The sequence below is a fragment of the Musca autumnalis genome, unplaced genomic scaffold, assembly GCF_047663935.1.
Source record: "Musca autumnalis isolate F117 unplaced genomic scaffold, ASM4766393v1 scaffold_1, whole genome shotgun sequence".
In the NCBI taxonomy this organism is placed as follows: domain Eukaryota; kingdom Metazoa; phylum Arthropoda; class Insecta; order Diptera; family Muscidae; genus Musca; species Musca autumnalis.
This window is the reverse complement of record NW_027411644.1, coordinates 23,583,964-23,822,236: the sequence shown is the minus strand read 5'-3', so window position 1 is coordinate 23,822,236 and position 238,273 is coordinate 23,583,964. Positions and strand designations below refer to the sequence as shown.

The 238,273-nt window shown below is 36.1% G+C and overlaps 1 protein-coding gene across 6 annotated transcripts; it reads left to right on the top strand.

The window, feature by feature from the left end:
- Positions 1 to 896: 896 nt before the first annotated feature.
- Positions 897 to 177,958, top strand: LOC141394983 (uncharacterized). Of its 6 annotated transcripts, none has more exons than XM_073970284.1 (4): positions 897 to 1,008; positions 136,456 to 136,681; positions 173,988 to 174,655; positions 176,218 to 177,958. In XM_073970284.1, the coding sequence occupies exons 2-4, from the start codon at positions 136,543 to 136,545 to the stop codon at positions 176,227 to 176,229; spliced, it is 819 nt and encodes a 272-aa protein (XP_073826385.1). In that variant the 5' UTR covers positions 897 to 1,008; positions 136,456 to 136,542; the 3' UTR covers positions 176,230 to 177,958. The 6 variants fall into 6 exon arrangements, 5 of the variants coding, with proteins under 5 accessions (XP_073826385.1, XP_073826376.1, XP_073826366.1 ...); XM_073970265.1 differs by lacking the exon at positions 897 to 1,008 and adding an exon at positions 13,835 to 14,467 and having other exon boundaries at positions 173,988 to 174,097; positions 174,173 to 177,958; XR_012410528.1 differs by lacking the exon at positions 897 to 1,008 and adding an exon at positions 13,836 to 14,467 and having other exon boundaries at positions 173,988 to 176,511; positions 176,605 to 177,958.
- The last annotated feature ends 60,315 nt before the right edge of the window (positions 177,959 to 238,273 follow it).

Genomic DNA, 238,273 nt, shown 5'->3' with positions numbered 1-238,273 from the left:
TTTTCTTTTTTAATTGTAGCCTTTCTTTTTTTATATTTCCAATAAAACGTTAACTAAACATTAAACATTGGCATTTTTCTTTCATTTGTTAAGTCCCGGTCCACACTAGAGTGATTTCATTGAAAAAATTTCATGAAATTATGCGTCTCTAGATTGACTTCCATAGTAGAGTAAAATCTTAAAATTGCTGCAGTGAGGAATTCGATTTAAGAACGCCTAATTTCATGAAATTTTTTAATGAAATTCACGCTAGTGTGGACCGGGGCTAAGTAATTGGAGGCAAATATCCAATCTTCTTCATAGCTACATATTGCAAAAATACCTCAAAAGAAATGCTAACATAATATTAATTTGTATTAATTTAAAAAAATACTGAAAATATCTAATCAATGATAACAACATGTTGCTATTGTAATTATACTAATTGTGACAAAAACTGGCAAGTCTACAAGTTGTGGAATTGACTTAAATGGCGCATGTTTTAAATTAAAAAAGCGGGTTAAAACAGGCACTGAAAAACGTATTTTATTTCATTTACATCACTTCAGCTTTAGCACAACTGTAGTGCGATTCTCTAACTCTTTTTTAAGTTAACGACAAAAAGCGGTAAAATTAAAACGTATAAATACGAATGAAAATTGCAAATAAAAGTTGACACCACTCTTGCTATCGATAGAACTTTACGACTACTTTTGTTTTTGTCGGTAACTCAAAAAATGGATTTGAGAATCGCACTACAGTTGTGCTAAAACTCATGTGATGTAAATGCGCTATAATAGATTTTTCATTTTTCACTCTTTCGACTTCAATTTTCTCTACAACCAAAAGTCGTCTTCGATTTTTAGAATTTTCAAATTAAAGAAGTCGACTAATCAAAAGTCGACTTACCTATCCCTAGTACAATTTCTCGCGTATCTATCTTTGGATGTTGTGGTTGTGTTTCGGTTAGTGAAAAACAACAAAATGAATGATTTACAACAAATAGAATAAACTGTTATTAAGAGACTGGTAAGTAAAATTAATATTTATTTTTCTTTTATTGTTATGGTGCTTATTTTGTAGTCACACACGTATGCCTACCTCCCTTTGCAAATATTTGTTTTGATAAATTTTGCTGATGGGGGGGTGGGGGTTACTAGAGTTGCCAACTTTTATCAAAGGTTTGTTTACTTTTTTTGTGTTGTGCCGGCATGTGTTGCCATACTTTAGATGAGATTGATTTTATCGTTACCGTTAATAAACGGCGCTGTAAGTTTAAATATTTAAAAATTCAAAATGAATAAAATTTTCAGTTTTTGTTGAAAATTCTTCGTGAAAATTAAATTAATTTGTATATGGAGGAGAATTTTTATTAATTAATTAGAAATCGACATTGAGAAACAAGGGAAAATATATGAGAACAATAGAAAAGTTTGTTTTGTCAAAAATGTATTGAAACCCAAACAAAATGAAGAAACGCGCGGGGGCTCATTTACTAAAAAGGCGTCACATTTCAAAAAATCAAGTTTCGATATAAAACGCAAAAACATTGTTTTTGTTATTTCGGACCTAAAGGCCAAACTAAGCCAACAAAAATAGACATTTTTTCGTGCAAAAACTTGCAGGTTATCAGTTAAGAACTGGTAAAAGCCCTTGTAGACAACATTTTGTAGAAATTGTTACAAATTTCAGTTTAACCAGACAAACATTATGCCAGCAACTAATTGCCTCATTGCCACACTTGCAAAAATAAATTCCTTTAAATCGTCGCGGATCAGATCGGAGAAAACTTCCAAATTGCCAGGAAGAATAGATAGAATGGTTCCACTGCTTACGAGGTTATCCTTCGCTTGGGTGTGTCCGGACTGGTAGTCGAAAAATGGGGAAATATCCCTGTAGAGTGATGAAAGGGAATTTAATTTAATTTACGGTAAAAAAGTTGTGAACGAAGATGGTAAAGTAATGGTATGGGACTTTTTACAGTGTTTTATTTAACTTGCTTTGGTCCGTTTAGTTCAAATTTGGTAACTCATTTTTAACACAGTTGCAGTTACAAACACGGTTGCCACCGGGCAAAAAAATTGTCTACCAAAATTTTCGGAAAATGTTACCAAAAAGTTACCAACAAATTAAATTTGCCATTTCGTTTGTTACACATCGAACTATGCATCGAAAACGCTGTAAAATGTATATATTCTAGATCAAGGCATATTTATATAAGGTTTTGAGATGTGTGTCCGTCCACTAAAAATTTTAAACAAACTGCAGGCCGCAATAGTGGACCAATCGTCACGAATTGTATGGACGTCGGGCTCCCATCAGAATAAAATCGATTAGTTTTTGGGGTGATGTGATCGGCGCGAAATTTTAAGTATGGTTTGGGTTTAGGGTAGAAACACAATTAGCTCGTTGTTTGCTTTCTTCTCTTTGCTCTAGTAAAAGAATATTATTTATTCTTCTACCAGAAATGAAGCCAGGCAAGCAAGAAAAAAACCATTGCCTTAACATGATGATCAGATAATATTTAGCGGGTGAAATGAACCAACAGTTTTGCGGGAAAATTGGTAAAATGTTTAGTATAATGACTATATCTTTTTTACTGGAAGATATGTTCCCCTGAAAGTTATATTCTGAAAAGAAATTCATGACCTTTTAACTGGTAATTAGTTTTCGCTGTTGTTTTAAATTATTCAAATATTGAAGGCATTATCCAACTGAAGTTGCTCAAATTTGGTAGTTACTGTGTATAAAACATTTCTTTCGAGAATCGTTTGATATTGCACCCTTAGGAGGATACCGCCCGACTCATTTATTATTTGGTACATATTTTGAAAGATTTTACCAATTATCGAGCCGACAAGGCCTACATTTTGGTAGTTTCTCTTTGTTAGGGGTAAAAAATATTACTACAGTTAATTGTATAATTTCACTATTTTAGCTATTTTTGAAGTTTTAGCCGGATGATAGGAAATATATAAAAACAGGTAGAATAGGTGCATAACCGATGTGAAGAAAGACCCTTGCTATGATATTTGCATTTCTCGCCGTTGGCTTATTAATTTCCAAATTTACATGCGGAAATTAATAAAAGAAAAGCAAAAATATTTGGTCTGTTCCAGTACTGCAATAATCTACTAATTTTTACTATTTTTTCGCTAACATAAAGGAAAAATGTTATCGTAGTAAAAAATAGTAGCTTATTGCAGGTTCTGGAATAGATCATTTATAGTTTGAACAATCAAACCTTTAAAAGTTACCAAACCGAAAACGAAGTTACCAAGTTACCAACCCTATAAAAAGTTACCAAATTTGGTAATATTCTACCAACTGTGGCAACCGTGGTTACAAATCGAACTGAAACTTTGCACACTTTTCAGATTTAGATGACAATACACGAATATGGAATTAACACCAATATTGGTCCATTTTTACAGTGTTTTACTTAAATTGCATTTCAATTTGGATTTGTGTGAACGGATAGAGCTGGTATCCTGAAATATAAAATTAGGGTCAAGGGTGGAGAGTAACAAAAAAAGGGTTTTTGGAAATTCGAACCACAAGTGCACGAAAAGTACTAAATGGTACTAAATTTAGTACAATTTGTGATTTGGGTGAACGGATAGGGCTGGAATCCTGAAATTTGGAATGAGGATCACTGATGAAGAGTAAAAATGAAAGGTTTTTGGAATTCGAACTATAAGTGTACGAAAAGTAATAAATGGTACTAAATTTAGTACAATTTGGGTTTGGGTGAACGAATAGAGCTGGAATCCTGTAATGTGGAATTAAGGTCACTGGCGGAGAGTAAAAAAAAGGTTTTTGGAAATTCGAATTAAAAGCATAGGAAAAGTACTAAATGGTACTAAATATAGTACAATTTGGAATACAAACATTTGGAATGAGGGTCCCTGATGAAGAGTAACAATGAAAGGTTTTTGGAAATTCGAACTATAAGGGTACGAAAAGTACTAAATTAAGTACAATTTGGATTTGGGTGAACGGATAGATCTGGAATCCTGACATTTGAAATAAGGGTTACTGGTGGAGAGTAACAAATAAAGGTTTTTGGAAATTCGAACTATAAGTGCACGAAAAGTTCTAAATGGTACTAAATTTAGTACAATTTGGACTTGGGTGAACGGATTGAGCATGAATCCAGAAAGTTGTAATGAGGGTCACTGATGGAGAATAACAAAGAAAGGTTTTTAGAAATTCGAACTATAAGTGCACGAAAAGTACTAAATGGTACTAAATTTAGTACAATTTGGATTTGGGTGAACGAATAGAGCTGGAATCCTGAAATTTGGAATGAAAGTCACTGATGGAGAGTAACAAAGAAACTTTTTTGGAAATTCGAATTAAAAGTGCACGAAAAGTACTAAATGGTACTAAATTTTGGATACGGGTTAACGAATAGGGCCGGAATTCTGAAATTTGGAATGGGGGTCACTGATGAAGAGTACGAAAAATGTACCAAAGGTCGCAAAGTCCTAAATGGTAGTGAGTTTAGTATGATTTGGATTTAGATTTGAAGAGCTGGAATCCTGAAATTTGGAATTAAGATTACTCTTGGAATATAGAATTGAGATATGGAAGTAGCTTTAGAAAATCGTACCAATGTGCACGAAGCAGTACTAAATGGTACGGAATTCGCTACAATTTGTATTTGCGTGAACAGATTACTGTTGGAGTGTAGGATTGAGGTAGTTATAGAAATTTGTACTTATGGAAAAGTGCTAAATGGAACTACATTGGCTATATATTGGGTTTAGGAGAACGGATAGAGCTGAGATGTGAAAGTACGTTTTGGAAAATCGTGTACGAAAAGTGCTAAATGGTACAAAATTTGGTACCTTTTGGTATTTGCTATATGGTATAGAATTTTGTACAATTTGTGATTTTGTTAGAACTGGAGTTTTGAAATTCGGTATTAGATTAGCAATTGGTGTTTAGAGTGGATGTAGGGAGGAGGTTTTGAAAAGTCGTACTTATTTATACAAATAGTACTAAATAGTACTATAATGGGTTTCAGGGGAACAGATAAAGCTGGAATACAAGGAAGTAATTTTTGAAACGTTTACCTATGTGTACAAAAAGTTTGGTAACATACTGGTACCAAAACCATTTTGGTATTGTGTAAACTGTTAAGGTACTAAATTTGGTGTTGGGTGTAGGAACAAAGCTGGGATTATATAATTTGGAAATACGCAATTTGTACAAAAAATACGAAATGGAAAAATATTTGTTGTGAAGATCACTCTAAATATTGAGACAAAGTTCTGAGTTTGAAAAATTGTACTGAATATTGTTCCATTGATTTGATGTTAACGCCAAGGCGTTTCTAAATAATGTACTGAAATTAAGTAGTCAAACGTGAAGTATATTTTCAAAAATGTTTTTTGTTCTGACCGCTTTGGTATGTTAATTTGAAAACGTGGTCCAATGCGACAATTTTGTTAACTAGAAGTTATTTACCCCCTGATAATAAAAAAGCCTAAATTGAAATGCCTCCAAAAAATTTTTGGTTATATACGGTTGAAATACCCGTGCACATTAAGTACAATTTTTTGTAAAAAAGTTTTGCCACAAATTCTGAATTTCGGTTGGAAAATGAGCAGAAGATCTTCAAAGTACTCTAAATCTTCAAAATATCTCTTCTAATAAACGTAGATTGAAGCAGGAATTCTACAAGCTATCACTATAGCAAAACAATCTAAAGGAAAAACGATGATTCTTACCGACAGTTTATCCGCTATAAAATCAATACTGAATATTTCAAACATCAAATGGGCCGGCATCAACAAAATAAGGGACTTACTTACGTCCAACATCAATAAAATAAAACTAATTTGGATTCCCGGACATGTTGGTTTACCTGGTAATATGCATGCCGACGCTGCTGCAAAGATAGCATGCAATTCTCCATTGTTCTTTGATAATATTATCGAAAATCTTGATCTCAAAGCAAACATCTTAGTCCATCTTCATGAAAAACACGCTGCAAATATGAACAGTTTTAAACATCACCACTATAGTGATATAAACCCACAAAACCAAGCAGCAGTGTATCCTACGAACACTGAGAAAAAGAAAGTTAAGATTTTTTCCCGTTTACGCATGGGACATACAATTCTAACACATCAACATCTAATTAATAAGAATATGGATAATAAATGTCCCAAATGCGGCGCTGTTGCAGACGTCAAACACATTCTTCAGTCTTGCAGTAATCTATCCCAACAACAACGCACACTTTTGCAAAGCAGAGGTGTTGAATTACTTAAAACCATTAATCATCAAAATGTAAACTCAATATTTATGTACATAAAACGAAATAACCTAATTATTTAAAAAAAAAATATATGTATATAATTTATCATTAATTTTGCCAAGCAGGAGCTGATGGCCTTTGTAGCTAACGCTCCTGTACTCCTTGTAATTATCCTTATATTAACTATAAGTATAATTGTAAATAAATAAATAAATAATAAATAAGTGGACATTTTTTAAATTAAACTTTATATCCTCTGAGTATATGAAAACGTGGATTTTTATGGCCATTTTGAATGCCGAAAATTTAACAGACCTATTGTGGGTTCTGGGCGAAACCGCTAAAGCTAGAATCTAGCATTGTAAATGTGCGTGATTGTTGTTGTGAAGGGCTGATATAAAGTTTAGTGTTTGGAAATTCGTACTGGAAGGGAATGCTGTGTTAGTGAAGGGTTAAAACCAGGAGTCAAATCTGAAATTTGCAATATGATACGTAGTTTTGGAAATTCGAAATAAAAAATATGGTAGTTGTGTAGGGATGCGATACGGCAGATTTTTGTTCTTTTGTAAATTCTGACTACAATCGAAAAAATATTGGTAATAAAAATAGGTCTTAGTACAACAGAATCTCCAGTATTCACCATTCCCGTATTAAATATTGTTTATATATATTTTGTTCCCTTTCCGCATACAAAGTAGCGGGCATTTGCTAGTACAAGAATATGGGCCCAATTTTTCCTACAGCCCCCATATAGCGGTACCACCCGATTTCAGGTATTTTGAGGATTTTATCTTCATTTTTGCCCGAATTAGCTGTCATTTGGCATTTTCAATGATACAGACATTTCGCCACCAAAAATTGTGAACATATTTCCAGGTTCTGGTATAGCCCCCTTATAGCGGTACCACCCGATTTCAAATATTATGAGAATTTTATCTACACGATTTCTGGCATTTTAAAGTTTTTATCTAAATTTTCGGCCTAAATTGACTATAATTTTGTTCTCAGTGGTCAGAAAAATGTATTTACTAAAAAGTTAAAAATAAAATATAATTTAAAAAAAAATTAAGTTTCAGTGTTTTATTTAGAAATGCACTTAAAACTAGGAAATAATTTGTCGCTTAGCCTCAATAAATATATTCTTTCTCATGATGGAATCTCTCAAATAAAACGCTTGCATTTAAATTATAAATGGTGGCAAAATTAAACGCAAGCGTTTTATTTGATAGATTCCATCATAAGAAAGAATATATTTATTGAGACTAAGCGACAAATTATTACCTAGTTTTAAGTGCATTTCTAAACTTTGCACATCGTATTATTCCTTCCAGATATAAATCGGGTCTGAATATGGGCTATATTGGTCCACGCCTTCGGGTACCACACAAAATTCGAAAAAGGGGGTTTACTGATAGGTCCAAACTCTGCTCATCCTATTAATTTTTCCAGTCATGTATCATGTTGGAATGTGGGGTATATGGGCCCCGTCCTTCGGGTACCTTCCATACAAAATTTGGGCCTCTTCTTGAATATATGTCGGTATATGTCAATGATGTGGTAGACGCCCGGCCCGTATTACGGTACCTACAGATTCTACGCATTTAAAAAAAGGCGTGATACAAAATCAATATATCTTATATTCTTGCTTCTTCTTTGGTCAGAGGCTGAGGGTATATCTCCGTCAGCACATGTGACTGATACTTTCTTAATCGTTTACAACCGTTTTTATCTTCACGCAGATTTTCTCTCTGCGATGCTGGTTGTCTACGTTGTTAATTTTGTCCGACACAATTAGTCCGGTCAAAATAGACATGCGTATAAGGGGGAAATAGCAAAAATTCCCACAAAGCTGAATTTTGGTGGATAGCTAGGGTTAGCCATTTGAAGCAACGTCCTAAAAATCCCCATCGATCCCATGTGTGCAAAACAAGTTATTCGGGGTCAAAGGTCATTTTTGGAGGCATTATTCAGTTTTTTTACTTTTTCTCAAAAAGTGTAAGACTTAGCAAAAGCCGGCTAAGGTAAAAGTTGTAGATTTAATAATTGTCTACAAGAGTGGTCTTTATGATATTTAAAAAAGACTTACAATTTTCGAGATATCGCGATCTAAAGGTCAAATAAAAAATTAGCCGCGTAAGTACATTATGAGGCGAACCGGTTAAAGTAACGACACTATGTGTTAGATACTTCCGTAAGCTTTCAAACGATATCCACTTTGCAGTAATCGGTTCAGTAGAACCGGGTCTAACTCGGTTTTTAAATTTGGCCTTTCGGGTCGAATAACCGGCGAACCGGATCCGCAACCGTTGAAAATTATGCATTTCCGTAATCAGCGCAACAAACCCTACCTTCGGACAAAACTTGAAAAAAATCGGAGAGTTTTCGTTGGGGTCGTTCCCGTTGGGCTTTCGATTATACATGTGGGTTAAATGGGCTATTTTTGCATAAAATGACTCTAACATTGAATAACTCTACTAAACACCCTCTGATTTTGTGGGAATTTTTTTAGAAGATAGCTATAATTTCAAGAAAATATATATTTTTTTGGGGGAAGTAATCGGGTCTACTTCGCTTATTTTAGCCGGTTCGTCTGAATATGTGCATATTTCCCTTATAAGTGCATAAAAATCATGTGTTTTTTAGAACAGCTATATCTCAAGAATGGTTCCTTCTAGGAACAAAATTATAGAGGTCAAACTTGTAGATAATTTTTCTGTCTACAATATTTACTTTAGTCACTTTTTGATTAGATCAACCGTTATCAAAAAATAAACCCGAAAACCTAAAAACCCTTAAAATTTGACCTTTGACCCCAAATATTTTTTTGCACACATGGGATCGATGGGGACTTTTAGGACGTTGCCTCTAATGGCAAACTCTAGCTCTCCACCAAAATTCAGCTCTGTGGGAATTTTTGCTATTTCAATGTCTATTTTGACCGGACTAAATAGGGATTTTCGAATCATTTGTAGAAGACTGGCGCATCTCGTCTCGTTGTTCTGCAAATCGCGCAGCAGTCAATTTTGGCTCGATTTGTTTCCGAGGTAAGATCTATCTTCGTAGGAACGGGTTTTTTTGGTGGACAGTGATTATTGGGCCTGTCTGTGCAACAATTAGGTCCATTGTTTTTGATACCTGTTTCTCAAAAAATTTTGAAGTTCTTATAGTACGTTTATATATAACTGGAGTTAACAAACCCACTGTGTTTCAAATGTCAATTCCTTTGCGTATACGCCAAATAAATCCTCATTAACCCTGCAAAAGGCTATAATATAAATATGGCCTTAGTCATATTCACAATCTGCAGAATGATAAATGTACAGGTTCTGACAATATTTCGGACAAATCATTAAGGAAACTGTATGTACTCATTTGGTTACAATTGTCAATAAAATCGTCTAAACATCGGTATTTTCTGAAGTTCTCAAACTTGCAAAGGTCCGATCCATGCCAAAAAAAACCTTGTTCCTAAATAGTTAAAACCTCGGCAAATAAGCAGCATGTTATTCTTGCTTAAGTCATTGCAAGAAGTCCATCGTATGAATGTTACTCCAGCCAATATGTATTTAATAAGTTTTACCTTGGCACATTTCTATGAATGTCATTACGTATAACAGGTGTTATTTGTCCCATTATAAAAAAACACAATCTTTAAATTGCAATTTTGTTTGCTTTCATTATTTTTTTTTTCGTCTACAAGAATCCAAAGAAAACATCACCAGCAGCAGCAACATTCATTTTACAGAGATTTTTTTAGTGCCAATGGCAGGCACTTCAGCACGTGACCGAGTTCAACAATCCACGGGCAAAAAGAAACCGACAGCGAACATGCAGAGAAAATCACACGCATGTCCTTACATGCAAATGCAAGAAGACAAGGATAAAAACTAAAAAATCTTAAAAAAGACAACAGGAAACGTTCATAAAAACCCTTTAGATTTGTGTTTTTCACATGCTTGGACAGAACTTAACTTTTATGGGCAAAAAACGCGACAAATAGAAGATGTATTCTAGCCATTATTCGCACAAACACACGCACACACCAAAACATCCACTCATCTAACAATCCATCCAGCAACACCATAAGATTGAAGACATACTTCACACAACATGCTATGACGTCGTTCATAACAACAACTTGGCATGTAACAAAGCTTTTTCGTTTTTACTGCTGCTGTTGTTCTTCTTGTCCTTCAATGCCACTGCATTGCAGAGGACAACACCATAACAATGGTTCGATTGTGTTACGCAGAACATCAACAGAGTTTCTATGGAATTGCTTCATCAAACAAAGAAATCCCTGAACAAATGTGTTGTTGGCTGTCCCCTCTCGAACCATTTCTGAATAGTGAAAGTGAGACAAGCTCGAATGTTGTTGTGTGAATGAATGAAGTTGTGTCGAACTTGTTGAGTGGGGTCGTATTGGTTGGAGGAGACAGTCAAACATAGTAGATAATAAAGGTTGAAGGTTTGATATCATAAAATAAGCTACATTAGTAGGCTCATTAAAAAAAAAGAATCAAGTTTATTGTCATTCTTGGGTCCACCAAAAAAATCTTTAAAAAACAAACGTTAAATTCCACCTTCATTATCCTTAGGAGCAGCCAAACTCTTTAAAAAAGCTATGTAAAAATGCCATATTTGTTGTCCTTCTTGGGTCCACCTAAAAATCTTTGAAAATTTCACAGTTGTTTTCCTTCTTGGATTCCCCCAAAAAATATTTGAAAATTCCACATTTCTTGTCCTTCTTGGGTCCACCTACAAATCTGTAAAAAAAACAAGTTTATTGTCCTTTTTAGGTCCACCAAAAAATCTTTAAAAAAATTTACGTTTATTGTCCTTTTTAGGTCCACCAAAAAATATTCAAAAAAAAATGTACGTTTATTGTCCTTCTAAAAATCTTTAAAAAATCCACGCTTGGTGTACTTCTTCGCTGCAACTAAAAACCGTTAAAAAATCCACGCTTAGTGTACTTCTTGGGTACAATTAAAAATCGTTAAAAAATCCACGCTTAGTGTACTTCTTGGGTACAATTAAAAATCGTTAAAAAATCCACGCTTTGTGTACTTCTTGGGTACAATTAAAAATCTTTAAAAAATCCACGCTTAGTGTACTTCTTGGCTGCAGCAAAAAATCTTTAAAAAATCCACGCTTAGTGTACTTCTTGGCTGCAGCAAAAAATCTTTAAAAAATCCACGCTTAGTGTACTTCTTGGCTGCAGCAAAAAATCTTTGAAAAATCCACGCTTAGTGTACTTCTTGGCTGCAGCAAAAAATCTTTAAAAAATCCACGCTTAGTGTACTTCTTGGCTGCAGCAAAAAATCTTTAAAAAATCCACGCTTAGTGTACTTCTTGGCTGCAGCAAAAAAATCTTTAAAAAATCCACGCTTAGTGTACTTCTTGGCTGCAGCAAAAAATCTTTAAAAAATCCACGCTTAGTGTACTTCTTGGCTGCAGCAAAAAATCTTTAAAAAATCCACGCTTAGTGTACTTCTTGGCTGCAGCAAAAAATCTTTAAAAAATCCACGCTTAGTGTACTTCTTGGCTGCAGCAAAAAATCTTTAAAAAATCCACGCTTAGTGTACTTCTTGGCTGCAGCAAAAAATCTTTAAAAAATCCACCCTTAGTGTACTTCTTGGCTGTAGCAAAAAATCTTTAAAAAAATCCACCCTTAGTGTACTTCTTGGCTGTAGCAAAAAATCTTTAAAAAATCCACGCTTAGTGTACTTCTTGGCTGTAGCAAAAAATCTTTAAAAAATCCACGCTTAGTGTACTTCTTGGCTGTAGCAAAAAATCTTTAAAAAATCCACCCTTAGTGTACTTCTTGCTGTAGCAAAAAATCTTTAAAAAATCCACGCTAAGTGTACTTCTTGGCTGTAGCAAAAAATCTTTAAAAAATCCACGCTTATTGTACATCTTGGCTGCAGCTAAAAATCTTTAAAAAATCCACACTTATTGTACATCTTGGCTGCAGCTAAAAATCTTTAAAAAATCCACGCTTTGTGTACTTCTTGGCTGCAACTAAAAATCTTTAAAAAAATCCACGCTTGGTGTACTTCTTGGCTGCAACTAAAAATATTTAAAAAAATCTACGCTTGGTGTACTTCTATGCTGCAACTAAAAATCTTTAAAAAAATCCACGCTTCTTGGCTTCTTCTTGGCTGCAGCTAAAAATCTTTAAAAAAATCCACGCTTAGTGTACTTCTTGGCTGCAGCTAAAAATCACTAAAAAACCCACGCTTAGTGTACTTCTTGGCTGTAGCAAAAAATCTTTAAAAAATCCACGCTTAGTGTACTTCTTGGCTGTAGCAAAAAATCCACGCTTAGTGTACTTCTTGGCTGTAGCAAAGAATCTTTAAAAAATCCACGCTTAGTGTACTTCTTGGCTGTAGCAAAGAATCTTTAAAAAATCCACGCTTAGTGTACTTCTTGGCTGTAGCAAAAAATCCACGCTTAGTGTACTTCTTGGCTGTAGCAAAAAATCTTTAAAAAATCCACGCTTAGTGTACTTCTTGGCTGTAGCAAAAAATCCGTGCTTAGTGTACTTCTTGGCTGTAGCAAAAAATCTTTAAAAAATCCACGCTTAGTGTACTTCTTGGCTGTAGCAAAAAATCTTTAAAAAATCCACGCTTAGTGTACTTCTTGGCTGCAGCTAAAAATCTTTAAAAATCCACGTTTATTGTCCTTTTTGGATCCACCAAAAATTCTTTGAAAAATCCTCGTTTATTGTCCTTATCAGGTCCACCAAAAAATCTTTAACAAATCCATGTTAATTGCCCTTCTTGGGTTCATCCAAAAATCTTTAAAAAATCCACGTTATTATCCGTCCAGGTTGCAGATAAAAAAATCTTTAAAAAAATCCTCGTTTATTGTCCTTCTTAGGTACACCTAAAAATCTTTGTAAATTCTACATTTGTTGCCCTTCTTGTACCTAACTAAAAGTCCTTGAAAAAATCAAATGTATTGTCCTTCTTGGGTCCACCTAAACTCTTTAAAAATATCCACGTTTATTGTCCTTTTTGGTTGCACCTAAAAATCTTTATATATTCCACATATGTTGCCCTTCTTGGGCCCAGCTAAACATTCTTAAAAATTCGACATTTGTTGTCCTTCTTGGGTCCACCTAAAAATATTAAGAATTCCGCATTTGTAATCCTTTTTCGGTTCAGCTAAAAATCCTTATAAAGTCCACATTTGTTATCCAACTGGAGTCCACAAAAAAATCTCTAAAAAAATCCCCCTTAGGCTGCCCACTGTTTCCTTCAACCCGTGTAACATGTTTGAGTTGCATGGCCAACATCCTTGACAAGGAGTTGTTGCCAGCAAACCGTTCCCTCCCTCACCTGACATAGCAAACATCAACAAACGATGGAACATCATTCTGGTCACAACGACTCACATTTCAGTTCAGTTTTTAGTTATTTTCTGTCCGTGGAAGCTGTGAGTATCGTGGTACGTTTCGTATCCGTTCCGTTGCTCGTCATTGTGCGTTCGGTAAACAAATCCAAAATAAAAAATAAGCTGCTCTACTAGGAATGGAGTGCAAGAATAATATTTGTGATTTAATTTTGTTGTTGAAAAAAGGAGGCAGGATTTGTTTGGTTATCCTCAGTAGTGACAGCGGGAAATAAAGCTACTACTTCCGAGTTGCAAATTGAAAAGAGTTAAAGGTCTGTTGCTGAAAGAAGAAGACCAAATGTGAGTTTGCGTGTATGTGTTCACTACGTCTCCGTCCCCAGCATTAAAGTGTGTGTTAAAATGCGTTTGGTTCCCGGGCGTTTCTGGGCACTGGGACAACTATAAATACTTTGTGCATGTGTGTACAACAACAGCCACTCAATGGCCAAGTTAAGATCTGTTCTTTCGTTTGTAACCCCATGTTAGTGGAATAAATAATTACTTATTGTTGTTGTTGGTGACCTTGTTGCCTTGTGAATAATTAAAAAAAATTGCGCGCAATTTCTTTTTTGAATTTGTCGGTGGTACACCTAGAAATTCGTTAATAACCCAAATACAACGCTACCAGCATCCGAAACTAATGTGTTATTCAGCATCAGGTTTTCATCTTTGTCGTCGTCAGTAACTTAAGAATCCAAGTAGCTGTTTTGGTGAAATTACCACCATCATCACCACCGTCACCATCACTTGCCGTCGTTTGTCGTCAGTTGCTGCCACTGCTGCTGCTGCTGTTAAGTCGTGGGAAACAAACATTTAATGGTAATTAAGAACCTCTCTCTGTCAACAAAAAATCAGAGAATGGCATTTTGGCCACCACAGGCATAGCTGAAAAACAATAAAAAGGTTTTCCTTTTATGCCTATTTATCTTTAAGTTTTGTTGCTGCTGTTGTTGTTGATTATAATTTTTGTTCTAGGGGAAAAATAAAAAATACAACTTTGCTAAACTGCCTAGAATTGCTTTAAAATGCTTTTCACAACAAAACAGAGTGGAAAAAGAACAAAGGAAAAGGAACTCAAAACTAAAACGGTTTTTTGTTTTGGTCAAAATAATGGTCATATTGAGGTCTTGGCATTGTTTTTCGGTAGATTGGGCGGAATAATAATAAAATATGGGCTGGACATATGTTGGAGGATTTTTTATTTATAAAACAAAATTGTTGGTCTGCTGAAGATTCATTGATATTTTAACATTGAAAAATTGGTATTTAGCCATTAGGAGTTAGAACTACTTGGCGTAGATGATACAGAATTCTTAAAAGCGGTACATAAATGTATTGATATATCAACGTTCATTGTACTTCTTGGTTGCAGCTAACATTTTTTTAAAAAATCCACGTTAAAAAATCCTTCTTGGTTGCAGCTAAAAATAAAAAAAAACACGTTTATTGTCGTTCCTGGTTGCAGCAAAAATCGTTAAAAAAAATCCACATTTATTGTCCTTCCTGGTTGCAGCAAAAATCGTTAAAAAATCCACATTTATTGTCCTTCTTGGTTGCGGCTAAAAAATCTTAAAAAAACACGTTTTGTGGCCTTTTTGGTTGCAGCTTAAAATCTTTAAAAAATCCACATTAAGTGGCCTTTTTGGTCGCAGATAAAAATATTTAAAAAATCCACGTTTTAAGGCCTCTTGATTGCAGCTACAAATCTTTAAAAAATCCACGTTTTGTGGCCTTCTTGGTTGCAGCTAAAAATCTTTAAAAAATCCACGTTTTAAGGCCTCTTGATTGCAGCTACAAATCTTTAAAAAAACCACGTTTTGTGGACTTCTTGATTGCAGCTAAAAATCTTTAAAAAATCCACGTTTTGTGAACTTTTTGGTTGCAGCTAAAAAAAAAAACTTTAAAAGATCCCCGTTTTGTGGCGTTGTTGGTTGCAGCAAAAAATCTTAAAAAAAATCCACGTTTTCTGGCCTTCTTGGTTGCAGCTAAAAATCTTTAAAAAAATCCACGTTTGTGGCCTTCTTGGTGGCAGCACAAAATCTTAAAAAAATCTACGTTTTGTGGCCTTCTTGGTTGCAGCTAAATTTTTTTAAAAAATCCACGTTTTCTGGCCTCCTTGGTTGCGGAAAAAAATCTTAAAAAAATCCACGTTTTGTTGCCTTCTTGTTTGCAGCTTAATTTTTTTAAAAGATCCACGTTTTCTGGCCATCTTGGTTGCAGCAAAAAATTTAAAAAAAAAAACACCACGTTTTGTGGCCTTCTTGGTTGCAGCTAATTTTTTTTTTTTAAATCCACGTTTTGTGGCCTACTTGGTTGCAGCTACATTTTTTTAAAAAATCCACGTTTTGTGGCCTTCTTGGTTGCAGTTAATTTTTTTAAAAAATCCACGTTTTGTGGCTTTCTTGGTTGCAGATAATTATTTTTAAAAAATCCACGTTTTGTGACCTTTTTGGTTGTAGCTAAAAACCTTTAAAAAAAATCCACGTTTTGTGGCCTTTTTGGGGTACAGCTAAAAAATCTTTAAAAAATCCACGTTTTGTGGCCTTTTTGGGGTACAGCTAAAAAATCTTTAAAAAATCCACGTTCTGTGGCCTTTTTGGGTACAGCTAAAAAATCTTTAAAAAATCCACGTTTTGTGACCTTCTTGGGTGCAACTAAAAATCTTTAAAAATCCACGTTTTGTAACCTTTTTGGTTGCAGCTAAAAATCTTTAAAAAATCCACGTTTTGTGACCTTTTTGGTTCCAGCTAAAAATCTTTAAAAAATCCACGCTTTGTGGCCTTCTTGGTTGCAGCTAAAAATCTTTATAAAAATCCACATTCGTTTTCCTCTTTAGGTCCGAATAAAAATCTTTAAAAATCCTTCTTTGGTACAGCTAAAATCTTTTAAAAATCCACGCTTAGTGTGCTTCTTTGGTCCAGCTTAAAATCTTTAAAAAATCCTCGATTAGTGTTCTTCTTTGGTTCAGCTAACAATCTTTAAAAAATCGGCTGAGCTAAAAATCTTTAAAAAAATCATGTTTCGTAGCCTCTTTAGGTCCAGCTAAAAACCTTTAAAAAATCCACGTTTTGCGGCATTATCGGTTACAGCTAAAAATCTTTAAAAAAAATTCACGTTTTATGGCCTTCTTGGTTGCAGCTAAAAATCTTTAAAAAACCCACGTTTCGTCCTTCTTAGGTCCAGCTAAAAATCGTTAAAAAATTCCGTTTTTTGTCCTTCTTTAAAAAATCCAAGTCTTGTGGCCTTCTTAATAATGTAGCCTCAAATGGCCATAGTGACTTACACATTATGCCAATATTTATACGCACTATGACCCAATAACATTTTTATACCCTCAGCATTTATGCTAACGAGGGTATATACACTTTCATACGGGCAAAATGTGCCTCATCGAAATAATGGTTTTAGACCCCAAGTATGTTTGGACGAAATGTGTTTCAGACAATTTGGAGTCGATTGAGCAATGTCCGTCCGTCTGTCTGTCTGGCTGGCTGGTGCGCACGATAACTATCGAACGGATAAGCCGATTCGGTTCAAATTTTGGCTTTCGTAATATTTTGCCCAAACTTAGTATAAGTATAATTTCGAAAATGTTCGGAAATTTTGTGCGCACGATAACACTTGAAGGAAGTGTACCAGTCTTAGATAATGTTTCAAAATAGACTCAATCGGCCCACTCCTTCGGGTACCTCCCACACAAAATTTCGGAAAACTTCAGTTTAGTGCCACCTCTCGAATCGCTCTGATTCTTGTTTTAGCAACTTGTATTCACTGCCCTCCATACGAGCAGTAGCAAAAAACCCCTTTGACACCGTGTGAGGTGGTTGGAACGCAAGATAACTCTAGAACGGATCTGCCGATTCGGTCCAAAATTTGGCCTTAGTAATATTTTGTCCAAACATAGTTTAAGTTCGAAGATAAGCAATATCTGTCCACTCCCTCAGGAACCTCCCCCACAAAAGTTCAAAAATGTTCGGAAAAATTGTTCCTACGGTAACTCTTGAAGGGAGTGACCGAATTGGTCCATACTTTACACATCCTAATATATCTACCAGATATAGACCAGGTTTAAATATGGACTATATATGTCCACTCCATCCGGTGCCTCCCACACAAAATTTCGGATAAGTTCACTTTAAAACCTGATATCGAATCATTTTGATTTTTGTTGAAGCAGCTTGCATTCGCTGCCTCAATTACGATGGTAAAAGTTTTTTTCAGGGGCAAGTCCATACTTCTTGAGCAAACAGCCCGAAGGGTGTAAAAACCCCTATGACACCATATGTTGTGGCTGGAGATCCACTTCCATAACGGTCAATGTCGATCCATTCCTTTTAGTGTCTCCTCCGGAAAACGTTTGATATTTAATCCTTATCAACATTTTTGTCGGTTCAAACGCCCAAAATGTTTAAAACCCCCTAAATACATACGTATTTTGGGAACCAATTGTTTCAATATACACAGACTGAGGGTATGTATATCTCTGTCTGACTGACTAATTCTTTTTTACTTGTTTGTTCTTCTTTAAAAAAAAACGCAAGTTTTGTGGCCTTCTTGATAATGTGGCATCAAATGGCCATAGTGACGTACACATTATGCCAATATTTATACGCACTATGACCCATAAACATTTTTTTATATTAGAGAAACTTCAATTTTTGGCTATGCTGCTCATGTTTTTTTCTACTATGCAGTTACATAGTTGTCCAATTCAAGCCCTGGAAGTTAATCACTTTTCCATACTTTTGTATTATTTTCTTCATTTTACAGTTTGTTTTATTTATATTTTTAATTAAAAAATTATATTCCGCCCTCAACTTTGAAAACGGAAATTAAAAATACAAAAACCTACAAACAGACAGACAGATAAACGCTGCCAACCAGCCAGTCATACACAGCAAGTGACAGAACGAAAATAATTACAAATACAAACAGAAATTAATTTCCACATGAAGACTCACTAACTACTCAGAAACGGAGGAAAAGATCTCAGGAAAAAAAACTGTAATAGCGAAAAGAGAGGAGGGCTTAATTACAAACCAAAAAAGTTAATTAAAGTTATTTGGAAAAATTTGCAGAACATTTCCATGATTACTTTGCAAATATACTGAGAGACAAAAACCATAACAAAAAAAAATTTAACTTAGAAGGAATATGAGGTAGAGCAGTTAGAGTGGATTTTTTCAACCATCACACAGCAATAAGCGTGGATTTAAATAAAAATATTTTTTCAACCATCCTCAGTGCAATAAGCGTGGATTTAAAAAAAATATATTTTTTCAACCATCCTCAGAACAATAAACCTGGATTTTAAGGAATGTTTTTCAACCATTCTCAGAGCAATAAGTGTCTATTTGTGGGCCGTGCACTTTAAACAAAATATTTTTTCAACCATCCTCAGAGCTATAAGCGTGGATTTTAAACGAACATTTTCTTCAACCATCCTCAGAACAATAAGCGTGGATTTTTAACGAATATTTGTTCAACCATCCTCAGAACAATAAGCGTGGGTTTAAAACAATAATTTGTTCAATCATCGTCAGAGCAATAAGCATCGATTTGTGTGTCCTATAAGCGTGGATTTTTAACGAATATTTCCTCAATCGTCATCAGAGCAATAAGCGTGGGTTTAAAAAAAAATATTTTTTCAACCATCCTCAGAGCATTAAGCGTGGGTTTAAAAAAATATTTTTTCAATCATCGTCAGACTTTCAATATAATATTTTTCAGCCATCCTCACAGCAATGGATTTAAAAAAAAAAATATTTTTTCAACCATCCTCACAACAATAAGCGTGGATAAAAAGAAAAGTAGAAAGAAAAGATTTTGAAATATATATTTCCAACCATCTTCAGAGCAATAAGCGTGGATTAAAAAAATATTTTTTTCGTCTTCCTTAGAGCAATTAGCGTCAATTTAAAAAAATAAATATTTTTCAACCATCCTCAGAACATAAGGGTGAATTTAAAAATAAATATTTTTCAATAATCCTCAAAGCAATAAGCGTGGAGTTTAAAACTATTTGTTCAACCATTGCAAGCTCTTTAGATCAACCAATAGCTATAGAGCGTATAAGTGTTGTCGTTACTTATTCGCAACCTTATACAAGAGTCAGATATTAGAACGGATATTGTAAATAGATTCTTGACTTGTCTTCTTAACAGCAAAAACCTTATAAGTTAACTTCTTTGAATACCTTGCTTTGTTCCTAGAAAATGTCTTTAAACTGTAACCACTACAACTAACATTTACAAGGCACGCAATGTAAACACTCAACAAATGTAAACAACAATAAGCTTAGAATAAAAAAGCGAATGAAAGAGGAATCAAACAAACACACTTACAATTTCAAGGTATTTCAAATGACCGTTGCTGGTATTCTTCTGTTTACACCAAGCAGGTTTCTAGTCTCCGTCAGCCAGGCAAACAGAAAGGAAGGCATCTGTTCAACAACGTTATTCTGACCTTCGTTATGTCCTTTTTCGCTTCCATGCTCGTGGTTCGTTATTTTATTATTTCAATTTAATTATATTACTTTAAATATTTACCATACCTTTTCTGATATTGCTACTCTTGCTCCCTATGTTGTTGTTTGTCTGTCTATCTTTCGGATGGTTGGAATGCTGACTGCTGTTGCGCTTGATGTCTGCCTGCTCCTGCCAGGACACATGTGTTTATTCTTGGGTATTTTGTTAGATGAGGATGCTATTTCTAAGAAGAAAATTAAACGTTTTGAAATTGTACAATTATAAAAGAGATGAAGATGTTAAGAAGGAGCGAGGATAACAAAGAGGGATTTTTCAAGAGGACAAAAATAAGTTCGAAATGTTAATGTATGTATATATTGTTTAAAAGCCCACGCTTATTGGCCTGATGTTGGATGAAAAAATTTTGTTTAAAAGTCCACGCTTATTGGCCTGATATTGGCTTAGTGAAAAAATGCCGTGTTCGTGACCGATTAATAGCTGGAAGGGTTATTTAAATTATTCATTTTGATAACAAATGCATTTGTATGACGACCTCTTGTGGCGTATATGTTACGACAAAACTTATACGCTCTGTGATATTTTCTTTCAATTTCCTTCCGCCTCCCAGTAAACATGTCAAAGTAACTCAATAATCTGTAACACATCACAAACTTTTTTCCCCTTGAACAATGGACAGAATACATGTGAATTTACGAATATGGGATTGCGAAAACAGTTGTTGCCACATCATAAATAGTTAAGTCTTTTATTTTCTCATCCCGGAAAATAGGGTCAGCATGGAACAACAATGCACCAACTACAGAAGCTCTAGAAAGTTCAAAAACAATCTCGCTCTGTCAAACAAACTTCAAGTGCAAGTAGTTGTTTGAGTGCAGAAATGGTTTGTCCACAAGCGTAGCAATAAAGCCCCGGGGAGGAGAAAGGAGACAACTTTGAATGCATACCAAACAATTTTTCTATTTTCTTGTTTTTCCCATTAAGTTTTAGACATAATAATGTATTTTTTTTCTCTCCGTTTTTTCGATTAGTCAAACTCATAAAAAACACTCATGTCATCTGCTTGTGAGGGAGTGATGGTGGTGTTGTGAAGCCTGTCTATGACGAGTTTCATATACAGTTGTGCTACTTAGCTATTTACTGTGTGGAGGAATATTTGCAGCGGCATATGGTTGTTGTTGAACTTTAACCGGGTGGACGAAGGACGCATAAGTTGGGCGCCAACAATTGAAGCCGACAATAAGGGTTTAAGGAGCAACTTATAGCCACTGAACACCGCAACACACAAAATAGGGAAGAAACCAGAAAAAAATGGCAAAAACGAACGAAATGAAACGAAACAAATCCTCAAGGACTGTACACACACGCTTTAACGTCATCATCGGCATCGTCACAACTGAAAGTAGCTAGAGGATGAATACACTCATGGCAAACAACAAAGATACGCACTCACGTCTACTAACACTCCCTCCCATCATTCTCTCTCACATCCCCATATGTTAACTCTCTCTGTGTTTGTCACTTAGTATTAGGGGGCTAATATTTTGCAAACAAACCAAGCAGTCATTTCAAACAACTTGAAACACAAAAAGCAGAGCAGAGCTCAGTTGAAGGAAGAAACTGCTACAAATGTTCAAATAAACCAAAGCTATACAGTACTCTATTACCCATCATTACATTCGTGTGTCAGAGTGTATCCACAGGGTTTTCATATAAAGGTTCAAACGTTACTAGCAATATGTAATGTTGGTTTCTTGTTTCGTTTTTGTTTTTCTTCTATTACACAGGACAATTCTATGACATCAACTTGATATCCTTTTAGTCCCTTTAGTGAATAATGTCAGAGTTCTGTAGCTGCTTTTTTTTCTGTAATCAGAAATCGATACAAAATTTACAAGCTGACAACAACGTTTAAGATCATTACCAAAGGCGTGAGACAACGCCGTAGGGAAAAAAAGACGTTAAAGAACTAATCACAAGGACGAAAAAAAAATACATTTATTTCCAATAAAACGTAAACTTGGCCGACAGAATGTATCAGTTACTGGTTGTAAGAAAGAAAAAAAAACAAAGAATAGCAAAACATTTTCTTTGCGGAAGTCATAAAATCCCCTGGTATCTACTCCTCTAGACGAATACTTTACGTAATCATACGCTCAAATATATTTTCATGCACTTAGACGTTAGGGTTCCGAATACGGTACGACATTACACATACGCTCTCATATTTCATATTTTTGGCGTGGATTTTTTAAGAATATTTTTTAGGCCTTAATTTTTTCAGAAAATATTTTTAGGCGTGGATTTTTTAAGAATATTTTTTAGGCGTGGATTTTTTAAGAATATTTTTTAGGCGTGGATTTTTTAAGAATATTTTTTAGGCGTGGATTTCTTAAGAATATTTTTTAGGCGTGGATTTTTTAAGAATATTTTTTAGGCGTGGATTTTTTAAGAATATTTTTTAGGCGTGGATTTTTTAAGAATATTTTTTAGGCGTGGATTTTTTAAGAATATTTTTTAGGCGTGGATTTCTTAAGAATATTTTTTAGGCGTGGATTTTTTAAGAATATTTTTTAGGCGTGGATTTTTTAAGAATATTTTTTAGGCGTGGATTTTTTAAGAATATTTTTTAGGCGTGGATTTCTTAAGAATATTTTTTAGGCGTGGATTTTTTAAGAATATTTTTTAGGCGTGGATTTTTTAAGAATATTTTTTAGGCGTGGATTTTTTAAGAATATTTTTTAGGCGTGGATTTTTTAAGAATATTTTTTAGGCGTGGATTTCTTAAGAATATTTTTTAGGCGTGGATTTTTTAAGAATATTTTTTAGGCGTGGATTTTTTAAGAATATTTTTTAGGCGTGGATTTTTTAAGAATATTTTTTTAGGCGTGGATTTTTTAAGAATATTTTTTAGGCGTGGGTTTTTTAAGAATATTTTTTAGGCGTGGATTTCTTAAGAATATTTTTTTAGTCGTGGATTTCTTAAGAATATTTTTTTAGGCGTGGATTTTTTAAGAATATTTTTTTAGGCGTGGATTTTTTAAGAATATTTTTTTAGGCGTGGATTTTTTAAGAATATTTTTTTAGGCGTGGATTTTTTAAGAATATTTTTTTAGGCGTGGATTTTTTAAGAATATTTTTTTAGGCGTGGATTTTTTAAGAATATTTTTTTAGGCGTGGATTTTTTAAGAATATTTTTTTAGGCGTGGATTTTTTAAGAATATTTTTTTAGGCGTGGATTTTTTAAGAATATTTTTTTAGGCGTGGATTTTTTAAGTATTTTTTTTTAAGCGTGGATTTTTTAAGAATATTTTTAGGAGTGGATTTTTTAAATCATATTTTTAGGAGTGGATTTTTTAAATCATATTTTTTAGGCGTGGATTTTTAAAGAATATTTTTTAGGCGTGGATTTTTTAAGAATATTTTTTAGGCGTGGATTTTTTAAGAATATTTTTTAGGCGTGGATTTTTTAAGAATATTTTTTAGGCGTGGATTTTTTAAGAATATTTTTTAGGCGTGGATTTTTTAAGAATATTTTTTAGGCGTGGATTTTTTAAGAATATTTTTTAGGCGTGGATTTTTTAAGAATATTTTTTAGGCGTGGATTTTTTAAGAATATTTTTTAGGCGTGGATTTGTTAAGAATATTTTTAGGCGTGGATTTTTAAAGAATATTTTTTAGGTGTGGATTTTTTTAACAATATTTTTAGGAGTGGATTTTTTAAGAATATTTTTTAGGCGTGGATTTTTTAAGAATATTTTTTAGGCGTGGATTTTTAAAGAATATTTTTTAGGCGTGGATTTTTAAAGAATATTTTTTAGGCGTGGATTTTTAAAGAATATTTTTTAGGCGTGGATTTTTAAAGAATATTTTTTAGGCGTGGATTTTTAAAGAATATTTTTTAGGCGTGGATTTTTAAAGAATATTTTTTAGGCGTGGATTTTTAAAGAATATTTTTTAGGCGTGGATTTTTTAAGAATATTTTTTAGGCGTGGATTTTTAAAGAATATTTTTTAGGCGTGGATTTTTAAATAATATTTTTTAGGCGTGGATTTTTAAAGAATATTTTTTAGGCGTGGATTTTTAAAGAATATTTTTTAGGCGTGGATTTTTAAAGAATATTTTTTAGGCGTGGATTTTTTAAGAATATTTTTTAGGCGTGGATTTTTAAAGAATATTTTTTAGGCGTGGATTTTTAAAGAATATTTTTTAGGCGTGGATTTTTAAAGAATATTTTTTAGGAGTGTATTTTTTAAGAATTTTTTTTAGGCGTGGATTTTTTAAAATTATTTTCTAGGCCTGTATTTTTTAAGAATATTTTTAGGCGTGGATTTTTTAAGAATATTTTTTAGGCGTGGATTTTTTAAGAATATTTTTTAGGCGTGGATTTTTTAAGAATATTTTTTAGGCGTGGATTTTTTAAAATTATTTTCTAGGCCTGTATTTTTTAAGAATATTTTTAGGCGTGGATTTTTTAAGAATATTTTTAGGAGTGGATTTTTTAAATCATATTTTTAGGAGTGGATTTTTTAAATCATATTTTTTAGGCGTGGATTTTTAAAGAATATTTTTTAGGCGTGGATTTTTTAAGAATATTTTTTAGGCGTGGATTTTTTAAGAATATTTTTTAGGCGTGGATTTTTTAAGAATATTTTTTAGGCGTGGATTTTTTAAGAATATTTTTTAGGCGTGGATTTTTAAAGAATATTTTTTAGGCGTGGATTTTTAAAGAATATTTTTTAGGCGTGGATTTTTAAAGAATATTTTTAGGCGTGGATTTTTAAAGAATATTTTTTAGGCGTGGATTTTTAAAGAATATTTTTTAGGCGTGGATTTTTAAAGAATATTTTTTAGGCGTGGATTTTTAAAGAATATTTTTTAGGCGTGGATTTTTAAAGAATATTTTTTAGGCGTGGATTTTTAAAGAATATTTTTAGGCGTGGATTTTTAAAGAATATTTTTTAGGCGTGGATTTTTAAAGAATATTTTTTAGGCGTGGATTTTTAAAGAATATTTTTTAGACGTGGATTTTTAAAGAATATTTTTTAGGCGTGGATTTTTAAAGAATATTTTTTAGACGTGGATTTTTAAAGAATATTTTTTAGACGTGGATTTTTAAAGAATATTTTTAGGAGTGGATTTTTAAAGAATATTTTTTAGGCGTGGATTTTTAAAGAATATTTTTAGGCGTGGATTTTTAAAGAATATTTTTAGGCGTGGATTTTTAAAGAATATTTTTTAGGTGTGGATTTTTTTAACAATATTTTTAGGAGTGGATTTTTTAAGAATATTTTTTAGGCGTGGATTTTTTAAGAATATTTTTTAGGCGTGGATTTTTTAAGAATATTTTTTAGGCGTGGATTTTTTAAGAATATTTTTAGGAGTGGATTTTTAAAGAATATTTTTTAGGCGTGGATTTTTTAAGAATATTTTTTAGGCGTGGATTTTTTAAGAATATTTTTTAGGCGTGGATTTTTTAAGAATATTTTTTAGGCGTGGATTTTTTAAGAATATTCTTAAGTTTTGATTTTTTAAAAATATTTTTATCCTGGATGTTTAAGAATATTTTTAAGTTCGGATTTTTTAAGGATATTTTAAGTGTGAATATTTGTAGCGTAGATTTTTTAAGAATATTTTTCCAGCATGGATTTTTTCAGAATATTTATTTAAGCGTGGATTTTTTAAGAATATTTTTTAGGCGTGGATTTTTTAAGAATATTTTTAGGCGTGGATTTTTTTAGGAATATTTTTAGATGTGGATTTTTAAGAATGATTTTTAGCCGTGGATTTTTTAAGAATATTTGTAGGCGTGGATTTTTTTAGGAATATTTTTTGGCTTGGATTTTTTAAGAATATTTTTAGGCGTGGATGTTTAAGAATATTTTTAGGTGTGGATTTTTCTAAGAATATTCGTTAGGTGTTAATTTTTTACGAATATTTTTAGTCTTGTATTTTATAAGAATATTCGTTAGGTGAGTTTTTTTTAGAATATTTTCTAGGCGTGTTTTCCATTCACCTTTCCTCTACACAACCTCCGAATTATAAAAATTGTTTCGTTTTCAATACCATAAAATGTTGACCATCACATTATATCCACACAGCGTAAGTAGCGTATACATATTGTCATAGCGTATTCACCACAGGGGATCATTTTGATATGTGGGGTATGAGTATAGGTACAACGTATTCGTCACAGGAGATACTATGGACAATGTTAGTTGGACATACAGTCAGCTTTAAGATTTTTTGGGATTCATTACTTTTGCTTTTAATTTTCATCCTTTTTTAAAGACACCACTTCTAATTGTTGCTTTACGGCTCACTATTTTTTTTTTTTTTCAAAACATAACTTTGGCCACTGTATAAGCAACAAACTTCCATTAAAGTTTACTTTTTTTTACTTTTTACTTTATTGAAAAGGTAATAAAATCGATGATTTTAATTTTTTTTTCATTTTCTTGCATAGCAAAAAAAATCTAAACGTTAAAAATCTAACAATAAAACGTATACAAATAGTGATACAGCGATTAGATATTCTTGTTTGGTTGTTGATTTGTATGTATTGAAAATCTTATCAATGAGCGTGTCTGTAAGCGTGTCAATGCTGCTTTGAATTACTTTTTCTTCTTTTAATTTTTGCGTTGCTTAGCGCTCCATTGAACCATGAAAAGGAAGGATTTCATTAACTTTTTATGAGTATTTTAACAATTGAAGCTTCCTGTCTGTCAGTCAGCCACAAATGATAGCAGCTGGGATATCCGTTATAAAGAAACGCTAAACTTAATAAGAAGGTCGTAACAAAGTAAACAAAAAATAAAACGTGCATTAAATTTAGAATTAAAGGTTATTCTGGTTTTATGATTTCAAGGATCAGTTGGTTTTGGTGACAGCTAAATAACCTCAGAGCATGACTCTAAAAACTATAGTATATGGCCCTCGGGGTCGTCTGCTATAGAGTAGATGGCCCGTAGTGTCATCTACTATAGAATAAATAGCCCCTTGTGTCATCTACAAAAAAAAAAAACATTGTTCCACAACATCCCATACGGGACAAGGGAGACTTCTCTCATATCAATGAGTGCACCCCGATTCATATTTAGCTCAATGATATGGGACCTACTGTTTATCGCCGAGTCCGAACGGCGTGTCTTAAGAAACCACTTGTGGAGAAGTTTTTCAAGGCTGAAATACTCAGGAAATGTCGCCAACATTACTGAGGGGTATTTTGCCACCGTTGAAAAATGTTTGATGTTGCTTGGCCGAGGAATCAAACCCCCGACCTTCTGCGTGCAAGGCGGGCGTGCATACCATTGCACCACGGTGGCACCCTGGTGTCATCTACTATAGAATAAATAACCCCTTGGGTCGTCCACTATAGAGTAGATGGTCCCTGGGGTCGTCTACTATAGAGTAGATGGTCCCTGCTGTCGTCTACTATAGAGTAGATGGACCCTGGCATCGTCTACTATAGACTAGATGGCCCCTGGGGTCGTCTACTCTATAGTATATGGCCCCTGGTGTCGTCTACTATAGAGTAGATGGCCCCTGGTGTCGTCTACTATAGAGTAGATGGCCCCTGGTGTCGTCTACTATAGAGTAGATGGCCCCTGGGGTCGTCTACTATAGAGTAGATGGCCCCTGGGGTCGTCTGCTATAGAGTAGATGGCCCCTGGGGTCGTCTACTATAGAGTAGATGGCCCCTGGGGTCGTCTACTATAGAGTAGATGGCCCCTGCGGTCGTTTACTACAGAGTAGATAGCCCCTGTGGTCGTCTACTATAGAGTAGATGGCCCCTGCCGTCGTCTACTATAGAGTAGATGACCCCTGCTGTCGTCTACTATAGAGTAGATGGCCCCTGCGGTCGTCTACTATAGAGTAGATGGTCCCTGCGGTCGTTTACTACAGAGTAGATAGCCCCTGTGGTCGTCTACTATAGAGTAGATGGCCCCTGCCGTCGTCTACTATAGAGTAGATGACCCCTGCTGTCGTCTACTATAGAGGAGATGGCCTCTGCGGTCGTCTACTACAGAGCAGATGGCCCCTGTGGTCGTCTACTGCAGAGTAGATGGCCCCTGGGGTTGTCTACTATAGTGTAGATGGCCCTTTGGGTCGTCCACTATAGAGTAGATGGCCCCTTCACTTTCGTTTTATTTTCAGCAGATCCACAGAAGAAAAAAATTTTTTATGGTTACTTTAACGGATGTTACAGACACTTTTGAGCAATCTTTGATAGGTCTGGTCTGTTCCTCAATTATAACTCTTGTAAGGCGTTTTTGGTTTTTTATTAGTGACTAGGTAGCATTTATTATCTACCAAAAGCTGCTCCTAAAAGTATGATTCACACCTTTTATATTTTGTCATTATTCGTAATTTAATTTTTAAATGACTTCTATAAATTATAGCTCAAATTTCTGAGTGTTCATTGTTATATTTAACAACAACAATAATGTTTTGTGTAATTTTGTATACCTTTCGCTGCTTATATGATGCTGCTGTAACATAATAAAGTGTAATTAAAAATAAACACATACATGCTCATATGTTAGTAAGCATGCATTGTAGGTATGTCTGCATGAAATACCACCATCCATCATTTACAAAAGTCATTCGAGTCAGAATCATCATCGTTGTCGGTGGTAAGCGTATTCTTGCAGCTCATTGTCGTGCTGTAATGAAGATATTTTAAGAAGATTAATTATGAAACACTTGAATGGGTAATTCATAAGGAAAGATATGTGGAAATGTGCCAGACAAGGTTTTATTTTTTATGGAATATCATGCTCACATACACATGTGTGTATTATACATGCTGTTATGTAATGCATGCTGTTAATTAAAGCAAATATTGGGATGCAATGATGTAGTGTAAATAAATTGTTATAAGAAGTTTCTAACCTTCAATGGAAACGCATACTTTGCCAAGATGTATGCTTCACATATAGTCGTTCTGTCATTAATATGAGAGAAGTCAGTCTATCTTTGTGCACTCCAATGAAGTTTCTGGAAAAAGGCATCTTAGTGGATTACTTCTTATACGATGTTACGTATAAGTACTCACGTAACTAATACGCCACTCTGACATTTCCGTGTTATTAAAGCTCCATAAAAAATTCTTCATTCAGCCCTAAGACCCTAATGTCAACAACCATTAAAAACACAAAAACTCTTTATAAAAAAATTGCATACATGAAATTTAAGTATTTAGTTAATACCCCATTATTAATGGTCGCCGTTTTCATTTACAACACCTAAGAGAGCTTCGATGAATGATTTTTACGGTTTATTCTTGTCAAGAGGCCTTTTTCTTGTTGTTGATGTTTCTCATAACATATGCAGAGGAAGGAAATGGTATTTAATAATAGCATATGGTGGAGAAAAGAATAAATTAAATAAGGGACTTCCATGCAAGGAATTTCCATGCAAGCGAACGGGGAAGAAGCAGAAATTCACACATTGAGGAAATTGTAAAAAGAGGTTGTCCTTATTGGCCATTCATAATGAATAACAAGTATGAAGTTAGGTGACAGGGATAACCCAATAAACAGTTTTAGCTAAGCGAAGGTTTTTTGTTGGCTTATGATGAAGGATGTAAGGACGCGAGACACGCAAATATTGACATTAATTTTATAATTACGTATTTTAGTACCATAAACTAAAATAACGTCATCAGGATAAGTCATAGGTTCCTGATATTGTATGTGAAAATGCGGGGATAGTCTACGGCTATTGTCCAGTGAACATATATCTGACATACGAGTTCTAACATCCATGGTTTTGGCATGGTCCTAAATACTCTAATGATGGCAGCTACTCCTGCTCTGATAAAATTGACTGAATTAACCCTTGAAATCGAAGTAACTAGCCATATCCTAACTAAATTTGTTATGCTCATTCATGATACACACATGTATGTCAGATCCTAGGGTTAATTCAGTCAATTTTATCAGAGCAGGAGTAGCTGCCATCATTAGAGTATTTAGGACCATGCCAAAACCACGGATGTTAGGACTCGTATGTCGGATATATGTTCACTGGACAATAGCCGTAGACTATCCCCGCATTTTCACATACAATATCAGGAACCTATGACTTATCCTGATGACGTTATTTTAGTTTATGGTACTAAAATACGTAATTTTTCAAAGTCCGATCTGGGTTATCAATATTTTCCCTATATATATTCACCATAGATATTTCAGAAACAGTTTGGATCGAGCACACATAATCTTCTGAAAGAATTTATTATCAAAAAAACTTCAATAAAATATATTTTGTGACCGCAGATGACGAAAGTGTGAATAAAAACGGTAGATATGGTCCTAAATCATATATAACAAGTTAAAAAGTATCAGTCGGCTTTGCCGACAGAGATATACCCTCAGCCTGTGCAAATTGAAACACTTTTTTCACAAAAAAAACTTATGTATTTAGGGGGTTTCAAAATTTTGTTCGTATGAACCGACAAAAATGTTGATTAGGATTAAAGTTCAAAAATTTTGCGGAAAAGGTACTTAAAGGAATGGACCGACATAGACCATGGGGGTGCCATAGGGGGTTTTTACACCCTTCGGACTGTTTTCTCAAGAAGTATGGACTTGCCCCTAAAACAACTTTTACCATCGTAATTGAGGCAGCGAATGTAAGTTGCTTCAACAAAAATCAAAGTGATTTAATAGCAGGTCTTAAAGTGAACTTATCAAAAATTTTGTGTGGGAGGTACGGGATGGAGTGTATATTTGTCCACTCCATATTCGAACCTGATCTATATCTGGTAGATATTATGAGAATGTGTAAAGTATGGACCAAATCGGTCACTCCCATCAAGAGTTATCGTGCGCACAATTTTTCCGAATATTTTTGAACTTTTGTGGGGTAGGTACCTGAAGGAATGGACCGATATGGCATCTACGAACTTAAACTAAGTTTGGAAACAATATTACGAAGGCCAAATTTTGGCCGGAATCGGCATTTTCGTTCGAGAATTATCTTGCGCTTCCACCCATAAACATGGTGTCAAAGGGTTTGTTTTTCAACTTTCAGGCTATTTTTTCAGGAAGTATGGGCTTGCCCCTGAGGAAACTTGTACCTTCGTATAGGGGACAGTGAATACAAAATGTTATAACAAAAACCAAGGCGATTCGAGAGCAGGTCCTAAACTGAACTTTTCCGAAATTTTGTGTGGGAGGTACTCGAAGGTGTTTACCGATTGAGTCCATATTGGAACCTCATCTTAGTCTGGTAGAAATTTCATAATGTGCAATGTATGGACCAAATCGGTTACGTCCTTCAAGAGTTATCGCACGCACAAATTTTCCGAACATTTTCGAACTTTTGTGGGGGAGGTACCGGAAGGAGTGGACCGATATAATCCATCTTTAAACTTGAACTAAGTTTGGACAAAATATTACGAAAGCCAAATTTTGGACCGAATCGGCAGGTCCGTTCGATAGTTATCATGCGCTCCAACCACTACGCACGGTGTCATAGGGTTTTTTGTAACTTTCAGGCTATTTTCTGAGGAAGTATGGACTTGCCCCTAATGAAACTTACAGCGTCGTATAGAGGACAGCGAATACAACTTGAGTAAATAAAAATCAAAGCGATTCGAGACCAGGTCCTAAACTGAACTTTTCCGAAATTTTGTGTGGGAGGTACCCGAAGGAGTGGACCGATTGAGTCCATATTGGAACCTCATCTAAGTTTGGTAGGAATTACACGATGTGCAAAGTATGGACCAAATCGGTTATTCCCTACAAGAGTTATCGTGCGCACAAGTTTTGCGACGATTTTTGAACATTTGTGGGGGAGGTACCTGAAGGAGTGGACCTATATGGCCCATCTTCGAACTTAAATCGAATCTGGACAAAATATTTCGATACCCAAAATTTGAACCGAATCGATTGATTCGTTCGAGAGTTATCGGGCGCACCAGCCAGCCAGACAGACAGACAGACGGACGGACATTGCTAGATCTACTCAAAATTGTCTGAAACGGATATCGTACAAACATACTTGGGGTCTAAAACCATTATTTCGATGAGGCACATTTTTGGTCGTATCAAAGTGTAAATACCCTCTTTAGCCTAAAGGCTGAGGGTATAAAAAGCGAAAGCTTCTGGAGATGCTAAATATTATAGCTACAAATTTCTTTTATTCAGAGAGTCATAATGCAATTTGATTTGGAACATTTCTTCTTTTGACACAATTCCCAAAAAGTGAGGCATTTTAAGAGATTTTGACTCAGTATGGAATAAATTTTAATTAAGAGTCTAAAAGTTTAACAAATAATTTCTACCTATAATATCTAATTTTGTAACGTCATTTTCTTAACAAAGTATTTTACTCAGATATCTATTCTGGGACTTACAATCAAATTTTGTGTAGAATATTTCTTCTTTTAATACCTTTCGTCTAGAACTAAATTTCATGTTACTTTCATGCATCAACTCGAAAAAAGAACAAAACAAATTTATTCAAAAAATATTTGGGTGTTTTGTTGGCAAATTTGATGTATATATTTTAGTGATATATATTGCAAATACATATTTCAGTTATTCGGCGACTTATATTGAAATTTGATGGAGATTATTTTTGTCTTTGACGTCTTCTATCTTGAATGAAGTTTTGTGGGACAAACCGTAATAAACTTAGATAAAGTACAACATTAACCCTAAAACGTGATTTTACTTTTGGCAGATTTCTGGCGTTTAGGTACGATTTAGAGTTTTGGTGTATTCGGGACCTATAGTAAAATTTTATGACAAATAATTTTGTAGAATATTTTGATCTGATACGATCAAATTTTAAAGGAGTTTTTAAACGTTTTTGAAAAAAGGGACCAAAAAAATAATCATAAAAATATACCCCGCATTGCTGTCAGTAATATTGCCAAATATACTTTATACCTAAAATGCAAGGATTCCAAGGAATCTGATGAGAAAAATTTAAAACATGTAAAAATGGGCGGAACTTGCCACACCTATTTAGGTTACTTCCCGACGTAAACTTTCAAAACGCCAATACACGTGTCTTCTATTTTTCGGTCCTCTTTCATAATCTTGTCGAATTATCTTGTAATTATTTTTGTGTTGTACAGTGTAATATATTTATCCACCAACGTGGATAATATTTTTATCCATCAATTTGTTTAATATTTTTATCGACTGTAGTACATAATATTCACAGACATGTATAATTTGATCCTCAAACGTGAAAAATTCTATCATTATCCTCATGCTTATCACCATTTTCGTCTTCTTGTTTCAACCTAATTTCGTCAAATGAAAACCGTTACCGGTCTCACTTCCAACACTCATTCACACGCTCTTATCAAAAACATAAGAATTATTATAAATCACAGACATTTGTCCTTGACTGCAACAACACACACATATAAATACACATAAATAAATGAAACAAATAACTGGCATCGTTTCGCTAAGTGTTATTTTGTGTGGTTTGTTTCACTTTGCCATCCTTCGGTTTTTGTTGCATTATCTATGACCATGTTTGTCGTGTCAACTTTATCTTTGAAAGAAATGAAAGCATGAAATACGTGGACCTGGAGAAACAGACGCTAGGCTGCCTGGCTTTTATCTATATTTGTGTCAAAGAAACCAAAACAGACACCTTGGTTCCGTTTCTCTTACATTTGGCACGTTGCCGTCTTTGGTGGAATCTACAATTTTGGTATCAATGCCTTGGTTTCCTCTTGATTTGTTTTGCAAACAAAAACATGAAACGAGTAAAGACGAATATGGAGATGCCAAAAGAGGAGAAGACCGAAAAAAAAGAATACTGACGCCACAATATTTTTATGGGCACAACAAAAAAGACGTTTATGAGTTCTGGCTCGGCCTCACCGCAGTTCTTCTTTATTTAGAGACTCGTAAATGTCTTTGAGTTTATCTGTGTAGAGGTGTATATATATGTATGTGTTTTGGTTATTGCTATTTGTTGTGGTTTTGTTGCTGTTATTTTTAGTAGTCCTTGAGGAGACAAATCATGGAGCAATGTTGCATTCATTAACATTAAGTGTGACACAAAAGCTACAGCAGCAGCAGCAACACCAACTAATAATGCAAAACAAAACTTTTCAAATTGAAATACAAGCATAAAAGCCACACACCCTGATACACTTACAGTCATATAACACACACACACACAAAAACTTGGAGGAACATATTCAAACAAATTGAGAAATAGATCTTCTCCAAGCGAACACACACACACAACCACGTCATACGCATCCACCCAGTCACTGCAATAGGATGCTCTTTGAATGCCTTACCCGCAAGCAGAAACTGTTACACATATCAACTATGTGATGAGCCTGATGTAAGTGTGTGTGTGTGTTTAGGCAAATAGGCAACTCAAAAGCTTATGGTGACGCGAATGTGCGCTCGTATCTGTTTGTTTGTCAGCCAGCCATATGGACTAACTGCCAAAATGTCTGCTGAAGTGGAGAATCAAATACCCAGTTGTACAGACAAAGAAAGGCTTTTCACTGAAAGCTACTCCCTAGAATGAAACATTCCACCACCACCGCATATCGTCACTGCTTGTCAGCGCCCACATTTCGTGGAATATTGTGGCGGCATTCAGCATCAGAAGATGCAAATTGTTTCTCTTGTCACAGCAGTTGTCAACACGAATTGTGACAAATATATTCATGTACACATACATACATATATACATACTTATTCATACCATACTTCGAGCCTTTGTGTGTGATCACAGTTTTTGCAACATCGCATTTCGTGATAGGGACAGAGGAAACATTCTTTTGCTTGAGTAAAAAGAAATATATTTTTATCCACCAATATGGATAATAATTTTATCCACCATTGTATATAATATTTATATCCACAAATGCGGATAACATTTTTATACACAAATATGGATAATATTTTATACGCCAATGCGGATAATATTTTTATCCACAAACGTGTATAAAATTTGTATTTACCAATGTGGATAATATTTTTATCCACCAATGTGAATAATAGTTTTATCCACTATGTGGATAATATTTTTATACGCAAGTTTGTATAATATTTTCATTCACAGGTGTGGACAATATTATTATCCACACGTGTAGATTATAGTTTTATACACAGGTGTGAATAATAATATTATTCATAATTGTGGATAATAGTTTTATCCAAAAATACGGATAATATCCTTTTCCACAAATATTAATTAATTTTTTATCCACTGATTTGGATAATATTTTGAGCTACCATTGTGGATAAAATTTATATCCACAAATGCGGATAATATTTTTATTCTTTAAGGTGGGTAATATATTTTCCACCCTTGCGGATTATATTCTTATCCACCAATGTGGATAAACGCTGATGATGTTGGCGTTCATTCAGCAGCCTATAAGCAATGCTTGAATGAGTACCAGGAGATGATGGCATCTGCAAAAGATTGTCAGTGGCAATCTTTTGTGGAAAGAAACCGTGAGGACCCTTGGGGTCGACTGTATATGCTATGTAGACCGAAGAAGACTCTTGATGTCTCTGGCATCAAAGTAGATGATAGAGTTCTGACTACGTGGAGTGAATGTGTTTATGCCCTGATGTCCTCATTATTTTCAAGGACGAAGCAGGAGGTACCTCCTCTACAGGAGGGGCTACCTGTTGCACCAGATCTGGAAAGATATGAGATCAATCAGGCTGTAGTGTTAGCTCGCTGCAGGAAGTCGCCTGGGTTAGACGGTTTGATCGGAGAGATGTGTAAAAGCATTTGGAGGGCCATTCCGGATTTCCTAGAGGCTTGTAAATGTGTGAGTATGGGTGTGTTTTCACGAGAGTGGAAATCTGCTAAAGTGATTGTCCTCTTGAAGTCACCAGATAAGGTCAGGAGTAATCCTCGATCTTATCGCGGCATCAGTCTGCTTCCAGTGCTTTGAAAAGTACTGGAGAGGATAATGGTGCATCGGCTTCAGGAGAGACTTACTGGCACAGAGTCTGAATGGCAGTTTGGTTTTAAACCAGGCCGTAGTATAGAAGACGCATGGTTGCAGGTAAAGCCCTGTGTGTCCGAGTCTTCGAGTCGATATGTCTTGGGCATATTTGTCGACTTCTAGGGTGCTTTTGACTACCTTTGTTGGTCAAGAGTACTTGTTAGTCTACAGGAAGTAGGATGTCAGGAGATTAAGCTTTGGCAAAGCTATTTCTCAGATCGGGTGACTTGCTCTATTGGTGCAAACAATAGAGTCTCCATTGATGTTGTTCGGGGTTGTCCGCAGGGGTCCATTTGTGATCCATTTATTTGGAACCTAATGATGGATCCACTACTGCAACAACTCAGCTCGCTTTGCAAGGTCTGTGCTTTTGCAAACGATTTGCTCATTCTGGTTGAGTCCCAATCTCGTTTTGAGATGGAACAGTTGGGCTCCAGAATGATGTCTGTTGTTGGCACTTGGGGTACCAGGGTTGGTGTCCAAGTCGCTAGAGAGAAGAGTGTTACAATGCTACTCAAGGGTAGATTGTCTGGCAATCGACATCCAAGCGTCGTCTTCGATGGTCGAGGTCTCTCGTATAAGACTGAAGTTAGGTATTTGGGCATCACAATGGGTGAGAGGATGAATTTTATCGCTCACTTAGATCGGCTCAAAGAGAAAATGTGCAGCGTTGTAAGTCCTGTTCGTCGCATTTTGCGCTCGGATTGGGGTCTGAGTAGACATGTGTTGCGGATGGTATATGGTGGTATGCTTGTTGCCTGTGCAACATACGGTGCCCCCATATGGCACACTGCAGTTACAGGGTATGGGTATCGTAAGATACTGTCATGTCAGTGCATTATGATGCTGGCGTGTCTCCCTGTATGCCGCACAGTGTCTACTGAGGCTATGCAGGTGTTGTTGGGTGTCCCTCCTCTTGACCTGTAAGTGATACGTGCCATTTTTAGCCAAGAGAGGTTTGCCGATTGTTCCCACTGATTGGGCAGTAGAAGTTGTGGAGAGCTTGGATGACTTGAATCGCAAGGCGCGGCTACGTGAGCTCGTAACATCTAGATGGCAATCTAGATGGAACGAGTGCGAGAATGGGCGAGTAACATTCAGGTTTATCCCGGATGTTACTTTTGCCATGAAAACCCCCGATTTTGGTTTCGGGATACTTGTTGACTGGGCATGGGTCTCTCAATGCATTTTTGCATAGTAGAAACCTTTCTGGCACTTCATCGTGCAGTTGTGGAGCTCCAGTCGAAGACTGGCTGCATGTGTTGTGTGAGTGTCCTCATTATGAGGACTTCAGGAACCTAGATTCCATGGGTATCACTAGAGTTGATGGCCAATGGGATGTGAGTCAGGTGCTCTCCACTAGCTCTACTAATGCTAGTCTTGGGGACTTTGCAAATAGGGCGTTCCGCCTTCGCAGAGCGTTAGCGCAGGTGTCGTAGTAGGTGTTGTTTTCATGTTTTTGTGTTGGGGCTTTATAGGCTTAGCCGCGTATATTGCCACAGGGGGTTACTAGTCTCCTGGTCGCATGGAACCGAAACTGAAGTAACTCGGTTACGAAATCTGACCAGAGGTAATTTTTCTGGTACCGGTACTTTTAGATCTTGTCGGGGGCACTTTCAAACAGAATCGGTTGCTGTTCGCCAGCTTCAGAGCGGAAGAGGTGAATGGGCCTCGCTCCTCGCAGTGAGAAAGCTACGTCCATGTAAACGTGGTGATTAGACTGCTACATCATTGTAACATTTGTGTTGCACTCTTCCCATTCCCCGATCGCGCCTAAACTCTCTCTCACTTTGGGTGACCAGTCCCGTGTTGTATGGAACAAAAACTGGTAGTAGTTTCGACTACGAAGTCTGATTGGAGACTTTCTGGTACCGCGGGAGTCAGGGGCCCCTAGATCTGTTGATCTAGCCTGACTATGGAGAGGCACCTATTGGTTGCAACGCGGTGGTTGTGGTTTGGACCCAAATCCCGGGTAGAACTTCGGCTCGATGTGGAGTTGCATTGTGAACTGGGTGCTACGACCAATAGAGCAGCAGAGGTGTAAGATAGTCCTCAGCCCCTTACCAAGAGGGAAGTGAAGCCCATAATTGTGGATCTTCAAATTGGTACCTGCGGGATAGACTTGGGGACTCTGGGTAATTCCAAAGGGGCGCTGACCGACGCATTGTATCGCGACCCCCGGTGCAATGGTGCACCATGGTTAGAGCCGTCAAGGCGAGAATCATGTAAAAACCCCTCGATTTCAAATGTTGTATCCACCGATGTGGATAATACGTTATCCATTGCTGTAGGTAAAATTTGTTCTGAGTAACAGGAATGCGGTTACACATTTGTTATCAAAGGCTAAATGATAGTTCGCCTCCCTCTCCCCCTTTTCTCTATGTGCCGTATTCTCGTGCCAGTTTACATACTTAAAATATTCAAATGTTGACTTTCGTGAATCTGTGTCGAATGCCTTTTACGTGTCTAAATTCTGTGACAGTGAAAGACATAACTTTGTATTTGTATGTGTGTGTGTTTGAGTAGGTTAGGGTACCACATATGCCTGTCTGCCTGTCGGTCCATCCCCACTTTGAAAATTTCAAAATTGCCAAAAATGCTGTTCGAATAACAAAACAACAAAAGACCATTGATAATGAAACTAACCTAAAAATATAAACGCTGTTATTATTTAAAGTAAATGTGTGTGTGTGATGTGAAAACAAAACGATGATGATAATGTGTGCATGACTCTGGATGATGGATCTTTTTATTATTTATGTTGAAGAGTTCAGTCCGTCTGTTCTCCGCAGCCATCGACACATTTGAAAGATAATAAATAACAATCAACATTCATTTAAAAACACAATCATGCAAACATATACTCACAAAGACGTGTATGTATATGTGAATACATTAATGTGTGTGCGTGTGTGAATTATGAGTTTTCATTATAGCAGCCTTGTGAACATCATCCATCAATGGCCGTGAAGAAAAACATTTTTTCAAGTCACATCAGGGCAATTTTGAAGAATTCTGGCTTTTTCTTAACTATTCCTTACCACCCATACATGAGGTCTGATGAATATACAGATAAAAATATACATTTAACGATGTGTCTGTGTGTTATATGGCATGTTGTATCATTGCAATCACCGTTATGTTTATTCGTTGAAAAAAGAAATGATAAATTTATGGAAATGTTTTCCACATATTGGGAAGAATTTTAATATCTGTTGATACCTTCATCAACTTTTATTGACACGCATTGACACCTGATTACCAATGACATAAACAGCTTCCAACGAAATGATTTCTGATTCATAAGTAACAATAGGCGAACATAATAATATTGGTTGGTTTAGGTATACTGCGGATAGGCTAATAAGGGGTTTTAACAAACATACCTACGCTCTTAAGGCCACGATCGCCAGACATCACCATAGGATTATCTATGAGAAAACTTCTATTCAGCCAGGCTGAATAATTGTTTTTGAGAAAACTACGCTTGCGAAGCTAAGCTTGTGTTTAAAAATATATTTTAAGAAATTCAAAAAAAAAAAAAATAAATTTAAACAACAAAAACAACATCACAAACTGTCATACAAATATTTTAAACTGTAACAATTTCCTCCCCAAAAAAAGAAAAAAATTATTTAAGTTAATTATTTGCTAAGTGACTAAAGTCATGCTTTCGCATACACATAGACCCAATTGGGCAAACACACACTCCCATAATTCCCTGCCAAATGCATTCTTCCGATTAATCGACATTTTTCGATGTTCAGGAGTGTGTGTTCGTTTGCAAGTGGCATAAAGCAATTTGGTGATGATGTCCTCAGGAAGCTGGGTGTTGTTTGCTACTGCTGTTGATGTCTCTGCAACTTCGGATATTGCAACTGCTTATTAATTGTTCTGTATCCGAAGCAGGGCTAATAAAAATGGCAAACAAACACATACACAAACTAACACAGACGTAACCCAGCAATCAGTATTATTATGAAGGAGTGGGTGTGCAGGATTTGACATGTGTGTGTTTCACATTTTCAATTTTAGCAAAAAGTAATGTCTTGGTAGTGGCCCAGTTTGGGTTAACAAAAACATGGTATGGTATGGCATTCACCCCTTCCCCCACATTGCATTCCACTTCCCGGCTCCAACTTCCATGTAAATAAATCCTGAATTTCTCGCACATTGTGGTGGAGTGTGGAATTACGGAAATTTGGGTTAACATTGTCGGCAATAAATCTTAAAATATCTTTGTGAAGTGCATTATAACGGACGGACGGACAGATAGCCAGCCACATTACATGTTAAAAGCAGATAGTTGCATATGTGTTATGTGTCGTTGTGTGAGGAGAGACTTGACCATCAACACTTTCATTTTAAGTAGAAATCATTCTAGAGCTGGAGCATTTTGCTTTTAATCCAAAGTTGGATCTGCATTCACTTAAAATGATGAAAATTGAAGTTTTTATGCTTACGAGGGTATATACACTTTCATACGGGCAAAATGTGCCTCATTGAAATAATAGTTTTAGACCCCAAGTATGTTTAGACGAAATCCGTTTCAGACAATTTGGAGTCAATTTAGCAATGTCCGTCCGTCTGTCTGGCTGGTGCTCACGATAACTCTCGAACGGATGAACCGATTTGGTCCAAAATTTGGCTTTCGTAATATTTTCTCCAAACTTTGTTTAAGTTCGAAGATTGATTGTATCGGTCCACACCTTCCGGCACATCCTCCACAAAAGTTCGAAAATGTTCGGAAATAGCCTAAAAGTTGCAAAAAACCCCTATGACACCGTATGTAGAGGTTGGAGTGCAAGGTAACTCTCGAACGGATCAACCGATTTGGTCCAAAATTTGACATTCGTAATGTTTGGTAAGTTTGAAGATAAGCCATATCGGTCCACTCCTTCAGGTACATCCCCCACAAAAGTTAAAAAATTTTCAAAAAAAAAAAAAAATTGTTCGTAGATAACTCTTGAGGGGGTGCCGATTTGATCCATACTTTACACATCCTTATATATCTACCAGATATAGATCAGGTTCGAATATGATAGGCAATACCGGTCCACAACTTCCAGTACTTCCCCCGAATATTTAAATATGCAACTTAAATGGTATGCACGATATCTCTTGAACAAATTTGGTCCAAACTTTGGATCTCGTAATATTTTGTCCAAATTTAGTTTAACTTCTAAAATGGGGGTACCTTAGGGTACCTCCCCCACAAAAGTTAAACATTTGTGTCTAAGTGCAGTTTAGGGACCGTTCGAAGATCCTTTGGAAATACTGTTCGTTGTGGTCCTGTTTACAGTGATATTATGTTTTCCTTGTACAAGTCCATGCTTACTGACATACTGGTCCAAAATGATGACCCACTGAAGTGACTAGTGAGCGTGATATCTATCGAAAAGATATGACTCCCAAAATAAGATCCAGTTCCATAATGGACTATGTCGGTCCACTCCTTTAAGTACCTCATCTGCAACACTTTTGAACTTTAATCCTAATCCATTTCGTCGGCAAGTTCAAATGTCCAAAAAGGCCACAAAATACTGTAAAGACCGTAAATACATTCGATCTGACCGTAGCTGAAAGTTTCAATTTACATAGGCTGAGGGTATATCTCGGTCGGCAAAGCCGACTGATTCATTTTTTACTTGTTTGTTTGGTGACTTCGTTGAAAAATGCTATTTACAGGAGGGTAACAGAAACGTTTTCAAGATGTGCAACTAAAAAAGTTAACTTTGAAATGAATGCACCCTAATCTTACATTAAAGGTATGTCAATTAAAACTTGGCTTTAAAGATATTTTGAAAAAATCCATTCAAACTTGTGGTGCCCCGATTGGTTTTGTAAGTGTTTTGGAGAAATTCAAGTTTATGGTGCCCGGATTGGCTATGAAAAGATTTTTAAGAAATCCATGCCTATGAAGCCTTTGCAGAAACCGTATAAACCCCAGGCTTATGAAGTCTAGGTTGGCTATGAAAATATTCTTAAGAAGCTTAGATTGACATTGAAAAATTCTTATATATTCCAGACTTATGTCGCTCTGAAGCCACGTTGGCCTTAACAAACTTCTTACGAAATCCAGGCTTATGAAACCTAGATTGACCTTGAATATTTTCTTTAGAAACTCACGCTTACGAAACCTAGATTGGCCTTGAAAACTTCCCAATGAAATCCTTGCTTAAGGAGCTCAGGTTGGGCGAGAAAATGTTTCTATACAAAATCACGCATAGGACTCCTAGATTTGTTCTGAAAAAAAAAATCGTATGAAATCCAGTCTTATGGAGCCTAGATTGACGAACAAAATGTTATTAAATCCAGGCTTATGAAGCCTACATTGACATTGAAAAATTCTTATAAAATCCAGATATATGACGCTCAGGTTGTCTGTGAAAATATTCTTTAGAAACGCGTGCTTATGAAGCCCAGATCGGCCTTGAAAAATTCTAATTAAATCTAGGCTTATAAAATTCAGGTTGTCTGAGAAAATATTCTTTAGAAATCCACGCATGTGAAGCTTGGATTGCCTTAGAAAAAGTTCTTTAGAAACCAACGCTTATGAATCCTAAATTTGCCTTAAAAAATTCTTATGAAGTGCAGGCTTATGAATCCTTGTTGCTGTAGTTTTCCAATCTGGGATATAGAGTTTTCGAAAATCCTTATGAATCCTAAATTTGCCTTAAAAATTCTTATGAAGTGCAGGCTTATGAATCCTTGTTGCTGTAGTTTTCCAATCTGGGATATGGAGTTTTCTAAAATCCAGGCTTACGGTGCCTAGATTGGCCTTGAAAATATTCTTTTGAAACCCACGCTTATGAATCCTAGATTGGTCATGAAAAAAAATCCTATGAAATCCATGCTTATGAAGCTCAGGTTGGAGGAGAAAATATTCTTTAGAAAACCACGCTTACGAAGCATAGATTTGTTCTGAAAAATCTTATGAAATCCACGCTTATGAAGCCTAGATTGACTTTGAACAAAATATTATTAAACCCAGGCTTGTAATTAAAAAAAATGCTTATGAAAACCAGCCTTATGAAGCTCAGGATGTCTGTGAAAATGTTCTTTAGAAACCCAGGCTTATGAAGCCTAGACTGGCCTTGAAAAATTCTAATGCAATCCTGGCTTATAAAAATCAGGTTGGCTAAGAAAATATTCTTTAGAAAACCACGCATTTGAAGCTATAAAATCTTGGCCTTGAAAAAATTCTTATGAAATCCAGGCTTATGAAGCCTTGATTGTCCTTGAAAAATTTCTTATGGTTATGGCGACTAGATTGATCTTGAAAAATTCTTATGAAATCTCGGCTTATGAAGCTTATGTTGGGCTTGAAAAGTTCTTATTAAATCCAGGCTTTTAAAGCTTAGATTGGCCTTGAAAAATTCTTATGAGGTCCTGGCTTATGAAGCTAAGATTAGCTGCAAAAATATTCTTTAGAAACCCACGCTTATGCAGCCTAAATTTGCCTTAACAAATTCTTATGAAACCCAAACTTATAAATTCTAGATTGACCTTGAAAAACTTCTTTAAAATCCAGAAAAACCACGCTTATGAATCCTAAATTTTCCTTAAAAAAATTCTAATGAAACCCATACTTATAAATCCTAGATTGGCCGTGAAAACTTCTTTAAATTCCAGGAATATTAAGCCAAGATTAGCCCTGAAAAAATCGTATGAAATCCTGTCTTATGAAGCCTATATTGGCCTTGAAAAAATCCTATGAAATCTAGATACTTCCTTACTTAGCTGGCCGTTACAAAAGGTTTGTTCCATAAGCCGAACTAAGAAAATATCTTCATTCCTCTCTGTTTGTGGGATATAGAGTTTTCTGATGTCGAGTTTCACTTGTTCGCTTCAACGAAGCTTTGGCCTTCCAGTTCTGCGTGAACCGCCATGCGAGCCGTATTTGCACTCCTTGAAGTCTAGATTGGTCTTAAAAACTTCTTATGAAATTTTGGCAATAAATCCTAGATTGTCCTTGAAAAATTCTTATGAAATCGAGGCTTATGTAGCCCGAATTGATCTTGAAAATATTATTTAAAAAATCCACGCTTATGGAGCTCAGTTTGGCCTTGAAAATATTCTCTTTAATTAATTTACCCAATGTTTTCCTATTCCAGTGCAATTAACCCGCAAAACTTTAAACATCATCTAAGAATTCATTTAACAAAACATCTATCCATCCAACCATCCATCCCTTTGCCTGCTTTCCCCGTTGCTTAACATATGTATGTATGTGTCATTGTTATAGTTTTCGTACAAATGGGATTTGTAATGTCAGTGTACCCTTCAAAAGTTGGCATATTAGAGCTTAGTAAAGTGCAGTGGCAGAAGTGCTTGTGGATGTTGAGGGTTTAAAAAAAAGAAGAAAAAAAACTAATGGCACTCGAAGTCATACGCATTTGCAAAAAGAGCATCAACATGTGTGTATGTGTCACACACATACATTCACATTTTCAAAACCACTCATAAAATATAAAATGAACAAACAACCACCAACGACAAGTCAGTCGAGAGGCAAAATATAAAATAACATTTGTAAAAAATTCACAAACACAAATGGTTTGGAACTTTAATGAATTTTTACAAGATTTGATGGGGTTATATAAAGGTTAAAATAGGTTATAGCGTGGTTTCCAAAGTTTGTAATATTTACTTTAAAATAAAATTTTTTTTATGTAATGGCCGTGTGTCCGTTACTATATATGAGCGAAGTAATGGTTAATGGATGCGGAAGTTTGTTTTGGTTTTAGTCCATAGAAACTCTTGATCATCTTAAAATATTTTAAGGTCAAATATTGTTAAAGGTCAAATATTGTTAGCTTAAAAATATTCATAAAATACCCACTCTTATCTACCAGGTACCTCATACCTGACCCTTTTTACCTGTCCATTGCAGATTCCAATCTCCCTTGACTTGTATTTTAATGAGAATTTATTTCACTATTGGAATTCATTACTTTTTCCCCCATTCGGAATCCTATTTGTTGTCATTACTTGTTTATTATTTATTTGTTTTTGTATTTATTTTTTACTGTGAATTGCAATTAGAATACTTTTGGGAATTCTTCCGTTCGTTTATTCATTTGTTGGTCATTATACTTTAACAAGATGCCTTCGTTACTTCTCTTTGTCCTTTGCCCTTTGCTGCTGACTGCAGCACCTATTCATGTTAACTATTAAAATAATTTTTTTTTCATTTCCTAGTCATAATTTTTCAGGTACGGAATTACTTTTTGCAAATAAGAATGAATAAGTGGCCAAACGGAAGGTGAGAAAAACACTCTAAATGAGCTTACTTCAAGGAAACTGACCATGCGAAAAGAGCTTTTCATAAAAGTGTTTTTTTAACCGGCTTATGGGTGTAATTCAATAGGTATCTATTTCTTTTTAGCAGTTTCTTGTTTCACTTCATTCACCTTAAGGAAAGGTATTTTTGTTAGAATTTAAATCAATTGGAATCTGTTAAAGGTGATGGAGGAGAAGAGGACTAGTAAAAGACAGAATTTGGGGAAAGACCATAAATTGAATAGTTTTAAATTAGACATAATGTTAAAATCAAATAAGGACACAATGAGAAAGCCAGACTAACGAAGTTCGACTTGGGCGATGAATAAAGAATCTAGCTTAATGAAACGTAGAATGGCCTTGAAAATATTCATCAAAAATCCAGGTTTATGCAGCTCAACTTGGCCTAGGAAATATTCTTAAGAAATCCAATCATATGAAGACAAACTTGGTGTACGATATATTCTTAAGAAATCCGGGTTTAGGATGTTCAACTTGGCCTAGGAAATATGCTGAAGAAATCGTGGCTTATGAAGCTCGACTTGGCCTATGAAATATTCTTAAGAAATCCAGGTTTACTATGCTCAGGTTGTCTAAGAAAATTTTAGTAAAAATCCACGCTTATGAAGCTCAGCTTGCCTAAAAAAATCCACTCTTATGGAGCTGAGGTGGCCTAAGAAAATATTATTCAAAAATCATCAGTTGCGGATTCTAAATATGTGTAAAAAATCCAGGCCTATGATGCTGAGACTAGCTAAAAAAATATCCACCGTTATGAACTCAGGCTGCCTAAAAACATATTCTTCAAAAATCCAAGCTAATGCAGCTCAGGTTGAGTAAGAAAATATTGTTCAACAATCCACGCTTAGTAAGCTTAGATTGGCCTCGAACATATTTTCAAGAATTCCACACTTATGAAGCTATGCCTAAGAAAATATTCTTCAACAATGCACACGTATATATTCTTCGAAAACCCAAGCTCAGGTAATCCTTCTAAGAAAATATTCTTCAAAAATCCACGCTTATGAAGTTTAGGTTGCCTTACAAAATTCTCTTCAAAAATCCACGCTTATGAAGTTTAGGTTGCCTTACAAAATTCTCTTCAAAAATCCACGCTTATGAAGTTTAGGTTGCCTTACAAAATTCTCTTCAAAAATCCACGCTTATGAAGTTTAGGTTGCCTTACAAAATTCTCTTCAAAAATCCACGCTTATGAAGTTTAGGTTGCCTTACAAAATTCTCTTCAAAAATCCACGCTTATGAAGTTTAGGTTGCCTTACAAAATTCTCTTCAAGAATCCACGCTTATGAAGTTTAGGTTGCCTTACAAAATTCTCTTCAAAAATCCACGCTTATGAAGTTTAGGTTGCCTTACAAAATTCTCTTCAAAAATCCACGCTTATGAAGTTTAGGTTGCCTTACAAAATTCTCTTCAAAAATCCACGCTTATGAAGCTGAGATTGCCTAAGAAAATATTCTTTAAAAATCCACGCTTATGAAGCTGAGATTGCCTAAGAAAATATTCTTTAAAAATCCACGCTTATGAAGCTGAGATTGCCTAAGAAAATATTCTTTAAAAATCCACGCTTATGAAGCTGAGATTGCCTAAGAAAATATTCTTTAAAAATCCACGCTTATGAAGCTGAGATTGCCTAAGAAAATATTCTTTAAAAATCCACGCTTATGAAGCTGAGATTGCCTAAGAAAATATTCTTTAAAAATCCACGCTTATGAAGCTGAGATTGCCTAAGAAAATATTCTTTAAAAATCCACGCTTATGAAGCTGAGATTGCCTAAGAAAATATTCTTTAAAAATCCACGCTTATGAAGCTGAGATTGCCTAAGAAAATATTCTTTAAAAATCCACGCTTATGAAGCTGAGATTGCCTAAGAAAATATTCTTTAAAAATCCACGCTTATGAAGCTGAGATTGCCTAAGAAAATATTCTTTAAAAATCCACGCTTATGAAGCTCAGGTTGCCTAAGAAAATATTCTTTAAAAATCCACGCTTATGAAGCTCAGGTTTCCTAAGAAAATATTCTTTAAAAATCCCCTTTTATGAAGCTCAGGTTGCCTAAGAAAATGTTCTTAAGAAATCCACGCTTATGAAGCTCAGGTTGCCTAAGAAATTTTTCTTAAGAAATCCACGCTTATGAAGCTCAGGTTGCCTAAGAAAATATTCTTAAGATATCCACGCTTTTGAAGCTCAGGTTGCCTAAGAAAATATTCTTAAAAAATCAACGCTAATGAAGCTCAGGTTGCGTAAGAAAATATTCTTAAAAAATTCACGATTATGACGCTCAGGTTGCCTAACAAAATATCCCTTAAAAATCCACGCTTATGAAGCTGAGGTTGCCTAAGAAAATATTCCTTATGAAGCTGAGGTTTTCTAAGAAAATCCGGGAAGCTCAACTTGGTGTAGGAAATTTTCTTAAGAAATCCAAGCTTATGAAGCTCAGCCTGGGCTTGGAAATATTCTTGAGAAATAAAGGCTTATGAAGCTCAGCCTGGGCTAAGAAATATTCTTAAGAAATCCAGGCTTATGAAGCTCAGCTTGACCTAGGAAATGTTCTTAAGAAATCAACGCTTATGAAGCTCAGGTTGCCTGAGAAATTATTCTTCAAAAATCCACGCATATGAAGCTTAGATTGGGCTAGAAAATATTTTTAAGAAATCCACGCTTATGAAGGTCAGGCTGACTTAGAAAAAATTCTTTAAAAATTCATGCTTTTAAAATTTAGATTGGTCTTGAAAAATTCAATAAACCCAAACTTAAGATAATCAGATGGGCTCTGAAAAAATCTTATGAAATCCAGGCTTTAAAGCTCAGCTTGACTGAGAAACTCTTCTTTAGAAGTTTAACAAATATGTATTCGTAAAGGCCTACGCCTATGGAGCTCATGTTGGCAATGATAATATTTTTGAAAAATATATAACTTAGCTTAGGATCTCCACAGCTCAATTATACCTACTTTAATTTTGGAAAACAAATTAAGTACGAGTACACACTTATTTATTTGAAAATCCCTTATTTCGTATTTTCAAATGCCTCTCTGCCTCTTTTCTTCGAAATTTCTACAGGTAGTCAATTGGTGTGCCTGCCAAATTTGTTGCCAGGAAAAAAACAGAACACAATTTGCTGAAGCCACCTGTTCTTTTAACTCTCACGCTATAATATTAGTCACTCAAAAACAAGCCACGCGAACTACAAACCAGCCGTGCATTCAGGCATAAAGCCATGAAGTATACGTGTTCCTGAGAGATCATAACAGGACGACAGAGCTGTGATACGTCGAGAAAAAAAGTAAACAAGGCAGGCAACATCTGCCAAATTTGTTTATTTCAATTCAAAAGATTTCTTTTTTTCTGTTGTTTATTTCAATTCAAAAGATTTCTTTTTTTCTGTTGGGATGAACAATATAATGGAAGTAACTGGAGCTGCTTAGCAAACAGACGTGAATAAGGAGTCCTTCCAATGAGAGGAGATGCTGGCTCAACAGTTTTCCTTTTTTAGAATGCCTTTCTGTTTTCCCTTTTTTGCAAAGAAATTAAAGTGTCAAGTTGAGTTATATCTCTTTGCCGTTTCAGTTTTTTATTTAGCTCTTGTTTTCCCCCCTAATTTTCCGTCTCTGTTCTAGGCAGGCTATCCTGGCATTTGGATTATTGTTGTTGAGGAACGAAAAAAAAGACAACAACCATTAGGGCTTTTTGTGTTCGTTCCCAATGCTGTTGTAAATGAGTGACTGGCATGTCATCACATCATCAATGACGCATTACACATTGCCGCTATTGTCATTATTAACGTCGTCATGCTCGCCATATCCAAGGCGGGAGACAAAAGTCGGAATCATCCACATCGGTTTCTGTAAACTATTTCAAATAATGAATTCTTAATGAGATGTTTTGTCACATTTTTTGTGTGTTCTCCATTGTTCTTTTTCTGTTAAAGTTTTCAATGTGTCCCCGATTCGCTACTTCACTTCCCTTTACCTGTTAGACTACACGATTGATGTATTTTGTATTTTCTCCATTTTCCTTATCTCTCTTCTCTCCTGCTTACTTTTTTTTAAAATTACAAAACATGATTGAAGGCGGCTGGGTGGGAGCGGGCTTCCTTTGCTGGTGTGTAGTTAGATGATCAACAGGTCTTAAAAGTTGCGTAAGAGAATTTTTGGTTGGTAGGGTGGGTAGCTATGTTTTTGATTCATCAATAAATCAGTTTAGTTGGGAAAAGTTCTTTTTTTCTGCCAATATTTCTTGAGAAAAACTTTGATTTTCTCAAATCAATGCAGTGTTGGAAAAGATAAATGGGAAAAATCTTGAAAAACTATTTACCAGGATAATGATATCCTTTTATTTTCCAATTAATTTTATGGAATTAAGCTAGTATGAGGATAACATGTTTTATTTTTCGAGGGCTTGATTGGGCAAAGTTTAACAATCGGTCTGAGCTCTGTAAATGTTGATTACTTAACAATATTTTAAAGGCCACCTCGAAACTTTTGAGCTTGAATTTCTGAGAATAACTTCTAGGCCAACTTTAGCTTTCGACACTTTCAGATTTCTAAAAAAATGTTTTCAAGCTACATAGGAATGAATTTCTTAAAAAAATCCGAGGCCAATTTAGGCTTTATAGGCGTGGATTTATTTAAAAATATTTTCTCAGCCAACCTGAGCTTCATAAGCTTGGATTTCTAAAGAATAATTTCCCAGCCAACCTGAGCTTCATAAGCGTGGATTTCTAAAGAATAATTTCGCAGCCAACCTGAGCTTCATAAGCGTGGATTTCTAAAGAATAATTTCCCAGCCAACCTGAGCTTCATAAGCTTGGATTTCTAAAGAATAATTTCTTAGCCATCCCGAGCTTCATAAGCGTGGATTTCTAAAGAATAATTTCGCAGCCATCCCGAGCTTCATAAGCGTGGATTTCTAAAGAATAATTTCTCAGCCATCCCGAGCTTCATAAGCGTGGATTTCTAAAGAATAATTTCTCAGCCATCCCGAGCTTCATAATCGTGGATTTCTAAAGAATAATTTCTCAGCCATCCCGAGCTTCATAAGCGTGGATTTCTAAAGAATAATTTCTCAGCCATCCCGAGCTTCATAAGCGTGGATTTCTAAAGAATAATTTCTCAGCCATCCCGAGCTTCATAAGCGTGGATTTCTAAAGAATAATTTTTTCAGCCAACCTGAGCTTCATAAGCGTGGATTTCTAAAGAATAATTTCTCAGCCAACCTGAGCTTCATAAGTGTGGATTTCTAAAGAATAATTTTTTCAGCCAACCTGAGCTTCATAAGTGTGGATTTCTAAAGAATAATTTTTTCAGCCAACCTGAGCTTCATAAGTGTGGATTTCTAAAGAATAATTTTTTCAGCCAACCTGAGCTTCATAAGCGTGAATTTCAAAACAATGATTTCAAAGCAATCTTGAGCTTCACAAGCTTGGATTTCAAAACAATAATTTCTCAGCCAACCTGAGCTTCATAAGCGTGGATTTCAAAACAATGTTTTCATAGCAATCATGAGCTTCACAAGCTTGGATTTCTAAAGAATAATTTCATAAGCGTTGATTTCTAAGGAATGTTTTCAAGGTCAATCTAAATTTTATAATTATTTTTTCAGACAACCTGAGCTTCATAAGCCTAGATTTTAGAAGGGGTTTTTCAAAGGCAATGTAAGCTCCATTATCGTCGACTTCTAAAGTATATTTTCTCAGCCAACTTAAGTTTCATAAAACTGGATTTCAGAAGAGGGGTTTCAAGGCTGAGATGCTTCACATCTAAATTTCATAAAAAGTTTTTTAAGGTCAATATATTTGATCAATTTTTGAAGGCGAATTTATACTTCATAAGCGTGGATTTTGGCCGAATATTTGCTCAGGCAAATTGAGTTCCATGCGCCTGGAATTCATAAGAATTTTTCATAAATGCGGATTTCGATAGAATATTTTCTCAGTCAACCTGTGCTTCAAAAGCCTGAATTTCACAAGGGCTTTTCCAAGGGCCACGTGAAAAAATGTATTCAAAGTCAACCTGAACATCTGATGCGTGGATTTCGTAAGAATATATTTTAGCCAACCTGTGCTTCTAAGGAAAGAAGACCCTTAAGATGTCTTCTAGAAAAAGAAGGCCAATGAAGAAGCCTAGCAAAAGGTTTTCTATGGATAGTAGACCCTATGAAAGGAAGACCCTCAAAAGGTCTTCTACAGAAGATAAGTAAAAGGTCTTCCAGAGAAAGAATACCCTTAACAGGTCTTATATAAAGAGAAGGCTCTAAAGTGGTTTTTTTCGGGTAGAAGAATCTTATGAGGTATTATTTGAAAAGAAGACCATCAATAACAGCAACAACAAAAATTATGACAACAAACAATGAATTGCAAATGCCAACCCAGCAAGCATTTTTTATCGCCCATTACCCGAAGCAGTCACTCCCAGGCGATAGAAATACACATCCGCGATCTCGCATTCTAATTGAAGTAGGTACACCGTTCGGGAAGAAATGAACCACGTCCACGACACTACTTGTGAATGCCGCTTTCGAGACTTCCTAGAAGTACTTTTAGCGATAAAATTGGTTGTGACGAAAAAAAAAAAAATTTCGTTTTTCATTTTATCTGTTGTTATTCTTTTCATTTTTATTTTTTTTTACTATTCTAATTAATGTTCCAAATTACATACGTTTTTACAGAACTATTCTTAGATGAAATTGTCATCTTCATTAATTTTTGTACTTTTAAAAATGTTATGTTGCCTGGCCTGGGAATAAAACCCATGACCTTAAGAATGCAAAGCGAACATGCTTACCACTGCACCACCGTATCTTATAAGCACCAGATAGTCTAAAGCCTTTTATTAGTTTAAGGTTGTACAGGCCTCAAATGAACGTAAACAATCGAAGTGTCTGCATTGACCAGAGAAAGTGTCTGCCCATGCGATAGTCGTAAGTAGTAGCATTGTTAGTGTAAACAAGTTAAAAAGTATCTGTCGGCTTTGCCGACAGAGATATACCCTCAGCCTGTGCAAATTGAAACACTTTTTTCACAAAAAAAACTTAGTATGTATTTAGGGGGTTTCAAAATTTTGGTCGTATGAACCGACAAAAATGTTGATTAGGATTAAAGTTCAAAAAATTTGCGGAAAAGGTACTTAAAGGAATGGACCCACATAGACCATGGGGGTGCCATAGGGGGTTTTTACACCCTTCGGACTGTTTTCTCAAGAAGTATGGACTTGCCCCTGAAACAACTTTTACCATCGTAATTAAGGCAGCGAATGTAAGTTGCTTCAACAAAAATCAAAGTAATTTAATAGCAGGTCTTAAAGTGAACTTATCCAAAATTTTGTGTGGGAGGTACGGGATGGAGTGGATATTTGTCCACTCCATATTCTATATTTGAACCTGATCTATATCTGGTAGATATTATGAGAATGTGTAAAGTATGTACCAAATCGGTCACTCCCATCAAGAGTTATCGTGCGCACAATTTTTCCGAATATTTTTGAACTTTTGTGTGAAGGAGTGGACCGATATGGCTTATCTACGAACTTAAACTAAGTTTGGAAACAATATTACAAAGGCCAAATTTTGGCCGGAATCGACATTTCCGTTCGAGAATTATTTTGCGCTTCCACCCGTAAACATGGTGTCATAGGGTTTGTTTTTCAGCTTTCAGGCTATTTTTTCAGGAAGTATGGACTTGCCCCTGAGGAAACTTGTACCTTCGTATAGGGGACAGTGAATACAAAATGTTACAACAAAAACCAAGGCGATTCGAGAGCAGGTCTTAAACTGAACTTTTCCGAAATTTTGTGTGGGAGGTACTCGAAGGAGTTTACCGATTGAGTCCATATTGGAACCTCATCTAACTCTGGTAGAAGTTTCATAATGTGCAATGTATGGAACAAATCGGTTACTTCCTTCAAGAGTTATCGCACGCACAAATTTTCCGAACATTTTCCAACTTTTGTGGGGGAGGTACCGGAAGGAGTGGACCGATATAATCCATCTTTGAACTTGAACTAAGTTTGGACAAAATATTACGAAAGCCAAATTTTGGACCGAATCGACAGGTCCGTTCGAGAGTTATCATGCGCTCCTACCACTACACACGGTGTCATAGGGTTTTTTGTAACTTTCAGGCTATTTTCTGAGGAAGTATGGACTTGCCCCTAATGGAACTCACAGCGTCGTATAGAGGACAGCGAATACAACTTGAGTAAACAAAAATCAAAGCGATTCGAGACAAGATCCTAAACTGAACTTTTCCGAAATTTTGTGTGGGAGGTACCCGAAGGAGTGGACCGATTGAGTCCATATTGGAACCTCATCTAAGTTTGGTAGAAATTACACGATGTGCAAAGTATGGACCAAATCGGTTATTCCCTACAAGAGTTATCGTGCGCACAAGTTTTGCGCCAATTTTTGAGCATTTGTGGAGGAGGTACCTGAAGGAGTGGACCTATATGGCCCATCTTCGAACTTAAATCGAATCTGGACAAAATATTTCGATACCCAAAATTTGAACCGAATCGATTGATCCGTTCGAGAGTTATCGTGCGCACCAGCCAGACAGACAGACAGACAGACGGACAGACAGACAGACAGACAGACAGACGGACGGACATTGCTAGATCTACTCAAAATTGTCTGAAACGGATATCGTACAAACATACTTGGGGTCTAAAACCATTATTTCGATGAGGCACATTTTTGGTCGTATCAAAGTGTAAATACCCTCTTTAGCCTAAAGGCTGAGGGTATAAAAAGCAATAATAGAATTTCGATCTCCTTTTCTGACACTAGGTAGTTATTCAAGAAGTTCAAAAAGGGACAGCAATGCAATTGTTATTGTAAAATGATAAAGGATCGATATTTTCTAGAGTAGAAGTTCAGAATGCGATTACTTCTGATAGAGGAAGTGACTCACTCACTCCCAATTGCTGGCTGGGAATACTTGAATATAAATGTGTGTGAGTTTGCGAGTGTGTGTAAATGTTTGTAGTCAGTGGTCCGGCTAAATTAGTTAAACGGCAAACTAAATATTTACATTGGACAGCAGCAATACCAAATGCAAATTGAGAAAAACATCAATGTTTACAAGTCCACACAGCGCTCACACACATACACGGATTTCAACTTGATTTGCACAAATTGTTGTCATTTTAATTGTAAACCTCAATCCTACATAGCTCAGTAAATATTTATCCCCATGTTGTTGTTCCAATGTTTGTGGTCTAATCAGGGTATTAGTGTTGCTATCAATTGCTTATTGATAAACAATATTTGTTTAAATAAATTGTGTTTATATTTGAAATAGAAAAAACTGGCAGGCAAATATGCAGTTATTTCTATTGCCTTTGCCGCTGACTCCCCCTCTCTCTTTCTCTTACTCTCAGATGTCTGTGGAATGCAGACTCGCCAATCCAAACATTAGAAGGTCGCATCAAATATGTTACATATTTTACTCTCCTGTATCCTGTCATCATGCACAGGGACATGTACCATTGTATTCTAACAATACCAATGAGTTTTTTATGGAGGACATACAAACGTCAGGAGCTTTCGTTAGTACCAATGCACGATGGGGCCGATGACAGGTTTTTGAGGCAAAAAATCACAGGGGCAAGCTAAATGAAATTTAAAATGTGTGACGGAATTAGGTCTAGAAAAAAGTATGCCAAATTATATCGAAATCGGTTCAGATTTGGATATAGCTCCCATATATATTTTCAACCAATTTTAGGTATTTCGTGCAGCAATCACGCTATATATGTCCAACTGTGATGAAATTTAAAGTGTCTGACGGAATCCAGAAAACATTATTGAGACATCATATTGAAATCGGTTCAGATTTGGATATATCGTTCATAAATTTTCTCTGTCGAAGTTAATTGTTTTCTCATTTTAGTTGGTTGATGCCAAACTTCCTTGAGAACATAGTTTGTATATTTTTCTTTTGACAAATTGGCCGAAACCGAGGCGGCATGAATGAAGAGCTTGGTATTGTTGCCGTGTTCATAGGAGCCTTCCAAAGTAAGTTTTCTTCCTTCACTATAATCCACATTAGGGCTCCCTCTCTTCTTTGAATCATTACCTTGTTCTAGCGTAAATACTGTGTCGCTAGCTAACCATAAGCTTTCAAATTGTAATACACAATTTTTTGACCTCCAACTTTTTATCCAGATGCTGAGAGATTCTTCATTAGTTGTGGAATTTACACGAATCAACCAGATTGCTAAGGTTTCGACCCTATTGTCCCCAAATTTAGTTTAATTTTGAAATTTTGATTGATGGTAGTATTGTGCATGAAGTTAAAGAAATAAATTATCTGGGAGTACAATTACAATACAACTTGAAATGGGATAGCCATATTAGGTATGTTAAGATGAAAATTGCAATTGGTGTTTTGTGCAAGCTAAGAAAGAGATTGAATACTGAAACGAGGCTTTTAATTTATAATGCGCTGATACACTCCCACCTTGAGTATTTAGTTATTGCATATGCACAAAGTTACAAATGATTTAAAATCCCTTCAAAAGTTGCAAAGTAAAGCTCTACGCTGTGTTTTTAACTTGCCCTCTAGGTATAATACGTTATCTTTTTATAAGGACTATGGAAAGTCAATTTTGCCTATCATCGGTTTATATAAAAACAAGTGAGCAAAGGCTATAGTCGGGACGGGGCCGACCATGTGATACCCTACACCACTACCCCTGTGCATATGCTTTTCACTGGTAAACATTTATTTTAGGGAACATAATCCGACTGCCACCAAACATATTTTGGTTTTTAATCAAAAAAATATGCCTCTTTCTCTCTGGGACCCCCATAAGCAACCAAAATTTTGTGACCATCCGATCAAAATTTCGACCTGTAGAATGGAAGAATTGGATGCATTACCGACTATTGTGGTATATCCCTTTTTTGACCACCTTCGCCAACCTACTTTACACCAATGTACAGGTAATATTTGCTTCTTCCATTGACATGCTTTGCCGTTTAAATAACCCTACTAGAAATCGATATATTCACAAAGAATAAAATTTTGAATTTGTCTCCACATGATCCTCGGTGATCCGATCCTCTGTGGGGCGCCCATCAACCCCCAAAAATCCGTGACAATCCGATCAAAATTCCAACCGTTACCGTGATTACAAAAAATGAAAAAAATGGATATATTACTGACTTTTGCGATATCTCGGTTGTTTGCCCACTTACGCCAACATACTTTGCATCAATATAAAGGAGATCTATTGGCGGGCTTTCTTTTTGGAATACTCCTACCAGAAGCGGAGATATTCGCATAAGAAAAAAACCACATAAGCTTCTTGCTTATTCCGACCCTTAATATTACCCGACCATCACCAAACTGAATAGGCTTTTTCCTCTGTGGCACTCGCATCAACTCCCAAAAAATTCGTGACGATCCGATCAAAATTGCGACCTGTAGCGTAATTACAAAAAATCGCAAAATGGGATGCATTACCGACTATTGCGATATCTCTGTTGTTTGACCACCTACGACAGCCTACTGTATATCGTTGTAAAGGTGATATTTTCTACTTTCCTTGCCAGGTTTTGCATTTGATATACCTCTTAAAGAAACAGAGCTATTGGCTTTGAAATAAAACGTTAACTTTTTCCCCAAATACGTTTTTTGCCCATTCCGACCCCTGAATATTATCCGACCATCACCAAAATCAATAGGCTTCTTCCCCTCCGGCGACGATCCGATCAAAATTGCGACCTGTAGCGTGATTACAAGGTTTAGATGGACAGACGGACGGACACATATAGCCAGATCGGCTCAGCTCGTCGAGACATTCATTTTGGTATATATAAGTATGGGCCTACGACCAATATTTCGATGCGTTACAAACTTTTTGGCCAAAACCAACTTATAATACCCTCCCCACATAGTTGTGTAGGGTATAAAAACAAGTGAGCAAAGGCTATAGTCGGGACGGGGCCGACCATGTGATATTGCGTGACGATCCGATCAAAATTGCGACCTGTAGCGCGATTTCGAAAAAAATCGAAAATTGGGATGTATTACCGACTATTGCTATATCTCCGTTATTTGGCCACCTACGCCAACCTTCTTTGCATCATTGTAAAGGTGGGATATGCTACTTCCACAGCGAACGAAACCTACTATACATCGTTGTAAAGGTGATATTTTCTACTTTCATTTCTCTTTCATTTCTCTTTTGATATACCCCTTATAGATGCGGAGATATGCGCTGTGAAATAAAACGTTGACTTTTTCTCCAAATAAGTTGTTTGCCCATTCCGACCCCTGTATATTATCCGACCATTACCAAAATCAATAGGCTTCTACCCTTACGGAACCCTCATCAACACCCAACATTTGGCGACGATCCAATCAAAATTGCGACCTGTAGTGTGATTACAGGGTTCAGATGGACAGATGGACAGACTGACACACATAGTCAGATCGACTCAGCTCGTCGAGACATTAATTTTGGTAATATAAGTATGGGTCTAGGGCCATTATTTCGATGCGTTACAAACTTTTTGGCCAAAACCAACTTATAATACCCTCTCAACATAGTGGTGTAGGGTATAATTGTTTAAAAATTCCACGCCCTATAAAAATTATCTAAAAAATCCACGCCTTTGAAAAATGTCTTTAAAAACTTTCACGACCTTAAAAAATTATTTAAAATTTCCTCGTCCTAGAATAAATTCTACGGCCTTAAACATTTATTTAAAAAATTCCACGCCCTTGAAAAATTCTTTAAAAAAATAAACGCCCTTAAAAAAATTCCTTAAACAAATCCACGCCTCTAAAATGTTCTTTACAAAATCCACACCCTTGAAAAAATTCATCAAAAATTTCCAGGCCCTTGAAAACATTCTTTAACAAATTTCACGACTTTAAAAAATTTCACGTCTTTAAAAAAATACTTTAAAAAATCCACCCCTTAAAAATGTATTTAAAAAATTTCGCGCCATTGAAAAAATTCTTTTAATAATCCACACCTTTAAATAAATTATTTTAATAATCCACGCCTTTGAATAAATACTTTAAAATATCCACGGCCTTTGAAAAAAATTCTTTAAAAAAATCCACACCCTTGAAAAAAATGTTAAAAAAATCCACGAAATTGAAAATAATTTGAAAAAATGCACGCCCTTGATAAAATTCTTTAAAAAATTCCACTCCCTTAAAAAATATTTAAAAAATGCCACGCCCTTGGAAAAATTATATAAAAAATTCAACGCTCTTGAAAAAATTCTTTAAAAAATCCAAGCCGTTGAAATGTCTTTAAAAAAATCCTGTTGGGGAAGAAAGGCCTTGGTGAGTATATTAAGAACCCCGAACGACAGATCCGCCGTGAGTCGAACTTCCGCGTTATGGCGTGATGAAGTTTTTGCTAGAGACCCTGTAAGCCATCAGGAATTAGCGTTATATCTTTGTTCACTATTGCTTTAGCTTATTTTTAAGATGACATGTCTTCAGTCAAATCGAATGAGGATTATTTTCGTAGAGCACTTGGACCTTCTAAATCGCTTCCTCGTCCTTTATTTTAAGAGCCGCTATAAAAATACAACGAGATGACGTTTTTCAGCTTCGAAATGTTCTGCAAAAATGTCGCTCAGAAAATTTTAGGTACTGCTCTCATTGATAACTAATCGATTTTGTGCAGTAGTGCGATTCTCTAACACATTTTTTCAGTTACCGACAAAAATCGATAAAATTAAAACGTAAAATTATGAATGAAAAGTGTAAATAAAAGTTGACCACACTCTTGCTATCGGTAAAACTTTACGTCTACTTTCTTTTGGTCGCTAGCTTACCGAATAATATCGTTAATTACCGAAATTAAAAGCATTTTAATTTTACCGACATTTGTCGTTAACTCAAAAAATGAGTTAGAGAATCGCACTACAGGTCTAAAGCTCCATTGGTATGACACTTTTATTTTAATGGCCATTACTTTTAGCCGTTCACACAGCAGTACGCCGGATACAAACCCTAATTTTCTTGCAGATTTAAACATGCACTTGGATATTAAAAATCCTTCATGTAATTTTTATTAGTTCAACTCAACAAATGAACACTTAAGGCAATAAATTAAACTGACATCCTAATTCCAACATTGTTGTCTCTTATTTCCTGCAGTGTCACATTCTTTTCTCGCGGAAAAATGTGAAAATCGACTCACAATTTGATCTAAAAATTTAGCAATTTAACAGTTTCCCTCTTCCCTCGCCTTTGCAACATAAATAAGTCCTTTCACAATGAACTGAATGAAAATGTTTGGCATCTCGATTGTCATCTTCTTTTAACCTGATGTTCCTAGAATGCTTCAAAAACAACAGATCATCAAAACATCTGGCTAGCTATGGGAAAACCAAGCAATGAATATTAAATGACGGAATGCTTTACACAAAACGGTAGCAGATGTTTATTTACTGTACGTTGACAATTCATTAAGTGCCGATATAATTTAAAGCATTAGTCCAAACAGTCAGCTAAACCACCCAACAAACATCTGCTGCTGTGAAAATAACATGAATCATTTAGAACTCATTTCATCAAAATTTCATTTTATTTTCACAACAACAAAAAATAAGGAGCGAACTCCCCCTTTTGCAGGTTGGGTGACAAACATTTTTGGTTAGTTGACATCATAAATGCTGTGCTGCATTGACAGAGTGTGTAAAGGGTTGTTTACACCATCTATCAATGTCGTATGAGATGCCAAATTTTCTACCTGTGAATGTTGTACACATAGTGTAACCACTATGAAAATTTTCATCTATCAAAATGATTTGGCAACTCATATGTAATTTTTTCATTTAGGGAGCGCTCTATTTGATACGGCATTCTCGTATGTAAACATAAATTTATCAGCTGTTCTCTGACATTCTCAAACAAAAAATGAAAAACAAAATCTTTTAAAAAAGAAAATGGAAATGTATGTATATTTAAATATTCAGTAGAGTAAATAAATGGCGTTTATAATGTTATTTTCAGATCGATTGGTCGAAAGATGCAGTCTTTGAAATGATTGTTTGGTGGCAAAAACATGAATGCCTCTATAACTCCAAACACCAATTCTACCAATTCAGTTTCCTTTAACCAAAATTAAAATTTGCGCAAAATTTCAACTCAACAATAAATGTAAATAATGACAAAAACAGCTGTTATATTTTTAGGTTATGTCATACGAAAATAACACTTGCAGGTATGAACACACAAATTGAAAATTGTATGGATGACGTCAATTTTGACAAACATAGAGAATGTCGAATGGGTGAAAGAAATGGCAGCTCATATGACATTGATAGATGGTGTAAACAGCCCTTAAGTGAGTGAGTGATGAATATTTGTGGCTGGGAACAATGTGTGTGTTCCATGGTGGCGTATGAACATTGTTTTTTGTTGAGAAATTAAAATCCCATAAATCATACCACCCGGTCATACTTCCACAAATCTTTGACAAATGTTCCATGTTTTTTGTTAGGGTGTCCATTTGTGGTTTAAACGCTATGTTTATGATAAATATTAGAATAAAAATGTAATTTCGTTTGTTTCCTTGTTTTTTATTGTCCCAAATGGCTGGCTGATTTGTAGCCATAAATTGGGGTAAACATAAGATATTTGCAATGGGCAAATATTCTCTTCGAATTTTAACAAATGTTTTTTTTTTGACATGATAAGGATTTGTATCTCAACTTAATTTGGGTTTTGTAGACCTCTTTCTTATAAATGGTAGTTTAATGTGACTGGAATTCGAAAGACAAAATCCTTAAAAAGCCTCATAAAATAAACCCATGAATAAATAACTGAATCCGTCTGAGACACAAAAGGAAAAAAATTGCAGATGATAGATAACTTTTTTCAGAAAACAAATAAAGGGGTCGATTATGGATGACAACTCAACTAAAGTTGCTTTGCCAGAAGTGAAAACCATACAATTAAAATGAGTGAAACGATAGAAATTTTTGTTAAATTCATTCATTCATTATGACATCTTTTTCAGCTTGGCATGTCGCCGGGGCCGTTTGCCAGATTGTAATTTTTTGGTTTTAGAGGTTTGAAAGTGCTAAGAATATAATTCCCTTATTATTTGATTTCAATCACTGACTTGAAAAAATGACTTCTTGCCTCCAAAACCTGCCATTGGCCCCATCGTGCAATGGTGAGGATACTAGCTAACAACGAACTTTCTCTTATTGAATCAGGTGAAAAGTCCCATTATACGGGTGTTCAAACATTATTTGTAACGTATTTTATGAAATAGCTAATGTAAATATGATTTAAGTTCTAATTGTCAACTATCTCGTCTCTTGGTTACTTTCGTCCAAATGAATTGTTCTCTTGACGAAAGTAACATCTAAAATTTAGGCTTAACCAGTACTCTTTCTCTTTTTAATACTTCACTTCTCTTGCACTAACCGACTGGTAAGCATCTCTTCTCGTCTCTGAATTTTTACTTCAATAAATAAATTGAATTACGCTTTACAACGTTTATTGGAAAAAAAAACTAATTCTTGTGTTTTATTTCTCTTCTGATCTCACCGCTGATTATTCCTCATTGGTTGTCTCAGTTCACTACTCCCTGATGTTCCTGTTGGATATTTCGTTGGTTCGTCTCTAGCAAAACCCTACCAACAAGACGTCAACTTTGTTCAACGGGGAAGCGTATAACTATTGACATTACGTATACGCCTTTGAATAGAGTTTATTCAGCACGGCTAGATTAGCTCAAAAGTTAATAGATAAAAAAATAATTTGAACGCCTGTCTAAATCATTGGTATGCAACAATGGAAACATTTCTATATGTGTGAGTTTGTGTGTTTCTCTGTTTCACCATTGCCATCCATTAATTCAACAAAATACCATTGGATTTATACATTGCACACATACATACGTTACTGGTGTGTAAGAGAATGTAAAAAATATGTTTGTCTACAAGCCTAGTTATCTGCATATGCATGCAAATACAAGTTCTTCTACCTCAGCATGCACATTCAAGTCCTTGAAATCGTTTCAACTGATAGCCAACAAACAGAAGAGAGAGAAGCGAGAAGGAACAAGATACAGAAAATGGGCATTTAAACTGTCATCGAGTATTGGCTTTGGGAATGTTGGCTGATGGTGTGTGACTGATAATTTTAAAATAATTGTTGCATTTTGCAAAAAAGACTAAAGGTTTTGCAGATGCTTCAAGAATATGTTACCCAATATAAGGAGCAATAGTAAGGGACTCTTTTGTAGAGGTCTGCTTTAAATAGAAAACCCTCAACAGGTCTTCTATGGAAAGGAGACCCTCAAAAAGTCCTCAAGGGGAAGAAGACCCTTTTGAAGAAATCTTCTATATTCAAAAGACCCCAACAGAGGTTTTCTATATTTAAAAAGCCGTAGAGAGGGTTTCTTTATACAAACGAAACCCTGAAGAAACCCCGCTATAGAGGTCTTATATAAATAGAAGACCACGTGAAGAGGCGTTTTATACTAAGAAGACCACCCTGAAGAGTTCTATATTTGGAAGACGCCCTGAAGAGGTCTTCTATGTCTAAAAGAGCCCCTGGCCATCTACATTCAAACGATCCACTGAAGAGTTATTTTATATTCAAAAGACTAGTGGGAAGGTCTTCTTTATTAAAAAGAGCATCAGTAGGTGTCTTCTATATTCCAAAAAATCCCTGAAGAAATCTTCTTTATTTAAAAGTGCATCTGGAAAGTTCATCTATATTTAGAAGGTCCACTGAAGAAATCTTTTATATTCAAAAGACCCAATGAACAGCTATTCTATATTAAGAAGACCCTCTGAATAGGTCCCCCTGAAGATGTCTTCTATATTCAAAACAACCCATGAAGGGCCTTCTATATTCAGAGGACCCCCTGAAGAAGTTTTCTATATTTAGAAGACCCCCTCAAGCTGTCTTCTATATTCAAACGATTCCCTGAAGAGGTCTTTAATATCTATTCAAAAGACCTTCTGAAGCGGTCGGATATATCCGAATTGCTTCGGAAAAGGTTTTCTATATGTATTTAAAAAGACCACATGAAGAAGCCTTCTATATTTAAAATACTTAGAAGTTCCCTGAAGAGGTCCTTTATATTCAGAAGGCCCACAGAATCCGTCTTTATAATCAAACAACCCCCTGAAGAGGTTTTCTATATTTAAAATACTCCCTGAAGATGTCTTTTATATTTAAAAACCATCTGAAGAGGTCTTCAATGTTTAGTGGACCTCTATATTCAAAAAACCGCCTGAAGCGCTGTGATATATCCAGAAGACTCCGTGAATAGGTTCTCTATGTTTAAAAGAACCCTCTGATATTCAAAATATTCCCCTGAAGAATTCTTCTATATTTAAAACACCCTCTGAAGAGATATTCTTTATTCAACAAAAAAAAAACCTACAGAGGCCTTTTATATTCAAAGGAACCCCTGAAGAGGTCTTCTATATTTAAGAGACCCCCTAAAGGGGCTTCTATATTCAAGACACCCTCTGAAGAGGTTTTCTGTATTCAGAAGTCTGCTTGAGAAGGACTTCTATACTTAGAAGAACCCCTAAAGAAATCTTCTATATTCGAAAGACACCCAAAAGATGTCTTCTATATTCAAAAGGTCCCCTGAAGAGGTCTGCTATATTGAAAGGACCCCCAGACTGGGTTGACTTTATTAAGAAGACCCCCCGAAAATGTTTTAATATTCAAAATAATATTTTTCCATATTTAGAATACAACCGGAAGAGGTCTTCTATACTTAGAGGAAGTCCTGAATATGCAAGAAGAGGTTATATTCAAAAGTCCCACTTAAAAGATCTTATATATTCGGAAGACCCCCTGAAGAGATCCTCCATATTCAAAAAACAACCTGCAGGGATCTTGTATATCTAGGAGACCCCCTGAGAGGTATTGTATATGCAGAAGACCCTATGAAGAGGTTTTGTATGTTTAAAAGACTCCCTGAAGAGGTATTGTATATCTAAAAGACCTCCTTAAGACGTCTTTTATATTTAGAAGATCCCCTGAAGAGGTCTTCTATATTCAAAAGACCACCTAAAGAGGTCTTCTATATTAAAAAGACCTCCTGAATAGGTCTTCTTAATTTGGAAGACCCCTGAAGAGGTCTTCTGCATTGAAAATATCCCCTGAAGAGGTCTTAGACCCCTGAAGAGGACTTCTGTTTCTTCTTCTATATTCTAAGGTCCACCAGAAAAAAGTCTCCTATATTTTGATGACCTCCTGAAGGGTTCCTTAATGTTTAGAAATTCCGCGTAAGATGTACTTTATAATTGGAGACCCCTTTCGGAGGTATTCTATATTAAAAGACGCCCTACAGACGCCTTCGCAATTTGGAAGACCACCCACTTGAAGAGGTTATCCATGCTTAGATGATTATGTCTTATATATTTAAAAGACGCCTGAAGAGGTCTTCTATATTAAACCAGTAAGGAAAGAATCAAAGTCGGGCGGAGCCGACCATATAATACCTTACACCACTGTGAATATGTAAAATATATATTGGAGCTAAATCCAAATCAGAACAGATTTTGATATAATTTTTCACATTTATTTGTAGACCAAATTGCGTCACATAGTCCAAATTTCATCAAAATTGGACATATATAGCGTGTTTCGTGCATCAAATACCTCAAATCGGTCGAAAATATATATGGGAGCTATATCCAAATCTAAACCGATTTCGATATGATTTGACACAGTTATTTCTAGACTAAATACCGTCGCACATTCTAAATTTAATTGAAATCGGACATATATAGCGCGTTTCGTGCATCAAATACCTAAAATCGGGCGAAAATATATATGGGGGCTATATTTAAATCTGAACCGATTTCTATATAATTTGGCACACTTATTTCTATACTAAATTCCGTTGCACATTCCCAATTTCATTGAAATCGGACATATATAGCGCGTTTCGTGCATCAAATACCTAAAATCGGCCGAGAATATATATAGGAGCTATAACCAAATTTGAACCGATTTTTCTATATAATTTTGGCATACGATGTCTATATAATTTGGCATACAAATTTGATTGGAATCGGACATATATAGCGTGTTTCGTGCACCAAATTCCTTAAATCGGTCGAAAATATATATGGGGGCTATATCCAAATCTGAACCGATTTTTACCAAAATAAATAGCGTTCGTCCTTTGGCCAAAAAAACTATCTTCACCAATTTTCATGCGAATCGGACAATAAATGCGACCTGTACTTTGTTTACAAAAATACATGGACAGACGGACATGCGTAAATCGACTCAGAAAGTGCTTCTATTTATATCCCTAAAAGGAACTATGGGTCTATCTCGTTTCCTTTTGCATGTTACAAACTAATGCACAAAGACATAATACCACAAGGTGGTGTAGGGTATAAAAACCTGAAGTGGTCTTCGATATTAAGAAGGCGCCCTGAAGAGTTTTTCTATATTTAGTCAAACCACTGAAGTCGTCTTGATTATTCAGAAGACCACCTTAAGGGGTCTTCTATATTCAAAAGAACCACTGAAAACGTCTGCTATTAAAAAAAACTGCAGAGGTATTCTATATTATGTTTAGAAGACCTCTTCTATATTTGGAAGGCCACCGTAAGATGTCTTCTATATTTAGATGACCTCCTGGAGATGTCCTATATAGTTAGAAGACCCCTCGAAGAAGTATTTTATATTTGATACCCCCTTGAAGACGCCTTTTATATTTAGCATGCCCCTAACGACGTTTTCTATATTCTAAAGATACCCAAGAGAGGTCTTCTATACTCAAAAAAGTCCCTGAAAAGGTCTTCTATATTCAAAGGACCCCCTGAAGAAGACGTTTATACATATTTAGAAGACATTTAGAGAGATCTTCTATATTAAAGAGACCTCTTGTAGAGTTTTCTTTATTTTTCAAACCACGAAGAGGCCTTCTATATTCCCCTGAAGAAGTCTTTTATATTTAGATAAAGCCCTAATATTTAGCAGACCCTTTGAAGAGGTCCTCTATATTAAAGAGACCTCCTGTAGAGGTTTCTATATTTAAAAGACCCCCGAAGAGGCCTTTTATATTCAATATACCCCCTGAAGATGTCTGCTATACTTAAAAGACCCCCTATATTTAACAATACATTCTGAAGATGTCATCTTTATGTAGAAGACCCCTTAAAGAGGTCTACTTATTTAGAAGACCCCCTAAAAACATATTATATATTCGATAGACCCCCTAAAGAGGTATTTTCTGTTCGGAAGAACTCTTGAAAAACACTTCTTCATTTAAAGAACCCCTATATTAAAAACCGACTGAAGAGTTCTTCTATATAAATAGGATCCCATCAGGAACATCCAGAGGATCCATAAAAGGTCTTCGGGGGATGTTAACATAAATTTATAATTGTACATATTAATTTTAAAAGGGCCAATAGGCAGAACGTTTTTAACATTTACATATAATTTTCGTGGCGTAATGCATGTGGCGTATTAATATTGTCACAACGTATACGCCAGTATGGCCAATAATGCATTTCATGTCCACGGTCATTTAACATAATCTTTACAAAATTATAAATTATGCGATTACTTTTTGTTTGTAATTCTATTTCAAAACCTCATAATAACGACAAAATTACACAAATACTTAAGTTGTTTCTCACTAAAAGTCTTGTCGACCTTTGTCTTGTCTTTGGCCTAAATTCATTATCAAAGAATTAAAGGCTCATTTGTTCTTCAGTAACGGAAGGAAATCAGAAGGCATTGTGACAGTTTCATTTTTTCCATCCCTATCTTCCATTCAGTTATGGACAATGGGTGAAAAATGGTCAGGTGGTGTTTGTTCTTGCCCGAGGGCTAACTTGGCCGGCAGGATGTCTGCCAGGCTGACTGAGAACGGCATTATGTGACTGTCCTTCACTTAATACTTGGCCATTAAGTAAATTGTTTCAGTTTTGTTGTAAAATTGTTGACACATAACTGCCAGGGGCATGTTCGACCAACATTTTTGGTGTTTTGTTGTTGTTGTCACTGAGATGAGGTATTGCAGTAGACAGGAAATCAAATTGTATGTGTGTGTTTTTTATCCTGCAGCAGGACACAAGAGGATTAAGGCAGAACAATAGACTCTGTAGTGGGATTCTCTAACACATTTTTTGGTTACCGGCAAAAATCGGTAAAGTTAAAACGAAAAATTATGAATGAAAAGTTGTCAACACTGTTGCTATCGCTAGGCCTTAGCGACAACTTTATTTTGATTGTTAACTTACCAACAAATTTCGTTAATTATCGAAATTATAAGCATTTCAATTGTACCGATTTTTGTCGGTATCCAATAAGTGATTTAGAGAATCCCATTACTGGAAGCAATAAGTTGTTAATTATATAGCTGATGTTATTGAATAAAATGATTTTGGATTGTGACAGTATTTTGATGTGGTTTTGGGAAAAATATTAAGTAATTTATTGAAATATTGATGGTATTTCTTCTTATGTGTCACCTCTTTTTTCTTTTCAGGTAAGTTTGCATAACCTAATGACGGAATTTTGTTCAATATTATGCCAAGATGTACTGCGTAAGTATTGCAGTAGAATTTTGAAATTTATAATTTTTAAACTATTCTTATTTACATTAAAGTTCTTACAATTATTTTGTATAAATACCTCCCAAATACATTACCTTAATTTATTGGTGGTAGTTTCAAGAGTCGTTTTTTCTCTGTCCCCGTTCAGAGGTATAAATTTAAACTTTTCATGTTTGCAAAGAAAAAAATGCTTTGAAACTTTTTTCCTTGAATAGTTTCCGTAACGGAACATGGCATATCGGAATAGCTTCTTGGTTGGGAAAACAAATTACAAACTAATAAAATAGATAGGGGCGAAAGTAATGAATAAAAAATGTGAAGTTTTACACAAATAATGATGAATTATTAGGAAAGTGTTAGTCTTATCCCTTCAGGTTAAGCAATTTAAAATGTGATGTAATTTCTTGACAAATTTTGCTATTCCTGCCATAACCCGCAACAGAAGAAGTCGGATAATTTTCTCTGCATACCCAACAAAATAAAATTTATTCTCAGTTACTTTACCAAACAAGAAATTACATTTTAATAGAGTTACACCCTGCTAACACTTTGGAGTCATTGTTTGCCTGCACTTTTTGGTCCTACGGAGTATTGTTTACTTCGAGAGTTCTTTCTCCTGTGTGGTACTTGACTGAGTTTGGTGTCAATGGAAAACTTTTTTCTGTGGTTAGTTAAAGTTTGCCTCTATGAGGGGATAGAAAAATAGACAAAGTAACCAAATTTGCATTCAAAATTGTTACAATGACACAAATACACAAATAAAAACGAAGAGGAGGAGAAGTGTTGAAAAAATGTAACCATGGTTGTTACAATGCGAAAACTCTTTTTTTACGAATACTAAAAGGAAACACAGTTTTAATTTATAACAAGAAAATATTCTACAGGAGAAAAATGATAGGAACTTGGACGAAACTTGGATCTAGAACAGACGGGCGTTCAAATAACTACATAAAATTGTTAACTAAAGAGAAAAAGGTGTCGCCAATTGAAATTTATAGTAAATGCAACCATTTGTAGAAATATTTAATTAACAAAACTAAAAAGATTCCCGAAAGCTCTCTATCAACTACCACCTTCAGCAATTTCTTTGAAAATCGTTGAATTTTTGTGTGCATCGGAAATTGTGGCGTAATTTTGTGTAACGTAATATATAAACATACATTTTAATATTTCTGATAATTACGTAAGAAGTGTTGGAAATATTTCCTCTGAGAAGACCAAGTAACATTCTGTAAGAAGACCAATTGGTCTTTTATTAGAAGACCAACTAACCTACTTTGACAGGCCCAACAACTACAGGACTTATATAAGATGACCTACTGGTGTTCTGTAGTATGTATTGCCTAAATGGTTCAAAAATATCTTTGAAATGTCCTTATGATGAACATATTGGCCTGGCACGCAAAGTCCACCAGCCTTATTTCTCGTCGTTTGGGGGGGTTCTTGCCTGTGTTCATCAGTATGCACATAAACTACCAGTTATATTTTTTATGCGTGCAAAATAAAGGAAAAAATAGAATTGACAGAAGGTCATAAAAGCATGAAATGTCAATAGCCCTAGAAAATAAAAGAAATGCCTTATGTCACCCAATTTGATTGAACCATGCTAAGGTGTTGGCAGCATGGTAGACCCACCCTTCCTGTTTACCATATAAATTCAACCCAGAGAAAACAAAATTCTGTATGGCAAACCCACGTGTGATTTCCCTTCTTTACCTTCCCGAACCCTTTTCTAAATCAAACCCTTAGTAGTTAGTTCAGAACATGTTTATAAAAAAACAATAAATTTATTGAAAGAAAATTCCATATTAAATCTTAATACTACAATCTTACAAAATTCAACTCATAATATGAAGGAAACTTAGAACCAATATTCATTAAAAGAAATTCGCTCAAAGAAATTACTTATATCTTTTCAGAACTGAGAAAATTAATTAAAAAAACAACTTAGCAATATTTTAATAATACCACCTAGGACCAAATGTCATTCAAAATAAACCTCAACAAAGTGTTCAACTTTACTGAAGAAACTATTCAGAAACACTATTTCATCAAAAAAAAATATTTTCAAAATTTAAAAACATCAAGATATTGTAACGATAAAATGTTGGAAAAGTTGTTAGTGAAACATTTTATATCAGCAGGTAATGCGTTATGATTTTTATGTAAATTATTAAAATTGTAGGTATGTACGTGTGTTTGTTCAGTTTTTCATTATCATTTCACTGTTGTTCCAACAAAACGATCAGCTGTTGTGTCATTGACCTCTATATCGAGTGTTCACACACACACTCACTGGCATTGATTTTGCAAATTATTTTGTATCGAAATGTTATTGTATATTTTTGATCGTAATTTTCACCAAAATTTTTTTAGTATGTGATACCAAGTGACAAAAATAAAATGAAGGCTGATAGGAGGATGGATATTTGAAACCGAATTGTTTCAAAAATTCAACAATTTATTGTAAAAATCAAAAAGAACGAAATGAGATTTACACACTCACATTCAAAGCAGTGCTTTTCAAACTGACATGTATTAAAGAGCGAGTTAACAGAGTTGTGATGTGGTTAACATTCGTTCGTCTGTTAACATAAAAACACACAACCGCACATCCATCCAACTAGTACAGCCATGTATATGAACAGCAGGAAATGAAGATGGGCAAAAACAAACGAGTGAGTCCTTTGAGTTATCGTTAGATGGCATTTAAAATCATTTATATTATATTTTAAATTATTTAAAAAAATTAATTATTATCAAAAAAAAATATTTCTCAAAAATTTTGCTAATTCCACAATGGGAGAATGAAGTAACGGTTCACTCCCAAATTGTGGGACTCATTTGTTTTTGCTCTTAATAAAAGAGATTGTGACTTACCACTGGTTTGCTGGAGCTCCCACGACGAAAGGCCTTTCAAGGGGGGGTGAGGTTGGCAGAATTTAGCCAAAAACTCCAACACTTAGTGATTTTTGGTAAATAAAAGTTAATTTCACTGCACTTTTTCACTATTTTTATCCGCTTGGTATGAACTTAACTTTTGTTATGTTTTTTTTTTTTTTGTAAATTCAATTTGCATTATCAAAATTTAGCCAAATGATCAAAGACAACAACAACAACAGTTAATTTTTCTCATTTAAATATTAGAAAATGTTTCACTTCCAACCAATTCCACTAGATTATCGTGTACAAATTAGCAATTCTTATGAAACAAAATTATTGATACATGAACACTCATTATTTATATCAAATTTCTATGAAAATTAAACCATTTTATATGAATTTTCCGTTGGAAATAAAGGATAAACTACGAATTTTAATCATTTTTCTTCACGATTTTCTGTAATTCCCGATAAAAAACCACTTCTGACAATCACCAAAAACCGACGTCAACTCTGTCTGGTTGATCCCCCGACGGAACAGAAACAACTGGCTGATAGGAGTTTTCTATGCTCCTCTCACCACCTTATGGCATTAGGTGGTAGGCAAATCGCACAAGGGAAAGGGAATCCTAGGAACAACGAAAAGGGGTATGAAAGAAAAAAATTAGATCTCATATATTTGAGAATCTAACAGAAAAGATGATCTTACCAGAGGAAAAATTCATCCACAAAAGGAACGAAAGGTATAGGCGGTGACAAAGACAGCTCCAACGGAAATATCAAAGGCCACAAAATGATGTATGTAAGTTATGGTAGCAAACCAAAAGAAGTGGCTACTTCATAACTAGATCTTTTAGTCCACAAAATCAAAATCAAATGTTTTATTTTATTTATTATTTAACTTTACACCACTTAGTCACGGCTTTCAAACACCAATTCAAAGGATATGAAAACTTTAACGACGGATATAATCCTTTTGATAATAATTTGGTGGCAAACGTATAAATTTTGGGTGTTGACCGGTTAGACAAAAGAACAAAATGACCTCCATGAGTACCTGCCACTGCCTTTTCTAACCTCGGCAATATCATGGGGCAAATAGCTGAATCACCAATACCAAGAAAAAACCCCAAAAATCAATATGACTTCTTAAACGTTTCTGCGGCATTCAAGTCTAAACGTCGATGTATTGGTATTCACTCAAACAAGAAAAATGAGGTTAAAAGAAAGTGACCAAATTTCGCCACTTCCAGTAGGGGAAATTATGGTAACACATACTAGTTGAATACCAACAACTAAATTCGCCGATCATGTCTACCAATGCCTAAATCTCTCGCATATCAAATTTCGTACTATTTTTTTGCCAAACAAAATGACATAATAAAAAAATAGCATTTGGAACAAAATAAGTTAATAAATGACAAAAAAAATATAAAAACAAAATTCCAACCGATGGACCTGGGAATAGAACCTGGGTTCCTTGACGCACAGCCGCAGACGCTACCACTAGGCTACTGGAAGCCTGTGAGTAACCGAAGCTCAGTGAATATTTAATCAGGCAAACACTGTAACTACGTTACAAACAGAGATCTATAAATAGATTAACACTGTAAGTAGTATCCACAAAGTGGATTACATTAAAGGGAAATGTAATAATGTAGGATTATGTAGCGAGTAATGTTAAATAGCCATAGATGTCAAACCATATCTCCTGAGGTGCCATATGAAATCAAAATATTTAAAAAAATAATTCAATTTGTGGAAAATCTACATGCCCCGCTATAGTTCACTTAGAAGACGAACTGATCTTCTATGAAAAGAACTACTGGTCTTTTATGAGAATACCTGTTTGTCTTTTATGAGAGGTTCTTTTATGAAAAGAGCTCAGGCCTTCTTTGAGAAGATATCCTCAGAGGGTCTCTTATATAGAAAACCTCTTTAGGGGGTCTTCAAAATTTATAAAATAACTTTTCAGGAGGTCCTCTAAGCATAGGATACATCTTCATGGTATCTTCTAAATATAGAAACCTCTTCAGGGGATCTTCTAAATATAGAACACTTTCTCGGGGGGTTTTCTAAATAATGAGAACCTCTTCAAAGGGTTTTTTGAATATAGAAGTCATCTTCAGGTTGTCTTCTAAATACAAAAAAAAACTCTTCAGGAGTTTTCTAAATATAAAATACCTCTTCAGGGGTCTTCTAAACGTTGAAAGTCGTCGGCAGGTCCTCTAAATGCAGGGCACCTGTTTACGGGGTCTTCAAAATATAGAAGAACTTTCAAGCGGCCTTCTAAGTATATAAGACCTCTTCACGGTGCCTTCTAAATATAGAAGATCTCCTCAGGGGGTATTCTTAATATAGAAGACCTCTTCTAAATATAGAACACCTCTCCAGGGCGTCTTTTAAATTTAGAAGACCTCTTCAGGATGTCTTCTGAATATCGAAGATTTTTTTCAGAGGGGCTTCTAAATATTGATGACCTCGTCAGGGCGACTTTTAATATGGAACTCTTCAAGGTATCTTTTAAATATTCCAGACCACTTCAGTGGTTCTTCTAAGTCGTCTAAATCTGATCTTCTGCTAGTAGATTAACTGATCTTCTATGAGAAGACCAACTGATGTTCTGCTATGGGAAGACCAACTGATCCTCTATGAGAAGACCAACTTGTCCTCGTGAGAAGACCAACTGATCTTCTATCAGAAGACCAGTTTGTTCTTCTATGAGAAAGCCAACTGGTCTTCTGTGAAAATACCAAGTGATCTTTAATGAGAAGGCCTACTAATCTACTATGAGAATACCAACTGATCTTCTATAAGAAGTCCAACTAACCTTCTATGAGAAGAGCAACAGATCTTCTATGAGAAGACCAACTTGTCTTCTTTAAGAACACCAACAAACCTTCTATGAGAAGACCAACTGATATTCTATGGAGAAGACTAACTAGTCTTCTATGAGAAAACCAACTGATTGTCTGCGATTTTTCCAACGGATCTTCTATATGAAGACCAATTAAGTTTCTATGAGAAGATCAATTGGTCATCTACGGGAAGACCAGCTGATCTTCTATATGTCGACCAACTGATCTTTTATGAGAAGTCCAACTGACCCTCTAAGAGAGAACCAAATAATTTTCTGTGGGAAGGTCAAGTGATCTTCTATGAAAAGACCTCCATGAGAGGTCCAATTGATTTTCTACGAGAGACTAACTGAGAGAGATTTAGAATGTTATTCTTATTCAGAATTATAATGGTCTTCAATTAGAAGACCAACTGATCCTTCTATGGGAAGTTCAACTGGATATCTATCAGTGGTCTTCTATGAGATGATGTGTGGTCTTCTTTAGAATGATCTGTAGTCTTCTATAGAATGGTTTGTAGTCTTCGATAGGATGAACTGTGGTATTCTTAAGGTCATCTTTAGGAAGACCTAAGGTTATATAGGAAGACCTGTGGTCTTCCTGAAGTTTTTGGTCTTCTACCTGAGGTTCTTGGTCTTCTACTAGAAGACTTGTGGTATTTTATTAGAAAACTTGTTGTGGTCTTCTGTAAGAAGACTTGTGGTCTTCTATTAGAAGACTTGTGGTCTTCTATTAGAAGACTTGTGGTCCTCTTTAGGAAGACCTCTGGTCTTCCATAGGAAAACCTGTGGTCATCTATAAGAAAACATGTGATCATATATAGATAGACCTTCTCGTCTTCTAAATTAAGACCTGATATCTTCTATGGGAAGGCCTGTGGTCTTCTATAGGATAACTTATGGTCTTCCATAGTCTTCTTCATATATAGTCTTCAATAGGAAGACCTGTGGCCTGTAATATTCTCTAGCAGGAATTGTGGTTTTCTAAAGGAAGACCTGTGGACATCTTTAGGAAGACCTGTGGTTATCTATACGATGACCTGTGGAGTTCTGTAGGAGGATCTGTGGTCTTCTTTAGGAGGATCTGTGGTCTTCTTTAGGAGTACCTGTAGTCAACTTTAGGAAGACCTGTAGTCATGGTTGGCAGGACCTGTGGTCTTCTTTGGGAAGTCCTGTGACCTTCTATAGGAAAGCCTGTTGTCTTCCCAAAGAGGACCTGTCTACAGGTCTATAGGAAGACCTGTCGGCTTCTAAAGGAAGTCTTGGGAAGATCTGCATCTTCTTACAGAAGATCCGTTTGTCTTCTGATAGAAGACCACGTGGTCTTCCGAATACCCACCATATTCTATGGAGAAGTCTAACTGATCTTCTATCAGAAGACCAACGATATAGGTTTTCCTACACTATGGTTTCGGGTCAATTCGGTACGTAAGAACCCACTGCCGTGGGACACACACACAGTCTTTTATGACAAGGCCGTCTATCCTTCTATGAGAATTCCTCCTGGTCTTCTTTGAGGTCTCCTAGTCTTCCATGTGAGGACCAACTGGTCTTCTATGATAAGACCCGCAAGTCTTTGAGAGTATTTTTTGTAACCTTTCCATTTTTCTATCTCTTTAAAAGCCTCTTAATATTTTTGCAGGCAATGGAGCAGAGCCAATCTACCCTATAGCCAATTCATACATATGTAAATTAAATTTGGCAAGAGGATGATGATTTGATCATCATCGGGAAGATACGGCACCAAATGTCCCTCTCCCAGGCCAATATGTGACCAAACTTTAAATGTTACTTTAATAATCAAATTGTGTGACTACGAGTGGATCTGTGTGTGCGCCTGTTTGTTTGTGGGAAAGTGTGTGCAAACAATCATATTTGTTCCAAGGATCTCTTCTCCTGCACGGCGCCTGTCTCTCTGATAATTCAATTGCCATATTTGCTGAGAATGGATGGGTACCTGTTAGTGCAGAAAAATTGTTTTTCCATAAACAGTTTTTAGATGTGGGTGTTTGTGTAGACATGGAAATATGTGTGTGTAAATGTATGTCTGTGTGATATATGTTTGATGATTTGTTTCACATCAAGGGTAAGCTTTGATGTAACTAGAATACACTAAACACACGGCACACATGCACACCTGGATTACATTTATCCTCTTTACATATTGCCAAGTAGCAGATAAAAGCAGAGACCAGCCAGCCATAGACTTGATGTGGAGGAAGAGCAACGATGTGTTTGGCTCTGCCAGTATGCTGCATGCCTTTTGAAGTTATTTCTTTTGGAAGTTTCTTGATTTATAACATTTTATGCCTTGCAGGGCAAGACTGTAAAATGAAATATTTAGAAGTTGAAATTGGATAATAGAAATCAAAAAAATTGTTAGAAACCATTTGTGACATTCGGAGGCAATCAAATACAAGGAGCAAAACTATTTTTGTAAAAGGATAATTTCATTAAATTAGTTTCCATTGCATACACTGATATCTTCACTTTACTGTTGATTGGATCTCTATTATCCCTTATTATGCTACTCAATAAAATAATAAAATTCCTTTGGCATATCTATTCTTACCCCCAGTTTTTGTAAAAACTTTTATTCTTCTCACACGAATTGTCAAATTTTGTAGATCGATTTACTCGCTTTAGCGCAAATGTAGAGCGCTGATTTTTAAATGAGGAATCCTTAACGATATATGGAACGGGTATACGAAAAATTAAATGTGTATGTCATCTGGGGGCTGAGCTATGAATGCCTAAATTATTACGAATATAGACGAACGAACAAAAATAAGTTACAAAAACTGGGGGTTAATCTATTATCCAATAGGGGAAGGTGTTACAGTAACTCCATGTGAAGTTTTGGAAAGAACTTTCCAAATGCTACGAAGTCGATGGAATCACAAGCAGCCGCCTGTGCACAAATAATTAAAAACGGAAAAACACGTTTTACATCTTTTAAAAAGGGAGGATATCTTTGGTAAACGTGAAAAGGAAACAAAACAGGATCAGAATAATAAAAAATGGAAAGTTGACCCTCCCTCTAGAAAAGTAGACGGTTTTTCAATGATGGTCATTCTATTTTACTTCCTATAAGTCTGCCTTTAAAAAGGCGGTAGGCCTTTTATGGAAAAAATTTAGACTATTGGATGGTCTAAATTTTTTCCATAAAAGACGAAGACCAATATACGGAAAACCAATAGGTCCTCATACAAAAAACAGAGGGTATTACACTGAAAGTATACGGAGGAAAAGGTCCCTTTACAGAAGAAGAAGACAGGTATGTTTTCTGTTGAATTCTTGTTGATATTCTTATGGAATGCCAAGAAGTAAAGATGACCAGTAGTTAATCAAATGAACCACTATCAGGTCTTCAGGCCAGTAGGAATTCCAACAAAACCCATGTAGTCTTCCAACATAAAATGAGTAGGTCTTACTCTAGAATAGCAGTAAGAGGGGTTATATAAGGGAATCAGTAGGTCTACTTATGGACGACCAACGGTCGTTATATTGAAAACCAGGACGTGTTCTTATATAAGTCCATTGGTTTTATTTAAAAGACCTGTGGGTTTTCTTCAAACATTTTACAAGTCTTCCCACACCACATTCCAATAAAAGGCCACACTTATTCCTAAAGAGAACCATATATCTTCTTATAGAAGCCTATATATATTATAATAGACGACTACAAATATTCCAATAGAAGGCCACAGGTATTCTTATAAAATACCATAGGTCTTCCTAGAAAACACCCCATAACTTTATAGAGAAGACCACAAGTCTTCTTACAGATGACCATAGATGTTCCTAGACCCTCTTATAGATGACCATAGATGTTTCTAGACCACAGATGACCGTAGATATTCTTAGGATGACCCCTGGTCTTCTTTATGAAGATTTGTGGTCATCTATAGGAAGACCTGTGGTCTTATGTAGTCTTCTATAGGAGGATCTGTGGTCTTTTTTGGAAGACATGTAGTCATTTTTTGGAAGACCTGCGATGACCTTTAGGAAGTCATCGATAGGAAGGCCTGTTGTCACCTTTAGCAAGTTGTGTGGTATTCTATAGGAAGACCAGTGATCTTCTAGAGGAAGTCCTGTTGTTATCAATAGGAAGACCTGTGGTCTTCTATGGTAACACCTTGATCTGCTTATAGATGATCAGTTGGTCTTATCCATAGAAGAACAGTTACTCCTCTATATAGAAGATCAGTTGATCTTTTGATAGAAGTCCGGTTGGTCTTTAAAAGACCAACCATGATCTATGGAGAAGACCGTCTTCTATATAGAAGAAAAATTGATCTTCAATGTGAAAACCAACTGAACTTTTAAGAGAAGATCAACTGGTCTTCTATGATAAGACCAACCGACCTCCTGGTCTTCTATGAGGAGCGAGACTAGTCTTTTATGAGAAGACCACGTATCCTTCCATGAGAATTTTTCCCCGGTCTTCTTTAGGACCTCCTAGTCTTCCATGGGAAGACCAAGAGATCTTCTATGGAAAATACCTATAAGTATAACCTCTATAGAGCAGCTAGTCAATACATCCTATTGTATATTCATACTACATATGTAAATTAAAATTGACTTTGCCTATGGGAGAGATGATGTCCTTCCTAGCTCAATATGTGACCACACTTTAAATGTTACTTTAATAATCAAATTGTGTGACTACTAGTTGATGTGTGTGTGCGCCTATTTGTTTGTATGAACGTGTACGCAAATAAACAAGCATACTTGTTCCAATGGATCTCTTCTCCTGTACGAGCCACATCTTTCTCTAATATTTCAATTGCCATATTTTTGAGCATGGATGGATATGTGCAGAAAAATTGTTTTTCCATAAACGTTTTCTAGGTGTGGGTGTTTGGGGGGATATGGAAATGTGTGAGTTTCTATCTGGAATATGTTTGTTGGTGTGTTTCACATCAAAGGTAAGCTTTGATGTGACCAGAATACACATCTGGATTACATTTATCCTCTTGTTATATTGTCAAGTAGCAGATAAAACCAGAGACCAATCAGCCATGGACTTGATATGGAGGTGGATCAACGATATGTTTCTGTGTGTGCGACTCTGTCAATATTGGAATATTCTTGATTTATAACATTTTATGCTTTGCAGGGCAAAGCTGTAAAATGAAATATTTAAAAGTTGAAATTGAAAGAAACCATTTGTACCATTCGGAAGCAAATGCAAGGAGCTAAAATATTTATGTAAAAGAATAATTTCATTAAATTGCAATTGCCTTCAATGATATCTGCTCTTTACTCTAGATTGCATCTTTATTATCCTTGATAATCTGCTCAACAACATAATAAAGTTCCTTTTTCGTATTTATTCTAAAAAATATTATCTAAATACTATTATCCTATTATCCAGATAGGTGTTACACTATCTCTGTGTGAAGTTTTGTGTGAAGAACTTCGTGTTGCAAGTTGTTTTAGCTGACTTCCGCTCTGGACATATGTGACGTGACTTCGTGTCCTTGTTTCCATTTACATACGTAATTGTTTTAATTGACACGTACGACTCAATCATGCAGGAGCAATACTTTTCAAATACAACGAAGTCCATGGAATCACAAGCAGCCGCCCGTGCACAAATAATTGAAAATGGATGAACACGTAAAGAAACAAAATGCGATATGAAAAAGGAAAACAATAGGAAATATAGGTCTTTCTCTGGAAGATCAGAAGGTGTTTAAATGTCGGTCATTCTATTGAATATCAAAAAGTGTTCCTTTAAAAGATCAGATGGTCTTACCATAGACGATCTTTAGAACATTCCGTAGGAGACCCGTCATTTATAAACATAGATGACCCATATACGGAAAACCAGTAGGTCCTCCTACAGAAAATAGAGCGCCTTCCAATGAAATACAAAATTTCTTTGTACGGAAAAATGCCCTTTGACAGAAGAAGAAAGGTATGTATTTCTGTTAAATGCTTGTTGATATTCTTATGGAAAGCCAGGAGGTAAAGATGATGTGTTCTTATAGAAATTCATTGATTTTATTTAAAAGAACTTTGGGTCTTCTTCCAGAATTTCACAAGTCTTCCCACACCACATTCTTCCTGTCAATGGCCTTATATCTTTTTAGGTCTTCTAATAAAGGACTCAGGTTTTCATATACAACACCACAGGCCACTAATAGAAGACCATAGGACGAGAAATCTTCCTGAAGAAGACCCAATGTTTCCTAGAGAATACACCATGTCGTCCTATAGAAGACCACAGGTCATCCTACAGAGGAACAGAATTCTTTCTATATATGATCAGTGGTCTTCCTATAGAAAAAACCCAATTCAACCACAGGTCTTCTTATCCAAGAAAACAACAACTGTTTCTAATAAAGAATAAAAGACCACAGGTCTTATATTATACCACAGGTCTCATACTGGACCACAGGTCTTTCCATAGAAGACCACAGGTCTACCTATAGAAAACCGCAGGTCTTCCTGCAGAAGACAACAGGTGTTCCCATAGAAGACCACAGGTCTTCCTATGAAACACCACAGGTCCTCTAACAGAAGACCACCGGTTTTTCCATAATATACCACTGGTCTACCCATAGAAAATAACTCATCTTCCTACAGAAGATCACAGGTCTTCCTATTGAAGAACTTAGGCCTTCCTATTGACGAATAGAAGACCACAGGTCCCCTATTAGAAGACGACAGGTTTTTGCCATAGATTAGACCACAGGTGTTCCTAAAGAAGAACACAATTCTTCGTAATGAAAATCACAGGCTTTCCACAAGTCTTTCTAGAGAACACTACAGGTCTTCCTATAGAAAACCACCGCTCTTTCTATATAGAAGACCACTTGTATTCCTACGACCACCGATCTTCCTGTAGAAGACCACAGGTGTTCCTGTAGAACGCCATTGGTCTTCCTATCGAAAACTACAAGTCTTCCTGGAGAGAAACATAAATATATTATCCTCTCGAAGATCACGGGTTTTCCTTTAGAAAACCACATTTCTTCCTGAATAACATTACAGATCTCCCTCTCACGTTTTTCACATGTCTTCCTATACAAGACCATAGATCTTAACCACAGTTCTTTCTATAGGTGACCGCAGGTCTTTCTATAGAAGACCACATGGCTTCCTATAGAATTCCAAATGTTCCACTCAGGGCTTCGGAGTCGGAGTCGGAGTCTGGAGTCGGAGTCTAGCAAATTTTGCTGGAGTCGGAGTCGGAGTCTGGAGTTGTGAAAAAAAGCTCGACTCCGACTCCGGGCAAAATGTTTTTTTCTACATTTATCAAAAGAGTTTTTATTTTTTTATGATAGAGAGATTAACTTTATTAACATTTTGATAAATCGTTTATTCATTTTATAGGAAATCTATGAGTAAACTTGTAAGCAAAGGATTTATTATATTTAGTAATGTTCCATGACAATAGAATTATAATTGCATCTTTCAATATGACTCGATTTCTTAATATACCATCACATTTATGACAAAACTTATATACACTCTGGAATACTAGTTTTAGATCTCACATATTTATACTTCACAATATAATGTGGAAAAAGTATTATAAGTTTATTTTGTCCACAATTAAGGGGTTATGGTCACTTATTGTGCACGAAAAATGAAAATTTTCATGAATTTTTACAAGTAATCTACCAATTTTTTCCAAAAAATATTGTTTTCATCTGATTTATAATACCTTGAGCTACTTTCAGAATTTTTTTGTTATTTTTTTTTTTGTTTTTTGAAAAATATTGCACTGTTTTCTGACAAATGGCCACCTACGAAACACTGTTTTTACTAAAGCAGTTTGCGGTGACCACTGAAGCTCGAAAACGAATAAACCGATCAGCATATGTTTTTGTGGGATCATTAAGAACATAATAATCGTGTATTTAAGCGAAACGAATTAAAAAATATGCATTTAAAAAAAGGGGAACTGTAGAAGTCAAAATTTCGCTTTCGTAAAATCTGTAAGTAAAAAATTACTGTTGGCATACCCATCTTCATATTTCGACAAAATAAAACGAAAAAGATATGTGACCCGTCCCACAGAGGGGAAATTTGTGATAAAAGTTGATCAAAAGTCCTAGAAAGCTCATTTATACTTCGATTGATATAATATTTTGCACAAAGCATATCTTCTGCACAAGGATTAATCCTATAGAAAATAATGAAAATCGGTCCAGATTTGGATGCAGCTTCCATATATATTCGCATCTGATATGAGATAAAAATGCACCAAAATCACTGAAATTTGACACATGCAACCTGAACTAGCCTTGAAAAACATTGAGCCAATTTTCAAACAAATCGGTACAGATGTATATATAGTCCCATATGGTAATATTCAAAAATGTTTTACAATTGTTGAAGTTGAGGTTCACCATTTAATAAGTCGCGAACTGTCAATATATTTTATACAATATGAATATATTTATATTAATTAAAGTGTTTTAGCCAGGGTCGCATAAAATGAACCATAACAAATAATTTATGTGGAAGCTGTGTTGGTGGTAATATTAAAAAATGGGTAAAAATGTGTTGAAGTTTACAAGTTTTTTTGTGTTCTTTCTTGATTTCTGGTCAAACCACGGAAAATTCAGACCTGAGCTCAAAGAAATAATTGAAGAATACCCCTTGTGCAACATGGTTCTAATGTATGACTTTTCGATATATACACTGCACCCCTCTAAAATCATTGCTGACATTTTGAAGTTTTTAAATCTGGGTTTTTCGAATTTTTCTTATAATTGGAGGGCGCAACCAGATAATTACCCAAACTATTTATTGGATTGTAAAACTCGTGATTCCACGTCATTTGATGTATATCTTATGAGTGTGCTTCATACAGCTCCCTAGTAATAGGAGTCCAAGGTCGAAATTTTGGTGCGTAAATTTTCTTTAAAAACCCATTTTTTGGCTTCAAAATTTACAACTGTGACTCAGGTACCCTTGAACCCCGCGTGATTTTAGTTTTTTTACGCGCCGGATCTAATGAACCCTTCCGCTTTCAAATCCATCCACTCAAACGGCGGTTATAGATACCTTGAAAGTAGGAAATTCTGCAAAATTATATATTGATGATTCCGCGCATTGAACCGCGATTTTCTTTGGTTATTTTTACATAAATGGAATCCTTTGATTGCTTGAGTGGAGTATTCCCCCATTGGCTCAACTTCATTTATTACCCTCTATTACAGAGAGTAATGTTTTTCAAAACGAACTGACAGTGTTGCAAAATTTTACAGCCAATTGATAATTCCCTTCGCCGGGATGAAATCATGATATTGGTAGCGATCAGTAAAATTTTGCAACACTGTCAGTTCGTTTTGAAAAACATTACTCTCTGTAATAGAGGGTAATAAATGAAGTTGAGCGAATGGGGGAATACTCCACTCAAGCAATCAAATGAGATTGAATCTTCAACAATAAACAAAACAAACAATAAATGGAATCCTTTATACGCGATGATATTATTTTCCAAGGCCGTGTGGCATAAATTACCGAGATTCTGGAGTAATATTCGTATTTCGTATAAAATAGAATTTGGTAGCACATCCGCGGTTCTTGACGAATTTGTTTAAAATTTGTTATAATGACGTATTTATTATAGGCGATCACTGAAATCAGATGCGCCTTATAATCGTATGTACATCGCGCAATTTTTACCCACATAAAGGTTTTTTTGAACAGTAAGATGCAGCTGACGGCACACTTTGGCCGCTGAATGAAAAGTGGAAAAATCGCTACATATTGATAGAGATGCACTCGCTGTATCTGAAAAGCGCATGCGCCTTAACTGATTTTAACGAATTCGCAAATTATACGTTTTTTAACTTTTATGTTTTTTTTTTTTTGGTTGTAATTTCAATATTACTTTCTATTTCATAATCATATTGTTTATCAAAGTAAGCAAATACACTTTCGGGTTTGCCATCGCATTTTCCCTGAAGAAGTTTCAGCGAAGTCCGTCAGTCCTTGCATCGAAATTTAGCGAAATAGTAGAATAACTCCCAAAAATGTTTTTTCTATTTTCGTATTAAACAAAAAAATTTATTTTTGAAATAATATTCCAACAATAAGTCTTCGTCTTTTGTTGCTGCTGTAATATGGCAGTTATAAATCCTATCGTTAAAATGTTAGCCTCATATTTTTCTACGCGTTGTCTAGAATCTGTACGTATTTTTATTTTATTTTTTCGAGTTTTATTTGGACTTTAATTAGAATAAATTAAATTTACCCCAAGATTTTTTCAGTTTTTCTTGATTTTCCGCGAAAATAGCAATACATAAATATTTAGGCGTCTACGGATAGATATTAAATGCTGTTACCGATTATATATAAATTTTAGTATTACAACACAAAGGGAATTTTTAAATATTTGTTCTTTATAAGGGAATAAAACCGCCCATAACTTTTGGGCGCAGCATCCAATTTTGTGAACGCGAACAGATTTGAAGCCACGATTTTTTCTTAATCTATGTTTCAAAAATTGTGGATGTGCTCGCAAATTTTTTTTAACATTTTTTCCAATGGAATTGCAAAAGAAATTTGAAATTTACCATATACATATATGTATTTCATTCCAAATTTTATTTTTTGAAATTTACTTAAATTAAATTTTTCTCAATTCACATGAGAAAAGCCGTGAATGTTTCTGAATAATGCAAACATATTTGATAGGTGTTGGTTTAGTCTGATAAATTAGAGCCCCTGTTATAACGCGGGAAACGACGGGGAAATAGACTTTTTCACTATTGAAATTGTAGTAATCTTAAAAATGATCATAAACAATTTTCATAAAGAGGATATGTTTTACCATTATTAAAGAGCAAAGATGTAAAATCAATCTGAAAATTTTAAATGCTAATCTTGTTCGGAGACTGTACAAAAACAATAAATCTTGAAAAATATAAGTTTTTGCGAAAATAATGTCATTTTAATGTTCACTTAATTTCTTAGTTTTCGAAAATTTACTTTTTGTTTTCAGTAAGGCTGAGTTCAATCGACTGATGCATTGGATTGCTTAATCTTACAAAGTCGAGGAGGAATGTTTATCAACATTTTTTCATAAAAAAAACGATTTTCATATTTTGAGTTTTGAGCAACTTTATGCCTACGTTTCCCCTCTGTGCGTCCGTACAAAAAAAATTTAATCAAACTCGTCAGTTCTACTTGTTTTTGTTTTAAATTGATAATCTGAGGGTATACTCGTACATATATTTCGGCAAAATCTACTGAAACTTTCTAAATTCTATCTGTTGTTGTTGTTCTTTTTGATATAAGATACAGCAGATTCAATACGGAACATCAATTTTACATCGCATTGCATTACAAATTGTCTTAGAGAAAAGAACAGATAAGCATATAGGGTCCTAGTATAGGAAAAGTTGAAAAATTTTGCAAATTTCATTAATTTTTAGTGGTATAGGAAATTGCCCTCGGAGTCGACTCCGGAGTCGGAGTCGTGACAAAAAACTGGCCTGGAGTCGGAGTCGGAGTCGAAGGAAAAATGGCTCGACTCCGAAACCCTGGTTCCACTGCAGAGACCACAGGTCTTCCTATAGAAGACCAGAGGTCTTTCTTTAGAAGACAAGATGTCTCCCTATATAAAACCAGAGATCATTCTATATACTACCAGTGATCATTCAGAGACCAGATGTCTTCGTATAGAAGACTAGAAACCCCCTTTTAGAAGACCAGCAGTCCTCCTATAGAGACCAGAGATCTTTCTATATAAGAACAGAGGTCCTCCTATAGAAGACCAGAAGTCCTGCTATAGAATATCTGAGTACCTCCTTTAAAAGACTATTAGTCCTCCTATAGAAAACCAGAGGTGCTATAGAGACCCGAGTTCCTCCTTCAGAGGTTCTCCTCCAGAGTCCAGAGGTATCTCAACAAAAGACCAGAAGACCTCCTTAAAAAGACCAGAGGCCCTCCTATAAAAGACCACATGTCCTCATATAGAAGATCATGGGTCTTCCTGCGGAAGGGGACAGATATTTCTATAGAAGGCCGCTGGTCTTTCTGAAGAATACCACCGATATTGCAATAGAAGTCCGCAGAAGACCAACAGTTATAACTAAAATACAGATACATCAGATGCCTATATTCCTTTCCACACTGGAAATTTTTTCCAAAATGCTTCATTTCACTCTCACAAAGTGACCATTGTTGTTCTTGTTTATTCTAATGGAAGTGATTGTTACACTTTTGGCAGTTCATTGTGTTCTGTCAAATTTGGATATGATGTCAATGAATGTTGCTGCTGGAACGTGTTCCTAAACAAATACTTTAATCACTTCACTTCCATGAATGCACTTGCAACAATGCCTTCATTTTTTGCTTCTGTTTTCATGACATAGGCAGTGGAGATATGTTTTGATGTTGGTGTTGATGTTGTTGGTGGTGGTAGTGGTGCAACTTGTTTCCATTCTTGTGTCTCCTTTGCTTGACAAAAACAAAAACATAACAGCCGCAATTGTTGCATTTTAAGTAGTATGTTTTTCTATTTGTTGTGGGCGTTGTTTTTGTTCTATATGTGTTATTGTTGTCGTCGGAATTGTTATTGCTCGTGTGCGTAACTTGAACAACTTTTCTCCGTCCCCATGGTGTGCAATAGACAATTATTGCCACAGAGTTATGGAGGGAAATTAACAACAACAAAAAGTTTTGTATGTAACTACAACTTCAACTACATTAATACTCTAAGCAGCAACAACAACAAAAACAACAACTTGTGAAACTACCAACAACCAATGGTGTGGTCATAAACAAAAGTCAACCTTGCGAAAACGGAAAACATGAAGAAGAATAAATGAAAGCTTCAAAGAAAATATTAAGTATAAGAGGAAGTGGCTGCAGCAGCACCGGAAATTGTGGCAACACAAAATAAGCTATTCTGCCCAGCCACAAAACATGTCATTGCTTTGTTAATGGGAAATCTTGTAATCGATGATTTTGCGTACATGATAAGGAATTTGAAATCTTTTGGAATATGTAAATTTTATAATTTGGGTGACGTAGGGGATGGAAGATTTCAAGGAACGGTCCTGATCGGCTTTAGCATAGCAAATCGCTGGATGGTCCCTCTTTCATCTCAAGTGGACACTGACCTCCCCGTGGTGTCACCTGGAGAGCTGCCTTTAACAACCGTTAGAGGTACATAGTTAGCTAACATGTGCCGCGCGTTCACTCATAAGAACGTTAAAAACTTTGGTTTGGGCGTCGTGTTAGTAACCCTCCCCTAGAAAAAGCAGCCTACTATGAAAAAACGAAAGAAAACAACAACAAACCCCTCTAAAGTTGACGAACCCCGCAAACGTTTTTAGGACAATGATCAGCGAATCTGCACCTGGAATGTTCGCACTTTTTATAGAGAAGGTGCCGTTTACGCATTGGCAGATGTACTTGAAAAGTACAAGGCCGACATTACTGCCATACAGGAAATTCGATGGATTGGGAAAGGCGTCACACCAACATCTAAAGGTGACGCACTGTTTTATAGCTGCCATGACACAAAGCATGAGTTTGGTTGCGGATTTGTAGTTGGTCGGAGGTTAAAACATCTGGTCTCAAGCTTCACCCAGGTGAATGAAAGACTCGCTGCAATTCGAATAAAAGCTAAATTCTTCAACATCAGCTTTATTTGCTCTCATGCTCTCACTGAAGACAAGGACGAACAGACCAAAGATATAGTTTACGAGCGCTTAGAAGAAACTTATGACCGTTGCCCTGCCCATGACATTAAAATTATTCTAGGCGATTTATATGCCAAAATTGGAAAAGAGAATATCTTGGTACGTACCCGTCTAAACGTTGCAAATAAAGCACGAAGAGATACAACGCGGAAGTTGGACATCGGTAAGCTGCAAACACAACAGATAGCCACATCATATTCCACTCAATTAGCCCAATTGCTTAATCAAAGCACTCCTCGTCCCAATAACATATCAGCACAATGGCAAAATATTGCCCACTCCATGCAAACAGCCGCAAAATCTATACTTGGATACCAGAGACCTCCACCAAGGAATCCATGGTATGACCAGGAGTGTCGTGCTGCTACCGAACAGAAAAATGCGGCATATAGGGCTACTCTACAATCAGTAGCAACGCGTAGCAAACGAGTGAGGTATCGGGAGAAATGGAGAGAGGAGAAACGTCTTTTCCGCAGAAAAAAGAGACAAATGGAAAGACAGGAATGTGAAAAAATCGAGATGTACAGGAGCCAGAATGAAGTCCGAAAGCTCTACCAAAGAGTGAAACATCTTTGGTACAGACACATCCTCCTGTAGAGACCAGCAAGGTAATTTGGTAACTGATACAGGTAGTGTGCTCAAGATATGGAAAGAACATTTCTCCAAACTGTTGGTATCCGATAGTAGCGAAGACGACGAAGATACCACAGATCCAATCCCAGAAAATGGTATTGAATGTATACCGCCCAGCCAAGATGAGGTAAAGACAGCAATAAGTCGGCTGAAAAATAATAAGGCAGCAAGAGCCGATGGCTTACCAGCCGAGCTGTTCAAAACCGGAGGCGACACGCTGATGAGGAGTATTCATCAGTTGGTTAGCACCATCTGGCAGGAAGAACGAGTACCCGACGATTGGAACCTGAGCATCCTATGCCCTGTCCACAAGAAAGGAGATAAGACTATATGCTCTAACTACAGGGGCATAAGTCTTCTCCCTATTGCCTACAATATAGTGTCAGTGCCTATGGTCAATGAAATAATTGGGCCATACCAATGCGGCTTTAGACCTGGCAAATCCACCATTGACCAGATATTTACCCTGCGGCAAATCCTGGAGAAGACCCAAGAGATGCAAATCGACACTTATGTACCACCTTTTTGTTGATTACAAAGCAGAATCGACAGCCCTCTACGTTCAAAGGTATTCCAAGCCATGTCTGAATTTGGTATCCCTGCAAAGCTCATCCGGCTTTGTACAATGACATTAACTGATACTCGATCGTCAATTTAAATAGGAAAGAACCTCTCCAAAGAGTTTGGTACCAAAAGAGGTTTCAGACAAGGTGATGGCCTCTCGTGTAATCTTTTCAACATTCTGCTGGAAAAGGTTATACGAGATGCGAAGGTGAAAAGAAGTGGCACAATATATATTTAAACAGCCATATGTTACTTGCTTATCCCGATGATATTGACATCATAGGTCGATCGGTAAAGGAAGTAACTGATACCTTTGGAAAAGTCGAAAGGGAATCTGCTAAAGTGGGTCTGGCGGTAAACGGCGAGAAGACAAAGTTAATGGTGTCGTCGCGCAATGCGTCCATAGAGATCGGGCCAACTGTTGACGTTGGTTCCTATAATTTTGAGGTAGTAAGGGACTTCGTCTACCTCGGCACCGCCGTAAACACAACCAACATCATCAGTTGTGAAATACGAAGAACAATAGTATTGGCCAACAGATGCTACTTTGGGCTGAGTAAGCAGTTTAGGAATAAAGCCACATCTCGTCAAACAAAATCAACGCTTTACAAAACATTGATACTACCCGTGCTGATATATGGTTCAGAAGACTGGGTACTTGCGCAAGCAGACAAGGCAGTGCTTGGTGTGTTTGGGAGAAAAATTCTTCGAAAGATCAATGGACCAATCTGCGTTGGCGGTCAATATCGACGTCGTATGAACCACGAGCTCTATCTGCTATACAACGACATCAGAATAGATAAATATATCGAGATGCAACGATTGCGTTGGCTAGGCCATATCATAAGAATGAGCGATGATGAACCCGCTAAAAAGGCGTACAAATTCGGGCCGCATGGTGGTGCACGCAGAATTGGCAGGCCAAAGAATAGATGGCGCAAAAGCGAAGCACTAAAAAGAGGGAGTTGGAGATCTTTTCTTAGTTCGGCTTATGGAACAAATGTTCTGTAAGTAAGAAAATTTTATAATTTATAAGTCTTGGTCACAAGAGCTTAGTTATGCTGATAGCGTTTTATAGTTATGTGTTTATTGTACGTAGGGGTTTTCATGAGGCAAACATTTGCGTTCCCTTAAATTTTATTAGTTTTTTTTTATTATTTTGCAATATCCACCATTAAAATTTAAAAATCACTTGCTCGAACTAATTTTGATATATGTAAAACATTATCTAAAACATAAATTTACTGCGTCAGATGTGGACAGATTACGAACAACAATGTTCCCAAAATATTTGACCACTTTGTTGGTAGTGGGAAGAAGGACATTAAGACATTCTTTTAATCGAATAGCACACCTTCGAGTGGTGTAGCAAAAATTTTTGTCTGTTAAAAAACACAACTGCATCCAATTTGAATTTCATGGGAGCTCTTCGGAAAATAACACTGTACAACACAAAAAATAATTACAAGATAATTCGGTCAAATTATGAAAGAGGACCGAAAAAAAGATGACACGTGTATCGGCGTTTTGAAAGTTTACGTCGAGAAGTAACCTAAATAGGCGTGGCATGAAAAAAATTAACCCTCATGCGAGTCACTAAAGGGGTCTTTTTGGTCCAGTTTTTCAAAAACGTTTAAAAACTAAAATGAGATCGTATCAGAACAAAATATTCTACAAAATTATTTGTCATAAAATTTTACTATAGGTCCCCGAATACACCAAAACTCTAAATCGTACCTAAACGCCAGGAATATGCCAAAAGGAGAATCACGTTTTAGGGTTAATGTTGTACTTTATCTGAGTTTATTAAGTTTTGTCCCACAAAACTTCATTATAGATAGAAGTCGTCAAAGACAAAAATATTCTCCATCATATTTCAATATAAGTCGCCGAATAAATGAAATATGTATTTACAATATATATCAAGAAAATATACATCAAGTTTACCAATAAAACACCCAAATATTTTTTGAATAAATTAGTTTTGTACTTTTTTCGGGTTGATGCATGAAAGTAACATGAAATTTAGTTTTACACGAAAGATGTTAAAAGAAGAAATATTCTACACAAAATTTTACTATAAGTCCCAGATCAAACTATATATCTAAGTAAAATACTTTGTTAAGAAAATGACGTTACAAAATTAGATATTATAGGTAGAAATTATTTGATTAACTTTTAGACTCTTAATTAAAATTTATTCCATACTAAGTCAAAATCTCCTAAAACACTTCACTTTTTGGGGATTGTGTCAAAAGAAGAAATATTCCAAATATATTGAAATTTTATGGAAAATATTTTTGTCTTTGACGACTTCTATCTAGAATGAAGTTTTGTGGGACGAAACTTAATAAACTCAGATAAAGTACAACATTAACCCTAAAACGTGATTTTATTTTTGGCAGATTCCTGGCGTTTAGGTACGAATTAGAGTTTTGGTGTATTCGGGGACCTATAGTAAAATCTTATGACAAATAATTTTGTAGAATATTTTGATCTGATACGATCTCATTTTAAAGGAGCTTTTAAACGTTTTTGAAAAAAATGGACCAAAAAGACCCCTTTAGTGACTCGCATGAGGGTTAATTTTTTCATAAAAAGATACCTCGCATTGTTGTCAGTAATATTGCCAAAGACACTTTATACCTTAAATGCAAGGATTCCAAGGAATCTGATGTCGAATATTTCAAAACCTGTAGAAATGGGCGGAACTTGCCACGCCTATTTAGGTTACTTCTCGACGTAAACTTTCAAAACGCCGATACACCTGTCTTCTTTTTTTCGGTCCTCTTTCATAATCTATGCGGGGTTTCTTGTAATTTTAAAAAGAAAGTTCAATTTTGTTGTACAGTGTAATTTAAAATCATTTCCTACATAAATATATAAGTAGCTCTAACTACGAATTTCAAGGATTCCAGAAACGTTTGCATTGTGCCAGTGTCGAATAAAAGGCAGACACTTACCTGAATCTGAATATGGAAACACATTCTATGGCAATCCTCAGCTCCCCAAAAACAAATGCCTTCTCAACATGTGTGTGTGCACACATACATGCATATGTATGGGCGGGTGTATAGATTTCGTATTTACTTCCGTTAAATTAAACATTTAACAATTCCTTTATTATGTGATTTCTAGAGCAGAAAATATTAACTTTTGTTTATGGCGAAGCATAAAAAGAAAATAAAAAGGAAGTAAAATGACCTCTGCACCGAAAGTGTGTGCTTACCTTCTGCTACAAAAAAAGTAATGACTATTTTTGTATGAATTCAAGTGGATGTACTTTAGACTCAAAGGGAAAAATCGATGTGGGATTTTTTTTATGCGGCGGCTCCTAAATTGTTTAGTTTTGTTAGATTTTAAGATTACCAAATTTTGAGCACACTCGGAATATGTTAACGCGTGCCACTTGGGCCTCAAATCCATAGTAATTTGTATAGGGCTAAAGGCGAATTTTCACGAAATCGCTCGACAGACGACATTTATTGTCCAATAGATGAAAAATTTTTACCAAGTCTTTGTTGTGGTTAAAAAACTAATCCAACAAAAAATTTTGAAAATCAGTTCGGATTTTAATATTAACTATACATATATAGGGCCCATGTAAACTTTGAGCCCGTGTTAATATATTGAGATTGTGCTCAAACTTTGGCAATCTTAAAATCTAACAAAACTAAACATGCATAAAAAATGCGACATCGATTTGTTAAACCAACCCAGCAAAAATTTGGATCCGGTAGTCATTACGTAACCCTTTACAAAGTAATGTAAACAAGCTTCTTTTCGCAATACAGGTAATCTGAAAAGTAATGGGTTACTTCTTAAAAAATTAACAAGGTAAACCTACTTACTTTACTCCTCCCTAAGTAATGACGACGGTGGCACAGTGAGTGTGTGTCCGACTATAAATCCTAGGGTTGTGTGTTCAACGCTCACTGTCGGCACGCGAGTTTTTTTTTAATTAAAAAATAACAGTTCGTGGTGAACATGTGCACTGCACATTTAAGTTCTTAAGCAACCCTTAATGTTCGTGTGCGTGGCATAGTATGTAGTGTCTTTGGCTAGAAATCAGAGGGTTCGTGGGTTCAATTCGGGCAGACAGCGAAACAAAATAAAGTAAAATAAAAGTAAGATGTGTGATGAAATTAAAAACAAATTCTCTACATCAACTGTCTAAAAACAGAATTTTTTTCACCTTACTTTTCAACTTCTAGTGGCCACAGAATAACTAGTTATTCTAGTGGTCATAAAATATCTACAAACTGGGTGCGATATGCCCTTGTAAAAATAATGGGGAAGAAAGGGGGTTTGAGAGTAGTTACGGCTGCCAAAAATCCCTTACGAAACCCATGATTTTGGGAGGACTTTTTTTGCTGGGAACCCTAACGTACGTACGTGTGTGTAATTATTTGGGGTGAGAATTTGTATATCTACTTCATAAAAAATTTTAAAAAATAAGTTTTTTAAAAATTTTCAATGACATTCAGAGAAAAAGAGCGATAAGGAAATATTGAGAAGAAGTGCACAGAAAAAAATGTTTCAATTACACAAGTCCAAGTGGTTACTAAGAAGACCAAAAAGTCTACTAATAGAACACCACCAGGGTTTTTCCTAGAAGACCATTAGGTCTTCTCCTAAAAAACCATTAGGGGTTCTCCTAGACGACCATAAGGTCTTCTTATAGAAGACCATAAAGTCTTCGTATAGAAGGCCTTAAAATCTTCCTATAGAAAGCCACAAGATCGTCATATAGAAAATACCAAGGTATTCTTATAAAAGAGGACCACAAGTTCCCTTATGGAAGAAAACCGCAAAGTCTACTTACAGAAGAAGACCGCAAGATCTGCTTATAGAAGATGACCACAAAGAAGGCCAACAGGTTATCTTACAACAGAATAAGACCACAAGGTCTTATTATGAAAGAAGACCACAAAGTTTCTTATAGAAGACCATAACGTCACCATATAGAAGAAAACGACAAGGTTTTCTTGTAGCAGAAGGACACAAAGTCACCCCATAGAACACCACAAGGTCTTCTTATAGAAGAAGACTACAAGGTATTCTTATAAAAGAAGACCACAAGGTCTTCTTGTAGAAGAAGACCACAAGGTCTCCTTATTGAAGAAGAACCCACTTCTTGTAGAAGGCCACATGGTATTCTAATACTTACTGAAAATGAGTGATAAATGACATGTGATGACACGTACATACATATGTATGTTTGTAAGCATTACAATACAAAGCTCACACATTCACAAACTACACATTTTGTTCATGTTATCTCATCCTCTGTACACTTTACTCTCCCCTTTCTCGGAAACTTTTCATTAAAATGCTACGCCCAACGTATTGATATACATGAGAATGTATGTGTTTCATCGGGGTTTAGGGGAAGTGAGAGAACAAATGTTTTTATTTGTTTTTAGGAATCATCAATCACCAGACACAGTAAAGGCAGCAGCAGCATCATCAGCAGCAGTTGTAGTATTTCCTATTACACCAGGATATTTTGTAGACCTTCATCTGCTGTGCCTAACTGACTAACTTATTGATATGAATTAAGCACCATTACACCGCATTATCCGAGTGAATCATTGGAATAAAGCTGTAACTCGTCACTCGTGTGGAAAAGAAACTTATTATTGAAGACGTACAGACGTATAGGGGCATCGAAACTAGAGTAATTGGTTTCATTTCAAGAATTTTTCTATTCGATTAATAATCGCAAACTCGCGGCTCAATGCGCTTCATCTAATCCCTTGATAAGTAAATGACACTTCAACACACACAAGGTGATTTAGCATCCAACTAGTCAACCAATGACATTTATGATTATGACTTGCATTAGAAAGAGAAGGTTTCAATTAATGGAAAGTGAAATGGATAACCTTTGAAATATTTATGAGAGGATTAAAATATCAACTAAACATAAATATTAAATAATGAATATTTTTTTAACTTATTGTGTGCCCACAATACAAATTGATTCTGATAAGAAAAAATCCGCATTATGTATTCAACCTATCAATTTTGTTTCCTCATAACCCAAGGGCCTCCTCTTCTATTATATCTTAAATATGTTTCGCTTTTGGCTGTGAATTATTTCATAAATAAACTGGTTGTTATTCCATAATGACACTTCTTACATTCACTGCCGTTTTTCTTGACTTTCCTTTGAAATATTTATTGAGTTTTATGTCCTTCATTCTGCATAGCCATTCATTCTTTATGCGAATAAATTGTTCTTCAAAGAAGATAATTAATAACAAAATGTTGCTTTAACGACATCCGTTATTCTCGGCTGCTGATACTTCCCGGAATACTAACAAAAACAAGAACAACGAAGAAAAAATCCATCCATCCATTAAATCTATAATGCGTTAAAATTATTCATTATTAGGACGCTTGCTTTCAATAATAAACAGCAACTACACTCGAGGCAAAATGACTGTCGAACTTCTATATAACGTGGCTGTTGGGGAAAGGAATTTCTACTTTACAAAGAGAAAATAGTCTCTTATATATTTTATATTTTATTCCAATTGCAAATTATTGTAAGAGGTCTGCTGGTTTATAAACGTTGAATGTCTATAAATAGATCAGGTACCAGTTAGCACTACTTATCTTCAATAAGCTCCAATAAATTCGCCGATAATTTTTCGGGTGTAATCTGTTGGGCAAAAAAAACTATTAGTATTCATAGAGAATATAATGAACAAAAATTGGTCAATTTAACAAAGTTTGTTTATTGCACATTAATTTGTATATTTTATGTGGTTATTGCTATCAACTCTGCATACATATAAATTAAGTTTCCAACATCACGAGTGATAATGGAGAATCCTAGGAAATGTGTGCTATAGTTATTTGCAAGAGTTCCAAAAAAAAAAAAAAATAAATAAAAGAAAGAGCCACTACGCATTCCCCTTTCCAAAAAACTTCTCAAGTTTTGGATTAATTTCAATTTTTCGGAACAAACCCATACATCCCGACAGTATCTCAGGAGGTTCTACTGGGACCAACTATATGGGCATACACTTAAGGCAGGGTATCGGCCCACCCTGTGCATTCCAGATTGGCTTCTATGTGTTTGCTAAAGCTGAGCAATGATCAATGTGTTCCAATATTCGCTATTTTCTATACAACCTATGTGTATATGTGTGCGCTTGTAACCCAAGATGTCCTTCAAGAATTCCTGTCAGTTTATTAATTTCTACCTTACTTAGTAACAGAAGGCTCTTTGTTTTGTCTTGCTGATTATTTTTATTTGTACACGTCCTTGAAGGATACGTTCCAACAATTCCAACGTTGACAATTTTTTGGCTTCTTGATAATCTCTGGTGTCAATCACCGTATAGCTGGCTTCTTCAGCGTAAGCTTCTAAAATGTCAGGGAGTTCCTTTGGGAATCCCCAACCTTTTTAGAAGTTTCAGCGGTCGGGCTCACTCTCTCCATGTATCAGCCCACTACCTAGGAATACTTGGGGCAGTCTCCTCTACGCGGGCCTCGACGAGATTTACTCGGTACAGTTGAATGCGGTAAGGTCTTTTTCTACTTTGGTCTTCTACCTGAGGTTTTTGGTCTTCTACTAGAAGACTTATGGTATTTTATAAGAAGACTTGTTGTGGTCTTCTATTAGAAGACTTGTGGTCCCCTTTAGGAAGACCTCTGGTCTTCCATAGGAAAACCTGTGGTCATCTATAAGAAAACATGTGATCATCTATAGAAAGACCTTCTCGTCTTCTTAATTAAGACCTGATGTCTTCTATGTAAAAGCATGTGGTCTTCTATAGGATAACGTATGGTCTTCCATAGTCTTCTTCATACGTAGTTTTCAATAGGAAGACCTTTGGCCTGCGATATTCTCTAGCAGGAACTGTGGTTTTCTAAAGGAAGACCTGTGGACATCTTTAGGAAGTCCTGTGGTTATCTATAGGATGACCTGTGGACTTCTATAGGAGAATCTGTGGCCTTCTTTAGGGGGATCTGTGGTCTTCTTTAGGAGGACCTGTGGTCTTCTTTAGGAATACCTGTAGTCAACTTTAGGAAGACCTGTAGTCATCGTTAACAAGACCAGTGGTCTTCTTTGGGAAGTCCTGTGATCTTCTATAGAAAGATCTGTGGTCTATAGGAAGACCTGTTCTATAGGAAGACCTGTCGGCTTCTATTGGCAGTCCTGTGGTCTACAATGAGAAGATCTGCATCTACTTATAGAAGATACGTTGGTCTTCTGATAGAAGAGCGGAATACCCACCATATTCTATGGAGAAGTCCAACTGATCTTCTATCAGAAGACCAACGATATAGGTTTTCCTACACTATGCTTTCGGGGTCAATTCGGTACGTAAGAACCCGCTGCCGTGGGACACACCCACAGTCTTTTATGACAAGGCCGTCAATCCTTCTATGAGAATTCCTCCTGGTCTTCTTTGAGGTCTCCTAGTCTTCCATGTGAAGACCAACTGGTCTTCTGTGAGAAGACCCGCAAGTCTTTGAGTGTGAACTTACAGTCTTTTTTATAACCTTTCCATTTTTCTATCTCTTTAAAACCCTCTTAATATTTTTGCAGACAATGGAGCAGAGCCAATCTACCCTATATTCAATTCATACATATGTAAATTAAAATTGGCAAGAGGATGATGATTTGATCATCATTTGGAAGACAGGGCACCAAATGTCCCTCTCTCAGGTCAATATGTGACCAAACTTTAAATGTTACTTTAATAATCAAATTGTGTGAATAAGAGTGGATGTGTCTGCGCGCATGTTTGTTTGTGGGAAAGTGTGTGCAAACAAACAATCATATTTGTTCCAAGGGATCTCTTCTCCTGCACGGCGCCTGTATCTCTGATAATTCAATTGAAATATTTGTGAGAATGGATGGGTACGTGCTAGTGCAGAAAAATTGTTTTTCCATAAACATTTTTTTAGATGTGGGTTTTTGTGTAGACATGGAAATATGTGTGTGTGTGTGTGTGTGTGTGTGTGTGATAAATGTTTGTTGATTTCTTTCACATCAAAGGTAAGCTTTGATGTAACCAGAATGCACAAAACACAGATGTACAAACACATCTGAATTATATTTATCCTCTTAACATATTGCCAAGTAGCAGATAAAAGCAGATACCATTCATAGACTTGATGTGGAGGAAGAGTAGATTGTGTTCGTATGTGACTCTGTAAGTATCCTGCCTGCCTTTTGAAGTTATTTCTATTGGAATTTCCTTGATTTATAACATTTTATTTTTTGCAGGGCGAGACTGTAAAATGAAATATTTAAAAGTTGAAATTGAATAATGTAAATGCAAAAAATTTGTTAGAAATTTTTTTTGCAAATTCAGAGACAAGCAAATGCAAGGAACTAAGTAGTTATGTAAATGGATAATTCCATCGAATTACTTAATTGCCTACAATGATATCTTCTCTTAACTGTTGATTGCATCTCTATCATCGTTGATATCCTACCCAACAAAATAATAAAGTTCCTTTGGCATATCCACTCTCAAACTATTATCCATAAGGGAAAGGTGTTACACTATCTCTGTTTGAAGTTTTGTGAAGAACTTGTAGTTGCATCTCGCTTTTGCTATGGACTTACGTGACGTAATTATGTGCTAATGTTTCCATTTGCATATGTAATTGTTTTAATTGATACGTACGACTCAATCATGCAGTAGCAATACTCTCCAAATACTCTAAAGTCGATGGAATCACAAGCAGCCACCCATGCACAAATAATAGAAAACGGATGAACACGTTTTACATCTTACACAAAGGGAGGATATCATTGGTAACCCGGAGAAAGGAAGGAAAGGAAACGAAATTTGATATTAAAAAGGAAAGAAATGCTAGTCCTCCCTCTACAAAACCAGTAGGTTTTTCGATGTTGGTCATTTTAATACCTACAGGTTTTCCTTTCGAAAGGCATAGAAAAACTTTAAACCATTCCGTAGATGACCCGTCATTTATATCATAGAAGACCAATATACGGAAAACCAGTAGGTCCTCCTACAGAAGATAGTGGATCTCTAAGGAAAGACAATTAGTTCTTTGTACGGAGAAAAAGGTCCTTCGACATAAGAAGACAGGTATTTCTTTAAATACTTGTTGATATTCTAATGGAAGGCCAGGAGAGTAAGATGACCAATAGGTTATTCAATGAATCACTATCTGTAGTGCGATTCTCTAACTCATTTTTTGAGTTACCGACAAATGTCGGTAAAATTAAAATGCTTATAATTTCGGTAATTAATGATGTTTTTCGAAGAAAACAGTCGTAAAGTTCTACCGATAGCAAGAGTGTTCTCAACTTTTATTTGAACTTTTCATAATCGCACTACTGGTCTCCATACAAAAGGCCAGTTGGTATTCCAAGAAAACTTCTGCAATCTTCCTAAAGAAAACTTGTAGGTTTTACTCTAGAGTAACAATAGGTAACCCTAAGGGGACCAGTAACACAGTGACATGTTTTCGTCACAGTACTTGCTCGGGTTTTACCGTGGGAGTCATCACCATATGGTGGATAGAACACCCCACACCCAGGCGTGTCAGGAGGGATTTTCATAATTTTAAAAGAGAGGTTCAACGTTACATGAAGATCATCAAGCCTATCAAGCAGGTTTAAATAGCATTCACACGGATGCAGTCACAGATGCTATAAACAACTATCGTGTAAACGCGGTCTTCGAAGAACATTCCCAATATTTCGCAGCTGAGAAGCGTCAGCTGCCACGGCGAAGCAGAGTAGTTTTGGCTCAACTACGCTTGGTATGGTGCAGCCGCCTATATTACTATAAGGGAAGGATAGATGGCACTGTACAAAACATATGCCCAGCAAGTGGCACAAGCTAGCACGATACATTGCACCTGTTCAAGTGCCATGCCAAACCTACTAACTAACTCCAGTAGATCTTCGGTTACATCCCATCGAAGCTGCCACATTTCTAGAACATCAAATAAAACATTGTTACAACAACAAGGGAATCACTAGGCCTTCTTATAGTCAATCATAGGTCGTTATGTTAAAAACCAGGATGAGTTTTTATAGAAGTCCATTGGGTTATTTAGAAGAAATACGGACCTTCTCCAGAGTTTCACATGTCTTCCCACACTACGAGTACATTCTTAACTTAAAAGACCACAAGTATTCCAAGTATATAAGACCGTGTGTCTTCCGTTCTTACAGAAGACCACAGGTCCCCTTATAAAATACCATAGGTGTTTCAGAGAAGACCACAGGACTGTGCCAAATCGCCAAAATTCCGAAAATCGGGGGGTATGTTTATATGGGAGCTATACCGAAACGTGGACCTATATTCAACATTTTTTGCAAGAAAGTATGGTGTTCCCTCAGAACTTAAAATTACAGTCAATTCGGTTGGAAAATTTGGCTAATATCGTCAAAATACCGAATATCGGGAGGAACGTTAATATGGGAGCTATACCTAAACTTAGACCTATATTCAGGTGTTGTTTTGTGCACGAACGTATTATCTTTCCTCCGAAGTCAAAATACAAAATTACAGCCAAATCGGTTAGAAAATCTGCCTAAAATCGTCAAAATACCGAATATAGGGAGGTACGTTTATATCGGAGCTATACCTTAACGTGGACCTATATTGAACATTTCTTGCAAGGTGGTATGTTGTTCCCTCAGAACACAAAATGCAAAATTACAGCCAAATCGACTGGAAAATTTTGCTAAAATAGTCAAAATAAAAAAAATTGGGGGGTACCTTTATATGGGGGCTTCATTCAAATGTGGGCCTAAATCCATTAAATTAGTTTTTCTCCCTTTTGGGCTCGTTATAAAAATATGTTTAAAATTTCGAGGCGTTAACTCGTTAGAACTATTTTTGGCACTCCTTTCCATACAAGTGGGACCACTGTGCACAGGTATTTTTAAAGAAGACCACAGATTTAATAGAAGTTCTCATGTCTTCCTATAGAAGACCACAGGTCATTATATAGAAGACCACAATTCTTTTTTATAGAAGACTACAAGTATTCCAATAGAAAACTACAGGTCTTCGTACAGAAGACCACATGTCTTCCTATAGAATACCACAAGTCTTCCTATAGAAGACAACAGGTCTTCCTAGAGAAGACCACACGTCTTCCTATAGAAACCCACAGGTCTTTCTATGAAAGACGGACCTCTTGTCTAAGAAGATAATTTTTTTCCTATAGCCCCCCATAGGTCTTCCCGTGGGACTAACAATGGACTTTCTAGAGAAGACCATTGTTTTTTTTTATAGAAGACCATACATCTTCCTATAGATCATCCTATAGATCATCCATATATCATCCTATAGAAGACCATACATCTTCTTGTAGAGGATCATAGGTCCTCATGTAAATGACCGTAGGTCCTCCAAGAGAAAACCATAAGTTTTCCTATAGTCGATCACAGGTCTATATAGGGAAGACCACATGACTCTCTATAGAAGACCACAGGTCTTCCTATAGCATGTCAAAGGTTTTCCTCCAGAGACCAGAGGTCCTCCTATAGAGGACCCGAGGTCTTTCTGGAGATGACCAGAGGTATTTTTAGACGACCAGAGGTCCCTCTATAGAAGTTCAGAGGTTTTCATATAAATGATCAAAGGTTTTCATATAAAAGACCATAGGTCCTCGATTAGAGTACAAGAAGTCGCCCTATGTAGGACCAGATGTTTTCCTATAGGCGACCAGTGGTCTTCTAGAGATCAGACCACTGGTACTCCTCCATAGACCTGACGTCCTTTTATAGAAGACCAGAAGTTCTCCTACAAAAGACCCAAGGTCTTCCTATAGACGACCAGTGGTCGTCCAGAGACCAGAGGTTTTCCCACAAAAGTCCCGAGGATTTCCCAGAGAAGACCATAGGCATACCTGTAGAATAGCATAGGTCTTCCTAGAGAGCATCATTGGATTCCCTATAGAAAATCACAGGTTTCCTATAGCAGGCCACATGACTGCTTTACAACAAAAGAGTTCCTCTATAGTCGAACTGTGGTCCTCCTAAGACCATAAGTCCAGACCATAGGAGACCAGCGGTCCTCCTATAGAATACTAGATGTGCTCTTATAGACCACCGGAGATCCTCCTATAGAAAACTAGAGTTCTGTTTATAGAAAAGCAGATTCTTCCCATAGAAGACCGCGGGTCCTCCCTTAGATGACCACAGGTCTTCCCATGGAAGACAATAGGTCTTCCCATAGAAGACATAGGTCTTTCTATGGAAGATCACATGACTTCCTGTACAAAACTAAAAATTTCCCTATAGAACACAACGAGTTTTTCTACAGAAGACCACAGCTTTCTAAGTTTCATTTAAAAACAACATTTGTAAATTCCGAGTGATTTCAAATTCTTCCGCCTATAAGCAACATCATCGATTACATTATTTCCCATTAACAACGCAATGCCTTGTTTTTGTGGTGTGGCGAAGTTGCTTCTTTTGTTTTGCCGCAATTTCCGGTGCTGATGCAGTCGCTTCTTTTTGTTTTCTTTGAAGTTTTCAATGCATTTATTCTTCTATTGTATTCTTCTTCATGTTTTCCGTTTCCGGCAGTTTGACTTTTGTGTGTGACCATATACACAATTGGTAGTTTCACAAATTCTTGTATTTGGTGCTGTTGCTGCTGCTGAGATTACTAATGAGTTGAAATTGTAGTTACAGACAAAACTGTTTGTTGTTGTCATTATTTTCCCTCCATAACACTCCTGCAATATTTGTCTATTGCCCACTATGGGAATAGAGAGAAAAGTTTTCCATGTTACGAACACGAGCAATAACAATTGCAGCAACAGCGACAATAACAATAACACATCAAAGAAAAAGCAACACCCACAACAAAAACAGAAACAAGCTACTGAATATGCAACAATTTCTGCTGTTATGTTTTTTGTTTTTGTATCTTTGTGTTTATTTCAGCTCTAGTCCATATTTTGTTGTATTCAAGTATTTGAATAACAACAAAATGTTTTACAGTGGATATGAAATTGATTAGTTGCGGGCGGAGGGTGGGGGAATACTATAGTTTCAGTTGTCACCAAACAACTTCATCAGTTCCCTTTTCCGCCGACTCTGTATCGATAAACAGGTCAATAAGCCCATCCAGCAAATTAAACAAAATGAGAAAATTGCTGTATGGCCCTAAAGCTGATTACCCTACAATTTGAGTCGAACTAAAGAATTTCATATCCACCACTGTTTTTATGTCGTCTTTGCTTTGCAAAGAATGCGAACATATGAGTGTTGCTTCAATAAGCGGGGGTAAAACAACGAGAAAGTTGTTTTTTGTTTTTGTCAAACAATGGAGACACAACAATGGAAACAAGTTGCACCACTACCACCAAAAACAATAACAGCAAACGCAACATCAAACATATTTCCACTGCCTATGACGTGAACACATAAAGAAAACATAGGCATTGTTTGTAGCTTTCATGGTGCATCCATGGAATTGAAGAGATTTAAGCATTTGGAACCCTATGCAAATTCAACAGAACACAATGAACTGCCAAAAGTGATTGTCACTTCCTATTGAGTAAACAACAACAATAGTCACCTTGTGAGAGTGAAAAGAAATCATTTGGGGAAAGATATTTTGTTTCGAAAGGAATGTGGGTTTGAATAGGCAACACATGTGCACCGATGCCTTTCGTAGAAAGAATTACTTCTACAGAAGAATTACATAGTGGCCTTTAATAGTTAGACCTGCTTGTATTCTATACAATGAAGACCTCCCTGAAAGAACACAACTAGAAATAAAGTCAACAAAAAAATTTTAAATTTGATTTGATGAAGAAAAACAACATCAAAAACTCAAACGTTTTGCAAACGAAATGATCAGCATAAAAAACAACAATGTTTCCTAATAATTGTCCACCTTGTATGAAGTATGAAGAAGGACAACTAGATGTTAGAGTGCTGTCTAGAAGAAGAAGTCCTTTAGCAAAAGTGTTTGACTGTTAATAATTTCTCTCTTAAACACAATTGCATTCACTTTGAATTTCATGAGAGCTCTTCGGAAAATAGTTTGAGGACATTACTTATATAAATATGTAAGTAGCTTTAGCTACGAATTTCAAGGATTCCAGAAACATTTGCATTGTACAGATGTTGAATAGAAGGCAGCCACTCACCTCATTCTGAATATGAAAAAAATTGTATGGTAATTTTCTGCTCCCCTCACAAATGCCTTTTCAACATGTGTGTGTGCGTACACACATGCATATACATATGGTAAATTTCAAATTTCCTCTACAATTCCATCGAAAAAAAATTAAAAATTTTTTTACAAGCACATTCACGATTTTTGGTACATGGGTTAAGAAAGAAATCGTGGTTTCATATCAGTTCGCGTTCACAAAATTAGATGCTGCGCCCAAAACTTATGGGGGGTTTTATTCCCTTATAAAGAAAAAATATTTAAAAATTCCCTTTGTGTTGTAATACCAAAATGTATATATAAATCGGTAACAACATTTAATATCTATCCGTAGACGCCTAAATATTTGCTAAATTTATTTTCATTTTCGCGGAAAATCAAAAAATAATGAAGGAATCTTGGAGTAAATTTTATTTATTCTAACTCAGAGTCCATAAAAATCTTTAAAAAAACAAGTAAAAAAGTATCAGTCGGCTTTGCCGACAGAGATATACCCTCAGCATGAATATATTGAAACTTTTTTTCCCAAAAAACGTATGTATTTAGGGGGTTTTAAAAATGTTGGGCGTTTGAACCGACAAAAATGTTGATTATGATTAAAGATCAAACGTTTTGCGGAGGAGATACAAAAAGGAATGGATCGACATTAACCATTATGGAAGTGGATCTCCAGCGACTACATATGGTGCCATAGGTGGTTTTTACACCCTTCGGGCTGTTTGCTCAAGAAGTATGGACTTGCCCCTGAAACAACTTTTACTATCGCAATTGAGGCAGCGAATGCAAGTTGCTTCAACAAAAATCAAAGTGATTCGAAAGCAGGTCTTAAAGTGAACATGTATCCGAAATTTTGTGAGGGAGGTACCGGATGGAGTGGACAAATATAGTCCATATTTGAACCTGATCTATATCTGGTAGATATATTAGGATGTGTAAAGTATGGTCCAATTCGGCCACTCTCTTCAAGAGTTATCGTACACACAATTTTTCCGAACATTTTTGAACTTTTGTGGGGGAGGTACCTGAAGGAGTGGACCGATATGGCTTATCTTCGAACTTAAACTATGTTTGGACAAAATATTACTAAGGCTAAACTTTGGACCGAATCGGCAGACCTGTTCGAGAGTTATTTTGCCCTCCAACCTCCTCACACGGTGTCATAGGGGTTTTTTGCAACTTTCAGGCTATTTTCTCAGGAAGTATGGACTTGCCCCTGATGAAACTTATACCGTCGTATGGAGGGCAGTGAATACAAGTAGCTAAAGCAAAAACCAAAGCGATTCGAGAGATGGTCCTAAACTAAATTTTTCCAAATTTTTGTGTGGGAGGTACCCGACGGAGTGGACCGATTGAGTCCATATTAAAACCTGATCTAAGTCTGGTACACGCTCCACGATGGGCAAAGTATGGACCATATCGGTTACTCCCTTCAAGAGTTATCGTGCGCACAAATTTTCCGAACATTTCCGAACTGTTGTGGGGGAGGTACCGGAAAGAGTGGACCGATATAGCTCATCTTCGAACTTAAACTAAGTTTGGGCAAAATATTACGAAAGCCAAAATTTGAACCGAATCGGTTCATCCGTTCGAGAGTTATCGTGCGCTCCAGCCAGCCAGACAGACAGACAGACAGACGGACGGACATTGCTCAATCGACTCAAAATTGTCTGAAACACATTTCGTCCAAACATACTTGGGGTCTAAAACCATTATTTCGATGAGGCACATTTTGCCCGTATGAAAGTGTATATACCCTTCATAGCCTAAAGGCTGAGGGTATAAAAATGTTGTTCAGAAGATTTTAGGTACGGTTCACATTGATGACCAATCGATATTTCCTCGTTTTCATGGTCCTTTTTGACATTTACCCGGTTTTTGTTCAGAAAACTATGTTTTGTTTTTATGTATATTCGTTATTGGTCTTTGGTGCTTCTGAAATACTTACCATAAATAGCTCTTGTAATGACGAACACGTTAATAACAAATTTTATTTGAGGATAGATCCGGTTATCTAAATTATTGAACCGGATATTCTGATATTAAAACCGATTTTGGAACCGGTTTTAAGTAACCGATTAACCGATTGATTCCGAAGCTAGAACAAAAAAACAGCTTTCTTAAACCGATTTTGATGTAAAATATAGGTCAGATAGGTCAAACTTCTGAGTTATGGCGAGATGAATTTATGTTATGTTGTTTTTTTATCATGCACTTTCATCGCCAAAAAGAATTTTTTAACCAGTGATATTTTACATCAAAATCGGTTTAAGAAAGCTGTTTTTTTCTAGCTACGGAACCAACAAAGTTGTAATAAGCTACTTGCTGTCATTTGATCGACCGTTATATTAGCTTTCTAATGATATACATATACGGTTAATCGGTTAGTTAAAACCGGTTCCAAAATCGGTTTTAATATCAGAATATCCGATTCAAAAATATAGGTAACCGGATCTATCCTCAAATAAAATTTGTTATTAACGTGTTCGTCATTACAAGAGCTATTTATGGTAAGTATTTCAGAAGCACCAAAGACCAATAACGAATATACATAAAAACAAAACATAGTTTTCTGAACAAAAACCGGGTAAATGTCAAAAAGGACCATGAAAACGGGGAAATATCGATTGGTCATCAATGTGAACCGTACCTAAAATCTTCTGAACAACATTTTTGTAGAATATTTGGATGCTGTAAAATCTCGTCTTGTGTTACTTTTACTACGGTTCAAAAAATAAAGGACGAAAAGGACATGAAAGGAATTGAGTTAGAGGGATGAAATATTCTACAAAAAGATTCACCATTCGATTTGACCGAAGAAATTTAATGTCAAAATGAAGCTACAATAACGCTTTAGAGAGATATGAAGCTATTTTCCCACAAATTAAGGGGCCAAAATTAAACCATTAATCACGCGATATCTTGGAAACTTGACCTATGGTGAATATTACCTTTTGGGTTCTTAGTACACTCACCAAGGGCTTTCATCTCCAAAAGGAATTTTCCACCCACTGACTTTGAGTCCCATTTTGTAGCACAGTGTCATTTATCGATATTTTCCGAAAAATGTGCACCTTCTCGAGGCCATAACAACCTGAAGGAGCGTTCCAATGCTTTTGCGATGTACTAGAGAGTTCTTTATTATTGTCTTGGCTACAATTGTTGTCTTTGTGTTGGATCGAAAATCTCAGTGGTTTGGTTCTTATATGCCAAAATATCCAAAAATCCTTGAAAAATAACTTCAAGCCAAAATCCGGGGGCTCGATTTTCACCGTAGACATATGGTCTAGTTGACTTTTTTGCTCAGTACAATCCCAAGAATCAGAAACTCCAGGCGCCCGATAACACTTTTTTCCTTCCATACAAATCGCCCCGGCCTAATGGATATCCATGGGTGTGAGCCTATTGGTGTTTATGTTTTTTTTCAGAGTGTTAGTCATTGTCCAGAGAGATTCTTCTTCCTATGATAATGCCACCATGTATTCCATGTTTTGCTCTCGTTTTTTTGTGTGTGTGTTTTTAAGATTTCCGTTTAGCCAAAAACTGAACTTCCGGACAAAAAAAAAAATCGTCAACTCTCAGGTGTATTGTGAGCTGAGTGGTGGCCTCTGTGGTTTCGGTGTTGGAGGTTTTTTGGCCTTTAACGGAAAATTTAATTTATCTTTTTCTTCTATAGGGGGAGAATACAATTTACAGGTCTTAAAAAAGTTAGATATCCATCCATCTATATTTCAATAATGGTAAAACATACGAAAATACCATAAAGGTCAATCTTGTAGAGAACTTTGTTAGCTACAACATTTTCGTTAGTCCAATTCCGATAGGACTTGCGGTTTCCAAGAAAAATCGCGAACACTTAAACAATCTCTAAAAATGTCAACTTGAGTCGCGATTTATTTAAAAAGCGCTCAACTTTTTTTTTTTTTTTGATTTTTCTCATCTATGAACATTGCAGTTTCAGAATCTGCAAAAACTTTCCAGGTGCAAGCACCTTCCATTTAAATTTGTTTCAAAAGCACCGTGATAGGTCTTCTTTCGGAAAACCATATAAAGTTCCTCTGAAAGGTCTTCTTTAAAGACAGAAGATCATTGAAAGGTCTCCTAGCACAGAGAACATTTTAAATGCCATCTAACAATCAGAAAACATTCAATAGCGACAGAAGTTCTTTTGAGCGTGTTTTATGAGGACATAATACCATTTATAGGACTTCCAGGAGTCAGAAGACCTATTAAAGCAATTTAAAGGGGGAAAGAATTTTAAGGTCCTCTAGGAGTTAGAAAACATTCTAAAGGGGTTCTTTAGGAACAGAAGACCATTTTAAGGTCTTTTAGAACTCAAAAGACCTTTTAAATGTATTCTTAAGGGGCAGGGAGTCTTATAGGAGTCACAAAACCCTCTAAATGTCTTCTGTAAGGAAAAAAGGCCATTTTAAGGTCTTCTAGTCTTTGTTGAGAGCAGAACACCATTTAAAGTTCTTCTTTTAGTCAAAAGTCATTTTTATAGTGTTCTATGGGGACAGAAGGTCATTTTGGGTCTTCTTGGAGTCCGAGTACCTTTTAAAGGTATATTCGGGCGCAAATAGCTGTGGCGTGCGCGCACTACTTGAAAGTAGTGTCGAATGTGACCCTTAAAATTTTGGGTCAGTTTGTGGTTGGAATTCTGCTACTGTCGACCACGACATTCAATTCTCTTCCAAACGGCGCTGTCCACCTTTTGATGGTCTTCTTTTAAAACAGAAGGTCATTTTAAGGTCACCTAGGAGTCAGAAGAGCTTTTAAAGTTCTTCGAAGAGTAAAATGTAATTTTATGGAGACAGAACACCAGTTATAAGTCTTCTACAAAACCTTCAAAAAGTTTTCTATACAGACGGAAGACCATGTATAGGTCTTCTTTGTGAACAGAAAACCATTTTAAGGCCTTCTAGGAGTAAGAAATCCTTATAGATGCATTCTATGGAGACTGAAGACCATTTAAGCGCTTCTATGTAGAAGTCAGAAGACATTCTAATGGTCTTCTCAAGGAAAAAAACAATTTAAAGGTCCTCATTGCGGACAGAAGACCCTTTTAAAGTCTTCTACGGAGTGAGAAGTCATTAAAAGGTCATTTCGGAGCCAGAAAACCTTTTAAAGGTCTTTTTTGGGGACATAAGACCATTAATTTCTGTAGTGACGTAAGTCCTTTTAAGGGCATTATATATAGAAAACCACTAATTGGTCTTCTATAGCGAGAGAAGTCCTCTTAAATGTATTCTTAAGGAGGCGGAGGCATTCTAAAGGAACCGAAGGCCTCTTAAAAATCTCCTTAAGGGGCAAAAGACCACCTAATGACCTTTTAGTAGTAAAAATAACTTTTAAAGGTGGTTTATGAGTTAGAAAAACTTTTAAAGCACTTCCTTATGGACAGAAGACAATTCAAATGTCTGCCAGGAGGCCGAAGACCTTTCAAAGATGTACTTAAGGTACAGAAGATATGTTAAAGTCTTCTAATGGGAGGTATTCTAATGGTACAACAGAAATCTAGTAAAGGGTCTTCGGTGCAAAAAAAATCTTTTATCGCGACAGAAAATCCTCTGTAGGTTTCCTAATGTCACAAAAGACCCTTAAAATATATTAAAAAAATGAAGATCTTTTAAAGATATTTTATAGGAAAAAGAAGGTACAGATGTTATTTTGAAGGTCTTCTAATGGGACAGTTTTTTTAGTGCGATAGACCTGTTAGAAGTATTCTAATGGTACAGAAAGGTACTGAAAAGCCTTCCGTACCGAAAAAATCTTTTCACGTTCTTTTATAGCGACAGAAAGTCGTGTATGGGTGTTCTAATGTGACAGAAGATCGTTAAAATATTTTCCAAAAAATTAAAATCTTTTAAAGATATTTTATAGGGACATGATATCAGAAGGTACTTTGTATTGGAGACAGAAGACAAGGAGACCTGTTTTAAAGGTCTTCTATAGGCATAGGAAGCCATGTAAAGGATTTGTACAGAAACATAAGAACCTTGGTAACAGAAACAAATAGCGAGGTGAGTTAATAAAAGCGATTCCAAGGCGATTTGGAACATAAACCACTTAGCTAAAATGGATTCATTTGGGTAGAAGGACACATATCTGATGATTGGTATCTAATAGCTCTATGCCCGGAGCACAGAAAGGATGAATTATTGTGTGATATTGAGAAACAAATTCGCTTTTTAGTGTAAACATTGATATTGCCAAGTCTCAAAGTGATTGATTTTTATACCCTCAGCCTTTGGGCTTACGAGGGTATATCACCAATATTTTTGAAAATTTAACATAGCTGAATCCAAGGTTTACCCTTTTATAATACGCGACTTGTGGTTCTGTATTATACAAATTAAATATTTTTGGATAAAATGAAATGTTGTTGGACGTGGCAAAAAATATTGGCCTTAAAAGATAATTTGTGTGGAAGCTGTGGCTATATTTATGTTAACAAGTAAACAATTTTTTTTCCAAAAAACGCATGTATTTAGGGAGTTTTAAGAATTTTGGGCGTTTGAACTGACAAAAATTTTGATTAGGATTTAATATCAAAAGTTTTGCGGAGGAGATACTAAAAATAATGGATCTCCAGCCACTATATATGGTACCATAGGGGTTTTTTAGAACTTCATTGATGTTTGCTCAAGAAGTATGAACTTGCCCCTGAAACAACTTTTACCATCGCAATTGAGGCAGCGAATGCAAGTTACTTCAACAAAAATCAAAGTGATTCGAAAGCAGGTCTTAAAGTGAACATGTATCCGAAATTTTGAGTGGGAGGTACCGGATGGAGTGGACAAATATAGTCCATATTTGAACCTGATCTATATCTGGTAGATATATTAGGATGTGTAAAGTATGGACCAATTCGGCCACTCTCTTCAAGAGTTATCGTACGCACAATTTTTCAGAACATTTTTGAACTTTTGTGGGGGAGGTACCTGAAGGAGTGGACCGATATGGTTTATCTTCGAACTTAAACTATGTTTGGACAAAATATTACTAAGGCCAAACTTTGGACCGAATCGGCAGACCTGTTCGAGAGTTATTTTGCCCTCCAACCTCCTCACACGGTGTCATAGGGGTTTTTTGCAACTTTCAGGCTATTTTCTCAGGAAGTATGGACTTGCCCCTGATGAAACTTATACCGTCGTATGGAGGGCAGTGAATACAAGTTGCTAAAGCAAAAATCAAAGCGATTCGAGAGATGTTCCTAAACTGAACTTTTCCAAAATTTTGTGTGGGAGGTACCCGACGGAGTGGACCGATTGAGTCCATATTAAAACCTGATCTAAGTCTGGTACACGCTCCACAATGGGCAAAGTATGGACCAAATCGGTTACACCCTTCAAGAGTTATCGTGCGTACAAATTTTCCGAACATTTTCGAACTTTTGTGGGGGAGGTACCGGAAGGAGTGGACCGATATAGCTCATCTTCGAACTTAAACTAAGTTTGGACAAAATATTACGAAAGCCAAAATTTGAATCGAATCGGTTCATCCCTTCGAGAGTTATCGTGCGCTCCAGCCAGCCAGACAGACAGACAGACAGACAGACAGACGGACGGACATTGCTCAATCGACTCCAAATTGTCTGAAACACATTTCGTCCAAACATACTTGGGGTCTAAAACCATTATTTCGATGAGGCACATTTTGCCCGTATGAAAGTGTATATACCCTTCATAGCCTAAAGGCTGAGGGTATAATAAATTGAAAATACTTACAGAATCTAAACAATGTCCAGAAAAATGTGAGGCCAAAATTTTATAGATAAGGATTTTAAATTGCATATTGCAGCTACAACAAAAGACAAAATTTATTGTTGGAAAATTATTTCAGGAATATATTTTGTTGTTTAATACGAAAAATTTAAAAACATTTTTTGGGAGTTATTCTACTATTTCGTTAAATTTCCAAACAAACCCTGAATTATTTTGCTTAAACCTCTTCAAGGAAAATAGTTTGTCATCGTGAAAGTATATTTGCTTAGTGTGATAAGCAATAGAATTAGGAAATAAAGAGTGATATTGATATTACAATCAAAGAAAAAACATAAAAGTTAAAAACCGTATAACGCGCGAAATAGTTAAAATCAGTTGAGGCGCATGTGCTTTTCGCATATGTTTGCATTTTTCCATGTTTCATTAAGCGACCAAAGTGTGCCATCAGTTGCATCTTACTACACCAAAATGCTTCATGTGGGTAAAAATAACGCGATGTTCATATGATTATAAGGCGCATTCGATTTCAGTGACCCCCTGTTAAAAATACATCAATAAGACAAATTTTATACAGATTCGTCAAGAACCGCGGATGTGCTACCTGATTCTATTTTTGGTTAAATACGAATTCTACTCCCGAATCTCTGTAATTTATGACATACCTTTTTGACAAATATTATAATCGCGTATAAAGGATTCCATTTATGTAAAAAATTTTAAAGGAATCCGCGGTTTAGTATGCGGATTAGTCAAAATAAAATTTTGCTTATTTTCCTATTTTCAGGGTATCTATATCAGCGAGGGAGAAATATTGGAAGGAAGGTGAACATAGAAAAATTTGGCAATTACTGCAAAACTAAGTGATTTATTAAGGCCTTCCAGACCCCAAGGTCATACTATAGAAGACCAAAATTCCTATCAAAGACGAATACTTTAAGGCCTTTATAGCAGACCACATTGTCTTGCCTTCTCTTAGAAGACCAGAAGATCTTCTTATAGAAGGCCATTAAGTCTGCTCTTAAGGCCACTTATAGACGCGCACATGGTCTTCTTATAGAAAACCACAAGGTTTTCTATAAGGCGACCATCACAAGGACTCCTTACTGAAGAAAACCACAAGGTCTTCTTATCGTAGAAGACCATAAGATCTTCTTAAAAAAGTAGAGCACAAGGTCTTCTTATGGAAGACCACACGGATTCCCAATAGAAGAAAATCACAAGGCCTTCTTAAAGAACAAGACTACAAGGTCTTTTTACAGAAGAAGACCACATGGTCTACTTATAGAAGAAGAATACAATGTCTTCTTATAAAAGAAGACCATAAGGTCTCCTTATAAAAGAAGACCTCTAGGCCTTCTTATAGAAAAATACCACTATAAGGAGACCTTATAGAAGAAGACCTCAAGGTCTCCTTATAGAAGAAGAACACAAGATCTTCTTATAGAAGAATTCCATATGGTCTTCTTATAAAACAAGACTACAAGGTCTCCTTATAGAAGAAGACCTCAAGGACTTCTTACAGAAGAAGACCACATGGTCTTCTTATAAAACAAGACTACAAAGTCTCCTTATAGAGGAAGACCTCAAGCTCTTAATACAGAAGAAGACCACAAGGTCTACTTATAGAAGAAGGCCACAATGTCTTATTATAAAAGAAGACTATAAGGTCTCCTTATAAAAGAAGACCTCAAGGTCTTCTTATAAAAAAAGACCACTATAAGGAGACCTTATAGAAGAAGACCTCAAGGTCTCCTTATAGAAGAAGACCTCAAGGTCTTCTTACAGAAGAATTCCACATGGTCTTCTTATAAAACAAGACTACAAGGTCTCCTTATAGAAGAAGACCTCAAGGTCTTCTTACAGAAGAAGACCACATGGTCTACTTGTAGAAGAATACCACAATGTCTTCTTATAAAAGAAAACCACAAGGTCTCTTTATAAAAGAAGATCTCAAGCTCTTTTTATAGAAAAAGACTACAAGTTCTTCTTATAGAAGAAGACTATAAGATCTCCTAATAAAAGAAGAATACAAATTCGTCTTATGGCAGACGACCACAGGATCTTCTTATAGAAGAAGGCTACAAATTCTTCTTACGGAAGAAGACCACGAAGTCTCCTTATAGAAGAAAACTACAAGGTTTTCATTGTAGATGAAGGTCTTCTTATAGAAGAATACCAGAAGATCCGCTTATAGAAGAATACAAAGACTTCTTACAGAAGAAGACCATACGGTCTTCTTGTAAAAAGACCACAAGGTTAGCTTATAGAAGAACAAAAGGTTTTTTTTTATAGAAGTAGACAACAAGGCCATCTTATAAAGAAGTCCTTAAGGTCTCCTTATAGATGAAGACCAAAAGGTCGCCTTATGAAAGAAGACCACAAGGCCTTCATATAGAAATCGATCACAAGATCGATCACATGTAGAAGACCACAAATCTTCTTCTTATAAAGGACGACAACAAGGTCTTTTTTCAGCCTGGCTGAATAGAATTGTTCCTATGGAAAATTCTTTTCAATCAAACTGAATTGGAGTCACTAACAATCTCCCGGAGATGTGAGCGCCTTGCCATCAGTGGTCGAAATACTGACATTAGCACACAACCGATATTTAAAATAAACAAGTGAGCAAAGGCTATAGTCGGGACGGGACCGACCATGTGACCCCATCTACACCCAAAAATTTCGTCACTATCCGATCAAAATTCCAAGTTGTAGCGCGATTACAAAAAATGGTAAAATTGGGTATATTACTGAATTTTGCAATATCTCGGTTTGCTCACTTACGCCAACATACTTTGCATCTATAAACGAGATATTTTCTTCTTCCATTGACGGGTATTCCTTTTGGAATACTCCAACCAGAAGCGAAGATATTCGCATAAGAAAAAAACTTTGACTTTTCTCCACATAAGCTTTTCGCTTATTCCGACTCCTGAATATTATCCGACCATCACCAAATTAAATAGGCTTCTTCCAAAGTGGGACCCGCATCAACTCCCAAAAACTTTGTGACGATCCGATCAAAATTGCGACCTGTAGCGTGATTACAAACAAATCGGAAAATGGGATGAATTACCGACTATTGCGATATCTCTGTTGTTTGAGCAGCTACGACAACCTACTTTACATCGTTGTAAAGGTGATATTTTCTACTTTCCTTGCCAGGTTTTGCTTTTGATATACCTCTTAAAGAAACAGAGATATTGGCTTTGAAATAAAACGTAGACCTTTTCTCCAAATAAGTTTTTGCTCATTTCGACTCCTAAATATTATCCGACCATCGCCAAAATCAATAGGCTTCTTCATCTGTGAGACCCCCATTAACCCTCAAACTTTCGTGACGATCCGATCAAAATTGCGACCTGTAGCGTGACTTCCAAAAAAATAAAAAATGGGATGTATTACCGACTACTGCGATGTCTCCGTTATTTGGTTACCTACGCCGACCTAGTTTGCATAATTGTAAAGACGGGATCTTCTACTTTCATACACAGGCTTTGCTTTTGGGAAGTTTTCAACCGAAGCTGGGATATTCGTCAAAATAATTAAAATTGCAAAAATGAAAATTGAGGTTTTATTTGCTACTATTGTGATATCTTCGTTGTTTGATCACCTACGAGCACCTACTTTACATCATTAGAAAGGTAATATTTTCTACTTTCATTGTCATTGCTTTTGGTATACCCCATATAGAAGCTGAGATATTCGCTTTGGAAAAAAACGTTGTCTTTTTATCCACCTATTTTTTTTTTGCCCTTTCCGACCCCTAAATATTATCCGACCATCACCAAAAACAATAGGCTTCTTCCCCTCCGGGACCCCCATCAACATCCAAAATTTCGCGACGATCCGATCAAAATTGCGACCTGTAGCGTGATTACAAGGTTTAGATGGACCGACGGACAGACGGACGGACACACATAGCCAGATCGACTCAGCTCGTCGAGACATTCATTTTGGTATATATAAGTATGGGTCTACGACCATTATTTCGATGCGTTACAAACTTTTTGGCCAAAACCAACTTATAATACCCTCCCCACATAGTGGTGTAGGGTATAAAAAGGGAAAGGGATGTCTATTGAGCGTTTAATCTGAATCCAACCATTAGACACTGCAAACCACCCGAATCAGATAGCAAGAGCGAAACAGATGCAACTATTGTGGAATTTTGTACTAAAGATGATGTCAACGTGATGGTGGATGAAGTGAGCTAGATTGTCGCAAAGCACATAAACAATGGAAAAACGCAGTTGTCAGGGGCTCAACAAGGGAAGTTCAAAAAGGACCAGGCGCAGTTTAATAAAACAGTAATATACACTTAAAGAGATCAACAGCATTCACTCCTTTTCGACGGAAGCGGCGGAGAGGATTGGAGATATAAACGACCTGTTAAACGACCAAAAAACAAAAAATAGCCTGCCACCTTCAAATGTTTTGAGTAAACCTCGTCAAGACCCATGCGGAGTAGACTGTGCCATGTATACTTCGTCAGATGGATGATACATGGAGAAGGTGAGCCCGAATACTAAAACTTCTGAAAAGATTGCGGACCCCGAAAGGAACTCCCTCACCTTTCAGAAGCTTATGCTGACGAATCCAGCTATGCGGTGATCGACACCAAAGATTATTAAGAAGCCATTGAAAAAATTGTCAGCGTTGGAATTGTTGGAAAAAATCCTTCAATTATGTGTACTAACAAAAATAATCTGAAGAACCTACTGTATCTGCTATTGCTCAGCTTTCACAAAATTGGGAAGTCTGTCTGAAGCGCACACCAGGCCTAGCCTGTAGTGTATGTGTGTATGTCCATATAATTGGTGGCAGCACAACCTTCTGGGCTATTATGTCAGCAAGTACAGGTTTGCCTCGAAAAAAATTAATTTCATTTAAAAGATTTTATTTTTTTATAGATTAATGCAAATTATTACTTACTTAGCTGGCCCATTACAGAACATTTATTCCATAGACCGAACTAAGAAAAGATTTCCAATTCTCTCTGTTTAGTGCTTCGCTTTCTGGAATACCGCCCCTTGTCATCTCTTCATCCACTTGTTTGCGCCATCTATTCTTTGGCCTGCCAATTCTGAGTGCACCGCCATGCGGCCCGAATTTATACGCCTTTTTAGCGGGTTCATCATCGCTCATTCTTATGATATGACCTAGCCAACGCAATCGCTGCATCTTGATACGTTTATCTATACTGATGTCGTTGTATAGCTGATACAGCTCGTGGTTCATGCGACGTCGATGTTCACCGTTAACGTAAATTGGTCTCAAACACGCCAAGCACTGCTTTATCAGCTTGCGCAAGTATCCAGTCTTCGGAACCATTTATCAGCACGGGTAGTATCAGTGTCAGTGGATTTGGTTTTAAAGTGCTTACTTAAGCCAAAGTAGCATCTGTTGGCCAATATAATTCTTCTTTTTATTTCACAACTGATGTCGTTTGTTGTGTTTACGACGGTGCTGAGGTATACGAAGTATTTTACTACCTCAAAATTATAGGAACCAACTTCAACAGTTGGTCCAAGCTCAATGGACGCATTGTGCGTCGACACCATCAACTTGGTCTTCTCGCCGTTTACCTGCCAGACCCACTTTAGCAGATTCTCCTTCGACCTTCATAAAGGTATCAGTTACTTCTTTTACTGATCGTCCCATGATGTCTATATCATCAGCATAAGCAAGTAACATATGGCTATTGGTGTAGATGTGCCACTTCTTTTGACGTTTGCCTCTCGTACAACCTTTTCCAGCAGAATGTTGAAGAAATCACACGAAAGGCTGTCTCCTTTTCTGAAACCTCTTTTGGTACCAAACTCTTCGGAGATGTTCTTTCCTATTTTAACTGAGTACCTCGTGTCAGTTAGAGTCATTTTACAATGCCGAATGAGCTTTGCGGGTATACCAAATTCAGACATGGCTTGGAATACCTTTGAACGTAGCGGGCTGTCGAAGGCTGTTTTATAATCGACAAAAAGGTGGTAGGTGTCGATCTGCATCTCTTGGGTCTTCTCCAGGATTTGCCGCAGGGTAAATATCTGGTCAATGGTGGACTTGCCAGGTCTAAAGCCGCATTGGTATGGTCCAATTATCTCGTTGACCATATGCTTTAGTCGTTCGCACAATATCCCTGACACTATCTTATAGGCAATAGGGAGAAGACTTATGCCCCTATAGTTGGAGCATACGGTCTTATCTCCTTTCTTATGGACGGGACACAGGATGCTCAGGTTCCAATCGTCGGGTAGGCGTTCTTTCTGCCAGATGATGCTAATTAGCTGATGCATACACCTTATCAACGCGTAGCCTCCGGTTTTAAACAGCTCGGCTGGTAAGCCATCGGCTCCTGCTGCTTTATTTTTCTTCAGCCGGTTTATTGCTGTCTTTACCTCATCTTGGCCGGGTGGTATACATTCAATACCATCTTCTTAGATTGGATCTGTGGTATCTTCGTAGACTTCGCTACTATTGGATATCAGCAGATTGGAGAAATGTTCCTTCCATATCCTGAGCACGCTATCTGTATCTGTTACCAGATTACCTTGCTGGTCTCTACAGGAGGATGTGCCTGTACCAAAGCCATCTGTTTGATGTTTCACTCTTTGGTAGAATTTGCGGACTTCATTCTGGCTCCTGTACATATCGATTTTTTCACACTCCCGCTTTTCCATTTCTCTCTTTTTCTTGCGGAAAAGACGTTTCTCTTCTCTCCTTTCCTTCCGATATCTCTCTCGTGCGCTACGCGTTGCTACTGATTGTAAAGTAGCACTATATGCCGCATTTTCTCTTCGGTAGCAGCATAACACTCCTGGTCATACCATGAATTCCTTTGTGGAGGTCTCTGGAATCCAAGTATGGATTTTGCGGCCGTTTGTATGGAGTGGGCAATATTTTGCCATTGTGTTGTTATGTTATCGGAACAAGGAGTGCTCGCGTAAAGTAATTGGGCTAGTTGAGTGGAATATGCTGTGGCTATCTTTTGTAATTGCAGCTTACCGATGTCCAACTACCGTGTTGTGTCTGTTCGCAATTTGTTTGCCACATTTAATCTGGTACGTACCTTTGCTGCAACAGTGTAGTGGTCCGAGTCTATGTTTGCACCTCGGAACGATCGTACATCCAACACGCTTGATGCATGCCTTCCATCTATCACAACGTGATCAATTTGATTTCTTGTTCTTTGATCTGGCTACAGCCAGGTGCCCTTATGAATATCAAGATGCTTAAATCTGGTACTGCTAACCACCATGTTTTTGCAGATGAAAAGCCTATCAGCCTCATACCATTGTCAGATGTTTCGCTGTGGAGACTGAATTATCCGACTGTTGGGCCAAAGATATTCTCCTTTTCAATTTTGGCTTTAAAATTGCCTAGTATAATTTTAATGTCAGGGGCAGGACAACGGTCATAAGTTTCTTCTAAGCGCTCGTAAAATATATCTTTGGTCTGTTCGTCCGTGTCTTCAGTGGGAGCATGAGCGCAAATAAAGCTGATGTTGAAGAATTTAGCTTTTAATCGAATTGCAGCGAGTCTTTCATTCACTGGGGTGAAGCTGGAGACAATATGTTTTAACCTGCGACCAACTACAAATCCGCAAACCAAACTCATGCTTTATGTCATGGCAGCTATAATACAGTGCGTCACCTTTAGGTGTTGTTGTCACGCCTTTCCCATTCCATCGTATTTCCTGTATGGCAGAAATGTCGGCCTTGTACTTTTCAAGTACATCTGTCAATGCGTACACTGCACCTTCTCTATAAAGAGTGCGAACATTCCAGGTGCAGATTCGCAGATCATGGTCCTTAAAACGTTTGCGGGGTTCGTCAACTTTAGAGGGGTTTGTTTTTCTTTTCTTTCGTTTTTTCATGGTAGGCTGCTTCTTTCTAGGGGATGGTTACTAACCCGACGCCCAAACCCATGTTTTTAACGTTCTTATGGGTGAACGTGCGGCACCTTTAACGGGTGTTAAAGCCAGCTGCCCCAGGTGACACCACGGGCAGGACAGTGTCCACTTGAGATGAGAGAGGGACCAAGATAAATCCTGGATTTTGCCATGTTAAAGCCGGTCAGGACCGTTCCTTGGTATCTTTCATCCCTTACGTCACCCAAATTATTATAGCGTAAAATTTCCCAGGATTTTCTATTATCACCCATGTTGCTGGAAACGCAATTTATATGTATTCTGCACGTTTAGTAAAAAAACAATACAATAACCAAACTTTAATAAATTGACCAATTTTCGGTATTTACTTTTTCTATGAAAACCAATAAAAGTTTGTATTTTTTTTGCCCAACAGATTATACTCGAAAAATTACCGAGGAATTTATTGGATATTTATGGAGAAATGAAAAACCAGCAAACCATTTAAAATCATTTGGAATTGATATAAAATGTAAAACATAGCATCTTTGTTAAATAGAAATTGTTCGTTTCCAGTAGCTACGTTATATAGAAGTTCAACTGTGATTTTTTCCTCGAGTGTATTTGCTGTTTATTATTGAAAGCAGGCGTCCTAATAATGAATAATTTGAACGCATTATAGATTTAATGGATGGATGAATTTTCTGTTTGTTGTTGTTATTAGTATTCCTAAAGTATCAGCAGTCGAGAATAACGAATGTCGTGTAAGCAACATTTTATTATTAATTATCTTCTTTGAAGAAGAATTTATTCGCATAAAGAATGCAACGAATGAATGAAAAGAAGAATAAAGGACACAAAAGGCATTGAGAACACTTAATAAATAATTCAAAGGACATTACTTGACCGCCTTGAATGTAGACGGTCAGTGAATATAAGAAGGGTCATTAGGGAATAATAAGCAATTTATTTAAGTATGGCTCATTTGTGAAATAATTCATAGCCAAAGGCAAAAATATTAAAGATATAATAGAAGTGGATTGCCTTGTGTTTTGTGGGCAAACATTGATAGGGTGGATACATAAATGCGAAATTTTTCTTATAAGAAACAATTTTTATTGTGGACATATCCATAAGTTCAAGAAAATATTCAGTATTTAATATTTATCTTTGGTTGGCATTTGCCATTAAAATTTCCTCTAATAATTATATCCAAGGTTATCAATTTCACCTTCAATTAATGAAACCTTCTCTTTCTAATGCAAATCATAATCATAACTGTCATTGATTGAATAGTTGGATGCTAAATCACCGTGTGCGTGTGTTGGAGTGCCATTCACTTGTCAAGGGATTAGGTGAAACCCATTGAGCCGTGAGTGTGTGATTATTAACCGAATGGGTAAATTCTTGAAATGAAAGCTGTTACTCTCGTTTCGACGCCCTCGTACTTCTGTTGCAAAACGTTATCATTAATGAGTTTCTCTTCCACATGAGTGACTTGTTACAGCTTCATTCCAACGATTTACTCGGATAATGAGGTGTAATGGTGCTTAATTTATATCAATATGTCAGCCAACTATGCTCTGCAGAGGAAGGTCTAGAAGAAATCCTGGTGTAGTAGCAAATACTACAATTGCTGATGATGCTCCTTCTACTATATCTAGTGATTGATGATTCGTAAAAACAAATAAAAGCATTTGTCCTCCGACTCACTCTAATCCCCCAGCATACACGCTTAAATCTGTATTTCAACACTTTGGGTGTTGCATTTTAATGAAAAGTTTCCGTGAACGGGGGGAATTGAATGTACGGGGGAAGAAATAACATGAACAACATATGTTTTTGGTGTATGTGTGAAGTCCATGTTGTAATGCCTACAAAACATACATACATACATACATACGTGTCATCACATTCGTCACTCATTTTCAGTAAGTATTAAAATACCATGTGGCCTTCTATAAGATGACCTTGTGGACATTTTTCTATAAGAAGGCCTTGTGTTTTTCTTTTATAAGGAGACCATGTTGTCTTCTTTTATAACAAGTAAAAAAGTATCAGTCGGTTTTACCGACAGAGATATACCCTCAGCATATATGAATCGAAACTTTCATCTACGTACAGAATTTTGTGGCTCTTTTGGACATTTGAACTTGCCGACAAAAATATGGATTAGGATTAAAGTTCAAAATATTGCGGAGGAGGTATTTGAAGGAATGGACCGACATAGTCCATTATGGATCTTCATCTTGTTTTGGGGTCATATCTTTTCGATTCATATAGCGCCAACGAGTTACTTCAGTGGGTCATAGTATAATTTTTGGATCAGTATGCCAGGAAGTTTGGACTTGTCCACGGAAAATAAAATCTCGTTCTAAAATGGACCACAACGAACAGCATCGGTATACATTTCCCAGGGATCTTCGAACAGACCCTAAACTGCACTTAGACATAAATGTTGAACTTTTGTGTGGGAGGTACCCTAAGGAGAGAACCGATATGGACCATTTTAGAAGTTAAACTAAATGTGGACAAAATATTAGAAGATCAAAAGTTTGGACCAAATTGGTTGCCCCGTTCAATACATATCGTGCATACCATTTTAGTGACATTTTTTAAATATTGGGAGAAATACTAATATTGCCCATTTTTGAACTGATACTAAGTTTCGACAAAATACGACGAAGACCAAATTTTGGATCAAATCGGTTGATCCGTTCGAGAGTTATCTCGCGCTTCGACCACTGCACACGGTGTCATAGGGTTTTTTGCACTTTTCAGGTTTTTTTCCCAAGAAATATGGACTTGCCTCTGAAAAAACTCTTGCCGACGTAATGGAGGCAGCGTATGCAAGTTGCTTCAACAGAAATCGAAGTAATTCGAGAACGGACCTTAACGTGAATTTATCCGAAATTTTGTGTGGGAGGTACCCGAAGGAGTGGACAAATATAGTTCATATTCAAACCTGATCTATATCTGGTAGACATAGTGCGATGTGTAAAGTATGGACCAAATCGGTCACTCTATTCAAGAGTTATCGTGCGCACAATTTTTCCGAACATTTTTTTAACTTTTGTGGGAGAGGTACCTGAAGGAGTGAACCGATATAGCTTATCATCGAACATAAATTAAGTTTGGACAGAAGTTAGAGAGTTATCTTGCGCTCCCACCACTACACACGGGGTCATGGGGTTTTTTCTTGCACCTATCAGGCTATTTTCTCAGGAAGTAATGACTTGCCCCTGATGAAACTTGTACCGTCCTATGGGGGGCAGTGAATACAAGTTGTTACAGCAAAAAGCAAAACGATTCGAGAGCAGGTACTAAACTGCACATTTCCGAAATGTTGTGTGGGACACGAAGGAGGGGACCGATTGAGTCCATATTGGAACATCATCTAAGTCTGGTAGATATTTAACGATGTGCAAAGTATGGACCAAATCGGTTAATTCCTTCAAGAATGATCGTGCGCACAAATTTTCCGAAAATTTCCGATTTTTTTGTGGGGTAGGTACCGGAAGGAGTGGACCGAAATAACCTATCTTCCAACCTAAACTAAGTGTGGACAAAATATTAAGAAAGCCAAATGTTGGACCGGATCGGTTGATCCGTTCGAGAGTTATCGTGCGCTCCAGCCAGACAGACAGACGGACAGACAGACAGACAGACGGACGGACATTGCTAAATCAACTCCAAATTGTCTGAAACACATTTCGTCCAAACATACTTGGGGTCTAAAACCATTATTTCGATGAGGCACATTTTGCCAGTATGAAAGTGTATATACCCTTTCTAGCCTAAAGGCTGAGGGTATAAAAATGGCAGGGAATTAGCAAAAGTAAACTTAGACAGCGCAAAGCCTCTAAACACGTCTAGAGTTAAAAAATTAGGCAAAACAGGCCCATACATTCCTATGGAATAGAGAGGAGATAGGGAAAACCACTAAGATTCTCTGGGGGACCCAAACAAGGATAAAACTAAAAACTAACAGGTATCCTTACTGGTTACTTGGGCCTACAAGCTCATCTGCATAAAATTAAATGCGCATATAACAGCTTATGCAGGGCATGCGGAGAGGACGACGAAACGTTGGAACACTTTCTTTGCCAATGCCCAGCTTTCGCAAATATCAGGTCCCAGTCTTTAGGGACCGACACTATACCGGAACTTAATCAGATAACGGTAAATGATGTTAAACAGTTAAGGGATTTTGTTAAGGGCACAGAATTCCTAAAATAATAAAGAGACTAAATATGACCCTTTCTTCAATTAGTCTAGAGTGCACAACAGGCTTATTCTGGCTTAAGTGTATGTCCATTGGACATGTGGCGACTTGCGCCCTCTTTTCCACCTAACCTAACATATATCTGGAAATACTGTGTCCAAACTTAGTTTATGTTCAAATTGGGCCCTATCGGTCCTCTACTTGGGGTACCACCAAAACAAATGTTCAATATTTTTGTTTAAGTGTTTGAGGATCCTTTAGAAATTGTTACCGAACGTACCGAACGAACGATAACATGTTTTTCGTGGGGAAGTCCATGTTTGGTGATATAATGGTGGGCGTGATATCTCTCGATATCCCGCAAAACTTTTGTACTTTAATCAAAATCCATCGGCGAGTTCATACGCCCACAATTCTGAAAACCCCCTAAATGCATAAGTTTTTTGGTAAAGAAGTTTTTCAATTCACACAGGCTTAGTGTGCATTTCTGTCGGCAATGCCGACTCATACTTTTTTACTTGTTTTTGTTCTTTATCGCACGCGCTACCACTTTGAGAGAATGGCTTAGAAGATATGAGCCTGACAAAATTATTTCTTTTGATAATAAAGCTTCAATCTTTTTGGAGCCATACCCGCGAAAGTGCAAGTGATGGAGAAAAGCGTCTGAACAAGTGTCTTCATTTATTTTTGTCTTCTATCACGCTGTAGTATCAGAATAGGGTTAATTTTGCACGACTCAAAAATTTACACACAGTGTAATACAACAACAATAATTTTTTTTTCAATGCCGATGGCTGAGGCTGTATTATTTATTTATTTATTCTTTTCTGGTCTTCCCTTGATGCGTATACCGTCGAGTGGCTCATATTCATATGCCTTTTTGGCGTGGATATCTTTATCCATCCTGCTGACATAGCAAAGCCAACGCAATCGTTGTAGTTCGATATGTTTTACTATATCGATGTCGGCCGGATGGTGTAGCTCGTGGTTCATACGACGTCGGTATTCACCGTCAACGCTTATTGGTCCATAAATCTTTCGAAGAATTTTTCTCTCAAACACACCAAGGTCTGTCTCATCTGCTTTTGCAAGTACACATGCTTCAGATCCATACATAAGTACGGGTAGTATCAATGCCTGGATAGTGTAAGTTTTGTTTGACGAGAGGTGGTTTTGCTTTTAAACTGTTTGCTTAGACCAAAGTAGCATCTGTTGGCCAATATTATTATTCTTTTTATTTCAAAGCTTATATTGTTAGTTTTATTTATGGCGATGCCGAGGTAAATAAAGTCATTTACTACCTCAAATTTATAATTATCAACATCCACAGTTGGTCCGAGTCTACTGGGCAACTTCGTATTATCGCCGTCGACTGCCAGACGCACTTTGCAGACTCTTTTTCAATTTTTGCAAAGGTGGTTGTTACGGCTCGCGTTGATCTGCCTATTATGTCTATGTCATCTGCGTAGGCAAGTAACATTACTCTGGCCGTATATAGATTCGCATCTCGTATGACCTTTTCCAGTAAAATGTTAAATAGGTCACCCGATAGACTGTCACATTATCTGTAACCTCGTTTTGTGTTGAAAGGCTCGGAGAGGTTCTTTCCTATTTTAACTGCTGATCTTGTGTCAGCCAATGTCATCGTGCATAGTCGAATTTATTTGCAGGGATGCCGAACTCAGACATGGCTTGAAACACCTTTGCTCTAATTGGGCTGTTGAACGCGGCCTTATAGTCGACGAACAGGTGGTATGTGTCGATCTGTCTCTTGTGGGTCTTCTCCAATATTTGGCGTAGTGTAAAGATTTGGTCAATTGTCGAATTACCAGGTCTAAAACCACATTGGCATGACCCGATTATTTCATTGACCATGGATTTTAAAGGTTCACACAGTGTGCTCGACAGCACTTTGTATGCGATGGGTAGGAGACTTATGCCTCTGTAATTTGCACAAACTGCCTTGTCTCCTTCTCCTTTCTTGAGTATGGGAAGTATCTTATTCAGGGGTTTATTTTATCAGACTTTTTAAGGATTTTATATTATATACTACCATTTAAAATTCAAAATGAATAACAGTTATGTTATCCGATACTGTAAAACAAAATGCAAATATTGGATTCTTAAGGAAGAGGTCTATAAAACCTAAATTTAGTTGAGATACAAATCTTTATCATGTCAAAAAAGCATTTGTTTATAATTCGAAGAGAATATTTGCCCATTGCAAATATCTTATGTTTAATCAAATATAACAGTGGCTACAAATCAGCTAGCCATTTAGGGCAATAAAAACAAAGGAAACAAACGAAATGACATTTTTATTCTAATATTTATCATAAACATAGCATTTAAACCACAAATGGACACCCTAACAAAAAACATGGAACATTTGTCAAATATTTGTGGAAGTATGACCAGCTGGCGTATGATTTATTGGATTTTAATTTCTCAACCCAAAACAATGTTCATACGCTACCATGGAACACTCACAAATTGTTCCCAGCCACAAATATTCATCACTTACACACTCTGTCAATGCAGCACTGCATTTATGATGTCAACCAACCATAAATGTTTGTCACCCAACCTTATTTCCTTATTTTTTGTTGTTGTGAAAATAAAATGAAATTTTGATGAAATGAGTTCTAAATGATTAATGTTATTTTCAAAGCAGCAGATGTTCGTTGGGTGGTTAGCTGACTGTTTGGACTAATGCTTTAAATTCCCAGCAAAATTTGACGGAATGGGTTCTTTGCGATGACGTGATTTCATGTCATCTTTTGCATTGGTTCAAAGGAAGTCGTGAAAGATCCGATCTTTTCATTAGGATTTGAACCAATGCAAAGGAAGTCGTGAAAGATCCGATCTTTTCATCAGCATTTGTACCCATTCCATCGCTCCAATAGAGATGATGTTTGTGTTTTTATTACACACCTGTTTATTTTCATTTTGGTATGTTCCAGTACTGCAAAAATCTACTAATTTTTACTATTTTTTCCGATAACATAAAGGAAAAATTGTTATCGTAGTAAAAATAAGTAGATTCTTGCAGTTTCTGGAACAGACCAAAGTTGTTAGAACTGTCGTCGTGATGTTGTCTTACATTTCCTGCATATCAAACAACTAAAACTTCTAAACAATTGGTATTATATGAAGTCCCAACCATCGAGCTAAAAATAGAATCGGACTGCACACATTGCTATTTTAAAAGTTCCCTTGTCTGTTCTAAATCTGACATAGAATGAAATCAATCAAATCTCGCTTCTTGGAATTTGAAACGAAACGAAAAGGAACAAGAATCTGAAAATAAAGAAGAAACTACTTTTGAAAAGAAACAACTAAAAATAAATTAATTAAGCATAAATGGTATTTTCCATAAAAAGTCTCTCCTCCCCGTTCGTTACATTTTGTTCTTAGAGATCCCTAAAGCAAGCCGGGTTGTAGATCCCTACATATTTCCGTCACTAAACAAAAGAGTATAAATTACCAAAATGTTGTTATAAAATAACAAAATTATAAAATAAAAGTAATTTACGAAATAAAAATACTTAAAGGAGTGCATTTGGCGTCCATGTTGAAATCTGAACTGGTGATGGGAAGATAATTGCAAAAACCTTTTGTAAAATGAAAGAATATCAGTTGCGGAGAACGGAGAAAGTAATCTTTTGCGTTGCAGCAGTGGTGATTACATTGCAATTTTGGATGTAAACTTTTGAAAAAATAAACTGATAAATTCATTGTAGTTATTTCATGAATTCGTTTGAATTAATAAAGAGTTTTGTTTTTCATGAAAACCATATTTCAATACAGCATTTCCATTTTCCAAACAAGACATGAAAATTTCATGCCAAGGGTTTGGTGAAAATGACATGCCAAAGCATTGGTTAAAATGACATGTCAAAGCATGGGTGAAAATGACGTGTCAAAGCATTGGTGAAAATGACATGTCAAATCATTGGTGGAAATGACATGCCAAAGCATTGGTGGAAATGACATGTCAACGCATTGGTTAAAATGACATGCTTAGGATCCAGAAAAGAACGTCATCTTTTGGGGTCCACGCTCATATAAAATTCATCGATGAAGATGCTAAAAAGATGACATGCTAGATCACTTGCACCCATGATTAAATGTCATCTTTGGCATCGAACATTTTGCTGGGTTATATCGGCACTTAATGAATTGTCAACGTACAGTAAATAAACATCTGCCACCGTTTTGTGCAAAGCAAAAAAGTTTTCAATTTCCGTCATTTAATATTCACTTCTTGGTTTTTCCACAGCTAGCCAGATGTTTCGATGATCTGTTGTTTTTTGAAGCATTCTAAGAACATCAGGTTAAAACAAGATGACAATCGAGATGCTAAACATGTTCATTCAGTTCATTGTGAAAGGACTTATTTATGTTGCAATGGCGATGGAAGAGGGAAACTGTTAAATTGCTAAACTTTTAAATAAAATTGTGAGTCGATTTTCACATTTTTCCACGAGCAAAGAATGTGACACTGCAGGAAATAAGAGGCAACAATGTTGGAATTACGATGTCAGTTTAATTTTATTGCCTTAAGTGTTCGTTTTTGGAGTTAAAGTAATAAGAAATACATAAAGGATTTTTAATATCCAAGTGCATAATTAAATCTCCAAGAAAATAATTAAATCTCCAATTGTATACAGCTGTGTGAACGACTAAAAGTAATGGTCATTAAAATAAAAGTTCCATACCAAGTTGGTATTATTGGTTTTGGTATTACCAATGAAGTTTTAGACCTGGAAAATCTTCTATCGAGCTAAAAACAGAATCAGTCCGCACACTTTGCTACGGAAAAAGTCTCTCCTTGTCCTTTCGTGAATGTTCCTGTTTGCTTTATTCCTCTTTCAACAATTTGCATTCGTATTGTTTTTCCGCATGAGCGAAAATCGATAACTTGAAATGGCTGGCTTTAATTGTTTAACCAAAAATGGATTATGTGTTCGCATTGTTATAACCCACAGCTATTTGAAATATTTATTGCCTATTTTTGTATTGTTTTTGTTTGGACACAAAAATATGTTTAAATTATTTCAATAATTTTAGTCAATCATCAATCCAATTATTTATATTTCAAAATTTAATTGAGTGTTGTGTTGATGTGTTGTTTTTTATTTGTTCATATGTTTCCAATCGCAAAAGTATTTATTGCATTTATAAATTGCCAAACAATTTTCATTATTTCAATTCATTGAATGTTAAAAGTGAATTTCTCATTAATTTTAACCTGATCGAAGAATGCAAATGTACTGAAAAGTTTCAGGCAAAAAGATAAGTTCATTATAATTGACTATGGCCAAATATAACTTCAGCCTATAATTTCCAAAAAATTAAAACAGTCTTTCAGTTACAAATTAGAAATGAAGTTAATAGTGAACTTCAAAGGCGGCGTAGATTTTTTTTTAAATATTTTTAAAAGGACGAGGATTTTTTTAAAGAATTTTTCAAAGGCGTGGATTTTCTTAAAGAATTTCTCAAGGGCGAGGATTTTTCTAAAATTTTTTTTTTCAAGGGCGTGGTTTTTTTAAAGATTTTATTTTCAAGGGCGTGGATTTTTTAAAGAATTTTTTCAACAGAGTGGATTTTTTTAAGATTTTTTTTCAAGGTCGTACATTTTTTTAGAAATTTTTCAAGGACGTACATTTTTTTAAAAACATTTTTCAAGGTTGCAAATTATTTTAAAGAATTTTCAAGGGCGTGGATTTTTTAAACAATTTTTTGAAGGACGCGGATTTTTTAAAGAATTGTTTCAAGGGCGTGGATTTTTTTTAAGAATTTTTTCAAGGGCATGGCTTTTTTTAAAGATTTTTTTCAAGGACGTTCAATTTTTTTAAGAATGTTTCAAGGACGTGGCGTTTTTAAATATCGTTGATTTTTTTAAAGAAACTTTGCCAAGGACGTTCAATTTTTTAAAGAATGTTTCAAGGACGTGGGGTTTTTCAATAGCGTGGATTTTTTAAAGCATTTTTCAAGGTCGTAGTTTTTTTTAAAGAATTTTTTTAAGGGCGTGGATTTTTTAAAGCATTTTTCAACGACGAGGATTCTCCTAAAGAATTTTTTAAAGGGCTTGGATTTTCTTAAATAGTTTTTTAAGGGCTTGGATTTTTTTAAACAATTTTTTCAAGGGCGAAGATTTTTTAAAGAATTTTTTCAATGGCGTGGAGTTTTCTAAAAAAATTTTTCAAGGGCTGGAATTTTTTTTTAATTTTTTTTTCAAGGACGTGGATTTTTTAAAGAAAATTTTAAAGGGCAAAAAAAATTTATTTCAAGTACGTGGATTTTTTTAAAGAATTTTTTCAAGGGCTAGCATATTTTTATTTTTTTTGAAGGACGAGGATTTTCTAAAGAATTTTCTAAAGGGCGTGGATTTTTCTAAAAAAAAAAAAAATTAAAAGCGTGAATTTTTTAAAGAAATTTTTTAAGGGCTTGGATTTTTTTAAAGAATTTTTCCAAAAGCGTGGATTTTTTTAAAGAATTTTTCCAAAAGCGTGGATTTTTTTAAAGAAATTTTTTAAGGGCGTGGATTTTTTTAAAGATTTTATGAAATTCAAAATTTAGTGGACTAGAACTTTGTGGAACAACATGGAACAAAGTTCTGTTTTCACAGAAAGATGCCCAAAAGTCTCCTCTTCCAGCCCATATATACTTTTGTACCCGTCCCGTTCCGTCCGTTTAACACTTTTTTTCAATTTATTGAAATTACATGGGTAAAAATGTGTGTTTTTCTATACTGTTTCCATATGAATTACAGTTTTTTGACACAAATTACAACTTTTTTAAGTATATGAGTTTTTATACGAGTTATATAAGTTTTATTAAAACCCAAGGAGTATTTTTTTAATTTTTGAAAAAATTTAAATTTTTTTGGTAAAATTTTTTTTACAAAATTTTTTTTCGACATTTTTTTGATTTTTTTTCTTTAGTTTTTTTGGTAATTATTTTGTTTATTTGTTGGTGTTTGACCATCTTTAATACACAGGAAGATATAAAAACCACAAAAACACTCATATTTTGATGAAAAATAGTTAAAAAACTCAAAAGTTTAACTTTGACCTTGAATTTCTCTGCAACTACCAGACCGAACTTGACCGCTTATAATTCGTCTGAAAGCTGATTGTGTTATCTGTCTAACAAAAAAAAAGTATTATGAATATATCTCTATCCGTTCAAAAGTTACAGAATTTTGACCAGGAAAAACGATTCTGAACCACTGTTGGGCGTGGACTTTTTTAAAGATTTTTTGTTCAAGGGCGTGGACTTTTTTAATGATTTTTTCAGGGGCGTGGACTTTTTTAAAGATTTTTTTCAGGGGCGTGGACTTTTTTAAAGATTTTTTTAACGGCGTGGACTTTTTTTAATGATTTTTTTTCAAGGGCGTAAATTTTTCTAAAGAATTTTTTCAGGGGCGTGGATTTTTTAAAGAATTTTTTTAAGGGCCTAAATTTTTCTAAAGAATTGTTTTCAAAAGCGTGGATTTTTTTAAAAAAATTTTCAGGGCGTGGATTTTTTTAAAGATTTTTTTCAAGGGCGTGGATTTTTTTAAAGATTTTTTTTCAAGGGCGTGGATTTTTTTAAAGATTTTTTTTCAAGGGCGTGGTTTTTTTTACGAATTTATTCAACAGCTTGGTTTTTTTAACGATTTTTTTCAAGGGCGTGGATTTTTTTTCAAAGGCGTGGATTTTTTAAAGACATTTTTCAAGGGCGTGGATTTTTTTAAAGACATTTTTCAAGGGCGTGAATTTTTTAAAGACATTTTTCAAGGGCGTGGATTTTTTTAAAGACATTGTTCAAGGGCGTGAATTTTTTTAAAGACATTTTTCAAGGGCGTAGATTTTTTTAAAGAAATTGTTCAAGGGCGTGGTTTTTTTAAAGACATTTTTCAAGGGCGTGGATTTTTTGTTATTTATTTTTTTCAAGGGCGTGGATTTTTTGTTATTTATTTTTTTCAAGGACGTTGATTTTTTAAAGAAATTTTGGAAGAGCTAGAATTTTTTTTCAAAGCGTGGATTTTTTTTAAAGAATTTCTTCAAAGGCTAGAATTGTTTTAATTTTTTTAAGGACGTGAATTTTTCTAAAGAACTTTTTCAGGGGCTAGAATTGTTTTAATTTTTTTAAGGACGTGGATTTTTTAAAGAAATTTTTAAAGGGCTAGAATTTTTATTCAAGTTCGTAGATTTTTTTAAAGAATTTTTTTAAGGGCGTGGATTTTTTTAAATACGTTTTTCAATGGCGTGGATTTTTTGTTATTTATTTTTTTCAAGGACGTTGATTTTTTAAAGAAATTTTGGAAAAGCTAGAATTTTTTTTCAAAACGTGGATTTTTTTAAAGAATTTTTTCAAGCTAGAATTGTTTTAATTTTTTGAGGACGTGAATTTTTCTAAATATCTTTTTCAGGGGCTAGAATTGCTTTAATTTTTTTAAGGACGTGGATTTTTTAAAGAAATTTTTAAAGGGCTAGATTTTTTTTTCAAGTTCGTAGATTTTTTTAAAGAATTTTTTTAAGGGCGTGGATATTTTAAAGAATTTTTTCAAGGAACAACATTTTTTTATTTCTTTGTTTCAAGGTCGTAGAAATAAAGAATTTTTTTAAGGGCATTTTTTTAATTTTTTTTCAAAGTCGTAGATTTTTTTAAGGCCGTGGATTTTTTAAAGAATTTTTTTGAGGACGAAGATTTTTCTAAAGAATTTTCTAAAGGGCGTGCATTTTTTTATATAGTTTTTTAAGGGCGTGGATTTTTTATATAGTTTTTTAAGGGCGTGGATTTTTTTATATAGTTTTTTAAGGGCGTGGATTTTTTTATATAGTTTTTTAAGTGCGTGGATTTTTTAATATAGTTTTTTTAGGGCGTGGATTTTTTTAAAGAATTTTTCAAGGGAGAGTGTTTTAAATAATTTTTTTCAAGGCCTAGAATTTTTTTAATTTTTTTTTTTTCAAGGACGTGGATATTTTAAGGAAGTTTCGCAAGGGCTAGAATTGTTTTAATTTGTTTTTCAAGGACGTGGAATTTTTTAAAGAATTTTTTCGAAGGATAGATCTTTTTTCAAGGACGTGGATTTTTTAAAGAATTTTTTAAGCGCTAAAATATGTTCAATTTTTTTTAAGGACGTGGATTTTTTTAAGTATTTTTTCAAGGGCTAGCATTTTTTATCAAGGACGTGGATTTTTAAAGAATTTTTTAAGCGCTAAAATATGTTTAATTTTTTTAAGGACGTGGATTTTTTTATGAATTTTTTAAAAGGGCTAGAATTGAAAGAAAGAGGACGTGGATTTTTTAAAGAATTTTTTTCAAGGTCTAGAATTTTTTTTCAAGGACGTGGATTTTTTAAAGAATTTTTTTCAAGGTCTAGAATTTTTTTTCAAGGACGTGGATTTTTTAAAGAATTTCCTCAAGGGCTAGAATTTTTTAATTTTTTTCAAGGACATCGATTTTTTAAAGGGCGTGGACTTTTTTCAAGGTCTAGAATTTTTTAATTTTTTTTTCAAGGACGTGGATTTTTTATAGCGCCTGTAATTTTTCAAGGACGTGGATTTTTAAGAATTGTTTCATGGGCGTGGATTTTTTAACGATTTCGTTTCAATGGCTTAGCTTTTTAAACGGGGTTTTAACTGGTTTAAAAGATCTCGTGTTTTCCTTGGCAGCTGGCGTTCTTCTGCTGCGACAGATGATATGTGTGGATATGGCGTGTAATGCATTTGTGGTGCTGTGCCTTTTCCGGAATCCATGCTGATGTTGGGCATCTTGGAAAATGATTCTCATTATAGGGAAGAACAGAGCTTCTAGAATCTTCGCTACTGACGACAAGATAGAAATCAGTTGTTAGTCCCATCGCCTCTTCTGGGAATTTTGGTGTCTTTTCGGGTATTCGACCAGTGGGTTTTGAGGCGAGCAGCTGCAGCTGCCATGATGTCCAGAAAAGTTCTCACTAGTACCCGAGGGTTGGCAAGACACGGAATTTATTAGATCGGGTGCCACTATGGTGTTATTGGCGAGCTGTGGCAATCTCCTCATATCCTCGTAGGAGTATCTTCGTTCATCGTGCAGAATGTGGATCTATCATTTTGCTCAACCAGCGCACTAACTAAACCTTTATCAATTATAAGAAATGGTGTACTTATTAAGAAAGCCAGTTTATTCCTGTTAACAAGTTTTTGAAGAACTTTTAATAAACAAAACCGGTTTGGCTTTATCACTGCGATCCCTGCTCTAGCAGATTCTTCTTCTACTCGTATAAAGGTACCAATACTACTTGCTCTGATCGACCTGTGATGCTGATGTAATTTTACATGGCTGAAAAATGGTCCGGCAATGTAAGCTGTGGTCTCCTGTCACAGTTGAGTTGAAATTCGTTTGATGTTGTCTAGACTGGAAATCGAACCCAGACACATTCAGCGGGCAAGGCGAAAAAGGTTACCATTGCAACGCGGTGGTACCCGTTCAAAGACTTATCGTATTTAGCTGTCGACAAAGCCGACTGATTATTTTTTAGTCGATATCTTGGAAAACTTTTCAGTCCATATGTAAGACAATACCCCACAACAACATGTTGGCAGTATTGTAATTATTATTTAGTGTTTTTTTTTTGCGAAATTGTCGAAAATTGTATATATTTGTTTTTTTTTTTTTATTTTAGTCTGAAAAAGGTCATATTGTTGTTATTGCCCATTTGTTGTTGTCGTTTTTTTTTTTTGTTAGATTTTTAAACTGAATGAAAATTTACGATTACTTTTATTGTCATTTAATCGAGCCCCGTTGGCAAAACTATGGAAACCCGTTACACTCACCCTTTCTCTTGTAAAACTCACACTTTAGCTATTCAAAGTCCTCCCGCCCCAAAAAAGCAAATAAAAACCATACAACAAAGATTTTTTAACCATCATCAATGGTGGTCGATGGTTTTATGTCCGAGTTGTTTTTAGTCTATGGGATTTTAGTTAAATTTGGTTGTTGTTGCAGTTCGTGTTGGTTTGGTTGCTTGTTTATCATTCTTTCATTATTTATTTCGTCGTGCCCCATTGTTGTAGTAGTGGACATTGTTTGCTACTCTGCTGATTCGACAATATTTTTTTTAATCGCAGGACAAATTGTGTTTGATAGGGGTTCTATGGGCGTTATCCTCCTGCTCTATCCCCCTGCTGGGTGTATTTATAAACTCTCATTCAAAATGAAATGCTTTGTGTGTGCTGCTCGCCATGGGATTTTTGTTACCGAATGTTGCATTAACTTCTTAACAAAATGTGACCACCATATCCAGCAGAATGTATCCCGTGGACTTGCAAAAAACCATGGAGCAGAAGAAGTGCTAATTTCATTACTTTTCGTGGCTTCAGCGGAAATTTTGCAACATAATTTGAAAATTAATTAAATTATGAGAAGCGAACATCATTTCATACGAAATTGAATTTTATAGCCAAGGGATAAATGGAGAGAGATGAAGTGGAAAGTAATTGTTTTAACACTGCATGAAATTGAAACACCAATGGAAAACTGAGGCTTAATTCTCTCATTCGTTGTGGAAAGATATTTCAATTGAAGTGAATTTGGACACGTTCGTATTGCCTTTATAAAAGTGAAAATTTCAATAGAAACAAATCGATATCGAATGCGCGAATTAGCCTCAAGAATGGCACATATCACCAATTCCTCGGGTATAAGGTCGCCCAACCCAATGCTTTAAAAGCTGTCATAAGACATGACCGAGTTTGGCAACCCTCTGTATTTAATATGACTATGTAGAAAAACACATCTGATACATGTTCAATATTGTCATCATCCGCCGGACTTTCTCAGCAGTTACAGAGACCTCTGAAAAGTGGTTCATTAGACTAAAAAATGAACGACGTTCGTATAAATATTTTTCAAAGTTATAACCAATTTTATTAAAAAATCTACCCTTCGTCCTAAAGTTTTACCCAAAACTTACAAACTTTTGTTATTTTCGGCCTGCATACCACCTTTCAAAATGTCTAAAACAATTCGCCTAACATAAATTTATAGTAACTTTAAAATAACTTTCAATTTCCCAAGTTCCTTATTATGTCGAAAAGCAGAGAAACAGACACACACACAAACTCAAAAACAGAAATTTGCTTAAGTCTCAATTATATCAAGAAACCACAAAGAACAGAAATAACAACTAAAGAAAATAACACAAAAAATTCCAAAAGAATAACAAGTTTTCAAAATTTTGCATTGTGTCAGTCATTCGTTGCATGTTGAATCAATGACGACGACGATGATGTGGAAGACAATCAGAGATGAGATGGTGTTAAAGAAATTCAGAGATGGAATTTTCAGAAACAATTTTGGCATGCATATGACAACTTCAATTCAGCCTAACTGAATATTAGATCTGGCAAACTATCGATAGTCCGACTATCGTTTTGATTTCTGCCGTGAAGGTCGGCATGTTTTTAAAGTTACCAGTTGCGAATGGTTCAAAAAATAATTAGTTTGGAATATACTATAAGCAAAGGTTAAGGGCAGTGATCGAAACAATACACGGTGGTTCCACCAGTGGACAAAAATCGAAAAATCGATGGCTACAAATTTGATTGCAATTGAAATAAATATTCTCTAAACATATAAAATGTTTAACATCCAGCATTACTTTTGTAAATTTACAGCGGTTATATGTCAAGTTAAGTCGAAGATGTTGCGATTTGTATGTGAGGCTTTAAAAACGAAAAATACTTCCGAAAAGCTTTCGTAGGTTATGCGTAAAATTATTAAAAATTGGAGAGGTAAAAATGTGCAAATTTAATAATGAAACTTATAGGTGATGGCGTTGACAATGTTTTAACAAAAAAAAATTATTATTCGTTTTCTAACTTCATTAAAAATAATTTCTATATAAATGACTTTTTCTGCTTCCAGCTGTCCCATCTGTCGCCCGCTAAGTTATTCCTCTTATACCACGCCTGTAATATCGCCAAAATTCCGAAAAACGAGAGGTACGTTTATATGGGAGCTATACCTAAACATGAACCTATAACATTTTTGGCAAGGACGTATTTTGCTCACTCAGAACTCATAATGCAAAATTACAGCCAAATCGGTTGGAAAATGTGGGTCAAATCGTCAAAATTTCGAAAATCGGGAGGTAAGTTTATATGGGGGCTATAACTAAACGTAGACCAATATTGACCATTTTTTGCATGGAGGTATTTGGCTCACTCAGAACTCAAAATGCCAAATTACAGGAAATTTTCGCTAAAATTGTCAAAATACCGAAAATCTGAAGCTATACCTAAACGTGGACCTATATTGAATATTTTTTGCAAGGAGGAAGTTTATTCACTCAGAACTCAAAATGCAAAATAACATCCAAATCGGTTGGTAAATTTAGCCAAAATCGTCAAAATACCAAAAATCGGGCGGTACCTTTCTATGGCATCGGGCGGTACCTTTCTATGGGAGCTATACCCAAATGTGGACCTACATCCACTAAAAATGGTTTTCTTTCTTTTTGGCTTGTTATAAACCTACGTTTAAAATTTGTAGGCGGTAGCTCGATTAGAACTATTTTTGGCACTCTTTTCAATACTAGTGTGCGATAGTCCGATTATCGATAGTTTGCCAGGTGTACTGAATAGATGTTTCCAACAGGGCCACATTTATGAATATTTTAAAGGTTACCAGAGCCAAAAAATATTTTTCAACGACCGCTAATGCCAATTGAATTTTCAAAGAATATTTGTCAAGGACAGGACCATCATGGCGTTTTTAAAAATATTTTTCTAAAAATTTTGAAAATTTTGTTAAGTGCCACCGGGACCATAATCACGAATTTTTAAATTATATTTATACAAGGACCCTTATCGAGACTATTTGTTCAATGGTCACCAGGGCCATCATCGTGGATTTTTTAAATATATATTTTAAGGAACAGGTCATACTAATTTTCTGTTAACATTTTTAATGGTTACCATGTCAATCATTGTTGTAAAGGGCAATAACCGTACATTTTGGTGAAAATATTTCTCAAATCATCGTAGACTTGTAAAGAAAACTTTTTCAAGTATCATCAGGGTCAGAATCATGAATTTTGCAACGATATTAATTCAAGAAATATCCGGTATATTTTCGTAGGTTCTAAAAAATATGTTTTTCAGAGGTCAGCAGGTCCATGGACCTCTTAAAAGGTCTTCTTTAAAGAGAACTTTTGAAACGGTATCTTATAGATAGAAGGTATCGTTAAGGAGTATTCTTTAGAAGTGAGACCCCCTGAAGGGTATTTGTACAGATAGAAGACATTTTTCAAAGGGTTTCTTGTAGATAGAAAATCTCGTGAAGGGGTCTTGACGGTGTCTACTATAGATCTTTTGAAATGGTCACTAAAATATATACAAACCCTAAAAGAGGTCTTTTGAAGAAGTGAGAACTCTTGACAGTGTCTTTTATAGAAAGAATACCTTTAAAAAGGGTCTCTTATATGTATGTAGAGGACCAATCTAAGGTGTCTTCTATAGAAGTGAGACCTCTTGAGGGGTCTTCCGTAGAAAGAATTCATTTTGTAAGGGTCTCTTGTAGATGGAAGTCCATTCGAAGGTATATACTTTAGAAGTGAGACCTATTGATGTGGTCTTCTATAGGTAGAATAATTTTTAAAAGGGTCCCTTGGGGGTCCTCCACAGACAGGGCCTTTTCAAAGGGGTTTTTTGTATACACAGAAGACCTCTTGAAGACCTCTTGAATGGGTCTTATATACATAAAAGACCTTATGAAATGGTCTCTAAATAAACAAAGGCTTCTTGAAGAGATCTCCTTCAGAAGCGAGACCTCTCGAAGGAGTCCTCTTTAGAACAGAGATCTCTTTGAGGAGTCTAATATGAAGAAGACCTTTTGAAAGTGTCTCCTCTAGTTAGAAGACCTTTCGAAGAGGGTCTTATATAGATAATATACCTTTTAAAAGGGTCTCCTTTAGACAGAAGAAATCCTGAAGGGTTCCTCTTTAGTTAGGAGATCTTTCGAAGGGGTCTTCTTCAGATGCAAGACTTCTTGAAAGGCCCTTATATAGACAGAAGATATCTTTTATAAAGAAGACCATACGAAGGGGTCTTCTTTATAAGTGAGACCTCTTAAAGGGGTCTTATATATAGAAAATCTCTCGAAGGAGTCCCCTTTATATAGACAAACGACATTTTGAAGGGATCTTCTTAAAAATTGATTCCTCTTGAAGGATCGTCTATAGACTTCTTGAAAGGTTCTTTTTTGAAGTGAGACCTCTTGATGGGGTTTTTTAGATGTAAAACCTCTTGAGGGGGTCTTCTTTACACAGAAAACATCTTGAAGGTGTATTCTGAAGACAGCTTGAAGGGGTATTCTTCGGACAGAAGAGATCTTGAACATGTCTTTTTTAGAAGTGACACCTCGTTGTCATATATATAAATAGAAGGTCCTCTGAAGAGGACTCAATAGACAAAAGACATTTTAAGGGGGTATTCTTTAGAAGTAAGATCGCTTAAAGGGGCCTTCCAGAGAAGCAACACATCTTGAAGGGCTTTTTTAGACCTCTTGAAGGTGGCTTCGACAGAAGAAAGACCTCTTGGAGGAGATTTATATGTAGAAGACTTTGTGAATGTGTCTACTCCTCTCTTTCTTGAAGGCATCTTCTCTTGTTAAAGGAGTCTTCTTTAAAAGTGAGACCTCTTGAAGAGGTCTTATGGTTAGAAGTCATCTTGAAGGGGTCTTATATAGATAGAAGTAGGGTATTCTATAGATAAAAGAAGGGTATTCTATAGATAGAAGACTTCACTAAGGAGACTTCTTTAGAAGTGAGACCTCTTGATGGGTCTTCTATAGACAGAAGACATTTGAAGGGATCTTCTTCAGAATTTAGACCTCTTGAATGGGCCTTATATAGCCAAAAAACAGTTGAAGGGGTCTCGTAAGAATTGAATATCTTAAAGAATATTCCATAGACAGAAGATATCTTGAAAGTGTATTCTTTAGAAGTAAGATCGCTTAAAGTGGTCTACCATAGAAGTAAGACTTTTTGAAGGTGTCTTCTTTAGAAGCTAGACCTCATTAAAGGGTCTTCTACAGGCAGAAGACATATTGAAGGGGTTTAAAAATAAGACCCCTAGTCTTCTATAGACATAAGACATTTTAAGAAGACCTTTTTCTGAATTGAGACTCTTGAAGGGTTTCCCGTGGACAGAAGGCATTTGAAGTGGACTTCTTTAAAAGTGAGATCTCTTGAAAGTGTCTTCTATATACAGACCTGTTCAGGGGTTTCCTATAGACGGAAGGCCTCTTGAAGGTGTCTTCTTTAGAAGTGAGACCTTCTGAAGTGACCTTCTATAGACAGAAGGTTATTCTATAGGCAGAGGACTTCTTGAATGGGTCTTCTTCAGAATTTAGACCTCTTGAAGGGCCCTCTATAGACAGAAGATGACTTGAAGGGGTGTTCTTTAGAAGTGAGACCTCTAGGAGGGGTTTCCTATATACAGAAAACATCCTGAAGGGCAGAGATGGTCTGTATGACGATTTTTTAGGTTTTCGACTGCAAGAAAGTTGTAAACGTTGAAAACGTCATATACCCGTAGAAAACGTATAAAAAGTAGTAAATGTCATAAACCTCAAAAAATGTATGTTACCATCATATTTTTCTCTTAATATTAATTCTGCAAGCCTGTCTTTGTTATTGAAGAGGGTCCGTACCCTTTTTTAAAATAACAGCATATTTTTATTAATATTTTAATTTTTAAAATAACAGAAATAATTGAACAATAAATTGGATTACGCACTTAGTACGCCATCTACAATATATTCCGAACACTACCACTACTTTACGTAGATTCAAAGAATTTGCGGGTGAAGTAATAAACAAACATATGTATAATGCCCATATAATATAAAAAATATATATAAAATGTACATTTTAGAGTGAAATCTTTTTATGCCTGTTTTGTAATAAAATAGGATCTCAAAAAATAACACTGTGCAACACTGGAAATGCAAACAACTTCTAATGGGCATTTTCTGAAAGTAGATATTGAAACTACATAAACCTTAATTGGGTTTTGTGTTCTTAGATCGGGTTTAGATTTTATGGCCTCATCTAAACCGACCTAAAATGAGCCTTTTTTCCAGTGATGGGACCATTATCTCCGAAACTAATAAGAATTTTGCTTTGCAGTCTTCAGCAATAGTGTAGCCCTAAAGTAGTAGAACTTATGTGTCAAACAGATGAACTAGGAAAAGCTGCATCTAGCGCATCAAACTCGTTAAAATATAGAAAAGTTTACATAATTTCTGAAATTCTGGTCAGTAACAACTAAACTGTTGGAAGTTTAAACAAGTAACCATTCTAAAAATGTTCCAAATAAAGTGACCATCAATTCTTCAGAACATTCTGAAACTCTAAAATTGTTATTTCACGTTGTTTAAGGGGTATTTCATAACATACCTTTTACAAAACTTATTTCAAACAATGTTCACACAGGCTGTTTATTCTCATGTTGGGGATTTCAATGAATTATTGAAATATTTACCAAATTGTTGTTGAAAAATTTGCTATAAACAGGGCGATAGAAGCATTTTGCAACAATATAATGTTCCGAAGAGTTGTGTGTTACATTCCAGAGAATATTTTCCCTAAAGGTAACATTAAGAAGAATTTAATATTTTGGGAGATACGCTGCGAAATATACACAAATTATAGAATTTTTAGATAGATTATAAAATTTGAGGCAATAAATGCAGTTTTTCGAGTTCACTATTCCTCCAAATATTTTCTTCTTGCTCTTATCTACAAGTTTGCTGCAAATGTCAAAACAAGATTCGTATTGGTTTCAGAGATACAGCCCCGATTTGTTTTAAAAATTCGATCTTTAACCATGTTTAGATGAGGCCATAAAAACCGAACCCGATCTAAGAAAACAAAACCCAAATATGGTTTTTGCCTATTGGTCCTCTACTTTCATAAAATTCTGGACAGAAGTTGTTTGCACGCGATTGGATCAAAAATGTTGCACAGTGTAATAATAAAATGAGTTTTATTATTATGGAAAAACATCGATTTTTAGGATATAAAATTCGTTTGTTTATTCTGTCAAAAACCTTGTTTATTTTGGCTAGGTTTACGACGTTTCCTACGTATGTAATATACGTCAGAAATGTATGTCATATACGTCATCATTGTAGACACCCCATCTCTGCTGAAGGGTGTTCTTTTGAAGTGAGACTTCTTGAAGGGAACTTCAAAATATAGAATACCTTTTGAAATGTCTTCTATAAATAAGAAACCTCTCGAATTGATATTTTTATGTAGAAGACCACTTGTGTGGATAAGGGTTATAACTGTTTTGCAATTTTTGCAAATATAAAAATACCACCGCACAGCCGTGTAGAACATGAAAAACTACTATGAAATGCGGTGTGATTTTTTCTCTATCGCGAAAAAAGTTTCCGCACCAAATGCATTAAAGTTCAGTAATGCATTATTTAATTTTATTTATTGTAATGACATATACGCTTTTCGTAATAATATCAAACCATTTCAATCAATATCAAACCATTCTGGACCAATCTTTTATCAAATCGCGACATTTCAGAGCATTTAATATACCTTTGACTATATTTTTTCACCGAATTGAATTAAAACACGCGTTTTCGTTATCAGGACAATATGCCGCACATGGTACTGGCATGGTATTTTTTTTTTTTTTTTTTTTTGTTATAGTCCTAGTGTGGATGTTCTATAATTGTAAGATCTTGTCAATATTGAAGACTATCTAAAGGGGTCCTCCATAGAAAGAATATCGTTGAAAGAGTATTCCAAATATGAAAAGCCTGTCCAAGGGATCTTCTTTGGATGGGAGAAGCAATCTTCTATGGTCAGTAGAACAATCGAAGAAGTATTCTCTTATCACCTATCCAATTAAACAACGAATACTTATGGTTAAAAAGTTCGGCCTGATAAAAGTTTGGCCCGTTTTTTACTTGTTTAAGACCATTTCTTCAGGAGGCAAACTTCAACAACAGTCAACAATCCCTGTTTTTTGTATTTTTTAAGGACTACTTAGAGTTCTTCATTTTAGTTTTTTGACACTTTTTGGCATTTTATGTCACAAATGTGTCCCAAATCAGCCGCATTCCATCCCCATGCCAAAACAATGACTAAAGTGTTACAATTAAGAATGGCTTTTATTATCTTACCGTAGTTTTTGTTGTTATTGTTGCAAACAAAAATTGCACTTAAATGGAGACATACTTAATGGGAGCGCATTAACTATTCTCAGGCCCCATACCTTCCCACCATGACATCATCCCCCTTCGTCAATCTCTTCCCTTAGGCGGCAACCCTTAATTGCGTAATTAGTTATGTCAAAGTCGTTGCATAATGTGGCATCATTTAATTTGAAGGAAAGCGGGTAAGAGCGTGGTGTGTAAGGAGGGAGTGATATACGTTTGCTTTACTTATTCTGTATGTGGTATTGCTTATAACAGTTATCTTTTGATGATGGCACATGTTGTGTTGGCTTGGCTTTTGATGCATACGCAAGTTCTTCCATGAAGCTCGCATGTGCTAGGGGGGCTGAGTTTGTCAACAACATGACAAAGTGAATTCAATAAAAATGAATCATTAAATTAAGTGCACCAAAGACAATTACCATGCAAAAATAATGCACAGGATATACCCACTGTCTACATCTACCAGCACTAACAACAACAAGCTTCATCACTCATTCGCATCGCATCGCACAAAGAGCCACAACGACAGTTTCAATTGTATTTGTTATCTGCTGGTTGGCTGACTGGTTGGTTGTCTGCTTGACTGGTTGGCTAACGGTATTGCCACAAACCACTCAAGCGTTCAAGCACTACAACTTGATTTACTTACTCCACCTGCCACTATGTATTGCAGTACCCTCCACCATCGGACATTTTGTAAAACTGCTTCGCCAACCGTTTACAGTCGCGGTATTAAGAAATTTATGGAATTTTTATAAAGCTCAAATTAATATTGATAATAAAGTTAATGTAAATTTGTTATCCATCTGCAGTAGATTATGGGCTACGGGCCCACAGATACCATTGCAGTTTTTAGGTATTCTCGGCATATGAATAATTGTTGATGCTCGAAGGCTGCCTGGTTGGCTGGCTTACTGCCTGGATGGCCTATATACCGTTGTTATACCCTCAGCCTTTAGGCTAAAGAGGGTATTTACACTTTGATACGACCAAAAATGTGCCTCATCGAAATAATGGTTTTAGACCCCAAGTATGTTTGTACGATATCCGTTTCAGACAATTTTGAGTAGATCTAGCAATGTCCGTCCGTCTGTCTGTCTGGCTGGCTGGTGCGCACGATAACTCTCGAACGGATCAATCGATTCGGTTCAAATTTTGGGTATCGAAATATTTTGTCCAGATTCGATTTAAGTTCGAAGATGGGACATATAGGTCCACTCCTTCAGGTACCTCCCCCACAAATGTTCAAAAATTGTCGCAAAACTTGTGCGCACGATAACTCTTGTAGGAAATAACCGATTTGGTCCATACTTTGATCATTGTGTAATTTCTACCAAACTTAGATGAGGTTCCAATATGGACTCAATCGGTCCACACCTTAGGGTACCTCCCACACAAAATTTCGGAAAAGTTCAGTTTAGGACCTGGTCTCGAATCGCTTTGATTTTTGTTTACGTAAGTTGTATTCGCTGTCCTCTTTACGTCGCTGTAAGTTTCATTAGGGGCAAGTCCACACTTCCTGAGAAAATAGCCTGAAAGTTACAAAAAAAACCCTATGACACCGTGTGTAGTGGTTGGAGCGCAAGATAACACTAGAACGGATCTGCCGATTCAGTCCAAAATGTTGCCTTCATAATATTTTGTCCAAACATAGTTTAAATTCGAAGATAAGCCATATCGGTGAACTCCTTCCAGTACCTCCCCTACAAAAGTTCAAAAATGTTCGGAAAAATTGTGCGCACGATAACTCTTGAAGGGAGTGACCGATGTAATCCATACTTTGCACATCCTAATATATCTACCAGATATAGATCAGGTTCGAATATGGACTATATTTGTCTACTCCTTCTAGTACCTCTCACACAAAATTTCGGATAAGTTCACTTTAAGACCTGCCCTCGAATCACTTTGATTTTTGTTGAAGCGATTTGCATTCTCTACCTCCATTACGACGGTAAAAGTTTTTTCAGGGCAAGACCATATTGCTTGGGAAAACATCCCGAGAGGTGTAAAAAGCCCTATGTCACCATATGTGGATCTCGAACTGTTCTACCGATTTGGCGCAACATTTGATCTTCGTCATATTTTATCCAAACTTAGTTTCATGGGGCAATACCGGTCCACAACTTCCGGTACTTCTCCCCAATATTTAAAAAATGTCACTAAAATGATAGGACGATAACACTTGAATGGGCAATCAATTTGGTCCAAACTTTGGATCTCCAAATATTTTGTCAAAATTTAGTTTAACTTCTAAAATGGCCCATATCGTTCCTCCCTAAGGGTACCTCCCCGACAAAGGTTCAACATTTGTGTCTTAGTGCAGTTAATTCCTAATCCACATTTTTATCGGCAAGTTCAAATGTCCAAAAAGGGCCACAAAATTTTGAAGAGACCTTAAATACATTCGATCTGTCCGAAGGTGAAAATTTCACTTCACATTGGCTGAGGCGACAGATATATACGGCAAAGCCGACTGACACTTTTTTACTTGTTTTTGTTCATGTTGATGCCTGATGCAAGGTCATATGATACTCTCAGCTTTAAATGATGCTTGATAATAAATTTACATTGTAATAATAATAAATTTACATTGTAAAATTATTTTTGGCACCAGGCCAACTATGAAGCAGTTTTTTTTGTTTAAACATGAACAACTTATCTCGTTAAGGTAGATCAGACGAATGATAGGGTGGAGGACCAAGAAAAATATTAACAACGATATGTTGTTTAAATAAACAAATGGAACTTAGTTTTCGTAAATATTTTAATTAGCCAGATATTCTTTAAACCCCTACGGTATAACTTTTGGCCTAGTGGTCGTTGAAAATAAAACCTATTTCCCACGGACCTCCCAAGAGGAACAAGAAAGCGTGCATGTCCATGAATAAGTCCTCTTCTTTAGATAGAATACCTCTTGAGTTGGTCTACTTTAAATAGAAGACCTCTTGAAGCGGTCTTCTATAGACAGAAAAACTCTTAAAGAGGTCCTCTATAGACAGAAGACCTCTTGAAGGGGTCTTCTATAGGCAGAAGACGTATTGAAGTTATCTTCTTTAAACAGAAGAACTCTTGAAGGGGTCTTCTATAGACAGAAGGGATCTTAAATGGGTCTTCTGTAGACAGAAAACCTCTTGAAGGGATCCTTTAAAAACAAGAGTTCTTCTGAAAGCGAAGACACCTTAATGTGGTTTTCTTTAGAAAGGCGACTTCCTGAAGGAGCTTCTATAGGCAGAAGACCTCTTAACGGGGTCTTATATATACGGAAGACATGTTGAAGTGATCTTCTTTATATAGAAGGGATTTTTTTAAGTATAATACTCTCTGTCTCCAGATCAAAGATCAAGTAATCAAATTGATCATGTTGTAATAGATGGAAGACATTCATCCTGCGTGTTGGATGTACGATCGTTCCGAGGCGCAAACATTGTTTCGGACCACTACCTTGTTGCAGCAAAGGTACGTACCCATCTAAACGTTGCAAATAAAGCACGAACAGACACAACGCGGAAGTTGGACATCGATAGGCTGCAAACACAACAGATAGCCACAGCATATTCCACTCAACTAGCCCAATTGCTTAACGCGAGCACTCTTTGTCCCGATAACATAACAACACAATGGCAACATATTGCCCACTCCATGCAAACAGCCGCAAAATCCATACTTGGATTCCAGAGACCTCCACAAAGGAATTCATGGTATGACCAGGCGTGTAGTGCTGCTACCGAAGAGAAAAATGCGGCATATAGAGCTACTTTGCAATCAGTAGCAACGCGTAGCGCGCGAGAGAGATATCGGGAGAAAAGGAGAGAAGAGAAACGTCTATTCCGCAATAAAAAGAGAGAAATGGAAAAGCGGGAGTGTGAAAAAATCGAGATGTACAGGAGCCAGAATGAAGTCCGAAAATTCTACCAAAGAGTGAAACATCAAACAGATGGCTTTGGTACAGGCACATCCTCCTGTAGAGACCAGCAAGGTAATCTGGTAACAGATACAGATAGCGTGCTCAGGATATGGAAGGAACATTTCTCCAATCTGCTGGTATCCAATAGTAGCGAAGACGATGATACCACAGATCCAATCCCAGAAGATGGTATAGAATGTATACCGCCCGGCCAAGATGAGGTAAAAACAGCAATCAACCGGCTGAAGAATAATAAAGCAGCAGGAGCCGATGGCTTACCAGCCGAGCTGTTTAAAACCGGAGGCGACGCGTTGATAAGGTGTATGCATCAGCTAGTTAGCACCATCTGGCAGGAAGAACGCGTACCAGACGATTGGAACCTGAGCATCCTATGTCCCGTCCACAAGAAAGGAGATAAGACTGTATGCTCCAACTATAGGGGCATAAGTCTTCTCCCTATTGCCTATAAGATAGTGTCAGGGATATTGTGCGAACGACTTAAGCCAATGGTCAACGAAATAATTGGACCATACCAATGTGGCTTTAGACCTGGCAAGTCCACCATTGACCAGATATTTACCCTGCGACAAATCCTAGAGAACACCTAAGAGATGCAGATCGACACATTTCACCTTTTTGTCGATTATAAAGCAGAATTCGACAGTCCCCTCCGATCAAAGGTATTCCACGCAATGTGTGAATTTGGTATCCCCGCAAAGCTCATCCGGCTTTGTAAGATGACTCTAACTGATACTAGGTCCTCAGTTAAAATTGGAAAGAACCTCTCCGAAGAATTTTGTACCAAAAGAGGTTTCAGACAAGGAGACAGCCTTTCGTGTGACCTATTCAACATTTTGCTGGAAAAGGTAATGCGAGATGCAAATGTCAAAAGAAATGGCACAATTTACACCAATAGCCACATGTTACTTGCCTATGCTGATGACATAGACATCATGGGACGATCAGTAAAGGAAGTAACTGATACCTTTAGGAAGGTCGAAGCAGAATTTGCGAAAGTGGGTCTGGCGGTAAACGGCGAAAAGACCAAATTGATGGTGTCGACGCACAAAGCGTCCATAGAGCTCGGACCAACTGTGGAAGTTGGTACCTACAATTTTGAGGTAGTTAAAGACTTCGTCTACCTCGGCACTGCCCTAAACACAACAAACAACATCAGTTGTGAAATAAGAAGAAGAATTGTATTGCTAAGTAAGCAATTTAAAAACAAAGCCACATCTCGTCAAACAAAAATAACACTATACAAAACGCTGATACTACCCGTGCTAATGTATGGCTCCGAAGCATGGGTACTTGCGCAAGCAGATAAGGCAGTGCTTGGTGTGTTTGAGAGGAAAATTCTTCGAAAGATCTACGGGCCGATTTGCGTTGACGGTGAATATCGACGTCGGATGAACCACGAGCTATATAAGCTATACAAAGACATACATATAGTTAAACGTATCGAGATGCAACGATTGCGTTGGCTAGGCCATATCATGAGAATGAGCGATGATGAACCCGCTAAAAAGGCGTATGAATACATGCCACATGGCGGTGCACGCAGAATCGGCAGGCCTAAGCTTCGATGGAGCATACAAGTGGATGAAGAAATGAAAAGGCGCCGTATTCCAGAAAGCGAAGCGAAAAACAGAGAGAATTGGAGATCTTTTCTTAGTTCGGTCTATGGAACAAATGTTCTGTAATGGGCAAACTAAGTAAGTAAGTAAGTAATAATACTCTCTTGAAGGAGTCTTCTTTAGACAGAATACCTTTGAAGTGAACTTTTTTTAAATAGAAGACCTGTAGAAGTGGTGTTTTATAAACAGAAGAAGGCCCCACTTGAAGACCACTTGAAGGGATCTTCTTTAGATGGAACACCTCTTGAAGTGAACTTATTTAAATAGACCACCGATATAAGTGATCTTCTATAGACAAAAAACCTCATGAAGGGGTGTCCTTTAGATAGAATATTTCTTAAAGTTAAGTTATTTAAATAGAAGCCATATTGAATTGATCTTCTATAGACAGAATACCTCTTGAAATGGTAGATAGAATACCTTTTGGAGTGGTCTTCTATAGAGAGAAGACCTCTCGAAGGTGTATTCTTTAGATAGAATATCTCTTGAACTGAACTTATTTAAATGGAAGACCTAAAGACGTTGATTTCTATGGACAAAAGATCTCTTGAAGGGTCCTTCTTTATATAGAATACCCTTGAAGTGAACTTCTTTAATTAGATCAGCGATATAAGTGGTCTTCTATAGACAGAAGACCAATCGAAGGGATCTTCTTTAGATAGAACACCTCTTGGAGTGAACTTATTGAAATATACCACCGTTATAATTGATCTTCTATAAACAGAAAACCCCATGAAGGGGTCTGCTTTAGATAGAATACCTCTTCAAGTGAACTTATTTAAATAAAAGACCTAAAGAAAGAAGACCTCTTGAATGCGTTTTTAGATAGAATACCTCTTTAAGTGGTCTGCTATAGACAAAATATCTCTTGAAGGCGTCTTTATACAGAAAACCACTTGAAGTGGTCTTCTATAGACAGAAGGCATCTTGAAGAGGTCTTCTTTAGATAGAATACCTCCTGAAGAGGAATTCTTTAGATAGAATACCTCTTGAAGTGAACTTATTTATATAGAAGACCCCTTGTAGAGGCCTTCTTTAAATATAATACCCCTTGAAGTGGTCTTCTATAGACCGAAGACCTCTCGAATGGATCTGCTTTGGATAGAATACCTCTTGAAGTGAAGTTATTTAAATAGAAGACCTATAGATATGGTAGTCACTAGACAGAAGACCTCTTGAAGAGGTCGTATGTAGATAGAATTCCTCTTCAAGTTATCTAATTTAAATAGAAGACCTCTTGAAGGAGGCTTGGTTAGATAGAATGAATCTTGAAGTGAACATATTTAAATAGAAGACCTATTGAATTGATTTTCTATGGACAGAAGACCTCTTGAAGATTTCTTGAAGGGGCTATCTCTATATAGAATACCCCTTGAAGTGAACTTCTTTAAATTGTAGACCCATGGAAAGAAGAAGACCTCTTGAATTGGGGCTATTGAATGGGTCTATTTTAGATGGGAGACTACTTACAGGGGTCCTTATTGAAAGGGTCTTCTATATCAGGGACTTCTTTCGATGAGCTACATGTGTTAGACCTTCTTAAGGGATCTTCTATAGTTGGGGTATTTTTTGAGGGGTCTTTTATAGATATATGAATCATGAAAGGACCTCGAAAGGTCTCCTTTATTTGGAAGACATTTTGAAAGTTTCTTCTATAGCGAGTAGACATTTTTAAGGGTTTTCTATAGGTGTTAAAACTTTCGTCGGTGTATTCTACAGCAAGAAGGCCTTTTGGGAGGGGCCTTTTTTAGATGGAGGATATTTTGAAAATGTTTGATATAAACAGTAGAACTCAACAAGTTACCTTGTTTAATGAAAAACATTATGAAAGTGTTTCCTAATGTAAGAATACCTTTTGATGATGTCTTTCGAAGACATAGAATTCAGATTTAGTCTGTTCGTCTTCGGCGAAACCATAGACATAGATTAGACGGATAAAGGTTTGTTATTATAGCTTTAACTACATAATGCAATGGTTAACATGCCCGCTTGCGAAATCAAAAATTTTCCCCGGTGAATGAAAACGCCTTACAAATTCCTAGTCGCATTTCCTGCCGTACAATATTCGACAAGACTTTCAGACTAGGCATTAAAAATGGGTAACTAACTCGACTCTTAAATCCAGTTTGTGACGACATTTCTTCCATCACGATGGTTAATAGGAGTATACCGCACATGATCGGTCGTCATTAAATTCTCCGTTGGCAATAGGGTATATATCACGAGTAGATGAAGGTTAACAGTTGAGTATGAGAGGCCATGAATTGGTGTTAGTAGCCCATTTATAATCCTAATAGCCCTGACAGCCCTTAAAAATTGTTCTTGGCTATTACAACATCATTGGTCCAGAGCTTAGTATGGTCTTTGACATTTCCAATGACCGAAAACCACCCTCTCTTACTTTAAGGCTGCTTACTCCTTAACTAAAATGTTATTCTTTCCCAGGCAAATGTTGGCAGATGCACAAAATATATTCCCACGTGTTTGTCTTAAATAAACCCAAAATTGTGGAGAAAAAATATAATCAAACGATTTAAATGCAATTTTAATTTGGAACAAAACTTTATTGTAAGCAAAGAGCATAGTAAAGTTTCCACATTATCCCACACTTGGAAGTTGAACAAACGGCAAATTGTTATATCTTAAAGTACAAAATTTTCCACTAAATGGTCTTTAGCCTAGAAATTCTGTGTAATTGGTAGTTGGTGTTACTGTTGTTGTTGTCGCTGTTGTTCTGGCTGGTGAAATCGTGTTGGGCACTAAATTTATTCAACGAACATCTAACAAGCTTTGAATATTCCACCCGCCACAGAATTACGTGGCCACAAAGGCCTAACAAAAGAATGGTAAATATATTGCAGCGTTGGTTGCCAAGGGCAGTGATGAAGCCGCCTCCTTCGCCATTATGCCGGTCTATAGTCTTGTGGCAGCCAATTCATATAACGCATTTAAAACTGGGATCTATTGGGAAACATGGGAGGGGAGGCAGTGGCTGGTGATTGCATCTTTGCTTGTGCTCACAACAAAATGCAATTACTTTGCATTGTAATTTTCGAAATCTGCAGAGTTCATTAGTATTTTGGCAGATTAAGAAGCTGTTCCATCAGCAATAGACAGACAAGCAAAATAACAGCATAATCAAAAACAACAACAACAAAAACATGACTAAAACAAAAATAAAAACCTGTCCGTCCGTCCACCATGAAGACATTAAAAAAGGGATTGTTTAATAATGAAAGGAACCCAGTGGAGGGAAAATATTTATTCCGAAAGCTAAAATTTTCCGAATGTTTGTTTAAAAACTGGAAATAAAATCATGAAAATTATATAGTTGGCTGCTAGGCCAGAAACATCATTAGGGTAGGTTATTGAATTTAAATTAAGAAGAAATCTCAAAGAATTTTTTAACAGGGCAAACTGAAGTTTTTAAACCCTTCACCATAGATTGATATATGAGCTATATCGGTCCAGGTTTTGGTATAGGCCCCATATAACGGTACGTTCGGATTTTAGGTATTTTGAGAATTTTATCTGAATTTTTTGTCCGAACTAGCTGTAATTTGTGATATCACAAAACTTCTCCGCGAAAAATTGATCAAAAAAGGTGTATATTGAGATATTGCCCCCCATATAACAGTACCTCCGGATTTTCGGTATTCTCAAAATGTTGGCAACATTTTTTGTCCAAACTAACTGTAACTTGACATTTGAGGTTCTCAGGCGTCGCAAAACTTCTCCACTAAAAATTGTCAACATATGTGAGTATTTAAGTAGAGCCCCCTATAACGGTACCTGCAGTTTTCAGATATTTTGGGGATTTTACATACATTTTTGTCCGAACTAAATATAATTTGACATTTGAGGTTGTCAGTGATCAAAAAACTTTTCCCCCACGTATAAACCAACAATTGTCAACATAGGTCAATGTTTTGGTATAGTTTCACATCCCAGCAAAAATACTTATTACAAAACCCCCTATTAACCCATTATTTTAAAAAGGACATGTCGGTTAAAAAAATGTAGCCAAAATTCTCCAAATTTCGAAAATCGGGAGGAACCGTTCTATCCCAGCAAATATACTCATTACAAAACCCCCTACAAACCCATTATTTTAACAATTAGTAGTTAAATAAGAAGTTACTAAAAGTCGTGACCATTTATTTAACTACTTATTTAAGTGGCCAAAAAATAACTACTTATTTTGGGCATCTTGCCCTTGTTAAAATAATGGGTTAGTACTGGGTTTTGTAATGAGTATTACTGTAGTATTACCCACACAACAGCGACTACTGCCAAAGCTGCGGAAATGAAGGGGAGGAACACCTCCTCCTTCATCTCTGATCTGTACAAATGCAACAAAGATTGTATGCTCTAAGACGATCGTTCGGATATACGATATCGCAGAGACAATTGAATTAGACCTTCTGAGGTTTCTCAGTTCATCAGGCTGGATATAATTGGACCTTTAGGTCAACCATGTTTTTTCATGAACTATGTATATTGTCATGGGTTATCATCTTTTCAAACGAGAATCGTTTGACGAGTGTTTTATGCACCATCAGAGTTATAGTCGTGTTTTACTTTTATGACTATTTGACCCTCATCTTATTCTTGTATGTCTTGTTTTTTATCGGCTAACACCATCATGACAAATATTTGCAAACTCTCCCACCATCCTCCCAGTACCAAAACACGTCTGGCATGGATATAAATTTGTCCTTTACACAAGTTTTCCTTGTAATAATCCTCTGACATCCATTTGCTTTTTTTTTATTTTTATTATTGGCACTTGAGTATCATTTGGAGATTGTGAACACAAGCTTTTCATATTTCTGGGCATTGTTCGTTGTCTTTTTTGTTTTGTGTTTCTTCATCTACGAAGTAAAAAGTCTCAAATTGGCCAGAAAGCGGAACAGAATCATTTGCAAAGGCGGCTCTAGATGCCCCGCTATGTGCCAAGACATACCACCTACCAGCCAACTACTTACAATCCCTGCCAACATTTGTTATCTGTTTATTGTCCAATGAGTCACTTCAATTAGATTGCACAAACGAATGCGATAGTCGCATTCTTATCCAAAAAGATAAAGCTCTCGGGAAGAACTGTTCCACTCATTAGATACTTTTTTTGAGTGTCTAATTGGACACTTCAGAAAGTTATTAAAACGATAATATCGGTGGAGCAATGGTAAGCATGCTCGCATGGCAATCTGAATGCCCGGGTTCGATTCCCAGGCCAGTCGACATTTTTTTAATGACAAATCTTTTTTTTTAACTATAAAACATTAATATAGCTAAAAACTTGATAAAAATAATAATAAATAAAAAAGAACAAAATTTTATTTCGATTTTCTTTTTAACTTAATTTAATTCCTTTTTATTTTATGTTTTGTTTTATTGTTGTTGTTGTGTCGTTGTTAATCCTTTTTTTTGGGTTATTTTTGACTTTTTGTTTTTTTATTATTTAATTTAATTCATTATATTTTTATAGTTGTTTCAGGAATTGTCGCTTATATTAATTTTGTCATTTGAAAAATGTGATGTCGCCTGACCTGGTAATCGAACCCCGGACATTCAGATTGCAAAGCGAGCATGCTTACCATTGCACCACCTGCGTATATAACCATCTGTGTACAAATGTCTTATTTGTTCAACTTACAACAATTCTAAAAATAAATGTAAGCTGTCTAATTTGTATCCAAATAAAGGATGGAAAATAGATATGTCTATCTAATTTCCATCCTTCATTGGGATATAAATGAGATAGCTTACATTTATTTTTAGATACATATGTTATTGTTGTTATTTGTCTATCGTATTCTTTTCTAAATGGTGACTGGATACGATACAAATGGGATAACAATGCAATTGTTATTGTATATTAGACAAATGTCGCATTTTTACAGAAAATTAGACACCAAAAAGATCCTCATTTATAAAATTAGATAAAACTCACTTCCAATTGCTGGCAGGGATGGAATGAACCCTGCAAACATTTGCTATCTGTTTCTTGTCCAATGAGTCACTTCAATTAGATTGCACAAACGAATGCGATAGTCGCATTCTTATCCAATAAGATCATGCTCTCGGGAGGAACTGTTCCACTCATTAGATACTTTTTTGAGCGTCTCATTGGACACTGCAGAAAGTTATTAAAACGATAATATGGGTGGTGCAATGGTAAGCATGCTTGCTTTGCAATCTGAATGCCGGGGTTCGATTCCCAGGCCAGTCGACATTTTTTTTTAATGACAAAATTATTATAGGCTATAAAGCATTAATATAAGCTAAAACATTGATAAAAATAATAATAATTATAAATAATAAAAAGAAAAAAATTATTTTTTCTTTCTTTTTTTATTTGATTTGATTTAATTCTTTTTTATTTTATGTGTTATTATTGTTGACCCATTGGTCATCCTTTGTTTGAATTATTTTTGGCTTTTTGGTTTTTTTATTTATAATTCAATATATTTTATATTTTATGCGAGTATGTTTTTAGAATTTTTGTCGCTCATATTAATTTTTTCATTTGAAAAATGTGATGTCGCCTGACCTGGTAATCGAACCCCGGACATTCAGATTGCAAAGCGAGCATGCCTACCATTGCACCACCATCTCATATAATCATCTGTATACAAATGTCTTATATGTTCGAATTACAACAGTTCTAAAAATAAATGCAAGCTATCTCATTTGTATCCAAATAAACGATGGAAAATAGATAGACATCATAATGATACAGAATTGTTATTGTTATTTGCCTATCGTATTTTTATCTAAATTTTGACTGAATACGATGCAAATGGGATAACAATGTAATTGTTGTTGTATATTAGACAAATGTCGCATTTTTACAGAAAATTAGACACCAAAAAGATTCTCATTTATAAAATTAGATAAAACTCACTTCCAATTGCTGGCAGGGAATATTCGTATATACATATGTGATTGTTGATGTCAGTGTAGTAACACTTACATGATATTACGAGTATGAAGCTTATTATTAAACAAGTAAAAAAGCATTAAGTTCGGCCGGGCCGAACTTTTCATACCCTCCACCATAAAATATTCATTCCTGTCCCCAACTTTAAGTGAGTACGTTAAAATGTCAGATAGTGTACATAAAATGCTTCATTCGGGAGGCCCTTTTTTATGGTGCCTATATCTAACTATGTATGTTGACAATTTTTGGTGGGCTAGAAATTGGGAGGTACTGTTATATAGGGGTTATAATAAAACTTGGGCCTATGTTGACAGTTTTTGATGGGAGCCTTTAATGTCAAATAACTCCTAATTCGGTTAAAAAATTTAGCTAGAATCCTCAAAATATCGAAAACCGGTACATAACGTGGGAACTTCAAATGTCATTAACAGCTAGTTCGGAGGTATCTGGGCTATACGAAAATATGAACTTAAATGAACAATTTTTGTTGCAGAATTTTTGTTGACTTTTAAATTTCAAATTACAGAAAGTTCGTCCAAAAAATAAAGCTAAGGTACGAAAAATCGGGAGGTTTGTTTTGGGGCTATACAAAAACATGGACCTACGTTCGGTTAAACATTTTAAGTAAAATCCTCAAAGTACCGAAAATAGGGAAGTATCGTTATATTGGGGCTATGTTGAAAATTGTTGATGCAGATGTGTGGTGACCACTACAACCTTCAAATGTCAAATTACAGTTAGTTCTGTTAAAAATTGAAGCTAAAATTGCCAAATTACTGAAAATCGGGAGGTACCGTTACATGGGAGCTATATCCGAACATGGACCTATGTTGACAATTTTTTATGGAGAGGTGTTGTGACCACTAAGAACTTCAAATGTCAAATTACTGCTTGTTCGGTTTAATATTGTAGCTAAAATCATCAAATTACTGAAAATCGGGAGGTACCGTTATATGGGGGCTTTCTTGACAATTTTTGGTGGAGAGGTGTGGTGACCACTAACGATTTCAAATGTCAAATGTTCAAATTACAGATAATTCTCAAAATACCTGAAATCGGGCGGTAACGTTATATGGGGGCTATTCCAAAACATGGACCTATGTCCACTAGTTATATAAGTTTATTGACATTTAAGAACCCTAAATGTCAATTGATAGCTAAATCGGTCTGAAAATGTAGATAAAAACGTCAACATGCCGTAAATCGGGGGTGCCGTTATATGGGGGCTATACCAAAACTTAGACCTAGGTCCACAACTTTTGTTATATAAGTTTAGTTACACTTAAGAACCCTAAATGTCAAATTATAGCTATATCGGTCTGAAAATGTAGCTAAAAACGTCAAAATACCGTAAATCGGGGGGTACCCTTATATGGGGGCTATACCAAAACGTGGACCTATGTCCACAAGTTTTGTCACATAAGTTTATTGCCATTTAAGAACTTCAAATGTCAAATTATAGCTAAATCGGTCTGAAAATGTAGCTAAACCCGTCAAAATACCGTAAATCGGGGGGTACCGTTATATGGGGGCTATACCAATACGTGGACCTATGTCCACAACTTGTTATATAAGTTCATTGACTTTTAAGAACCCTAAATGTCAAATTATAGCTAAATCGTTCTGAAAATGTAGCTAAACCCTTCAAAATACCGTAAATCGGGGGGTACCGTTATATGGGGGCTATACCAATACGTGGACCTATGTCCACAATTTTTGTTATATAAGTTTATTGACTTTTAAGAACCCCAAATGTCAAATTATAGCTAAATCGGTCTGAAAATGTAGCTAAAATCGTCAAAATTCCGCAAATCGGGGGGTACCGTTATATGGGGGCTATACCAAAACGTGGACCTATGTCCACAACTTCTAATTTATAAGTTTAATAACACTTAAGAACCCTAAATGTCAAATTATAGCTACATCGGTCTGATAATGTAGCTAAAAACGTCAAAATACAGTATATCGGGGGGGACCGTTATATGGGGGCTATACCAAAACGTGGACCTATGTCCACAACTTTTGTTATATAAGTTTATTGATACTTAAGAACCCTAAATTTCAAATTATAGCTAAATCGGTCTAAAAATGTAGCTAAAAACGTCAAAATACCGTAAATCGGGGGGTACCGTTATATGGGGGATATACCAAAACGTGGACCTATGTCCACAAGTTTTGTTATATATGTTTGTTGACACTTAAGAACCCTAAATGTCAAATTATAGCCAAATCGGTCTGAAAATGTAGCTAAAAACGTCAAAATACCGTAAATCGGTGGGTACCGTTATATGGGGGCTATACCAAAACGTGGACCTATGTCCACAAGTTTTGTTATATATGTTTATTGACACTTAAGAACCCTAAATGTCAAATTATAGCCAAATCGGTCTGAAAATGTAGCTGAAAACGTCAAAATACCGTAAATCGGGGGGTACCGTTATATGGGGGCTATACCAAAACGTGGACCGATATATCCCATCTTCGAACTTGATCTTCCGACGGCTAAAAAAATGGTATTCCCCAATTTTCAGCGAAATCGGTCAACAAATGCGACCTGTATGTTGCGAACGGACGGACGGACGGACGGACGGACATGCATAAATCGACTCAGAAAGTGATTCTATGTATATCCCTAGAAGGAACTATGGGTCTATCTCGCTTCCTTTTGTATGTTACATACAAATGCACTAACACATAATACCCCTTACCACATAGTGGTGTAGGGTATAAAAACATAGACACCAAAAGAGTTATGGCATTGAGGATAAAAAGAAAATCATGGAAGAGAGTTGTATCAATAAACTAATGTTTGCCAACCGACAGGCATAATGATAAAAATAAAAAAAAAATCGAAATGAAAGAAAACTAATTAAGTACAGTTTAAATTTTGCTTAAAAGAGTCCGAAAAACAGAAAAAATGGGCGAAGATAATTTATTAAAAAAAAAAAAAATCATGGTATTGTTACTAGCATCTTGGCCAATAATATCTCCTCATACCTGCAATATTAGTAACCTAAATAAACTATAACAAATAGAAAAGAATCAGTAGATTTTGTTGGTCTTCTATAGGGACAGAATACTATTTAAAGAGCTTCTAAGAGGCAGAAGACGCCTTATAGGTTTTGTAAGAGACATACAACCATTTAATAATTGTACAGCATCTCCAGTTCCCCACCAATTTGATAACCCATCCTTTAACCAAACACCCAACCACATGTATATGGGGATTTCTGAGTGAAATCGGACACTTTTTCAAGATGAGGTTTTTGATTTCCTTTATTTTTTGTTGTGGTAATGCTGCTCAGTAGCAAAACATTTTAGTATATTTTCAGATTTTTTTGACTAACGGTTCCAGAGATATCGCGCCTTGAAAAAGTCAAATTCTGTAAAAACATGCAAAGAAATACTCATAACTTCCTTAAAATTGGTCCAATTTGAAAAAATCTGTTTTGTATGTTTTGTTTTTTGTTCAGCTATTAAATAAAAAATAGCAAAAAAATTTGCACAGTGGGCTTGGAAGCTATTTTCGCTATTTAATATTTAAAATCAATTTTTAAAGATGTTCGACCCCTTCGATTTTCTTTAAATTTGTTTGTATTAAACTACGTTCAATTACAAAACATTTAAGTCCTATGTGGTAATGGGGTTCGGACGATTACTATTTTTTCTGATTTTTTTTAAATTTGTCAATACAATTTTTCCTTAATACCTTTGTCCAAATTTTTTATTTCCTGTATTTTTGAAGCTAAGAGTACATATTTATCATTATATATAATATATTTATCATACAAAATAGAAAAAATTAACAGTGGAATTTTCGCTGATGCATTTTCAAAATCGAAAAATGACGCAGTTTTCAAGATGTTTGTGATAAATTCATAAATATAAAATCAAAACAAATATTTATAAATGAAACTTTTAATTTTTTAATAAAATAATAAATTTTGCACAAAGGTATAAAGGGAAAACTGAATTGACAAACTTTAAAAAAATCAGAAAAAATAGTAATCGTCCGAACCCCATTACCACATAGGACTTAAAATTTTTGTAATTGAACGTAGTTTAATACAAACAAATTTAAAGAAAATCGAAGGGGTCGATTATCTTTAAAAATTGATTTTAAATATTAAATCGCGAAAATAGCATCCAATCCCACTGTGCAAATTATTTTGCTGATAAAACAACAAAACATTCAAAAAAAGATTTTTTCAAATTGGACCAATAGTAAAGAAGTTATGAGTATTTCTTTGAATGTAGTTTTTACAGAATTTGACTTTTTCAAGGCGCGATATCTCTGGAACCGTTACTCAATAAAAAAACCTGAAAATATACTAAAATGTTTTGCTGATGAGCAGCATCACCACAGCAAAAAATAAAGGAAATCAAAAACCTCATCTTGAAAAAGTGTCCGATTTCACTCAGAAATCCCCATATGTATGTGGATGATGTTGTCGTTTGTTTTTTTTTCAGTTTCTTTTTGTGCCTCAACCCTACCAACATTTGCTATCTGTTTCTTGTCCAATGAGTCACTTCAATTAGATTGCACAAACGAATGCGATAGTCGCATTCTTATCCAATAAGATCATGCTCTCGGGAGGAACTGTTCCACTCATTAGATACTTTTTTGAGTGTCTCATTGGACACTGCAGAAAGTTATTAAAACGATAATATGGGTGGTGCAATGGTAAGCATGCTTGCTTTGCAATCTGAATGCCCGGGTTCGATTCCCAGGCCAGTCGACTTTTTTTTTTTTGAATGACAAAATTATTATAAGCTATAAAGCATTAATATAAGCTAAAACATTGATAAAAATAATAATAAATAAAAAGAAAAAATTATTTTTTCTTTCTTTTTTATTTGATTTGCTTTAATTTTTTTTTATGTGTTGTTATTATTGTTGACCCATTGGTTCTTAATCCTTTGTTTGATTTATTTTTGGCTTTTTGGTTTTTTATTTATAATTCATTATATTTTATATTTTATGCGAGTATGTTTTTAGAATTTTTGTCGCTCATATTAATTTTTTCATTTGAAAAATGTGATGTCGCCTGACCTGGTAATCGAACCCCGGACATTCAGATTGCAAAGCGAGCATGCCTACCATTGCACAACCGGCTCATATAATCATCTGTATACAAATGTCTTATTTGTTCAAATTACAACAGTTCTAAAAATAAATGCAAGCTATCTCATTTGTATCCAAATAAACGATGGAAAATAGATAGACATCATAATGATACAGAATTGTTATTGTTATTTGCCTATCGTATTTTTATCTAAATTTTGGCTGAATACGATGCAAATGGGATAACAATGTAATTGTTGTTGTATATTAGACAAATGTCGCATTTTTACAGAAAATTAGACACCAAAAAGATTCTCATTTATAAAATTAGATAAAACTCACTTCCAATTGCTGGCAGGGTCAAATCATTTGTTATAGGCTGTTTCAAACTATTGGCCATTTCCAAACGACCCACAAAGATTTTAAAAAAATGTTTCAAAATTTTAATAGCATTTTCCAGTTAATTGAAAATATTTGGAAAATATTTGTGAAATGTATGAAACTAAAGAATAGCTTTTATACATAGTCAAAATTATTAGTAGTTGTGAGGGCGACTATGGAAATCCACACACCAGTCACTTTATATTAAAGTCATTTATTTAGTAACGTAAAATATATTTATATAGGAAAAACACCTACTACTGAAAACTATTAAAGAAACAAAAAACAATTAAAAATCAAGTAAGAAAGTATCAGTCAGTTGACGGAGATGTAAACTCAGCCACTGAAAAAAAAACAAAAAACCAAACACAATAATTATGACAATAAAATATATTGATTTTGTATCATGAGTTTGCTGTAAAATCTGTAGGTACCGCAATGTGGGGCTATACCAAATCATTGACATATAACAAACATTTCTAGTAACCAAACTTATCCATAAATGACTCGAAATATTAAATTACGTTAAACTAAATTTTTAAAAAATGTTAGAGTTATCATGCACAATAGCCATTTTAGTATGGGCCGGCAGGGTTTTGGAGCTTTTGGGCCATTATCTCAGGAAGTATTGACTTACTCCGGAAAAAAATTGTACCGTTGTAAATGAGGCCGAGAGAGGCGAGAGGAGCTCTTAAACCCGAGGGAGTGGACCGATATAGTCCATATTCTAACCTGATACATGACTCGATGAAATAATACGATATGCAAAGTCTGTACCAATTAGAAACATCCTGCGAGAATTATCTTGCGGATTTGCCATTTTGGCTGGTGCCGTCAGGGTTTCTTGGAGGTTTTGGGCTAATATCTCAGGAAGTATGGACTTGCGCAAGAAAAAAAATGTACCGTCGTAAAGGGAGCCTCAACAACAACCTGCTGAAAAAATTTCAAAACGATCCGAGAAGAGCTCCTAAACTTCACTCTATCGAATTTTTTTGTGGGTAGTACCCGAAGGAGTGGACCGATATAGTCCATATTCCAACCTGATACATGACTGGATTAAATAATACAATGTGCAAAGTCTGCCTCAATCAAAAACTCGCTGCGAGAATTATCTTGCGGATTAGCCATTTTGGTTTGTGACGTCAGAGTTTCTTAGAGCTTTTTGGCCAATATCTCAGGAAGTATGGACTTGCGCAAGAAAAAAATTGTACCGTCGTAAAGGGAGCCTCAACAACAACCTGCTGAAAAAATTTCAAAACGATCCGAGAAGAGCTCCTAAACTTCACTATATCGAATTTTTTTGTGGGTAGTACCCGAAGGAGTGGACCGATATAGTCCGTATTCCAACCTGATACATGACTGGATGAAATAATACGATGTGCAAAGTGTGGATTAATCAGAAACTCCCTGCGAGAATTATCTTGCGGATTAGACATTTTGGTTCGTGCAGTCGAAGTTCCTTGGATCTTTTAGGCCAATATCTCAGGAAGTATGGACTTGCGCCCGAAAGGAAAGGACAACTTGCTGAAAAACTTCAAAATTATCCGCGAGTTGCCCTTAATCTTCACTTTATCCGAATTTTGTGTGAGAGGTACCCGAAGGAGTGGACCGATATAGTCCATATTCCAACGTCATACATGACTTAATGAAATAATACGATGTGCAACGTCTGCACCAATCAAGAGCTCCCTGAGAGAATTTTCTTGCGAATTTGCCATTTTGGTTGGTGCCGTCAGGGTTTCTTGGAACATTTAGGCCAATATCTCAGAAAGTGTGGACTTGCGCAAGAAAAAAATTGTACCGTCGTAAAGGAAGCCGCAAGGAAAAACCTCTGAAAAAATTTCAAAACGAACTGAAAGGAGCTCTTAAAATTCACTTTATCCGAATTTTGTGTGGGAGTGGACCGATATAATCCATATTCGAGCCCTAGAATACCTCTAAAATAACGTTTGACTCCTTGAAGAACTTTAAAACCTCTTCTAACTCCTAGATGTCCTTAAAATGGCCTTCTGTCTTAAAAGAAGACAATCAACAGGTCTTCTGACTACTAAAAGACATATAAATGGTCTTCTGTCTCCATAGAATAGTTTAAAATGGCCCTCTGTCCATTAAAAATAAATTTTCATGGTCTTCTGTTCCTTATGATGGTCTGTCGTCTCTAAAGACCTTAAAATGGCTTTCTGTCCTTAAAGATGACCTTCAGGAGGTCTTCTGACTCCTACCTAAAGAATACCTTAAAAGGGCCTTCTGCTCCCTACCTTTAAAAGGTACTCGGACTCTAAGAAGACCCAAAATGACCTTCTGTCCCCATAGAACACTTTTAAAATAACTTTTGACTCCAAGAAGAACTTTAAATGGTGTTCTGCTCTGCAGAAGACAAGAAGATCTTAAAATGGCCTTCTTTCCTTAAAGAAGACATTTAAAGGGTTTTCTGACTCCTAGAATACTCCCTGCCCCTTAAGAATACATTTAAAAAGTCTTTTGAGTTCTAAAAGACCTAAAAATGGTCTTCTGTGCTTAAAGAACCCCATTAGAAGGTTTTCTAACTCCTAGAGGAACTTAAAATTGTTTTCCCCCCTTAAAATAGCTTTAATAGGTCTTCCGACTCTTGGAAGACCTTTAAATGATATTATTTCCTCATAAAACACGCTCAAAGGAACTTCTGTAGCTATTGAATGTTTTCTGACTGCTAGAAAACATTTAAAATGTTCTCTGTGTTAGGAGACCTTTCAATGATCTTCTGTCTCCAAAGAAGACCTTTCAGAGGAACTTTATATGGTTTTCAGAAATGGATTTCTAACTTTTTTAAGACCTGTAAATTGTATTCTCCCCCTATAGAAGAAAAATATAAATTAAATTTTCCTTTAAAGGAGCTTACGTATCTATAGAAGGGTTTCAAATGTCATCAGTTTCAATAGGTTTTCCGTCTCAAAAAATACCTTTAAAAGATTTGTCTGATTCTGTAGAATACATTTGGAAGGTCTTGTGTTTATGCTAATTAAGACGGCTCTTTCATCCCAGAGCCCTATTGGTCCACAGTCTTCAGCTCTCACTTCACCCCTCAAGCTTTTTGTTCACCGTATTTACTCCTATTTTTTTGCGAATTTCTCGGAGCTAAGATTCATTAGGGTATTTAAAAAGAAGAGTACACCCTTGTTCGTCCATAAAGTACTTGAAAAATAAGCGTAAATGGGGTGAACAAAATGCTTGAGGCGTGAGGTGAGAGGTGAAGTGTGTCCCAGAACATACCCGAATAACTTCCCTGATTGCCCTTGAAAATAGTCACAACCAATCCTCCCCACATGCTATCACACTTATACCTGTTGTGTTCACTATTTTTATCCACAGAATCCTTAAATTAGTTCCGCCAAAGAATCAAATTCCGAATAACATAACCTTTATTAACGATACTAGCAAAGTGCCCGCTACTTCGTATGCGTTAAATATACAAAACAAATAAACAATATAAAATATAGAATGGTGGAAACATTTTGTCACGCCTACACAAGAGCAATCCACATTTTTTGAGATATTTTAATTGAGGTTCTCAGCATGTAAATACATAAATACGAACCTCCTCCTATTATTTCAAAATTCCCTTTACACAATAACAAATTGTACGAAATCCTGTGCCATTTACAACTTTTCGTATATTTATGGCACATATTTCTTAAATCGGACGTTATAAGCAAATGATAACAGTAATCTTAATTCCAAATCTCACGAATCCAGATCTATCCGTTCATCCAATACAAAATTGTACCATACATGGAACCATTTCGTACCCCTAAGTGTACCTAATTCCACATTTTAGGATTCGAGCGCTATAATTTCACCCAAATTCTAATTGTACAAAATGTAGTACTTTTTGTAAGCATAAGTACGCATTTCCAAAACTAACCCCAACAGTAATATTAACTCCAAAATTCAAGATTCCAGCTCTAACCGTTCGCTAAAATCCAAGTTGTACCAAATTTAGTACCGTTTAGTACCTTTCGTTCATATAAGTACGAATTTCCAAAACTTCCTCAATCCTACACCCCAACAATAATCTTTATTCCAAACTTCAAGATTCCAGCTCTAGCCGTTCGCTCAAATCCAAATTGTACCAAAATTAGTACTTTTCGTATTCATAAGTCCGAAATTCAAAAACTACTTCCATATCTCAATCCTACACTCCAACAGCAATCTTAATTCCAAATTTCTTGATTCCAACTCTATCCGTTCGCTCAAATCCAAATTGTACCACATTTAGTACTATTTAGTACTTTTTCTACCCATAACTAAATTTTTCCAAAATATTATCAATACAATTCAACAGGTATTTTAATTCCAAACTTGAGGATGGCAGCTACATCAGATCACCGAAATCCAAATTGTACCAAATTTAGTACCATTTAGTACTTTTCGTACCCATAAGTACAAATTTTCAAAACTACCTCAATGCTATGTTCAAACAATAAGCTTAATTCCGAATTTCAGGATTCCAGATATATCCGATAACTCAAATCCAAATTTGGTACCATTTAGTACTATTCGTATCCATAGTACGAATTTCTAAAGCTACCTCTATCAACACTCCAACATCAATTTAAATTCCGAATTTCACGATGCCAAATGTATCCTATCACTGAAATCCAAATTGTACCAAATTTAGTACTATTTAGTACTTTTCCTACCCATAACTACAAATTTCCAAAACTTTATCAATTTTACACTCCAACAGTACTCCTTATTCCAAATCTCGGGTTTCCAGCTATATCCATTCACCCAAATGCAAACTGTACCAAATTTGGTTCCATTTAGTACTTTCGTACCCATGAGTACGAATTTCTACAACTACCTCAATCCTACACGCCAACAGTAATCTTAATTCCAAACTTCAGAATTACAGCTGCATCAGATCACCGTAACCCAAATTGTACCAAATTTAGTACTATTTAGTACTTTTTGTTCCCATAGGTCCGAATTTCCATACCTACCTCTATCCAACACTCCAAAAGTAATCTTAATTTCGAATTTCAGGATTCCAAATGTATCTGATCACCCAAATCCAAATTGTACCAAATTTGGTAAAATTTAGTACTTTTCGTTGCCATAAGTACGAATTTCCAAAAGTATCCCAATCTCACACTCCAATAGTAATCTTAATTCCAAATTTCACTATTCCAGCTCTATCCGATCACTTAAATTCATATTGTACCAAATTTGGTACCATTGAGTACTTTTCGTACCCAAAAGTACGAATTTCCAAAATACTTCTTTCCTACACCCCGACTGTAATCCTAATTCTAAATTTCAGGATTCCAGCTCCATCCGTTCCCCCAAATCCAAATTGTACCTTATTTGGTACTATTTAGTACCTTTCGTACCCACGTGTACGAATTTCGAAAACTACCTCCATATCTCAAACCTACGCTCCAACAGTAATAGTAATTCCAAATTTCAGAATTCCAACTTTAGCGGTTCGCCCAAATTCATATTGTACCAAATTTAGTACCTTTAGTACTATTCGTACACATGAGTACATATTTTCAAAACCACCTCCTTATATGAACTCATCTTCTAAACCTTGATTTTCATTCCAAATTTCAAGATTTTAGCTCTATCCGTTGACGTAATACCAAATAGTACTAAATTTAGTAACTTTTAGTACTTTTCGTACACTTATAGTTCGAGTTTCCGAAAACCCTTTGGTACACCTTTCTAACTCTCCATCAGTGAACCTCATTCCAAATTTCAGAATTCTAGCTCTTCGCGTTTGCCTAATACTAAGGGTATCATATTTATTACCTTTTAGTACTTTTCGTACCGTTATAGTTCGAATTTCCAAAAATCCAGCCTTATCTGACACCTTCGGACCAAGAGCGACCCTCACCCAAAATTTGAAGATTCTAGCTCCAGCCGTTTAGTCTGGGCGTTGATTATCAGTCAGTGAGTCATCATTACTGAACTCTTTTATAAGTATAGATATATATGCAAATCCAATTAGATGCCTCCTACAAAGGATGATAACATGTTATCGAACAACAATACAAACAACTCTCACATATCCTTTTGTAATTCATATCTCCGCCTTGTATCTCTTCCGATTAAATCGCTTGCTTGTGGTTTGGGTAACCAAAAAACCTCCACCGAAACCACAGAGGCCACCACTCAGCTTACAATTCACCTGAGAGTTGACGATTTTGTTTGTGCGGAAGTTTAGTTTTTGGCTAAACGGAAATCTTAAAAAAAAACACACACACACAATAAAAAACGAGAACAAAACATGGAATACATGGTGGCATTATCATAGGAAGAAGAATCTCTCGGGACAATGACTAACACTCTGAAAAACATAAACACACATAGACTCACACCCATATCCATACATAGTCACATTTACCAATTTCCCAACCAAAGCCATTAACCATTTTGTTCCACATATTATGGTCAAACCCAATTGTAAGCCAAATACTTTGGTTGTTTGTATAGCTTAGATTGTTGTTAGTTGATCTGGTTTTTTAGTCGGAGAGGTTGTTGGCTGCCTGGCTGGTCGTGGATGGTTGCTTGGTTTGTTGGTGTTATTCACGTTATCCTCAATTTGATGTTTTGTGTGATTTTCGTCCTTAAACAACACAAAGCCCAAAACGAAAATTCAACACAAAACCACGACAACAAAAGTTAGACATAATCTCCATCATCATCACAAGAGGAGCTGAAGACAGAAGGACAAAAATGTAACAGGGGTTAAGGAGGCAAAGAATTTTAAGGGAACCAAAATTACCAATGGATACAAGACCTGACAACATTCTTCTGTGGCTTGTCGAAGTTCTTCTTCTCTTGCAGAAGACTTTTAAGAAGGTCTTTATGGACCTGTCATATGGTCTCTTATAGAGAAGAGTTCTGTCAAAAAGTCTACTATAGACATACTACACTTCATAAGGTCTTCTAAAGAGATAAGATCTTTCAGAAAGTTCTCTTCTACCGATAGAAGACCTGACGGAAGGGTTTCTATGAACAAAAGATATGTCAGAAGATATTCTTCTACTGACAGAAAACCTGTCAGAAGGTCGACTATGGGCAGAAGACTTGTCAAAATGTATTATATAGACAAAAGTCCTGACAAAAGGTCTTCTATGGAGAGTAGACCTTTCAGAAGGCATTCCATGGACAGAAGGCCTATCTTCTACTGACAGAAAATCTGTCAGAAGGTAGAGAAATCCTGACAAAAGTTCTTCTAAGCAGAAAAGACCTGACAAAAGGTCTTCTTCTGCTGACAGAAATACTATAAGAGGGTATTCTACAGACAGAAGACCTGTCAGAGGGTCTCCCATGGGCAGATGGCTTGTCAGAAGGTCGTATTTTATGGACAGGAGCCGGTCAAAAGGTCTTCTACAGACAAAATACCTTTAAGAAGTTCATCTTCTACCGGAAAAAGACCTGTCAACAGGTCTTCTATAGACAAAATACATATCAGGAGTTTTTCTTCTAATGACAGAAAATCTGTCAGAAATTCTTCTATGGACAGAGGGCTTATCAAAAAGACTTTAATGGACAGAAGACCTGTCAGAAGGTCTTTTATGGAGGGAAGACCTTTCAGAAGGTCTTCCTTTACTGACAGAAGACCGTTTATAAGGTCTTTTATGGAGAGAGCGCCTTTCAGAAGGTCTTCTATTGATAGAAGAACTGCCCAGACCGGTCAAAATGTATTGTATAGACGGAAGACCTGTCAAAAGGTCTTCCACAGATAGATGACCTATGAGGAGTTATTCTTCTACTCACAGAAAACCTGTTAGATGGTCCTCTATGGACAGGGGACTTGTCAAAAAGTCTTCATTGGACACAAGATTTCTCAAAAGGCCCCTAAGAACAGAAAACCTTACAAAAGGTGTTCTACGGAGAGAAAACCGTTCAGAAGGTCTCCTTCTACTGCCCGAAGACCTGTCAGGAGTTCTTTTATGGAGAGAAGACCATTCAAAAGGTCTTCTTTTACTGACAGAAAACCTTTTAGATGGTCTTTTATGGCGAGAAGGCCTTTCAGAAAGTCTTCTAATGATAGTAGACCTGTACGAAGGTCTTCTGCTGTGAACAGGAGAGTTGTCACAAGTTCTTCTATGGACAAAAGAAACGGCAAAATGCCTGCTATGTATAAAAAAAAACTTTCAGAAGGTCTTCCTCTAATGACAGAAGACCTTTTAGAAGGTATTTTAGGGAGAGAAGAAAGTCTTCTGTGGATAGAAGACCAGTCCGATGGTCCCGTCAGTAGGTCTTCTTGGACAGAAAATTTGTCAAAAGGTCTTCTGCAGATTAAACAATTGTCAAAAGATCTTCTATGGACAAACGGCATTTCAGAAGGACTTCTGCAGGCAGAAGATCTGACACAAGACATGTCCGAAAATCCTGACAAAAGGTCTTCTTGGAAGAGAAGACCTTTCAGAAGGTCTTCTTCTGTTTACAGAAGACCTATCAGATGGTCTTCTATAAAAAGAAGACCTTTCAGAAGGACATAAGATGTGAACATAAGACCTGTCACAAGGTCGTCTTCTTTGGACAGTAGACCTTCCAGAAGATCTTCTTTCAAAATGTTATCTTCAAGCGGCGGAAAACCTGTCAAAAGGTTTTCTACACACAAAAGAAAAGGTCTTCTAAGGACAGAAGACCTGACAAAAGTTCTTCTCGGTAGAGAAACATTTTCAGAAGGTCTTTTATGGAGAGAAGACCTTTACTTCATGAAGAGAAGGCCTTTCAAAAGATCTTCTATTGAAGACTAGTCCCAAGGCCATCATGGACAAAACAACTGGCAAAAGGTTTTTTTGTGGACATGTTTCCAATGGACTGAAGAACTTACGAAAGGTCTTCTATAGATAGAAGACTCTTCAGAAAGTCTTCCTTTACTGTCAGACGACCTTTTAAGATGGTATTTTATGAAGAGAAGACCTTTCAGAAATTCTTCTATGGGTAGAAGACCTGTCCGAAGGTCCCGTCGTAAGGTCTTCTTGGATCGAAGACCTGTCAAAAAGTATTCTGTGGACAGAAGACTTATCAAAATGTATTCAATAGATGGGTTTTCTTCTACATAAGGTCTTCTGTGAATAGAAGACTTGTCAATAGTTCTTCTATGGGGAGAAAACCTATTAAAAGGGCTTGTTCTACTGACAGAAGACCTGTCAGAAGATCTTTTATGGAGAGAAGACATTTCAGAAGGTCCTTCTTTGCTGACAGAAGACCTTTTGAAAGGTCTTTTATGGAGAGAAGACCTTTCAGATGGTGTTCTCCTATCCGAAAGAAAAAAATGCCAAAAGGCCTCCTGTGGTAGGAAAACTCTTCTGAAGGCTGTTTTTAATAAGAAAGAACCTATCAGAAGGTCTTCTATGGACATAGGACTTGTCAAAAAGCCTTCAATGGACAGAAGACCTGTCAAACTGTGTTCTGTGGACAGAAGAAGATCTAACAAAAGGTCTTGTAGGGAGAGAAAACATGTCTGACGGACTTCTTCTCCTGATAGATGACATGTCAGAAGGTTTTTTTGGAGAGATGGCCTCTTAGAAGGTCTTCTTTTAATGGCAGAAGACCTTTTAGGAGACCATTTGGGGAAAAGACCTTTCGGAAGGTCTTCTACTAACAGGAGACGTGACAAAAGGTCTCCTAGGGTCAGAGGGTCTTTTATGGAGAGAAAACCTCTTAGAAGGTATTCTTTTCATAGAAGACCTATCACATAATTTTCATGGAAAAAATCAAATGTCAAAATGTCTTCTGTGGACGAAAGACTGGTAAAACGGTTTTCATGGACATAAGACCTTTTACAAAGGTCTTCAATGGGCAGAAAACCTGTCAGAAGGTAATCTATAGAGGGAAGAGAATACTTTTATCGAGGAAGAGAATACTTTTCAGAAGTCTTCTTCTACTGAAGGTCTTATATGCACAAACGACCTACCTTTCAAATGTGGTTCTAAGGCGGAAAACATTTTCGTCAGTATCACTGAAAGAAACCACTGTGCGCGGACCAATATAAACACCTATTTGCGTTGTTTATACAAGAAATTTATATTTACCTTCCAGAGATTCATGTGTGGCTTCTCTTTCAGCTCTCTTTATTCAAAAATTTAACATTCTAAGTATCCACTTCTAACTATTTAAACTGTAATACAGCTATGTATGTGTGCCCATACAGATTCTGTGTTGATATGAGAGGTTGTTGTTGCAGATGGATGGCAAACCAACCCACATTTCTAAACTATGACAAAACAAACTAAGCCTCCTATCTCCTGTTTGTTTTTGTTGTTTTATGTTTTCCACGTAAACTGGTATTTGGTTGGGAACACATTCATCAAACTAACCATGTCTGTGGCCTATCAACAGCTAAGCGGAGTGAGATATAAAGTAGAGCAGGTTGTTATAGGTGGTATTTATGTCCTTTCTTTGTAATATTAAATGACACACGTATTTGTTGTCACAAAAAGCCAAAGGAGGGGGAGGGAGAAACACAGACAAAAACAGCAAAAACGAAATGGAAAATTAAAAAACACACGTCATATTTGTTGTGTCATCAGTCAGTCAGCCAGCCACCAGAGGCTGACTGATGAAAAGATAGAGATATTGAATTTGTAATGAGGCATTCATTAAAAAGAGAAACAATAAAAATGTTGTGTGTTTTTATTCGTATAGAAATTGATGACAGAGGGTCATTTGTGTGACGATGTTCGGCGATGTGGAAAAGGCAATAACACCGAAATTGAAATAAATCAAATTGGTGTTTAAAAGCGGTAGTAAAAAAGGAATAACAAATACAAAGCCCAGAAAAAAAAACAAACAAATAAAGTTATGAGTTTTGGCTTTGAACGCTAACACGCCATGACAACATTTTTTTTGATATGTTTTTCAAGGACGTGGGTTCAAATCCCAGCCGGGCTCAGCCTGTTTTTTATTTTTTTTTTGAAATTTTGCCTTTTTAGGGCGAAGATCATTTTTAATGATTTTTGTTAATTTTCTCGTTTAGAGTTAAGCTTGATGATCCTGATGTCATGAAGAAAATACATTTCTGTGGCCAAGTATCCGCGTTAATGTACAAAAACACATTTGCATTTGAAAAACGATAAGTTCTAGCACAGAGAAGCCATTACATAGTCGATACGTCCGAAGATTTGCTTTACCACCAATGAAACCAGGTAACGTAATTTGGTGACTATGTGGGTTCGAGTCCTTGGCTTTCCTTTTTTTCTTGCAAATAATTTCAGATCATCAAGCTTAACTCTAAACGAGAAAATTAACAAAAATCATTAAAAATGATCTTCGCCCTAAAAAGGCAAAATTTCAAAAAAAATAAATATTTTTGGATGGTTTGGCCACTCAAAACGTGGATTATTTAAAGAATTTTTGAGCCCAATATTGAGCCACTCAAAACGTGGATTATTTAAAGAATTTTTGAGCCCAATATTGAGCCACTCAAAACGTGGATTATTTAAAGAATTTTTGAGCCCAATATTGAGCCACTCAAAACGTGGATTATTTAAAGAATTTTTGAGCCCAATATTGAGCCACTCAAAACGTGGATTATTTAAAGAATTTTTGAGCCCAATATTGAGCCACTCAAAGCGTGGATTATTTAAAGAATTTTTGAGCCCAATATTGAGCCACTCAAAACGTGGATTATTTAAAGAATTGGTGAGGTCAATATTGAGCCACTCAAAACATGGATTATTTAAAGAATTTTTGAAGCCAATATTGAGCCACTCAAAACGTGGATTATTTAAAGAATTGTTGAGGTCAATATTGAGCCACTCAAAACGTGGATTATTTAAAGAATTTTTGAAGCCAATATTGAGACACTCAAAACGTGGATTATTTAAAGAATTGTTGAGGTCAATATTGAGCAACTCAAAACGTGGATTATTTAAAGAATTTTTGAAGCCAATATTGAGCAACTCAAAACGTGGATTATTTAAAGAATTGTTGAGGTCAATATTGAGCCACTCAAAACGTGGATTATTTAAAGAATTTTTTAGCCCAATATTGAGCTATTCAAAACGTGGATTATGTAAAGAATTTTTTAGCCCAATATTGAGCCACTCAAAACGTGGATTATTTAAAGAATTTTGGAGGCCAATATTGATCCATACAAAACGTGGATTATTTAAAGAATTTTGGAGGCCAATATTGATCCATACAAAACGTGGATTATTAAAAGAATTTCTGAGGCCAATATTGAGTCCCTCAAAACGTAGAGTATTTAAAGAATTTTTGAGGTAAAAAAGAATTAATAGGTTAATATTCAATCAAAACGTGGATTATTTAAAGAATTTTTGAGGCCAATATTGAGCCACTCAAAACGTGGATTATTTGAAGAATTTTTGAGGGCAATATTCAGCCGCTCAAAAAGAAGATTTTTTAAGACTTTCTGAGGCCAATATTGAGCCACTCAAAACGTGGATTATTTAAAGGATTTTTGAGGCCAATATTGAGCCACCCAAAACGTTGATTATTTAAAGAATTTTTGAGACCAATATTGAGCGTCTTAAAACGTGGATTATTTAAAGAATTCCTGAGGCCAATATTTAGTCTATCAAGGAGAAGATTTTTAAAGAATTTTTGAGCCCAACTCAAAACGTGGATTTTTTAAGGACTTCATGAGGTCAATATTTAGCCTCTCAAAGAGAAGATTTTTAAAGAATTTTTGAAGCCAATATTGAGCCATTATTTAAAGCCATTATTTAAAGAATTTTTGGGCCTCCTATAGAGCCCCTTAAAACGTGGATTATTTAGAGAGTTTTTGAGGCCAATATTGAGCCACACAAAACGTGGATTTTGAGGCCGATGTTGAGTCACTCAAAACGTGGATTATTTAAAGAATTCCTGAGGCCAATATTTAGCCTCTCAAAGAATTTTGAATCCAATGTATAGCCTCTCAAAGAGAGCATCTAAAAAATTTGATTTAAAAAAAATAATCCTCTCAAAACGTCATTTTTTTAAAGAAATTTTGAGGCCAATATTGAGTCTCTCAAACCGTGGAGTATCTGAAAACGCTGTTTTGTTAAAGAATTTTTGATTTTTTAATAATTTTTGATGCCAATATTGCGCTATTCAAAACGTGGATTATTTAAAGAATTTTTGAGGCCAATAATTGGCATCTCCAAATTGAATTTTTAAAAAAGAATTTTAAGGCCAGTAATCAGGCTTTTGGTGCTCAAATATTTGTCCGTATATTGATTTTTTTTCGAGTATTTTTGTCCTAAGTCTTGAGCTTCTTCTCTTTATGTTTCTAATCATCTTCCCCTTTTGTTCCCTTTTCAGATGCACACAAATATCTTTATATTAGTTTGGCGTCGTATCCTCATTTCTACTCTTTGGCCTGTGGACTTGGTCATATCTTGATACGAATCCGGGCTATCAATGAGGCTATGGTGGTGTACTCCAATAAGATTCCTGAAACTTATCGCAATTGTACTCTCTATTCCTCCTATTTTTCTTCTCCCCAGAACTTACCCGACTCCTACTCGGATGGTATAGCCAAAGACTCGTACAAACATATCTATGTCCTGCAAAAACTCATTTCACAAGCAAATCGTGTGCTACGGTTCCAACAGGAGTCGTCGAAAAATAAAATAAGCACAAAATCGAAAAAAAAATTACGCTCGCAGACGCATCCCAATAGCCTTGCCAATTCGGGTTTGGACCGCTTCTTAAAACCCACCAAAAATCCAACATCCATAGTTATTGAAGAAGCATCGGCACAAACGTTGTCACTGGTGGCTCGTCGCCAAAAAGGTCCCATAGTTGGTGAAAGTTATCTCTTTGAGGAAAATGAGGCACAAATGTTATCATCGGCGGGGCGACAGACACAATATAAACATGAGCTACAGCGTATGGGTATCCCGGTGGTGGCGGGCATCGGTCGCGATGGTGCCAAGCCACGACATGAATGTCTCGTACATTTCGATTTGAAGGGAGCAACACCAAAGGTAAAAGAAAAAAGATAAGTTTGATTCTTGAGATAAAAGAGGTTTCTAGGGACTTACTCTAAGAGCCAGGTAGTAAAAAGATCTTTTAGAGGTCTTCTTAAGGGACAGAAGGCCTTTAGGGGTCTTCTAGGAGTCAGAAGACCATAAAGGACAGAATATATTTTAAAAGTCTTTTTAAGGAACAGAAGACTTTTTAGAGGCATTCTTAAGGAACAGATTATATTTTAGAGGACGACCTTCTAAAGGTCTTCTAGGAGTCAGATGGCCTTTTTGGAGGTCCTCTAGAAGTCAGAAGACATTTTAATGGACTTCTTGAGGGACAGAATACAATGTTAAGGTCTTCTTGGAGACAGAAGACCTTTTCAATTGTCTTCCTAAGAAACAGAATATCTTTTAAAGGTATTCTTAAGGAACAGAACACTTTTTTGGAAACTTCTTAAGGGACAGAGTATCCTTTAGAGGCTTTCTTAAGGGACACACGACCTTCTAATAGCCTTCTAGGGGTCAGAAGGCCTTTTTGGAGGTTTCTTAGAAGTCAGAAGACCTTATAGAGGTCTTCTTGAGGGACGGAATACCATTTTAAAGTCTTCTTGGAGTCGGAAGACCTTAAAATTGTCTGCTTAAATGACATAATATCTTTTAAAGGTATTCCTAAGGGACAGATGACCACTTTTAGGTCTTTTAGGAGTCGGAAGACATTTTATATGTCTTCTTAAGGGACAGAAGATCTTTTGTAGGTCTTCTTAAGTAACGGAAGACCTTTGAGAGGTATTTTTACGGGACAGATGAACTCCTGAAAGTCTTCTATGAATCAGAAGACGTTTTAGAAGACTTCTTACAAGACAGAAGATCTTTTATAGCATTTGTTAAGGCTTTTTGGGGTTCTGCAAGAAGTCAGAAGAAATTTGAAAGATCTTCTTGAGGGACGGAATACCATTTGATGTCTTCTATGAGTCAGAAACCTTTTAAAGGTCTTCTTAAGGGATAAAAGACCACTTTTAAGGTCCTCTTAAGGGACAGAAACCCATTTTTTGTTCTTCTAGAAGTCGAAAGACCTTTTAAAAGTCTTAGTATGGGACAGGTCCTCTTAAGGAACAGAAGACCATTTTAAGTTTTTTAGGAGTCAGAAGAGTTTCTAAAGGTCTTCTAGGAATCAGAAGGCCTTTTTGGAGGTTTTCTAGGAGTCAGAATGCCTTTTAGAGGTCTACTTGAGGGACAAAAGACCATTTTAAAGTCCTCAAAGAGTCAGAAGACCTTTCAATGGTCTTCTTAAGGGACAAAATACTATTAGAGGCCTTAAGGGACATTCGATCTTCTAAAGGTCTTCTTAAGGTACAGATGGTTATTTGAAAGTCTCCTAGGGGTCAGAATACCTTTTAATGGCCTTTTTATGAGACAGAAGATCATTTAAAGGTTTTTTAAGGGACAGAAAACAAATTTATGACCTTTTAGCAGTCAGAAGTCCTTTGTTCTTAGGACACATAAGGCCTTTTAAAGGTCTCTAGAAGTCAAAAGAATTGTTAATGAAATTTTGCCACTGGTGCAAACTTTTGGTCATCTAGAATATGCTTTGAAGTTGCAAGAATTTGCCTCAATGGGAGAGCTAAAATTTGTTCACCGCCGTCGCTGACAAGTCGACATATTGCCAAGCTTTAGCTCAGTCTTTGTGTCCGCAGTTCTTGCTGGTGAACAGACCTAGTGACAGAATGGACAAAAAAACAACGGTCAGCAATCCTACGGTTGGAAGTTAATCTGTCTATTTGGCACGGCGAACAATCATGGAGAACAGCCACTTAAACCCTGGATTGAGCTCAAACACGAGTTTTCCGGACTCTCTGCCCAAAAACAGGAATACGGTGAGTTTACGCTACGCTAATTTCCCACATGTTTTCCCTTCATTACTAATATATTTGCTTCTTCTCTTATTTTTCCATGTCTATCTGTCCAAGTTTGGTGTATTAAAATGTCTGGGAAGGATACCAGTGCATGTCGGTCAGGTCATGTCTCAAACTGCTCCTCTTCGCGATGAGTGTGTGTCACAGAATATCTTTCGCTGTTTTTAAAAGAGAGAGCTCCGATTTGCTCGTTTTACTCGAGAGTAAAAGTACTCGCGAGTGGGAGTACTCGAAGAGTGCGAGTAAAAAGTCCGATTTTCTCGCTTTTACTCGAGAGTGAAAAATACCTGCGAGTGGGAGTACTCGAAGAGTACACGTTTTACAAGAAGTTAACTCTCCACTCTTTTGGTTTTATTTGGAAGCACTCGCGAGTACTCTTGGTTTAAAAATAAGATTGCGAAATACACGAAATAAAGTACGAGTTTACTCGAAAAGTAAAATCGAGTGAAAAAAAATATTTTTTGTCGTTTGTGTGTCGTTGCGTGCGTAGTAAGAATATGGTGAATATGGAAAGAGTAAGTTGGTTGTTCGGAAGTTCAGAGGAGTTTATTTCGAAGTTCGAAGGTGGGTGGTCGGAGGTCCAGAGAAGGTTGTTCCAAAATTCGGAAGAGGATGGTCGGAGGTCCAGAGGAGGTTGTTCCGAAGTTCGGAGGAGGTTGGTCGGAGGTCCAGAGGAGGTAGTTCCGAAGTTCGGATGACCTCTGACCATCCTCTTCCGAACTTCGGAACTACCTCCTATGAACCTCCGAAAATCCAAACAACCTGGTTCGAACCTCCCAACAACCCCATCCGCACCTCCGAACACACAAACGATCAAAAAGTGAATACATTTTCCTACTCGATTTTACTCTTCGAGTAAACTCGTACTCTATTTCGAGCATTTTCACTTCCACTCGTTTTTTCTTGCAAAACTCGTACTCTTCAAGTACTCGTACTCGCAAAAACTTTTCACTCTCAAGTAAAAACGAGCAAACTTGAAATATGCTTCGCGAGTGACGAGTAAAAATAGAGTATACACGATTTATTTTTTCTACTCGCGCGAGTACTCACGCTCGAACTCGCTCAAATTTCACTCGCGAGTAGAATTCGAGCGAGTATTTCAGAGCTCTGGTTTATTGTTTTGTTTATGGCACATTATTTTTATGTACTTCAGTTTTAATTTACAATTTACTTCACAGGATCTTTGTATAAGTTATTTTAAGCTTTCGATTTTAATATACATATAATGTTCATTTTATTTTGTTTTAGCGGATCTATTAAGTAACTTTTTAATAACTTTACTCACAGTTTATTTTACAATTTTATTTGTTCTGTAGTTATTACAAAACCAAAAAAAAAAAAAATAAATGTTAACTACAGTTCAATCGCTAAAATATAATGAATACAGCAAATAAATTTTTAAATGTCTTTGATTTTCTGGCGCATATACATTTTCTTTTTAAACATGTTTTATTTGATTGTAGCTTTGCAATTTTTATGTATTTTTAATAAAGAGTTAACTGAATATTAAACATTGGTCTTTTTCATTCATTTGGCAAATAGAGCCATAGATCCAATCTTCTTCGTAGGTGTTGAAAGAAAGTGTCCATTATTTTATTGAAACTGGAATGTTCGCACTCTTTATAGAGATGGTGCAGTCTTCGCATTGGCAGACGTACTTGAAAAGTACAAGGCCGATATTACTGCCATACAGGAAATACGATGGATTGGGAAAGGCATCACAACAACACCTAAAGGTGACGCACTGTATTATAGCTGCCATGACGTAAAGCATGAGTTTAGTTGCGGATTCGTAGTTAGTCGGAGAGACTTGCTGCAATTCGAATAAAAGCTAAATTCTTCAACATCAGCTTTATTTGCGATCATGCTCCCACTGAAGAAAAGGACGAGCAGACCAAAGATATATTTTACGAGCGCTTAGAAGAAACATATGACCGTTGCCCTGTCCATGACATTAAAATCATTCTAGGCGATTTTAATGCCAAAATTAGAAAGGAGAATATATTTGGCCCAACAGTCGGGAAATTCAGTCTCTACAGTGAAACACCTGACAATGGTATGAGGCTGATAGACTTTGCAGCTTCCAAAAACATGGTAGTTAGCAGTACCAGATTTAATCATCTCGATATTCATAAGAGCACCAGGCTGTCTCCAGATCAGAAAAAAAAAAATCAAATTGATCATGTTGTGATAGATGGAAGACATTCATCCATCGTGTTGGATGTACGATCGTTCCGAGGCGCAAACATTGATTCGGACCACTACCTTGTTGCAGCAAAGGTACGCACCCGCTTAAACGTAGCAAACAAAGTACGAACAGACACAACACGAAAGTTAGACATCGGTAAGCTGCAATCACAACAGATAGCCACAGCATATTCCACTCAACTAGCCCAATTGCTTAATCAAAGCACTCATCATCCCGATAACATATCAGCGCAATGGCAAAGCATTGCCCACTCCATGCAAACAGCCGCAAAATCCATACTTGGATACCAGAGACCTCCACCATGGAATCCATGGTATGATCAGGAGTGTCGTGCTGCCACCGAAGAGAAAAATGCGGCATATAGGGCTACTTTACAATCCGTAGCAACGCGTAGCGCACGAGAGAGATACAGGGAGAAAAGGAGAGAGGAGAAACGTCTTTTCCGCAGGAAAAAGAGAAAGATGAAAAAGCGGGAGTTTGAAGAAATCGAGATGTACAGGAACCAGAATGAAGTCCGAAAATTTTACCAAAGAGTCAAGCATCAAACTGATGGCTTTGGCACAGGCACATCCTCCTGTAGAGACCAACAAGGTAATTTGGTAATTGATACAGATAGTGTACTCAGGATATGGAAAGAACATTTTTCAAAACTGTTGGTATCCAACAGCAGCGAAGACGACGACAGTCCCAATCCCAGAAGATGGTATTGAATGTATACCGCCCAGCCAAGGTGAGGTAAATAATAATAAATAAATCGGCTGAAGAATAATAAGGCAGCAGGAGCCAATGGCTTAACAGCCGAGCTGTTCAAAACCGGAGGCGACACGCTGATAAGGTGTATTCATCAACTAATTAGCTCCATCTGGCAGGAAGAACGAGTACCCGACGATTGGAACCTGAGTATCCTGTGCCCCGTCCACAAGAAGGGAGATAAGACTGTATGCTCTAACTATAGGGGCATAAGTCTACTCCCTATTGCATACAATATCGTGTTAGGGATATTGTGCGAACGACTAAAGCCTATGGTCAACGAGATAATTGGACCTGGCAAGTCGAACCATTGACCAGATATTTACCCTGCGGCAAATCCTGGAGAAGACCCAAGAGATGCAGCTCGACACCTACCACCTTTTTGTCGATTATAAAGCAGCCTTCGACAGCCCGCTGCGTTCAAAGGTATTCCAAGCCATGTCTGATGACTTTAACTGACACGAGGTCCTCAGTTAAAATAGGAAAGAACCTCTCCGAAGAGTTTGGTACCAAAAGAGGTTTCAGACAAGGAGACAGCCTTTCGTGTCATCTCTTCCACATCCTGCTGGAAAAGGTTATACGAGAGGCAAACGTCGAAGGAAGTGGCACAATCTACACCAATAGTCACATGTTACTTGCTTATGCTGATGACATAGACATCATGACACGATCAGTAAAGGAAGTAACTGATACCTTTAGGAAGGTCGAAGCAGATGGTGTCGACGCGCAAAGCGTCCATAAAGCTCGGAACAACTGTGGAAGTTGGTTCCTATAATATTGAGGTAGTAAAAGACTTCGTCTACCTAGGCACCTCCGTAAACACAACAAACGAAATCATTTGTGAAATAAAAAGAAGAATTGTATTGGCCAACAGATGCTACTTTGGTTTAAGTAAGCAGTTTAAAAACAAAGCCACATCTCGTCAAACAAAAATAACGCTCTACAAAACACTGATACTACCCGTGCTGATGTATGGCTCCGAAGCCTGGATACTTGCGCAAGCAGATATGGCAGTGCTTGGTGTGTTTGAGAAAAAAATTCTTCGAAAGATCTACGGACCCATCTGCGTTGACGGTGAATATCGACGTCGCACGAACCACGAGCTGTATCTGCTATACAACGACATCAATATAGTTAAACGTATCGAGATGCAGCGATTGCGTTGGCTAGGCCATATCATAAGAATGAGCGATGATGAATCCGCTAAAAAGGCGTATAAATACGGACCGCTTGGCGGTGCACGCAGAATTGGCAGGCCAAGGAATAGATGGCGCAAACAAGTGGATGATGAGATGAAAAGGCTCGGTATTCCAGAGTGCGAAGCAACAAATAGAGAGAATTGGAGATCTTGTCTTAGTTCGGCCTATGGAACAAATGTTCTGTAATGGGTCAGCTAAGTAAGTAAGTAATATGTTTTCCAAACTTAGTTTAAGTTCGAAGATGGGTTATATCGGTCCACTCCTTTCGGTACCTCCCCCACAAAAGTTCGGAAATGTTCGGAAAATTTGTGCGCACGATAACTCTTGAAGGAAGTAACCGATTTGGTCCATACTTTGCACATCGTGTAATATCTGCCAGACTTAGATGAGGTTTCAATATGGACCCAATCGGTCCACTCCTTCGGGTACCTCCCACACAAAATTTTGGAAAAGTTCAGTTTAGGACCTGCTCACGAATCGCTTTGATTTTTGTTGTAGAAACTTGTATTCACTGCCCCCCATATAACGGTATAAGTTTCATCAGGGGCGAGTCCATATTCCCTGAGAAAATAGCCTGAAACGTACGAAAAATACCGTAAATACATTCGATCTGTCCGTAGATGAAAGTTCCAATTCACATAGGCTGAGGGTATATCTCTGTCGGCAAAGCCGACTGATACTTTTTTACTTGTATTGCTTATTTTCAAAAAAGTAAATTTTAATAACTTTCCATCCATCAATGACATCCCCAACGCAGCTGCTATTGTTTCTATTGTGTTGCGTGTGTGCTTAGTAAGCACAGTGTCGTAGGTACTTTACAGACTGAAGACGTTTGAATCTATTGGCATGAAAATTAATTAATGTTTTTAATATTTAATGTTAATGCCATCTATCTGATGGTTTAATTTTTTTATATTTTTCTACTCTCTTTTTCCCTCTCTCTCTCCTCTAGCTATTTGCAAAAAAACAACATGAACACCTACACGTTACGTTACGACACGTCATAGTAATCTCTTCACTCGTTGATTAGTCACTCCTCAATTTAGTCGGGCAAGATTGAGAGCTGTGGTAGAATGATGAATCTTTCAATTACAACTGGTAATCAATCTCAATCTAGTTCGCCCTTTTCCCTCCGACGAATTTTTTTTTTGATAAGAGGAGAGAGAGATTTAATTTTCATCATTTTTATTTGCATGCAGCGTGGCGTGTCTTCAGGTGTCTGGTGTTTTAAGGTGAAGTTGAAGTGAATTTTAGAAAAGTAAAAAAAAAACGAAAACGAAGACGAGTATTAATATTATAATAAATAATTATAATATAATAATTAATTAATAATATTAATAATAATTTAAAGAGGTAAGTTATAATAGAGTTAATTATTCGTGTTGTTTGATTTTATTATTTGTTGATGATGTAGCTAGCGCCCCCGCTACGGTCTTTGCTGAATGAAAAATGTGTGAAGAAATCACGGGGTGGTAATGTGTGTGATTAGTGTGTTCGGATTGAAAGTTAACACGTGGAATAAAAAGAATTTTAAAGGAAAATATTCAGACGGCTTGATTTCCCCGTGATTTCTTATATTTTCATTATTCATTCATATTGAAGCAAAGAAGCCGTAGCTACATCAAAAATTTGTGAATATATGAATTCATCGTGTTGTGTGGTGTTGTTGTGTTTGCAAAAAAAGAGAGAAAGAGAAAAAAAGAGAAGAGAGCTCAAAACCAACGGAAACCACGAACCACAATACCAAAAAATACACACAAAACACCAACAACAACACAAAACAACCAAAGCAACATAGAAGAGAGAGAGAGAGAGAGAGAGAGGGAGAAAGAAAGAGAAAATGGGATTTAAAAATGAAGTTCATTCTCTTTGGCGTGTGTCTGGCGGTAGCGTGTTATGATTGTGTGTTGCAAGAGATGATGAAGTGGATGAGATTATGACTGTATTTATTTTTAAATTTTCAGGGGGAATGCGGATGAATGGGCTGTTAGAATCAGGGCGAAGATTAACTGAACTACCTGATCAACATATTAACAACAAGGAAGCTTGTGAAGATTGTCGGGGTAAATAAACTCTACTATTAACTCTAGTTAGTACATCTCTCCAATGACGCCAATGACGGAGGGAATGCAGACTTTCTTGGGGGACGGACCGGTTATTTGAACCGAAAGTCCGGATGCGAAACCCGCTTAAGACCCGACTCTACGAATATTGGGCTTATGCCTAAAGTGGGTCATTATTAAACCCATAAACCCTCAAAAAGTTAGCCACCTTTCCAAACGGGTAACCGGCTCCGTCCCATGGTCCATGGTTGGGCCTAGTTATCGTGCCATTCGATCACCCATTACGGCAGAAGGAATGGACTTACTCAGGGAAAACGTTACATCGCTGTAAGCAGGACAACAAAGAGTAACCTTCGGTAAAATTTTCAAATCTCCTAGTGGTCGCGTTGAACATTGGACGTCGGAGTTTGACACCAGGAAAAGAAAACTACATAACATTTAATACAATAGCTGGCGTAAAATCCATCCATCAGCGAAAAGAATTCTTTGTCCATACTTCCTGAGATAATGGTCTTTGAAAAAATATAAAATTACGAGTTGGCCAAAACTTTGAACATTCTTCAAAATTACATCACTTTGCAAGAGAATTTATATCGGACATCTTCGGGTACCAACCTCAACCTCACAAAAGTTCAAAATTTACGCTTACGTGCACTTTAATGACTGTTCGAGGATCGTTTGGAAATTTTACTGAAGGTTCCCCTGCGCCCCGGTCTGTTCTGTTTACAACAATATTATGTATTACGTGGGCAGGTCCCGGACGTAATGGTCCAAAAGCTCTAAAGCCTGCGATAGCACTAACTGGTGGCGCGTTATCTACCGGAGTTGATGCCTCCCACACACCCCACACCGATTTTCATGAAAATTTCAGAGAATGTAATGTAATGAAAATAGGCTATATATCTTTTGAATTTCGCATGGGCGGGGTACCTCCCCTTATGCCCTATTTTTTTTAAAACGCTATCTTAGCGCCAAAACTACCGAACAGATTTTCCTGAAAATTTCAGAGAATGAACCGTGGTGATCCCAGGTGAATATAGGCTACATATTTTGTTGAATTTCGGTGGGGGCGGAGAACCTCCCCTAGGACATATTTTTTAAAAACGCTATTTTTGAAAAAGTTTACGAACCTATCGGTTAGAAAAAAATTTGATTTTCGCGATGATCGGATAATATCTAGGGGTCGGTATGGGCAAAAAACTCATGTGGAGAAAATGTCAATACTCTATTCTTAAATATATTAATTAGAAAGTAGTTGATCGACTTGCTAAGCAAATTTAATCCAAAACCAATAACTAAAAAGTTCTGACATTTTATGAATTTTATTCTACAGGATTAAGTATTAACAAGCATCACTCATTAATATAAGGTATATAATATCCCACCAACTAAGAGGGTTACCAGATCATAGTAGATGTCAGTGTCCTATTGGTCACAAACCGTGAATTTCTGAAAAATAAGACATTTTATGAAATTTTTAGTTCACGAATATGGGCTGCAATTAATTCCAATAAATATAACCTACTTTAATACAGCATATTTATAGTGGGAATCTATATTCGTTCCACAATAATTTGTGGACGGCAGTTAAATTGATTGGGACATTTTCTTCTACTGTGGTACGGACATTTTGTACTGCGGCATCAAAACGTCTTTTGGTATACTGTACATAAAGTGCTCGATGTTGTGGTGCTTTTGGAATTGTATGGTGGCTATGAAATAATTTAGCGTACCATGTTCTAATGTCAGTTGTGTTAGAAACTCCTCAAATTGTAATAATTGCGTTATTTTGCTCTCCAACATTGTTGTATCCTCGTGATGGAGGAGGTGCAGGAATTTTGATATCTTATATAAAAATTTCCTGTTAACCGGCAGTTCTGCCCTGGTTTCACGAACATTCATGTGGTGCATTGAAGAATTTTCCGTTGAAGAATTTTCTGAACGTTGACATACTAGTTACATCATAAAAATAATCCCGTAACAGTTTTGAAGGATATTTCATGAAGTTACTAGCATAATTAAAATTAGATCTACCTGTTTACTTATACCATGGTTTTATGTCGATGTAAGATTTTCCCATGGCACAATTACAAGGTAGTGGTATCACACCAGCTGTTGAATATGAAATGTCAAATCCCTGGTGTAAATAAGGTTTACACCAACCTTTGTATAAAAATGTAACGTTTACACCAACTTTTCTAATGATATGTAATAAGATTTAGTGTTTCAATTATATATGTATATTTTTTTTGTTTTATACGAAAAATGGGATAAAATAAAAAAGCATGAAGAGTAAAATGTCTGTTATACGCTAATTCTTTGAAGTCAGTTGATGCGCATCCCCTTTTCTTATCAATTTCATTCAAAATATTTTTTATACGCATCTGATTTTAGTAATCTCCATTTACTTCATTGGTTGGTATTATTTGCTTTTGCAATACTCCTAGAATCTGAGATATTTCTATAAGAATAAAACCTTGACTTTTTCTCCAAATAAGTCTTTAGACCATTCCGACCCCTGAATATCCTGCATATCATCCGACCAACACCAAAATCAATAAGCTTTTTCCCGGAGGGATCCTCATCAACACCCAAAATTTAGTGATGATCCAATCGAAATTGCGACCTGTAGCGTGATTACAAGGTGTAGATGGGCGGACATACATAGCCAGATCGATTCAGTTCGTCGAGACATTCATTTTGGTATATATAAGTATGGGTTTACGACCAATATTTCGATGCGTTACAAACTTTTTGGCCAAAATGAAGACTGAGGAGTGAATTCGCCTTTTACACCACATTCTTCAATTCGCCTTGCCTTGTATTGTTCTATAAAATGTTGCAGTCAAAGCTCGTGTGAAGTAGGTTTTTATTACGGGTAGCAGGTACTTGCATACCTGTAACCGATCGACCTCAAATACCTCAAACAAAACACCTATTATTCGTGTACCCCTTTTTTCTATATTTTCAGGTAATAAAAAATTTACAATTGTTGCGATGGCATTTACAATCACAGCCCAGTTCGATTATATGGTGGGGGCGAATGTGTTGACATACCCCACCACACTCTTTATGCAAATAGCACACTTTTCAGGGACTCCCTCAAATACCATGGTGCAACGAAAGAAGGTGATACAATAATACCAACTGATATCTTCATTTGCTGTCAAAACATATTTTTTATAAAAAAAAAAAAAAACAAATATTTCGCTTCTACAAGGAGTATATATCTACAAAATCTTTATTTATACTTCGCGAAAAATATTTTACCGCATTTTTCTGCCTTTTGTGGATATTTCGCGCAAAAATATTTGACAAAAACTGAAGACTACGGCCTGAATTCGCCTTTTGGATCACCTTGTTATATTCCCCTTGCTCAAATAATTAACATGCTCCTTACATCATTCTATAGAAATACAAAATATATCAGCAGAGACTTTACATTCGATTGTAAATTATTTGTGCTATGGCGAGTGTTATATCTCAGAGCTACACTGGCCAGAATTCGAACCTGCTTTAAAATTTTTGGGAAACTGCGGTAACTTCGGTTACACAGGTGGCGTCTAGATTGTTCCTGAAAATTCTAATTATGTAATAAATGTGCCTACAGTTGCCTCTACTGGACCTCCTGCCAATATTTCTCCTGTGGTTGTTATTACTCTTCCTGCTGACTCTAAATATGCTGCTGAAGATGTTGGTCATGACTTTGGTGCTGGTTCAGATGGTGGTGTTGCTGCTGGTACAGATTATGGTTTTCGTTCTGGTTCAGATGATGGTTTTCGTGCTGGTCCAGATGGTTGTGTGGCTGCTAGTCCAGATGGTGGTGTTGCTGCTGGTCCAGGTGATGGTTTTCGTGCTGGTCCAGATGATGGTGCTGCTGCTGCTCTTTTAAAGGATCCTGAAGATGGTTTTGGTGCTGGTCCAAATGGTGGTCTTGCTGCTGGTCCATATGGTGGTGTTGCTCCTGGTCCAGATGGTGGTGTTGCTGCTGGTCCAGATGATGGTTTTCGTGCTGGTCCAGTTGATGGTTTCCGTGCTGGTCAAGATGGTGGTGTTGCTGCTAGTCCAGATGGTGATGTTGTTGCTGGTCCAGATGATGGTTTTCGTGCTGGTCCAGATGGTGGTGTTGCTGCTAGCCCAGATGTTGGTGTTGCTGCTGGTCCAGATGATGGTTTTCGTGCTGGTCCAGATGGTGGTGCTGCTGCTGCTCTTGTAAAGGTTCCTGAAGTTGGTTTTGGTGCTGGTCCAAATGGTGGTGTTGCTGCTGGTTCAGATGATGGTTTTCGTGCTGGTCCAGGTGGTGGTGTTGCTGCTGGTCCAGATGGTGGTGCTGCTGCTCTTGTATAAGTTCTTGAAGATGGTTTTGGTGCTGGTCCAAATGGTGGTGTTGCTGCTGGACCAGATGGTGGCGCTGCTGCTGCTCTTTTAAGGGTTCCTGAAGATGGTTTTGGTGCTGCAGGTAGCGATTCTGGTTACGAGGCTCCTGCTTCTGAAAATGATCACGATGCTGTTGATGGTGATTATGTGCCTGGTAGTAAATATATACATATATATTTATATATGTGGAAAACGAACTGGAAGAGGCGATATAAATGATATGCACCGGCGAAATGACAATTCCGCAAGCTAACCATAAATATAAAATCCCTATTTCGACAATCCGGTTTCGTTTAATGAAAATTCCTGGAAGCCCACTATTTCATTTAAGCCAAGAAAGAAAATATAAACAAAAGTTCACACCAGAGGAACTCAAAGATGCAATTCGTGGATGCTGCGATAGCATGAGTAATGCTGCGGCTCAATTTAATATTTCCGAAACGGCACTACGCAGACATTTAATGAAAACCACAGGAAGTCGATAGTATAAACTGCCATAAATCCTCGTGCAAAATGAAAAACATAGTTATAATATTACAAATCCGTCATGTACGAAAACGACAAGACCATATTTTTTTTTAATTTATACATTTAATTTATTTAGCCCCTGGAAGCGAATGGAACAGCTAGGAACCTCACGAAAAAGCACGCAAACGTGATTTCAATAGCACACATTCGTAACGTACTTGAACTTGTCACTCAACACAACAAACTTCTCTATATCGACTTCCCTGTAGGGAAAAATACTGGAAAGTTTTATCCGATGACATTCGATTTTTACCAGCTATACAAAATATCTAAGAAAGATATTTAATTTTACTAGGCCATAGACGTCAAACACAAATGTATAATCTACTTTAATTTTAATATTTTCTTAGTATATTATCAATAAACATCTGCATTTGATCTCATATTTCATATTTTTATAATTATTATTAATTAGTTACATTGTTAAAATTTGAATTTATTGTTAGTTGCTTTATTAACATGTTTAAATATATTATATGTATCTATATATTTCATTTTTCAAAACTGTTGGTATCCAATAGCAGCGAAGACGACGAAGATACCACAGTCCCAATCCCAGAAGATGGTATTGAATGTATACCGCCCAGCCAAGATGAGGTAAAGACAGCAATAAATCGGCTGAAGAATAATAAGACAGCAGGAGCCGATGGCTTACCAGCCGAGCTGTTCAAAACCGGAGGCGACACGCTGATAAGGTGTATTCATCAGCTAGTTAGCACCATCTGGCAGGAAGAACGAGTACCCGACGGTTGGAACCTGAGTATCCTGTGCCCTGTCCACAAGAAGGGAGATAAGACTGTATGTTCTAACTATAGGGGCATACGTCTACTCCCTATTGCCTACAAGATCGTGTCAGGGATATTGTGCGAACGACTAAAGCCTATGGTCAACGTGATAATTGGACCATACCAATGCGGCTTTAGACCTGGCAAGTCCACTATTGACCACATATTTACCCTGCGGCAAATCCTGGAGAAGACCCAAGAGATGCAGATCGACACCTACCACCTTTCTGTCGATCATAAAGCAGTCTTCGACGGCCCCCTGCGTTCATAGGTCTTTCAAGCCATGTCTGAATTTGGTATCCCCGCAAAGCTAATCCGGCTTTGTAAAATGACTTTAACTGACACGAGGTATTCAGTTAAAATAGGAAAGAACCTCTCCGAAGAGTTTGGTACCAAAAGAGGTTTCAGACAAGGAGACAGCCTTTCGTGTGATCTCTTCAACATCCTGATACAAAAGGTTATGCGAGAGGCAAACGTCAAAAGAAGTGGCACAATCTACACTAATAGTCACATGTTACTTGCTTATGCTGATGATATAGACATCATGGGCCGATCGGTAAAAGAAGTAACTGATACCTTTATGAAGGTCGAAGGAGAGTCTGCTAAAGTGGGTCTGGCGGTAAACGGTGAGAAGACCAAGTTGATGGTGTCGACGCGCAATGCGTCCATTGAGCTCGGACCGACTGTGGAAGTTGGTTCCTATAATATTGAGGTAGTAAAAGACTTCGTCTACCTCGGCACCTCCGTAAACACAACAAACGACATCAGTTGTGTGTGATGAAACTTTGGTTTAAGTAAGCAATTTAAAAACAAAGCCACATCTCGTCAAACAAAAATAACGCTCTACAAAACACTGATACTACCCGTGCTGATGTATGGCTCCGAAGCCTGGATACTTGCGCAAGCAGACATGGCAGTGCTTTGAGAGAAAAATTCTTCGAAAGATCTACGGACCAATCTGCGTTGGCGGTGAAGATCGACGTCGCATGAACCACGAGCTGTATCTGCTATACAACGACATCAATATTGTTAAACGTATCGAGATGCAGCGATTGCGTTGGCTAGGCCATATCATAAGAATGAGCGATGATGAACCCGCTAAAAAGGCGTATAAATACGGACCGCTTGGCGGTGCACGCAGAATTGGCAGGCCAAGGAATAGATGGCGCAAACAAGTGGATGATGAGATGAAAAGGCGCGGTATTCCAGAATGCGAAGCAACAAATAGAGAGAAATGGAGATCTTTTCTTAGTTCGGCCTATGGAACAAATGTTCTGTAATGGGCCAGCTAAGTAAGTAAATAAGTATATTAGGATATGTAAAGTATGGACCAATTCGGCCACTCCCTTCAAAGGTTACCGTACGAACAATTTTCCGAACATTTTTGAAATTTTGTGGGAAATTTTTGTGGGGGAAACCTGAAGGAGTAGACCGATATTGCTTATCTTCGAACTTAAACTATGTTTGGACAAAATATTACTAAGGCGAAATATTGGACCCAATCAGTAGATCCGTTCGAGAGTTATCTTGCGGTCCAACCACCTCACACGGTGTCATAGGGGTTTTGTGCAACTTTGAGGCTATTTTCTCAGAACGTATGGACTTGCCCCTGATGAAACTTGTACCGTCGTATGGGTGCCAGTGAATACAAGTTGCTAAAACAAAAATCACAGCGATTCGAGTGCAGGTCCTAAACTGAACTTATCCGAAATTTTGTGTGGGAGGTACCTAAAGGAGTGGACCGATTGAGTCCATATTGGAACGCCATCTAGGACTGGTAGACATTTCACGAATTGAAAATTATGGACCGAATCGGTTATTTCCTTCAAGAGTTATTGTACGTACAAATATATCAGTAAACAACTTATTGGCGAAAATAGCGAAAAACTTTAGAAAATATTCGATTTTTATACTTTTTTCTCTGATTCTGGTCCATACATAGCGAACCGCCCAAAAATTAAGAGTACAATGAACTACAAATATGTACCGAAGATCTCAGTAAACAACTTCCTAGAATAAATAAAAATTCTAGGAATGATTCTTCAGGTCCATAAATAACAAACCTTTAAAATTTTCTTGAGTTTTGAACAGTTTGTTATTTCCAGACCTTTGCAGGGGGGAACATTAAAAATAATTCAATTGTTTGTGAATTTCAGCTTAAACAATCATTCGTAGAAACGTCATATGTTCTAAAAAAAATGTTCATTGTAATCTTAGGTACATTTTTGTAGTTGGCGGTATCCTTAAATATTGGACGGTTTGGTATCTATCGACCAGAATCTCAGAAAAAAGTCCAAAAATCCAATATTTTCAAAAGTTTTTCGCCATTTTCACCATTAAGGAGCGTACATAGACAGTTCATATGTTCCAGAAAGTTGTTTACTGATATTTTTGCTATATCAATGTGGTTAATTCTTTTCTTGAATTTTCAACGGTTTAGTATCTATGGAGCAGAAACGGATAAAAGAGGATAAAAATCGCAATTGCAGAGTTCGTATGTTCTAGAAAGTTGTTTATTGAGACCTAAGGTACATTTTTATCGGTGGTTGTTTGCTTCAATTCTCTAATAGTACGTTTATATATAACCAGATTTAACAAACCGACTGGGTTTCAAATGTCAATTCCATTACATATACGTCAAACAAATCCTCGTAAGGAAGGTTAACCCTGCAAAAGGCTAAAATATAAACATTGCCTAACTCTCTTTTTAAGTTACCGACAAAAAATCGTAAAATTAAAACGCATAATTACGAATGAATATTTCATATAAAAGTTGACAACACTCTTGTAAACAAAGTTGTTAAACCAATTTTTTTATTTTCCGTTGAAAGTCTGACATTTACGAAAATGGATCGCTTAACTATAACAAAACGCATAAAAATTATCAAAACCTACTACAAAAATTGTGATTTTTTGTTTGATTGATTTTTCGTGATTTTTGAACAAAATATTCTGCTTTTGAAGCACATTTCTCGCTCGGTGAGTATGTTATAGTACGTTTATATATAACCAGATTTAACAAACCCACTGGGTTTTAAATGTCAATTCCTTTGCGTATAGGTCAAATAAATCCTCATTAAGAAGGTTAACCCTGCAAAAGGCTATAATATAAACATGACCTTAATAAACAAAAATGTCGTATTTTGGTTTTTGACATGGTTTAATAAGAAAGGTTAGATAACTAGGCGTTTACACTAGACAGTTTGTCTTCAAATACAACTCTGATTTACTAACACATACATACATTTGTCGTTTGTCTCCCGGCTGTCCATCATTCTTTCACATACAGCCGGGTTAACAAAATTTTGACATTTTTTGTAAAAATGTGTGAGATAATAATTGAAATGTGTTGAAAACAAAAGAACATGAACAAAAACAAAATATGTGAACGGAAAACAAAAAGAAATCGATGATTTTCATTCATAATTTTGCAACTGTTTTTGCAGTTGTCTGGACGCCTACGTCATAAAGGCAAGTTTTGGAATTTTGACAACCAATACATGAAGCCAACTGTCCTGTCATTTGTAAACGCAGGGTAAAGCTTTGTGTCAGTTTAAATTTTTTCTTTCCAATATTCCTAAAACTTCAAAACAATATACACAATCTGTGTATGTCAGTGTAATATTTGAATAAGTCCCAATTTACATTGGGCGAGTTTACTTGCGGCAATTGTCATTTTGTAGGAGAGAGAGGTGAGGCATATGGTAACCCTTTGCCTCTCAGCACCCTCTCTCACCTACAAACTGACAATTGCCGCAAGTAAACTCGCCTAATGTAAATTGGGACTAATATGCCAAACAAATTTAAAAACAATCGAATTCAATGATTTTTAAAATTGTTTTAAGAACATTTGTATGGAAGAAATTCTTCAGATTTGCATTGGAATAAACATTTAATTATATCCGCAATTCGATTATGTGGAGAAACCATGGCACTTCATTCATTTTTCGCGTTTTTTATAAAATGCTCAAAAAAGATATTATAAACAAACACACTTGTTGCTTTTGTGTTTACTGATTTTGAAGTAATAGGAATTCAGGAAAAACCAGGGCTTTACAGATTGGTTTCATTTAAATCTACCTCTTTACTTATACCATGGTTTCTGAGAATCCTCAGGTAATTGAAGACAGGCCATTACACCCAGAAAAAGTCACTGTTTGGTGCGGTCTTTGGTCCGAAAGTGTGATTGGACCTTCCTTCTTCGAAAACGACTGTCACGGTCAATTCGGAGCGGAATGGCCATACGATAACCGACCTTTTTTTTGCCTGCTATTGAAGAATACGACTTGGAGAATATGTGGTTTCAACAAGACGGTGCCACATGCCACACAACTCGAGCGTATATGGCTTTATTGCAGGAGACATTTTCTGGCCGCGTTATTTCTCGTCGTTGCGATATCAACTGGCCACCAAGATCATGTGATTTGACACCATTTGACCGTGTTTATGCAGATAAACTTTCAACTCTTGAGCACTTAGAAACCAACATTCATCAAGTTATGGCTGAGATACCGCCCAATATTTGTAAAAAAGTGGTCGAAAACAACCTCAAAAATTCCATGCTTGCAACAGTTCGCGTAAAGGTCATTTAAATGATGTAGTGTTTCACATAAAATGTCAACGTTCAAACTTTATAATAAACAACTAAGAAAAGTCTATAGTCGGACGGAGCCGACCATGGGATACCCTATACCACTATCCCTGGACAATCGCTCTCCACGGAACTTCTTTTCAGTGATTGTGAAAATTTAATTATCAAATATCAGAGATGTAATGTATAATACTTATGACCAAAACCAAAAAGTTATCTAGCAAGACAAAGACATTTTTGTAGCAGGAAAACAAAATTTAGTTCACACAAACTAAAATGTAATGAAGCCCACTTATTTAGTACTACTACTTCCGTTGTTTAACCGCTACGTTATTGAAATTTTTACCAATTTCACACAAAAGTTTCAGTCCATTTAACCCGCTAAATATTATCTGATCTTCACGTTGGTTTGTACACTTCTTCATCATCATAAACTCAAACTTTGTTTCAAATTTTGCGGGTTATTATTTTGACCTACAGAGCCGCTACAAAATTGGTTAACATTTTGTTTTTGGTCCATTTCTTCCCCTGAACATTTCACGATCATCACCAAAAACTAATCATTTCTATTCTGGCCCGAACCTAACCTCCTTAAAAAAATCGTTACAGTCGGTCCATAATTGCGGCCTTAATCTTATTTACAATTTTTAATGGACGGACACACATCGCTAAATCGCTTTATCTCGTCGAGATATGAATTTTGGCATACCAAATAAGGGGTCTAGGACGAATATTTCGTGGTGTTACATAAACTTTTGGGAAGACAATATGTAGCATGGGATAAAAATGTGGTTCTCTACACAGAACCCATTATATATTAGGCAGTAGGCCCGTTATCTAGCAAACACTTTATTGCAATTTACATCAGAGGAAAGGTCAGTAGTATTTTTCCATAGGTAGGCTACTTTGCGAAATATATATGTCCTCAAGGATTTAAAATATCGACCAAAAATAAAATTTTTATATTTTTCATACAAAAGTAATGGTCCATTTCACCCGCTAAAGTATATCAGATCATCATTCAACATTGTGGGCATCTTTTTCGACCTATACTCTTACCCGGTGCAAAATTTCGTGACTATTGATGTATAATTGCGACTTCTAGCGAGTTTATTATTACACTACAAACAAATAAAGCAATATATTAGGCTGTAACTCTGTTATCTGTTCATGCACACCAACATAATTGGCATCAATTGAAAGGTCAAGCGTTCCACTTTCAAGTATATCTCACTTGTCCGGAATGTCACTTCCAGGAATTAAGATATAAGCGGTATATTAAACATTTTCACAATTTTCACACAAAAGTTTTGGTCCATTTAAGCTCTAAATATTATCCGATCGCCATCTCAAATTGCAAGCTACTTCTTTGTGATATACTCTTACCTTATTTAAAATTACGCGTTGATCGGACTATTATTGAGACCTACAGAGCCACTAGAAAATTGGATAAATCATGGTATAAGTAAAGAGGTAGATTTAAATGAAAAAAATCTATAGAACCCTTGTTTTTCTTGAATTCCTAAAACTTCAAAATAATAGCAACAAGTGGGTTTGTTTACAATGCATTTTTTGAGCATTTTATAAAAAACGCGAAAAATGAATGAAGTGTTACGTTTTGTCCACATAATCGAGTTGTGAATATGATAAACTGATTGTTTCAATGCAAATCTCACCAATTTCTTCCATACAAATGGTCTAAAAACAATTTTAAAAATCATTGAATTCGATTGTTTTTAAAATTGTTTGGCATATTATTCAAACACCACACACACATACACAGTTTGTTTATATTGTTTTGAAGTTTTAGGCATACTCGAATGAAAAAATTTAAATTGCCATAAAGCTTTGGCTAACCTTTCTTATTAAACCATGGGATAAATATTATGTTTTTGGTCCATTTCACCCTCTAAATATTTCACGATCATCACCAATAAGAATAGGGATCTATTCTGATCTGAACCCGACCTCCATACAAAATTTCGTGACGATCGGTCCATAGTTGCGGCCTGGAGCGTGTTTACAATTTATAATGGACAGACGGACGGACGGACACACATCTCAAAATCGCTTTATCTCGTCGAGATATGAAGATTTGTATACCACATTGGGGGTCTCCGACGAATATTTCGCGGTGTTACATGAATTTTTACCAAAACAAACTTATAATACCCTTTTCCACATTGTGGTATAGGGTATAAAAAGAAATATCATGAAAAAATCATATTTTATATGTGTTTTATTTACGTTTACTTTTGAAACCACAAAATGGATAACCCTTTAGATCTTTACGACTACTTTTGTTTTTGTCGGTAATAGTAAGTTTACACTTACGAAATCCACTCGATTTCAACTATCAGCTCCATCCAATGGATTTCAGATGAGTTTTCATTTGACGTATACGCAATGGAATTGACAGTTGAAATCGAGTGGATTTCGTAAATGTAAACCAAGCATACATAACTCAAAAAAATTGATTTAAGAATCGCACTACAGTTGTGCTAAAACTCATGTGATGTAAATGCGCTATAATACATTTTTCACTCCTTCGACTTCAATTTTCTCTACAACCAAAAATCGACTTCGATTTTTAGACTTTTCAAATTAAAGAAGTCGACTAACCAAAAGGCGACTTATGTATCCCTAGTACAATTTCTCGCATATCTATCTTTGGATATTGTGGTTGTGTTTCGGTTAGTGAAAAACAAAGATATGAATTGATTTACAATAAAAAACTATAAACTGTTATTAAGAGACTGGTAAGTAAAATTAATATTTATTCTTCTTTTGTTGTTATGATGTTTATTTGTAATAACACACTGATGTGTAGCTCCCTTTGCAAATATTTGTTTTGATAAATTTTGTTGAGGTATTACAAGCGTTGCCAACTTTGTATAAAATGTTTGTTTATTTTTTTGTGTTGTACCGGCATGTGTTGCCATACTTGACACAAGCTTTCCGTTAATAAACGCCGTTGAAAGTTTAAACAATTAAAACAGCATGTTATATAAAATGAATAAAATTTCAGTTTTTGCTCAAAATTCCAAAATCTTTGTGGAAATTAAATTGTTATATAGTGACCTATTAATTATTTACTTGTTTGGTCTCTAAATAAGTAAATAATTTTTGGAAAAGGAAAATATGTAAACGACATGCGAACAGTAGATAAGTTTGTGTTGCCCAAAATGCGTTGAAAACAAAACAAAGTAATTAAACACTCTGGAGCTAAAAATTCTACGCTCGCAACTCACTCATCGGTAGAACTTTACGACTACTTTATTTTGGTCGAAAAATATCATTAATTAGTAAAATTATACGCATTTTAATTTTACCGATTTTTTTCGGTAACTCAAAAAATTAGTTAGAGAATCGCACTACAATTGCGGGTGTAGAACTTGTAGCTCCAGCGTGTTTTTTACTTCGTTTTGCAGTAATGATTACCTCCTTGTCATCCTTGATAAAATATATTCCTTCAAATCATCTATGAAAATTTCTGCTTGTGTGAGTAAAGTGATATTAGCTAGCACAGTTCGGAGAAAACTTGGATATACCAAATTAAGAGGACGAATTAGCAGAAAAGTTCCACTGATTACGAGGGTGTCCTTCGCATTTGGGTGTCCTCGGACTCAAACAAGAAAAAATGGGGAAATATACCTGTAGAATGCTGCAAGGGAATGGCAATTCATGCACGGTCAAAAAACTGTTATGAACGAATGTGGCAAGATAATGATATGGGACAGTTTTTCTTGGCATAGTGTGGGTCCGATATACATATATAGTATTATTGATACTCGGACGAATATTTCGTGGTGTTACATAAACTTTTGGGAAGACAATATGTAGCATGGGATAAAAATGTGGTTCTCTACACAGAACCCATTATATATTAGGCAGTAGGCCCGTTATCTAGCAAACACTTTATTGCAATTTACATCAGAGGAAAGGTCAGTAGTATTTTTCCATAGGTAGGCTACTTTGCGAAATATATATGTCCTCAAGGATTTAAAATATCGACCAAAAATAAAATTTTTATATTTTTCATACAAAAGTAATGGTCCATTTCACCCGCTAAAGTATATCAGATCATCATTCAACATTGTGGGCATCTTTTTCGACCTATACTCTTACCCGGTGCAAAATTTCGTGACTATTGATGTATAATTGCGACTTCTAGCGAGTTTATTATTACACTACAAACAAATAAAGCAATATATTAGGCTGTAACTCTGTTATCTGTTCATGCACACCAACATAATTGGCATCAATTGAAAGGTCAAGCGTTCCACTTTCAAGTATATCTCACTTGTCCGGAATGTCACTTCCAGGAATTAAGATATAAGCGGTATATTAAACATTTTCACAATTTTCACACAAAAGTTTTGGTCCATTTAAGCTCTAAATATTATCCGATCGCCATCTCAAATTGCAAGCTACTTCTTTGTGATATACTCTTACCTTATTTAAAATTACGCGTTGATCGGACTATTATTGAGACCTACAGAGCCACTAGAAAATTGGATAAATCATGGTATAAGTAAAGAGGTAGATTTAAATGAAAAAAATCTATAGAACCCTTGTTTTTCTTGAATTCCTAAAACTTCAAAATAATAGCAACAAGTGGGTTTGTTTACAATGCATTTTTTGAGCATTTTATAAAAAACGCGAAAAATGAATGAAGTGTTACGTTTTGTCCACATAATCGAGTTGTGAATATGATAAACTGATTGTTTCAATGCAAATCTCACCAATTTCTTCCATACAAATGGTCTAAAAACAATTTTAAAAATCATTGAATTCGATTGTTTTTAAAATTGTTTGGCATATTATTCAAACACCACACACACATACACAGTTTGTTTATATTGTTTTGAAGTTTTAGGCATACTCGAATGAAAAAATTTAAATTGCCATAAAGCTTTGGCTAACCTTTCTTATTAAACCATGGGATAAATATTATGTTTTTGGTCCATTTCACCCTCTAAATATTTCACGATCATCACCAATAAGAATAGGGATCTATTCTGATCTGAACCCGACCTCCATACAAAATTTCGTGACGATCGGTCCATAGTTGCGGCCTGGAGCGTGTTTACAATTTATAATGGACAGACGGACGGACGGACACACATCTCAAAATCGCTTTATCTCGTCGAGATATGAAGATTTGTATACCACATTGGGGGTCTCCGACGAATATTTCGCGGTGTTACATGAATTTTTACCAAAACAAACTTATAATACCCTTTTCCACATTGTGGTATAGGGTATAAAAAGAAATATCATGAAAAAATCATATTTTATATGTGTTTTATTTACGTTTACTTTTGAAACCACAAAATGGATAACCCTTTAGATCTTTACGACTACTTTTGTTTTTGTCGGTAATAGTAAGTTTACACTTACGAAATCCACTCGATTTCAACTATCAGCTCCATCCAATGGATTTCAGATGAGTTTTCATTTGACGTATACGCAATGGAATTGACAGTTGAAATCGAGTGGATTTCGTAAATGTAAACCAAGCATACATAACTCAAAAAAATTGATTTAAGAATCGCACTACAGTTGTGCTAAAACTCATGTGATGTAAATGCGCTATAATACATTTTTCACTCCTTCGACTTCAATTTTCTCTACAACCAAAAATCGACTTCGATTTTTAGACTTTTCAAATTAAAGAAGTCGACTAACCAAAAGGCGACTTATGTATCCCTAGTACAATTTCTCGCATATCTATCTTTGGATATTGTGGTTGTGTTTCGGTTAGTGAAAAACAAAGATATGAATTGATTTACAATAAAAAACTATAAACTGTTATTAAGAGACTGGTAAGTAAAATTAATATTTATTCTTCTTTTGTTGTTATGATGTTTATTTGTAATAACACACTGATGTGTAGCTCCCTTTGCAAATATTTGTTTTGATAAATTTTGTTGAGGTATTACAAGCGTTGCCAACTTTGTATAAAATGTTTGTTTATTTTTTTGTGTTGTACCGGCATGTGTTGCCATACTTGACACAAGCTTTCCGTTAATAAACGCCGTTGAAAGTTTAAACAATTAAAACAGCATGTTATATAAAATGAATAAAATTTCAGTTTTTGCTCAAAATTCCAAAATCTTTGTGGAAATTAAATTGTTATATAGTGACCTATTAATTATTTACTTGTTTGGTCTCTAAATAAGTAAATAATTTTTGGAAAAGGAAAATATGTAAACGACATGCGAACAGTAGATAAGTTTGTGTTGCCCAAAATGCGTTGAAAACAAAACAAAGTAATTAAACACTCTGGAGCTAAAAATTCTACGCTCGCAACTCACTCATCGGTAGAACTTTACGACTACTTTATTTTGGTCGAAAAATATCATTAATTAGTAAAATTATACGCATTTTAATTTTACCGATTTTTTTCGGTAACTCAAAAAATTAGTTAGAGAATCGCACTACAATTGCGGGTGTAGAACTTGTAGCTCCAGCGTGTTTTTTACTTCGTTTTGCAGTAATGATTACCTCCTTGTCATCCTTGATAAAATATATTCCTTCAAATCATCTATGAAAATTTCTGCTTGTGTGAGTAAAGTGATATTAGCTAGCACAGTTCGGAGAAAACTTGGATATACCAAATTAAGAGGACGAATTAGCAGAAAAGTTCCACTGATTACGAGGGTGTCCTTCGCATTTGGGTGTCCTCGGACTCAAACAAGAAAAAATGGGGAAATATACCTGTAGAATGCTGCAAGGGAATGGCAATTCATGCACGGTCAAAAAACTGTTATGAACGAATGTGGCAAGATAATGATATGGGACAGTTTTTCTTGGCATAGTGTGGGTCCGATATACATATATAGTATTATTGATACTCGGTTCCTATTCGAATACAATTAATTTTTGGGAAATGTAATATTACTATATGCCTAATAAAATCTTCATCCCCAAGCGGTATGTCAAAGATTCGTTCGAAGACAAAGTCCACTGCCCACTTCTTTGGGTACCTCCCACACAAAATTTCAAAAATGTTCGCAAAGTGCAGTTAAGGTATATGTCTCGGCTCGATTTGAAAAATGTTCCGACAGTTGTACTTCTGTCCCTATTTCGACTGCACAATATTTTCGAGGACAAATCCTTCCTGAGATAATGGCTCAAAAACACCAACATACGCTTCCGTGAGTAACTAAAATTGCTCATGAGCACGATAACTTAATGATTGGATATCCAATTTGGCCGTAATATTTTCTAGTCATATTCACAGAAGAAGAAGAAGCGACATTCTACAACTACAATAGGATAAGGATTCGAAGATTTCATAGGCAACTGAGGCAAGGATTGGACGAATACACCCTTTCTGTTGGTAGAAATTTTAGTATAGCTGAGGTAGACGCAAGTGTGGATGGACTCAGCTCTGTCTTCAGAAGAGCAATTTTTGAGAGTATTCTGAGGTGAACAGTAAGGTGACGTTTCAAAGCGGATATCACGAACCTAAGCATAATCATCAAGGAGCTGTTTACAACCCACGAGAGGGATCGCTTTAAGTCATACCTAGAAAGCATCCGGGTTAATTCCAAAGCTTATGGAAAAGTGAAAAGGGCTGCTGGTCTCTCCTTTAAGCAGCCTATTGGTGGATCGGGAAATCGATCACCAACAACGGTCAAAAAAATTAAATCCTGGCAGACCACATTCAGGATATTCAACAGATGGATAAAGCATTGGACAATACATTTCGTAACCTCGTCGAGGCGAAAGTATGGAGAACAAGTAAGAACGGGCTTAAGTTCGGTCGGGCCGAACTTGTTATACCCTCCACCACAAGTTGTATTGAAGTAAAATGGAATAATTAGTTTCCGTTCGTGTACGAAGAAGACTTAATACCAAATTTCAGCAATTTCGGTACAACAATGTGAGACACCGTTCTATGGGGGCTATTTCAAAACGTCGATCTATACCGACAAGTTTCTGACGGAAAGTTTTTAGACTCAAAGAAGACTAAATACCAAATTTCCTATATTTCGGCAAGAGAATGTGGCTAAAACTTAAAAAATACCGAAAATCAAGAAGTACGCTTCTATGGGGATATAGGAAGAAGTGGACCTATACTGATAATACTCTTCTGGAATATTTTATAACTCTTGGAAGACTAGATAACGAATTTCAACCATTTCGGTGGGATATTAACGTACAATCTTCAGTATTACGAAAATCGTGAGGTACCGTTCTAAACGTGGACCTATACCGACGAATTTTAGTCGGAAATGGGGCAATATGAAAGCGTGGACCTGTACAGACAAACTTCTGGCGAACAGTTTTATATCACATTGAAGACTAAATACCAAATTTCAGCCATTTTGGTGGAATATTGAAGCCACAACCTTCAAAATACGGAAAATAGGGAGGTACCTTACCATGGGGGCTATATGAAAGCGTGGACCTATACCGACAAATTAAAAGGGGAAGTTTAAGTACCCCCAACCAAGTCTTAATACCAAATTTCAGGCATTTCGGTGGAATATTGAGGCCACAACCTTCAAAATACCGAAAATCGGGAGGTACCGTTCTATGGGGGCTATATGAAGGCATTGGCCGATACCAACAAAGTTCTGGGGGAAAGTTTTATACCACCAACGTAGACTGTGTACCAAATTTCAGCCATTTCGGTGTGATAATGAAGATAAAACCTTCAAAATACCGAAAATCGGGATGTACCGTTCTATGGGGGCTATATGAAGGCGTGGACCGATACCGATAAAATTCTGGGGGAAAGTTTTGTACCCCTAAAGAAGACTACGTATGAAATTTCAACCATTTTGGTAGGTTAATGAAGCTTAAACCTTAAAAATACCGAAAATCGGGAGGTATCGTTCTATGGGGGCTATATGAATGCGTGGACTTATACCAACAAACTTCAGGTGGAAAGTTTTATACACCCAACGATAACTAAATACCAAATTTCAGCCATTTTGGTAGGATAACGAAGCTAAAACCTTCAAAATACCGAAAATCGGGAGGTACCGTTCTATGGGAGCTATATCAAAACGTTGACCGATATATCCCATTTTCAATACCAACCAGCCTGCAAGTAATAAAAACTTCTGTACCAAATATTGATTCTCTATCTTAAAAATTGCGAGCTGTATCTTGATTTCAACAGAAAGACGGACGGACGGACAGACGGACATGGTTAAATCGACATGGAATTTTATGCTGATCAATAATATATATACTTCATAGGGTTTCCGATGAATATTTCGATGTGTTACAAACGGAATGACAAATTTAATTATACCCTCCATATTATGGCTACAAAAATACGCCCCTGGTAGACTTCAGCAATAAAATTAACGCCGATGCATCAACTGTAGGCAACACGAAGATTCGTTGATCCTGACATGGTCGGATCAGCAAAGAGGACGTCAAAGAAATCTTGTAGTGTTGACAAGATCCCGGACATTGTGTTGAAGAAAGCAGGATAAGTCGTAATATTTTTTCTGACCATCGGCTACTTTTCCTCGGGCTGGAAGCACTTGTAGTTCCGATTCCGAATACTGGATCTAATACTTTCCTATGTGGAATCTGTAGGCCAATTTCACCCTTTAGGAAACGGTTTGAACACTTATAAATCGCATCAATCGGAATACTGAGGAACTGTTTATTTGGATTCAGCTCAGGTCATTCCACCACTCACGCATTGGCAGTCTTCTGTACATACGTGACAGATAGATTCAAGAACAAAATGGAAACGATTGCTGTTGGCTTCCACTTTGCCAAAGCATTTGATACCGTTTGGCAACATGGTATCCAATACAAGATACATTCATTCGGATTCGACCAACAGACTTGCCGCATGGTGGGATGTTTCCTTAAAAACGGGAACTTTCGTGTACGAGTTGGAGATGCATTGTTGGAACAACGACCTCTCAAAACAGGGATGACACAAGGATCACTCCTCGGACAAGTGTCATCCAATCTGAAGACTCATCGACGTGCATATTCGAGAAAAGATGGACAACTCAAACAACATATATTCCAGTCAACACGCTTACATAAAAGGACGATCGACAGATACAGCCCTACACGAAGTCGTAAGGACTATCGAGAAATCCTTAGAACATAAACAATACACCTTGGCCGCTTTTCTGGATATAGAAGGCACCTTCAATAATGTCAGTACCGCAGCAATAAAACAAGCTCTAGATAACTTCGGCGTGGAATCATTCATCCGTAGCTGGATTACCACCATGCTGCAAAGTAGAGTTATTACTGCCTCACTGGGAAACAATACGCTGTCAAAGCACGTAAATAGAGGAACTCCACAGGGAGGAGTTATATCGCCACTGCTTTGGCTCCTTGTCATTAATGAAGTCCTTATCAAACTTGACCATATGGGTATTAAGGTGGTTGCTTATGCGGACGATGTGGTATTACTCGTCTCCGGTTTATTCCCGTCCGTGATAAGTGATATCATGAACGGGGCCCTGAAGTCACTAGATACTTGGGCTATAAGCTGTGGCCTGGGTGTGAACCCAGGAAAAACTGAGATGGTGCTATTCACCACAAAGACCAACTATTCAATCCCCAATCTACCACGACTAAGAGGTCAAGAAATTCCTCTATCAGATCACGCCAAGTACCTAGGCGTCATCCTAGGCTGCGGGCTCTAGGCATATGGAGCGATAGAGCCTACGGACATGCGTGCGTGCTCCACAAACTACCAAAAGAAATAGCAACTACTGCTGATTACTGCGCTCCTACAATGACATTCGATCAGCCTTTTGAAGTCAAATTTCCAAACAGGAAAGAATGGAATAATGGATTACCACTGACAGGCCATGACATCAAAGTATACACAGATGGCTCCAAGATGAAATGTGGAGTCGGCTCTGGTGTCTTCTCATATGATGCAAACATATCTACATCCATAAAGCTACCTGACGATTGCAGTGTTTTTCAGGCGGAGATACTGGCCATAAAGGAAGCTTGGATTATTCTCTTAAAAATCCACACACCAAACTCAATTGGAATTTATGTCGACAGTCAAGCGGCGCTCCTTGCACTAAAATCCAACTCTGCCACATCAAAGCTAGTGAAAGATTGTTAAGAAGAACTTGCTAAACTAGGGCGTCTGGCAAGAGTAACTCTCACCTGGATCCCAGGCCATAAGGGACTTGATGGGAATCGAAAAGCGGACGAACTAGCCAGAGCAGGATCCGCCTCTAACGAACTCCCAAAGGCGTCAGTCGCAACACCAATGGGAGTAGTTAAAGGGGATATCTTCAAATACTATCTATCATTGGCCGAGAGTAGATGGGACAAAACGGAAACATGCCGAATATCAAAATCTATTTGGCCTCAATACAACGCCAAACGCACAAAGTTCCTAATCAGCCAAAATCGACGGAACCTGGGAAGACTTATTGCAGTGTTAACCAGTCACTAGGCTATTGGTAACCACGCAAAGCGTTTAAATATACCACACAACGACCACTGTCGCGGCTGCGGAGATGAAGAAGAAGGAAACTGTGGAGCACCTCCTCTGTTCCTGCCCTGCACTAATGCAACGACGACTTAAAGCTATAGGACGACCGTTCCTTCATAATATCGCCGAGATAGCCGAAGTAGGTCCGGGAGAACTTCTGCGATTTCTCAACTCATCAGGTTGGATTTAACTGCCAATTGAATATTACGAAATAACAATCCTTAAACGAGTGGTGTGGTTTTCAAAACGGTATTCCTTTTATACCAATTGAGGCTACAAAGTAAAGCCACCACGTAAACCAACCAATCGTCATACAATCTGTTCTTCAGAGATATACCGGGGCCACCTGAAGGAGGATTGCTGCTGACATACGTAGATGATGTCCTGTTAGCACTAGGTGGTCGGTTTGGACATACCGTGGGGGACGGTTTATTATCTAAATGGAAACATTCCACAAATATTCTGCCAAATAGGGTCTTTCTCAATGTTGGAAAATGCACTTCAGTGGTATTCAAGGGCAAACCAAAATCCACTGTATACCGAAGGCTATTCTCTATGCAAGGAGAACTATCGTTCGAAGTGAAATGGCTAACTTAGAAGCAAGTAATCCGACCCAATATACATTTAATCATTCAATATCATAGCAAAAATTCTTTAAGTTTTAAATTCCAATTTTGTTTGCTTTCATTATTTTTCTTTCGTTTACAAGGGTCAACAAGAATCCAAAGAAAACGTCAGCAACAGCGTTCATTTTAAAGAGATTTTTCATTACCAATGGCAGGCACTTCAGCATGTGACGAACGAGTGCAACAATCCACAGGCAAAAGGAAATTGACAGCCAGCATACATACACAAACATTCACACGTATGTCCTTACTTGCAAGTGCAGAAAGACAAGCAAAAAAACTAAAAAAAATCTCAAGAAAGACAACAAGAAACGTTCCTAAAAATGGCAAATCCTTCATATTTAGATTTTTCACATGCCTGCACCGAACTTAAGTGTCTTGGGTAAAAAAACGACAAGTAGAAGATGTCTTCTAGCCATCATTCACACACACAAACAAACGTACACCCACCAAAAAATACATTCATCTAACCATTCGTCCATCCATCCAGCAACACCATAAGATTGAAGACATATTTCATACGACAAGCTCGACTTGATGTCGTTCATAACAACCCAGCAGCTAGCAGTAGACAGCTTGGCATGTAACAAAACTTTTTTGTTTTTATTTCTGCTGTTGTTCTTCTTGTCCTTCAATGTCACTGCATTGCAGAGGACACAGCACCATAGCAATGGTTCGATTGTGTTACGCAGAACATCACAGAGTTTCTATGGAATTGATTTATTCAACAAAGAAAGCCCTAGACAAGTTTGTTGTTGGTTGTCCCCTCTTGCACCATTTCTGAATAGTGAAAGTGAGACAAGCTCGAATGTTGCTGTGTGAATGAATGAAGTTGTGTCGAACTTGTTGAGTGGGGTTGTGTTGGTTGGAGGAGACAGTCAAACATATGTAGTAGATAATAAAGGTTGCAGGTTTGATATCATAAAATAAGCTACATTATTAGGCTAGTTTTTAAAAAAAATTAAAGTTTATTGTCATTCTTGGGTCCACCAAGAAATCTTTAAAAAAACCTTAAATTCCATCTTTATTGTCCCAAACTCTTTAAAAAATCTATGTAAAATTTCCATATTTGTTGTCCTTCTCGGGTCCACCTAAAAATCTTTGAAAATTTCACAGTTGTTTTCCTTACTGGATTCCCTAAAAAAATCTTTAAAAATTCCACATTTCTTGTCCTTCTTGGGTCCACCTAAAAAACTGTAAAAAACACGTTTATTGTCCTTTTTAGGTCCACCAAAAAATCTTAAAAAAAAATTACGTTTATTGTCCTTCTGTCCTTCTAAAAATCTTTAAAAAATCCACGCTTGGTGTACTTTTTGGCTGCAACTAAAAATCTTTAAAAAATCCACGCTTGGTGTACTTTTTGGCTGCAACTAAAAATCTTTAAAAAATCCACGCTTGGTGTACTTTTTGGCTGCAACTAAAAATCTTTAAAAAATCCACGCTTGGTGTACTTTTTGGCTGCAACTAAAAATCTTTAAAAAATCCACGCTTGGTGTACTTTTTGGCTGCAACTAAAAATCTTTAAAAAATCCACGCTTGGTGTACTTTTTGGCTGCAACTAAAAATCTTTAAAAAATCCACGCTTGGTGTACTTTTTGGCTGCAACTAAAAATCTTTAAAAAATCCACGCTTGGTGTACTTTTTGGCTGCAACTAAAAATCTTTAAAAAATCCACGCTTGGTGTACTTTTTGGCTGCAACTAAAAATCTTTAAAAAATCCACGCTTGGTGTACTTTTTGGCTGCAACTAAAAATCTTTAAAAAATCCACGCTTGGTGTACTTTTTGGCTGCAACTAAAAATCTTTAAAAAATCCACGCTTGGTGTACTTTTTGGCTGCAACTAAAAATCTTTAAAAAATCCACGCTTGGTGTACTTTTTGGCTGCAACTAAAAATCTTTAAAAAATCCACGCTTGGTGTACTTTTTGGCTGCAACTAAAAATCTTTAAAAAATCCACGCTTGGTGTACTTTTTGGCTGCAACTAAAAATCTTTAAAAAATCCACGCTTGGTGTACTTTTTGGCTGCAACTAAAAATCTTTAAAAAATCCACGCTTGGTGTACTTTTTGGCTGCAACTAAAAATCTTTAAAAAATCCACGCTTGGTGTACTTTTTGGCTGCAACTAAAAATCTTTAAAAAATCCACGCTTGGTGTACTTTTTGGCTGCAACTAAAAATCTTTAAAAAATCCACGCTTGGTGTACTTTTTGGCTGCAACTAAAAATCTTTAAAAAATCCACGCTTGGTGTACTTTTTGGCTGCAACTAAAAATCTTTAAAAAATCCACGCTTGGTGTACTTTTTGGCTGCAACTAAAAATCTTTAAAAAATCCACGCTTGGTGTACTTTTTGGCTGCAACTAAAAATCTTTAAAAAATCCACGCTTGGTGTACTTTTTGGCTGCAACTAAAAATCTTTAAAAAATCCACGCTTGGTGTACTTTTTGGCTGCAACTAAAAATCTTTAAAAAATCCACGCTTGGTGTACTTTTTGGCTGCAACTAAAAATCTTTAAAAAATCCACGCTTGGTGTACTTTTTGGCTGCAACTAAAAATCTTTAAAAAATCCACGCTTGGTGTACTTTTTGGCTGCAACTAAAAATCTTTAAAAAATCCACGCTTGGTGTACTTTTTGGCTGCAACTAAAAATCTTTAAAAAATCCACGCTTGGTGTACTTTTTGGCTGCAACTAAAAATCTTTAAAAAATCCACGCTTGGTGTACTTTTTGGCTGCAACTAAAAATCTTTAAAAAATCCACGCTTGGTGTACTTTTTGGCTGCAACTAAAAATCTTTAAAAAATCCACGCTTGGTGTACTTTTTGGCTGCAACTAAAAATCTTTAAAAAATCCACGCTTAGTGTACTTCTTGGCTGCAGCAAAAATCTTTAAAAAATCCACGCTTAGTGTACTTCTTGGCTGCAGCAAAAAATCTTTAAAAAATCCACGCTTAGTGTACTTCTTGGCTGCAGCTAAAAATCTTTAAAAAATCCACGCTTATTAGCTTCTTCTTGGCTGCAGATAAACATCTTTAAACACTCCTCGTTTATTGTCCTTCTTAGTTACACTTAAAAATCTTTAAAAATTCTACATTTGTTGCCCTTTATGTGCCTAACTAAAAATCCTTGAAAAAATCAAATGTACTGTCCTTCTTGGGTCCACCTGAAAATCTTTAAAAATATCCACGTCTATTGTCCTTTTTGGTTGCACCTAAAAATCTTTATATATTCCACATATGTTGCCCTTTTTGGGTCCAGCTATAAATTCCTAAAAATTCGACATTTGTTGTCCTTCTTGGTTCCACCTAAAAATATTAAGAATTCCACATTTGTAATCCTTTTTCGGTTCAGCTACAAATCCTTAAAAAGTCCACATTTGTTGTCCTACTGGAGTCCACCAAAAAATCTCTAAAAAATCTCCCTTATGTTGACCACTGTTTCCTTCAAACCGTGTAACATGTTTGAGTTGTATGGCCAACATCCTTGAGAAGGAGTTGTTGCCAGCAAACCGTCCCTTCCCTCACCTGACAGAGCAAACATCAACAAACGATGGAACATCATTCTGGTCACAACGCCTCACATTTCAGTTCAGTTGTTAGTTATTTTCTGTCCGTGGAAGCTGTGAGTATCGTGGTACGTGTCGTATCTTCCGTTGCTCGTCATTGTGCGTTCGTTAAACAAATCCAAAATAAAAAATAAGCTGCTCTACTAGGAATGAAGTGCAAGAATAATATTTTGTGATTTAATTTTGTTGTGGAAAAAAGGAGGCAGTATTTGTTTGGTTATCCTCAGTAGTGACGGTGGGAAATAAAGCTACTACTTCCGAGTTACAAATTGACAAGAACTAAAGGTCTGCTGTTGAAAGAAGAGGAACAAATGTGAGTTTGTGAATTTATGTGTGTATGTGTCCGTCCTCAGCATTAAGTGTGTGTTAAAATGCGTTTGGTTCCCGGGCGTTTCTGGGCACTGCGACAACTATTAATGCTTTGTGCATGTGTCTACAACAACAACCACTCAATGGCCAAGTTAAAATCTGTTCTTTCGTTTGTAACCCCATGTTAGTGGAATAAATAATTACGTATTGTTGTTGTTGGTGACTTTGTTGCCTTGTGAATACTTAAAAAAAATTGCGCGCAATTTCTTTCGTGAATTTGTCGGTGTTACACCTAGAAATTCGTTAATAACCCAAATACAACGCTACCAGCATAAGAAACTAACGTGTTAATCAGCATCAGGTTTTCATCTTTGTCGTCGTCAGAGACTTAGGAATCCAAGTAGCCATTTTGGTGAAATTACCACCATCATCGTCACCGTCACCATCACTTGCCGTCGTTTGTCGTCAGTTGCTGCCACTGCTGCTGCTGCTGTTGTTAAGTCGTGGGAAACAAACATTTAATGGTAATTAAGAACCTCTCTTTGTCAACAAAAAAACCGGAGAACGGCATTTTGGCGACCACAGCCATAGCTGAAGAACAATAAAAAGTTTTTTCCTTTTTTGCCTATTTCTCTTTAAGTTTTGTTGCTGCTGTTGTTGTTGATTATGATTTTTCTTCTAAGGGAAAAATAAAAAATACAACTTTCCTAAACTGCCTAGAATTGGTTTAAAATGCTTTTCACAACAAATCGGAGTGGAAAAAGAACAAAGGAAAAGGAACTCAAAACTAAAACGGTTTTTTGTTTTGGCCAAAATAAAGGTCATATTGAGGTCTTGGCATTGTTTTCGGTAGATTGGGCGGAATAATAATAAAATATGGACTGGACATATGTTGGAGGATTTTTTATTTGTAAAACAAAATTGTTGGTCTGTTGAAGATTCATTGATATTTCAACATTGGAAAATTGGTATTTGGCCATTAGGAGTTAGAACTACTTAGCGTAGATGATCCAGAATTCTTAAAAGCGGTACATAAATTTGTTGATATATCAACGTTCAGTGTCCTTCCTGGTCGCAGCAAACATTTTTTTAAAAAAGATCCACTTTAAAAAATCCTTCTTGGCTGCAGCTAAAAATAAAAAAAAGTTTTATTCCTCTTCCTGGTTGAAGCTAAAATCGTTAAAAAAAATCCATATTTATTATTCTTCTTGGTTGCAGCTAAACAAATCTTAAAAAAAAACGTTTTGTGGTCCTTCTTGATTCCAGCTAAAAATATTTAAAAAATCGACATTTATTTTTCTCTTTATGCTCAGATAAAAATCTTTAAAAAAACCCACATTTATTGTCCTCTTTAGGTCCAGCTAAATTTTTTTTTAATAAATAAACGTTAACTGTTAAAAATCTTTAAAAATATCCACGTTTATTGTCATTCTTGATTGTAGTTAAAAATCTTTAAAAAATCCGCGTTTTTTGTCATCCTTGGATGCAGCTAAAAATCTTTAAAAATCGAAATTTATTGTCCTCTCCAGCTAAAAAATCTTTAAAATATTCCCGTTTATTGTCCTTCATGGTTATAGTTGCAGTTAAAAATCTTAGAAAAATCCAATTCAAATTAATTCTCTTTCGAGTTGAGCTGTTATGACCTAAGAGGTACATTGAAAAAATAGGAATCCACCGAAGTCCCATACATTGAACCATTTTGCTACGTTTCACGGTTGGTTAAATCGGGTCATCAGGCATATTAGAATGTTATTTTAGTGGGTGGACGAAGGCTATGCTTGGAAACTAGCATTTAAACCGCAAATCATACGAAAATTGTATATTCGAATTATTTATTTATTTTAATGTTAGTTATTTAATTCCAAACCTTTTCTATAGTCCGATTTGACTGGTAACCCTATTTTTCAACGCTTTATTACAAATACTATGGCAGCTTTTTTCCACCTTTATTTGTATTTGTTCTCCTGTATCAGAAGATTTGATCATCAATATTTGTCATCGAAAGCTTGGACAAGTTGATGGTGGCTTAGAACGCTAAGACGCCAGAAACCGTGTCACTTGGTTGTCGGAGACCCAGGTTCAAATCCCAGCCTGGCTCATGCTGAAATCATTTTTTGTTTTGCCTTATTAAGGCGAAGGTCATTTATTGCCCTCCTTGGTTGCAGCTAAAAGTCTTTAAAATATCCACGGTCTGTGGCCTTCTTGGTAGCAGATAAAAATCTTTAAAAAATCCACGTTTTGGTTCCTTCTTAGTTGCAGCTAAAATCTTTAAAAAACCATGTTTTGTGGCCTTTTTTGATTGCAGCTAAAATCTTTTAAAAATGCACGCTTAGTGTGCTTCTTTGGTCCAGCTAGAAATCTTTAAAAAATCCACGCTTAGTGTGCTTCTTTGGTCCAGCTAGAAATCTTTAAAAAATCCACGCTTAGTGTGCACCTTTGGTCCAGCTAGAAATCTTTAAAAAATCCACGCTTAGTGTGCTTCTTTGGTCCAGCTAGAAATCTTTAAAAAATCCACGCTTAGTGTGCTTCTTTGGTCCAGCTAAAAATCTTTAAAAAATCCACGCTTAGTGTTCTTCTTTGGTTCAGCCAAAAATCTTTAAAAAATCGGCTAAGCTAAAAATCTTAAAAAAATCATGTTTCGTAGCCTCTTTAGGTCCAGCTAAAAATCTTTAAGAAAATCGTGTTTCGTAGCCTCTTTAGGTCCAGCTAAAAATCTTAAAAAAAAATAATTTTTCGTAGCCTTCTTGGTTGCTGCTAAAAATCTCTAAAAAATCCACATTTATGGCCTTTGTTGCAGCTAAAAATCTTAAAAAAATCCACATTCGTTGTTCTCTTTAGGTCCACCTAAAAATCTTTAAAAATCCTTCTTTGGTACAGCTAAAATCTTTAAAAAAATCCACGCTTAATGTTCTTTTTTGGTTCAGCTAAAATTTTTTAAAAAATCGTGCGTTTCGTGTCCTCCTTAGGTCCAGCTAAAAATCTTTAAAAAAAATATTGGTTGCTGCTAAACATCTCTAAAAAATCCACGTTTTGTGACCTTCTTGGTTGTAGCTAAAAATCTTTAAAAAATCCACGTTTTGTGATTCTTCTTTGGTCTACAAAAAATCTTAAACAATTCACATTAATTGTTCTCTTTAGGCCCTGCTGAGTGGTCCTAAAAATCTTTAAAAAAATCCACGCTGATTGTCCTCTTTGGATGGTTCTAAAAATTTACGTCCATGTCCTCTTTGGATGGTCCCAAAAATCTTTAAAAATTTCACTTTTATTGTCCTCTTTTAATAGTCCTAAAATCTTTAAAAATTTATTTTTATTGTCCTCTTTAGGTCCAGCTAAAAATCTTTAAAAAATCCACTTTTATTGTCCTCTTTAGGTACAGCTAAAATCTTGAAGAAATCCACGTTTATTGTCCTCCTAAGGACCAGCTAAAAATCTTTAAAAAATTTTTGATTTTTTAGTTATTTAGTTCGACCTTTATTTTGATTATTTTAAATGTATTAAATATTGTTGTATTAAATAATATTGTTTTTATTTATTAATTATTTTATCCGATATTTCGTCTTTCTTCGAAAGACATCATCAGGATAAATAGTGCTTAAAACTATTACAACAATAACAATAATTTTGCCAAGCACAAACGTCGACCTGTTGCTGCTGTCATCTGTTTCGTCACCTAGACCTCGAGCTCGATTTATTTAATACAATTAAAATAATCTTTAAAAAATCCACATTTATTGTCCTCTTTAAACCCAGCTAAAAATCTATAAAAAATTCGCATTCTAGGAAAAATTGTTTATCTTTATCTTTTAAAAAAATATTATCTTTATCTTTTAAAAAATGCACGTTTATTGTCCTCCTTTGTTGTAGCTAAAAATCTTTTTAGGTCCAGTTAAAAATCTTTAAAAAAATCGACTTTTATTGTCCTCTTTAGGTGCAGCTAAAACTATTTAAAAAATCTACATTTATTGTCCTGTTTAGGTACAGCTAAAATCTTGAAGAAATCCACGTTTATTGTCCTCCTTAGGTCCAGCTAAAAATCTTTAAAAATTTCACATTTATTGTCCTCTTTAGGTCCGGCTAAAATTGTTTAAGAATTCTACATTTTTTCCTTTTTTGCTGCAGCAAAAAATCTTTAAAAAATCAACGTCCACATTTATTGCCCTCTTTAGGTACAGCTAAAATCTTGAAGAAATTCACGTTTATTGTCCTCTTTTGGTCCAGCTAAAAATCCTTAAAAAATCCGCATTTATTGTCCTCTTTAGGTGCAGGTAAAAATCTTTAAAAAATCTACTTTTATTGTCCTTCTTAGTTAAAGCTTAAAATCGTTAAAAATCCACATTTATTGTCCTCCTTAGGTCCAGCTAAAAATCGTTAAAAAAAATCCCATTTTTTGTCCTTCTTTAAAAAATCCATGTTTTGTGGCCTTCTTGATAATGTGACCTCAAATGGTCATAGTGGCGTATACATTATGCCAATATTTATACGCACCATGACGCATAAAGATTTTTTTATATTACAGAAACTTTGTTCTGTTTCAATTTTTGGCTATGCTCATTTTTTTCTACTATGGAGTTAGTTGCCCAATCCAAGTCCTAGAAGTTAATCACTTTTCCATTTTTTGTATTATTTTCTTCATTTTACAGTTTGTTTTATTTATATTTTTAATTAAAAATTATATTCCGCCCTCAACTTTGAAAACGGAAATTAAAAATACAGAGACTTACAAACAGACAGACAGACAAACGCTGCCAACCAGCCAGTCATACACAGAAAGTGACAGAACGAAACTAATTACAAACACAAACAGAAACTCATTTCCACATGAAGAGTCACTAACTACTCAGAAACGGAGGAAAAGATCTCAGTAGAAATGTGAAAGAGAAAAAGGAGCGGAGCTGGTGGTAATCACAAACCAAAAAAGTTAATTAAAGTTATTTGGAAAATTTTGCAGAACATTTCCGTGATTACTTTGAAGATATGAGGGGAAACAAAAAAAGAACACAATTACATAAATTGTAATTAAATTAATTGTAAATTAAAAAATTGTAAGAATACAAATAAATTAATTGTAATTTTGAAAACATCAATCATCATGGGAATAATAAGCGTGGATTTTACAAAATATTTTTTCAACCATTACAAGAGCACTTAGCTTCATTTAACTAAAGGTAAGTTGAAAATTAGAAGAAATTCTATGCATAAGAAACAATAGCTATAGAGAGTATAAGTGTTGTCGTTACGTATTCGCAACCTTATACAAGTCAGATATTAGAAGTGATATTGTAAATATATTCTTAACTTGTCTACTTATTCAGCAGCGGAAAGCCTCATCACTTAACTTCCTCGAATTCCTTGTTTGGTTCCTAGAAATCGTCTTTAAGCTACAACAACTACAAGTAGCATTTGCACGGCTCGCGATGTAAACACGTAACAAATGTAAACAACAATAAGCTTAGAACAAAAAACTAAATAAAAGAGAAGAGAAAACAAACACACATACACTTACAATTTCAGGGTATTTCCAATGTCCGTTGCTTGCTGTTATTCTCCTGTTTACACCAGGCATGTTGCCAATCAGTCAGACAGACAGGATGGCATCTGCTCAACAATGTTAAAATTCCCTTCGTTATGTCCTTTTTTCGCTTCCATGCTTGTTGTTCGTTATTTTATTATCTCATTTTAATTATATTACTTTAAACATTTACCATACCTTTTTCTGATGTTGCTACTTTTGCTCCCTGTCTTGTTGTTTGTCTGTCTACCTTTTGGGATGGTAGGAATGATGTGTTTGATGTTTGATGTCTGTCTGCTCCTGCCAGGACACATGCGTTCATTCTTGGGTATTTTGTTAGATGGAGATGCTGCTCCTAAGAAAAAAATAATGTTTTGAAATTGTTTATTTGTATTAGAGATGAAAAAATTAAGAAGGAGCGAGGATAACAAAGAGGAACAAAGATTTTTCAAGAAGACAAACATAAGTTCGAAACGGTAAAATATAGTTTAAAAGTCCACACTTATTGGCCTGATGTTGGATAAAAAAATATTGTTTAAAAGTGTACGCTTATTGGCCTGATGTTGGATGAAAAAAATGTTGGTTAAAAATCCACGCTATTGGCTTATTGAAAAAATGCCCTGTTCGTCGCCGATTAATAGCTGGAAGGGTTAATTAAATTATTCATTTTGATAACAAATGTATTTCTATGACTACCTCTTGTGGCGTATACGTTACGACAAAACTTATACGCTCTGTGATATTTCCTTTCAATTTCCTTCCGCCTCCCAGTAAACATGTCAAAGTAACTCAATAATCTCCAACACATCACAAACTTCTTTTCCTCTTGAACAATGGACAGAATACATCTGTATTTACGAATATGGGATTGGGAAAACAGTTGTTGCCACATCATAAATAGTTAAGTCTTTTATTTTCTCGCCCCGGAAAATTGGGTCAGCATGGAACAACTATGCAACAACTACAAAAGCTCTAAAAAGTTCAAAAACAATCTTGCTCTGTCAAACAAACTTCAAGTGCAAGTAGTTGTTTGAGTGCAGAAATGGTTTGTCCACAAGCGTAGCAATAACACACCGGGGAGGAGAAAGGAGAAAACTTTGAATGCATACCAAACACTTTTTCTATTTTCTTGCTTTTCTCATTAAGTTTTAGACATAATAATGTATTTTTTCTCTCCGTTTTTCCGATTAGTCAAACTCATAAAAAATACTCATGTCATCTGCTTGTGAGGGAGTGATGGTGGTGTTGTGAAGCCTGCTTATGACGAGTTTCATATACAGTTGTGCTACTTGGCTATTTACTGTATGGAGGAATACTTGCAGCGGCATATGGTTGTTATTGTTGAACTTGAACCGGGTGGACGAAGAACTCATAAGTTGGTCGCCAACAATTGAAGCCGGCACTAAGGTTCTTAAGAGCAACTTATAGCCACTGAACACCGCAACACACAAAATAAGAAAGAAACCAGAAAAAATGGCAAAAAACGAACGAAATGAAACGAAACAAATCCTCAAGGGCTGCATACACAGGCTTTCACGTCGTCATCATCGGCATCTTCACAACTGAAAGTAGCTAGAGCAATAATACACTCATGGCAAACAACAGGGATACGCACTCACATCTGCTAACACTCCCTCCCATCTTTCCCTCTCACATCACCATGTGTTAACTCTCTCTGTGTTTGTCACTTAGTATTAGGGGCCCAATATTTTGCAAACAAACCAAGCAGTCATTTCAAACAACTTGAAACACAACAGGCAGAGCAGAGCTCAGTTTAAGGAAAAAACTGCTACAAATGTTCAAATAAACCAAAGCTATACAGTACTCTTTTACCCATCTCCTTTAAAACTCACTTTTTAGACTTAGCATACTATTATTTGGAGATGTCGATATATTCTCATGCACTTAGACGTTAGGGTTCCGAATACGTTACGACATTACACATACGCTCTCATATTTTATATTTTTAGGCGTAGATTTTTTAAGAATATTTTTTAGGCGTGGATTTTTTAACAATATTTTTAGGCGTGGATTTTTTAAGAATATTTTTAAGGCGTGGATTTTTTAAGAATATTTTTTAGGCGTGGATTTTTAAGAATATTATTTAGGCGTGGATTTTTTAAGAATATTTTTTAGGCGTGGATTTGTTTATGAATATTTTTTAGGCGTGGATTTTTTAAGAATATTTTTTAGGCGTGAATTTGTTTATGAATATTTTTTAGGCGTGGATGTCTTAAAAACGTTCTTAAGCGTGGATTTTTTAGAATATTTTTAACCGTGGATTTGTTTAAGAATATTTTAAGTGTGGATTTGTTAAGAATATTTAAGCCTGGATTTTTAAGAATATTTTTAGCCTGGATTTTTAAGAATATTTTTAGCTCGGATTTTTAAGAACATTTTTAGCCTGGATTTTTTAAGAATATATTTTTAAGTGTATATGTTTAGTCCCGGATTTTTTAAGAATATTTTTTTAAATATTCTTAAGTGTGAATTTTTTAAGAATATTTTTAGCCTGGATTTTTTAAGACATTTTTAAACTTGGATTTTTTTAAGAATATTCTTAAGTGTTCATTTTTCAGAATATTTTAGCCTGCATTTTTTAAGCGTGGATGTTTTAAGAATATTTTTTAAAGGCGTACTTTTTAAGAACTTTTGATTTCTTAAGAATATTTTTAAGTGTGAATATTTTTATCGTAGATATTTTAATTTTCGATTGTTCGAGTGGAGTATTTAGATAGATATTAGATATCATGGATTTTTTAAGAAAATATTTTAGTCTTGGATTTTTTAAGAATATTTGTTTAGGCGTGGATTTTTTAAGAACATTTGTTAGGCGTGGATTTTTTTAAGAATATTTGTTTAGGCGTGGATTTTTTAAGAACATTTGTTAGGCGTGGATTTTTTTAAGAATATTTGTTTAGGCGTGGATTTTTTAAGAACATTTGTTAGGCGTGGATTTTTTTAAGAATATTTGTTTAGGCGTGGATTTTTTAAGAACATTTGTTAGGCGTGGATTTTTTTAAGAATATTTGGTTGGTGTGGAAACCCCGACAACAACAAGCTTCCAATCGAAAAGCACTCTAAGATGGCCCTAAGGGCCATCTACTCTATAGTAGACGAACCCAGGGACCATCTACTCTATTGTAGACGACCCCAGGGGCCATCTACTCTATAGTAGACGACTCCAAGGGCCATCTACTCTATAGTAGACGACCCCAGGGGCCATCTACTCTATAGTAGACGACCTCAGGGGCCATCTACACTATAGTAGACGACCCCAGGGGCCATCTACTCTATAGTAGACGACCCTATAGGCCATCTACTCTATAGTAGGCGACTCCAAGGGCCATCTACTCTATAGCACACGACCCTAGGGGCCATATAATATAGTTATTTAGTGTCATGAGCTGAAGTTATACAGTGCCGCTCACTTGAATAGAACCCCCACACCAAATTTTATTCAACCTCAATTTTTTTCTGATTTGTACAAGATATGAAGTGTTTAAGTTCTTTTATATTTTGTGTTTTGAGTAAACTTAGTCATTCATCTGCATTCAAAACCGACTGATGTAAGAATTACACATCGAAAACCAAATAAAGTCAAAAATTTAAGTAAAAAATTTGGCTCATTTGAATAGAACCCCCCTTTAAAACTTGGCTATACAGAAAGATTGTATTAGAATATCGATGCATATATACTCTATATTAAAAACGAAGTACTTTCAGTAAAATTCAAGATAAGTACATCTCTCCTGATTAAGGATATACCCGTATAACCTGCTGTGGCAAGGATTCTTTCAAATATCATGTTTAATGCCTAATAAGGCTTGCCTTATTCCCTCAACAAGTTAATTTTTGGAAGCGTACTGACTACCAGAGTCGTACATTGTACGCATAAGACATTCCCATACATTTTGGAGAATATTTACTACTGTAGAATATGATGGACCCTTCAGGATATCCGAATTTCTTCTCAAAATTTTAAGTTTTGATGACTCGAAGTGGACAAAAGTTTACAAAATCGTGGTGAAATGACCACTCCGGACATCCGAAAATGCTTCTCACTACTGGAAATCCCTGTTTTAGGGCTCCTTTGTAATTTGTCGTGTGTATTTAGGGTGAACGAAATTGCCGCCTAAGTCATTCATAATTGTTAAGGACTCCCCTCATCAAGTAAACAATTGCATTACTATATAACTATTTTTTTCTCGTTTATTGAATGGAATACTAACTGCTAAATTTTTTCTGTAGCGATGGAGGTGTTTTTTTGGTGTTGGAATGCATTACTAATTATGAAGGATTTGGGCGGCAATTTCGTTCACACTAAATGCGCACGACAAATTACAAAGGAGCTCTAAAACAGGGATTTCCAGTAGTGAGAAGCATTTTCGGATGTCCGGAGTGGTAATTTCATCACGATTTTGTAAACTTCTGTCCACTTCGAGCCATCAAAACTTAAAATTTTGAGAAGAAATACGGATATCCTGAAGGGTCCGTCATATTCTACAGTGGTAAATATTCTCCAAAATGTATGGGAATGGCTTATGCGTAAACTATACGACTCTAGTAGACAGTACGCTTCCAAAAATTAACTTGTTGAGGGAATAAGGAAAGCCTTACTAGGCATTAAACATGATATTTGAAAGAATCCTTGCCACAGCAGGAGAGATGTACTTATCTTGAATTTTACTGAAAGTACTTCGTTTTTAATATAGAGTATATATGCATCGATATTCTAATACAATCTGTCTGTATAGCCAAGTTTTAAAGGGAGGTTCTATTCAAATGAACCAAATTTTTTACTTGAATTTTTTACTTTATTTTGTTTTCGATGTGTAATTCTTATATAAATCGGATTTAAATTCAGATGAATGTCTAAATTTACTCAAAACACATGACACAAAATATAAAAGAACTTAAACACTTCATAGCTTGTACAAATCGGAAAAAATTGAGGTTGAATAAAATTTGGTGTGGGGGTTCTATTCAAGTGAGCGGCACTGTATAGCTGTCACCAAAACCAGCTGATCCTTGAAATCATAAAACCAGAATAACCTTTAATTCTAAATTTAATGCACTTTTTATTTTTTGTTTTGTTGGGTCGTCTACTATAAAATCGGTGTTTTTAACTTATTCCATTTTCTTGCACAGCAAAAAAAAAAAAACAAAACGTTAAATCTATCAAGAAAACGTATAAAAATAGTGACACTGATATGATTTCAAGGATCAGCTGGTTTTGGTGACAGCTATATAACTTCAGCCCCTAGGGTCGTGTACTATAGAGTAGATGGCCCTTGGAGTCGCCTACTATAGAGTAGATGGCCCCTGGGGTCGTCTACAATAGAGTAGATGGCCCTTAGGGTCGTCTACTATAGAGTAGATGGCCCTTAGGGTCGTCTACTATAGAATAGATGGCCCTTAGGGTCGTCTACTATAGAGTAGATGGCCCTTAGGGTCGTCTACTATAGAGTAGATGGCCCTTAGGGTCGTCTACAATTGAGTATATGGCCCCTGGTGTCGTCTACTATAGAGTAGATGACCACTGGGGTCGTCTACTATAGAGTAGATGGTCTCTGGGGTCGTCTACTATAGAGTAGATGGCCCCTGGGGTCGTATACTATAAAGTAGATGGCCTCTGGGGTTGTCTACTATAAAGTAGATGGCCCCTGGGATCGTCTACTATAGAGTAGATGGTCCTTGGGGTCGTCTACTATAGAGTAGAAGCCCCTGGGGTCGTCTACTATAGAGTAGATGGCCCCTAGACACTTTGGAGCCATCTTTCATAGGTCTTGTCTGTTCCCCAATTATAACTCTTGAAAGGCATTTTTGGTATTTCATTAGCGACTAGATAACAGTTATTATCTAACAAAAACTGCTCCTAAAAGTATGATTCACACCTGTTATATTTTTTCATTATTCCTAATTGAATTTTTAAATGGCATCTATAAATTATAACTCAAATTTCTGTGTTCATTGTTATGTTCAACAACAATAATTTTTTGTGTAATTTTTTATGCCTTTCGCTGCTTATATACTGCTGTAACATAATAAAGTGTAATTAAAAATACACACATACATGCTCATATGTTAGTAAGCATGCATTGTAGGTATGTCTGCATGAAATACCACCATCCATAATTTACAAAAGTCATTCGAGTCAGAGTCATCATCGTTGCCGGTGGTAAGCGTATTCTTGTAGCTCATTGTCGTGCTGTAATGAAGATATTTTAAGAAGATTAATTATGAAACACTTGAGTGGGTAATTTATAAGAAAAAATATGTGGAAATGTGCCAGACAAGAACTTTATTTTTTATGGAATGTCATGCTCACATACACATATGTGTATGTACATATACATATATATGGCATGATGTTAATGTAAGCAAATATTGGGATGCAATGATGTTATGTAAATATATTTTCATAAGAAGTTTCTAAATATTTCTTAAGAAATCTTATTGGAGGATAACCTTCAATGGAAACACATCCTTTGCCAAGATGTATGCATCACATATAGTCGTTGTCTCATTAATATATGAGATGTCCGTCTATCTTTGTGCACTCCAATGAAGTTCGTGGAAAACTGGCATTTTGCTGGATTACTTCTTATACCATGTTACGTATAAGTACTCACGTAACTAATACGCCATTCTGACATTTCCGTGTTATTAAAGCCCCATAAAAAATTCTTCGTTCAGATCAAAGACCCTAATGTCAACAACCATTAACACAAAAAAAAAACTTTTTATAAAAAATTGCATACATGAAATTTAAATATTTAATTAATACCTCATTATTAATGGTCGCTGTTTTCATTTACAACACTTAAGAGAGCTTGAATGGATGATTTTTGCGGTTTATTCCTGTCAAGAGGCCGTTTTCTCGTTATTGATGTTTCTCATAACATATGCAGGGGAAGGAATTGGTATTTAATAATAGCATACGGTGGAGAAAAAAATAAATGAAATAAGGGACTTCCATGCAAGCGAACGGGGAAGAGGTAGAAATTTGCACATTGAGGAAATTGTAAAAAGAGATTGTCCTTATTTTCCATTTATAATGAATAACAAGTTCACTGCTGCTCACTTGAATAGAGCCCTCCTGCAAAATTTTTTTCAACCTCCGTTTTTTCCGAATTTTACAAGACAGGGATTTCATTTCGGGGGGGCCCATCTGACCAAAATTTTGAAAGTTCATGTTAGCGAAAATTTCTTATGTAAACTTTATTTTAGACTTATATTACTGATGAAATAATTTTCATTACTATTTTTAATTTAAACTAGCGATCCCGGCGAAATTCGTCTCGCTATTAAGGAATAAAATTTCATACAAAAACTCAATTTTCGATTTTTCCAAATTTCCGACTTTTCCAGAGAGATTTTCCAAAATTTTCTTCCGTAAAGACCTTCTCCTTGAAAATACGAATAACTGATAAAAAAATTTTACAGAAATCGGCCTAGCCGTTCTCATTTTATGAATTACTATACATTTTTTACACCATTTATATATATATATATATATATATAGATATAGATGACGTAAGACTTCTTGGCCAATTTCCCCTTGTTTTCAGAACTTTTTTGACAATATATCAGAGTTAATATATGTTCAAAACAATGGATATATTAATAATCGCATATATTTTTGGGTGTATAATTTATCAAATAACTCACAACTACAGTGATTGTTATGTAATTCAGTGACATCACTTCGGTAAGACCAAAAGAAAGAGCATACAATCGGAAAACCTTAAAAATATCTTAACATTTAATTTTTTTTATGTTTACCTGTTAATGCAATGATGATCATGTGCTTTAATTTTGTTATTTTTCTCTTTCGAGACGAGCTAATTCATCAGAAGGTTTTTGTAAATGAAACATTTTTTTGTTTACATGGAATGGAAGGAAAGGTCATCCTTTGTTTCATACTTCACAAGTGTTCAAAATCACGGCTTCAATTTTCCACTCCAATTTTATTGAGGAATTTTTGGAAGGAAAATGGGTTTAGTAGAGAATTGATTTATGCAGAGGGAACGTTTGGATATCATGGCGTTACCCACTAGTATTTTTTATATTTACGGGTAGAATTTAGGAGTTATATAAATAAAGGAAAAAAAACGCGGAGGCGCTTGTCCTCTTTTTTTTTTTTGGTCTTTTATCACGCAGCGGTGTCAGAATACGGTAAATTTTTCAATTTCGGAAATTCAGGTGTTCAATCGTTGTTATTGTCATAAAGAACCCTACGAGGGCAGTTCGGAAACTTCTTAGCCTAGCACAAAAAGCGCGGTATAAACAGAAAAAAGTTAAGTGTTTTGGAAACTTCCATCTCTGTTATGAACGCATGTTAAATTTTGTTTCGATATGGCAACTCCTTCATATAGAAACAGGTGTTCAAAAAAGACGCATCCGCATTTTTTTTACAATGTAAAAATATTAGAAATGCGTGCTGTCATTAAATATTTACATAAAAAAGGTTTATCGGGACAAGAAATTCATAATGATATGGTGAATGTGTTAGGTGAAAGTGCTCCTTCATATGCAACAGTAAAAAATTGGGTTGCTGAATTTAAACGTGGTCGTACAAGCATTGAAGATGAACCACGTAGTGGACGTCCAAAAACAGCAACAACATAAATTGTAGCCAAAGTGCATGATATGGTATTAAATGATCGACGAATAAAAGTGCGAGAAATTGATAATATCATGGGCATCTCAAATGAACGAGTCCATTTAATTTTGCATGAAGAACTACAGATGAAAAAGCTTTCTGCAAGATGGGTGCCGCATTTGTTAACAGTCGATCAAAAACGCATAAGAATGAACATTTCTCAAGCTTGTTTGGATCGTTTTAAGCGAAATAAAATGGATTTTAAGCGTCGTTTCATAACTGTTGATGAGACATGGATCCACCACTATACTCCAGAGACAAAAGAACAATCCAAACAATGGACGGAAGTTGGAGGAAGTGCCCCAAAGAAGGCAAAAACAATTCAATCCGCTGGTAAGGTTATGGCAACGGTTTTTTGGGACTTCAAAGGTATTTTATTGATTGACTATCTGCAAAAGGGTAAAACAATAAATTCAGAGTACTATTGCAACCTTTTGGATCAATTAAATGTACAAATTCGAGAAAAACGTCCTTACAACACAAAAAAATAATTTTTCATCAAGACAACAAACCAGCGCACAAGTGTGTTTTAACAATGGCTAAAATCAACGAATTAAAGTACGAGTTGCTTGACCACCCACCTTATTCTCCTGATTTAGCTCCCAGTGACTTTTATTTGTTCCCAAATCTAAAAAAATTCCTTGCTGGCAAGCGTTTTACCTCAAATGAAAATGCAATTACAGTTGTAAACCACTATTTTGAAGACCTTGAGGGAAACTATTTTAATCAAGAGATAGAATAGCTAGAAAAGCGTTGGACTAAGTGTATTGAAGTTTCAGGAGATTATATTGAAAAATAAAAATATTTTTGAAAAACTAACTATACTCTTTCATTGATAGGCTAAGAAGTTTCCGAACCGCCCTCGTATTGTAGTTATTTTCGTAAAGATATTTTGGTGTCCAATCGTAGATCTTATCACAAAGAATTTCTGAAGGCCGTTTGTGGTTTTCTTGATAGAGAACTAATGCTGAGCAATAGTGAGGATGTCCATCATGAAATTCTAGCACCCAATCGCGGGTATGTAAATGACAAATTCTGTTGCCCAATCGTGCATCTTGGTATAGGCTAATTTTGGCGTCCAATCGTTTGACTTCTCTTATAGAAATTCTGGTTTCCTATCGTGGATCTTCTCATAAATGAATCAGGAACAAGGAACACTCTTGTAAACCAGTCTTGGATTTTTTTAATGAAATTCTTGCGTTCAATCCAAGGTCTATACATGTATACATTATTTTATACTCTCAGTCAAAATGTGTCTCATCGACATAATGGTTTTAGGGTCAAAGTGTGTTTGTAAGTTATCTGTTTCAGAAAACTTGGAGACGACTTAGCTATGTTAGTCCGTCTGGGTGCCTGCCTGGAGAACACGATAATTCTCGAACAGATCAACCGATTCGGTCTAAAATTTGGCCTTCGTGATATTTTGTCCAAATTTTGATCAACTTCGAAGATGGACCATATCGATCCACTCTTTCGGCAACCTTCCAAATTTTCAAAAATTTTCAGAGCAGTGGAGCTTAAGACCTCTCTGGATAATTAGTAAATATAACTGGGTAAGCTTAAGACCTCAGTAGTCATATCTTCACTTCCTCTATGCTAATAATTTAGTTATAAGTAAAAATATGATATACATAAAAATACCTCTATGGAAACGCTTGCTTTTTTGCAAAGCCCCTATTAATACGGTACAAGTTTTTTTCAGGGGCAAGTCCATACTTCCAGAGAAAATGGCCCGAAAGTTGTAAAGAACACCTACGGCCATCATGTGTAGTGGCTGGTGCGCACGACAACTTTCGAAACAGATACTGCTTTGGTCCAAACGTTATTTGTCGCAATATTTCTGCGAGCCTTATATAAAGTTCGAAGATGGTGATTTTCGGTTGATCCCTCTGGTATTTTTCCCCCAAATTTCAAGAATTTCAGCTAAAGTAGTATGTACGATTTTTCTTGAACGGAGCAACAGATTTGGTCTAAACTTTTGATTTAGTAAAATTTTTTCCAAGCGTAGTTTTAGCTCGAAAATGGACCATACTGGGTGCATCCCTCACAAACCTTCGACGCAATATCTTTGGTGGACGCAATATATTTTAAAAGGAATGACTTCCAAAATAAGATCTACTTCCAAAATTAACCATGTGGGTCCGGTCGATTTCTTCAGATACCTCCTCCGCAACACTTGTGATCAATGATAAAATCCGTATTTTGTTGTCAAGTTCATACGTTCGAAAATGGCTACACAATTCTGAAAATCTCCTAATGCATAGCTTGGGTTAAAGGATTTTGGTTGTGTACCCGCTATTCGTTCTATCCATAGATGAAAGTTTCAGTTCACACAGGCTCAGGGTAAATTCCTGTCCTCAAAGCCGACTGATGCTTCTTGAGATTTTGACGAAGAAGAATCTGTTTCCCATCAGTTTTTTATTTCGTTTGTCGTCACAAAATCCTTTGCCGAAGAAGGAACATTTCTAGAAATGTGCATCCATTGAAAGTACTTCCTAAAATACAATTTAAAGAGTAATCGACAGAAAAATCCTTTTTTGTACAATAGGCATTTACTAATTTGTAGCAAGAGACCAGTTTCAAATAATCTCAACAGACGACACTGCGGTGGAACAGAAATCTATATTTATGAAGTAGACAAATGTCTATACCTTTGTTTGTTTGATGTTTATGGACTCAAAAACCGCTGAACCGGTCTTCCTGAAAGTAATATATATGAAATCAGAATCGGAGGTACCTCCAAAAAAATTAGATTTTTTATGCAAATATCTATAGAATGGTAACAGATAATGTCTCCAAATTTTGGATGTGTGAAGGAATTTGGTCTAGAAATAAATTTGCCAAATTATATTGAAATCGGTTCAGATTTGGATATAGCGCCCATATATATTTTCGGCCGATTTCATGTATTTTATGCATTAAACACGCTATGTATGTCCAATTTCAATGAAATTTGGAATGTGTGACGGAATTGGGTCAAGAAATAAATTTTCCAAATTATATTTAAATCAGCTCAGATTTGGATATAGCTCCCATATATGTATATTTTCGTCCGATTTCATGTATTTGATGCACCAAACACGCTATATATGCCCGATTTTAATGAAAGTTGGAATGTGTGACGAAAATTGCCTACAAATAAATTTGTCAAAATATATTTTACCTTCTTCGGGATAGCGAAGCCACCGTGTTCAGCTAGTTATATCATAACAAATGGTTGATATAGTTTTGCTTTGCAAATTTCAAACATAATAAAGAATTTGTAATTGTTATGATGTTCAAAATAGTTCATTATAAAAACGTGTAGTCTCTAACAAAAGTTTAAAACCACAAAGGTTAAGAGATATTAACTTTTATTGTTGAATTGCTCTTGTCAAAAAAAGGCCAAAAATGTTTTTTGTTTATAAGCCAAAGAATTGGACGTAATATGCTACCCAGTAACACTTACAATCAGCCTAAAATTACGATTAAATGCTTAAACAACACCTTAAAACTTAACAACAACTATGCAGAAAATTGTTAAAAAACCTAACTTGTTCATTATATTTCAAATATGTTGGACAATAATACCATACATATTTCTTGAAAACTTTAAAAGTTTAAAAATTTTACTCACAAAATAAAAACAAATGTGTAACATAAGCTAATAGCCTATGGAAATGAAAATCAATTTGAAGTAAACATAGTCATTCATTTGCATTCAAATCCAATTTGTATAAGAATTATACAAGGAAAACAAAATAAAGTAAAAAATTGAAGTAAAAAAGTTGGCTCATTTGAATAGAACCCCCCTTTAAAACTTGGGAATACAGAAAGATTGTATTAGAATATCGATGCATATTCACTCCATATTGAAAACGAAGTACTTTCAGTAATAGTCAGTTAAAGTATATCCCTCCTGATTAAGGATACACCCGCATATTCTGCTTTGGCAAGGATTCTTTAAATAATCAGATGTAATGCCTAACAAAGCTTGGTTTTTTTCTTTCAAAGAGTTTATTTTTGAAAGCTTACTGTCTCCTTTAGTCGTATATTTTACGCATAATTCATTCCCATACATTTTAGAGAATATTTACCACTGTAGAATATGACGGCCCCTCCAGGATATCCGCATTTCTTTTTAAAAATTTAAGTTTTCATGACTCGACGTGTACAAAAGTTTATAAAATGGTGATGAAATTGCCACTCGGGATATCCGAAAATGCTTCTCACTACTGGAAATGCCTGTTTTAGAACTCCTTTGTAAATTGTCCCAAGTCCTTCATAATTATTAAGGACTCTCCTCGTTGAATAAACAATTGCATAACTATATAACTATTGTTTTCGCGTCTATTGAATGGAAGACCATCTTCTAAATTGTTTCTGTAGCGATGAATGTGTTGTTATGGTACTGGAACGCATTACAAATTATGAAGGACTTGGGCGTCAATTTCTTTCACCCTTAATGCGCACGACAATTTACAAGAAGTTCTGAAACAGGCATTTCCAGTAGTGAGAAGAATTTTCGGATATCCCGAATGGCAATTTCATCATGATTTTATAAACTTTTGTACACGTCGAGTCATGAAAACTTAAATTTTTAAAAAGAAATGCGGATATCCTGGAGGCGCCGTCATATTCTACAGTGGTAAATATTCTCTAAAATGTATGGGAATGACTTATGCGTAAAATATACGACTAAACGTTTTCATTTTACGAAACTGGGTTAAAAAGTTTCGTCAAATGAAAACGCTCCTATCAAAAACATAACAATTATTATAAATCACAGACATTTGTCCTTGACTGCAACTATAATTATATCAGCACTTAGAGCTACATACAGACGAACACATACAGATAAATACACAGACAAATATATGAAACAAATTAATGGCATCGGTTTGCTAAGTGTTTTTTTTTTTTTTTTTTTTTTTGATTCATTTTGCCATCCTTCGGTGTTTGTTGCATTATCTATGACCATGTTTGTCATGTCAACTTTATCTTTGAAAAAATGAAAGCATGAAATACGTGGACCTGGAGAAACAGACGCTAGGCTGCCTGGCTGTTCACTGTCTTTGTGTCAAAGAAACTAAAACAGACACCTTGGTTCCGTTTCTTTTACATTTGGCAGGTTGCCGTCTTTGGTGGAATCTACAGTTTTGGTATCAATGCCTTGGCTTCCTCTTGATTTGTTTTGCAAACAAAAACATGAAACGAGTAAAGACGAATATAGAGATGCCAAAAGAAGAGAAGATCGAAAAAAGAATACTGACGCCACAATATTTTTATGGGCTCAACAAAGAAGACGCTGAGGATGACGTTGATGATTGCTGACTCGGCCTCATCGCAGTTCTTCTTAATTTAGAGACTCACAAATGTCATTGAGTTTATCTGTGTAAAGGTGTATAGATATGTGTTTTGGTTATAGCTCTTTGTTGTTCTTTTTGTTGATGTTATTGTTAGTAGTCCTTGAGGTGACAAATCATGCACCAATGCTGCATTCATTAAAATTAAGTGTGACACAAAAGCTACAGCAGCAGCAACAACACCAACTAAAAATGCAAAACAAAACTTTTCAAATAGAAATACAAATATAAAAGTCACACACACAGATACACTTACAGTCATATCACACACACACACACAAAAACTTGTAGGAACAAATTCAAACAAATTGAGAAATAGATCTCTTTCCAAGCAAACACACACACAACCACGTCATACGCATCCACCGAGGCACTGCAAGAGGATGCTCTGATGTAAGTGTGTGTTTAGGCAAATAGGCAACTCAAAAGCTTATGGTGACGCGAATGTGCTCTCGTATCTGTTTGTTTGTCAGCCAGCCATATGGGCTAACTGCCAAAATGTCTGCTGAAGTGGAGAATCAAATACCCAGTTATACAGACAAAGAAAGCTACTCCCTAGGATGCAACTTTCCACCACCACCGCATATCGTCACTGCTTGTCAGCGCCCACATTTCGTGGAATATTGTGGCGGCATTCAGCATCAGAAGATGCAAATTATTTCTCTTGTCACAGCAGTTGTCAACACGAATTGTGACAAATATATTCATATGCATACATACATACATACTTATTCATATCATACTTCGAGCCTTTCTGTGTGATCACAGTTTTTGCAACATCGCATGTCGTGATAGGAACAGAGGGAACATTCCTTTGCTTGACGAAAAAAAAAAATATATTTTTATCCACCAATGTGGATAATAATTTTATTCACCAAAGTGGATGATTTATTTATCCACCAATGTGGACCAAATTTATATCCACAAATGTGGATAATATTTTAATACGCCAATGCAGATAATATTTTTATCCACAAACCTGTATAAAATGTTTATTTACCAATGCGGATAATATATTTATCCACAAATGTGGTAAATGCTATTCACCAATTTGGATAATATTTTAATCCACCAATGTGAATAATGGTTTTATCCACTATGTGGATAATGTTTTTATACGCAAGTTTGTAAAATATTTTTATTCGCAGGTATGGTCAATATTATTATCCACAAGTGTAGATTATAGTTTTATACACAGGTGTGAATAATATTATTATTTATAAATGTGGATAATAGTTTTATTCAAAAATACGGATAATATCATTTTCCACAAATAATAATTAATTTTTTTATCCACTGATTTGGATAATATTTTGAGCTACCATTGTGGATAATATTTATATCCACAAATGCGGATAATATTTTTATTCTTTAAGGTGGGTAATATATTTTCCACCCTTGCGGATTATATTCTTATCCACCAATGTGGATAAACGCTGATGATGTTGACGTTCATTCAGCAGCCAATAGGCAATGCTTGAATGAGTACCAGGAGATGATGGCATCTGCAAAGGCAATCTTTTGTGGAAAGAAACCGTGAGGACCCTTGGGGTCTACTGTATATGCTATGCAGACCGAATAAGACTCTTGATGTCTCTGGCATCAAAGTAGATGATAGAGTTCTGACTACGTGGAGTGAATGTGTTTATTCCCAGATGTCCTCATTCTTTCCAAGGACGAAGCTGGAGGTACCTCCTCCACAGAGGGGCTACCTGTTGCACCAGATCTGGAAAGATATGAGATCAATCAGGCTGTAGCGTTAGTTCGCTGCAGGAAGTCGCCTGGGTTAGACGGTTTGACCGAAGAGATGTGTAAAAGCATCTGGAGGGCCATTCCGGATTTCCTAGAGGCTTTGCTGCGTAAATGTGTGAGTATGGGTGTGTTTTCACGAGAGTGGAAATCTGCTAAAGTGATTGTCCTCTTGAAGTCACCAGATAAGGTCAGGAGTAATCCTCGATCTTATCGCGGCATCAGTCTTCTTCCAGTGTTTGGAAAAGTACTGGAGAGGATAATGGTGCATCGGCTTCAGGAGAGACTTACTGGCGCAGAGTCTGAATGGCAGCTTGGGTTTAAACCAGGCCGTAGTATAGAAGACGCATGGTTGCATGTAAAGCTCTGTGTGTCCGAGTCTTCGAGTCGATATGTCTTGGGCATATTCGTCGACTTTAAGGGTGCTTTTGACTACCTTTGTTGGTCAAGAGTACTTGTTCGACTACAGGAAGTAGGATGCCAGGAGATTAAGCTTTGGCAAAGCTATTTCTCAGATCAGGTGGCTTGCTCTATTGGTGCAAACAATAGAGTCTCCATTGATGTTGTTCGGGGTTGTCCGCAGGGGTCCATTTGTGGTCCATTTATTTGGAACGTAATGATGGATCCACTACTGCAACAACTCAGCTCGCTTTGCAAGGTCTGTGCTTGTGCAGACGATTTGCTCATTCTGGTTGAGGCTCAATCTCGTTCTGAGATGGAACAGTTGGACTCCAGAATGATGTCTATTGATGGCATTTGTGGTACCAGGGTTGGTGTCCAAGTCGCTAGAGAGAAGAGTGTCACAATGCTACTCAAGGGTAGAATGTCTGGCAATCGACATCCGAGCGTCGTCTTCGATGGTCGAGGTCTCTCGTATAAGACTGAAGTGAGGTATTTGGGCTTCACAATGGGTGAGAGTATGAATTTTATCGCTCACTTAGATCGGCTCAAAGAGAAAATGTGCAGCGTTGTAAGTCCTGTTCGTCGCATTTTGCGCTCGGATTGGGGTCTGAGTAGACATGTGTTGCGGATGGTATATGGTGGTCTGCTTGTTGCCTGTGCAACATACGGTGCCCCCATATGGCACACTGCAGTTACAGGGTATGGGTATCGTAAGATACTGTCATGTCAGTGCATTATGATGCTGGCGTGTCTTGGGTGTCCCTCCTCTTGACCTGGAAGTGATACGTGCAAACGTGTAATTTTTAGCCAAGAGAGGTTTACCGATTGTTCCCACTGATTGGGCAGTAGAAGTTGTGGAGATCTTGGATGCCTTGAATCGCAAGGCGCGACTGTGTGAGCTCGTAACATCTAGATGGTAATCTAGATGGAACGAGTGCGAGAATGGGCGAGTAACATTCAGGTTTATCCCGGATGTCACTTTTGTCATGACAAACCCCGATTTTGGTTTCGACCTTCATCTGGGATACTTGTTGACTGGGCATGGGTCTCTCAATGCATTTTTGCATGGTAGAAACCTTTCTGGCACTTCATCGTGCAGTTGTGGGACTCCAGTCGAAGACTGGCTGCATGTGTTGTGTGAGTGTCCTCATTATGAGGACTTCAGGAACCTGGATTCCATGGGTATCACCAGAGTTGATGGCCAATGGGATGTGAGTCATGTGCTCTCCACTAGCTCTACTCGTGCTAGTCTTGGGGACTTTGCAAATAGGGCGTTCCGCCTTCGCAGAGCGTTAGTGCAGGTGTCGTCGTAGGTGTTGTTTTTATGTTGTTGTGTTGCGACTTTATAGGCTTAACCGCGTATATTGCCACGGGGGGTTACCAGTCTCCTGGTCGCATGGGACCGAAACTGGAAGTAACTCGGTTACGAGATCTGACCAGAGGTCATTTTTCTGGTACCGCAGGTGGTATGGAATAATGGGGAATCTCAACTCTCCACCATGCCATCACAGATCTTTTAGATTTTGTCGGGGGCACTTTCAAACAGAATTCGCCAGCTTCAGAGCGGAAGAGGTGAATTGGCCTCGCTCCTCGCAGTGAGAAAGCTACGTCCATGTAAACGTGGTGATTAGACTGGTACATGAGTGTAACACTTGTGTTGCACTCTTCCCATTCCCCGATCGTGTCTAAACTCTCTCTTACTTTGGGTGACCAGTCTCGTGTTGTATGGAACAAAAACTGGTAGTAGTTTCAACTACGAAGTCTGACCGGAGACTTTCTGGTACCGCGGGAGTCAGGAGCCCCTAGATCTGTTGATCTAGCCTGACTATGGAGAGGCACCTATTGGTTGCAACGCGGTGGTTGTGGTTTGGACCCAAATCGCGGGTAGAGCTTCGGCTCGATGTGGAGTTGCATTGTGAACCGGGTGCTACGACCAATAGAGCAGCAGAGGTGTAAGATAGTCCTCAACCCCTTACCAAGAGGGAAGTGAAGCCCATAATTGTGGATCTTCGAATTGGTACCTGCGGGATAGACTTGGGGACTCTGTGGAGAGCTATCACTCTCTAAGAGTACTCTGGGTAATTCCAAAAGGGCGCTGACCGATGCATTGCATCGCGACCCCCGGTGCAATGGTGCACCATGGTTAGAGCCGTCAGGGAGAGAATCACGTAAAAACCCCTCGATTTCAAATTTTGTATCCATCGATGTGGATAATACGTTATCCATTGCTGTAGGTAAAATTTGTTCTGAGTAACAGGAATCCGGTTACACATTTGTTGTCAAAGGCTGAATGATATTTCGCCACCATCTCCCCCTTCTCTCGTGCCAGTTTACATATTTAAAATATTCAAATGTTGACTTTCGTGAATCTTTGTCAAATGCCTTTTACGTGTCTAAATTCTGTGACAGTGAAAGACATAACTTTGTATTTGTATGTGTGTGTTTGTGTTTGTGTAGGTTAGTGTACCACACATGCATGACTGTCTGTCGGTCCATCCTCAATTTGAAAATTTCAAAATTGCCAAAAATGCTATTCGAATAACAGCAACAAAAGAGCATTAATAATGAACCTAACCACAAAATATAAACGCTGTTATTATTTAAGGTAAATGTGTGTGTGAAAACACAACGATGATGATGCCGTTGTGAAAACACAACGATGATGATGCCGATGATGATAATGTGTGCATGAATCTGGATGATGAATCGTTTGTTATTTATGTTGAAGAGTCTGTTCTCCGCAGCCATCGACACTTTTGAAAGATAATAAATAACAATCAACATTAATGTAAAAACACACACTTATATATACATACACGTGTATGTCCATGTGCATACATTAATGTATGTGTGTGTGTATAACATGTGTTAAAGTTGGTTTATATTATGAATCTTTATTATAGCAGTCTTGTGAACATCCTTGAATGGTTGTGAAGCAAAAGATTTTTTGAAGAATCATCTGGGCAATTTTCTGTTAACCATCCCACCATCCATACATGAGGTATCAATCAAATCAAACAAGAAAAGGAAATATAAATTTATGGACATGTTTTCAATTTATTGAGAGGCATTTTAATATCTCTTCCTACCTTCATCAACTTTTATTGACACGTGTTGACACCTGATCACCAATGCTATAAACTGCTTTCCCCTCAAATTACTTCTGATTTTTAAACAACTAAAGGCGGTCATAATAATATTGATTGGTTTCTATATACAGCGGATAGTTTTTATTTTGTATACAATAACGGATTTTAACAGAAATAGCTACGCTCTTTAAGCCACCATTCCCAGACATCACCACAGGGTTCTTCTATAAGAAAACTTCTATTCACCACACATAACACATATCTCAGCTATCTCTTTTTAACATATAAGTGTGCTGGCGATGTAGATGCTGGCTGTCTGTCTGTCCGTCTGCTCGTTATAATGCACTTCACAAAGATATTTTAAGATTTATTGCCGACAATGTTAACCCAAATTTCCGTAATTCCACATGCCACCACAATCTGTTAGAAATTCAGGACTTGTGAGCCGGGAAGTGGAATGCAAGGTGGGGGAAGGGGTGACATGAAAAACTCCCTAAAGAATAAAAATTCACCATGTTTTTGTTAACCGAAAATTGTCTACAACCACGACATTACTATTAGCTAAAATTTAAAATGTGAACAAAGTCACACTCCCGTACACATGCAAACTTTAATCCGCCCACCCACACTAATGTGTAATTGCAAGACATCCTTCATAATAATACTGATTGTTTGGTTACATGTGTGTGTATGTTGGTGAGTGCATGTGTTTGTTTGCCATTTCTATTAGCAATGCCTTTGGTACAGAACACAAGATAAGCAGTTGCAATGAACGAAGTTCCAGCGGCATAAACAGCAAACAACAGCCAGCCGCCTGAGGACATCATCACCAAATTGCTTTATGCCACTTGCAAGCTGGCAAACACACACTCCTGAAGACCGAAACATTTCGACGAATCGGACGAATGCATTTGACAGGGATTTACATACATATGTGTTTGCCCTAGTGGGTCTATGTATGTGAAGGCTCATGCCTTTCTTTACTAAGCAAATAATTAACTTACATTAATTTTGTCTTCTTTAGGGAGGAAATTGTGACAGTTTGAAATATTTTTATGACAGCTTTTGCTTTTATAGTTTAAATTTATTGAATTAAAATTTGAGGCTGTGAGTATTTCGTATCGAAAGTTAAAGAATCAGTCACATGAGTTAATTTCTTAAAACTATTTTGAAAGATCTTCTGAACTTCACAAACATGGTTTTCTAAAAACAAAAAAAATCCAAGGGCAATCTAAACTTCGCAAGCGTGGATTTCTTAAAAATATTTTTATAGAAATTCTGAGCTTCATAAGCACGGATTTCTTTAAAATATTTTTAAAGACATTCTAAGCTTCACAAACGTGATTTTCTTAAAAATAATTGCAAAGCAACCCAGCTTCCCAAGCGTGGATTTCTTAAAAATATTTTAAAGACATTATGAGCTTCACAAACGTGTTTTTTTTAAAAAAATGTCTTACAAATATTTTCAAACCAAATCCGGGCTCCATAAGCGTGGATTTCTTACAAATATTTTCAAACCAAATCCGGGCTCCATAAGCGTGGATTTCTTCCAAATATTTTCAAACCAAATCCGGGCTCCATAAGCGTGAATTTCTTACAAATATTTTTAAGCCAAATCCGCGCCCCATAATCGTGGATTTCTAACGTATATTTTCAACCCAAACCCTAACTCCATAAGCGTGTATGTTTTACAAATATTTTAAAACCACATCCTGGCTCCATAAGCGTGGATTTGTTACAAATATTTCTAAACCACATCCTGGCTCCATAATTTTTTACAAATATTTTCAAACCAAATCCGGACACTAGACTATGGACATTTAGTCCCTTTAAGATTCTTTTGGGGTTTCATGACATTTGCATTTAAATCCTTTTTCAAAAAAAGTGGATTTCTCACAAATGTCTTCAAGGACTGTCTGAGCTTTATATTCATTCAAATATCATTATAGAAGCAATTATATATATTTCATCAAACCTAAAGACCGTCATTGAGTTCAGCGGAGAATAAAAAGTGACTCTTTTCTTTTTCTTCATTCCATTAACCTATAAATAACTTCCGAGTTATAAAAACCGGTTTAATTTTTAGCATCAGATTAGATCCATGCAACATCTGTGGAATATACATACATATGTGGCGTATTAGAATTGACATAATGTATTCAGCACAGGAGCTACACTGTGGGGTTTCACGACTTTCCGTTTAGTCCTTTTTTCGTTTAAATATGCCTTTTCTAATGTTTTCACTACGCTTCAGATATTTTTCAAATCACGACTTTTACCTCAAATAAGTATCAAAATCCCAACAACCACAAACTTCCATTGAATTTTACTTTTATTTCATTTTATACAATTATCTGTTTTTAGGATCTTTTTCTATCAAAAACCTCTTATTAAGAAAATAAATAAAAAAAAAATTTTTATTACTTTCGTGTTTTTTTCCTTTTTGTTAGGTCTTTAAGGTTAATCTAACAAAAAAGGGATAACAAATCGTCGGTGTCATGCTTAAGTGTTCCATGCGCCATTTTTGACATTTTGAGTTACAGGTACCTTTCAAAGTTTTCAACCCTGCTCTTTTTGAATTTCTAGTCGGATTTCCTCTATCTCTTATAGTTTTCGAGATATAAAAATGTCATTATGTTCCATAACCACTTTGGACGCAAAAAAATCTGCTTTTTTGTTCCATATCCATAAAGCCTGGTGTATGGAACAAAATAACTTTGAACTTTTTTGTTCCATATCCATACCGTTTGGCGTATGGAACAAAAAAGGAAAAAAACGAATTGTTCCTCTCAAAAAATTATGGCGTTTGGAACAAAAAATTGCCCAATTTTGTCAAGTTACGAACAATTTGGCGTATGGAACAAATTGCTTTAAAGGACTAGGTTTAAAAACTGAAGGAGAATAGTGTTTAAATCAATTGAACCAATAGTTCAAAGAACAATTATTGATTTTTTCGAATGAATTAAACGATGAAATAAGACAATAATAAAATATAATTTAAAAAAATTAAGTTTCAGTGTTTTATTTAGAAATGCACTTAAAACTAGAAAATAATTTGTCGCTTAGCCTCAATAAGTATATTCTTTCTCATGATGGAATCTCTCAAATAAAACGCTTGCATTTAAATTATAAATGGTGGCAAAATTAATCGGCAAGCGTTTTATTTGAGAGCTTCCATCATGAGAAAGAATATATTTATTGAGGCTAAGCGACAAATTATTTTCTAGTTTTAAGTGCATTTCTAAATAAAACACTGAAACTTAATTTTTTTAAATTATATTTTATTTTTAACTTTTTAGTAAATACACTTTAACTTTTGAGTAAATAAATTTTTTCGTGTAGTTCTGTTATATAAAAGCTATACCAAAACCTGGACTTATGTCCATAATTTTTCTTGGGGAAGTTTCTGTACCATTGTGGACTCCAAATGCCACGTTACAGCCAATTCACCTAAAAATTAAGATGAAATCCTTAAAACTCTTAAAATTAGGCCGTACCGCTATAAGGGGGCTATACCAAAACCTGGACCTCTGTTCACAATTTTTGGTGGGTAAATGTCTGTATCTTTGGAAATGCCAAATGACACAAAACTTAAGATAAAATCCTCAAAGTACCTGAAATCGGGTGGTGCCGCTATATGGAGGCTGTAGGAAAAATTGGGCCCATATTCATGTATTGTCATCCAAATCTAAAAAGTGTGCAAAGTTTCAGTTCGATTGGTCAACTGCAACTGTGTGGAAAATGAGTTACCAGATTTGAAATGCAATTCAAATAGTACACGTTAAAACACTGTGAAATGGACCAATATTTGTTTTAATTACATATTTATGTATTGTCATGCAACTCTGAAAAGTGTTCAAAATTTTAGTCCAACTGGTCAACTGCAACTGTGTTAAAAATGAGTTACCAGATTTGAACTAAACGACCAAAGCAAGTTAAATAAACCACTGTAAAAACACTTGAAATCGGGTGGAGCCGTAATATGGGGGCTACACCAGCACCTGGACCTATGTCCATAATTGTTAATGGGCACGTTTCTGTACCATTGGAAACCCTAGTTGTCAAAAAACAGCCAATACGGGCTTAAAATGACGATAAAATACCTTAAATCGAGTGGTACCGCTGGATGGGAGCTACAGGAAAAAATGGACCCATATTGGTTTTGGTTTCATATTCATGTATTGTCATCCAAATCTGAAAAGCTTGCAAAGTATTAGTTCGCTTGGTCAATTACATCTGTGTTGAAAATGAGTTACCAGATTTGAAAAGCAAATTAGATAAAAAATTGTAAAACAGTGTAAAAATGGACCAATATTGGTTTTGATTTCATATTCATGTATTGTCATCCATATCTGAAAAGTGTGCAAAGTTTTAGTTCGCTGGTCTGTTACACCTGTGTTGAAAATGAATTACCAGATTTGAAAAGCATGTAAAATTGAACACTGTACAACACTGTAAAAATGGACCAATATTGGTTTTGATTTCATATTCATGTATT

What these genes read in the sequence shown, in the direction of transcription:
- LOC141394983 (XM_073970247.1), top strand. An exon ending in AAAATTTCGAAAATCGGGAG is followed by an intron (nt 136,682 to 173,987) that starts GTAAGTTTATAT and finishes TTCCCTTTTCAG; the next exon opens with ATGCACACAAATATCTTTAT.